We start from the raw sequence: 288,358 nt of genomic DNA on the forward strand, positions 1-288,358 counted from the left end.
GACCTGGGGCTGACACACAGCAGAAAATAGTATAAAAGGTATATAAAAATGAGGAAAAGTCCAGTGAATTTCAGTAGGTCCTAGTCTAAACTTGGTGGCTGCTGCATAAGTAGCAACACTACCTATATCTAAGCAATGCTCTGGCATTTCACACTCAGTGTCCTGCAGCAAATTCTGTTTCAGTTATTGGGTTTCCGGTTTAATGCAAAAACGCTCCACACTTGGGAAACAAAACTGGCATTTAGTGCAATCACTTACAGATATGCAACTATCATTCTGGGTAAATGCAGAGACTGAGCACCCTCCTCACGCTCCGGTCACCACCTCTTCCCTCAAGCTGCTGTAAATTGTCTGTTCAAAGTTTCTCTCAGGCTGAAACATTTCATTTTTTATGTATTTGTTTTGGGTGTAAGTGGGTTAGCATTTGCCTGTTTCCTGTGACCAGCAACTATTAATGCATAGCTAAAAATACTTGTAGGGGTATGATATTTACCATCAACCCACAGAGGCCTGTTAGTTACCAACGTGCTTAACTTTTAATGTTCTTGTTTCCAAATTTTTTTTTTTCCATATTCTGTACTGCTCGCATACCTTGCTTTATTTTATTTCTCCCCTAGATTTTGGTACTTTCTGTGTCCTCATGGTCCCCATCTCAGCTTCATATTCCTTTGTATGCCTGGCATGTTGGAACATGAGTTCTCGTTTTGCTTTGTTTAACTTCAGCATGTGTATTTCTTCTGCTGCTGCTCTAGAAATCAGTGTTTTGGTCACAGCCCTACACAAGGTATGTAGAATTGTCACAGAAGCATGTCCTTAAAACTAGACCTGTTCATTTCAACTATTTTTAAAACTGGTTTTCCATATTAAATATGCAATTTAGATTTTGATAAGGGAATGTTTAATATGTCTACAGTAGAATATAATTTTTTTCAGCTTTGATCCAGCTTCAGTTTCTCAGTTACTAATTTAACAGTAAATAAATCTATCAGCATATATTCTTATTCTAGAGGAGGGTCACAAATAACTGTTGTTCCAGTGTTTTGAGCACTTTTGTTTCTGGCAAAAATGTCCCATTCTTTTTTGTCATGGTTCTACTTTTTAAAATCTTTCTTCCAGTTGTTTGGGTTTTGTTTTTTTTTTCATTTTTAATCTGCATGATCTTCTAATAATAACATTTCAGTGACAGCTCCCATGCTACTGAAGTGATTTTACTGGGGGTGTGCAACATTCACGTTTTTTCCCCCACTGTTTGATCCGTTTCTGTGTGTTGTTAGCCTTTCCCTAATCTTTGCTTTTATTTGAAATTTGAGTGTTACAATGATAACAGATATAACTTTTTCTCAGATGATTACCACAAAATGATAGGATTATAACCTCAAAGGACTTTATAATGGGATTAGAGGGTATGTACCTGGACAGTTACCATACAGCATCTGCTTTGTACTTGCTGTATTTGATGTGTGTCTTAGCCCTAGGCCTAGCCCTAGCCCTAGGTGAGTAGTGGAAGGGGGACTCCTGTGGGAGGTGAAAGGTATGAATTTCAGCTCATTTTGCATGAGGAGGGCATTGACTTTGGTTTCCTTAGAAACTGCTGTAATCTCTGATCTATTTTAACATTCCTTTCTCCTCCTGCTCCTTTGACAGACAGATTTTAAGTGAAAAGAGTGAACCAATTTTCCATAATCAAAGGAGTTTAAGTGCAGATGGGATTCCAGGCTGTGAATCCCACTTTCACATAAGCACATAATTTGGGCTGCACTTACGCACTTAACATTGTGGATCATCTCTATCTATGAAATTTTTTGTTGGCTGGCCTATGCCTTTCCCTGTTTAGGAAGCTGATTATTGTGAATCCTACCCCTGGGCACCCATATTTCTGTTCATTTTACATTGTACTGAGGCATCCAGCTCTGGTTTATGAACTCCCTTCACAGGTCTGGAAAGAAAAAACAAGTTTGGCCCATCAAAACTACATATAGTTCCTTTTGAGGAGCTGAGATTTTTGACTTAGCTTGTCAGAAGTCCAGACAGGACTCAGTATGCATATATTTAGGATCTAACTGTCTCTGATCAAATTAGGAGTTATAGTACATTGAAAATCTCAGTTAGTGCCCAATCACCTTTAGTAGTCCATGTGTTAGGAGCTCTGTCCTCATTTAAAAAATATTTTAGGCTTCTAGTTACCAATGAGATTTTTGCTTAACAAAGTGTACAGGCATTTTAAAAACACTTAGACACTTCCAAAATGAAAATTAATATTAGTTGCTTTAGAAAACATACATTTTCTTTTATTCCTAAATTAGTTTATACTTCCTACTTCTAAAGAAGTCTCCCTTTTTGGGAACTGATGGGATACTTCCTCAAAAATATGTGTTTCAACAACTGTCTCCAAGTAATAGCAGTATTTGTGGATAATTTCTAGATATTTTCTATTTGTTATCTGGCTTGATGGAGCTCTTCTACATTACCTGCTATACTGCATAATGATCTGTTGTAATAGGGGGTAAGTGAAGACTACAGAGTCATGTCGCAAACTTGCCTATTGTGCACCTGTCAAACACAAGGGTAATATCCTGATTTTAATCCCCTATACACAGGGGTATTTTACCCTCTTTTAGGTGAGAGGGAAGAATTACCCTTTTTTCCACTTGTGACCCAGTTCACAGTCAGCAGGGAAATACTTAGTAATCTTGCTTCAGAAGTGAAAGAGAAAAATCCAGCCACTGTATTAATGCAATCTCAACAACTGGGAAATAAATCACAGTGAATCATTTTTCCTCTGCATTGTGTTGTTTCCTCATTTGCAATCCCAGGTAAAATTTTTTTAACCACCTCAGTAATTTAGGCATCTAAATCCCACTTTACAACATGGAACAAGCAGTTAACCTCTGTCTCTTCATTCCCTAAGCATACATGAGAGATCACAATTCTTACCCTGTTTATCTACTTCCTTCGGTAGTCTTTTGATTCTGATTTTTATCATGTATTTATAAGTATTTGGCATAATGAAGGATGAACTTTAATTGGGGCCTCTGGCACTATTGTAATACAGGTAATAAGCAATAATTATAGTAACAGATGTTGCCAGCTTTTAATTCCATTCTCAAGGAAATTCAAACTCCTTTATTTGAGAATGCAGTTCTTCAGCAGGAGTTTTTATTTATTTGTCTATAATAAGCCTTTGTCTCCTTTTCAAAAGCAGATATTACCCCACACAATTTTTATTCTCTTAACGTTCCAATCTGATTACATTGTCTTTCATTCACTTCTTCATATTTTTCACAGGTTTCTAAATATTAATCTCTTTTCAAGCCATGCCACCCTGCTTGCCTTTATCTTAGCATGTTCTCAGAACTTTGCTTTCTCCCTCTTGTGACCCCTCTACATGTGAAAAATGCAGCAATAGCAAATCCTTTGAAAACATCCACCAATTAACTGTACTTATCTCTAAAATAGATTCAGTTATTTCATCTACTTCCTAAGACTTATTTTTCAAATCCTATTGAAATCACCTACCTTTCTCTTTGAACTTTGCTAAAGTAGTTCTTTAATGTCACACCTATTAATTTAATTTTTCATAATGCCCCACCTTCTCTGGATGCATACTCCATGCTGATATTAAAGCTCAGCATTTTGGGCTGCATTGTGAATGTGTTGTGTTATTTCCCATTTTAAATTGAACTTCTCATCACATATCTGCTTCTGTTTTTTCTTACATTTCCCTGGTCCTTGTTTTCACATCAAAATGTTATGAATTTTGCATTGTCTCTTGACCCTCAGTGGCTACATACAGCAGATGAGTAGGAGAACAAATAAAAATCAAAATTCATTTAATATAGGTTGGACCCTTGTTTTGGCCCAAGTTTTCCCCCAGAAATACAAGTGTAACCATTAGATGCTGTAACAGGAATTGCAAAACAGTACTAAGGAGGGTATTTGGCTATTATGATGAATCCCTGCCTCTGAAAATAGTTGTGCATGAGAGAATAAGCAGCTGAATAACAGCAGATGTGGTCTCAAAGAAGGTTGTATTTAGTTTTCTCCCTGATTTGACTTTTGTTTTGGGAAGAATGAGGAAATACTTAATTTTCCTCTCCAGTGGTTCACTTGGGTGTTGGACAGTAGGTATACAGATCCCAGCAAGCTCAGAAAGCAAGTGGGTTGTGTTAAAAACAATGTAAGGAAGACTGTCAGGACAGTTAACAGGGGATAACTGCAAAAGTCAAATTAATAGATGTTCTGGTTTCAGAGGTTTCTTGTGGAGATATGCAGTATGTAACTCTTGGATCACTGCTTTGTAAATTCCATAAACACTTATTAAATAAGGTATTGAGAAAGTATGTTGGAAGCTATTGAACCAGTAATGAGAAGAGAGAATGAGCTAGGAGTATTGGGCAATAAATAAGTTTGACTAAACAGAAAATTCTGATGAGGAAAAACAGCCTTTTAGGTATATTAGATGTATTTTTGGAATTACAACTTTGTTTTAAGGGCTTGTTCTACAAGTTGGTCATGTGCATTTGTTTATATAGAAGGCTATAACTATTTGCGTTAATTTACGGAGGCCAGTTTTGAAAGATACCCTGTTGTGTTTAGGTAGAATGTTGCAAGTTTAATGATTTGACCTAATACAACTTTTAATTGTAAAAATTCATCATGGAATCAGTGTTCCAGCAAAACTGACATCAGGCTTCAAAAATATTACTTCCTTTATAGAATACTAGGGATAACATTTGTGGTTGTCTTTTTTTGCTTTGAGAAATTCCATTATTTCTTTATTGCTTTCTGATTTTCAGTCTTTTTACTGACATTATATTGTGCTTTCTAACCAATGTATGCCACGCTCTCAATCCACAGAAGAAAAATACTACAGGTTGGCAAGGAGGGGGGAAAAAAGTTAAACCTGAAAGTATATACTAGGACAGACTTTTCTTAGCTTAAAATGAGCATGATAAAAGAAGATGGGAATAGTATTAGCTAAAAAATGTATACCATCCAGGAAAAAAAAAAAACAAAAACCCACAACAAAAACCACACAACAACTAGATTTACAGATTTTTGTACCTATGATACACAAAGAATGCATCTTCATTATTCTTCTACTAGGCTGTCATTCTAATGAAAGGTTTTATTCATAAAAAATGGATGTAGAAATCAAGAATTACTCTTCCTTTCAATTCTCTCATCTTTATTATTGAGGATCTCTATTAACATTTAGTGAAATTAGTTCTTTTCTAATACTAGATTAGTAAGAACTGAATCCTGAATAGTTCTTCATTTCTGAAACCTTCAGTTTCATAAAAAATGTCACTTAACGGGCTTCTGAGTTCTTTATCTCTCGTGCGTGCTTAGCTTCTCTGTTTTCTGCCACAAAGTCTTTCTTTTTTAACAAAAGCCCCAAGAACACATATTAAGTTTTTGCTTTCTTCCACGCTTGCCTTCTGTCCAGCTTAAATGACAATTTATTACTAACTTATTCCCCATTTTGTAGCAGTGCCTGATGTAGCCTGTAAGTACACATTCCCTCCGGGACCTTCTGGAGTCCTGCAGATTTACAAACAGGAGTGGGCCATGTGTATTTTACCCCAGAGGACCAAAACATTTTGTTGTGAGAAGCCCAAGCCAAAATACTTAACCTGAATTGTTCAGATCTTTAAAAATTAGTTTTCCCTCCACCCCATGCATTTCTTTTTTTAAAAAAATATAGTTGGACCTGATTACCAGTAATGATCAAAATCAGGTCTTCAAAACTTGGATTCTTCTCTGAATTCTGAAGCCTGAGAATTTATTTGTGTTACACTATTTAATAACTAAATCTTTACCTTTTATGCATACTGTTAACTCCTGTTCATTATAGCGAGAATGGTGGGTGCATAAGAAATGTATAAAGATCATAAGGATCCAAGTATACTAGTTTGAAAGTACTTACTGTTCGCTTGAAAATGATCAGTAAATGGAAGAGGTAGAATTAGAAAATTATTCAAGTCCAGTTTTAGTTTCCTTTTCACATACTCAGTGAAATATGTAGCTAGTATATATTGCAACTTAAGGTATTTAATCATATGTGGCCTAGACACGCAGCTGAAACTATGTATGGCAGAGCAGATTTAACACACAGAGGAAAACTACTCCCCTCATGGGAGAGAACTACTATGTGCTTTTGATTTTCTTTAATTTCTATTTGTGGTTTATTCTTGCTTTGAATCTGAAACACAATCTAATTCACTGAGGTCATGGTGTTCTTAAAGTAGCAACGGTGATGAATCCATTCCTGCTGTCAGTGAGTTAGATATTTTTACTTCAAATTGTACTTTGGCTTACTGGCTATAGGAACCCTTCAATTTGCAAATTCCTCAAGACAGTTGATTACACAGTATGATGTATGTGGCATAGCAACCTCAGCTCCATGGTGGGCTTTTGGGTTTGTTTGTTTGCTTGCTTGCTTGTTTTACAGTGATGGATAAAAATGCTAAGATCCAATGTATCACAGTCATTAGCTGGGTTAAACTCCTGAGCTTGCCCAAGTTCAGGGAGGGTTTTCATGTGTGTGGTATGAAATACAACTAGGGAATTATTATAAATCATTAAGGTTCCCATAAATCTCTAGATATTTTGTACTGTGTCTGATCCTTGGCTTACCAGAGATGAGTCTTTCAGGGATAACTGTTCTTCATGTTTAAAGAATTTTATTTGGGACTAGATGGAAGAAAAGCACCTCATGAACAATATACTGAGAAAGAGGGTAACATAAGGCAGTACCTAGGCCCCCTGAAGATCACATGGATGACAGCACCCAGCTGTTTGCTTTGTAATTGACTCTGTTTACCAAACCATTAACATCCTTATTCACTATATATATGGAAAATTCCTGCACCCATTTCTCTACATTCAGGCTGAGACAGGACATGGACTTGATTTTTTGAGTTTCCCATTAATAGAGTGATTTTGGAGCAGAAGAAAACTTCAGGACAACCTCTCTGTTCTTGGTGTCACCATCTGGAGAGAAGCATAAGAAAAATATTGCAGTCGTTATGTATCTAACTATATGGTCTACCAGCCTAAGGCACATGAGGCACGCTATCTTGACAGTGGCTCCCAGTTGAAAGCATTGTAGATTCCCCTCTGTTTCTGTCAGCTTCCTTTCCTGGGTTTCTTTGTCTCTGGGGAAAAGGATATCCGCTGATAGAAGAAAAGGTTAAGTGGTTAGTACTGTCTGGTTTTTTTGTCCCCTCCTCTCTTCCAGCCTTCCTTCCCTCCTCCTTTCCCATCAACTGTTAATACTGAGTATTAGTTCTTCAAGAAGAACAAAAGAAAAAATGCTTGGTTTCTACCCTAAACTATAAGCAAGATGGATGGTCCATACAGGATGTCCTGAAGACTAGGGCTAAGAGGGAGTTTATTTACATGAGAAAAGATCAGTGCTGTCTTCCTCTGGAAGTGCGTAATGCAGCCATTTCTAAACTAGAGCTCTAGGATTTGTGCTTGTGACGGCATTTGAATGAATAAATTTGTCTACTACCTCTATTTGACAGACTTAAATTATTCTAATGGTATAGAAACATTCATTCTTCTCCTGGTAATTTGTTGCACGACGCAGCCAAAAGCATGGTTTGTACCATGTGCACTTTTGAAGGACAAGACAAAATCTCCATTGCAGTTACATCACCGAGGGCGAACAACACTAGACACAGCATGTCCTTGTCATTCTCCATTCCTTGATAGCCTTTATTAATTTAGAAAGTATTGGGTGGTGGATGATTACAGGTAGAAATACTGTACAAACTATGAAATTGGAGGAAGGCAAATAAAATCAGCAGTTTCCAAATGAAATATATGTTACTACTAGTAAAACCCCCTAGATTACAGGAAGCTCAAAAGATGCTTATGTTCAGATTATAGATTTATGACTTACTCTTTTCAATATTCATGAATGCAGAGAGTATTTGCCTTAGGCATGTTATAGTAGCAAAGCCTTGAAACTGGCAATAATTGTTTAACACTCTGAACAACATAATTATGGTTTTTTTATCATTTTAGAAATTGGTTTAAAGATGTATATGTACATTAAAAAAGCACGTATGATCTTTTCAAGGAGTAAAACTGCTCTTTCATAATTTTATGTTTTTGAGCTGGTTTGCCTCCAAACAAATCACATTGCTTTCATTTTACATGCATATACATTTTACAAGTCTTATCATTAGCGAGCCCCACGCAGTATGGGCTTAAAAGTTTAAACAAACTAAAAAGCACGGTCCACTGATGTTCTATAGACCTGCTGGGTTTAGAGCTGTTACCAGAAGGAATGTTCCCTTTGCAGCCACAGAAAGTCAAATTAATTACCATGCAGTGATTCCTTCTGAAGAACAGAATTCCTTGGGCAAACTTTAAATATGGATGTGTAACTGTAGTACCTGCATTGGATGATTTTTGTTTTGGTTTGGTTTGGTTTTTTTTAACTGCCATTGCCTGGTTTCTTTGCCAAGACTTTGTGGAGAGTATTTAATTTGAAAAATTATTAAATTGGTTAATTTGGCATTGAAAGATGGGTATTTGTGTAAATAAAGAGTAATTCTTCAGGCTTTGGTATGAATCAAGCTTCTATTTATATATTTTTTATGAATAGCAAATGTTCATGGAAATGTTTGACATTAATAGCCTATGTTTGTGAAATTTTTTTTTAGCTGTTTGGTCTACATTATTGATGGTTCAGTTTTTCCTCAGTAAAAAGGAGCATGGGATAAGAAGCAGATATCAAGTGTGATTCTGTTAGTATCTAAATATTGGGGGAAGCATGTTATGGTGAGAGCTAACAAAGGAAAAGGAAGGAAGGATGGCCCTACAACATGTACCTAGTATAGGAATATTAAAAAATCTTTGTAACTATTTTTTCTTTACTTTTTTTTTTTTTTAACCTAAAATAAAATATTAAGAATGACAGAGGGAGGCAATAGTTGTGTCTGTCATTTTCTGTGAAGGTTATTTACTGCTGTAGGGGTAAGGAATATTTCCTATGTTCTTGGAAGGTGGAGGTAAGGAAGAAGAATGAGGTTTTAGTGCTAGATGATGTAGGCAGGGAAAGGTTCATTTTTATTTCTGGGTAACTTTTCAATAGGTGTAACTTTTGCATCTCTGGAACTAAAGAATTATTGTACGGGTTCCTGCTTAGACTGGCTGACCTCCTCCAACCACTTACACACACACACATGCACATGCATGCGCGTACGGGTGCACAGACACATAATATCGGGGCCTAGAAAACACTATCTATGTCCTCCAGTTTTTTAAATCATTTATGGAAACAGAATCCATTTAAATAGATGGCATCTGTAGATATTTCTGAAAAAAAGGTGCAGCAAAAATAAATGACATTTTCAGTTATCAAAATACACCATTTTAAATAACTTGAAAAAATTTTATTAAATGGGATATTTTCCTCAATTCCTGTGCATGTGAAAATGTCCCATTCTTAATTCCTCAGATCTTTAAAATGTTTATTAAAGCCAAGTAGTAAATCTTATGTATCTCATTGCCATCTTGATAAACTTTCAGTGCTAAAGGGTTTAATAATAATGTAACAACTGCTACACTCAGTGTTCTTTCCAACTCCAGATGATTTATTTTTGAAGTTTTATTTCTAAAGGCTTCCAGTTAATTGCTGTGCACTTTAATTGGGCTGTGGTATGCTCATCTTTTGATCACAGTGCAAACAGCAAACGATGCTTGGATAAATCTTGAGGGTGTCTGCAGCTTGATATGTTGTGTATGTGACTGTCACTCCTCGGTCACGCAGGATGCAGGTGCAGTTATTAGGATGGTGCAAACTGTAAGCAAATCACAGAACCTAACAGTGCAACTAGTATATCTATCCAGTGTCATAGCTTAAGCATGGCTTTAAAGAAATGGAGAGGAATAACTACCCCGTTGCCCTGATAGCATTTAGTCATTAGTCCCCTAGGTAAATGCTGAAGCTGAGAAACAATGGTGTTGAAGCTAATTTGCATTCACAAGGTTTTCCGCCAGATAATTATATCCAGTTCATATGTCTTCTAAAGATTAGATGGATCTCTTCTCATATGCCTGTTTTCAAACTCAGAATAAAAGTGGGAAAATGCCTGCATTCCCTAGCTTGGAATAATATGAACAGGTTAGATTAGTTGCTTAATCTTTTATGCTGTGCTGGTATTGTGAGATTATTCTGAACATTTGCCTCATTTAATCATCTTTGTGTAGACACTCTTATCGTCATACTTGGTCAATTTAATATTAGCCAATATTCTAAAATGTTACTGTCCTTACCATGAAAATGAACTCCATGTAACTGAATGTGGTTTTTTTTTTTATTTCTGAAAGAAATATACAGCTTTCAGTGTACTTTTGAAACACAGAATTATCAAATGTAATAGCCTATTATAAAAGAGTTTGCTCATAGGATATGGGTTTCTAAACCCATATGTGTATATTGCCTGATGGATTATATACCATAACTGTGGTTATTCTAACCATATAAATGACTCATCTTTTCTTATTTTTAATTTATTTGGCCAATCACTCAATCTAAGTGATATATAAGGCAAGGAATATTACTGGTTATTTGTGGCATCAAAAAGATTTCTTTCATTATTTTTAAATCTGGTTCTTTTTTTTTTATGTAGTAGCTTCTTGTGCTGGCATTAGAAGAAAATGGAAATGCGCGTGCATGTATACCAAGACACAGACAAAATATAACTATATATGGTTTTGTATACAAACATTAGATATTTGTGTTTACATATATATGCGCATATATAAAAATATACCTATGTGTATATATTGGTATGTATATACATACATGTAAATGCACATATACAAAATACACATGTATATCATATATTAAAAATATATAAAAACATATATGATGTTATGCATTATGATGCTGTAGACATTTGGGGTTTTATCCTATTTTCTTACAATGTTTTTCTCCCTTAATTTATTTTTCTTAAAATGTAACTCTTTTGTAAGAAAGATATAAGTATCTAAGAAAATGACATATTATTCATACAATTTCTAGGATTTCTACACAATACATGGTTTAATCACATGCAACTTATGTTATAGATTACCCAGAAGTGTATTCAGCCTTTTCAGAATGTAAAGGTACTCTTGGGGTTATTTAAATAAAATTATATTTGATATTTAGAGGAGATAAAACATACAACATCCAAAGTGAACTATTTTATTCTGAAAATTACTCTGTCATAACAATCTTTGTTGAGTTTCATCTCAACAAAAGTGTGTAGAAATTTATTGATATCAGACAAAAATCAAAAACAGTTTAATATTGGAAAGACAATCCTTAACCAGTAAGAGCAAAACTTCCTTATTTCTGGCTCACCAGTAATTCAAAGTTTACATTGCTAAATTGTACCTAGCCATAATTTTAATGTAAATTTGGGGTTTTTTGCAGGGGAAGTAGGATCTTTCGCAGAAATACAGACAGTCTTCCCCAAAGAAAGCTCTCATTTCATCTTAAAAAGGTGATATTGGAGATTCTTAAAGCATTTGGTCACCCTAATCTTTGACATGGCTTTGAAAAGCTCAGCCTGTGAGTTCTGTTGAAACATTTTTATAAAATTTACTGTTATTTGGGGGAGTTTTTGATTGTTTTAAGATTCTGATAAAATTGGAGCAGGTATGTCCACCAGTTAATGTCTTTACATAACAAAAGGTAAACAATGTCGAATTTTAATGGCAAAATTAAAAACTAAAATTAAAACAAAAATGTTTTCATATTTGTAATTTATACATTGTCAAGTAGCACATACATTACTACTACATGAATTCTGTATTTCTGTATGTTGTTTAGAACTATTGGAGAGTTGGAATATGTTCATTTACACAGATGCAAGTAAGCACAGGATTATTTGTATGTATAAATATATCTGTATGTGAATACATAATGGAGGTTGTGAAGTAAGTTACTTTGGTCATGATTTTTCTGTCTTCTACACTTTTCATATCTACTGAGCACTAATACAAAGTTCTTTGTGTAATTCTTAGTTCAATGTAATTGCATCTGCTGTTGCTGTTTTATGCTAAAGCTTTGTCCCTGCACCTAAACAACTCATTTTCTGATCACTTTAAGGGAGCACAAGATTGTCTATGTAACAGCCTAAAATACAGAGATTAACTGAGAAGCTAGAAGACACTAGAGTTACTAAATGGTGTTTTCTTATCAAGAACAATATCGATTCTGGGTGTCTCACTTTCTCTAGGAATATATAAAGCATTTATAGCCAGAGTTGCATTAAACTTACTTGTTGGTTAGCTTTATAAAAATGAAACTTTGTGTACATGACAGAATAAAGGTAGGGGTATGGCTTGCATGATGTGGAGAAATGTGAATATAAGTTTTCACTGTGGCCACACCTTCTCCTAAATATAGTTTATATGTACCTGTGTCATGAGGCAATTCTGTTGAATCTTCCAGCATATTTTTACTTTTTGCAGAAAAATTCCTATGAATTTTCTTGGTATTCCTATTATCCACTTTGAAGTTACATCTCTAAACAGCTATGTGAAGTCCCACAGGAAATATTTTTACCAAATCTTTCAAAAAATAGTTCGTCCACATGAGCCCGACAGTAGCCTACCATGCAGCTCCATGAGTATTTGAAGCCATAGACAATTTTTCCTTCCTGGAATCTTCTGTCTGTCTACTTTTACTTTTTTCTTTATATACATGTATATTTAATTCCTTGTTGGATGTTTCAATGAAGCAATGCTTCATCTCCCATCATATAGCCAAAATTCTGCTGTCTATAGTAGCAGCCCCTTTCACCTTCTTTTAAGCTTGCCCACAACTTTGGACTTCTTCATTACTGTCTTTGTGTAGCCAGCAGAAATAAATTCAATTTGGATAACGAATTTATGATTGGAATAAAGGATTAGTCTTATTTTTGTTCCACTCTTTTATGTATAAAAATATTTACACAATCACTTTATTGAATAAAGGTTCCTTTAGATTAGTTTGCACCAAAAGAATATCCTTTATACAACAGAAAGCCTCCTTGATTTCTTTTAGGAAGTAGTCTGCAGAAATCAAAGTGATCCCAATCTGATTCCTTGAGAAATACTAAGGTTCATTACAAAAAGTAACAGTAAAAAACGGCATCCCTTCCACTTGTTCCAGTTAGTTGTAGATGCTTACATATTATTTTGTGTAAGAGCAATGCTATCTACCCTGAATTCAGTAATGCCATTCGCTTTATTGTTTGGGACCTAAAGGTTGTGTAGTTACTAGATATAAGTCTGGAAAAAAAAAAAAAATCTAGACATTAGAGCTCAGTTTTATAATAGCGTGATCGGAAGAATATGATCCATACCTGTTTATGTGTAAACCTTGGAATTTAAAACTAAAATGAGAACTGAGCTGTTTATCTTAGCTACACTTTTGTCTTTAATGGAGAGACAAGATATGCTTTTTAAGACATGGATTCCTGGTTTGTTTATGAGCTATATAACTTTCTTTTTAGAGCAACATAAGGGAAAAATACCTGTCAGTCTAACAAACAGTAGCTCTCACATGGTGTACCTTTATCTGCAAAAGTGATTAATTTTGAAAAGCAAATTTTTCTGCAAATTACAGATATGGTCAAGCCAAACTCCAGCCTCAGCATACAGTACACAAAGCAGCAGGGCTGAATAAAGTGGAGCATTGTGAATGTATAATGGGAAGAACCAAGAACCTTAGACCTGATCCATTTGTTAAGAAATTAAAACAGCTGCAGCTCAGTCCAGACAACGTTTTTGAACAGCTGTCCAGAACCTATTCACAGCTAATCAGTGTAATATTCAGAGCAATTCCAATGATTCGTTTTCCTACAAATACATTCTGCATGCACCATATGAAACAGTCATTCATTTTTTGTTGCTTGCCTCTTATCTGACATTATAAATAAAAGAGAGTCAATTAGTACATGTTTTAGTGGTGGTTCTTGCCACTTTGATAAATGTGATTATAAATGAAAAATGAATAATTGCAACCTTACATGTAGCTTGAAAAATTAACCTCATGCCCCCCATACGGAACTAAGTAAAGAAAAGTTATTTGAAAACATGCTACTGGGAATTAATCTAGCATGTCAGTGGGGCAAACATTTCCTGTAGGGTGAGGGAAAAATAGCCCAATAGGTAAGTTATTTTAATTTATTTCAGTTCCACCCAACCAGCAGCCTTACCTCTCTCTTTGCAGTAGGTGTCAGAAATTACCTTCTCACACTCAGATTGTGGTGTATACACACAATGGATTTATTTCAGCTAGTGCTTCTATATGTTGTTCTGCTCTTTCCATATCACCACACCTCCCTCAAAAATGGGACACCATGGTTACACCACATGTCACTGGGCAAAATGCCCATTTGTCAAGCCTGGGAGTTACAGAGATTGATAGGGGAAATAGTCTAGGATCATACTGACAGCATCAAAAGTGCTGAAGATTCACTGAAGAAATGAGGTTAGATTGTACTACAGCACAGCCATCTACCTGGTACCAGTCAGGCTGTCTCCCTGCTGAGACCATCTCACTTGCATCAGGTCTACTCTTCATTGACTCAAACTGAGGTGGCATATGTTTTCTCCAGCTGTCTTATTTTGTTTACCATTAAAAAATCCTGAAATTACTTTAGCATTTTTCCACCTGTCTTTTGTTCTCTCTCTCTCTTCTTTTTTCCTCTTCCTTTTTTTTTTTTTCCTTTAAAAAAATGGTTGCTAAAACTGCTCATGGTGATTGATACAGAGTGTTTCTGAGTGCTGGAAACATATCTAGTAATTACACTGTTCAGACATGAAGATTGTATTACCTCAAATTGCCTGGAATGATGTCAATTTATCACACTTCCTGTGAGAAGTTCATCTCTGCTGTAAAGCGATCGCTCCTCTCTGTGTTAGCTAGTACAGAGGGTCCAAAGGGGATTTATCCACTCTCTTTTTCAGCCTCATCCTCCTTTACATTCTGCCAGACCAATGGGGAAAAAATGAGAGTGTGTTTTGTGACTGCCTTGTTTATTTCATCGTCTTTCAGTGCAGTGGAGGGAGAGGATGTATAATTTGATTTGAAAGCCCAAGACAGTTAAGCAACAGGGCTTCGACAGAGCAGCAGTAATCATGTCTGCTTACTGAGGTAAAACATGGTCTGTTTGTATTCCAGACAGAAGATTTCAATTATGCTTTTTTAAGACTAACAGATTAAAAAGTATAAAGATTCATTTCCTATCAAGCACTGTTCTGGTGACTCATTAATCCAAGTATCAAAATGTACTTCCTGGACATTTTCCTGTCTGTTTAAAGCTGCCAGAAGGAAGACAGCATGTTTGTAACACTTGCCCATTAACAATCAAAGGGTGTCCTACAAAATGATTTTTACCCTTTGGACTATGAACAACAGAATAATTTACTTAAAGTTAGGTGTGCAAACGTAGCATTCTTAGCCTTTTTTCCATGGTGTCATTACAGTGCGTTCAGATTAGCTGACCTGAAAAGAAATGCCAGGTTAATAGGAGACTTGTCTTATTCAGAGGACATTTACTCGGTGGCAATCCAGACTATTATCACTCAAAGATTAAAATGAAGGAAAATTTCTTAATAACCTGAATTAATATATTTTATGTGTTTGCTTTCAGTTTTCTGATAAGGGCATATGTTTTTATTTGATTTCCCCACTGTCATTAAGATCTAATTTCTGTCTGTTTTGAAGTTCTTGATTTCCTAGTGTAGGCCGTTTCTCAATAAAATGTGGGCCAAACCCTGAGATTTTAATCTTATTTCTGTTTGTTCTATACTGCTATATAAGTACTAAAAAGTTTTAAGAATGCCAGGGTCACACAGGCAGACAAATCAAGTTAAGCAACAGTGAGTACTACCTAAAAAAAATAGTTCTGGAATTTCTCATCTGTTTACAAGGTTCTTGTTAGCCGAAAAATACGGACAGCAAAGTTACCAGCTATATCTCCTTAACGTATCTTAACCTTCAAAGAAGAAGCATAAACAGGGCTGCTCCAGTGCCTCCAGAACCTCTCCGTTACTCTCTCATGACTGGAACCAGACTATCTTTCAGTTTTGGAGCTTATATAGACTCAGCTGCTTCCAGTGTTTCAGCTGAAGGAGGAAATTCCAGCTGGGAGACTGAAAAAGCCTTTTGGGACTTTATTAACTTTACTTAGAATAAAAGGAATGCTTCTTGGCTTTGTATTTTACAAAGTGCCCAGGCACTTTAATCCTTGAGGTAATGCATCCCTGTGATTTAACTAATTAGACAACATCAGTAACATACTGCTGGGTAAGTCTGGGAAAACCTCCTACCCTGAATGTGTAGTCCAGAGTATCAAGGAAATAACGCAGTGAGTGCACTCATCAAAGGTCCTGTTAACAAGGAAAGAAACAGGTGCTAAGTAAAATCCAAACTAGCTTTAGTGCCCTTTGATAACAATTCATCTTGTAATTTTCATACTATATTGTTTTTACTTCCTGTATTCCCTACATTTTTTTATACTATCAGGCTTATATTCTTGATATTGGTGATTTTATATTCATAACATTTCTTCAGGGAGTAACTCAGGGAATAACTCAAGGAATTCCTGAATTATTTTAAAAATGTAGATCCTTAATTCCAGGTTTGATTTAAGCTTACTGTTTGACACGTATGTTTTCAAAACTCTTCCTCAGAAAGCACTATTATTGATGTAGACTATAATCCTTTAACTGCTTGCAAAAATGAACTATCTTTTTTTATTATGTTTACATGGGCAATTACAATTATCTCATGTCCATGTCTCTTAGGAATCACTCTAATAATATTAGTCCACAATGATACTTGTTGCTTCCATCCTCACCAGCCAGTTTAAAGACTATTTCATTATTTGATGTCTGGAATCTTTTTTCATATGATTTTACTACTTCTTTTTAATGATCTAATGGACTACTATAGACAACCGCAGTACAAACTGTCTTGTATTGTCCCATGCCAGAAAGAAAACCTGCTGTTACTGTGCCTGCTGCTGCTATTAGATTACATAGCATAAAAGTCACTGTCCACTGAGGAAGATCATGTTGTCAGCACTGTCGGCCAAAGTGTCGCTGAACAACTTGGGTCCTATCTCCCACTGTGCTGTGGTCCAGAAAGGCACTCAAGGAAAATAAAACAACCATAGCTTGCTGTCAGGCCTAAGAATGTGTTCTGTAAAATATGCTGTGAATAGTTCTCTTCACCATTTCTTTACAACTCTAAGTCTCCTGGGGAAAGATGCGTATAATTTGACAGTATTTTGCTATTGTGAATTAAGAATTTTAGCTCTATTGTCAAATTGTGTGCATGGATATCTGTTAATGTATCCTTTTTTTAAGTAAGTATAGGAAAATCCTGAGTCCCTTATCAAGGCAAAAAGAAGTTAGCAAAGACCAAGCCTTGCCTGTACATAACATCTCCCTACCCACTACTAACTGCAAATGAAATTGTTTTCTAACTTTATACAGTTAAAACAGCACAGACCTATATTTGAACATTATAAAGATGCTGATCTTGGAAAAAAACGACACATGCATTTAATTTTATGCATACAGTAAGAGCCCAGTCACTAGTAAGATTTCTTATATCGCATTAAGTAATAACGTAATGAGAAATATATCCCAAATTATTTTTAAATATACATACCTCGAAGGAAGGTACAATCTTTAGTTTTCTTTTTATAATTGCTGCTGTTGTTGTTCATAACATTTTTACAGTATGGATTGGCTTTTTATGTAGTTGGATTGAATGTCATAGTGTATTTCAGGCTGAAGCTTTTTTCAGTGGGTTGGATGAGTTTAAATTCCTGAGAGAATTTTTTCAAGGGGCAAGTGTCATTGCAAAGTAGATTTGATACAGCAATTGGAAACATGACACTGCTGTCTTGTGGGAATTCTTTTTCTCCTTTCCTCCATGTTGTGTCACATCCCCATCTCCCAATTTCAGTAGAATTCAGCACAACTGGCTCTCGGCATATACAGATTCCTAACACGCAAAAAATTCACGAGGCATTCAGTTCCTTAATAGTAGGAACTGGTTTGCATGGAAGTGTTTTTGGTCTTGATGAAATATTAGTTATTACCATTTTCTTGCTTTTTCAGCACAGCATAATTCATACTCCCTTTTACACTTACACAAAGATGTTTATACAGCATTTTAGAATTAAGATTAGTGAGATAAAATGTAAACTCCTAGTTAAGAGAGTGGTAAGGCAGTAAATGAGGAAAATGATAATATGATCCCTCTTGCATTGAGGATATGTGGAAGCAGCAGCAAAACTGCTTCTACCATAAACAATGGATTTAAAGCCCTCTCCATAGTAGATCCCTAAAGAGGCAGCTTGAGGCATTCAACAGTATGTATAAAATCAGTTTAACAGCAGTGGTACATAGTGGTAAGGGAGACGATGGAGATTATCAGGCTAGTAGGGCAAAGGGGTGAGTAGTTGAGAAAAATAGAGAAAGAGGTATTGGCAGAGGCTGTGAGGAAGGAGTGAGAATCAGGGGACTCATGGGGAATTTAGAAGGGTGAGAAGTTTCTTTCTGTTTTTCTGCCCCCACCTTCCTAATGTAGCTTGCAACCCCTTCACTGATCGGATTTTGAAGAGGTAATTCAAAGACGTACTTCAGGGTTGTTCTCTTTTCCCTTCTGTTCCTGACTGCAGCCTTTTCAGGTACCTGAAGCTCCCAGGCTGCTTGTGTGTGAGAAGGAAGGGAGGGAGGGAGGGAGGGAGGGAGGAAGGAAGGAAGGAAGGAAGGAAGGAAGGAAGGAAGGAAGGAAGGAAGGAAGGAAGGAAGGAAGGAAGGAAGGAAGGAAGGAAGGAAGGAAGGAAGGAAGGAAGGAAGGAAGGAAGGAAGGAAGGAAGGAAGGAAGGAAGGAAGGAAGGAAGGAAGGAATTGGACAAATTTGGACAAATGTGATGTGATTCTGAGCTTCAAAACCCTTGCCAAATTTATAAACAACAACAAAAAAAAAAACAACTAAGAGGGAAATCTGTCCATAGGTTTCCTACCAAACATTTGCAGAGTATATGCAGAAAGAAGGGAGGCATGAGAAGCAGGAAGAATGAATATTGAAGAATTTGGAAAAGTCTTCACAGTGTGTAAACATTTGGCAGGGAAAGAAAGAATTAGTTTTAACAATAAGCTTCCACAGTTATAACCACCTGGCATCATCACTTGTTTAGTACATGACATACAGCAAGACCCACTAACAGGTAAATAGCTCCTACGGAAGGTGGGGTAAGCAAGAAGGAACAGGGGGAAATCAATGAACAGACATCTTTGTGGTGACATTCTCATCATATGAGCTGGAAACTGGAAGCTTGAAACAGTCTTTGCACCCTGAGTCATCAATAATTTTCAAACATCATCCTCAATAAAAGATGTGGGCCTGATGGATGACGATGGAGTGCTGGTTTTAAGTCTCCTCTTGGCTGAATTGCTTGTTGGCGCTGGTACACAAAACAAAATGTAAGTGTCCTCTGCACCCCCATCCCATTCTTTTAACCAGTAAGTATTCTAGCATGAATCTTTTAAATATTTTATATCTAGAGTGCCTTTTTCATTAAGAATACACTTTTATATCCTGACATTGAGAAAATGGATCAGGATCATCACTTTAAAAAATTTTGTTTAAATGCAGATTTTGAATGGTTGCCAGGACTGAATAAAAAGTCCCTGCAGAACAAACACTATAAAAATCAATAATGTCCTTTCCAGGGAGGTATATTTATCTGGTCATGTCTCCTTGCATTTCACTGTAATACTTTTTGTGGGTTTCAGCTTTTTTTTCTTTCATAAAAGTGATGACTTGTACCTGGGCAATCTAAAAAGAACTGTCGCACTCTGTAGGCCTTAAATAAATAACTGATCATCATACTTAAACAGGCACTTCTTAAGGATCTTTTTAATTTCCCATTTTCAACATTGCACAGAAGAATTCCAAAATATCTTTAAAACTGTTCTTTAACATGTGATTGGCTTATACATATATATATGAACAGAACCACTTGTGCACAACCTCATATTCCTCTGCATTCCCCTGATTCTTCCCTTCCCTTGGTTTTTTGAGTGAATGAGAACTAGTCAAAATCAAGAATTAATTTTGGTTGAGGGGCTTCACACAGTGTGAAGCCCCTCAACCTGTGCCCCTCAACCTGTGCCCCACACCTGTGCCTTCTGGAGAGATCTCTGTATCCAACCAGACCTAACCTCATCCTGCTCTTTGTTCAGATCTTTTAGTTGAGATGTTGTTGTGATTACTTCTTGTTTCAGATGAAAAGACCTAGAGTTTAAGCATTGTAAACTAGCTCAAATAATTTTCACTGAAATCGGTTAACAAACATGTTTTCAAATTCTGATGAGGTAGCATCTAGCAGAAGGACAGTGAAGAGCAAGGGACTGTATAGCAGCAGCTGCTCAAGTTGGTATTTCTGTAGCTAAAAGAAAAGATGTCACAAAGTTCTTAGAGAATTTAGACCCATGGACTGTTGACATTCTTGAACACTGCTGTTTCCAAAATTTTAAATATCATGTCCAAGTTATAGATAAATCGCAGCAATTTAAAAAAATAGAGCTATGTAAATTCTACATGAAAAGAAAAAAAGTTGCCTCATTCTGAATTGATTTAGCAAATCTAGAGAACTAGAACAGAAATACCTCCCTCCACACATGGTACGTAAGAACTTCATTACATGCGAGAAAAGACTTCTCAGCAATGACCTCTTAGTCTTCTGATCACTGCACAGTCTTTGCAGGGAAGAAGGAAGGAGTGGTTTTGTGACCGGATCAAGTGTTCCTGTGGTATTCTGTAATTGTTGAAAAACAATTCTTGGGTAAGTGAAGAACAAAATACACAAGATATCATTTCCATCATAGCAGTTTGTTGTTCAAATGAAAAACTTGCAATGCCAGAGACAAAATATAGTAGAGTTCCTAAGCTACTACTAAGATATCCTGTCACACAACTGACATTGCTCTATTGGGTTTTATAAATGATGTACTTCTGCCAGCTCAGATGCAGACTGAGAGTCTTGCTTATTATGAAGTTTTGCCAAAACACTTTAAAGTGCTACAAGTATGTTCTGTATCAAACAGGAACATATTTTAAAGTAAATACTGAATTTAACTGTCCCCAATTTTTTTTTTCCAGTTCTCAAAAAACCCTTGGATCGTTCTTAACTATTACAAATTCATGTTGAAAGTCATATTGTCAATATTAAATGTTAGAAGAGATGGTAGGCTTTGTAATTTTTGTCATTAATCATATTTCCACTTCTATTTCATCCTCTAGGCTTAGCCAAATACTGTTATACATGGAGTCCGCCTAGTAAAAGAAAAGCTTCCAGTCTGTTCAAGCATCCTGATTGTGAATGCTATTTTGGTCAAATTAGATTGCCAGAGCATGACAGCAATGTCATTATTTTATTACATTTTGAAGTCCTTCCCAAACGTATTCTGGTTATTTTGCTTTGTTTATTTCTTCTTTCCTCTATTCCCCACCCCAATCTCTGCTTCCTGGCAGGATTCTTTGTTTTGGGCAGGATAAAATTCATGCTACGTTGTGATCGGGTTCCCCCTGAAGCTTGGTACAAATGAGCAATGTTTACAGACCATAGACAAAAACAGAAGCGAAGGGATGCAGAGCTACAGCACGAAAGGGGAGCAAGTCAGAAGTTGCGGGGCTTTGCTCTATGACATGAGTGCAAATTCTGCTGTAGCTTGTATCCTTCCTAATTCAACTTAAATCAATCCGCAGCCACAGGTCAAGATAGAGTGTGGCCCATAACTTACTGAGAAATGTACCTTTTGACCATTTAATCCTAAACTATATATCTCTTAATACATATTATGAAGTCCATTAAAGTAAAATGGTGACAGACTGAACAGTCCATATGCCCTTCAGGCATGAAAGACAGAAATATCTCACAGACAAGGTAGGTTAAAGAGTTTCTGTCTCCTCTGCTGTGTGAATGTTACTCCTTGTTGGATAGGCAACAGACCGGATAAAGGAACTAAAAAAGCCCAAGTTATTCTTAACAAATATCAGTTCAGTAGTCATGTTTATTGTGTAGATCCCCAGAGGCTGTTGTGGCACAGCCAAGGCAAAGTAACAAACGGAGGCAAAAAATACCGCCAGAAGTATATATTACCAGAACAACTTTACTTTTCTTTAATGGGCTTCTTGGGTAAATTTGCCCATTGTGTAAAAATATAAATACACTCAAAGACAAATTTTACACTAGCACAAGTTTTGACATGCAAAACTTAGTTTGACATACAAACTATAGCAGAATAAACAATGGAGTCAGTCTCAATTAAACATCACGCTTCTAAATTGCATTTGACTGAAACCCTGGGAAGAAAATATTTACAGAAAAGTTCGGCAGCATGGGGATAGAGAGTATTCACCAACAATATCTGACTGAAATTGAAGTGACTGTGAAAGAATTAGGGATCAAGTGGAAACTCTAACAAATCTCCAGTATGTGACAGCTTATTTTTCCTCTGTTTGCTGTCTCTGATGGCAAATATGATCTTGTGCTAATGTTGATCTGTAAGGCTATGTTAGCAAGGGAAAGTAATGTTTTCTGACTTGTTCAGATGAACTTGAGTCATGAAGTTCAGATTCCAACTTGAACACGCTAAGCAAATGAATGTTCTGGTCTAGGGAATACCGTCATGACATACAAGTCAAAATAAATTACACAGACCTTTTTTTGGTGTTAATCTTTTCATATTTTTAGAAATACTTAACCCTGAATATGCTAGCTATTGACATATAATTATTTTTGAAAAATAATTTTCACTAACCAAGATCGTATTTCTGGTTATGAATGCACCTGCATACATTTCAATGACTTCAGAGAGATGTAAGTATGTAGGAAAACACTTAAACTCAGGTTTGAATAGGTTTTTTCTCAAGTGAGAAATTTAATTAGTAAGTGTTAGATATGTTCACGAATAAACTTAGACGTGTTTATAAATTTTTAATAAGTTAATTGTTCTTTGATATAGCAAAATGATCCATTACTGAAACTCATCCCTTGAGTACTTTGAAGAGTTATGTTTCAGCCTTTCACAATACCAGAGCATTCTAAACATTGAATATGGTTTATACATAATTTTCCCTTTCATTACTAGAAATTCTTTCTGTTGATTTGGGAAAAGAAGATCCAATGCAAGAATTAATTCCTATCAAAATGTTCATTCATATATAAAAAGGAGACAATTATAATTTCTTTTTTTCAGAAGACAATGAAATGTAGTCAAAATCTATACTTTCATCTTTCGAAAATAAAGACATATCTGAGCAAAACCTGCTTTATGCTATGCTCAAAGCTATGAAGATGACATGCAACATAAACAATACCTCTTATTTGCCTTATTTTATATGCAGGCACACAATCTGAATTTCACACATTAAAGCCAGCAGATGTATTTCAATATTGCTGATGCGTTATTGTGAACTAGTACATTTATATCTACATCAAGTTAAATGATATAATTTGAAATTCTCTGAACAGTTGCTGTCTTGTAATTACTTGTTCTTTTTCATCAAAGAAAACAAAAAGAATACCTTTAAGCTCCAGAGTGCTTTTAAAGTTATCAGGTCACTGAAACATTTTTATTGAGATGCTTGCTCTTACCAATTAAGATTTATGTATTTCAGCACTAGGTCTAGAAAGAAAAAGAAAACAACCCTGTAGTTCAGCATGTGTATTGCTGTGTTTATTTATAATCATGCTGAAACATCAGCCTGCCAGCTAGCTTTCTTTAAAGTTTGTAGCTGTACAATCAAAACCTATACTTTTTTTTTCTGTGTGCTTTTCTCTAGAAAACACAGACACTAACTAGAAAGTGAAAGAAAACACATTCAAAAAATCCACTGACTTCTGGATCCACTCTCCAGTAAGACAGATGAAAAGTGTGCAGATAGTAATTTTTTCTCTCCTGATGACAAAGGAAAACATTATTTCTTTTGAACGAATATGTCAAGAATTTTAAAATGGACACATGCATGTGGTTGGTATGTGTGTATTATTTTATTATTACTATCATTCCTATTGCTAAGAAGGAACTAGATAGCTCAAAAAAGTTAGACAAATAACTTTGAAATGTCCAGGACTTTAATTAGATGTAATGAAAGATTAGAATCTTCTAAAAATATTTAGACAGATTAATGTATTTGAAAATACAAATAATGAATGAGCAGTGTATCTGTCAACTTGTTTTTGCATACCATGACAGTGCAGACGAACACAAAACACATTTAAATTAAGAAAATAAAGGCCAATTAACACCTGTGGCTGCACTACCCAATTCATAGCAGCAAATTTTACTGTTTTGGAGAATAAATTCATTGGGAACTGTGATCAAGATCAAACAACACACTTAAAAGCATTATGTGGAGGTTATGCTTTACAGTGTTACGTACTACCAGAAACACTATACTGGATTAGATGGACCATTGTTATGTTCCGGTCTAGAAATCCCTATGGTCTAGGGAATGGTTACCTCAGCCATGACATTTAGCACCATTATTAGAATAAGTCTAATAATGGCTTCTTTGCTCTCCCTTCCCTACTCTGCCCCTCTGACAGCTAAACTGTGACCCTTGAAGAAAGTCCTTAATGCAGTAATCAAACCAGTATCTTGTTCGGCTCCAAGAACAGAGTCATCTAACGTTTTGCTTGGGTAACCATGCCTACTGATTTTTTTTTTCCTCTTTCACTGAAGTTTTTCCATGGCAAGTAAAGTGTCTTCTAAGGTCTGCACTGAAAGACATTCTTTAGACATGGTTTAGGAGACAGCTTACCTGTCTTTCACAAACACAAGGGACAAAAAATCTTTGAACTCTTAGGAGATGGCTGCATCTTCTTTGTAAATCATGTAAGAATGAGGAGAAAAAAAGGACCAATCATGATCCAGTTAGAAAGGGAACCTGAGAAATACCTCCCATGAAAAATCAAAAGAGGTATCCTTTGAAAAACAGGCTAAGATATATAGCCCTCGGAATCAACAAAGGAATAAGAGAAAAATTGCTATCTAGAAAATCAGACATCCAAAGTACAGTCTCCCAACACCTGGATCTTGCTGCAGTCTCAGGCATCAAACCATTATCCTCCAAAGAACCACAACTCCTTAAGGTCCTTCAGCTTATTCTCAAGATACATGCAATAAAGCCTTTAGATGTCAGGCTTTTGTTTTTGGAATATTTTACTCTTCTGTTTTCCCAGTTTTTGTTAGTTTTTGTTAAGCCTCTGCACCTCAGTAACCCTATAAGGCAGATTGTGGTTATCAGGATACTTATACGTCAGCCTGGGACACAGGTTTATGGTCATTTCTAACACAGAACAAAGTTGATGGGAATCTCATTCCCAAACAAAATTTAAAATCACTACTCATTTATCATTTGAATCATTTGAAAGTAGATTTATTATGACAAGTATAGTGCAAAAAATGGCTTTTGTTGAAAAAAAAAAAAAAGAAAAAAGAAGAAAAATAAAGGAAGGAGGACCCCATTATAACAGGCTTTTTAAAGAGAGGAGATCTTGAAAGTTTCTGACAGCTCCAGTAATAATCCTAAACCTGCCAGCACAGTGGTGATGAATCTTTATGTTCTCACCAAGAGTGTCTTTTCAGACATGCTGTCATGGGAACTGGCATTGTTAAAATGCAGCCACTGTGATGGCACTTTTCTCCTATTACCATCACATTGGGTTCATCCCCATGTAAAAGCAAACTCAGTGGTCCTGGGCAAACACTAAAACAGCAAAGATGCTAATGGCTGCTAATCTGTGTTTTCTTTATGTGGGAGTCTAACCTGCAGCTTCAAGCTCAGTCAAATACACCGGAAAAGCAGTGAATTTTTCTAAAACAAAGGTTTTGTGAGTTGATTTCTATTGAAATGGTTTGTTTCCTCTTACCCTCTTTGGTAATGTTTATGATTCATGATTTTGAAGGTTAAGGACGCCCAGTCTTGTTTGCATGCCATAAATTAAAGCCATCGGTACACAATTCATGACTGCGGTTTCACACAGTGGAAGAAAGGATGCTGTCATTGTTGCCGTCCTTTGCAGGCTAGGGTTGATGTGTAACAGCAGGTGCCTTTGAAAGAAATGTTGTTGGTGCTTGTACAGGCAGACTGCCCAAAGCTGCATCTTTTTTTATTTAGGGAAAGGCCATTGTTTCTTTTGTTGCCAGTCTGTCAGGGGAAATCTTTGCAGAAGAGCTCAGGCAGATTAAATGGCACAAAAGGTTTAAGAAACATGGCTACTCTGAAGGGTTCATGGACGTTACAGGTCATTGGTCGTACTTAAATATACTTGAATACTGTCCTCACGATTGTCTAAACCTAGCAATCCTGAAATTGGAAGATAACCTTCAGCTTTAATGCTGTTTTTTTGGTGTTTGGTTTGGTTTTTTTTTTTGTTAATTTCTTACATATTTAGATGCATAGAACTATTAAACACACTATTTTTATGTAAAAGTGTTATGTAGTAATTAAAAGACGTGGTGAAGCAAATGGAAAGAAGAATGTAGCCTGAAATGGTTAACTGTAGGAATCTGTAATGCCAAATATTTCATAGTCTTTTCTTTTTTTTTTAAGTTGAAATTTTGGAAATGAGGTAGTCTATATCTCTAGTTACAATCTCCATGATTGTAAGCACATTTAAAGCCTGTGCCATTTCTTATAAAGCTGAATTATACCCTAGCACACACTAGAAACTTGGTGCAGTCAGATAAATTTCAAGAGTATCAAATGAAACATTTTGTGGAGATCTGAGTTCTATTTCTGTGTTGAAGCTGATGTCACTAAGCAAGATTCAAGGTAATTACTACTTTTGCTCGCTAAATCTGCAAATAGCAGTATTCAGTCTTATAAGTTGCATCAATTAGAAGGAAGTCTAATCTGCATGAGTGATTTGAAAACACTAATAGTGAAACAATATTGATGTTGATATTTTGTAGTGGTGTCACAGCATTTTGTTCTGATAAAATCTTTTCATTTCTTCATGACTTTTGCAATATGCTAAAGTATGACATTAAATTTAAACTATAGTCAGATGCAAACCATCAAATTGGTACAATTAAATATTTCAATCTTATGAAAATGAAATGTTTTAATAATAACATCATACGAGATACTAGGTTTTTTTCATTGCTATTTTTTCTTTTGAATGAGCCCATTTTGACAAAATACAATCTTCCAGCAACACTGACTTGCCAATGGAGCAGAAGAATTTGGCTGTTCATAGTTTATAGTCTGTTATCTAAGTTATCTAAGTACCTTCAGCCCTAGGTTTTCAAGTAAAAAGTCTCAGTTTTTATCCTTTTTTCTGTGCCTTCTTCACACCATTCCTTTCTCATCTCTCTGCATTTGAAATAGTGTTGAAATAACGCACCAGGTATGAATGACTCTTCTGGTAAGCAAAAAGTCTAGAGCCAAATCATGGCAGAGGACTGTCTCGTTATGTTGGAAGGAGAATGCAGCACCTAGTCCTTTTTCTTCCTGGGTACTTCTGAATGGATCAGGAGTCAGTTTTAGGCATTATGATTTGTACAAAGCTTTATTCCTTTTTCACTGCTGCTGAGCTGCCTCTAATGCAAAATTAAACAAAGCAACCTCATCTTTTCCATAATTAGTTGGAAAGTCAAAGTTTCAGGGAGAGGGTGAAGTATTTATTGGAAATGAAATTGTCAGAAGTCACACTCAAGTGACTTAGGAGACCACTTCAGGCAGAATAATATTTTGGTTAAAAAAAAAAAAGAATTAATTTAAATGAATCCCCCGTGTCGTTCCCCCTCCCACCCCCATTTGAATATTGAAAGGAGGGATAATTATAAGAAATATTCAATTTGCATCTGATTTGTTTGACTAGCTCCAACCTGCAACAGTAAGTGCTTTGTGCTTTCATTCAATATTGTACTTGTCAGCAGATGTTCAAAGAGAAGTGCAGTTCCCTGTACATTGTAGCTGACATTAGGGAGTATGTTCATAGTTATGTAGAATAATATCATACAAGAAAGTGACATACTGTGATTGCACGTTGCCTATCATCGCACATCAGGCTTTGGAAGACGCTGCATTTGCTCGCTGATATATTGTACACCTCTAAATAAACTGGTAAAGTATAAGTGGGTCATCTGAAGTAGGTTGCCTGGAATACCCAAGGGCACAAACCAAAAGTATACAGGGAAGTGTTCAGATATCTTTCTGTCTCTCCCAGAGCTAGCAGGGCATTTAAGATACTTTTTGGCCTAAGTCTTTTGTTAGTCAGAGTAAAATATTTTCTAAAGTTAACTTTTCTCCTGAAGAGCCCACTGCTAGCTGGAATACTGTGTTTCCTTGTGTAACAGCTCCTCACATGTTGTGGCACTTTCCATAATCAGAATCGGGGAACAGACTACCATAATTTTAAGACAAATTCATGGAACAGCTGCATCCTATATCTGACAGTGAAAAAGAAGAGCACTGAGTGGGGAGAACTAGTCCTTTGGACAGCAAAAACATTGTGGCATCTATGAGGTTATCTAACCTGGCTCAGACCACCCTAACCCCACATTTTTATTGTGGTTTTCATCTGCATTTTTTTGGTGTTATATACTAGATAACGTGTCATAATCAAACAGAAGATGCATTTCTGTACTTGGTTGCATTCCTGAAGTCAGGGAAGGCATTCTGGTGAAACAGAAGTTGGAACTGATTCTCACCTGGTACTTTAAGGATTTGGAAGTTGACAACCCCCTGGAATTCAACCTGAAGTGCTTAGCACAGGAGGAGCAATCCTGCTGCATGCTTCATTGCACAGGAGCTTGGCATGATGATGATCGAGGCAAAAAAACATGAGGCGATGGATTAAACAGTATTGCACCTGTAGCCCAGGTAAGTGCAAACATGGCAAAACGTTTCGACATATACTTCGGGATGATTGTGGGTGGCAGCAGCAGAGAGCCCAATCACATTACTCAAACGAGGGGCTGAGCTGTCTGATATATTTCTGAGCTCAGCCTCAGCTCTGGTTACGTGCCTTTAATCTGGGCACTCTGCAGGCTGTGGTGCAGCCCCATCCCACAGTGGCTTTGAGTACTAAATATCTGAAGTCCTGGACTGCAGCTGGGATAGGCCCATGTGCTGTATAGCCAGAAACCTACTTTTTCTGCAATAATCTCCCAAACCTTCACCCTCACGATCTTCATTATGTGACTATCAAGACAGTTTTAATTAAAAAAAAACCTTCAGTGAGAAATACAATTTCTTGTGTAGCCAATTCCTGAAATCCAAGGCTTTTTGTGAATAGAGCTAAACACACTTGGGTTAAAAGACTTCTCAATGTAAAAGAAAGCTTTGGTTACCACTGCCACTACTTGAAAATTGGAGGCATCCCCTGTTATATTGCTTTCCATTCCAGATCTGACTTTTTAATTTATTTTTTTTTTTTGTAGTATGTGAGCTAGTGTGAAAATCTACATATTTGGAGTAGTATACATTCTCATGCTTTCTAACTCATGATAAAGCCACGGAACGGACAAGATATATATATATATATATATATATATATGAGACCACCAAGATATAAAATGGAGAAGGAGGAAGGGTGAAGACAAAGTACTCCCAACTGCATTGCCTAGTGTAAGCATGTTCTCTTAGAACACTTTTTTTTTTTTCACCTTGAAGGCCATGGTAAGTAAGTGTAGCACAACGCAAAAAGTAAGTGTGAAATACAGTTTTTATAAAATAAATATATTTAAATAAGGAAAATACTATAGAGACAGATATACAAAAATTAAGAAAAGGACACTTGTCTATTGCTCCTTCTCTCAAAAATCAGGACCCTGTTCACCCTATGTACTACCCGAAATACATTCTCTCTGTGGTTTTTAGTATATTTACAGCATTAGTGATTTACTTTTTTTTGTAAGCATCACATATTTAGATGTCCTGTTGTTGAAGAGGCTGTTGATTTAGTCACACTTATAATCACTTATATTGAATACAAGCTGAGCTTTTACTCAGGTTAAAACATCCTCTTCACCTAACTGTTAGGACCTTTTTTTTAAATCTTAATTTAATTAATACTTTGTAATACCCATTCTCCAAATAGCATAGTAACTCTTTAGTACCTTACTAATCTATTGGAAGCTGACGAGCTATTCTGAGACAAAATAACATTTTTTGTCTTCTACAGCAATGCTCAAACTTTTGTACAGCTCTTCCGACACTAAGCATTATGCTTCTATTAAAATGCAGCCTGACCAACCTTTATTCAGCCATGTAAATGGGATTCTTACACACAGCTTATTAACTACGTGTCAGCTGAGACCACAGGAACTAGCTGTTCATCAGTTTGGACAGAAGGGAAATTTGGGATAACTGATTTGTAAAACAGGCAGTGAGAGATCCCACTATGATGACATTGCTCACAGTGTTGGTAATTTTTCTGAAAAAAAAACCAAAACAACCTATTTTCTTAATAATCAGATACAGTGGTTTTCTTAGTCCTACAGAAGGCAAGTAAAACCAAACAACCTCTTCTCAGATGAAAATTCTACAGTATGTTATTTAAGAAAACCAACCTCAATTATAGGCCATGCCAAATTACCATATTTTATTATGTAATGTAGCAGTCATATTTCTTCATAGTCAATTCAATATTTTTGTTCAAGTTTAAATTGATTACTTAGAAAATGAATGAGAAACATTTTTTTAATTGAATTTCAAGGCAGCTGGCTGCTTAAGAGGAAAGCTGAGTAGCAGACTAGTAATGCTTAAGAGGTTCTCCAGAATCTTGAAAGCATCCAAAAGTATGATGATTATAAATTTTTACAAGTTTTATGTAATTATGCATGACATTTAATACGAATCTTCCAAAGTGGCTAGCTGAAGCTTATCCGAACTCAAGTAAAATTAACTGTTAAGAGTACACTTCAAAAAGAAACCCTCCTTGTTTTGCACATCTGATATTACAACAGTAATTTTGACAAAGACAATAAAACTGTAACTAAAATAAGCTGTGAAATAGAACCTTTTTTTTTTATTATTTAGTTATTTGGAAATCTGGTTTTGTTCTGATTTTTTTAATCCTCATTTTGCCTTGCTAAAATCTTAGTCTTTGATGTAGGCACTCTGTGTTTTGATGCCGTTCCCTTAATGTCTTGTTTTCCAAGCCTTTGCTTCATTAAAACACGTTGGTCTGACTGCATCATTTAAAAATTGAGCTTTTTTTCTCAGTCTTCGTTAGTTTGGTGTCTGAATGACAATGGACCAGAATAAGAGTCTACAGAATCAGGTTTTACATTCAGTATGATTAGGTAACAGAATCAGAATGCTATTGCTTCCTGCACATCTTTTTAGCCAAAATCCCACTAGGTATTTTAAAACAGAGCTGTCTTTATCAGAAGAAGAAAACATTTAACCTAAGACAGACCCTGACATTTAATGACACAAAGATTCTACATAATTTTAAACAAAATGCAGAAAACACGAATAGTTGAGAACTTTTTACTGATATCATTGTTTAAGCAGTTGGAAGCAGAGATTATGTACAAGAAAATATTAGCCTGCATGGAATACATTTGTGAGGATTCTGCACAACCTTCTGTTCTATTACAACTGAACTATTGAAAACTTTCCTATCCCCTTTAATTGAATATTCCCATAGCAAATTCTAAGCCTAATTACACAGTATAAATTGTTTATTACAGCCCTCAATCCTTCTTGAATTTGCACAGTAAAAAAAAAAACAATGAGAAAGTTAAATAATCCAACTTCACTCTTCTATTAGAAAGCTTATTGCCTTTGGCTCTTTAGTATCAGCAGTAAAGCTAATGTTAGCAGATGGACAATGTAGAAGTGTTAATAGTGGAAGAGGTTTGAAGGTTCACAGAATGGTTTACTGAAGAACAGAGAGTAGATTTTATGAAATAATGGCTAGGAACGGAATCTGGAAAGTACTATTGCTAAATGTTTTGACATGAGTCATTAGTGGAAGGGATATTTGGTAATTATGTAGCTGCACTAGTGAAGAGTACAATTTTGCAATTAAAATAGTTCTTATGTGCATAACCGCTTTCTTTTCATAGCAATGTTAGTGACAGCTGACCCAGAGAGGCTTCCAAGTCTAGTGGCGAGGCAACTTGTGCTTCTGTGGGCACTTATGTCCTATGCATGTGTCTAACTTGAGGAACTGTGGGTGTACACACCAATGGGACTACAGGGTAAGGTTGTCTGCAGACCCCTCCTATTTCAGGTCGTCTTGTTTCTTTTTCACCTTTTTCTTCCATAAACTTCAGTCAAACTCTGTTATTATGGCTACTTTGTCTGTCTACCATGAGAATATGTTGCAAATTACCGTTGCAATTACTACTTCTTTATGCTCTTATGCTGTAATCTCCTATAATAGCAGCCATGCCTAAGAACAGTTTTGTTTGAGGCCTGTAACAGAAGTGAGTGAGCTTCATTTTGCTTAGGAAGTCTAGAGGCCACAAGGAAAACACCATTAATTTCCAGTTCAGCTTTATCTTGTCTTCCCAGTCCCTTCTCAAAATGAAGCATCTGGGGAGTGTGTTCATTTTCTTATTTTGAAAAATTTTTCTTCTACACTTTCAGGTGTAGAGCCATAAGGACCTGAAAATATCATTTAGTGCATTGGCCTCCATCAGTACTGTCGCAAAGCCTGGAAGAGGTTTCTTCCAAATTCCTGCTCAGGACTTTGGAGGCAGTAAAAAAGTGCTTCTGAAACAGTTCATGCGAGGTTTTTTAATGCCTTGTACAAGCTCAAGAACAGTCTTGAGAGATTAATTAGCGCCACGTGTATACTAAAGCAGCACAGTTCACAAGTATCTCACTTGAAGCCTTGTAACTTTCATTTAAGGTACTGCAAATTATTCAAATTTAACAGCTGCTGTTAGTAAATACTAAGTAATTTGACTTAAATTCTTCCTGAAATACATTGGCACAAGTCCCAGTTATTTTATTTGGGCCATGCTGTGGTGAAGGTTAGCCTTCTACATTAACATCACAGACATTACCCACCTCTCCAGCTGTGGCAAATGTTTTGGTTGGTGGGTATTTTTTCAAAAGCCAAACATTTTAAGTTAATGTAACATTACACTTACACACTGGAAATTCCTTCCATGGAGGAAGCTGTTATTGCTTTGAAATAATATGTGTAAAGATAAAACCTAAAACAAGTTTTATATTTTACAGTCACATTACCTACTTCGTGTGAGTGTTTGAGTAGACTTAAGGCTGGAAGAAGACACTGAATAAAGAAAACATTGGTCACATTTTAATGCCAGCTCTTATGCAATGTGATATAGCTAACTCCATTTGGAAAATGCAGCTCTTACCATATTTCGTTGAGTCAACTGTACAACAGAAAGCTTTATAAATGTCAAAATTTAAAATTCAAAATTACAAGGCAGCCTGGTGTCTTAACACTGAGATTGTGTGTGACTGGGCGATGTATGTGGGTTTGAAAACAGAAAGGTCTAATTCTGTAAGGAAGACCAGTTTCAGATTTAAAACATGCTTCTCTCCCTCTTCTGATAATACTGAAATGTATTCTATTTTCTGCCCTAAGTATATTGATTCCATTCTTTTGAATGACTGAATGACTGAATGGATTTAATATATCCTGTCACAGCAGCAGGTTTTCTAGGTTAATTGACCCAGGTTCATTTAGGCTCCTCTTGCAAGAGAAGCCCTCTGCTCCAATGATCATCGATCTGGCTCTTCTCTGCTCCCATTCCAGGTTGTGCTCACACAGCATTGTCCAAAGAGTGACTGCGGTTAGCAACGCTCCAATCACACCATCTCCATAAATGGAAAAGAGGAGGATGGTGCTGGGAATAATTAATTCCACCTTATAGCTGATATCAGCGCCTGACTGGCAACTTCCAGCAGTGGTAAGCAGGCTTGCTAGCGGTGAGCTGAGGTTTAACATTCAGTAGAAATATACCTGACATTCAATACATCTTCCTTGAACATGATGGACCTGTATTATATGCAGCATTCCAGATGATATATTAGGACTGCCGGCTCAAATGACATTAATACTTCCATATTTCTTTGTGAAATACCTTGCCTGAAAAATCCTAGGATTGCTTTTGACATTTTCATGGCTACTTCACAGAGATGGTTCATAGTAATCTTATAATTGACTAATACGCCTAGATCTTGCTCTTCCTTTGACATTTCCAACAAATGACTTCCCATGTGAAGGAGGAAATTCTTGTTATTAATCCCCATATGCATGACCTTGCCCTTTTCTATGAAATCTCATGCCATTTCCTTGTTCCAGTCCTCAAGGTCTTTTGGGTTTCAGTGTGGGGTTTTTTTTTGTTTGTTTTGGTTTTGGGTTTTTTTCCCCCCAGATTAAGATTCTGATCTTTTCCTGTATTGTCAGTATCTCTGCTTTACATAATCAACAGAATTAGCAGGCTGAATTTAGTACGAGGGTCCCGAATGAGAATGTTTAAGTCAGAACCTAAGACCAGCCCTTCAGAAACTCTGTTTGTGACAGCCTTTGAGCCTGATGTGCCATTTTAATGTGAGCTATTGTTGTCTCTCATTTAGTTTGTTCTCTTCCTAAGTTAAACAGATTTTCCTAGTCTAGCAAATCCTTATCAAAGAAACGTCCTTGATTTTTTTCAAAGAAAGATATCAGATAAATGTCATAACCTACATGTGCTAAAACCACATTTGCTTTTTGTTCCTCTTGTCATTTACCGATTCTGTTTTTCAACATTTGTTCTGTAGTTCTGGATACCCAATAAAGTTCGCAACATCCAAGATCATTTCTCTACCCTTTCTAAAACATTTTATTCTCAGACTGTAAGATATCATCCACAGTGTGGTCTGCTCTCTAAAAATCCTCGCTAGTCAGTTTTGCACAGTTGGGTGTTGAGAAACAGCGACCCAAGCCGCTCTACAGATTGTTTGCACCAAAGGGCACTTTTGTGCAGCAGTCAGACTGGCCCAGTGCTGGTAACTCCTTTTAAGGTACAGACCCAACAACTTTGCTCAGGCAGCTGTGGCACATTGTGAGCGCATGGAGGTGGGCTAAGGAAACTGCTTTGCTCCCGACCCCAGGGGGGTAACTGAATAGCTCCCTTTGCTTCAGATGTTTAGGAACCCCCAGCGGAATAATGCTTTCGCACTCACAACTTGAAGGCCTATTAAAATTCAGTAAAATGTCCAGCTCTTTTAAGAGACTTGGATGTTCTTGATAACTGCATTCATCACACATGCAGTTCCTATGTATGCCCAAAGAATACATCTTCATGGCAATGTTTATCTTACAGTCAAAGAAAAGGGAAACTCTGGTCTTAGTCCTACCACGTAGAGGTCAATTTAATTGGTCCACAGATGATATTGCACTATTCAAGATGAGGCGGAACTTGTTTGCACTACAGTTCATCTGGAAGCATGATATTTGTGTGAAGTGCACTTGAAAAGCTATGTGAAATGTACAGGTTGTAAACTCTAGCTAGCAAGCTCTGGACCACTAAAATAACACCAGTTGAAGACGTATCACATTAAGTTATACCATACAGAGAATTTACTTATTATGTTGCTTATTAGAAATGTTTGCATGCTATATATCCTTTGGTGGAAAAAAATATCCTCTCTATTTTTTCGCAATAGTTTCTAATTTTATAATAAAATTAGGTTTACAGTAAAATTCAGAAGTGACATTATTTGTAAAATGTAATGAGACAGAAACAGCGATTAAAAACATTCAGTCTGATGAAGATATGACATCAGCCAGGGATAAAATCCCAAGAAAGCTAAACCCCATACCTCTTCAGAAATCAGGCAGCTACCTAGTATGCTTCTTTAGAGGTTACGTAGGTTCTGGCTGAGGCAGAATTTCTGAACAGAGCGACTTGTGTTATCCCTAATTATGGTTTGGTATGTAAGTTGTTTAAACACTTAAGCCACTCTTGTAGTTTAATATGAGTGTTTCAGTAGACAGTATATTCTTTCTATAATCACTGCAGTGATATTTCTTACACATGAGTTTTTAACATAAGAAAAGCAATGGAAGAGTGCATATTTCTTTACTGTTTTATTTTAGGATGTTAAGAAAAAATAATTCTCTAACTGCATTCATGGAGTGAAAAAAGGCACTTGCTTTACATAAAAGTATAGCCTGAACAGGCATTCTACTGAGTACCTTTGAAATATTTTATGTTCTTTATTACTGTTGGCTATGAAGCTTTTGTTAAACAACTCAGAAATGTAAATGTACAGTCACCCCCCCACCCACCCGCCTCAAGGCATCTACAGTTTTTTTTCAGGCAGCTATTAGGATTATGGAGAATGACTAAGAAAATTAATTAAACACTGAATATACACCAAGGGTTGTAAGTTACAGCCCATCAAGTTCAAAATATTTTCCTTAGTTCATAACATATTCTACATTTGTGTTAGAATTTGAGAAAATTAGTCTCAGGCCTATATATTATATTTCATTTATTCATTAAAAAGTAACTTAAATGCTTTCATTAAGTGGAACATTTATTTAGATATTAAAGGAAATTATGTTGAAAATGTAAATGATCTATTTGACACCAAAAGGGGAAAGAAGCAGTAACAATTTTAATTAAAAATTCAATCCTAACAGGGTTTGCCCTTGTCAATTTAGAAATATTGCACAGACGCTTTATTAAGTTACAAAATATCTGGTTAAAAGCTGTTCACTATGTTCTGTGCTATATCATCCTTCTCCACATCAGATCCAGTTTCTACAAAAGTCAGTGGCAAAGTCTGACCCTAGAAGGTAACAGATCAAATTTATGACTCCACAGTAGTTTCCTCAATGGGATAAAATTATGTGGCTGGGATTGTTTTAGATCTGGCTAGATGGCTCTACAAGGAAAAAAGAAGAATGTGACATACACAGATATGCCTGTTGTCCTCTGAGCCGACCTCTGGCTGTCCCTACCAAGAGTATATACAGGACACACCTGCTTTTTTTTCCTTTCTCCAGAGCAGATAGAGACAGAAAGTGGAGCAGCTAAACCGCTAACATTATTTTCCATTTATGCTGTAATGTGTTTGTTTTGCCCATCTTGTTTTAGAGGAAGGATAATACTTTCTTACTGGTAGAAGTCATCATCAGCATACTAATTTGGAGTTAGCAGAGAAAGCAGTTAGCAGTTTGTTAACTGAAGAAGCTGTGGGAATGTTTGAAGGTGTTTGAGATTTCAGGGTCAGAATACAGAAGGGGATCTCTGTTCCCGCTCATGTTCACGTGTGGCAAAAACATTTGGGCTCAGCATCTCATGTGGCTTAAACCAACTTGAAAAAGCTGATTCTCTCCCTATTTCTGCCATTGACCTTTGAGTATGGTATTGTATAAGTACCTTCACCTCTGAGTGTTTGGGGTTTTTTCCCTTCTTTTTTCTTAGCATTTATCTATCTCTCCATTTGAACTGTAAGGCTTAGGAGAAGGAGTGCCCCATGGTAGGTGTAGTTGCACTGCACAATGAAAGTCGCTTATTAGCTAGGACCTAAATATGGAGCTGTAATATCAATAATTAATAATAAGCAGCCCTGGTTCATGAACTGTGCTTGATTCCGGATTCATTAGAACTAAAATTTTTCCTAACTTTAACTGGATCCTGAGATCCCTGTAGACAGGCCACACAAACCTACTTACAGCCCTACAAGCCATTTGACTAGTTCATATTATCATTTGATTTAATCTTTCCGGAACTAAATGACCTCGTGTACATCAGCAAAGGAAATAGATTGACATCAGCAAAAACTAGGGCAGTATGAGCTGGTAAAATATTGTCCGAGGAATTCTTAATTCCTGTGGCAGTTCGTAACACAGTATAAATCAAATAAAATTGTCACAGGACATGGAAGTGACTCTCATTTTTGTACTTTAAGGGGATGAACCTTCCTTCTATATTCAGACAGCCTAAATTCATGGCTCTAATGTTTTGTTGTTGTTGTTGTCTAAACTTCTTAACTTCTTACCGGTAAATCCAACATCTAGGAAACAGTGGAACGCAGAGAGAATGTGGATGTCTGAATCAGGCCACCTGCCTGATCCTCCAGGTCTTGACTTGGGAAAACTAATTTTTTTTTTTTTTTTTTTTTTGCCAATTAAAATAGTTTGGAGAGTGAGAAACCTCTCCCCTCCCCCTTTCCCCTGGTTCCCAGCTGGCAGGGCTCTTTCTCACCCCCCTTCCCTCAGCCCTGGCTGCCGGGCAGCCCTTTGCCCCCCGTCCCTGCCTCCCTCCGTGCCCCGGCCGTGCCCGCCCGGGGCTGAGGGGCTCGGCCGGGCCCTGCGGTGGCGCCCTCGGAGCCGGCTGGAACCGGCTGTGTCCGGCGCGGGGCCGCCCCGGCCGCTCCTCACAGGGGCCGCCCCGGCCGCCCCCATCGGCGGCGGCTGCTGCCGGCACCGGGGCACCCGCACCTGGTACGAAGTAAGATTCGGGAAAAAAGGGAAAGCCAGTCTCGGCTGGCAATGTGCTATGGATAGGCACGTCAAATTCCAGATGATTATGTTTAATAACAAAACACACTGTGGTTTTGGAAATATGTGCTGTGTCTTTTTTTTTTTCTTACTTTTGCTGGGGACGGTTACTAAAAGACAAGTCCTTTTTCCTTTTTTTTTTTTTTTTTCTTTGCCTTTTCCTTTTGACTTTTTTCAGCTGATCGTACTGTGTGGAAGGTTTTAAAATTGTTAAAGCCTTTTTCTCTCAACCTGGAGAAGGGGCAACATGGAAATGTGTGTCATTCTTTTTCTTTGAGGGGAGCCTGCCCTATCAGGGACTGTGCCATTTGGGAGATAACCCTGTCTTTGCTTCTTGAGCTCCATCTGAAGGGACAAAGTCAAAGTCTGTGTTTTTGTGTGAGCTGAGCTTGTGCAGCCAGGGAATATACCATCAGGGAGCTGCCTGCACGCCTCGTTGGCGCTGTGGTAGCGTAGTTGGAGACCCAGTTACTACCTTGAACAAATGTCTGTATTTTGTTTTAGTTATTAAACTTGTCCCGTCCCATCAGAAGGAGTTCTGAGATGGCTGTTTTTGTTTTCCTCAGAAGCGTAACATATAAGAAAAGAATAAAGAAAAGCGTTGTGAAGAAGGATTCTAAATCTACTAAAAGTTTTGAGTTTACTAAAGTTCAGACCAGGAGAAAAAGCAGGAAAATTGGTTTAGATAAAATAGGAAAAATGTCCCCCAGCACTTAATAAAAAATATGATCCTTTTATACCCCAGTATCCAAACAGATATGCTAATATTTATATTATTTATAGCCTAGTTGAAACAAACAAGAACAAGACTTTAAGAAAATATGCTTACTCCTGTAATATTTCTTTGCAGAAATGGGTTATCTAGGAAGAAAAAAATAAATTTCTGACTTTTTTCCTCATGGAAACACCACTGAAATTCTGAGCATTTAGAGATCTTTCTGCCACTGCTTATTAGAGCTGGTCAGACACTTGATAAATGTTCAAGAAGAAAACCAGAAATAGCAAAAAGTAACTGTCAGTGCAGTACAGCCATTTAGCTGTTGTTGTTGTTCAGTCTTTTCATAGCTCTCTTTTTAGCATTTCAAAATGCATTTTCATTATGATCTGGAATGAAAAGTCAGGCTTCGGAAAAATCTGTTACTGAAACATTGAGAAAAAATGTTTGCTGAAGGCATGAAGAATTTTCATTTGTGTCATGCTTAAACCTGCGTATTTATTTATATAGCATTGTATATTAATGCATTAAATTTATTAGAATAAAAGTTAAAACATAGGTAAACTAAACTGTATGATTAACACAACAGATTTGGTATTAATCAAGAAAAAAATCATAATTATTCATCAGAGTCTTTCCCACAAAAGATTTCATCAAGATGATGATCTAAGAAACACTTCCATGTGATAGAACTGCACTGTTCAACTGTTCCTTCAAGAATATTTCAAGTTGTAGCAGCACACAAGCAGCACCGGAGGATGAAAATGGCTTGGCCTGTGGGAAACACCTTGTCTCATATTACTGAAGCAACAGTGGGAAATTAATGTCTCTCTCAGCACTAACCCAGCCAGCAATATGTGCTCTAAATGAAGAAGGGGGAAGGGTATACACGCCATGTATCACATTGATTGCACTTTTGTGTTATGACTCGCCTCAACCTCTGTGCTAAAACCAACGTATATGAAACCTACCAATACTGAAATGGACCTTTTCTTTTTCTAAACTAAACTATAATTATTCTATCTGAGCCTGATAGTATAATTACAACAGTTCAACTCCATTAGGAAAACCCTTTCATTTTAACTTCAAGATGGAGTTAAACTGAGTTAACTTCACCGACCTTCAGTAAGGGAACTAGCAAAAACTGAAAGGAAATGTTAATGTCACAGGGGCATTTAGGGGAGGTTAAGGTTTATTCTGCTGTCAATAATTAACTAACAATTTTTGCATGTTTAGGAGTACCCAACCAGTAAACCTATTATTCAGGAACACTCAGTGAATTCAGTAAATTAAATTCTTTAAGGCTTTTTTCTAGTGTTGTATGGGCTCAAAAACGTTATAGTCATTCTAGTCCTGACCAGTTGTTATAAGCCACCAAACAATAAGAAAGGTATATCTGCACAGGCGTTTGCACACTGATACACAGTCTAGTGTTTTCCCATGCAGATGAATGTGAGTCAACTCAAAAATCCAAAGTCATAAGCCACTGTTAGAAAGATGCAGCCTGGTTAGCCAGGCTGTTTCTCCCCAGACGTCTTGTGCTTATGGAGTCTATAGACAACTCGCTCCGTCTTTTCTGTGAGCAGGACGTTGGGGATGATTAGGGAAGGGGGACATAAGTGAAAGCACTCCAACCTTTCTTTGCTCTTTAGTATCTTTTTTAAGACTGTTTGTGTCTCTTAGGGCACAGTATCCAAAAAGAGGAAAAATCACTCATGACTTTTCCCCTGCTTCCCATGTGCTTGGAACAGCCTGAGGGAAATTGTTCCTCCCTAGTGGCTCCAGCAGCTGTATCCTGCCCTTAGACAGACTGTGACACTAAATCTAGCCCATATTAGATCATTTTGGAGATTTTAACAGACAGATGTGGACTTTGAAAAAAATGCTACCTACAGGGGCCAATACCCGTAAAGTGTAACAAGTTTAAACTACTCACCTTTAAGGAGCAATGCTAGTTTTGATCGTTTGAGAGAAGGCCTAAAATTTGTAGTCACCTTAGTCTGTGCATGAAATCAATTCTCTTGTGTGATGTTAAGTAGATGTGAACTGAGGAATGCAATGTTTATTTTCTTCCTAGGTGATTACAGCATTAAGCAGCAGGGGTGGCTTCCTCACCTCTGACAGCTCCTAGTAGTCACACAGAGTATGCACAGAGGTATTATGTTGTGCTGTAATTTACAGCTATAATGTCAAACCCCTTCACATATGCAGAGTTATCTATATATTGAACTCATGCCAGCAGAAAAAAAAGCACAACAAAGGCAGTTGAAAGCCACGTTTGATTCCCCTTCCCCAGGCAGCATTTCTGTCGTGCTGAAAGGCGTAGAATAAGATAAACACCTTTACCACCACCGTATGTGGTCTTCAACTGTTTGAGGTGCCACAATGAAAGAAACAACTGTTCTGTCAAAAAAGTGAACACCTATAAAGTATTACAAGTTTTCCTCTGTTCTGCTAATGGTCACAAAATTTCAGGCATGTTAATCTTGCTTAATGTATTTTAAAATAATAAATTTGTACAACCAAGCACCATATTTCTATGCCATTAGATCCTCTGGCTATGCCTTTATCATTGGCAACATTTCACTCCCATAGAGAATGTAGGAGAAATGTTTGAAAGGCTGTGTCATTTTTATATTATTTTTTAGATTATTTTGAAGCTGAACATAGGAATGCATGTGTTTATGGGCAATAGACACACTGAATTTCTTTCCTTCTGACATTTGTTCCATTTGGTACCTTTGCCATTCTTTCTGTTTGTTCTCTTTTGGTCCCCTTTTTATGAGTATGTTTTTAGTGCTCTGGGAAAATGTTCATCTACAACATTCTTAAAGCTTATACTGATGCTGTAATTCCTCTAACTTTGAGATTTTAGGAGTTTAAAGATTTCCAGGAGAGGGTTGCAATATATTTTTTAAAAAAAATTTCAGATCTCTTTTTGCCATGCTCCCATTAACAGCTGTCCTCCTGTTTCTAGATCCCCACTCATTTTGTTAAATTCATTTTTTTTTGACTCCACTACATTGCTTCTATCAGTTGCTTCCCATATCTCACTTAGCTATTCTCATTAATTCTGAACTTTCCTTCCATTATATTGAATTCTAAAAATACCATTCTGTAATTTCACTTCCTTGGATAAAAATATTACATGATTTGAAATTATCATGTATTAAGGGCAAAGGATGATAAACTGCTGTGCTAGATAGAAACTTAGTACCATAGTAAAATAATGTGTGACAATAGATGATGTGTTTGTATGTATATAATGATTTTCCTAATACTTTCTTCTAGAGGTTTGGGAGGCTAGGCAGGAATATTTGTGCTTATGAGTGTATGTATAAGAAGAGGTATGTTGGTATGGTTACAATGTATTTTCATATTTGAACAAAGGAGTTTACTTTTCAGCGTAAAGATTTTAACCTGATGAAAATTAACTGTTTCTTTTGTGTAGATTTTCGGAGTCTTCTTTTTCTAAACAAAAGAATATGTAGGAAAAAAAAACCCAACCCCAGAACCAAAAACTGTGTAAGCAGTGGCAGTGCTCCCTAGGCTTCTTCCATTCCTGTGTCCATGGATACCAATCTGATTAACCACCGTGCCCTAATGAAGACATGGGCATCCTGCAACCTGAGCAAAAAGTGTGCCAGCACTTTGTCTTGTTCAGCACGGTGCCCTCCTCTCTGTCATCAAACGCTCCATGGTCTCAGTAAATCATTGGCGTGGGTCCATTTGCTGCATGGAATGCTATCTTCCCTTTGATGTTAGCTACAAAATAAAATGTGCTGGCTGTCTACATCAGGTAAGGACCATATATAGCTGTGTGAATTAAACTGCAGTGATAGAGGGGAAACTGTGCAGGAACAAGAAGCTGTCCCCGTTCCTTTGCCTGGGATAGAAATTACCCTGCGCTAGAGTGAAATAGTTTCTTTCAGATTCAGGAAGATTTATTCCAATTTAAGTAACATCATTACATTACCAAAGGTATTTTTATCACTTATGCAAACTGTTTTGTTCCCTAGCATACACCCAAGGCCTTGTAGCACGTTTTTCCAACATTATTTTAAAGTGTGATTGACTCCATCTTAAAGAATAGAAAGTCTTGGTATTATAAAAGCACTGGACATTGATCTCTCATATTTATCCTTGGGCTTACTAAAGATGGCAGGGAGCTTCAGAACATCTCTATCCTACCCATGATTCAAACCTGATCTATAGGGATTGTTTTTTCTTTCTGAGTGAGAGATAATTCAGTCTGCAGAACTGAGCTTGACAGAAAGTTTTTTGTCGATTATGTATGAAGATTTGAGATATAGAATTTTACCCACTAGGGAGCATGGATAAAACCCACAAAATTCAATTGCTTTAAGGATCTTTAAGACCTCAAAAATTGAACTGGATTCTTTTCTATTGAAAGCCTAAACTTCATCCAACAAGATAGCTCAACTCATGTCTGTGTTATAGATGATTTACAATGGTAAAATTAAAAATATTTATTTTCATGAAAGACCAGAATTCTGCTTTTTCTCTGGAGTTATAACCACTTCCCAGCAGGACTTTGATTATTTTGGGGAGTTTTCCCACCTTGTTGATTTTTATATGAGACCCCTTCTTTGTTCTTTATTCTGCGCAGGAAAATGCTAGCAATCAGTAAAGTTTTTAGTTTATAGTCCTACAGACATCTACCTCTAGTGTGAATACAACCACAGACTGAAATAGAAATAGAATAGACTGAAATAGAAACTGAAGCAAAATATAGATTCTTGGATATCACTTGTTCGGAGCCCGTGTGTTCTTGCGTTTCGGCTGTAGCAAGTGTGCAGGGACTGTATTTTCTTGCATGAAAAGTCGATGGATCTTCACATATTTCCTCCCTTGGTGATGTTTTAATAATACAAAGCAAACTAAAGTATGTCTATTTTGGGTAAAAAATGCTAGCAAGAAATAACTCCTCTCTGTGTATCATCAGAGTGGTAGGAAAAGTACAGGAAAACACAGGGCATGAAAAGCCCTATACCTTTTGAGCTCCCAAAAATGAATCATGGAGAGACAGTCACAAACAGCAGATTAAAGTAAATGAATAACAAAAACCAAGCTAAACTCTGACCTTTCATACAAAACCTCCCTAACATGCAAGGACTCAGGCTGAGTCAGAAGGTAAACTGGTACAGTCCAAGGATATGCTTTGTAGCCCTGTCTTCTTTAATTACTGCAGTGACAGTTCAGTGTTTCTGTGAATATAAAAAAGCTTTTTTCTTTTTTGTTTTTTTCCACAGCTAACTAGCATATCATCTTCCTTGGCCTGTTTACCTTCAGCAGAGAAAAACATGTTGGAGACTTCAGCATCAAGTGTGTGACATTTTGATGCTTTGATCTGACTGCTGTACACACAACTGGTTAGGGCAGAAGCGAAACCTCTTGAGTGTAGTGTTCTAACAAAACAACGTCTACTGTGCCTATAAATATGTGTGCTTATGTGTAGATGAGCATATGTGTGCGTATCTGCTTTTTGTCTTATAATTTCAATACCTTTTGTTTTTTTCTTTTATTTCTCACATCTTAAAACCAGCTCATATATTTCAGATCACTATCTGTGAAGTCAAGTCCCCTTATGTGGCCCACTGCCCCTCTTAGATTTTCATTGGCATGAGTTTTTAAAATTATATATGAACTTTTAGAGCAACTGAAAACTGGTGCATGAACTCTAGATTTCACCACTGCTAATTTATCTTTTTTTTACAATTTCTGCTGGTTGGTCCCCTGACACATTGTTTAAACAGAGTCCTGCGTGAAAGCTACGGTGTACGAAAGTTAACAATCAATAGAAGAAGGATGAGAACCTAATGGAGAGAAAGCAGTGAGTGATATTCACCCCTCCACACCCACCCCTCTTCCTCTGCCTGGAGCTGCTGCTGAAGTTCACATTCACAGTTGAAAGTCTTCCTAAAAACTGTAAAAAAATGTAGCATCTAGGAAGAGCACAGCCATGATACATTAGCAGTTTTTCAGCTGCATTACCTAGCATTTGATATGTGGTCAATATGAAGGTCACAAATAGACTTCAAACAGTACTATACATGTTTAAATTAAACTAAGACTAGAAAGGGGTCCAAGATAAAGCCTTAGGTTAAATCCTGGTGTGCAGATCAGGATAACCTATTAAATGGTTAATAATGATCTAAGGCCTTCAGCGTTAGTTTATTCCTAAAACACAGCTCTCATCTCTGAAATAAGTAGTCAGCTTCTATGATCTTACGCTTGGTCACTAAAGAGACACATTCTGCAATCCATTAATATTATCAGCATCATGGACTCTCATTAAGTAATTTATGTGGGTAAATATATTGGGAAGAACTTAACACACAGCTTGTACCTAATCCCACACAGGTTATCACAGTGTGATACTTTTTATTAGAAAATATTGTATTTTGAACTGAGACTTTAATTATCGAAATTAAGTAACTTCAGAGTGGCAGCTATAACTCTTTATGTATGTGTTAAATTTAAAACTAAGTCAAATGCAAATATTATAGCCATGGCCAAAGTAAGATATAATTAACATTGTATGAATAAAGAATAAGAACAATTCTTTATCTGTTTACAAGCATATCCTAAAATTCAATGGGCAAAATGTTGTTTTCCATCTGCAATGTAATGTTCATATGCAAAACTGAAGAACAGAATCAATTACCATGCTGGTTTGCACCAGCTAACGCAGTTGCCATTTTAAGGAACTAACCATTATTAATGCATCTTTTTCTAATCGTCTCCTTCAAATTTGGCTGGCAGACACAGCAGTTATCTGAGAAGTGCCTTTTGCAGTTGGTTGCTGTTTTCCACTTATTACGCATTTACCTGTAGATTATGTTTTCTTTCTCTTGCTCCTAAGGAAGGTGGTAATACTTATATCCTAAAATGCACGGGCATGTGTTCTCAGAGTCAACTGCTGTTTACAGTTTTTTGTGAAAGTATAAGCAGTGATGTTCTGTTTCCTTTAGTAACAAATGACTTATGCTGGGACATTGTAATAGCTTTGTATTACCTTCTGACATGAGATCCGTTAAGATGTCACAGCTGCAGCTGTGTGCTTATAATCTCTTTCACCTCACTTTGTGTTTTGGGGAGGGGAAGGATATTGGATCAGACGCACTCCCAGGGTATGGGATGAATTTGTTATTATTGGCACACACAGAGAAGACATTTCATTCATTGCTTGATCTTCAGCCTATTGAGGTCACCAGAAAAACTTCTATTGACTCAAGTGGTGCTGGATCAAGCTCTCGGTGAGCTGATAAATGTTATCTAGTCCTTGTCAACAGTAAAAAAGGAAAGCAAGCGTGAGCTACAAAACCCTGAACTACTTCTGTCTGTGAAGAAAATGTCTCCTTCCAACTTGTTTAAAACAGGGAAGGTTTCAGCAACCAGCAACAACTAGGGAATAATAATAAAGTAATCCTTTTTCCTAATTGTATTTTTTTCCTGTTTTCTCTTCTTGCTGTTTCTCACTGAACATTTTTTCCTGCCTCTTTCCTCTGTCACTTCCCAGGCTCTTCAGCTAACTTTCAGGCTCCCAAACATGCCATTCAGTATTTTTTCACCCTTTACAAAGGATTATATTCCCCTCCCACCTTGGCCATTCTTCCCAGACTTTTTTTTTTTTTTTTTTTGCTATGACCTCTGTCCCATCTGCTTCTACTGCTAGTTTTTGTGTTAAATTGGCTGTCCTTTCTGTCTCAGTGATTACATCAGGTCTCAGGAGTGAAATGTCTTTGGAACACTGAATTTTTCAAGTAATTCTGTAAGTGATTTAAAAGTCCTGCAGCTTCCACTCACTACTAAATCATTCCCCAAACTGTTACCAGACATAACAGACAGCATCCTTTTTGATCCATCTGATGAAAAGGAGGTATTCAGAAACCAAGAAATATTACAAACAAATCCCTTCTTGTCTTACCAAAATATGTAGGCTTTTGGTTCTGTATATACAGTGCTATAAGACTTAGCACTGTAACTATTAGCTATGAAAGAGAATTAGCTTGTCTACCCCTATTACAATTTAGTTTACAGTAAAACATTCTTATGTCTTCTGTTTAGTCTAACCTAATTTCTGATGAAAACTTGAGTTGTACCCCTAACCTGAAGGATTTTTTCCAGTCTGCAACTGTTACTTTGTCTTTCAGTATCTACTGAAACATTTGAATGAATGTTATGGGCCTGTAACTCAAGGGTACTATACATAACAAATTAGTCCACAGTGTTTAGCTGCAGTGTTCTAGGAATTGCTTTGGTATGCACAGATAACTGGCCCCAAGTTAACCTGGAGGATGGTCAAGAGATAACCTAGTGCCATTAACTTTGGGTTCTTGCAGCCACAGGCCATTTGCTTCCAAAGAAAAACAGCAAGACTTAAAAGCATACCATTACAAGATCAGCATGAAAATCCTATTAAATCTCACAGCGTGTAAAGTTTATATGAAGGTTACAAGGTGCGTATTATCATTTTCTATGAACATTTACAGACACAAAGGCAGATATATAGATTTGTTCTGAAGGGCTTTTCTTCTACACTAAGCAAAAAGGGGAGAAAGCAAAAATCTCATACTACATTACAACCTGTAACTGTCTGCGTTACCTGTCATCACAAAATGGCAACTGGGCTGTACATTGAGCTAGGTTACCTAACTTTGCATGCCATGTTTCAAAACAAAAGCGTATAACAGTAAGCGCCAGATTGCTCAAATGTTGTGCTGCTGTGGTGCTGTAACACTTCACAGTCATTGATTTATCTGTCTTCAGCAAGTATTAACATCTGCAGATGGACGCCGAGGTACAGAAAAATTAAGTTTAGGTTTATGCTGAGTACCAGGTGTGTACCATGGCCCATGCAAGAGCCATAGTTCCTGCAGGATCCATACTGGGAAGCTGCCAGAGTGCACTGCAGTTCCCTTTCAGTCTTCACAGATAGTCTTTCCTTTCCAATTTTAAAACCAAGGTACGGAGATACAAAGGAGGAAGAGGGGTGGGGAATGTCTGGGCTCCCACTTGAGATATAAATTTAGGTATAATCTTGGGGATTGAAATCAGATTGCACAAGATATGTTGAGCATGGTGGGAGATTGGATGGGTCTAATTTACACAGCTAGCCTTCCTTCTTCTCTGGTGTCGTTCTCTGTAATGTTCTAATAACAGAAAATACTTCAGTGTTAAGGTACATTCACAAGTGGAGCAGACTTAAGTTTTTCTGCTACATTATCATTTTCAGTTAAGGTTCTAAGAATTCCCTACCAAAAAAAACCCAACAAAAACCACCACCAAAAAAAAATAGCTTTCTTGTCAATTTACCAGTTTGTTATGAGAACAGGAATATGGAGCTGCCCATAGATAGAATCATAGAATCGTTACTGTTGGAAAAGACCCTTAAGGTCATCGAGTCCAACCGCTAACCTACCACTGCCAAGTCCACCACTAAACCATATCCTCAAGCACCACGTCTACCCTTCTTTTAAATACCTCTAGGGATGGAGACTCCACCACCTCCCTGGGCAGCCTGTTCCAATGTTCGACAACCCTTTCGGTGAAGAAGTTTTTTCTAATGTCCAACCTAAACTTCCCCTGGCGCAGCTTGAGGCCATTTCTTCTCATCCTATCGTGTGTTAATAGGGAGAAGAGACCGACCCCTGCCTCGCTACAACCTCGTTTCAGGTAGTTGTAGAGAGTGATAAGGTCTCCACTCAGCCTCCTCTTCTCCAGACTAAACAACCCCAGCTCCCTCAGCTGCTCCTCATAAGACCTGCTCTCCAGACCCTTCACCAGCTTTGTTGCCCTTCTCTGGACACTCTCCAGCACCTTGATGTCCTTCTTGTAATGAGGGGCCCAAAACTGAACACAGTTGATGCAGCAGCAAGAAATTTTTTTCTTCACTGAGATTTGACTTTTTAAGATATTTTTACAGGGCGTTAGTGTTCATGAAATAAAAGAAATAGCAGTGTTCAAAAGTTTCTTGCACAGTGCTGCATGCATATTTCAGTCCTGATTCATCTATTGAAGGAGATCAGCCAATAGCATCAGTATTTTGTGGTAGCTGCAAATAAAGACTAAAATGAAACCATCAAACTGATTTTCACTAGCAGAAACTGAACACAGATATCCAGAATGTAACAGCTAATGTGTTAATCTTCTCTTTATCATCATCCAGAGTGTGTGTGTGTACTGTTGTACTTATGCATCTTTCTCTTTAGATATCAGTATTCATAAACTTCTCTGCAAAGTAGATAAGAAGGAAGATCAGTATAAGCAATGTTTGGGGTGTTAGTGATAGAAACTGGGCGTGCTGCTGATATAAAGGTATTTAGAGCTTGTTCACCACTGCAGTGCTTGTGTTTTCTTCCTCTAAGAAACAGCTGCAGGTAGCCTTAGATTAATGGGAATATGAAAACAACAACCTTTAATTTTATGCAGCTAATATTTCAGAAAATATCAAAGCAATTGATGTAGTATCTAATGAACTACAGAGTACAATCTTAGTTACTTTTTTCTTTCTATACCCAGAAGAAATTATCAAAACTATCCAGCTCCTTTAATGTAAGTCTCTTCCTAAAATGATTAAACAGTGCAATATGTAACCATCTTACGAAACTAATTTAACACTGTTGTCCCTGGACAACAATCACATGGATAGAATGAATTAATTTCTAACTGTTGTCATGATTACAGGTCTAGCTGCACAGCTGTTGTCCTTTTGGTCTCTGTAAGTGCATCCACTGAAGTACCAATTTTCAGGCTTTTACCAGTCCTAAACCAGAAATTATCTTAAACACAGTGCATGCATATCTATTGTACTTACTCATATGCAACGGCCTGTGAGATATGACGAGTACAGTGATCAGTCAACTTTTTGCAACCAAACAGTATTTGTTTAAGTGAAGAAAGAATGCAGCTAAAAATGACTTTGAATAAGGAGGCAGCACACAAGACTCTTGAAATTGTTGATTATTTTATAGTGACCTAGGGTGGACCAGAATTTTCAAAAAACATTTAAAAACCTTTGTGGGTTGCCATGTTTCTGTCTAGTAATAATCTGCTTAAGAAAAAAGGAGATGCCTTTAAATTCCAATAATGCTTTTGTTTCCACTGTTCTGGGACAGCAAGTGCAACAACAGGTGGATGGATGGGTGGACGGGGACAAATTAAAATTATAAAAGCTAAGAAATCATCTTTGAGTAAATTAATTTTCTTGAAGACTGGCTTACCTCACCACCATTGAGGTTTTTCCTGTTAGCTTCTATACAACTCAAATTAAGCCATCACAGTAATTTAACCAGGAGATGGTTTTCATAAATTTATAAAGTGTACACTTAATTCCATGACAGCTGTGTTCTTGAATATAGCTTATATTCTTCAATGTGTTTTAACTAGAGCCCAAAATAGTTGTTTTTTTTCAGGATAGGTGGTAAACATTGACATTTTAATGATATGTTGTATATTATTCCTCTAAAAATCTTTACTGCTCTCTGAGAATATCTTACTGCCCTGTTCTAGACAATATGGATAGAAATTGATGCAGCTGTACTCACTTCAATGTATCATTGATTTTTTTTTTAGATTCCCTGATCCTCAAAGGACCTAGGTATGTGCTTAACTTTCTCCTTTATGGCCATGCACTTTCACGTATGTGGGACTACAGTGTAGATACATTTAAGCACAGGAATTTTTGTCCCTGTAGTTTGGCCTTGTTTTTCACTGGAACAAGGACAGAAACTTTTGTCTATTATTCTATATTGTGATGAAAGCACACTGATCAGAAGCATGCAAGCAAAGAATGAAATATTGCTTAGTTAAATCAATTTCCGTGTGTCTTTTGATTTTTGTCATATTTGGCAGTTAGGTTATCAAAATTATTTACTTGTCAGCAAAGATTTGTTTCCTCATGACCTGTCTTATCCTATTCTATGACTTGGAAAGGAATGCATAATACTGAATTACTTTAGTCTGTGATGTTCAAAAGAGCAGGATTAAGGTTTGACTACACGATCAAGAAGGAAGACAAGCTGGGCTGAGAAACGGTGTGTTGCATGAAAACATCAATACTGCAAAAGCAAAGAGCAGAAAATCAGAAACATAGACTCACGGAATCATTTAGGTTGGAAAAGACCTTTAAGATCATGAAGTCCAACCACTAACCTGTCACTGCCAAGTTTATCCTCAACCATGTCCCTGAGTGCCACATCTACAGGCGCCCCCAGGGATGGAGACTCCACCACCTCCCTGGGCAGCCTGTTCCAATGTTCGACAACGCTTTCCATGAAGAGATTTTCTCTAATATCCAATCTGAACCTCCCCTGGTGCAACCTGGGGCCATTTCCTCTTGTCCTATCACTTGTTATTTGGGAGAAGAGACCAACACCTACCTCGCTACAACCTCCTTCCAGGCAGTTGTAGAGAGCAATAAGTTCTCCCCTCAGCCTCCTCTTCTCCAGACTAAACAACCCCAGCTCCCTCAGCTGACTCATAAGACCTGCTTTCCAGACCCTTCACCACCTTTGTTGCCCTTCTTTGCACACACTCCAGCACCTCAATGTCTTTCTTGTAGTGAGGGGTCCAAAACTGAACACACTATTCAAGGGGAAGCCTCACCAGTGGGGGATGGGGGGACAATCACTTCCTTAGTCCTGCTGGTCACACTATTTCTGATACAAGCCAGGATGTTGTTGGCCGCCTTGGACACCTGGGCACACTGCTGGGTCATATTCAGCTGGCTGTTGACCAACACTTCCAGGTCTCTGTCCACCAGGCAGCTCTTCAGCCACTCTCCGCCAAGCCTGTAGCGTTGCATGGGGTTGTTGTGACCCAAGTGCAGGACCCAGCACAGCCTTTTTGAATCTCATACAGTTGGTCTCAGCCCATCGATCCAGCCTGTCCAGATGCCTCTGCAGATCCTTTCTACCCTCAAGTAGATCAACACTCCTTCCCCACTTGGTGTCATCTGCAAACTTTCTGAGGGTGCACCTGATCCTCTTGTCCAGATCATTGATAAAGATATGAAACTGAATGGGGCCCATTACTGAGCCCTGGGGAACACCACTTGTGACTGGCTGCCAACTGGATTTAACTCTATTCACTACAGCTCTTTGGGCTTGGCCGTCCAGCCAGGTTTTTACCTAGCAAAGAGTGAAGAGAACATGCAACTGCCATGTGTGGAGCTGAATATAAGGGGAAATGTATTTTCTGTTTTTTGAGTTTTCTCAATATACCCACAGAGATCAGGGGGCACTGGTCAATGAGTGTTATCTACTGTGTCCATCAGAAAGTGCAACTCTTATTGCAAAGACCCTGGCTTTTCAGTCAGTCTTACAGTTTCATTCTTGAAGTCTACCATTTGTTAACCTTGGTATCCATCAAGTTGATAGCTATTAAAACCATAGTACCTTAAAGACTCTGACATGGTAGAAGCTTTTTTCTAAAACACGCTCCAGATAATATTGTTGAGAAGACCCAGTGTGTGTGTGTGTGTGTGTGTGTGTGTGTGTGTGTGTGTGTGTGTGTGTGTGTGTGTGAACATATACGCACAGAGGAGTTAAAAAGGGCTGAGGGGGGCATTAGCGAAGCAGTAGTATGAGGGAAAATCTCAATAGTACTCAGTATTCAGCACTTTGAGGAGAGACTTTGCACCAGATTTAAGTGGACAATTAGATAAAAATTAATGGAAGAAGTTACTGATTCACATTTATGGTAATTAAATGACATGAATCTGACAGACAGTGGTTATTGAGGATGGGAAGAGTTTCTTCTATGATCCTTTTTCTTCATTCTTTTAGCATATTTGCAGATTGAGGGTGACAGATTTGCTCATTCCACAGAATTCCTATTCAACATTTTAATAATTAGGCTGTGGGTAAAAGGTAAGTGAACGTCATCAATACTGAAAACAGGGAAACACAAGGGAGGGAACTAAACACAAAGTTTCAACTATAATACAAGGATCTTGGACTGAACTTGTCACAAATTTGTAGCTACTTGGGATGATGCTACCCTTGACTTTTGTAATTAAAATGAAGTAAAAACACTTGAACTAATAAAAATGTTTTGCACAGTTTAGATGCTATGCAAATTTCTGTACCTGTGCATGTAGCCATGAAATGACCCAAACTTGTAGAAAAGATTCAGATCAAAAGCCATACCAGAAGCCGAGAGGAGCAAGAGGAAAACTGGTCCATCTGAGTTCCCTCTTTCCCTTACTAGTGCTAGCTGAACTCTCATCCATTCCTGAGTTATACATACCTATGGAGCCTGCCTTCATTCAGTCATCCACTCTGGCAGTGCAGGAGCTTATAATTATAATGGTGAGAAAATTAAGTCTTCCTGGCTGAACCTTTAGGCTATCTGCTCCACAAAACCCAATAAAACAAAAGGTAGTACATGTTTGTAGAGATGGATACATGTGTGATTTGACAATTGCTACTGAGAGCTTTATCATTCTACAGAATCTTTTAGGACACTGTAATTTTCTGGTTATTGATTGAAAGACTTCATGTAGAATATATATATACATATTTAATTTTCTTTATTTTGTAATTGTGAAACAGAAGAATGTTCTCTACTAGCTATGCTTGGTTATTTTCTTCAGACTGCTCACAAACTTCTGATTAAAAGCTCTGGAAAGTTTCTGGAATTTTCACATTGTGTAACTTCCAAAATTTCCTAAGTGGTAATTAGTCCTTGCAAAAATTCTGTTTCAAAGAATAGGACTAACATCAGTCAGTGTCTACAGAACCCAAATACATTTCTTTAAAACTCACTCTCAATTTCTTTGTACAATAGAAATGTACAATAGTCATAGAATTTTTAAACTAACCTGTAGATTTTAATGGATTAATACAATTTGGCTATATTGTTCAACAGGTTCAAAGTATTTATCTTGTCAGTAGTTTCTGTAGTAGCACTTTCTGTACGGAAAGCATTTGGCAGACCCTCAGTTTAAAAAGGTTAAAGACCAAACTTATCTGTTTAAAGCATTAGGGTGTGGTTTTTGTGTTTGTGTTTGGTTTTTTTTGAGGGGTGGGGGTGGGGGTGTGAGCGGATGGTGGTTTTATTTTGTCCTTTCCTAGACTGGATTCAATCAGTTTCAAACCTGAATTACATGTTATTTTTTTTTTGTTTCTTTCCTGTTTAGTGCTCCTTTTGGAATTGGTACTGCTTGCTTAGATGACTCTAAAGCTACAGTGAGAAAATACCTAAATATAAAATAGATGCATGAGTGCATCTTGGGAAGGTGGTATTATGGATGGAGAGCTGTCATCACATCCTTCACAATTACATTATCATGTGCTCCTGTGGTGTACACCTGTGGCTTTTTGGCAAGGCATTTAATTCTAAGGACTGTTGAACACCATGCATTTTCATAGTGAATCAGCGCAAAGTTATTTAACACAGGTGTTTCTGTAATTGTGATACATTGGGAGATTCACGGTGTTCAGTAGCCTTCAAAATTATACCCTCCACCTGTGCGGTGAAGCAGTTTAACAATACCTCACTGGTGTTGGAAATAAGCTGTGCTGTGTTAAAGTTAGGCATCTGTGTGCATTTATGCTCAACCATGGTTCAACATGTTACAGTGAAATTCCTCAGGTTTGTTATATTAAAATACTATTCCCAACTATTTGTTCTGTTAAAGGCCTACTACGTAGGAGCTACTAGATGAGACTTTTCACTTTCTTTTAGAGGGGTGTTGCCAATCCTCCTGGCTGTGGACTTTAAGAAGTCAAACAAATTTTACCACATTCAAGAAATATTTTATCATGAAACACTGGGGTGACTTTAATTCTCTATAAGAATCAACATTTAGACGTGTATATAATTATGGATTATAAAAGTATCAGCAGTGCTGAGACTGGAAGTGATTGTGATGGCTACGTATCACTTTTTTTTTTAGCTTTTTTTTAACATAAACATGGGACTCTTTCCACTTCTACTCTGAAATATTTGTATTTGAAATGCCAATGGGAATTCAACCAGAGCCTCAGCTTTGCAAAGGGGAAAACAAGTGCTCCTCCTGAGATCCACCAGGCACTGTGGAGTGGTCAGTTTAGCTGGCAGGCAGGATCCGTGAGAAACAGAGTCCTGATGCATCATTACCAGAGCTGGTAGCTCACGTCTCACCACAAAGGAAATTAGCCTCAGGGAACTATGTTCTTCGGTAGGCTGTAGCTTTGCAGATGATGATGGTGGTCAGCTATACCTTGCTTATGTGTGATGTGCTAGATTCTAGTACCCGTGTGTTTGGAAACATATCTACCCAGAGCTTTTCCTTGTCTCAGTTATGTGGCTTTTGCTTGGTATTGACACTGGATAAGACAGCCTGAATTATGAGTTCCAGTATGTACTATTCAGTCACCACTGGCAATTGTTTTTTGTCACTCTGTTTTTTTTTTCTTTCCTCATCTTATTCTTAGAAACAGCCAAACTGAAGCATCCCCAAAACTCACCACAGGTTGAAATGTTGGACGTTTGGCAAAATTCTGTTTTACTAAGCAGTAGGCCATGAAAAGTGTCAGGCAATTATAAGAGGTAGTGCTGAGCTGATCTGTTGCTGTGTCACTCCTGTTTCACAGTTGTGTAACTTTATTGATCTCCCTGTAGCTATTACAGTACCTAAATTAAATTAGCTGAAATTATAATGAAAGAAAAATTAAAAAAAAAAGAAAATTAAATTGAAGCATACTATCAAGAAGGAAAATTTCAAAGAATTGCAGAGAATCTGGTCCAGTGCGAAAGCTGATATTTCAAGGACTATCATAGCAAGCATGGCAGAAGGCCAGCATGGATCAGGAAGGAACTCCTGATTAAGCTCAACTAGATAAAGGAAGAACACAGAAGGTGGAAGCAGGGATAGTATAGCTGGTAGGAATACAGAAGCATTGCCCAAGTGTGCAGGAATGGAGCTAGGAAAGCCAAAGCTCAGCTGGAGTTGGAACTAGTGAGGGATGTGAAGGGCAGCCAGAAGAGCTTCTATAAGCACACTGGCACCAAAGGAAGGCAAAAGAAATGTGGGACCATTTCTCAGTGGGGCTGGAAAGGTAGTGACAAATGACATGGAAAGACAAGGTACCCAATATTGTTTTACCTCTTCTTTCTTTCACTGAATAGGTTTGCCCACGTGCCTCCTAGGTCTTCAAGTCTGCTATCAGAATCTGTGGGAGAAAAGCATTTCTAACAATAAAGGTAAGACCAACAGAAGGTGCACTTAAGCCATATGGATGTACACAAGGTCAAGGGGCCAGACAGGATGCATGCAAGGGTGTCAGGGGACTTAGCTGCTGTCTTTGTGAGGTTGCTGATAATTTGAAATAGGGAAATTATACCACCATCTTAAAGATGGGAAAGTAGGATCCACAGAACTACAGGCTGGTCAGCCTTACCGCGTGTCCTGGGAGGTCTTCACTAACAAACTGGATGTTTATACAGAGTGCGCTTTCAGTACATTTCTGGACAATTGTGATCGGAAGAAAGGCTGGGTGGTGGGGTTGCTGTGCAAAAGGCAACACAAGCCAGAGGAAAGGGATAACAAGAACTGAATGAAGTTCAGCTTTGGTAAATATAGACTTCTGCATCTGGGATGGAATACACTCATGCAGGACTACAGTCTTGGTGCCAGCTGGCTAGAATGTAGATTTGCAGAAGGCAGGACCTGGGTTTCCAGGTGAAAAAACAGTTAAACTGGAGGAGTCAGCAGCTCGTTATTGCAGCAATGAAGGCCATCTGCATACTTGTCTGGATTATCAGTAGGACAGCCAATAGTATGAGCAAAGTGAATCTTGTACTCTACTCAACTCCTGCGAGATCAAGTATGAAGTACTGTATCCAGCTTGGGGCTCTCCAGTACAATGATATCGACATAACATTGGGTCAATATAGAAAGGTGGAGGAAGGCTGTTCACAGAGGTGCACAGTGGAAGTAGAAGAGGTAATGGATGCAAGCTGGAACACGGGGAAATTCTGACTAGATACAGGGAAAATGTTTTCATCATAACAATGGTCAAACAGATGGAACAGGTGCCTGGAAAGCCTATGGAATTTCTGCTCTTAGAGATACTTAAACTCAGCTGGACACTACCCCGATCAACCTGATTGGTGGGGGGAGGAGGTAACAAGCCTTGAGTAGAAAGTTGGACTGGATGGTCGCCGGAGGCCCCGTCCAACTTATGTTTTTCTATGATTCTGTAGAAATGCTGAAGACAAACTTTATGTTTGATAGAAAACAATGGTGGGGAGAATTGTTCTCATAGTGACAAAGATGCAGATTTACTTTAATTCTGTTGTAAAATTTAGCTACTCTACATTTTACAGTTAGTAGAAGATATATTGTAATTCTCTTGAGCAGAACGCACTGCTTTAACTCCAAGATAGTATGAAATCTTTATAACATTAAGGTCTGCTAAGCTATTCCAGAATGCTGACCATCTAGAAGCTAGCTTCCATATAGAATAAATCTGTTGAAACACCCTATGTGATTTTTTAAGTAAGGCTTTACCAAATAAACTATAAACAGAATATTAAGAAATTGTAAATTAGAAGGAAAAAAAAGAGAAGGTATATCTGTCTACTCTTAAATGATGTTTTACTAAAAATATTTACGAGTAGCAGCCATAGCAAGGAAGTAGGATGATAAATGAAGTCTCAAATACAGAGCTATAAGCAAAAGTGTTAAACTAAAAAAAAATAAGTAAACCTAAACCAACGCCAAACAACTTCCTAGGCCTTTTGGGGCACGAAGAGAAAAAGGCAAGGAGCTAATTTTTCATGAGCATGAAAATTATTACAAAGCATGTATTCAAGTCCTTAAAAGTTCACATATGTAAGCATAGTCCTCTAAGATCAGAATTAATCTTGATGTAGCTCATCTGAAGGCCCTAAAGCTGCATCAAGGAACAGTGGGTACTTTCTTACAGCACCCATCCCGTTGTTGCTTTTCTAATTTGTTCAGCCTGTTAAAAAAAAAAACACCAATCAATCCTGACTCCTGAGCGTCCTCTAGTGTCCTAAAAATAAAAGCAAGTCATGCATACTCGAAAGCAAAATGCAACGAGGTACAGAATCACTGATGAAATGCACATCTTGCCAGAGATGTATTCTTAAGCCTATACATTTTTTTTCTTATTCTTAATTTTCATGGTCAAAATGAAAAGATCCAGTTGGATTCACATCCCCACGTGTTTTCCTGTGTTCTGGATGGTAAAAGATGCACTAGTTCAGCACTATTGTGTCACAAATACTAGCAACAGTGTTTGAAATTACAAGAAGCAAACAAGCAGATTCTCCACTTCACTTTTCTGGCTCTTAGCAATTAGCTAGTTACATTTATCTTGTGCATACCCATGTACCAAAACTGAAGAAACCAATCATTAAGGAAGTTTATAGTTTCACCTGAGTCCATGTGGCAAATTGATACTGCAACATTTTAGTCATGCCTTATGTTTTTAGGCAATTATTTCAATGAATAATTTGTCTGATTTTTCCAGAGACCTTAAAAAAGTATCACACTTCAACATCACAACAAGACAAAATTTCTATCAGACTTCATCATAAACCTCATCAGTGTTTTGAAAATTTCTTTTCCAGTAAGTTGTCTGTGCAGTGACAGTAGTATTGAATAACTGCAGCTTTTTATCACCATACACTTTTTACTGCTGCGCTGGTTTTGGCTGGGGTAGAGTTAATTTTCTTCATAGTAGCTAGTATTGGGCTATGTTTTGGGTTTCTCCTGGAAACAGTGTTGATAACAGGGATGTTTTAGTTACTGCTGGGCAGTGCTTACACAGAGTCAAGGCCTTTCCTGCTTCTCACCCCACCCCACCAGTAAGTAGTCTGGGGGTGCACAAGAAGTTGGGAGGGGACAGAGCCAGGACAGCTGACCCCCAACTGACTGAAGAGATATTCCGTACCATATGGCATCATGCTCAGCATATAAATCTTGGGAAAGAAGAAGGAAGGAGGGGATGTTCGGAGTGATGGTGTTTGTCTTCCCAAGTAACTGTTACATGTGACAGGGCCCTGCTTTCCTGGAGATGGCTGAACACCTGCCTTCCGATGGGAGGTAGTGAATGAATTCCTTGTTTTGCTTTGCTTGAGCGTGGCTTTTGCTTTAGTTTTTAAAGTGTCTTTATCTCAACATATGAGTTTTCTCACTTCCACCCTTCTGATTCTCTCCCCTTCCCACCAGGGAGGAAAAAGTGAGTGACTGTGTGGTGCTTGGTTGCCTGCTGGCGTTAAACTACAACTGTAATTCTACTTTTTTTTTTTTTTTTAAATTATTTTTTAACCTATGGCTTCAGTAGAAAAGCACTCACATTTTCTTAGGCCAGCATTAAGTTTCAGATATATATTTAAGTCATAAGGAATTGACATGATAATTATATTCCTTGCTTGCTTACTTTTAGTCTTGGTGACAAAAGCCAGAAGATATGAGGGACTATGTTTCTTGCAAAAAAAGGTAGGTTCATAGACTGCCATGACCCCTATGCAGTTCTCATGACTTCATTTGGATAAGGACTTCTTCAAAAGCCCATCAAAGTTGACAAAAATACTTTTTGTTATGCTTTTTAATTTTCATTTTATACACCACAACAGATGCTGGTTTAGACTCTTATATCACTTATTTAAGTGTAATATTTTACTCATCTAGGCACAGAGGAAGGAAATACAGTTCTGCCTGAATTTGAATTTAGAAGATATTAACCCCCTCTCCAAATCCCAAATCCAACTATGAAATAGCGTAATTATAGAGCTATTCTCCCTTGCTGTACAGTGGGGAAGTCAGTATTAATACTACTGAAGTCTTTTCAGATAAACCAAACCAGGAGTAACACCATGTAACATGTATAATTAAACAATGATAAATTCATAGTTCTCATGGCAAAACTACAATTTATCAAAATAAGAATCTGGAGGGGTTTAAGTCCTTTTTTTTTTCTCCTCCTATGCTGAAATTAGTAATACTAAAAGTTTACTTTTAATCTACTTCTATGTAAAAAAGGATTCCCTAAAGTCACATTTAGTAAGAAATAACAACTGTATAATATTTTTTGCAAGGAAAGGGAGGGAGGAAGAAACATATTCGTTATGAACTGCTGCTTTGATATGAAAAGGCAACTGAACAGAAAATAGTTCATGGTTAATGAAGTGTATAGTCAAGGTCAGAGTAATGCTGTCTTTTGAGTTTTAAGTATGATGAATTTACTCCTCCTTTCCATCTCCCCTCAAAAATCAGAAAAGGTCTTACATTACCCTGAAGTAGCAACGGGGTTAATTTTAAAATACAAAACACAAATGTTCTCTGTTGTGTCTGAATTTCAGGCCAGGTGGTCAAAAAGATAATATGACAACTTTAGGAAAGAATTTCCTACTCCTTCATGCTTTCTGATCTGATTCATTGCTTCCTCCTTGAAAGCTGACGGGTTAAACAGGAACAATCTTGGGGAAAAAAGGAAAAAAAGAATAAAAAGAAGACATTTTTATGCAACACAGTGTCATGTCAGAGAGAAGGGTCAGGTTCCCAACCCTAAATCTTGGTATGCTTGGGGAGGGTTGAGGTTTTATACTCTGGGAAAGATTCTCAGACCCATGGTGCAGCCATGATATTTTGCACCTGCCCCCTGAGAGAAGTCAGGGAGACTAAGAAGTGTCAAGCAGTTTCATAGCCATAGTCTGTCTGATTTACAAAGTTAAACTGGATAATTTTTTGAATGTAGAATGCTTTCTAAAATCTGCCAGAATTTTTAAGTATAGTTTGTAAATTTTTAAGCACTGTGTAAAACTTTCTACTGCATGTGGAAAATAAAGATTTGGCCTTTGCTTAAGGTATTAAGTTAGCAATTTTCCATCAGAACAAATTCATCAGAATTTATATGAGGCAAGGAAATTAGCCTTCTGCAATTCCACTCAGCAAATTCAGAGCCAAGTTGATGTTTCTTGTAAGTACAGTTATTGATCAAAACCCACGTTTTCACATTTGTGTTTCTCTTTTACCTCACAAATGGCCTGCAAAAAAAATCACCAGACTTGCTTTCAGGGTAATGTTTATTATTCGTTGCTTTGTGTACTATCATGCCATTCAGTTCAAGTCATTTTTGGCTGGTTTTTGTTGTTATAGAAGTAAACCTTTAACAGTGGGATAAGAAAAAGCAATACTGAGTAGTAAGCTGTGTATTTCCAGCACAAAATTTATGAAACTTTGGGGACATAATAGTAACATTCAGTTTGTGAATGCTAGGTAATTGAATGTGGATCCAAAGTGATCTGTGGGTCAAGGTATGCGAATCAAGAGAAATGAATCTGAGCAAATGATTCTGCCTTTTCTGTTGCTTCCCCATTATAAAACATAGAAGATAGCAGAAGAGTGACCTAATATATGTGGTATGCATATTTGTTGATGTACCTGATAACTGAAAATGAAAGAAAATCCACAGTTCTTATCAGTGTCAATCATATAAAAAAGACTGGTTGTTCTATTAAATCTCAGAAGGTATTGATAAATTCTGGAACTGCTGTGAGCTCTCTTCTGCAAACTTGTGACCACAAACATTGCTCCTACATTGTACCAGTGGAATACAGAGCAAAGCCAGTCCATCTGTTTCCACAGCTATTTCCCTAGCCTGTTACTGTGAACACAAATCACCAAAGACAAGTTTCTGAAAATGTTCAATGTCTTCACTTCATTCCATTTTTCCTCTTTCCTGTTTACTTTTTCTTTATTGCTGGAAACTTGCTTATTTGTTGAGGTTGTTTTCCTAGAATTTCTGTGTTTAGGAGAGCAAAAACGGTGACAATATAAACTGGAGCAATAAAGCCCATCTTTGTTTCTGGGTGGTAAAACAGGAAAGGCATGAGTATTAATTGCTTCAATATGTTTGTGGCAACTACTTTCTAACCCTACTCTGCATGTGTGGTCATTTGCCCCACTAAAAGAACTCAAGGAAATGTACTTAGTGAGATACTGGATTGGAAGGAAGGGTTATGGAGTAAGCTACTCCGTGAAAAATATTTTCACTTAATTATCAAAAGAAAAATTAAAATAGAATAGAATATTTCAGTTGGAAGGGATCTACAATGTTCATCTACTCCAACTACCTGAACAATTCAGGGCTGACAAAAAGTTAAAGCACATTATTAAAAGCATTTTCCAAATGCCTCTGAAACACTGTCAGGCTTGTGGCATTGACCACCTCTCTAGGAAACCTGTTCCAGTGTTTGACCACCCTCTCGGTAAAGAAATGCTTCCTAATGTCCACTCTACACCTCCCCTGGTGCAGCTTTGAACCATTCCCATGAGTCCTACCACTGGGTACCAGGGAGAAGAGGTCTGCACCTCCCTCTCAGCTTCTCCTCCTCAGGAAGCTGTAGAGAGCAATGAGGTCCCTCCTCAGCCTCCTCCTCTCCAAACTAGGCAAGCCCAAACCCCTTAGCCAGTCCTCATAAGACATTCTTTCCAGCCCCTTCACCAGCTTTGTTGCCCTCCTCCAGATGCACTCCAGGACCTTCACATCCTTCCTAAATTGGGGCCCAGAACTTCACAGAGTACTCACGGTGAGGCTGCACCAATGCTGAATACAGTGGGATAATCCCCTCTTTTGACCGGCTGGTTTATAGTGTGTTTGATGCTCTCCAGGACGCGGTGTGTCCCCTTGGCTGCCAGGGCACGCTGCTGACTCATACTGAGCCTGCTGTCAACCAGCACCCCCAGATCCCTTTTGCAGGGACACTCTCCAGCTACTCCTCTTCCAGTTTATACTTGTGACTGGTGTTACTCTATCCTAGGTGCAGAATCTGGCATTTTGACTTTTTAAATTTCACCCCATTAATCATAGCCCAATGCTCCAATCTATCTAGATCCCTGGGCAAGGCATCTTTGCCCTCAGAAGAGTCAACAGCACTTCCCAGTTTGGTATCACCAGCAAACTCACTAATGGCGCATTCAACTCCTGCATCCAGACTGTTGATAAATATATGGAACAGAACTGGTCCCTAGATTTGAACCCTGGGGCACACAGATGGTGACCGGTTGCCAGCCCAGTGTAACCCCATTCACTACAACCCTTTGAGCTCTGCCCTTCAGCCAGTTCTTCAACTAGTGCACCATGAACCCGCTCATCCCACAGTTGGGGAGCTTGAACAGAAGGATGCTGTGAAGGAAAGTATCAAAAGCCTTACTAAAATCCATGAAAACTACATCCACTGCCTTCCCTTCATCCACTAGTTGGGTGACCCTATCATAGAAAGATATCAAATTAGTTAAACGGGTCTTTCCCTTTGTGAACCCACACTGACTGCGCCTGGTTATTGTATTATCCTTTAATGCCTTTCAGTAGTACCCAGTATAATCTTCTCCATAATTTTTCTAGGAACTGAGGTTAGACTAATAGGTCTGTAGTTCCCTGGGTCTTCCCTCATGCCCTTCTTTTAGACTGAAACAGCATTGGCTAGCTTCCAGTCAGCAGGGACCTTGCCAGACTCCTAAGACTTTTGGTAGATGTTGAAAGGGATCCTGCCATAACATCTGCTAGCTCCTTCAGTACTCTGAGATGAATCCCATCAGGCCCCATGGACTTCTGAAGATACAGTTGATACAACTGGAGTCTTACAATTTCAGTGTCCACAAATGGAAAGTCACTGTTCCCACACTTGTGGTCCTCTGACTCAAGGGACCAGGCAGCTCAAGGTCTATCAGTATTATTAAAGACTGAGGCAAAAAAACATTGAATGTCTCCACTTTTTCTTCATCCATATCAGTCAGATGACCACCTTCAACAAATATCAGTCCAATGTTTCTTTGAGACCTCCTTTTGCTATTAATGTACTTAAAAAAGACCTTCTTGTTATCTGAAACAACACTAGCCAGTGTCAACTCTAACTGAGCTTTGACCTTTCCTGTCTCCTCAGTGCATAAGTGAACCACAGTTCTGCACTCTTCTTGTGAAGCCTGACCTTGCTTCCAGAGATCAAACAATTTCTTTTTCCTCTTGAGCTCCATGAGGAGTTCCCTGTTCAGCCAAGCTGGTCTTCTGCCCTGCTTACTTGACTTATGACACAGTGGAATTGCTGGCTTCTGTGTTTCTAAAATGTGGTTCTTAAAGACTTACCAGCACTTGTGTACTCCTAAGACCCCAAAAGCAGATTCCCAGGGTATTTTGCTAAATAGGTCCCTGAATACCTTAAAATTTCCTCTTCTGAAGTCCAGGGTAGCAACTCTACTGTCCTTTTTTCTCATTACACTGAAAATTTTAAACTCAACTATTTCACAATCACTGTGGCCAAGACAGCCACCTACCATCACGTCCCTGTCCACCATGAGTCCTTCTCTATTCACAAATAGCAGGTCTAGGAGTACATCTTTCCTTGTTGGCTCACTGAGTAACTGTGACAAGAAGTTATCTCCTACAAACTTCAAGAATTTTGAAGACCTTCTTGTCACAGCAGTTTGATATTCCCAACTGATGTCTGGGAAGGTGAAATCTTCCATAAGGACAAGGGCTACCGATCCAGAAATTTCTCCTAATTGCATCTAGAATAACTCATCAGTGCTTACATCCTGGCTGGGTGACCGGTAGTAGACACACACTGCATCTCCTTTGTTTTTGATCACCCTAATCCCTACCCAGAGGCTCTCAACCACATCATTACTAACTGTAAGGGCTGTATAGTCAAACCTCTCCCTTACAGATAGTACGAGACCTCCACCTCGCCTGCCTTGCCTTTCCCTCCTGACAGCCTGTAGCCCTCCATCCAAGCACTCCAATTGTAGGACTCATTCCACCAAGCGTCACTAATACCAATGATATTGTAGCTCTGGGAGCTGACCAACCCTTCCAGTTCATCCTGTTTATTTCTCATATTGTGTGCAAGGATTTCAGATATGCTCCTGAACCCTCTGTGCTCCCAGAAGCAGCATAAATGTTCTTACCAGGATTACCACCCTCAGGTGATGCCATGCCAAAGCTTGGCTTACCTACTGCAATCCTGTTGGTATCCCCTTTTCCCATCAACTCTTGTTTAATGGTCTCTTGATCAGCCCTGCCAGCTTATGCCCGAAGACCCATTTTCCCCATCGGGACAGGTGGATCCTGTAAGGCCCCAGCATACCTTGTCTATCAAAGGCTTTTCCATAGTTTAAAACCCCAAAGTTTTGGCAAAGCCAAATATCATATAATTCAATATTATCCACTGTAGTAACGGATGCTGATGACTTCAGCCTCCACATAAAAAGGTAAGACCTCAGCAAACAGTAATATTATAGCTGGGCAAGAAAGGTAATGATGCTGTTCATTTCAGGTGATACGCTGGGCTGAGGCAGTGGAGAGTATGTTAGCCTTTTGCATTTGACGAAGTAAGGAACTTCCATTATCTAACTACAACTACTTTTTCTGTAGCTATGAAATCCTGTCACCTGCAGAGATACATGCTATTTGCACTGTCTTAAAGTACTATCCAAACTTTGGGCTTTTTGTAGTAGAGAGGACAGATTATTAAATAATTAGATTTTACCAATCCTTTTGTATGTCATCTGAAAGCAAGGAGCTATCCTCACATTGCCCAGTTACAGGAAAGGTCAGCTGAAGTTTGCTTCTGTTGTTTGAGCAGTGCTTGGCATTCTCTTCTTACTTTCTCCCTGCTCCATAAATCATCACACACAGAAAGGTCAGGAACAGAGAGAAGGTAAGATACCAGGCTAAATAAGGAGCAAAAGATTCCTCTCCTCCTGGAAACTGTCAGAGCAGAAAGGGAATTTCTAGAATCCTTTTGGGATAGGAAAGAAGACCCAAGATAGTTGAAATGTTTGGATTATACTCTGTACATTTCAACTGGCTGGATTAATCTCACATCCTTGTATAAATAAAGGAATTAACTTACTGCAAATCTGCCCAAAGACATGGAATAGTTATAGCTGACATTTTTTCTTTTAATCTGTATTTATTTCTACTTAGAGCATGTGGATTTTTCCTCCCTGCTCTCTTTTCCTTTGTCTGACCTAACCTTTACTCGTGTTCTTGAATATGGGAAAGAACAAAGGTGAATTGAAAAAAGGATGGTTGTTGCCATTTTATTCACCTGCCACAGTAATTCTAAATCGAGTATTTTTAGCCTTGCAAAATCTTCAGCAAAAACTGAACCAAAATTAACCTCTAAATGTTCTATCACATAACAAAAAGCTGCATTCAGAAAAGGGTGGCAGAGAAAAGTTATTTGTTTAGATCCTTATTCATTTTGGTTAGATATTTCAGATTTGTGAAAAGTTTGCTAAATAATGTTGGAGAGTGTGAAGCAGAAGCTGACACCAAACTCTGGATGAGTTCACTAAAGCTGTGAGCCCGAAATATTTTGCTCATGTGAACTGGGCAGCTTCCTATACATTTTTGCAGTGCTGTGGGGAATCTTGCTGATTTCCTGACCTTTTACCTCACAGACATTTCTACAGTTCTATGAATAATACCAAAGTGTTCAAATAAAAGCCACTTTAAATAAATTATTATGTCTAAAATGTACTTTTGTGAAAAAGAATATCCTACCTTATATGTCTAAGTTAGATTTAGCCACAGCCTTTTTACAGTGACGTTTATGGGCAATCCAACTCATATCCAGCAAATACCGGTGTAACCTTGACTAGATATTCATAAGCTAAAGAACAGGGAGTTGCAATTCTTGATCATTCCATTCATGGTTTTATACTTTTTTGTCATGGAGTATCTTTAGCACTGCTCAAAGAATTTTTGTGGTGGAGGAAGGAAACCATTTTTGATATGGCTAGACTGTGTCTGATGGTAAGGTTGGAGGTAATGGATGACCTGTCTCTGTTCACATCACTATGACAAATGCCCTATCTTACTCTTTTGGAAAAATCTGAAACACTGAGTAGACCTGGTGAGAGGCCCTGTGATGACTTTTTTTTTTATTTGCAAACACAACAGAAGTGTTTTTTCATCAACACAAGATATTATAATGATAAAGTAATATGAATATCTATTAAAACCTTTTTTTTTACTTCAACAAAACAATTATGGTTACTTGGGAATATAAATAGACTGTAAGAGTTCAAATTTGGAACCTGTTACACTCAGTGCTGAACAAAAGTGCAATGTGAACAAATGTGTAGGACAGAACATCTAAAATACAGAAAGAAAATGTTTCCAATGGAAAATTTTAAGACCTTCTTTCCAGAATGAGACCTGTAGATGTGTTCACGCAGAACTGGTTCAATTTTGTATGTTCTTACAGAGACTATGGATGCAAGTGAAGTACTTTGGATGTATACATGTACAGATTGGTAAAATACGTTAAGATACCTTGTAGGTAATTTTAGAATTGGCACAGAGGAACACAGATTGTTTCAGAAGATTGAATTGGCTTTGGAATTTATTTTCCTGGCCTTTCTTAGAAGTTCTTAGAAGAACTTCCTTAAAGAACAGCAAAGACCTGTAAACAAACAAGAAAAAAATCATCAGGTTTCATTAGAACATAAGCTGGAATACTTAAATACTTACCTGGAGAAAACTCAAAACGAGTACGTGAGGCAGAGCAGAAAATTTGAAGAAGAAATCTTGCAAGCCACTCTTTCCCTTCCTGCCTTCTCCTTGCAAGTCCGGTTCTTACTTTCAGGCATAATACTCAAGAATTTCCAGATTGCAGCAACCCTTCCCAGCATTCTCTGCCCCCAGAAAAAAGCTCTTTTTATCCCCTCCGAGATGCAGCTGTGATCCCCTTGCCAAGCTCCTTGCCTATGGGCACCAGGCTCCTAGGTCCTAGATGAGACTGTGTTTTTCTGCTCAACACCCCTCAAAGCTGGAAGGTCCTCTCTCAGAGGGGCCTTCGCCTACCCTCCTATCCTTAGCAGCATCACCACTTCCCTCCAGGGGCATCTACCAATACTTTGCTGAGAACAAACTGAGAATACAGAAATAAATTCACTAATACATTCCACTGTAGACACAAACATACGTAGAAAATTATTTCTTTACTTTCTCCTGGAACATGAACTCAGCAGAATGAAGTAATACGGACAGTTTACTTTTTCCTAGAGAGGCGACTCTTTTTTAAAGGCACGTGAAACCCAAACCCAAACGAACTGTCCCTTGAGAGTAGTCTCCTCAAACAGACTAAGAAAAAGTTAACTTCCCATTCTGCAGACCATGCTTAGTAAATATCCAAAGGAAATACTTTCACCAGTGCTGTTTATGCTATTTGTTAGGTGAGGAAGAACTCTGTTTTTGTAGAAACATTCAGCCTAGGAGCAAATCTACTAATACTTCCTTTCAGGTATCTTTTTCTTTCTTCTACACAAGAAAGTTGCACAGGCACTGAAGTAAGCTCAATACTATATTGGGGAAGTTCTCTTTGTTTATTTCACTGGCAAGAAATTATTTAACTGCCAAGATATACTACAGACTATAAAATAGTGCAAAGATTCTGGAGAAGCACAGATGCCAGTGCTGTGGGGCAAGTATAGTGATTATTGGATACTCAGGTAAATGATTGAGAGTATATATTAACAGTCACTCTGCTAATAAAAAAAAGCCAAATCATAGTCCCTATGTTTTGACTGGAAAAATCAGAAACAGCTAAGCATAAAAGTTCCTGTGTCCAATATTGTTTTTAATTTTTCTCCCCTTGTAGCTGTAAACTATGAAAAAATGGTAAACCTAGTCCTTTGAATCAGCAAAGTGTGCGTGACTGCTTATTTTGGGGGGAAAGAGGATGTAACAATTAGGCAACTCATTTTAATCTTCTAAACTAAGATCCTTTATGCAAAACCCTTGCCTGAAATGAATTTTTGAGGCTGACTATTTAAAGATTAGCAGTAGTTTAAAATGACAAAGCTGGCATAGCATTTGCTGCAGAGAGCACATGAATGATGATACAAATAAAGGTAGGGAAAACTGAGAGCATTCTAAACCAAAAGAGAGGAAACCACAGCTTGAAAAGGTGGGAAGTGCATTTTAATGGGTATTATTTAACATGGTTGCTCTTTTTCTTTTTTTTTTTTTTTTATATACAGAGTGCATTCCCTACTCTTCCTGTGCTGTTGATAACAGAGCACTCAGAAGCATGGCATAGCTCGCAGTAGCCTGACTGCTAGCCTAAGCTTCATAAGGGCTAAGACTGAATCAGTAAATTGATCACCTGTTTCTGGTTTCTTTGTACACTCACATCTCTTACACCAAACAAAGATCTAGTGTGGGAGAAAATGGTCTCATTTCCATTTTACTTCCTCATCTGTTCCAAGTGGTATAGGTAAAGCATTACACCCTGGCAACGCCTTATATTTTTACATGGTGACAGGACACTTATGTTAACACACACATGCTTGTACAGACCAGTTTTCATCTCTGTGACTGTGCTATGGCAGAGCTCCTCTGAGATCAGCTTTGTCAAATAAAGGGATAATTAGGGAAGAACAGTGGCATTGTTTCTACAGACCAGTGGCATTTTCTTACACATTTTAAAGGGGAATTTAACTCCATTCACCTTCAGAGCAATCTGAAAATCATAAATGGTTTAGGATGGAAGGGACCTTTCGAGGTCATCTAGTCCAACCCCCTGCAGTGAGCAGGGACAGCTTCAACTAGATCAGGTCGCTCAGAGCCCCGTTCAACCTGACCTTGAATGTTTCTAGGGATGGGGCATCTACCACCTCTCTGGGCAACCTGTTCCAGTGTTTCACCACCCTCATTGTAAAAAATGTCTTCCTTATATCTAGCCTAAATCTACCCTCCTTTAGTTTAAAACCATTACTCCTTGTCCTGTCACAACAGGCCTTGCTAAAGAGATTGTTCCCATCTTTCTTTATAAGCCCTCTTCAAGTACTGAAAGGCCGCAATAAGGTCTCCCCGCTGCCTTCTCTTCTCCAGGCTGAACAACCCCAACTCTCTCAGCCTGTCCCCATAGGAGAGCTGCTCCAGCCCTTGGATCATTTTTGTGGCCCTTCTCTGGACCCTCTCCAACAGTTCCATGTCCTTCTTATGTTGAAGGCTCCAGAGCTGGACACAGTACTCCAGGTACAAACTCACTGGGGTTTATAGTGGCCTCCCTTCAAACACAACAGAATTATAGTTAAAGGAATTTTGAAAGCTAAATTTGTTTCTGTGATTCATTTTATTTACTTACTTTAAAACTTATTCTTGAAAATATAAGAATTTAAAAATGTGTTCTTGAAAATATAAGAAGCTCCTTTTGTTTGGTTTGATTTGGGTTTCTATATTTTAAAATAAAGACGTTAAAAGAAGGACCGTTCTATTCATGCTGTTTCTGTTTGATCTTCTACTTTAATTCCCTGTAGCAAAAAAAAAAAAAAAAGGTATGACATTCCCATGGGGAACAAAAGCTTGAAAAGAAGAAGCAACATGTTGGTAATAAAAAAAATTAAAAAGGACCATATTTCAGGGTGTGGGAGTGCATGGAAAATAATTTTTATATAAACTACACATCATCTCTTGTGAATGGCAGCTCAGGAGACTGCATATGTTCCCTTCATAGGAATTATCAAGCAGATACAAATGAAGACAGTTTTGATAACTAACCTAATAAAATTCCAAAGAGTAGGGGTGGGCAGCTCAAGCTGACATTTTAAGATTTCAGGGGGAGGGTCATGGGTGGAAGAAGGAGGAATGTCAGTTTTGCTACAGACAGAAACATAATTTCTTTAATCTGGATGCATTCCAAGCAAAGCTAAGGCATTTTTACAATCCTTCTATTTCTTACACAAAGCAAACAGTTTGCTTCTGTTTACTTAAGCACACTGAGACAAGGAAAAATCCAGAGACTTACAAGACCACAGCTGTCTGCTCTTCAAATACTGGTTCAAACCTTTGATGAAGGGTGGCGTTGTTTGCTTTCTATGGATTGCAGGTTAAAATGAATCAGGTGGTTAGCAGGACATAATTTCTCTAGGGATGGCACTTCCTTGCTGAATTAAAAGATAAATAAAAATGCATAGTTAATTTAATTTTTTTTTTTGCATTTCCCCAAAACTTTCCTATTTTGTCTAAATCAGGGCTTGAGACCAGAGGCCTTTAGATCAGGCAATATATTTCTTCAAAATTATAAGTAATTATGAGTGAGTTTATGGCAGGTTAAGGTCTCTCTTAATTTGCCATCTCCCCATGTTTTAAAGGCCTGATGCTCTGAATCATACGTTCATCACTTGTCATCACCCAAGTGTGTAGTCCTGATGTAGGTGGTCTTTATTCATGCCACCCCTTCCACTGTCCTTATTAAGATTACTTGACCAATTAAAAGATGCTTACATGAATAGGGCTTGTTAGGCCAGCTTGTGTCACTTACTTCCCTCTTTCTTCCTTCTGCACTCTTTGTCTTCCCAATCCACAAGCAATTCTGTCTGAATCATCATGGAAATGATCTCAGCAGAGTTCTTTGCAGCACTGTTTATTAACCTCTACAGCCTACACTATTAGATATAAGGAGGAGATATTTACTACGAGGGTCGTGAGACAGTGGAACAGGTTGCCCAGAGAAGCTGTGGATGCTGTATCCCTGGAGGTGGTCAAGGTTCAGGTTGGATGCCACTCTGAGCAACCTGATCTAGTGAAGATGTCCTTGCCTATGGCAGGGAGGTTTGGACTATATGTTCTTTAAAGGTCCCTTCCAACCAAAACCATTCTCTGAATCTATCATTCTATTTGATTTGTGCAACTGAGGACCTGTACAGAAGTAATCTTGAATGAGACTGGTCTGGCATTTGCACAGAGTATAGTACTTATCCCTGCAGAAATTAGATGAAAGAGAGACTAACCTGTCCAAATTGGCCCATATTGGTAATGTTGCAGAAAAAGCTTATGTATCTTCAGGTGAACAAATGACAACTTGAGGTATGGATGTAACTATGCAGGTCCAATAAACCGCATTGCCAAGGAGACTAGGCACCCAACAAACACATCTAGTTCTTCATGGTTCTCTAGGATTCTCTGGAAAACCATTAATATCAAGAGGGTTGTGCATATCCCATGCTTTCCTCCTCTCCTCAGCTGCCATAAGAATATTCTCCTCAACTGAGTTGCTGCGGATACTTTGTATCTCAAAGCCCTATGTTCATGGATATTTTTGGTGTAGGAAGAGTAGGGGAGACAGATGGGGTAAAGTTTATAATGTAGTAGAGCTTGGATGTACTGTCATTTTGCATTGATTTGTGTTACACATGCACCTGTCATTTTTGAATTTTTAGAAATTTTAGTATCAAAATTATACACCTACATGTACACAGACCTACATAGGTATTGGCATATGTATTGACAGTATAAATTCAAGAAAGGTGCTTGTGAGACACAAAATCCCACAAATAAGTTATGTAACAAGTACTGCACTTAGTTCTATGTATCATTCATCAACAATTAATTTTTTTGGGGTAATGGTGACTCTGAGCCAGTCATCTGCACACTTACGGAGCTTATCCAAATTTATGCTAGTCCTAGAAATTGTACATTTGGAGAACATTGACATTCACATTTTTCTTCACACTATAGGAAGAGTAAACCAAATTATAGATTCTGCAGTATCCTTAGGAAGTCTGTTACTGATGTCCTCAGAACACCTAAAACTCCTCTTTGTAGATCAACAGGTGTGAAGGACAAATTGTGGGGCTTATTTGTAGAACTTATACTTAAAAATGCTGGGTAGACTGGAGTGATGTGAAGAGAAAGACTTTCTGTGCACTGCTGATATCATTATCTCTTCTGATCAGGTTATAATGCAAATATTATCAAAGGCTCACAGCTTATCTGTAGTATTGACATTCCCAACATTGACATTCTTGGGTCAATATACTAAAATTATAATACACTTCCTGTGAGTTAAGAATGAAATTACCATAATTTTTATACATAAAACCTCAAAAAAAGAAAAGAGGGATATAAACCATAACCCTTCAAAAAAGCAGTACTTGAAAGCAAATCCTTGGATATCAGGTATCCTCACACACCTGCAAAGAATCAGGGATACCAAGTTCCTTGTTATAGAGGGAGAAGCCTATGGAAGTCTGTGAGACTACTGGAAGACAGAAGGAATGCAAGGGGAAAACAAATTTAAGAGGACTATTTGATGAGGGGAAATTTGGGATACATTTTCTTTTTCTATAGGTGTTTTCAAACATATATAAGGCATACTGCTGCTGAATTAGTCCTGTGCCTCATCATGTACCCTGTTGATCCTGAGCTTGATCCACAGACTTGACTTTCCAGCTTGACCTTGGACCTGCCTTGTTACTATGGACATGGCTGGTGACCTCGACCCCTGGCTGCTGATCTAGACCCTTGGCTGTCTCTGCTTTGCTCTTCTTGTTTAGGTACTGTGGGACTGCCTTTATTGATAAGGGCATGATCCTGATGGGCTTATTGTCCCAATTCTCAGTTCCCCTCACCTTGTGCAGCCGTACCACCTTTCCTTCTCCTTAACAGCACTCTCAGACAGCCCAATCAAATTATTTGCCTTTCCTATATTCCTTTTATTTTCTCCTGTTTCTCAAAGAACAACCTGTCCTGTTTACTCTTTGCTCAACTGGTTTTGCAGATTTTCCACCCTTATATGGTAATTTTGGTTTTAGACATTGACCCCGGTAAACCTGTGCTTCCCTGTCTTTTGACATCTTTCACCCAGAAACAGTCCCTTTTTCACCATTTGTAATGTGCTGTAGTTTCTTACATTCATTTTTACTTGTTTAGCCTCAAGATGGGGTACACTGACCCTTTTCCCATTTTTGGGTTTTGCTGTTCCCAGCAGTTTCTGACATTGCTATCACCCTCATTTGATTTGGGAGTGGAGCTGGCCCTCTGCCTGTACACTTTACTTTAATAGCTTGTTTAAGAAAGGGTTTCAACATAGCCTTCCACACTGTACTTAGAGTCAGACCTGTGAGATGTAAGATGGGTTGAAAATCGGATGTACCTCTGGGCTCAACTTGTGATCAGCAGTAGAAAATTCAGCTGGCAGCTGGTTACTTAGTTGTGCTCTCTCTTGTACATACTGAGGCCACTTCTGTTTAATGTTTTTTTTTCTTCATGACTGGGTGATGGGATACAGTACACTCCACATGTTTCAATCAGAATGGCTAATCACTGAAGGGCAAGGCTGACAGGAGGGATCTAAATAAGGTGGGAATATGGGCTGATGAGAAGCTCATGAATTTCAAAGGAAAATACCAAGATCTCCACTTGGGGAGGAACAACCCCATGCACCAGCAGAAACTAGGGGCCAAGTAACAGGAAAGCAGCTTTGTAGAAAAGGACCTGGGGGTCCATAAACCTAAGCTGTCCATGAGCCAGCAATACACTGTTGTGGCAAAACAGGACAGCAGCACCCTGGTCTGCATTAGGAAGAGCATTTCCAGCAGGTCAAGGGAGGTGGTCCTTCCCCTCTGCTCAGCCCTGGTGAGACACCTCTGGAATGCTGTGTCCATTTCTGGTCTCCTCAGTACAAAAGAGAGACAGACATAATAACGGATGACCACAGAGGTGGTCAGAGGACAGGCTGAAGCACATGGCATGTGAGGAGATGATGAGAAATCTGGGTTTATCCAGCTTGGGGTAGAGAAAACTGAGGAGGAGGATCTTATTGCTGTCTTACTACATCATGGAAGGATGTACCAAGCCAGAATCTTCTCAGAGGTGCACAATAGAAGGATGAGAGACAATGGGCACAGATTGGGATGTAGTAAATTCTGAATAAGTAAAAAACCAACATGTTTTTCACCGTTGTGGTGGTTAGACACTGCAAGAGATGCCCAGAGAGGCAATGATATTGACATGTTTGGAGATAGTCAGACTTCACTGAGCATGGCTTCGAGCAACTCCTCTCATTGGACCTAATCTGAACAGTAGGGATTGGACCAGTAGTCTCTTCCAACCTATATGTTTGCATAAGGTATGTCTTACTAAAGGCTATGGACAGAGTTATGCTTTCTAATAACTGGTATCTCACCCAAGTGAGCTAGAATCATATGGGGTTTTTGGCACATTATTTGTGTTGGTTAATTTGAAACACAGAGACCCTCATTCTGGTTATCCTAGCAGTATGCATTTTTTAGCAAAATATTGATAATAATATGTGCATAAGTGTAAGTATCTGTGATATCTTATTCCATTGCAACACAGAGTATTATATCTAAATCATTATGTATTAAAACTTGAGCCTGCAAATATTTATGGGCTTGTGTAATTAGTAGTCTTCCAGTTTACCAATTTAATAATAACCTTGCAAAAATATGGTTCTTTTCAGACTGAAGTTAGTAGTTTCTTAATTGCTGAGTATTTTCAGCAGGACAGTACTTAAGCAGAATTATGGCAACCCATATATTGGCTTACGTGTAGTTCAATACCATTGCTCAAGAGATGTCTGATTTAATTATAGGCACCTCACACATATTTTCATTGGTGTCATGTACCTATCTCTATGGCCTCAGCATTTCTAAGCAACATTGCAGCCAACTAATGCAGCAGAATCACTTAATAAACCAGTTTTCTTCTGCATTCTCCTCTTCGTTCTTCCCTCTCTGAAAAGCAGTAACACAGTATCATGCCTCGCCTTGTCAGCTAGTGGAATGTCCATCCCTGTAACCTCACTCCAAAATATTTATGTTGTATGTTTAAAGGGAGGTCATGTTTCACAGAAAGAGTGGTTGCATTTCACTATTGGCTGTGTTATTGCTAGTATATGAATTTTAGCTAAGTCACTACATAGATGAGGCTCCCAGTGAAAACACTAATATTTTTGTTTGTATTAAGTCTTTAGAATGCTGTACAGACAAAACTGTCGTGAACTGAGTTGCCAGTGTGGTTCTGTGAGCCAGACACTAAGGCAGGATCGGAGAAACTGAGACACTGTGTTTTTTGTTCTACCTTGAAAAGGTATTTTAGTGTCCCAGGTTCTCCATTTGTAAAATGAATGCTACACACTTGCCTTTCTCTAAAATAGTCTCGGATACTAATGGAGTAATGCAATATGTTCATTAATAAAATTCAAGTTAACTGATAACTCAGAATATTTCAGTATTCTGAGTTACACTTCAGTAGCTATTCTCCTACTTCAGGCCAGGTAATATTCAATATTCCAAAATGCTTCAGGAAAATAAGAACAGAACAATGTGTTTCCATAGGCATCAATTTTAATCATGAGAGAACTACTAAAAGAAACATCACTACCAGAGAAAAAGAAACTACTCATTACTCAGGGAAAAAAAGCCACTGTTACTGCAAAGATGGGGGGGCTGACAGGGGAAGAAGCAAATCCTTTTAAGTCTATTTTTTTCCGTTCTCTTGGATAAGCAGATTGAGGGTCTGAGCAGTATGTAAATCAGTATTTTGTCTTGACTTAAAGTGTTTTATTGAAACAGTAGAAAGGACAAAAAGAAAGCAGAATAAATATCAGTGAAAGTTTATCCTAATAAAAGAACTAGCATTTATTACATCTGTAGTATTTGGGAGCAAGAATTGTGAAGCCCAGAATCTGGGTGGCATGAGAATATGACTACTTCATTCCCTACTATCCTGTGACTACTTCTTTTCCCTATTATCCTGTATCCCCTTTTTTAATCCTTTTTGTAGCCATGTAGTAGCCTGCAAAGAAGAGGTGTGTTAATTGGATAAAGTGACGGCAGCACGAGACAATGAAAGGCTAAATTGCAGCACGGTGCCTTGTGTGAGGCTTTCAAAGGGGCTGTCTACCATCTAAAATGAATTTGTGAGGCTGTGGTGCACAGGTATTGGAAAATAAAATTCTAATGCTACAGTCTGCAGTTCTACATTGTCAGCCTGATTTTTGGTGGTTTTTGATTCTGAGAAGATGTTGCAGGTCCAGCTGATTTCAGCTCAAGTGAATGGAATCTACATGTATCTGAAAATCCAAATGACACAAAAGCATGGAATTTAAAAATAAAAGGACTGAGAGTAAAGGTGTTTACTGTGTCATGTCTGCCATAAACTACCCATGTGAGTCGGGCAAGTTCTTTAACATAGATTCCCCTTTATGGGGGAAAAAAAACCCAAAACAATTATCCCTGCTGTTTCTCTTCCACTATTTCCCCACATGAATGTGAGCTCTTCCAGTCCAAGACCATGGATGCCTGTGGCCATCCAAGGTGCCATAAATGAGTTCTTTCTGTTTCTTAAAGCAACTTTACACATTAATCAAGGAATACTGCAACTCATTACTTCCTGTACCAGCACTTTTAAGACAGCAGTGATGATATGTATTTTATATTTTGTAATTCTGGGGAAAGTTGTACCAGAATGAAACATTTCTTAGAAGGCAGACAAGGATATATATTCAACAAGAAGTATCAGAAAAGGTAAAGGTTTGCTTATACCTTATCCCTAAATTACCAGTGAACATAAAGATTTATTTCTCTATTACTTTAGTGCTCAGAGGTTTTAGAAATGGGTTTACATGTTCACTTAGACCACTGGGTTAAAAGAAAATAAAAATTGTATCTTACACCTGATACCGAACAACCAAGAATTTGCTTAATTGAATTTGTAGGCCAGACCCTTCTTCCACTCAAGTCAATTCCCCACTGATCACACTAAAGTGGGGAAGGGAGCAGTGGGAAACTTTTACTTTCAGAGTTATATGGAGACGTTTTCACTCACATTAAACTGGAACTCAAAAGTGGCTATTTATATGCATGAGACCAACACAAAGTGCATATTCTGCCTCAGGATTAAAGCATTTAGTTTTTCAAGAGGGAACAGTTCATTGATCAATGCTTTATGCCCACATTTCTCATTTTGATAGAGCTTTGCCCATGAACTCTCATTAGATGTCCTGATTCCAACTTAAAACTTAAATTTGATTTCAACTCCAGCAGTAAGATGTCATGAAGGAAACAGATTGTTCTATATATTCATCGAAATACAGGTCAAAGCTAGGTATATATGAACAGTATTTCATCATCAATAACATGTGCCACCAAGATGAATTCATGTTGAGAGCTGTAATTTCTAATCACTTGGTATGTTTGCAATTAATTATCTGTACAGCTAAGTGTATCTGAGTTTATTTGCAAAGGCAATTTTGCTAAACCAAGCAATTTTACTGTTAAACATAGACATTGTAGAAGTCGTGCCCATGAACATGTCTATTTTCAAGTGCCAAATATATGGTCTCATAGTTAACTAGTCTGATAATTTAATTTCATGCTACAACTGCTCTATGTTGAATATTTGATGTAAGGCAGATTAAAGGTTTGACATTAGAAGTTCACCCCCCACTACATATTTCATTTTCCCAATCATCTTCTGCCATAGCAATACAAAATGGCATTTTCCAGTAAATTTTTTCAACACAGTGCTCAAGTCCAATTTACTCAAAAAAAAAAAGCACCAAAAAAAACCCCACAACAAAAAAGAAACATGGAACTTATTGATGGTAAACTTTCAAAACAGTAAAAGGGTTTTTCATCAGATAACACTCAATGATTGAATGGCAATTGTGTGGCTAAATTCTTACATAGGTCTGAATGCAATCCCTTCATTATATGCCCTTTTAACAAGTTCCTGCCAAATCTGATCTGAATAAATTGTAGAGCTGTGGTTCAGAAACTAATTCACACTCATTATTTTCATGAGTTACAGTATATGCCATTTTGCCCTTCAGCAGATGTGTATTTAGATTAGTTTCAGAGCACATTCTAGTCTAAATCCCAAATCTCTCACTAATAAACACTAAAATATGCTTAATGTACCCAATATGTATCTCTCTGCAGTTAGAGGCTCCCTGCCATATTCTAAAAGTATTGGACCTGTTCCCAGAGTAATACTCTCGATTCTGCAGTGAATCACTGCTATATGCTGCAGCTAACCCATGAGGTGCTTTCAAGTTTTGTACCTGAGAGCCACAACATTTCACAGACACCAGCTCTGAAATAACTCTGACCTGTTATTAATCTTGATTTGTTTTAATATAAAGCACAATGTTAGAAATAAGCTACCTTTGAACAATTTTGTAGAAGGTTAAATAGATCTGTATTTTTAGGACAACAGCACTACATCATCAGAAACTATTCTGACAAATAAAAAGCTATTAGTCCACCAAAACTGTAATGAGATCATGATTAATAAACACCTCTGAAAGGTCTGCATCAAAGTCAAGGCTTTTCTGTGATAAATGTAAACATTCAGACCTTACTTTGCCAAAAGTTGTGTGTTTTAGTTATCCAGCTCTCCTGATTGATTTGTTCATTACTCTAATAAATAATTTATTACCTAGAAGAGGACAATTCATTATGCAGATAGCATGAACAAGTAACTTTATACAGCCAAATCTTTAGAAGAATTAGCAGTGTTACCAGTGCCATGAAGTCTGTTTCTGATGCAGAGTTCAGGCTGGAATAAAAACAATTAAATTAGTGTAAAAACAAATCATTTCAGATAACTTCAAAGTAGTGGCCCATGTGAGTTCACAGTGCAGATCTATCAGAAATCTGATATGTCAGAATCTCTTTAGGTCCTTTTAACTACACTGTTAGAAATTACAGTAAGCTACAAGCAGCCTTCTTAACAATATGCACAGAATTAAATTACAGTTTGTAATATGCCCCATTTCCTAAATTAGGGAGAAAGTCTGGAAGGTTTGTAGTGTTGGTTATTTTATTCCTCTATTTTGTCTCCGAAGTGCCCGTATGGTTTTGCATAGTGACAAGTGATGGGAAACAATCGTATAGAAATCAGACAGAGTGGGTCATTTCTCCAAGTGTAGGAAATATCATTGCAAGAACTAAATTGTAACTCATACTAGAGAATTGCTTCTGCATTAAAAGTTAAAAAAGGTGGAGATAAGGACAGCTGTATCATGGCAACACATTAGGGGATTAAGTAGACACCATTACTCATCACACTTTCCCCTAATAGGAACACAAGGGATTATTATTATATGGGCTTTATGGCTTATTACTTTTTTTAAAACCTTTAAACGGATGTAAGGGTCTCTTTGTTGAAGAGAAAAAAACCCTACAAATAAATGTCTTTGTAATTAAATATGTAGCATGGGCCTAGGAAATGGGATCGTTCAACATCATTCGTAAAATTGGTGGCGCCACAATTCAAAGCCATTTAACCAAGTTTTCTACCTCATCAATGCATGAGAGTTTCTGTTTTACTTTTTTTTACACTATTTTATTTTCCGAGAAAATATAAATATGCTACAGCTTATGCACTCTACTGCAAGAGAGGAAACTGGGAGCATTTAGGGAACAATCAGCTGTGCTTCCTCCACAGTGAAAGTCCTTGTCTTCCTGGGCATTAGTATTTACAATAACAGGCACATCACCAGTCTTGGATTACCAGCCTGCTCCCAGAAGTCTATTTCAGTATAACAAAGTGGACATTTTTTTCTCCCATCACTTATACACTACATTCCTGAGTCTAACACAGATTTCCTTGAAGCAATATCTCTATTACAGCACTATATTGCATTCCACGTTGTAACACCCCTGACTGTAATACTCAAAGATTGTATCAGGTTCTTTGAGCCCCTTACTCTTTTTTTTTTTCCTTCTTCTTTTTTTTTCCCCTGAATCATAGATCTGGCCTGAGGAAGGAGGGCATGGAGACTACTGCTTTTTCTACTTTGTCCATTGTTTTGCTATAATTCGATCTGCAGGTTAAAGTGCAGTGTATTCCTTTCCTTTGCTATAGTAGATGCTTATGAGCTAGTTGTTGTGTACTCAAAACAGTGGCAGGATGATACAGAACTAGGATGCTTCATACAGAGTTGCTACTGCCATTTATGTGACATCCAGCTCTATTCAGGGGGCCTCACAAAGGCAATGCCTCAAAAGGAGATGCTGTAGCAGTATGATTTGAACAAGATCCAGAATAACAATGTCAGGAGAAAGCTAGGGAAGGCAGGTGGTAACACAGAACCTGATGGTCTCCTTCAGATCCGTGGAAAGTTTGACTTCAGGGAACTGAATCCCTGCCTTTTGCTACAGGGCCAGGTAACTTATATCTGGTGGAATTATTCCAGAAACTTTATGATGCAGAGAACCAGGTTTTGCCAAAACCAAGTTAAGACACTTCCTCCTTTCATGTATCTATATGGAAAATGTGGGCTCCAGTGATGATGGATCCCATTTGTTTGGGTGGGGTTTCAATGACTCTATGATTTTCAATAGGCAGGTAGAGTGCACTAGGCAAGATCTTTAAAGAAAAAGGAAAACATATTGAGTAGTAATATTGGAAAACAATTAGGCTATTTTATGACATAAAGTTATATTTCCTCTGATGTGCAGTAATTAATTAAATAGAAGAGTTAACATTTTTTTTTCCCATTGTGGCAAAGCACTTCTGAATTTGCAATAATAAAATGAAACTGTGGTTGCCAGGTGGATGTACTGCATCAGCAACATATGTCTTCCATGTTTTGTTCCCATATGCTACTCCTTACTTATTAAACTGAACCAGGGGATGTAACCACAGAATGAGCAGAAAAAATTAAACTGTGAACAAAGCTTTCCTCCAAATAAGGCACAGTGCAAGCAATAACCAACAAGAAATAGGATACAGCTGATAAACAAAAAGCTTGCTTTATTGATTTTTTTCCTCTCCCCAATTAGGTTAGGTAGACTCTATTCATCTGCTCTCTTAAATAGGTACGAATGTGAACTCTCTGACATAAGAGAAGTTTTCAGTAAAAATGTTTCCATATCACTGCACTAAGAACATTTGGAGGTAGCTGACAGCTGTGGGTATATAAATTAAATGGAAGATTATTGATGTAGTTGAAAAAAAACAACCCACACACAACACATTATTTTTCTTCAAACTTTACCTTTCCAAAATAGCTCAATGATGTAAAAACAACATTCAGTTTCATTTTCTACAGCCCCAGATTTATGACAGTATGACTCTTTGTAACTCTACAAACATGTAAAAGTTATTTGCCTTTAAAGTGATCCACATATTGTGTTTACAATACCTTGTCTGTATAGCACATATCTGAGAACCTGTCTATCCCCTTAAGGGGTAGTGAGAGACAGATGAGTTTTTGAATACAGTGAACTTGTCCCTGAACCCAGTTGGGCAGCTACCCATAAAAAATACTGTGGCTGTCTCTGGAGATTGGGAAACCTGATCAATGAGGCCCTGATCCTACAAGGTATGGTTGAGCTTTAATTTCCTTCCGACGTAAGGAAGCTCAATACTGCTGTACCTGTTTCTTGGTGAAAATAGCAGAAATTGGTGCCTGGAGACGTGCCCCAATATCAAATTACTTTACAGTGAGAAAGAATGAGCCACCATTTCTGCACGTAATATGACAGGCACTTTAGATGCCTCTGAATAGCAGAAAGAGGCAAAATGCTGCTCTCAGCTATGCCAGTGTATGTGTGAAGGCAGCTCGGAGAGTTCACTCAGGCTGGTTCAGCTGCAACTAAGAGATGATGGTGAGTTGGGGAAGGCAGCCCGGTGAGAGCCAGTCCCGGTCTGGAAGATAGAGGTTACCAGGTCAGCTGCGATTGCTTTGTGCAGAGAGGCAGGCAACGGAGGTGGGAGGGGGCTCTCTTCAGCCCCTCTGTGTCATGAGATTAGGAATATAACTAAATTAGGGAGGAAGAGAAAGGTCTGAATGCTGTTCTTAGCTGGGACTGAAATGAAACAAAAAGACTCCCACAGTGAAAGACAATATGAGCCCTTGAAAAATTGAAGTGGCATTTTAGAAGTGTGGTCACGGGAACGTTGCCTCTAAGACTTAAAAGAAACTTCACTATATTATATTAACCCCTTGTGTTCCACAGGGGAGAGGTCAGGCTATGTCTGAACAGCTAATCATGTGTCAAGCTGCCTTGGGAAAGCATCTCGACTTGTAGCTTTATAGAAATTTCATGAGTCTAAAAGGGAAAAGGGAGGATAAGAAGAATCAGTTTAGGGAATTCCTGCCCTGACCTCCTAATCTACCAGCTTCCTCTATTTCACATCACTGGCTTCGCCTCATCTGAGGGGCCCCTAAACTCTGCTCTGGTCAGACTGCAAGGTTGACTGTGGTAGGCCTGAAATACAATCCATAACGTGCACTGTCATTTGCTTCTCTGTATGTTGGACTTGATCCTAGAGGTCATTTCAGCCACACCAGTGGTGTTACTTACATAACTTAACGTGCTTACATATTTGCATACTTACTTAACATCAACTTGCAGAGGCCAATACACGGTCTGTTTATTTATTTTTCAGGAATCATTATTATTATTCAGAATAAAGGGGATTATTTTCCTTTGGTTTGGTTTAGGCTTGGGGGCTTGAAAAACGTTATTTGTTATTTCTGTATACTTACTAAAGTAATTGTGGAAATGAGAATGTAGTATTATTACAGCAAGTTTGCTGGTGAAATGTGATATAAGGAATGCTGCTCTTCCAGTTATCTGTCAAGAACTCTGGACAGTAAGAATATGCCTGATGTGCTGTTGCAGAGGCTTAACAAAAAAAATAACTGTTTTGGTTTTTAGAAATATTTGTTTTAACTCCATGGTTTACACAGGTTGAGGGAGTGAAAGCAAAAAAGTTACATTCCTTGATGTTCTTCCATCTCTTTAATATGCTCAAAGTTCCTTCCTTGTTCTTTTCTTAGGAGGCATTAATAAAAAACACTCAAAGAATGTCTATTAAAATCAGAAAACTATACATTTAATTTAACATATTTAGTTTTGTAAGTGCTTTTATTTGCTATATTATAATCATGCCTATTATAAATGGATTTCACTGTAATTATATTTACATTTACCAACCACTTCCATTGAATGGGAGACCATGGAGGTCACTGCACTGCAGTGGGTGGGTATTGCAGACATTTTAAACATCTGGCACTGCTTATTAGAACTGTCACAGAGAACTAGAGAGCTTTGAGAACCTATTATCATTCGTGTAGGTTATGACTGATGAGATGAGATGTGAGTGGGTTTAGAGAGATGTTTTTCTTTTCTTTTTTTTTTTTCCCTGAAAGAATGCAGCACTAGAAACATTGTGTACTTTTCCTGTCAATAAAAATTTGAAATTAGACAGTCTTAGAACATAAGATGTTCGATCCCTAACTATAAATAGTACACCATGAGTTATCTGCTGGGTTCTTCTAGGCTAATTAAAAAAATACTAAAACTGCATAAAGCAAGTGGATTAAAATCAGCTTGTCTTTTTTTTACCTGATTGCACAGATTTTAGTAATCCAAAAACACTTCTCTCTTATAGGGAGTACAGAAGCTTATACATATATGTATGCATATTTTTCTTCTATGTGTGGTTTCTTTTTCATGTTATATATCGTTTCTTCTTTTTCTCTCATGTATCAGTTTCTTTATGGACTTTCATGGAGTTCACAGTGATAAATGGCTGTTGACTTGAAAACTGTTGCCAGCTTCAGGATCTTTGGCTCTGTTTCAGGGAAGTTCTTAAACATGTGCTTAATTTTGTACCAGATTGGGCATATTAAGCCTACTAATATAGCTCGACAGACCTGTAAATAGTCTCTTGAGCTGGGGCTTTTAAGAGCAGCTAGTGAGAAAAAAGTTTGGAAAGTGTTTAAGACAAATATATAGATCATAGATTTCTATTCCTAAGAGAAATAAACAGATGACAATTTATTACTGAATACTAACACAATTTAATTAACAGAGTTTTAATTTAGCTCATTCGTATTCTTTTATTTTGTAGTTATTAGGGCCAGTTGTAATTCTGAAATGAATTGTACTTACCTGCTCTGGTTCTAGGAACAACTCATCTTTGGCCATGGGTTCCAGCCATTATTTCATGATACAGTTTTCTCTGGAAGGTTGTATATAATTTGGAGGTAATGGCTATTCTATGACACTCTGCACAGCAGTTTTACCTGACAATTTTTGTGTTGTGCCCCAGCAATAAGGGGAGGTAATACACACTTGGAAATACAGATCAAAGAAAACAAAAGATGAGGAGACATAAGAGATTTAAAAAGTTGAAAGAAAAGCACATCCATCTATTTCTCTATGTTTAGAGGTTTACTTGTTTGTTTGTTTTTAAAAACCCATTTGCTGACACTTCTAGTTAGTCTGAACTCTTACTATGAGACTAAATGATTTAGATACACAGCACTAAAGGGAAGAACAGAGTTGAGTTTATGCTGCTGAATTTTTGCTATGTCCTATCTTCACTCTTTGAAATCTTTCTATATCTTTATTATAATCAACATGAAATACATCATAAAACATCTGTGTTTGTTTGAGGGGTGAGGGGAGGTTTGTGAAAAGAAAGAAAACAAACCCCCTTGTTTATTCCATGCCATTTTCTCCTATTTATTCTGAGAACATAACACAACTGTGCCCAACCTTATCTACAGTGGGGAAAAAAAAAAAAAAAAAGAAGAACAGGTTAGGTTATCTACAAGTTACAGATATTACAGAGCTACCTACCAGACCATAGTCTGGGTTTATGGATATTGTGTGTAGCTGGCACAGGCTTGTGACAGATTAAGGACCACAAGATCAAGGGCCAATAATTTGTTTGTTGCCAAATCCAAAAGAGCAAACCAGAGAACAGGTATATTTGAAAAATAGTTCATTGTGTCATATCTGCAACAAATTATCTGCTATTGGGTCTTATTCCACAGCTCAGTAAAATCACTGGCACAGGGCTTGAAGTCAACATTGGCCTCCCCAAGTAGTTTTCAGAATATACTGTATCAAGAGATGGAAGGCAGTTTTCTGAATACAATACCAGATTGAGAAGCCAGGAAAATATTTTTTTTTATTTTATTTATGTAAGATTTAAAAAGTCTGTTTTCTGTTAGAGGTAGCTCTGATGAGATTTCAAAAAACAGTACTCACAAACTCACTTATTTCTTATGGATCAAACAGGATCATGAAAAGAATAAACACAGTCAGAAGTGAATGGGCCACCCTGCACAGCTGTGCAAGGTGATCAGGGAGTACAGGGGGGCAGACAGGGCAGGATAAGTGGGTGCAGCATCCTCATAAAAGGAAAGAAATTCATCATTAGGCATAGGTCATGCTGCAGACTTCTTAACTCACAGAGCAGGGAGAAATTGTCAGGTGGAATGTGTCTCTTGAGTGCTGTTAGCAAACAAAGGCTGTTATGTTGCAGTATTAAGCCTGTGTGAGGCGGTGTGTGGGTGCTCCTGGGGTTTTAAACCGTAAATTACAGGGGCATACTAAACTGGTGTGTGTCTACACAGGTAGTTTCACTTAATTTAACTGTCAGTCTAAATCATTTTAACATCATACCTTTAGTTAAACCATTCATTCTGGGCAGCCTGCCTTTAAGCCCCAGTCTTGCATTGAGTCCCGGATGGATCCTAGTTGAAACTAATGGGGCTGTATGTGGTTGCAGAGTAGCAGTTGCCTAAAATTCATTTACTTCAGTGGGTCTATTTATTGTTAAAGTATAGCCCAGCAAGAATTTAGTTGCAGTCAGGTGAAGATGTTTGTTGCCTTGCTGGTGTACCTTATCCCACAGAAATCAAGGTGACTAGGAATGTCTGTAGGTTACTTGGATGGTGAAGGGTTTGCAGGAGTGGAATGTTCTTTTGCTATGTGAATATGAGACATTGTTTTCAGAATACCAGAATGTCAACCATAGAAAAAAAAAAAAACAACTTAGAAATTATAATGATGTTAGAAGAGAACATTCATGAGGGTAGCCTTGGCTGCAGTGACCTTGAGATGGTGGAGTTCAGGGTTCTGTATGATAGAAGCAGAGCAACAAGTAGGATTACAACCCTGGACTTCAGGAAAACCAACTTTGGCCTCTTCAAAGACCTGCTTGTAGGAATCCCATGGGCTAGGGCTCTAGAAGGTAGTGGGGTCCAAGAGAGCTAGTCAGTATTCAAGGACCACTTCCTCCAAACTCAAGATCGGTGCATTCCTATGAGGAAGATGTCAAGCAAAGGAGCCAGGAGACCTGCATGGATGAGCAAAGAGCTTCTAGAAACACTGAAATGGGTGGAGGTTTACAGTATGTGGAAAAAGGGACTGGCCATTCAGGAGGAATATAGGAACATTGTCAGGGTATACAGAGATACAACGAGGAAGGCCAAGGGCCACTTGGAACGATATCTGGCAAGGGATGTCAAAGATAATAAGAAAGGCTTCTTTAAATACATCAGTAGTAAAAGAAAGACTGGGGACACTGTGGGCCCACTGCTGAATGAGGTGGGTGCCCTGGTGAAACAGGATGCAGAGAAGGCAGAGTTACTGAATGCCTTCTTTGCTTCAGTCATTACTGCTAAGGCTGCCCCTCAGGCATCCCAGCCCCCAGAGGTGAGAGAGAAAATCTGGAGAAAGGAAGACTTCCCCTTGGTTGAGGAGGATTGGGTCAGAGATCATTTAGGTAAACTGGGTCCTCACAAATCCATGGTCCCCAATGGGATGCACCCACAAGTGCTGAGGAAGCTGGCAGATGCTGTTGCTAAGCCACTCTCCATCATCTTTGAAAGGTAATGGAGGACAAGAGAGGTGCTCAAGGACATAGCCAATGTCACTCCAGTATTCAAAAGGGGCAAGAAGGGAAACTATAGGCCAGTCGGCCTCACTCCATCCCCAGAAAGGTGATGGAACAGTTCATTCTGAAGGTCATCTCCAGATATGTAGACGTGAGGTGGACTGAGAGTGGCTGAACAGCAGAGCACAGAGGGTCATGATCAATGGTGTAGAGTCTGATTGGGGGCCTGTAACTAGTGGTGTTCCCCAGGGGTCTGTCCTGGGTCCTGCCCTGTTCAACGTATTCATCAATGACCTCGACAAAGGGACAGACTGCACCCTCAGCGAGTTTGCTGATGATACAAAACTGGGAGGAGTGGCTGATACACCAGAAGGCTGTGCTGCCATTCAGTGAGAGCTGGACAGGCTGGAGAGCTGGGCTGAGGGGAACCTCATGAAATTCAACAAGAGCAAGCGCAAGGTCCTGCACCTGTGGGGGAACAACCCCATGCACCAGTACATGTTGGGGGTTGACCGGATGGAAAGCAGCTCTGTTGAGAATGACCTGGGAGTGCTGGTGGACAAGTTGACCATGAGCCAGCAATGTGCCTTTGTGGCCAAGAAAGGCCAACGGTATCCTGGGACGCATTAAAAGGAGTGTGGCCAGCAGGTCAAGGGAGGTTATCCTCCCCCTCTACTCTCCCCTAGTGAGACCACATTTGGAGTACTGTGTCCAGTTTTGGGCCCCCCAGTTTAAGAATAACGTGGAACTGCTTGAGGATGTCCAGCAGAGAGCTATGAAGATGATCGGGGGCTGGAGCATCTCCCATGTGAGGAAAGGCTGAGAGACTTGGGTTTGTTTAGCCTGGAGAAGACAAGAGTGAGGGGGAATTTCATAAATACCTATAAATATCTAAAGGGTGGGTGTCAGAATGATGGGACTAAGCTATTTTTAATAGCACCCAATGACAGGACAAGGGTCAATGGGCACAAGTTGGAACACAGGAAGATCCACCTCAACATGAGAAAAAATCTTCTTCACTGTGAGGGTGCCAGAGCAGTGGCACAGGCTGCCCAGGGAGGTTGTGGAGTCTCCTTCCCTGCAGACGTTCAAAACCCGCCTGGACGCGGTCCTCTGCCCCCTGCTCTGGGTGTGCCTGCTCAGGCAGGGGTTTTGGACAAGATGATCTCCAGAGGTCCCTTCCAACCCCTACCATTCTGTGACTCTGTGATTCTGTGAAACAGATCTGTGAGAGAGAAAAGAAAAAAGAATATCATGCACCTTTGTAATATTCGTAGAACGACTGGGAATAGCTCATGTTACGATCTTTATTTCTGGGTTAGAAGAAACAGGCTAAAAGCCAGATTCTATCCGAGTCTTATACACTTGCTTTCTGGGGAGGAATATGCCCCTGTGCAGAAATATGCACCTTATGAGATAAATACTATAGAATCTTCTTAAAATTTTGATGTGGGCACGAAGTTATATGCTTTCCTGTCCAGGTTCAAGGCAATACAGCTGAGCTGATTAATGACAATACCTAACCTACCCCTTTTAAGAATTTGACAGATTATACACAGCAGCACAATGAAGTAAGTGTTCTCCCACATAATGGCTGCAAAACTCAATCTTGCCATGATTTCTTCCCTAGCACTGCTTTGCAGTATTAAGGAGGGAACGAGGTCTGTCCCTAAGATGCACTAACATATTCCAGTGTGGAAAAACAGAGGACTGCTGTTCACAGAGCAAGAGAGTGTTCTGCTTCAAATAATTTTTGTTGCTTCTCAGGTTTCAGCTCAGCTGCTTTTGAGTGCGTTAAACCATAATAAGGAGTGATAGGAATGAAAGAAGCCAGTATAAAATTGATACGAATAGCTATGAGAACAGGCACAGAAGAGCATTATTGGGGTTTCTCATTTGTATTACAGACCATTAGGCATGGATACATTAAGTCTTTCACCTTTAAATTTTGCATTTCAGCTCTTCTTAGACTTGGAATGCAGGGACGTCATAATTTACTTAAGTGAGATATATTCTGCTCTCATTCATATTGGAAAGACAAAAACTAGAGAAATCACATTGACTTCAGTGGAATTATTCCAGACTTGCCCTAAATAAACTAATTCATTCCATGCTCTACAAAGCAACATGGGCTTAACTGGACCTTCTTCATGACAGATGATCTAATCCTGGTATCCCTGGAGGGTGTATAAAGAAAGCTGATACAGGGGATGAATAGTTCCAGAACTAGAGATCTTCTGCCTTTGAGAAAGAGGAAGTAAATCCATGTACTGTGATCTCATTGAACTTTATTCTTTGATTTTTCCACCACTGCATAAAGGTAGTGGAAAGCACCAAAATATTTGTTCTGCATAACACTGAAAAAATCTCTCTCACTAGTACTTTTACTTATCATCACACAGAGCCTGCTTGATAACATATACAGCTACAAGAATTCAAATCTTCAGGATTCCATAAGCTTTTGTGTATATTAAAGCAATCTTTCTGTCAAAGTGGGATATGTTTTCATAACACAGTGAAGATTTAAAGTATCTGGGCCTCACTAAGGAGTCACTTAACACTATAAAACTTACCAAACCCTGCATCATGCTGTGAAAATGAATCACAGCATCAATTTTTAAAATCGTATCCTGATGTTCATTGATCACACAAAGGCAAAGGAAAGACAAAGGGATGATCTTTGATTCCTTAATGTGTTTCATGTTACACAAGAAAATAAGATGAGATTTGACAAACACTTTCAGATGGTAAAACACACACAGAGAAGAAATTATTAAGCTGAAGATGTATCAAACCTGGAGTAGGAGTATCAACATAGAAATTCATCATGGGAATTAATTGTATTGTATGAAGAAATAGAAGAATGAAACATCAAATTGAATCGCCTACTCCTTTTGCTGTAAGAGCAGGGGAAGATGGAAATGCATGAAGTCCTAGGATCCAAGATATCTCAGTTCTTTGCCTCAGCTCTGCCGCAGACTTTCAGAAAAATCATGTGGTTTCATCACTGGACTTCAGTTCTATATCTGTAAAATGAGAATATTTGCCCATTTCTTGTTTAATTGGGCTACATAGGTATAAGAAAACACAACAAGGTTCTAATCTCACCTGGAGCCTTTTAGTATTCCTGTAATAAAAATATGAAGAATGTTGTCATGCCCCCATTTTATCTGTTGAGAGGAAAAAAATTTCCAACCAGCTGAGCTGGCATTGTTTGCCCTGTTCTGAATGCCTATCTTTGCTAGACAGTGCAGTTGCTCTTGGCTCTGTACATACCTTTTGGTATCTGGTTTGCCCATTTGGACACATAACCACTCCTTGTGTGTTTGATGTTAGTATTTCAACTTAATTCCACATTATGCCTGTTTATTCATCTTACATATTCAATGACAAAAAGCCAAAAACTTTAGCTGATGGAAGGTTTCCTGGTATGTTTTCTGTCTTTTCAGGGTGTTGATTTCTAAAAGCTAGGAAATACAGGATCTCTGCCATTCCTGGGGATGTCCATAGCCAATGGGAATTATCTGCAAATGCTCCAGAGGCAAACACCTTGTTAGACATAGCTGTATTGAACTGATTCAGGGATTAGTTGGAACAGATTGGCAGAGCTGTGCTTGTGATAAAAAAAGAACCTGGGAGGGTTGCAGGAGGGAAGATGAAGAGAAGAGTAAAGGGAAAGGAAGGAGCATGTGCATACTCTGAAATACCTGATAGGCCTTATTACATGCTCTTTTGAGTAGGTTCTGGCAGAAAAAGAGGTAAGAAAGTTTTCTTGTGTTAGGAATTGTATGAAGTTTTTTACCCATAATTCACAGGATGACAATCACCTTAAATCTGCATTTCCTCTTTTCAGAGCTAATTTAGATTACTTTCTGGAAATTCTGGAGTCTGATTCATACAGAAAATGGGGATAATGATGCATAACATTCCATGTAAGAAGTGCAGTACATACCCTCCAAATCTTATCACACACCCAGGGGTTTGAAACGACACTCAGATCCTGCTAACAGAACAGCTACCTTGGCCTTGCCATATACTGGATTGCAAATTTGAAATAGAGTTTATAGTCTTTCAGAGACTTGTTCTAACACTTATATTTGGACATTCACAAGGCACCATGCAGAACTCCATACACACACACACAAGGAAGAGAAAATATAAGGTAATAGCTACTTTTCTACCCATAATCTACCTTTGTCATTGCCCTAGTCTGAGTTCTCCCAATGCTTCCTCTTTCCCATACTGCTGACTTCCTTCTCAGAAAGCTTATGCACAGGTAATTTCTTTTCTTTTTAAAATCTTGTGGGTTTTCAATTCTGATTTTTTTTTTACCCAGATTTACTCAGATTACTTTTCTTCCTGTAAGTGAGGTAGACAGTAGCACAATGCAATTTTTCCCTCTTTGTCTTCAGGGCATGCAAGGAAGGCATGATTTTCATGTGGCACTGGCCAGACTGTTGTGGTTTAGCCGGCAACTCAGCCCCATGCAGCTACTTGCTTGCTCCCCCACCAGTAGGATGGGACAGAGAATCACAAGGGTAAAGTTCGTGGGTTGAGATAAGAACAGTTTAATAATGAAAATAAAACCGTAATAACAACACTAATAATGCAATGAAAAGGAGAATAACAAGAGAGGCAAAACCCAGGGCAGGGGTGGGGAAGGGGAAATGAACAACTAAAACAAAGAGCACGTGATGCAGCTGCTCACCACTTACTAACCCAACACCTCCAGTCCCGGAGCCACAACTGCACCCGTTAATGTACTGGTACAGAATGAAGATCCCATTGGCCAGTTGGGGTCAGCTGTCTGGGCTGTGGCCTCTTGCCCACGTGGCAGGGCATGGGAAGCTGGAAAGGTCCCTGACTACTACAGGCACTACTTAGCGACACTTAGCCGGTACTTAACAGCAACTAAAGCATCAGTGTGCCCTTGGCACTGTACCAGCTACAGTGAAGAGAATTAACTCTGTCTTAGCCAAAACCAGCACATTCTCCATGCCTTATTCCATACCATTTATGTCACGCCCAGTTCCCATACTATCCAAGGCAACCTCACCAACCACCACCCCTCCCCTTCCCATCCTTTGCCAGAATACAGAGACATCATTCCCTTAGTCTATGGACCTTCACAGAATCACAGAATGGTAGGGGTAAGAAGTCCATAAAAATGTCCATTGAGTTGACCCAGTCCATGACTCCGGGCTCCATCTGTCATATCAGTCTTTCAGGGCAGGAGAGACGATGTGTGTGGTGTTGGGTTGCTGCATACCAAGTCAGTCTCTGTTCTATCACTGCTGCACTTTGCTTGTTTCATCAAAATTCATCTTCCATGAATAGGGAGATTTGTACTGTGATATCATTGATATAACATATAGCAACCACAGAAGAGATTACATAAAATATTATATAGCAGTTTGCATTGTGCCATTTGGTTCATTGGCAGTTTTCACCCAAGATCAAATCCCTTGAGGCACACATCGGACTTTCCATCCTCCCGCATCACCCACCAAGTGCACCCAGGTCCTCAAGCAAAAGCAATCCCACAAATGGCTTTTCCTTTCCCTGAGGCAGGAATAACCCAGACTGTCTTCCCCAGCATATTTTTTACAGGCACTACAGGGACTCTATCCCGCTCCACAGTATGTAAGTGTTCTGACTGGGCAGGGCCAGCTCGATTGGCAGATTCCCTAGTGTTGACTAACCAGGTGGCTTTTGCTAAATGTGTGTCCCAGTGTTTAAATGTGTGTGTCATGTTGTCTGTCCATTTGTACCCTTCAATTTTTCCAGAGGTTGGTGCGTGATAGGGGATGTGATACACCCACTCAATGCCGTGCTCATTGGCCCAGCTGTCTATGAGGTTATTTCATAAATGAGTCCTGTTGTCTGACTCAATTCTCTCTGGGGTGCCATGTCACCACAGGACTTGTTTTTTGAGACCCAGGATAGCGTTCCAGGTGGTGACATGGGGCACGGGGTGTGTTTCCAGCCAGCCAGTCATTGCTTCCACCATTGTAAGCACATGGCACTTGCCTTGGCGGGTTTGTGGGAGTGTGATATAGTCAATCTGCCAGGCCTCCCCATATTTGTATTTCAGCCATCGTCCCCCATACCACAGAGGCTTTACCCGCTTCCCTTGCTTGATTGCAGCTCACATTTCACATTCATGGATTACCTGTGCAGTAGTGTCCATGGTCAAGTCCACCCCTTGATCATGAGCCCACCTGTATGTCACATCCTCCCTTGACAGCCTGAGGTGTCATGGGCACACAGAGCTAGAAATAATTCACCCTTATGCTGCCAGTCCAGATCCACCTGAGCCCCTTCAATCTTGGCAGCCTGATCCACATGCTGGTTGTTCCAATGTTCTTCAGTGGCCCGACTCTTGGGGACATGAGCATCCACATGCCGTACCTTTACAACCAGGTTCTCTACCCAGGCAGCAATATCTTGCCACAGTGTGACAGCCCAGATGCATTTGCCTCTGCTCTGCCAGTTGCTTTGCTTCCACTGCTGCAGCCAGCCCCACAGGGCATTTGCCACCATCCAGGAGTCAGTATAGAGATAGAGCACTGGCCACTTTTCCTCTTCAGCGATGTCTAAGGCCAGCTGGACGGCCTTTACCTCTGCAAACTGGCTCGATTCACCTTCTCCTTCAGCAGTTTCTGCTACTTGCCAAATAGGACTCCATACAGCAGCCTTCCACCTCCGATGTTTTCCCACAAGGCGACAGAACCCATCAGTGAACAGGGCGTATTGCTTCTCATTTTCTGGCAGTTGGTTATACAGTGGGACTTCTTCAGCACGTGTCACCTCCTCCTCTGGTGATAATCCAAAATCTTTGCCTTCTGGCCAGTCCATAATCACTTCCAAGATTCCTTGGCGACTGGGGTTTACTATTTGAGCCGGTTGGCTGATCAGTGCAACCCATTTACTCCATGTAGCATCAGTTGCATGGTGTGTAGAGGGGACCTTTCCTTTGAACATCCAGCCCAGCACTGGCAGTCGGGGTGCCAGGAGCAACCGTGCCTCAGTACCAACCACTTCTGAAGCAGCTCGAACCCCTTCATGTGCTGCCAATATCTCTTTTCAGTTGGAGTATAGCGGGCTTTGGACCCTCTGAATCCACGACTTCAAAACCCTAGGGGTCGACCTCGGGTGTCCCCATGTGCTTTCTGCCAGAGGTTCCAGGTAGGGCCATTCTCCCCGGCTGCAGTGTAGAGCATATTCTTTACATCTTGTCCTGCCCAGACTGGCCCAAGGGCTACTGCATGAACTATCTCCTCTTTAATCTGTTCAAAGGCTTGTTGTTGCTCAGGGCCCCATTTGAAATCATTCTTCTCCCGGGTCACTTGATAGAGAGGGCTTACGATCATACTGTAATTTGGAATATGCATTCTCCAACAACCCACAACACCTAAAAGAGCTTTTGTTTCCTTTTTGCTAGTTGATGGAGACATGGCTGCTATATTATTGATTACATCCATTGAAAACTGACAACTTCCATCTTGCCATTTGATTCCTAAGAACTGGATCTCTTGTGCAGGTCCCTTCACCTTACTTTGTTTTATGGCAAAACCAGCTTTCAGAAGGATTTGGACTATTTTCTTCCTTTTCTCAAAAACTTCTTCTGCTGTGTTGCCCCACACAATGATGTCATCAAAGTATTGAAGGTGTTCGGGAGCTTCTCCCTGTTCCAGTACAGTCTGAATCAGTCCATGGCAAATGGCAGGACTGTGTTTCCACCCCTGGGGCAGTCGATTCCAGGTGTACTGGACGCCCCTCCAAGTAAAAGCAAACTGTGGCCTGCACTCTGCTGCCAGAGGGATTGAGAAGAATGCATTAGTGATATCAGTTGTGGCATACCACTTGGCTGCCTTTGACTCCAGTTCGCATTGAAGTTCTAGCATGTCTGGCACAGCAGCAGTCAACGATGAAGTGACTTTGTTCAGGCCACGATAGTCTACTGTTAGACTACCACAGTGGCCATATGGGACTGTTAAAGGGTGAGTGGGTCTTACTGATGACTCCTTGGCTCTCCAGTCAGTGAATGAGCTCATGGATGGGAATCAGGGAGTCTTGGTTGGTGCAATATTTCCACCAGTGCACTGTTGTGGTGGCAAGTGGCACTTGTTGTTTTTTGACCCTCAGCAACCTCACAACAGAAGGGTCCTTCGAAAGGCCAGGCAAGGTGGACAGCTGTTTAATTTCCTCCATCTCCAAGGCAGCTACACCAAAAGCTCACCTGTACCCTTTTGGGTCCTTGAAATACCCTCTCCTGAGACAGCCTATGCCAAGGATGCACGGAGCCTCTGGGCCAGTCACGATGGGGTGCTTTTGCCACTCATTCCCGGTTAGGCTCACTTCGGCCCCAATACAGTTAGCTCTTGGGATCCCCTTGTCACTCCAGCAACACTGATAGGTTCTTCCCCTATATAGTTTGATGGTATGAGGATGCACTGTACACCAGTGTCCACTAAAGCTTTATACTTCTGTGGGTGTGATGTGCCAGGCCATCGGATCCACACAGTCCAGTAAGCCCGGTTATCCCTTTCCTCTGCCTGGCTGGGGACAGGACCCCTCTAGTCCCGATTGTGGCAGTCACAACTCACTTCCTGTAAATGTGAAGCAAGAGTCTCTCTATTAAGCTCAGAAATAAAATCAGCACTACTACTCCTCTGTCTGGGGACCTGCTCACTGTAAAGTGGAGCAGCAGCTCTCCTGGAAGAACCTCTGTGAGTGATTGTTCCTCCTTGCAGCTCACGTACCCTTGCCTCTAGGGTCGAGGTAGATTTTCCATCCCACCTCATCATGTCCTCTCCGTGGTCACGCAGGTGGAACCATGGGGTGGCCCGTGGTGTGTATCCTCTCCTTTGAGCAAAAAGACACTTATTCCTAACCGCTGAGACTCTAGTCCATAGAGGTGGGGAGTAGGACATATCTTCTTTGAGTTGCTGAACCTCTTGGGACAGTTTCTCCACAGCAGAGACAAGGGAGGAAGAGGTATTTGCTTCATAATCTGGAGTTTATCAATCATGTACACCACTGTTGGTGCCTCGTCCTCTCTCCAGGACATCACTGCCAATGAGTTTACATACGAGGATGGTGCACTCCGTACTAACTTCCGCCACATGGGTTGTGTGCACTGGGCTTCATGTGGATCTTTGTATGACTGTTCACTATCCAGGTCAACATAAATTACCTCAAGCACAGCTAATTCCCTTAGATACTGGATGCCTTTCTCCATGATTGTCCATTTTCCTAGGCGATATGTAACATCATCTTTGAAGGGATAACTTTCCTTCACTCTGGACAGGAGTTGCCTCCAGAGCCTGAGGGCTTGTGTCTCTTTTCCAGTTGCTTTGTCAAAGCCCCCTTCCCCAGAAAGGAAACCCAGTTGTTTGGCTTCTTTTCCCTCTAATCCAGGCTACTGGCCCTGTTATTCCAGGATCAGAGCAGCCAGGTGGCAATTTGCTCACCTAGACGACGACCAAAATCTTTTTGCATATCTCACAGCTCACTCAAGGATAGGGATCAGGTGGTTTCCATTTCATTTATGACTTCTTTTTCCTCCTTTTCTCCTCTTGATGGCCCTGCTTTTTCATCACCTCTTTCTAAATGAGTTGACTTCCGCTTCCAAGATTTCTTCTTGTGTATGGGGGCGACTGATACTGGCATGGGTTGATTCTTTGATTCAGCTCCAGTGCTTGTCGTGGGGGTTTGAGTAGCCACAGTGCTTGTCCTGGGGGTTTGAGTGGCCACAGTGCCTGTCACTTTGCCTTTCAGTCCAGAGACCTTCTCTTCCCCTTGGGAGCACTGAATACTCTTGAGCAGGGCTCAGTACTCATGGGCCAGGCCCCAGCACATTGCAGTGATCTGTGTCTCTCTGGAGTTCCCAGGGTAACAACATTCTTTTTCCCAATATTCTAATGGTTTTTCAGGATTCTGCACTTGTTCAGGGGTGAAGCTCCAAATCACTGGTGGTGCCCACTGCCCTAGGTATTTGCCCATGCTATCCCACATGCTCTGCCACTCATAACTATCAAGCCTTGAGGCAGATATCTGGGTGATATTCTTATGTTGCTTTCTAACCTTAGCCAAAACCAAAACAACATGCCCAAAAACTAACAATAAGTATGTCTTAACCACCCAGGGATGTTCAAGATACAAAAAGGTTGTTAAAATAAAGGTGGAGACATCATAGAAGGAAGTAGCAAAGATACCATTCTGTATTTCCTCCATATAAAATCTCTGGGAGGAGGAGGTATAATTGCTTCAATGAGGTGGTATCCAAAGTACAGTAACAGTTCCAACAAAACCCAAATACCAGATAAAACTGAAAAACAGTGCATAACAAATCTCTTAGGCAAAATATCACTAATCACAGCAGAACACAGCAGACTAAACAAACCAATGCCAATCTTTAACATATACTGCAAAAATGAGAGCATGATGCTGTGACCAGCAGCTGTTATTATCTCAAAACCTCTGAGCCCCACATTGGGCACCGAAAGAGCCTGTCATGGCTTAGCCGGCAGCTCAGCCCCACACAGCCACTTGCTCGCTCCCCCACCGGTGTGACGGGGGAGAGAATCAGAAGGGTAAAGCTTGTGGGTTGAGATAAGAACAGTTTAATAATGAAAATAAAACAATAATAACAACACCACCACCACTAATAATGACATGAAAAGGAGAGTAACAAGAGAGGCCAAACCCGGGCTGGGGATGGGGAAGGGGAAATGAACAACCAAAACAAACAGCACATTACACAGCGGCTCACTGCTCACCAACCCAACACCACCAGTGTCCAAGCCACAACCACCTCCCCCACACACCGACTCCCCAGGTTAATGTGCTGGTCACGGCGTCACATGGCGTGGAACGAACACCCCATTGGCCAGTCGGGGTCAGCTGTCTGGGCTGTGGCCCCGCTCCCCCGGCCTCCTGCCCACGTAGCAGAGCATGGGAGGCTGGAAAGGTCCCTGGCTCCTACAGGCGCTACTTAGCAACACTTATCCTGTACTTAACAGCAACTAAAGCATCAATGTGCCGTGGGCACTGTACCAGCTACAGTGAAGAGAATTAACTCTACCCCAGCCAAAATCATGTTCCTTTGAAATACTCAGGTGATATGAAATACAGCATTCAAGTCCCTTCAATCTGAGCATGTGCAATGCAATTAATTTGATTTGTAAGCTTAAAGGCTTGTGTTGTATCAAGCATGGTCAACAGTAGCAGTTTTGTCAGCATGCAGTCAGTATAGTATGTCAGCTGCAGGAAAGAGCCTTGCATATTTCTTTATTTAATCTGAAATTGCAGTAAAGAAGAAATCTGCTAAAATTAGAATATGTACAGGCTATAACAGTCTAGAGAAAGTAGGACCTTTGTATTGTCTCAGGTTACAAGGTTTCTGACTATTATTGTATTAATTGATGTGTATAGCAATTATTTTTTAGGATTTACTTTCTTGGAAATATTATTTTGCTACTTGTTCAGTAAGTGCAGATGAACTGTCATGTCTGTGTAACTAAAGTATTTCTCATATTGTAAGTCAGCTTAAGTAAGTGTTGCATTTTTGGTGTTTATTTTCCCCCTTCTGATTTTTTACCTCTAATGAGATCTGGTGAGAAATCACAAGAAAGAATAGGAGGAGTAGGAGTATAAAAGAGAGAGAGAATGCTGATCCCAAGCAGTATAATTACAAACGTCTTCTTGTAGGAGGAACCTGTCTTCTCTTTGATTTCACGGATGGTTGGGATTTTCCATTTGAGCTTATGGGAACAAATGTGCTGGCTCGTCCAAAAATGTCTATTCCTCTTGACAAGGGCTTTGTCCTAGAATGTGCTAAAAGGACTTTAAAAAATATCCCAAGATTCTATTTTCGGTTGCTATTTTAAGCCATTAGAGATGATCAGTCTTGCACCTTTTATGCAGTATGGCTATTATTTATACATGAAAGAAAATTGTACAGGGCTTGCATGGAGAGGGGAGATCTTTCACTTTCTTTCCTCTTGTGCTTTAGGTCAGCACTTTCAGCCTTTTTTCCAAATTTCATTGTTCATATTGTGCATCTTATGTCCTGAACCAAAGCCCACTGAAGTAGAGAAACCCATACTATCAGTACTTTATTTTGTACCTAAGGATGTATATCGGTTTAGGATTATTCTGTCCTCTCTTCAAATCCTTAGTGCTGTGTGGTACAGGGATTAAATGTGCCAACCCCTTCTTTTATGGGGCAAGTGTGTTTATTAAAAACTTTCCTGTTCTTTCCTGTATCTAATTAATTGCTTTTACTTAAATTGTGGGTGGCTTAAATTTATACTTGAGAGCACGTTTATCAGAACTCCCATAGATGTTTAAATAACAGCCAGATCAATTCTAAGGGTAAGCTGTTTGGTAAAAATTTAATACTAGAAAACAGCCAAAATAGTCCCTTCCTCCTTCCTCTTCTAGTCTTGCTTTCCATAAGTCTACAAATTACACTCAAGTTGAACAAAATAGAACTCATAGGCCTCCTAGAAACAACTAGAGATTCTAATTAGAGTTGACACTGGATGGTTTCTTTTATGCAAAAATTCTCAGCACTAGTTTTTAAGCACTTAAATATTGGCATTTGGCAACTCTCCCTGCTTGCAGATGAAAGGAGGATGAAGATGATTGCAGAGTGTAAAGCATTTCCTATTTCATTCAAACCATCTCCCAGCTAGTGTCATGTAGGGACGTTCGCATTGAACATATAGAAATTACTATGCAGAAAGTTCTATTTTGTTGTTTCCTTCCTAGCTTGTTTTTCCTTTGTTTCTAAAGGGTTCCTCCTCCATGAGCTTAACTTCCTTTATGTGTTTCATTACTGTCTGTAAGAATGATGTTCTGCACTGAGAAGCTGCTGGCTCTGTGGCTGAACATCTTTACTGAAAAATACCTGCAGGAACCAGGCATCCTTTGCTTAGTCACACAGAGCAAAGATTCAAAATCTATCAAATCCTTGCAGATTACTTCTTCATCTATACAACCAGTAACATTTTCTTTAGGCTGCACTGCTAATGCCTTGTCGAAGTCACTGCTATCACTTCCTCAGTTTCGTATGAAAATCAAAAGGTTTGTTAGAACACTGCAGGTAATGACTGCAGTTGCTTCCAAGTGCCTAGCCTCCTTCTAGTCATCAAAATGTTTGCAGGAAATATAATATCAAACCAACAAGTCCTTGCACTAAATTTAAAACCAAAACGATCCCAAAAAGCCCAGACAAAAAACCCAAATAAAACCAGAAAGCCCACAGCCAATCCTTTGGGTAGGCATTACCTGCTCTTATCAGGTCAAAACCAGGCACGAAATGATGGCAAAGAAACCTGAGAGAAACAGAAGGTCAAAGAGGAAACAAAGATGTAGCAAGATTTAAAGGCTTGTCCAAGATCATACCGCAGGCTGGTAGCAGAACTGGCATCTAGCTTCACGCCTCCAAACATCCTGTCTTCTAGACCAGTGTAGCCAACTATATATTGAGACTTAGAGTTAAAAAAATATGTCATATAAGTCAATGAATCATATCTTTCCTGAGTAAAAAGACCAGCAGTAGGTACAATGTTCTGGTATTCTCCTCCTTATTAATTTTTCTGTGATAACATCACTGGAAGTCATCCTTTTGAAAATGGTGGGAATACGATGTTTCATAGCTTTAGCAGATTTTTTTCAAAATAGCTGTATGGAAAGTCTTAGTAAGCCTGAGACTGAAAGTCAGTTGATTCAGGAAAACAGAGTTACACATCTCTGCCTTGTAAACTTAAAACAGTTATTGGTTTCATTTCGAATTACATACATTGGTGAACGGGATGTGCAGACTCTTGACAATTTAATCTGCATGTTTTTCAATAATAGCACAGAAGCAAGGTTCTCAATATTGTCACATTACTCTATTTCAACTGTGACCAGAAAGGACTAGGGCTCTTTCCTTTCAATTTGATCTTCAATTGGCATTTAACCTGAATCTATCACAACACTGTCAGAATGTGGTAACAGATTCTGCAGTGCTAATAGTATAAGAAACAGGGTTTAAGCAAAATGTACATTTCCCAACAATCTCACTCTTTAAAAAATGTAACGGATATATAGCCATGGTATTGCCCACTGAAGAGTCAACTATTTTATTAGTCCTTTTTTCCAGAGGTTCTTGTTATGGTATAAGCAATTTCTTTTTTCTGTTAGCCATAGCTTGTATTGTGGTGTACATGTATAGGTAACATACATGGCTTTATGCATATTTCTGTAAAGTCTCAATTACTTCTATCTAGCATGTCCAGTGGGTAATTCAGAGTCATCTAACCCCCAAGCAGTTTTAATCCCCTCTTTTAAAGAAAAAAACCCAAGAAAGTTTCTTCTCTTTGTGATACTTTGAACTGTCTGAACTGCTGCCCTGGATTTTTACCATTGCCATGCCTTCTTGCTGCTGTATTATCTTAATAGTTCTGAATGAAGGGGAGGAAGTCTCAGCTGTTTTTTAGAGAAAGAACTGCTCTGCCTGTATCTTGTGTGTCTGTGTCAGGCAATAGTTATAGGTCCTATCTATTCCCAACTCAGTCCATAACCAATATTCTCGTAATTAGCCTTAAGACTTTTAGCTGAATGAGGTTGCCAGGGTGCAGAATGAAATTACACAGCCTTCTCCAGCTTTACACAGAAGGAATAGGGCACATAACATTTAGTATGTATAAATCAGCAAGAATGATGCACCTGAAATGTGGTTTGAAAAGGGCAGCAGCCTCTTAAAAAGCTTTGGAAGCTAACTTTTAACTTTGGAGAGAGGCTTGAAAGTTGAAATTCAGCTTGTGGTATTATCAAGAGGATTATTGTATCCATTATCTACCTTTATTCCCCTTTGTATATAAAAGGCTCGTAACTCGCCAGCAATGTGGCCAATGTCAAGAATATTCTCCAGAGCTGAAGAAACATACCCATTCTTTACTGTGAAAAGATATTGTTTTTTCTTGAAGAGCTATTTCTGTATACTGTATGTCCACAGATTTTACTTGAATTGGCATATACCTTGAAAAATGATCCTGTTTATAAAGTTGTACAATAAACCTGTAGTACTATTTAAATTGTAATGGCAGCACTATATAGCACTGATTTACTCTTGTGAAAGCAGCTGGTTCCCACAAAACAAACAGAAATAATTTCTTTGCAGTATCACAGCACTCACTTAATGAAAATATAATCAAAACTATAATACGAGGTGATTATTTAATGAGTTAGATATGGCAAAGCATGTGTTATTTTGCAATATGAAAACCTAGGGGTTTTGGTGGCCAGAAGCCAACTGGCTTGTTAGATCCACACAAACTGCGTAATGGAACAGAAATAGGTATTATGTGTTTATTCTTAAAGCAGTTTATTTTCATAAAGAAAAATAAATAAAATTGAATTAAGTTCTTTAACATCAACTTAGTGATCTCAAGCTATACTAGATTTTTTCATCTAATTTAAAAATACAAGTACAGACTGTAGAAACTGACCAAATGCAGTGTCTTTTAGGGAGAAACGGGGGGTTTTTTAGCATTTTGGCCACACATGTAAACCCCTTTTTCTGCCTATTTCCTATTTCAGCTGCGATCAGTTCAATTTTAAATTGTCTGCCTATCAAATCATTACTCCTAGCAGGAACATCTTTCAATTTCTAGAAAGTTGATAAGATATATATAGCCCTGATGTACTCTAAAGTATGTTCCTTTTACATTGGAAATTAATTAGTATGTAAGAATGACCAGTGAAGTTTGAATATTTTCCCTGGGTTTTTCTTCTTTATGTGGAATTGTAATTAAAAAAAGGAAGATAGCGAGTCTAAAGAGCACTGGTCAATTCATTAACATGAAAAAATGCATCCCTGTACTAATTCATATCTTGAAGGCAATCAAGTTATTGCATTAATTTTAACAATTATTAATTCTATTATTTCCTGATTACTTTTCCCAGAAGGTTAGAAATAAAGAATTTGTAAATCAATAAAGGCACGTGCAAGTTATATATATGTGTTAGACACAATAGTTTTCTAGCCATCATCTCATTGTAACTGTTTACATCCATATATAAACACCGCTTGCTGACTGCCTGCACTAGTACACAGAAAACTAATACAGAAACAGGGCATTGCATTATTTTGTTACCTAAAGCTACAGGGCAAAAGTTTTGAAGACTGAACAGAGCATCAGCATGGTTGTTAACTTCTCTGTCAAATCCTGGCCGAGGCTTGCATTAAGCAAAGCACTTCAGGATGAGTTCAACTTTTAAGCATTAGCTTAAGTCCCTTCCTTTTGGAAAAACAGTTAAGCAGGACTCTCAGGTCCACAGAAATATGTGCTATTTAGTCATGCACGCAGAGTTAATCATGTACTTGAATGTATCTTAGGGAAAATTGCACAAAAATCCTGCAGGTGCTCTGTCTTTCCTGCTTACCTATGGTTCTTTTCATAATTTACTATGATGCAAAGGATTTTTAACTATTCTTTATCATCTTTTAAGATCTGCCAGACTTCATGAATAAGTCTAGATATTTCCTGTGGTTCTTTAAGTGAGATTCTGCAGTAAATCATGATGCAACCTACAACATGTCCCCAACTGCTAGTTAGACTCCTTTGTAAACGCATCCAATCAGTTAATCCAAGAAGATGAATTTTACTTTCATCTTAGAATACAAGATTCATTAATGACATAGAAAAAAGTTTGCATTTGGTTAATTAGTTGAATGACGGTCATCCATATCTATCACCAGTGGCAGACAGCTGGAGTTGTTAAGTCCAGGAAAATAAATTCACTCTCAACTCCAAAGTATTAATCAGCTCAGGAAGTCTTGCTGAGGTCCTGAGAAGTACCACATAGGTGTGAAATAAAAATATCCTAGAGTTGTTGGTCTAGTTGATGGTCAGATTTACAGAGTGGAATTCGTGGCTTTAATGATGGGCAATTGTGTGACAATATTATTTCTGGTTTTCTGTGGCATTTACTTGCTTATTTCAGAGAAAAAAGAAACAAAGACCTACATGCTGATAGTTTCACACTGTCTGCTGCCTGAAGCAATAGAAGGGACACACTTTTCAGAAGAATCCCCACTACCTTTGGATGAATACTCCCTATAGCAGTACACTCACAAGCAGGGAATGGGGATTCATGCACAGAAATGCTCTAGAACAGCACAGAAGTTGCCTGCAGAAACTCTTCAAAATGTGCCTTTTTGAAAATTTCCTGCTTATATGCAGAGATCTTATTTGTTCCTTTTTGTATATTCTGAAGGCTTTTAAAAGCTTCAGCCTTCTCGGTCCAGCATTTGGCACACCTGATATCAAACATTCCTAACTAAAAATTCTGCTGAGATACCAATGACTTAGATTTACAAACTTTTCTAAGCAAATCTATAGACTGTTTTCACAGATCTCCATAATAGCTTGATTCTTATAAGAAAAAACATATCAATGTGGCACTTAAAGTACATTTTTTGAAATGCATATAACAATACAAATCTTTTCACAAATATCTTAGCGATCATGAATTTAACATGTTCTATAAATTCAGCTTAATTTCCAGCTAGAAACTAAGCTTACCTGAGAAAGATGACCTGTGGGTGAATTACTCTGTAAAATTAGTGACACTGAGTCTTGTGAAATGAAGCAAAAAAGAAACTGGTATCTAGGGAGAATAATGATACCTAAGAATGTATCTTATGTAAGTCTACTATATTTGAACAAATTAAAATGATTAAAACATGAAATCTGTTTTTCTTCTGGCATACATACTAGGGTAAGGAAACTTGAATAAATTCCTAACCAGGTTCTGGTTCTTTATGCACTCTATCATTGTCATTGTGATTCCCATAAAAAAGTTTTTACTGGAAATTGAAAAAAAAGTAGTGTCAAATATTTTGTAGTGTGACAAACAAATAAGAACAGATGTATTTTTGCATTTTAACATGCACTATTTAACAGTCGACCTAAATATTTAAATGGTCTAGCTATCAAAAACTTTGTAACAGTGTGAATGCTCATATGAAAATCAACCTTTCCAGATTGCCAGCTGAAATTTTCTTAGTTTTTACACAATAGGGATTCATAAGAACACATAACTCAGATATACTTTAACCCCTTCAGAACAGGAAGAAGAAATAAAATGACAAATATTTGTTATTATCCCCTCAGGAGGTGAATATCTTCCATGAGCAACTTTTTTTAGATCAACTTATTTGAGCCCAAATCTATTAAAATAATACACATTTAACTCTTAATTCTGTACTTTACTAATGAAGGATAAAGATATATCTTAATGGGTCTTGAATTTAGGAGCCTAGTCAGGTAAGTATTTACTGACTTCTGAAGCCAGAGGCACTTTTGAAAATTTCACCATGCATGCATTACGTGGCACTGTAATACATGAAAATCATAACATTAGAACTGTAAATGTTGTTAAATGTGAATCTGCACTGTAGCATAGAAAAAATTTATTTAGTCACTTTTTAAAAGTTTATGGATAATCTTAAAATTCCTTTGGGCCTACTACGTGATTGGCCTGATTTCAGCTGCAATAGAGTTAATTTCCTTCATAGCAGCTGGTGTAGTGCTGTGTTTTGAATTTAGGATGAGAATAATATTGATAATACAGGATGTTTTCTACTTCTCACACTGTCTGACCAGCGAGCAGGCTGGAGGTGCACAACACAGCTGTGACAGCTGACCCCAACTGACCGAAGGGATATTCCATAACACATGACATCATGCTCAGTATATAAAGCTGGGGGAAGAAGAAGGAGAGGGGGACATTTGGAGTGATGGTGTTTTGTCTTCCCAAGTGACCATTATGTGTGATGGAGCCCTGTGGCTGAACACCTGCCTGCCCATGGGAAGTAGTGAATGAGTTCCTTGTTTTGTTTTGCTTTGCTTGCACACGCAGCTTTTGCTTTACCTATTAAACTGTCTTTATCTCAGCCTACAAGTTTTCCCACTTTTACTCTTCCAATTCTCTCCCCCATCCCACCCAGGGGGAGTGAGTGAACAGCTGTTTGGTGCGTAGTTGCTGACCAAGGTTAAACTATAACAGTGATCAGTTCTAACCCCTTCTTTAACACCATTGACATACTATGATGTACACATGGTCCCAGAGCAGATAAAGCATTTCTAAAGATTTGGGATGTCCCAATAGAGTAAATTATTACACTAAATCTATCACACGTTATTTGCATTATAGTTGTGGGAATAGTGGCAAGTCACATAGATTTGAAACTATTTTAGAACAATCCTCTCCATATTTTTACACTTCCACTTTTGAATAGAGCTGGAAAAGAGTTTTAGGGAAACAGCATTTTTAATCCAAACTTTGTCAGCTTACAGAGGAAGATTCACCATGGTCAGTCTTCAAGCAGCAATTCAAGGCAAATAATTTTTTCATCCACACAAGTTTACAGAATTACTCTGTGCCTTCCGTGAAGACTTTGCTATTTGTAATTTAGTGGTTCCCAAAGTCTTATGCATTATTTACCTACTACTGACATAGCTAGGTCTTACCACACAAAAATCTCAAATCAAAGAAGACATAATGCATAAATGGTGATAGCCATGGACAACGGTAGAAATAATACTTTGGGAAAGTGCTGTGTGATATATCTTAATGTTTTTTCCACATGCATTGCTAGTTTCAGCTTTAGTTCAGTTTTGGTAAGTTATGTTTTTGCAGTGTAACAGAGGCCTGAAACTAGGAGTACTACCATTGAGGGCACTCATGTGAAGGTTTGTACCCAAGATGTGTGCTTTGCATTTTGATTCAAGAAAGTAGTATTCCTTAAAGCCTGATACAAAGCCAATGAGACTCTGTTAGCTTCAGCGGGCTTTGGTGAAGTTTGTTTTTGAAAGTAAAAAGTTATTCCAGTTTTTGCCACAGAATTCTAAATCTGTACCTGTTCAAATCTTAGAGTTATCTCTGCATATACCTGGGCTCTCTGTACTTATTTTTTCGAATGTGTTACTGAGAACAAAGTCTACCTTCCATTATCATATATTAAATGTGGACTGGTAACATTTGCCTTTCAATTTAATATATTATTACAATCTTTATTTGTTTCAGATAATCTTTTTGGCATCTAATTAATCATTTAGAAAATCTAAAATGTTAATCTTCATGATCCTAATTACTTAAACCATCTTGCCAAAAATAAAGAAAATTCAATATATATGTATGTAGTTGCAATTGATAAGTTCCCCAATGACAATAGATTTATCCAGTTATTAATGGGTTTCCACTAAACATCTTAGTAATATAATTAGTCGATGTCATAATCAAATAATGGATTAATCATTACATCTTTTTTCCCCAAAGATAATAATTCATTATAGATTTATTTTTTACAGATTCTTCAAAATAATTGCTTTTCCACCACTATTTCACCAAAAACGTTTCATGAAGATGATGAAATTTCCATGTATCATTTACTAAGTGTATTGAAAACAGATTTAGTGAGAGGTATTCAAAACAGGCAAATAATTTCACAGAATCACAGAATGGTAGGGGTTGGAAGGGACCTCTGGAGATCATCTTGTCCAAAACCCCTGCCTGAGCAGGCACACGCAGAGCAGGGGGCACAGGAATGTGTCCAGGTGGGTTTTGAATGTCTCCAGGGAAGGAGACTCCACAGCCTCCCTGGGCAGCCTGTGCCCTGATCTGGCACCCTCACAGTGAAGAAGCTTTTTCTCATGTTGAGGTGGAACTTCCTGTGTTCGAACTTGTGCCCATTGACCCTTGTCCTGTCATTGGGCGCTATTAAAAATAGCCTAGTCCCATCATTCTGACACCCACCTTTTAGATATTTATAGGTATTTATGAAATCCCCCCTCAGTCTGCTCTTCTCCAGGCTAAACAAACCCAAGTCTCTCAGCCTTTCCTCACATGGGAGATGCTCCAGCCCCCTGATCATCTTCATAGCTCTCTGCTGGACTTTGTTTGTTTGTTTGTTTGTTTGTTGTGTCCTTGACCTAGGTAAATATCATGCATAAGAGTTAGAATGTGTGTAATATACGTGTACATACACATTTATGTACTCAGTGCATATAACATTTACATACCATTTTCATCTCTGTCCTGAAAGCAATTAAAGTCAAACCATAATTCAGTTCATTTAGATATATTCAGTAGTTGAAATGGCCTAGGATACTATGGTGTGTGATAATACCTAACCTGCATTCTTCATCATTTCCTCCAGCAAAGATATAAGTGAGTAGAAGACACCATGGGAACTCCATAATTTTTTATGGGTATGTCAACACGTTTCTTTTTAGCAGTGGTCACACATTTGATGTGTGCAAGTCAAAGATTCTTGCACATAATTGTGTACAACTACTTTTGGACCTTAATTATGCATTTGTATATGTATGAATGGTACACAAAATGAAAAGATATGTGGAGGGATAATGGAATAGGATAATGTAAATTATATTTCACTGTATAGGCTCTTTGTATGATCTTTGGTGTAAGGAAGAGATTTAAAATTAATTTACATTTTTGTCATTGCAACAAGCAGTAGACTTTGCTAGGATTTGATCTTAATGCTTTATGACTATGTCTTAAAGCAGACCAATCCTTGCCTCTGTATAAATCCTGCTTTCCTTTGTGACTCCTGGCTTCCTTATCTGATTGTCTGTGGCCTCCTAAAATAAGGGAAACGGACTCCTAAAATGAGGAATATTATGGTTCTTTTGATGATACCTTGCCTGTGATGTTTGGGGGACATGAGAAGAGAGTCCTTACCCCAGGAGTTTGGTTCAGAGTGTAGAATCGAATTCCAATTTTCAGAGAAGTTGAATTGACTTTCTAATAATAGAAATTAATTAGAAATTAGAAAGACTCCCAAGGCTGGTTTCAGACATACTGAATGAACAAAAGAAAAAGGGAAAAGGGGAAATGAAACAAGAAAGACCTTGAAAATAATACCCTCTATCTCTCTGTGTAGCTTTAAATACTAGATTGAGGGTTTGTACTTGTGGCTTCCTTTTGGGTATATGACAAAATTTTGCTATAACAAAGCACTTGTGATTTCTTTTCACTTGAATTAAATACGATTTTAAAAGGAATTACTCATACTTAAGGGTAAGCATGTTTTCTGTTATCCTGAGTTAGTGCGCAATCATACACCCAAACTGTGAGTTCTATTTAATTTAGCAATTGCACTGGACATATTAAAAATGTCTTGGCTGATGGAAAAGAAGTCCTTAACTTTATGGTTTGTGATTTTTTTATGTCTTATTAAAACAAAGTTATTTATGAAAGACCATGAACATATGACACTTTATCGATGCATTACTATATCATGGTTTACAGAATTTCATTTTTATTCATCAAAGAACACAAGCAACATCAAGTAACATAAGTGACCAGTTGTGTAATATTTCAGTTAGTAAGCATCTGGATTGAGATGTTTGCAAACAGCCCCAAATTAAATATTTTTTTTTTCCAAATGACATAACAAATACTTCTTTTCATGGGAGGATTTGTGAGTAACAATTCAGAAAAATTCCTATTAAACAAGTGTTTCTTATAAAACAATGATAATGAAAATAATGTTTTAATGTTTAAAAATAGCAATATTTTTAACTTTTGTCTGACCAACACAGATCTTTTTTCACCACATTATCCAATGCAATGCGATACATTATAGTTTATTTACATTAAAAAATATAGGAGTTGAATCTTGGATTTAAAATTCCCATTTGATCATCATTAGATGAATCAAGAGATTCTTTTTAGAAAAGACTCCAGTCAGAGTCTTTTTAAGCTGAAAATTTCCTAGAACAAACAGCTTCATAAAAAAAAACCAAACCCAGCACACTCTGTAGACAGGTACATATTCACATTTTCTGTTAAAAGAAAAATAAAAATAACTTTCATTGTTTTAGGTATGCATGTTTTCATTATTTTGAGCAATTGTTTCTACAACAGAGATAATGGAATTGAAACAAATAAATTTATTAATAACAGTTGATTGTCTGTGAATATCAGGTTAGTTATTACTGATCTTAATATGGAAAGTAATATTACAACATCCTCTAACAAAAGGAGGGGTTTTTGATTGATTTGCAGAAATTATTTTAATAATTTCATGACACAGAAGTATTATCCTTTAATTATTCTATATTTAATCTAAATTTATGCAATTTAGATTTAATACACTTCAACATGTATTAATTAATGGTAATGTCATGCTTGAAAAGCAGACTTAAAAATAAAAATTTTCTGTGAAAACCATTGATTGAAACTTTCTCTTTAGAAAATCCAGATTGAATATATTGTGCAAAAAAACCAATGCTGGACTTAAAAATATGTGTTCCTGGCCCTTCTTTTATCTCTGTTAAGGCATTTCATTTCACCACACCTGGTTTAAATTGGGGTAATTGCATTGTTCTACCCTCTAAAAATCTTTGTGTTCTATTGAAGGACTAAGAATTTTTTGGCCTCTGAGATTTCCTATGCAGTTGCAGCATCTTTCTGGAGCTGTAATTCAGGTTCTTCCCATCCCCTCTTCTTTTCTGCTAATGAAATTTGTTGATAGAATTCAGTATCATGGTGTGGTTCAGTAAAGGAGGTGATGTGCTGTTGCAACTACTCCAAAATTATTTTTATAAAATATTTTTTTCCATAGTGTTTTATAGTCAACAGTATGTTTCTGTTTTGGACACACATGAAAAACATAAGTTTGTAATGTGACAAATGTAAATTGTAAATAATCCATGTAAAATTCTAGTCACTCATATCTGAGAAAAAAAAATGAATGTAGAGTAAAAGAAGTGCAGGAAAGGGATGTCATACAGGGAAATAGCCAATTAGATAGAAGATGAATCTTCCAGATGAAATGAGAAGGGTGGGGTTTTTATCTTATATAACCCTAACAAAATAAATGCTGGAAGAGAAATGACCATTGCCTCCAAATTCCTCAAGTGTATGATCATCAAGGAGAAGAGCTATTTAAGTAAAATACTGTATTGACAGAGAGCAAATGTGTTTGCATACTTAGCCCGTGGAAGAATATTTGTGAGGAAATTGTAGTAAGGAAAGTAATGTACCTGGTGTTTAAGAGGGTACCAGGTGAGTTATTAAAGAGATAATTTGGTAACTCTCAATAGAAGAGAAGTGATTCATAGACCTAGGAGGCTCCTTCCACTTGTGTACCATTTGAATTTCAAACTATGAGACTTCCCTGCTGGATGGAAGTTATGCTTTTCAAGTAATTCTAATGAAAGCTGTTTCAAAATACAGAGTTTTTGAATGAAGTGGTTTCCTCTTCAGTTTCACAGAAGACATTTTCAAACAGGTGGATTTGTGTAGCGAAAAGCCTCGAATTTCAAAGTTTCACCATTCTTTTTTTCAAATCCCTAATGTAAATTTTTAGTAAGAAATTATGTAAGCAATCAGTATTGTTCCAGTAGCAATTCAGAAATATTTTGCAGAAAGTTGCAAAAGGACTGCAGATGAATGAAGTAATAAATGTGTAGCTTAATACATAAGAAACGATGGAATACCTGGTTGTGGTTTGGTACATAAAAATAGGTTAAATTCATTAGGCAAGTTATTGGTTGTGAATTATTCACTATGTTCTACTGGCTATAATTCTTTTTGCATTTAATTACAAGGGGCTACAGATTTCTTAGGGGTCTTGTAATGCATGTGCATGACTGCCAAGTCCACTAATGGAAATTGCATGCCATTGCTGAAAGAAAAGTATACACTTCAGTAATTACATGTGGTACTCTAAATGCAGATGCAAAAGTAATTAACATAAACTGGTACTCTGCATATTGGAATGCTGTATTGGCTCAATGCATTAGCTTTCACTTCCGAAGATCATCAGGACTCAATACATATTTTGTTCTTTCATGAAATAAGATTAAAGGTCTCCAAGTAGCTTCCTTTTGTTCTCAGAAAAAAATAATATACTCTATGAGTAGCTCCACAGGGAGTGCTACATTCATTATTACAAAGGAGTGTTACTGGCCAGCGCTGAAGTATTTTGGTAGAACTGTAAGGAACAACCATATAACACTTTGATTTGGCTACTCTTATTTGTCACATATTCATGACAACCAAAATTTATATAGTAGAGCAAGGAAACTTAAATACACAAGAGGTTTGTTTACATTCTCCTCCTGAAGGTTCAGTAACAGTGAAGCCTTGAAACTATGACCTTGCAAAGACATGAACAAATAAAAACTACATAAAGGAAAAAAAATTGTCTATGTGTCAGAGGTAGGATTAGATGTACAGCAGGACTATGAACTTCAGAAGTTCATACTCCTCTCCTCTCCTCTCCTCTCCTCTCCTCTCCTCTCCTCTCCTCTCCTCTCCTCTCCTCTCCTCTCCTCTCCTCTCCTCTCCTCTCCTCTCCTCTCCTCTCCTCTCCTCTCCTCTCCTCTCCTCACCTGTCCCCAACCCTTCCAGTCCCGACCCTTCCCGTCCATTTTTCCTCTGCATCCACTTGCAGTTTTCCCTGAAGACTCCTCTATTTACTCTTTGCCACTTTCTTCTCCCACTGATCAGCAGCTTACTGATAGCTACCTCTGATTTGCCTTCCCAGACTTCTGTCCGGAGCAATGTTTTATAACTTGACACATCCTGACAGTTCTAAGTTTAAGCCCCTGAATTTCATCAGTCTCCTCAGAAACCATGGATTCTTGGATCACCATCTCGTCTGTCATGTTTTAGCCCCAGCCAGCAACTACACACCACACAGCCACTTACTCAGTCCCCCACAGTGGGATGGAGGAGAGAATCAAAAGGGTAGAAGTGAGAAAACTCATATGGTGAGGTAAAGACAGTTTAATAGGGAAAGCAAAAGCCACGTGCACAAGCAAAGCAAAACAAGGAATTCATTCACTACTTCCCATGGGCAGGCAGGTGTTCAGCCATCTCCTGGAAAGCAGGGCTCCATCATGGTTAACAGTTACTTGGGAAGACAGAACTCCATCACTCCGAATATGCCCCCCTTACTTCTTCCCCCAGCTTTATATACTGAGCATGACGTCATATGTTATGGAACATCCCTTTGGTCAGTTGGGGTCAGCTGTCCCGGCTGTCTCCGCTCCCAGCTTCTTGTGCACCCACCAGAGCACGGGGAGCTGAAAAAGTCCTTGACTAGTGTAAGCACCACTTAGCAACAACTAAAACATCTCTGCATTATCAACATTGTTTTTAGCACAAATCCAAAACATAGCCCCAAACTAGCTGCTAGGAAGAAAATTAACTCTATCCCAGCCAAAAAAAGGTCAGTATTGACCCCTTTTTCCATACTATTTACATCATGCTCAGGTCCCACACTGTCCAATACAACCTCATTAACCACCTCCCCCTTCCTGTCCTTTGATATAATATGCAGATATCATTCCCTTAATCTATGGACCGCCCTTGTAAAATGTCTGTAAAAAGTCCACAAATGTCCACAAAATGTCCACTGAGTTCATTCAGTCTATTACTTTGGGCTCCATCTGTTCCGGTGGTCACTCGGGACACCAGAGGCAGTGTGTTGTGTGGAGTTACTGGGCACCAAAGCCAGCTCAGGTCAGGTCACAGCTGCACTTGCACTGCTTCTTGAAAGGCTTGTCCTCCATTTTTTCAAGTGGTTCCTGTTATAGCAATTCCCATAACATGCAATTCAAATAATGGGTTACAACATTATAAAGGTATTTCTATTACAATCTCCAGCTATGATCCCTTTGGGCTATATTATAGGGTTTAACATTGCAATGAACTCCTCCTCTTGCCCCTGCTCTGGCTTGGTTTTATCTGCAGACTGCAGTCCCTTAGGGTTGTACCTGCTCCAAGTGGAGTCTTACCTATGAGCCACAGTCTCTCCAGAGGTACACCTGTTGCAGCATAGACTTATCCACAGCCACAGTTGCTTTGAGGTGCACCTGTTCTAGCATGGCCTTCTCCATGGGCCACAATGCCTTCAGAGATGTACCAGCTCCAGTGTGGCCTCACCCACAGCCACAGTCCCTTCAGAAGTAAACCTGCTCCAACATGGCCTTGTCCTTCTGGGGAGTATCTGCTCTGACATGGGCTTATCCATAGCCACACACTTTGAGGTGCTCCAGCATGACCTCATGCACAACCACAGATGCTCTAAGGTGTACACGCTGCAGCACAGACTTATCTACAGCCACAGATACTTTGAGATGTACCTTTTCCAGCAGGGACTTATCTTTCAGCCACAGTTCCTTCAGAGGCATACCTGCTGCGGCACAAACATAACCACAGCCAAAGATGCTTCAAGGTGACCTCCTCCCACGTGGACTCATCTGCAGGTCACAGTCCCTTTGACTTGAGTTCCCACTGGAGTTCCAGCCTGTCCAGTTCAGCAGCACAGAAACAGCAGCGATGCTCTGGCCATTTGCCAGCCCAGGCGCCCGGCCAGTGCTGTTATCAGAGTGTTCCCAGGCACAGCAGAGTAAGATGATCAGCCGTACGGTAGTACAGCAAGCAGCGAAAGCAAAAAGCAGCCAGTAACAAGCACTAGACTTTAACATACAGTAAGGCCAACAAGCCCCATGGCAAGCACAGAAGCCAGTCAATTAGTAGCTAAACAGCTATAACAGCTATAAATTCAATCTAGTGCTTTCCAATCAAACCTGTCATTACCTCAGACACTTTGAGCCCCACGTTAGGCACCAAAGAGGACTGTCGTGGTTTAGCCCCAGCCAGCAACTAAGCACCACACAGCAACTTGCTTACTCCCCCACAGTGGGACAGAGGACAGAAACACAAGAGTAAAAGTGAGAAAACTCACGGGTTGAGAAAGACAGTTTAATAGGTAAAGCAAAAGCCACGTGCACAAGCAAAGCAAAACAAGGAATTCATTCACTACTTCCCATGGGCAGGCAGGTGTTCAGCCATCTCCTGGAAAGCAGGGCTCCATCATGGTTAACAGTTACTTGGGAAGACAGAACGCCATCACTCCGAATATGCCCCCCTTACTTCTTCCCCCAGCTTTATATACTGAGCATGACGTCATATGTTATGGAACATCCCTTTGGTCAGTTGGGGTCAGCTGTCCCGGCTGTCTCCGCTCCCAGCTTCTTGTGCACCCACCAGAGCACGGGGAGCTGAAAAAGTCCTTGACTAGTGTAAGCACCACTTAGCAACAACTAAAACATCTCTGCATTATCAACATTGTTTTTAGCACAAATCCAAAACATAGCCCCAAACTAGCTGCTAGGAAGAAAATTGACTCATCCCAGTTGAAACCAGTACACGTCTTATGTCAAAATGCTACAGTTATATTTCTTATTGATGAATATCAAGTCAGTGACAAAAATGGTTAAAGGATTCTATTTTTGCTGTCCAGTCTAGAACTTCTAGATGTTCTACTCTTCATGAGATTGCAGCTTTCCTCAAACTCTTTCACTATTTCTTCATAGGTTATCTCATCCTGACTTATTAGCATTTTGTTAAAAATGTCATAACATGACACAGTACAGTAATCAGGAAAGTAACATTTCTGTGACTTTTTTATTATATAATCAAGTTGGTATCTCTTCATGTATTTCACATCTTTTTAAAAATATTTTCTGATTGAAATCTCTGTCCAAGGACCAAGTTCTTGAAGGTGTGTTTGTTGTTCCATCTCTTATTTCTTCTCTCATTCCCAAATGTCCTTTCCTTTGCTCCTTATTTCATTGCAAGCTTTTCCCCTCTCAAGTTCCATTTTAGGTCCTGTGTGCTCTTTTAGTACCTCGAACAATAAGATCCTTAAGTTCACATACCTTTGATTTTTTTTCCACTTTTTTTTTAAGAACTCTACCAATCTGTGCATGGAGCAATCCAGGAAAGAAAAGCTTAAGCTTCTCTATGTCTCTGATATGATATAAGTATCCCAGACTGACTCACCACTCTATTAGCTATGCTGTTAATAAAGGGTGAAAAGGGGTATTCTGTATGCTGCAGGTGCCTAAGATGCTACTTACATGCCTGAAGTTAGATGGAATTTTTACTAAACCGAAGTCAACTGCAACACAATTCATATAACCAAAACGCGTAGGAGTTCTTACACTGAGATCTTCATAGCACTCCAGAACCACACATGAGGAGGGTATCTTCCTTTAAAAAAGGCTTAATGAGAGGGCCCACAGAGAGGAATCCTGACACTAAAACAAACTACCACACAGGAAAATGCAAGCAAGCAGTTATCCTCGTGTGTCAGCAAGCAACCAACAGAGCGGTTGGCGTTTATGTGTGTGCTTGTATAAAGCATCACTTACCTGCAGTAGGAACTGTTTAAGTATCCTATTCATGTCAAATACTAAAATGAAGGTGTTTCTGTAATGGTTGTCATGATTATTTACAATCTGCTTACAAGAAAATTCATTCCCATGAAGATTTAACCAAATAAAGTAAGTTAGCCTGTTACAAGTGATGAAATACTGTAATTAGTTGTGTCTGAAATAAAAAATAGAGAGAGCATTTAGTTTACCTTATAGCTGTTTAACTGGCTGCAAGAAGTGATGCTTTTGCATGGTACCTGTAACTAAGTGAAATTGCATCAAGCTGAGTCAGAGATTAGGTATGTGGAGGGAAGGGATACGCACAGTGTTGATGTCAGATCAGACACTTTCATGCAGATGGTGCAAAACCATACACCCCACAGATACGTGCTTTTTATATAAATGCACTAGACTTTTTCCACTCCTATCAATATGTATTTTGATTAGCCATACAAAATATGTTCACTTATAAAAAAATATTTATGGAAGTGAGAGGATTAAATAAGCAAATTGTAAAAAGAAGTTTTTGCTGAGAATTGACAGGCTACAAGTGTAAAATGGAAAGGTATATTTTTGAATACAACAAATAATTACCAATCAAAATTCAATGCTGTAAACACTATTGATGAAATAATTTGGTTTTGCCACGCATTTCATATTTGTAGGAGTATAAATAGCATCTGTTTTTACGTTAGAAAACAGCAACAACAAGTGCCTGGTTTTAACCACATAAAAAGACTGGTATCCGCATAGTCTATAGTTAATAATTTTGTTCTGAAGAGTTTCTTCCAATTATTTCATCAGGTTGTTTGCTTTTCAGTGACATAGAATTAATCCTTAATGACATTATTTTAAAAAAAGATTAAAAGTGTTGTAACGCTGAAGAAGACAAAATGAAAACAGTATCTGCTCTGCAGAGCTATGCATGTGGAAAACAATAAATGCATCAGCAATGCAGACATATAAGAAAAAGGTTTTAACAGTAGTGACAGGGTGGACAGAGTTAAGGTGACTGCAAACATATACTTTCATGTAAGCATCTTCTAAAGCAACAGACCTACATTGTAATTGGAATAACTGACGGCAATTCATAAACCCTTCTTCATCTTAAGGAAAATATTTGGATATCTGAGGTTGAATAGAGAATGAAATAAGTCCAAATCATGAAAAGGAGAGAAGTTGAAGGTGAGGACCTATATTTTCATCTTTTACACACCTAGATATTAGACATGCTTTTCAAAATGTTAAATCTTTGGTTACTAAAAAAGAAGAGAGAGAGAGAGAGAGAAAATAAACTATTATTCATGCTTGAACATATCCATTGAAATGAAGAGTTTTCTTTAATTAAAGCTAGAAGTTTTGGTGACCTTCCAGTGTCTCCTTTTTCTCCTTCCAAGGAATATTAGGTGGAAGGGAGGTTAACGGTGCCATCCTGACTTCCACTTGAAGCTCAGTGCTGCCCATATAAACACTAAAGCTCTTAGTGTTGTCTGACGAGTTTTGTCCCAGCCTTACAGAACAACTGTCACGTCCATACTTTGAGAGTACTTCAAATCAATGTTGTTGGAACAGGATGAAATATGAAATTATTTACAAAGGAGAATACTAACATTTTTGATGCTTTGACACATCTTGCACTGGGCTTTTTTCTTTTTTTCTTTTACCCCCTAAACCTTTGGGCATAAATGAATATCACTTGCAGTTAAAGCAGAGCACGTTGACATAGCTGACATCAAATTTACGTAATGCTAGATCAGCCTGGAAAGTGTAAAAAGGGTGGTATGTCTGAGAAACAAAGTGTGTATTTGACTGTTGAAGAATATTATCCTATTCCCAGGACACTTGTAACAGAGTGCTAATGTTAGGATGTCAACAAGGGAACTATAAAACACCAGAATTACAGAAAGATATAACTTAAGGTATTTCTGAGGCTAGATTAATTAAATTGATTATCCCCCATTGTTGTTTGTTTTGCTTTTTTTCCTTAGGTAGATTAGTTCCCTCAAACTTTATAATTGGTTTAGATTTCAGATAAATTAAGTCAATTTGCTGTACATAGGTTTATTAGAATAATCATTAAAATTCATTATTTTTTTAACACAGCAAGGTATTTATTTATTTAAGATTTGTCCACTGTGTAACTCAATTTGGCTGACATCAGCTGAGGGTTCAGTCAAACTATTCCAAGTAGCAATGCTGGTTCTATTAACAGGCATTAATAAATAGTAATATAAAGAGAGGAATGTGAAATTGCATAGTAGAGGCAATCTGTATGCAACAACATTTTTAATATTATTTGAAAAACAGCAACACATAAAGTATGTGTGATAAAATATTCTTTTTAAGAATGATTAAATACATATTTATATACATTCAAATATGTTCTCATGTCTGCAGAGAATGTGCCTAAGTATGCTTAGGAACAACAGTAATTGAGCTTTCAGATCTGTCAAACACTTTTTTTGTTGTTGTTCCTTCAGGCTCCTTCTGTTCATATGTTATACTTTGTATCTAGAGTTAAGTTAGCTGGGTATGCCTGCTTTTGTGAGGGTGTCGGGGGATCAGCCTATATCAGAATAGAATAATGACTTTTCTGAAATTTCCCTTGAAGTGGGAATTTTCACCAATAAGTTATTTGAAACAATCAGATTTCATGTCTTAAGAATACATGGTCTTTTCATTTGTCAGACTATTACAAGAAATAAAAAATTAAAATGCACCATAGCCTTTAAAATACAAATTTAGCACCTGAATGAAATATACTACCATAAAAAATAAATCAAAATTAAGCCATTTTAGTCCTTTTTTCTTGGAATGTAAGTCAGCTGCCCATATCAATTATTTTGATTTTCTTTTCCAAATAATATTTACCAGCATTATCATCAACTGCCAGGAATACGATTTTGATTGATTTTCATCTTCTAGAATATTTATATGGGGCCGTTTAGTTTATTTTGATCTTATTTGATGGCATTCTCCTCACCTAATTTCAGACAACCACTACATGAAAATCTACATTTGATAAAACTCTCTAGTCTCCCTTTAAAGGCAGGGAAAAAGAGATATGTTCCTTTTCAGTGCAGTTCATCTCACCCAAATACAGAGTTGTTAGCAAACGTGTTAAATGAACTTCACCTTAAAACCTATCTGTTTGTCTCCATTGACTTGTATTGGGTGTAGGTGTCAGGAGGGATGGTGGTGGGCAGGGTGCCTGGAGGGCTGGCCTCTGTGACAAGTGAGACCAGGGCAGCCAGCCGACTCCACAATGGTCCCATCACAGAGAACAGCTGAGCCCATCAGCCATTTTCCCATACCTGGCAGGACAAAAACTTTATTTTATTTGTATTTCTTAGGGTTTTTTTCCTGAAGATCACTAATCACTTACTAGAGTGGTGTTTTTACTGTAAAAGGAGATGTAAACTCAAAAAAAATGTGGAGTTGTTCTCTGTTGTTCTAGTCGTTGCTTAGTTGTTTAGTTGTTCTCTAGACCTGTGAGTTTATATCCTCTGTGAACTACTCTATCTAAAAGATTAACAGTATAATCTGAATCAGAACGAACTTTTGCTTTCACAGTGTTCCTCTACAATACAAATGTGGAGTGATGAATCTTACACTCCAATTATGTTTTACAGGGTTGACCATGAAAACTTCATTGTAATTGTAATGTCAGATAATTTCCAAGAACATGGTTCTGACTCGGAACAATGTGACCAGCTGCAGAAAGCCAGAACTCTGCCAAAACCTGTCACTTTTCATTTCGTCACTGTTTCCAACAGAGTTGTTCCTCATTTTATCACTGTTCAGGGTTTCCTCTTCTGAAATTTGGCTTCTTGCAGTGTGATAGCTCAATGCGGTATCTGCGCGTGTCAGCAGGACTTGCACAGGGTCCTGCCTTTCCACATTAGCTGTTACGAAATTGGTGTGAATGAGGACATGAGCAAAACTATTTTTCTGGGGAGGTTAAAATGACACTGCCTAAGAATTGGAGGTTATGACCCCGCAACTGGAGGCTGAGACAACTCCATTTCAGCTGGTTCATATGGCAATTTATTTGTGGCTACAGATCAAATTGGCCGGCTGTACATTGACTGAGAAAGGACATGCTCCTGTTTTCCAGGTTTTGCCCTCTGTTGCCATAAGGGCAGTAATTTCCAATAGAAATTGGTGACAATCAGTATGAAAAAGTAACATCAGAAATACTTTTAGCCTTTTGCTAAATGAATGTGTATCTGAACACTTGGAATTTTTGGTTAAACTCTGAAATGAAGCATATAGCTCACTCTTCTTTTGCCAATCTTTTTCTCTTATTTTTGAATTTCTCTTTCCTGCTTGCAGGAGTAAAACCCCAAAACAGATTAGTCTGAATTTCTTCAGTTTCATTACAAAAGTTTTGTGCAGATCTAGCTAAAATCTTTGTTTTGGAACTATAATGATTAATGTCCTGAGCCACAAAGAGAGGAGATCTGAGCCAGAAAGAGAAGAGAATAGAAAACTAGGAAACAAATGGGACATACAAAATTGAATACAATTCCTGACCCCAAACCTGCTGAAAGAGTCTTTTCACAATTTGATGTTTCATATTCCTCCTACATTTCTTTAAACTTTAGAAACTGATAGTATTTCATTTTCCCATCCATGGCGAACTCTTCCCTCTTCTTATACAATCGCATATATTTGTGGGTGAAAGAGGGACTTTTTTTTTTCTTTTCTCTCTGTATTTTTTCTCACACTCTGTCTTACACTTATGACAGATTGCCTGCTACTATAAAATCCTTTAATGCACTACATTAGAGTTAGGAGTGGAACATCTTATTTCTGAATTAAAATTCTAATTTCAGAATGCATCTTATCATCATATTTTGTCACATATCAGCAGGGGTGTGGGAAAATAAATGGACTTACAATTGTGTTGGCTGTTGGTCTGATAGAGAAATGCAAAAAAGCTCATATTGGGTGGTATCTTGCTTGCTTTACAATCAATGTGTTTACTGAGTGGTAAAATGGTCTCAAGAAACAAGCAAAACTGGAAGATATTGGATATGCTAGATGTGATATAAGCCAAGCAAAAGTCTCTGGTCTGAACATCTCAGTCATTAGTCAGACTAGACTGGAAGTTAAAGATATAATGGCTGCGGGTTGTTTTCCAGTTTGAGAAATAAGTTAGCTGCATTACATCTGGAATGAAATCAAAAGAAAATTATTGATAGAAGTAATGATCCCCATCTTCTCCAGGTGTAAGTCATACACAGATCTGTGATGAGTACATAGGGACATAGTGAAGCTACCTGCAAAAATGCTGTATTTGTCTATATGTACTATAAGTTGTTCGGGTACTGTGTGTATTTGTTATATGGGTATAAGAAATACCGCATGAAAGACTGGTCGATATGTTTATTCAGTAGACATTACATTAATAAAAATCAAGTCAAAATATATTCTTTTATTTTAATGACATTTGAAAAACCATGAGTTTATTTTAGGCAAATAACTTTTTTTTTTTTAATGTTCAAACAGGAAAGCTGACCACTTGCAATAAAGGCCAATTAAACAAAGTATGCAAAATTTCAGGAAGAGGAAGAATCTTTCCATGAGCTGATTAAAGCAGTCGCCCAGAAGATAACAGTCAGTGAAGTTTTCTCCTCTGAGTAAGAGGACAAACGCTCTCCTCACTCCTCTTTTACCTTTCCACTCTTCCTGCCTGAATTGCCAGACTGTCAGCTTTGCTGAGCTGAGCAGATGTTGGTCTCAGTTCTGCCAGTGCACCTCTATTTGATTAGGAGTATTTAAAAGGTGAACAGCTTCTTTAAAAGAGACTGACTTCTGCAGTTGGATGCAGATAATACCTTTCTGGAAGGCCAGAGGTTTTGTTTCCCATGACTGTTCCAAATGAGGCTGAAACTGTATCTGACTGGTCTTCTCCTACCTCTGAGGAGAGTGCCCACCCACCAGGCAACACAGTAAGCAAACAGCCAAGGAATAGCTTTAAATAGTGCACAGGAAAGGATTTAGCAAAAGATGCCTCTGTGAAGCTAACCTATTGATATTAAAGTTAATAGGATTAAAGAAATTTTAATCCTCCTATCTGGCACGAGGGGTGACCCATGGATGATGTTTCAATGCAAGAAGGGATTGTAGGAGAAGGCTAGTTGGAAGGAGGTACAAGGCTACAATGCACTGAAGCATGACTGCAGACAAAAATGGAAGTCTGCCCAGAATGAATAGAAAAGGTTATAGAAAACAGAGATCTTCATGTCCATGGCCAGCAGGGTGTACCACAGCAATTTTTATTTGGCAGTTTTATATTTATTTCCATTTGCTAAGGAGGCCTAGGTAGGTTTTGACAATCTAGATGAGGGTAGATCAGACTGACCGTAGTATTAAAGAGGTTATGTACATTGCATGTGAACTATTGCATAAAGAAAAAGATACTGAAGGAGGAGAATGGAAATAAACCCTGTGATAATCTTTGAAAATTGAACCTTGTTTTTTTACAATATCTTGTTAATGAAATTTGAAAATATACATTGTAATACATTTCCAAGCCCCTCTGTGGCCCCCAGACTTGAAGAAAACATCCGATAGACAGCAGAATAGAATAAATCTGTTCTTTAAGTTACCTATGTGATCAATTACAGTACATCCTGCTCAGTTAGCTTTTCAATTACCAAGAGGGCTATTTTCCCTAGCTTGCCATGTTGCTTGAATGATTCATTTCCAATACACGCTATTGATTTCCAACAAATTTGCCATTTGAATTAATTGGAAGCATGAAATAATGAAAATAGTGTTTGCTTCCTTTGCTGTTTTGCTACTTGTACACACTTTTATCATATTTATGTATTAAGAAAGGGAAACTTCAGAAAAAGGAAGATGATTTCAGAACAAAATCAAATAGGGAGATGAAGAAATGAAGGAAGAGGGTCAAGGGCTTGTGGACAGGGAGAGAGAAAGAACATGAAAGGTATTAGCATTAGGGCATGGTGATTGCATACATAAAGCAAGGTCTATCGGGGTTACATGTACATGGTTCTGAAACAGCAGTCCCCAGAGCATGAGCACAGCCAGCTCTGCCTCGTTTCTGTCATTTTTCTGCACAACCGCCTTGCAGCTCGCTGCTGGATAACCCCCACATTGCATGCATGCATGCAGGCAGCCCAGCCCACACCATGGCATGTAAGTGTACCTGGCATACTTAGGAACTGAGTCTTGCATGATTTGGGGAGGGAGCCAGCCATAACTGAGCCCACATGTGCAACTTTGCGCTCTGCACAGTGCATAGGGCCATCTTCAGCAGTTGCTGTGAAGGCCAGGGAGTTCATTCCTGCATCCCAGTTAGTGGGGTTGTTACGGACCTGCAACTGCCTTGTACTGATGCTTACAGTTCATGCCTGGTGTGCAGAAGGTAGTTTCTTACCTCGAGTTATTCTCAGAGAGACTACGTATAAGTTACATTTCTGCTTTTTTTCTTGTCTTTTGTTCTAACATCTTTAGTAACATACCTTGGTGGTGCAGTGTCTCAGCAGTAGCACATTAGGAGGGTATTACTTGTAACTCAGTTTACTCCCTCTTCAGGAAGTGGAGCTCCTTCTAAGTGGGCCACAAGAGCTTTACATCTTTTTCTTGCACAAACTCTAAACACTGCTAAGCAGTCCTAGCAGAGCTGGAATATGCAGCAATATTCTGTTAGCTAATTTTTTTCATGCAGAAAAGTGCAACAAATACATTTCTATTGACTAAGTCATTATTATTTTTATAGAATTTTATTTTGTAGAACATTCTGAAGTAGCTAAATTAGTTACACATTTATTATTCACACAAACATATTCATAAAGGTATGGATATTGGACTTATCATTTCTGCAGTATAGAAAATAGGCAAAGATTATTATGTATTGCAGCTCAGTGAGAAGAATGCAGTTGTTAATGGTATTTCTTTTTTTTTTTTTTTCTTTCTTTCTTTTATTCCCCCTGCTACCTGTCTACCATGACTAGCACCACAATCTGGTTGGATTCTGCTTGTATATATTTTTGCTCTGTTGGTGACGTAGTCTTATATGAATATCTACGCCATTTACGTAAACACTGGTTTTGTTCTCAACAGCTGTAGAATGTGCTCTCATTTGAGAAAGGATTACATGTAAAGATCAAATGTGTTACATATGTGCTCTCCACGAGGGAGATTTCTGAACCTGCTTGGTCCCTAATTCTATTGTTTCCTTATCTTGATAAGATGTAGACCATGTTCTTCAAAATTTATTTGAACTTTAGAATTCCATAATTATGCAAGTTGTCTCCATTTGTTCAGTTCCCTCACAGAGGTATTATGTCCTGTGGAAATAATAACATGTAATTAGAGATTGTCATGGGGAATATAAAAAATGGCTAAATTACATGGATCACTTTACTGTTGTTGTAATTTCCTGCAAATTGAGGACTTTGTTACTTTACTATTTTTAAAATAGATTTGAATACATTTTTTCCTGATAAAAATGGAAAGAAATATAAAAGAAACCCAAATGAGTTAGGAAAATTGATTCAGAGGAAGTCCTAGAATATCTGGCTCAAGCCAGACATGGAATATCTTCACTCATGTCTTTAAAGGCTAGTTGAATAAGACAATGCTCTATCAGGAACCTAAGTCTCTGAATACAAGTTTTGATCACAATACTGTTGAAGCTGTTTGCCCTTTCTTTTGGGAAATTAATCTATTTTCCTTTTCTGGATAGAAAAAAAGTCCCTTAAATGTTTTGGTTAAAACTGCATGGTTTTTTTTTTTAATATACTACTCCAAGAAGGCATGGGAGATACACTCTAGGTACTTCACAGCCCTGTCTTTATTAGCAGTACAGAATCCCAAGCTTGATGTCACCTATTCAGAAGTGATAACACCCAAGACCCTTATACCTGAGGAGGACTTCTCTACCTCCTTTAGAAGATCCGGCATGAAAACTTGGCCCAACCTAAGTCACCATAGTCTGGATCAGAAACTACTTTTTGTGGGCATTGCCTGAGAGGCAAGATGCCTCCTCTGCTTCTTACTACAAATTAACCTCTGTCACACACTAATTTTCCTGGCATGCTTGCCTCCAACACAAACACAAGTTAGTAAATGTGCAGCCCTAGCATGAAAATAAAGAGCTCTTGCTATTACCGCTATCACTGTGTTAGCTGGGAAAAGACAACATCTGCTTCTAAGCTCTCATTAACTGCATTTGCACTTGTGCTCTGTATTTTTGTGTATAGAGAAATGATAGGTGGCCTGTAATTGCAACCTGCTCAGAGCAAGCAAGTCAAATGGTAAGGTCAAACCCCTCATTTTTCTTTTGCTGCAGACATCCTCAGGGTAAACAGCAGAAAGGATTCCCGTAGCTTTGTCACTTTTCTTGCTCCCTGCCAGCCCAACAACTGCTGCAGCAGTGCAGAGACACAGACTGGTGGATGCTTCACAGGAAACAAGCAGCAAACTAGACTATTCCACAGCTCATTCACTACACACTGCTGCTCGTTCACTACTCACTGCTTACTAGAATAATACAGTGACGACAGTGATTTTAAAAGCCCTGATATTCAGTGTATTTCATATTTATTCTTTCATGTAAGCAAAGGTGTCCTCTCCTGGTGATGCCAGCAGACAAGAGGTGAGTACAAGACATATAAAATGCAAAGAGCCGTGGTCTAAAGTGGTGTCATATTAACCCTTCCTCAGCCTAGCCTTTTGGTCATCCGCAATGGCAGAGTATTAAGTAAAAATGCATACTCGAGTGAAAAACAAACCTAAAAAACCCTTAACTTCTTGTTTTTTCAAACTCAAACAAGGGAAACAGTTACTGTCTGCACAGTACCTCTATAATAATAGAAAAGAACATGGTGCACAACATAGGAACAGGCTGAAGATTGCTTAGAAGGCAGGAAGTCTCGGTCTAAATTAGGCTCCTGACATAAAAGCAATTTTTCCTGTTACTGCCTTTTGTCAGCCTAGGCCTAGGTGCATTTTAGGAGGCCAGGGCTGAAAAACTAATGTTTCTTTCTGATGTTCTGGTCTTGGTTTGATGCAACCCTCAAAGTACTGTTTTGGGAGCCACAGTAATAAAAGGAGTTTGAGGAACCTTCATGTTCCCATGAAGTCTTCTGTTCCCATTTCCCACTCACCATTTTGGTTTTTAAGACATTACTATTTCCTCCTCTCATCCCACCTGCCATCAGAAATCTGTAGCAGGAGGCTCTGTGGAGGTGGGAAGGGACTTCTGTAACTACAGCTTTGACAGCAGATATTAGTTCCTTAATGGAAACCTGTTGTCAGTACTGAGCAGTAGGCTGTACTGAGTGACAGAAGAAGGTGCCATATGAAGGAAGATACTGCTTCATTTACAGAAAAATGGCTGGTTTTCTCTGACCACTTTCGGTATAATATTGTTCTTTCATATGCCTGTTTCGTAATGATCATATGCAAGATATTGCTTATAAACTGTCTCTTCTGCACAGTTTGTAATATTTAATATAATAAGCTTTTGCCTGGTGACATTGATCCATGGTTGACTACGCACTTTACTGCTAAATACTTACAATCAAATATAGGGAAAGAAAAAGTGCTAAAAAAAGAAAAAAAACAAGCCTCAAATGTGACAGGCAGACAAAATGATGGAGACAGGCTCACATATTAAATAGCAAAGTGTCACGCTCTTTCAAATATTTCAAGTATATACTTTTGTGGGGTTTTTTGCATTTTTCTTTTTTTTTGCTTTTATTATGGAAAAATACAAACTGAGATTTGAGGTAAGTGTCCTGTGATGCACAGACACATATTATTTTCTGGTTAGGATTTCATAATTCCCTAACTATGGACATGTCATTAAAATATTTAAGTGACCTCCTCAGAATTTAGGATGAAAGATTGCTTAAGTCTGTTATTTCTCTTTCCGTAGAGAGATAGTTGTGCTGACAGTTGGAATAGGAGTCAGAGCAGAAGACCAGTATCTGTGGGGAAGGCCATGCCATGTTCAGGATGTGACATGAGGGAACCTTTTAGCAGGTAGGTCAGAGAAGGTTTCTGTCAGAGGAAACGAAAGCATAAGTGGTTTTTAAGCTCCCTGGACTGTCAACCTTCCATTGTGTTGAATCTAAATATAAGAATGATTTCTTTGTATATTCTTTTTCCCTTCAGAGGAGGTTTTCAGATATATTACAGGCCCAGATAGATAATCGATTCACCATCACATTTCCTCAAAGCATTTCTGGTTGACTTCTGTATTGGTTGAAGGAAGGGCCTGTGGACTCAAAAGCCCCAGATGCCAGTTAAAGGTGGATGCCAGCACTACATTTTCTGACACCATGTTGAAAACAAGTCTGTATTGTATATTAGTATTAAAGACATTACATAATTTCACAGGGAAAGTCTTATTGCACTAATAAACCCCTGCTCAGGAATATATACTTGTACTTGACACTTGGAGGTTTTTTTGTGCCCACTTGATATCAGCATATGAGCTTTTTAGTACAATGGCTAGGGAGATGTTTTGAAATTTAGCAATAAAATATTTCTGTGATTAAATTCCATACATTATATTTCAAACCTACATTTAAAATAGATTTTAAAATTACTTATAATTATAAACCTTCAAAAATTAGAGTACATAATAAAATTCTGACAGCTAACATAGAGAAATGACATTTTAAGTGAAATAATGAAAATGCTGTGCTAAGCACATGCAGAATAAGTGTGGGAGGAGAAAGATCTATCAATACGTGGCCCTATAATATCAATGAACTTCCTGTAGAAAACACCTGAAACTAAAAAATTATTCCTTGCTTAGAATTCCATAAGAATTAGACAGTAGTTCAAAGTCAGACTAAATTAAAACTGAAGTTGTCTACTCAGCCCCAAATTTTATGTATGACAGCATCCCCATAATTAATGTGTTGATATTTTCCCACCTGCCTTTTATTTTCTTTCCAAACTTCTGTATGAGCCCTTAGATTTTAATTAAGAAAAGAGGCCGAAGTTAGAATGCAAATTTGAGTTACAGGCAAAAACTTCAAAATATAAACTTCAATATTCCATTGAATAGTAAGGCTGGCAGTGTTGGACTTCTAGAAATGATATTTTTGTTGTTGTTGTTTGGTTCTTATTAAATATTTTTCCAAATGGATTTGACATGTTAGAAATCAGAAAAAAAATTGGTTAGGAATCTCAAACTTGGGACAAATGTCAGTAAAAGATAAAGTACTAGCAGTTGCAAAAACTTCCTATAGTTAGATCTCTTTCAGTAAGTAAACACCAATAGTAAAATTTTTGCATGAATATGTGTGTGTGCTTGTGTATATCACAATGAAGGCATTGACTTTGATGGGTTTGGATCAAGCCCTCCACAGGATTACAGTAAATTGCAAGTTTAATGAAGTCACGGAATCTAAAATTAGAAGTTTGCTCAAGGAAATGTATTGTAAGAAAAATTTGGCTACAATTTTCAACATCACTGGAAAATTAACATATAAATTAATAACAAAGCTACTGCCAGAAGCGCTTATGAGAGCAGCGTGTTGGATTAGGCAGTAACACATAATTAGACATAGCTATTACCAAGGATATCTAGATTCAGCAGCACCTGAGAGGAATGGGAGCTTGTTTGCCCTCCTCATCTAGTATTCTTTAAAACCAAAGATAACTTCTACATGTAAGGCATGGTTGCATTTAACTTAGAGCTGCAGGCTTTGCTAAGAACTGATATGTATGCTGAAGGGAAAAATGATAGCTTTACAGTTAAAAACATTTATTCAGAACCCAAACCTGAAACTTAAAATCAGTGATGGTTGTAAACCACTGAGCAAAATTAAGATCTAAAACAAGATTCTGCATATTCCGAACATCAGGGGAATTCAGATTCTGAGTTTTGGGTAAGGTCCCTCTGCGAATGACTATGAAAGTATATTTTTTGTCCCTGAGTCATTTATGCTGTCTTGAGATGAGAAAAGTAGCACACACTACCACTGTCAGCATTATAAATATACATTGGAAGACATCCAGCCTCTTCTTACTTTAGATACTGTGATGCGCCCTCCACTATTCAAGTCCTGAAATTTAATTGTCTCCATATATATGCCCATGGAGACCAGCCATATATAACGCCAGAGAGGTCAGAGGTCTGAAGCAAAAAAAGGATGTACCTGGAGATGAGGAAGAAAAAATTCTTCTTGTAAGAGCCACTAGTTACTTACGCTTCTCTCTTTCAATGATTAATTGCTTGTAAAAAGTGAAACTGCTCTCACAGGATAGATGAAGTAGAAGACTCGCTTAGTAGCTCAGGCAATCAGCAAAGTTTTTGTGCTCCTGGTAAAGTCAGATTTCAGTTCTCAGCTTGCTTTCTTTAAAGTGGATACTTAAACCTGAATTTTCCCAGTATAAGTTAACCAGGTAGCCCAGGGTTTTCTCAACAAGAATAAGACAAAACCTTGTTATGTGAACAAGCAACCCAACCTTCTGATCAGCAAGTAGTTTGAGATAATAGGGTATAACCTCTTGAGCTATTGCAGTTTACCACTGCTACTTAGTTCACAACTTGATTCATTTGCAATACGCATGTGGATAAAGCTTCAAAGTGAAGAGCATATACTGAAAATGAAAAATCATTTACATTGAATCAAATATAAATGCTAATGCAGTAGTCAAAATTGCAAAACACTCAGTCCTGTCTTCCATTTAGTGCTTGCAATTAACTGTAATGATGGCGTACTGAAGAAGAAACATATCCAGAGTAAAATTCAATTACCTTTTTTGTTTTGTTTTCCCCTAGTAGATTACTCTAGATTTATGGTGATGTTGTAGAAATTTTTTTTTTTAAAAAAAAGCTGTTGGTTTTCTTGAGACTGCTTACTTCAAGACGTGGAGATCATTTCCCCTCCTTTATATAGTTGCATTTTTAAATAAAAGATTGTGTGGTCCTCATGTAACATTGACATATTACTTGGACTACAGTTGTCGATGTTGTCTTACAATTTATTTTAATACTTTTTCCCTTACACAACAGGTATAGGTTGCATGAGGTTTAGGATGGAGTTTTTAGTCTTATCCTACTCCACCTTCCTCACTCTGCAAATAGACACTTTGTTTCAAGTACAAATAGCAAAGTTTATTCAAGAATAATTCATATGATTTGTCTTGCATGATTTGGGATGTTGACTGTCACATTTATCAGTGTTATATGGCATGAGGAACATCACAAATCCTTGTCAGCAGTAGATCTTCTGTAAGTGTTAACAATGTCTGCTCCTGACATTAACACATGTAGTGCTTAAGTACTTCGGGATATCTGAAGGCTTCAGATATGTTTCTAAAAGTCAGATGTCTACCTGAAGCTTTATCTATACTGATAAGAACCCGTGTTGTCTGCAAATTAGGCAAGGATTCTCACAGGTTTATGGGATACTGGAGTCACTGAAGTGCTCAAATGTCCTTGAGGGAAAGACAGATGAAGGATTCTGTTGCAATGAAAGTATCAGGAATTTCTCAGTAAGGCAAGTGCATGAAGATTTGCAGTTTGTCCTGACTGTCCACATGTGAAAAGAAGTGATGTTTTGTCTTTCCTATTACCATTACATGCGATTTACCTAATACCTGGACTGCACAAAGCAGTTTTGTTGAAATAGGTAGCTCCCCTCGTTCTTTCATTCACCCACTGTTGAGGTGGCTTTTGACCTGTCAAGGTCTTCTGCTGAATAAATTACTAATGGGGGAAGAAGGAGGAAGGAATGACTGCCGCAAGCTTTACTGATTTAATGAGCATGTTAATCTAAGTCAGCATTACCCTGAACAGGTTCAGCTGTCCAAATGTCATAAATACATTTTATGGTGGGTTATCAGTTCATAGTCCTTGATTATTCATATAACATGTTCCGGTGAATACATAGCCATACTCTACTTGAGGCAAGCCAGGTAGGTCTGCAGGCTCAGAAGAGGACAGCCTCACACTCAAGCTATGCCCTACAAGCATTGTAGATACAAATTCCTGAAGCACTTGGTTCTGTGCACTCAAGCCTGAAGTCCAGTAAAGCTACCAAAGATGATACAGTCTCAGTGGAGCAAGTAATCGCACAGCTTCCTCCTAACAACCACCATGTATATAAAATAGCCTCATCTTTCAGATAGGACAATTATAGATTTTCAGCTCTAAAACCAATTTTTTAAAAAGAGTAGAAAATATCTAGAGACATATTTGTGAAAGTGCAGTTCTGAAATAATGTATCTACTGGAAGTTTGCAGTAAAGTTAGAAAGAGGTCCCCTGGTTCTTAGTTTGTAGTATCTCACCTAAACTACTGATTCTTAAGCAGCTGGAAATTCTGATAACCTGTTATTGAGCATTTGGGCAAACCATAACAGAGTTCTTGAACTTGTTTGTGATATCTTTGCATTAACTTAATGTGTGCATTAATTGTCTATTAATAATTTTGATTATGGCTATTGATCTGGATGAGGACAATGCAGATGTGGAAGAAATGCATGATCAAACTAGAGATGTCACAGACCCGGAAAAAACAAAGCAGTGAGCATTTGGAAATTGGGCAAAGGAGAGAGGTTGGCACAGTAATCCTCTACATGCAAGGGGTTGTACAAAGATGGAAGAAAAATCTCTCCTGCCTTGTCAGCAGGGAGGACAAAATAGGGTGAGCTTTAATCCCAGTCCATGTGTTGTAGATCGTAATTCCTAACAGGATAGCCTTGGAGAACTGAAGCATGTTAGGATTTGGAAATCTCTATCAGTGGACAATTTTAAGAATAGGCAAGAATTATTGGGGATTGCTTAGGATATATAAGGGCAAACAGGTGAAATATCCATTTCAGAGATTTCCATCCAGCCATGTATTCTTAGCTGATGATTAAAAATTTTCCTCCATGAAGCTTTTCTAGCACCTAGAGTCAATGTGGAGCAATTGCTGGGAGCTACTATGCGGTAGAAATGATTCTACAAAGAACATTTTTCTCTGGCTCTGTTTTCTGGCCCTGGTTTCTACTTTTTCTGGTACTAGAGAATAGATGGGGAGCAATGAGTGCTCATGGAAGTAATTTTGTTAGGAGGAACATTCTTCTTTTTCCTGTTAACTTGTATCAGACTTTTACTTATTTTTAACATCAGAAGCCTAAAGAGTCTAGAGAAACATGGGTCTAAAAATCATCTGATTTTAAAGCGTAGCTTCTTGGCCAAATGCACCTGCCAGACACTACCTGCAGCAGAACTGGAATCATATGATTAATGGATCCAGCTCCAAGTTCCTCCTGAAGGGTGGGGGTGCAGGGCTCTGTCATTTGTGATTTATCTACTCTTGGTACTGTGACAGCATAGCAAGGGCTGAGGATGTACTAAAACACCGAGACTTTTGAAACCCTATTTTAAAAATGTAGACCTTGTCCATTCCCCCACCATGCCCCAACAGAGTTAAAGCAGCAACACATGTAGGATTAAAGATGATGGAACCATTTAAAAAAAATAAATCTGCTGATAAAAAAGAGTAACCTCTGTGAGAAATTTTGCAATGGGTTTTCCATCATTTTTGACAGGAATTGTTTGTGTGGTATTTTCCGTAATAAGAAATTGGGAGATTAAAGATTTAACTTAATCCTTTCAGATGACAATTCACTTTTCATTTCCCATTAAAAATCACTGGATTCTGTTTTCCTGCATGTGATTGTAGAAGGTTTTAATATTCACAGCTATTATGGTTCTTGAGACTTGAGTGTTTCGGTCCTGTAGGGGATATGTTTTTTTTCAAGATGCGTTCTATTGAATAACACTTTTTTTTCTTATTAGAAGAAAAAAGTACTCAAAAACTTATGTTAAGTGAATAGCTTATGTCTCCAGTACCTATAAATCAGTGAAGTTGTTAGGTATATTTCTCCCAAATATACCCAAGACTCCTAGGTCTTTTCTCCCAAATTCTTGCTGATTCCACAGTCAGTGATAGAATTATTCTGTATATATCTGTATATCTTCAGTTGCATCTCTATATCTTCAGTATCTCTATAAGGAAAATGACCTGCAGTTCCCTGTACGTATCACTAATACATATCCCTGTATCCAGAAAGAGAGGCCCATGCACCATCAAAGGCTTGGTTGGCAGCACCACAGTTTAAAAGCCCACTGTCGTTCTCCTTTCCTTTTCTCTCCTACCCGCTATGGAGGAGTGACATTGGCTGGGAGTGGGAAGTTCCTACTGGAACAAAGATTTTTCCTGACACATTAGAGCAATTTGTTTATAAAATTTATTTCACTGTTGTATGTTCACCATTGGAATTGCTCAAAAAAGACTTAAACATTTTGGGAGGGTGTACTGTAGGTGGGATGGGAAACAGTAAATTCTGCTAAGTTTCTTAGCTTGAGCTTGAGCTTTAGAGTAAAAGCTGACATAGCTCTGAAGTGCTGAGTAGTATAGCAGCAAGGAGGAATGTCAATGAAGCGATGTGAAGAAGCAGCAGCAGGTGTTGGGAAAAGCAAGAAAGGGAAGGAATGGCATGAATTTTTTTTTTGCTTAGGTTAGGAATCTTTGCACTAATGTTTTCTCTGCCCCTTCTCCAAGACAAGATTAGGTACAGGTAACTACTCCTAGAAAGTTGGGGTCTTTTAGTTTTGTTTGTTGTTGTTTTGGCAATATGTATATATACCTATACATAAATGGATACGGACAAACTTACAATGTAGCACAAGAAAATGGCATTCCTAGTAGCCAGCAAATGCATGAAAGGAAGAGCATAATGTATGTTCACTTCTAACTGTAAGTCCTCTGAACTAGAAGACATATTTATAGTGTTATAAGATGAAAACAAATCAACTAAACGTATTATAAAATGCTCTTGACATTTAAGTTTGGATATGTTAGCAGGTAGACAGCAAAAGTCATATCTGTCAGATTTTTCAGCGTATCAGTATCAATTCTTGCCATACCTTTCTGCTACTGATCTACAAATTCACCCTTCAGGGGACTTAAGATCCATCTCAACATTTTGTCTTTTTTACATTTTTACTGTAAAAACCATCATGTCCAGGGATCAAACACAATCTCTCCTGCATTGGGTAAAAGTTAAGATAGTTATCACAAATGGTGCTCATATTCACTCACAAATGAATCTGAATTACAGTGAAAAAAAAGCCATTCAAGATATAGTTTACACTTATAACACACACATCATATTGCAGACTGGTAATCAACCATTGGAATGGACTTTGATGGAGAAAGGAGATTTCCTTGGACCATGGGTTATTGGTAACATCAGGAGTGCAGATTCTTAACTAGTGTGTATTACCTTCATTAAAATCCATGAAGATATCATGATTTTCTTCAGCTGAGTATCTAATCTCTCCTGTTACCATGGAGAGATTTAAAGCAAGACCCTCATGGAATAAAAGCTTGGACATCTAGCAAAGAAGCATTGCTGTTGTCTGAGCCAGTGAGAGCTGCATTATGCTTCTCTATGGATGTGTATTTTCTGCTTATATTGCTGAATAGAGCTAAACCCCTATTATCTAGCTGACTCAAGGGTCCTTTGAAAAATTCAGCAATTACAGTTCATTGCAAGCAAAATATGTTTCTATTTGAGTTTTGAAATGGGAAAGAAACAGTATGTCCAAATTTTGAACAATCTGACTTTCGTATAATCAAAGCTAAGATAATTGAGATTAGCATGTATCTCCTAGTTGTGTTTGGTCTGCTTGCTTGCTTGTTTGTTTGTTTTCCAAAAGCATTGCACTGCGTTATTTCTCTCATCTTTCAGACTATTGATCAATAAGACAGCAGTCATGATTTGCCAGTTCTCTGTTCCCTTGTGACAGGACAACAGAGTATTGTATCCTCCTCACTACTTATCCTTCATTGGCAATCTGCTTTAAACAGTCAAAGAATCACAGACCAATCTGGTTTGATTTGGAGGTAAAAGGGAGTGAAGGTTGCAATTTGATTATTTAATTTTACCGCTGGCATTTTTTACTTCAATTGTGTAGCATCTCTGCATGTTGTTTCATATTATACTCTGGTAGTAGTTTTTCCAAGGTAACTGTTCTCCTCAACAGTTATTGCTGAAAGAGTTAAATGAAAACATTAGAACTTAACAAAACATTTGTATAACTGCAAATTTTTAATGTAATTTTCTGCTGAATTTAAATGTTGCAATGCCTTTTAATTTGCTTAATTTGATCAAATTTTGCCTAAAAACCTGGGTTTTTTCACTGAATTATAGTTTCAATTGTCTCTCCTTCTCCTAGAAAGTTACATTATAAGAATATATTTTGTTGAAAGCTAGTCATATTTTTTAGGATTATGAATGGGTGAAACTTCCTTGGAGGTAAAAAAAAAACATTTTCACTAGTCCTGAGGAATGCAAAATATACTGCTGTTTTAACTCTAAGTATATGTACATATAGACAGTTATGTACATCCAGTCAATGATTTTACCTAGATGCAAGCATTTCAGTTCTCACTTTCCAAAGCAGAAGTAGCCTGTACTTTTCAAACTCATGAGGAACCAATCATCTAATCTATATGGATCTTGCACTCACCCTTCCTGCCTTCCCCAGCAGCTATGACAGTGGGGGCACAAGATAACTATTTTCAGAGCAGGTATGAGGAAATGAGGCAGACTGGCCAGCAGCCGAACGCTTGTCAGAGGTGCCTAAATCGCAGGCAACAACCGTGACTTTCTGGGTTGCACCATCTGCTCTCCGATGTCACCTTCTGCTGTAAATTCCCAGAGAAAGCACCCAAAAACCCTTCTGACCTTGCTGAGGGCAGCATCCTCCTGGTTGCTGTATGCAGGAAAGGTTTTTGTTGCGTTGTCCAGTCACTGCCAGGTCATGCCTCCAGAATTACCTCCTTTCTTCTCTCTTTGAGAGTCCCACAGGAAACATTTTAAAATAATTGTTTTCATAATATGTACTGAGGTTGATCTTCACCTGGTATTCTGAAGTGATGCTTTGCAGAGTGATCCCAGATGACAATTAGCAGAATTAAATATCTGAAACACACCAAAATGTAGAAGGCAGATGTTAAGAAGTATTGGAGCAGTCACCTCTGCTCCTCCACCTTAAAATTTTTGTTGTCGTTGTTTAATCGCTTTAATCTTCCTTAGCTTTTCTCACACGATGTAAAGCCTTTTGACACCATTTTGAGAGGATTGAAGGGTCCAAAGCATTCTCCTGTGTCTAGATGCCATTAGCGGCTACTGAAGGGTAGTACTCACAAACCTTTGATTAGAATAGTGACATTCGTGGACAGCAGAGAGCTGGGATGGGAAACAGGCAGGGTCTGAAATAGTCAAGGACCTGTCAGCCCTAATACATTTAAAGATGCCTCCCTCCCCACTTTTAATCAGTGGAAATCATATGGTTACTTCTGAAAACAAAATATAGGAATTAATGTTAAAAAAATGCTTTGCAAAATCCATATTTTTCTTTCTTAAACTTAACATTTCACTTACTGCACGCTTACTGGAGCCAGCACATGTAAAACTTTCTCTTTTATTTCAATTAATAAACCTATCATAAGGACATAAAAGATTGCTGGTCAGGAAAAGTCCACATGCCTCGGTAAGACTGTGTCCTTTAGATTTATTTTAACCTCACCTCTCTGCTTTGTAATTATATCATTTAACCCCTTTGTCTATAAAAATGTCTTTGCTGGCTCTTAAACACATTTATTCTGTTTGCCATCTTATTTCATATGTTGCCAAGTAACAAAGACCACTGAAGCTAAGTAGGTCACCTCAAAGTCTTCCCTTTTCCAAAGAGAATAAATATAACCTCTTTTTTTTTTTCCTTCATAAGAACAAATACTATGAAAACCCAAACCATTCTTTGGCTGCTTTCTCTTACATATTCTCCAAAGCAGTGATATCTTTGGGATGGAAATATAATCAGATTTGCTAAAAGACAATAACTAGCACTTCCTTTTTGTGGAATATCTGTCTGTCTGCCAGTTTTTCCTTTTTTTATTCTATCTATCTGTTTATTTCATATGCTGTTTTGATTTGTGATCTTTTTCAGAAGCTTTTTCTGTTTCATCTTTGATGGGTTTGGGGATTTTTTTTTTTTCCCGACAAACTTTAAATCATGGTCAGTGAAATACATGGTTATCCATCAATAATATATACGGTGTCTGTTCAGGGTGATTGTTAATTTCAGAGCAAAACCACAGAATTCTGTTTTTTAAATGTAATTATTGATGTTGAGAAAAAAGGTATAACATAAGACTACAAACCTCTTATTCTTGCTTTGGCATTAGACTAAAGAAAGATCCTTTTTATAATTCTATGAAGTTTGGTTAAAGCAGGGAGAAGAAGTGTAACAGTAAACATTTGTTATGGTTTGTCCCTGGAGAAGGTTCCTGGGATCATTAGTGTCAGTCCCTTCAGTGACTGTGGCTGTTTGTGGGACCCCTTTTACCCTGAGGAAAGAAGCCAACTAGGCGTTGCACAGATGGTAATCACCTAGTTGAATTAATTGTTCTGGAGTTGGTTATTGTCCCATATGAAGGGGTTCAAGGACGCAAAAGGGCGGGGTGGCAGTCAGGAGGAAGATGTAAGCATTATTCTGGTGGCGTACTCCAGCCACGACTGCCTGCTTGTCTGGGGGTGCTGGTGAGTAGGCACTGGGTGACCAATGCAAAAACTCCAGCATGGTTACAGCACTCCTGTCCTGCTCCACATGCTCAGCTTGACTGCTCCATGTGTGCTGGAGCCCATGCCACAGTAATGAAGAGGTGCTGTACCCTTTGCCCCTCCACTGATGTTGAGAGCCCTCAAAGGCCTTCCTTCTCAGCGCAGCTGGGTGGCACAGCTGTGAGGCCAACTTGTATCACCCATATTTTGTCCTCTCCTGCTCATACTGTTCAACCATCCCAGACTCTAACCTGGACGGCACTATCATTCTATCTTTGAGAAAAAAAAAAAAAAAGAAGAAAAAAAATTTCCTTGCTTGGTGCTAGAGATCTCAGTCTCCAAAAGCCTTTGGCAACACAAGACAGCTTACTACACTGAAATGGACATCCTAAATTACCTGCCTTCCTTAACTACTTAATGCTCTTTGGCATTTTTCCAGTCATTCTAATGAGAGTGGGCAGTTGTTGTATATGGAACTTCTAAGCTCAGGTTTTGAAAGTTGTTATTGCTGATACTAGTTGATCTCAGAGTTATTTAAAGCCAGAAATGAAGTGGAAATGCAGTGGCTGTAAGAAAATATCGTCTTTACTACATCTAGCTATTTATTTTCATATTTGTAGAAGGTTTTTTTTCATTATCAGATTAAAGCTATCATTAAACAAATTATAAATATGGTTTAGTGAGTAAATAAATGTTAAGCCTCAAACTAGTTTCTTTGACATGATTACAAAGAGGATGTCAAACATGGTGCTTATCAAATGAAAATGTGTTTTTACCACTCTATTGGTAAGGTTACTTTTTTTAGATTACTTCAGGAAATTCACAGTTATGGTAAGGAAAAAGCCTCTATTTTTTTCTAGCTTTAATAAGCAAGTAAAGAAGATCCTATTTTGGTGATGTGTGCTAACAGGAAAGACAGAAGCTTAAAAATGTTGAGCATAAAAGATCTAATACAAGGTCCAATAAATTGAAAGGAAATAATTTTTTTACTTACTAAATTTCATATATCTGATTTTCTTTTTGCTGCTTCCCTTTCTTGTCCCTTAAACTGATCAGAAAATAGAATATTGTCAGCTAAATCAGCGAAACAGTAAATTTCATCTCCTTTATGTCTTGTGTTTTGCCCTGTTCCTTCTATTGTTCCTAGTCTCTGCTTTCTAAAGACTAAGTGAGGTGATGGCTAACATGAAAAGCAAAATTGCTGGAGGACTCAGGGGCTTACAGAGTAGCTGAAATTACATTTAACTCATTTTTTTAACTGACTAGATTTCAATCTGACAGTGTCTCTTTAAATATACTTAGTTGTCTAGATATTTGAAGCCTAAAGTCTCAGTTGTTCAAGACTTTGTGATGTGACACTATAACATGTCTCTTTGGTATGCTAATTGTTTCCTTCCAGCTGTTACAAGAGCAGCTGTTGTACATTGTACACACAAAGCAGCAGCAAAGGTGCAGCCCTTCTCATTATCTTCTGCTGATGTTTCTACTACCTCCAGGCCTAAGGTCCATTTCTCAGGCCCCAGTGAGAGCTGCTAAAAATGGATATGAGAAGGAGAGAAATTCAGGTAAGCATAAAAGTTACCCTTCACCAGCTTTTCTGTGACACAAGCCAAACAGTTTGACAGTATGATACAACTTGCCTTTGGTACGAAAAGGAAAGAAGAAATTAATTATTTTAGATTTATATTGTGCCAACAAGCCTTCTCTGGCTAGCCATACAGGCTGTTATAGAGGTGTAAAAGCTAGAGGCTGCCCTTAAGAGTAGTCTTCATGACAGCAGTCCAAGGCTGGCTGACCCATTCGTGACCATGTCACAGTTCTATATTTCACCTGTAAGATCTGTTGCATTCACACTGCATACCAGCTAAGATAATGCTATAGATGGTCAGGATCCCATCTTTCTCTACTGTGGGCCAAAGCAGTCGCTTCTTACATTCATGTCACAACACACTAACTCTATGACCTCCCCTAGCAGCCTATGCCAGTATCATGGTTCAGCCCTTCAGCATCCTCATCAATTTTCCTGCCTCATTCACCAGCTCACATTTTTTTGACACAAGGTAAGTGAAAAGAAGGCTCATGTAGCTGACCAAAGGATTTGACAGGTTCCCCAGGGTGGGAGCCAAAGTTGGTGGGACCACTCTTGTGATTTTCTCATACCCACAAGGCAGCCATGAGTTCACCACTAGGACCATGGTCATTATTACACTGAGAGCATGACACTGTTGCTACTGTTTGATATGGATGAAAACAGCCTCTCCCCAAAGTAAGACAGTGTCTCATCTATCTATTAAGGGCAACTTTTAATCATGGGATCATGTGGGTCTTTAGAATACAGATAAAAGAGGTGTGGGCAGTTATCTTGAGAAAAAAAAGAAAGAACATGCCTAACAAAAAAAGGCTGGAGGCATCAACAGGCCATATGTGACTGTTATCACTTAGTGACCCAATCTTTTGACAAGGGCTGTTGTAGTAGATCAGTCATTGTTTAGGAGGCATCTGTTGACATGTCTGAAAGCATCTCAGTTACACTGTGGTGGTGTCCATCCCAATTTTCTGGTAGAACAGCTGACTTAGTTGTGTTGAAGAGAGGGAATATGTGATTGTTCTGGGAGTAGTTGTCTGGGAAGGCACCACACTGCTTTTAGTGCCAGTCAGTAGCAGCATAAGAGACAGCCATGTGGCATGGCTCAAACATCCATATAGGCACACCAACCTTTGCAGCGTACTAAAACCAAGGTACAGTATTTGCAAGCTAGGTTACCTGCTGAATTTTCAAACAGCTTGTAAAAGTTCTTGGAAAATAATGGTCTTAGGTTTCTTTCTTCTTTGTAGATAGGGAGTGTAATAAGATTTAGAAAATTTATCTCATAACCTTGAGGGTGCACCACAGGCATTGAATGGACATGAATTCAGCAAGTAGCCAAGCACATGAAGACTGGACCACTGAAGGATGGTGGTTATTTATATCCTCTTCTCTCACTCTTGCTAGCAGCCCCCTTGCTTTTGAACACCAGTGAAATTTAATAGACAGATTTGTCTATATCCAGGCTTGAATACACTCTTGAATGTATACCTTCAAGACTAAAATAGTCTATAGACTATTTTAGATAGAGGCTATTTTATGAGGCTACTTTAGATAAAGATGTTGAGAAAATAAATTCCACAGTACACACTGTAACGTGAGTTCTTCATGTTTCCAACTTGTGTCACAAGACGTATCTCAAATTTTCACAATAACATATCATATAACAGTTTTAACAGGCATGCAGTGATACAACAGAATGCAGGCACAGTGATATTTTATTTTGGTTAAATTAAACTCTTAAATTGCTAGCCATGATTAACAATTGCTTTTTGTCTTCATAGAATCTTTCAGTCCCAAATCTGAAAGCCTTTCAACAGGACAGGAGATTATGAAATCCTTCTTCTAAATAATAAGGAAATGATGTGTAGAGAGGTTAAGTAACTTATCTGATAGATTTAGAGGTAATGCTGGCAATAGAGGCCACACTTTCAAGCAGCACTGCCTAATTGAGTTTTGAGTGACTATACAAGTGTCAGTTCCTAATCCCCAGTGAATCTAGAAATTCTCAGCACTTGTTATGGATCAAGCCTACAGTTGCACGAGTCTACAAGGCTTAAAAATTTCACTTGTAAGCAAGATTAACTTTATCACTCTCAACATGCTCAAGCAATTCAAATCAGACTGAGCATGAGTTTTACCATAAAGTCCTGAGCAACACAAGTTTAAGGCTTGCGATGTTAAATAATGTTTAAATTATGCCCCCAGAATTCGTATGCCACCTCATTGTTTGCTGTAAGTAATCTGTCTGTGGTATAGCAACAAAACCACCCTGTTTTGCACTGATGTGTTCCATTCATTTCTACAAGATAGAATCAGAGCTACTGAGCTGTAACTATAATCTCTGTAACAATAGCTAGAAGAAATCCTTTTTACTTTGACAGTTTGGGTGATCCAACAAGGTTGTTGCATGAGGTTCTGCTCTATACAATGCCCTGAAGCTTAAAGGAACCACATTATGACAAGTAAAACTAGTACTGTTCCCTGAGATATAGTGATTTGCTTTGATAACTGACATATAAGTAGGTTAAGTACCTCTTTCAATGGTGAGGATAACTATTTAAAAATCAGATTACATTTGAGCAAATTTATCTGCTGGAGGTTTTTTTTTCTAATAGACTCAAATGGATATTTTCAGTTTGTGGCTCACTTGCAGAATGCATTCCTTTTGTTGTGCATGGGAAGTGATGAAGGTGCAATGTTTTGCCTCTGATTCCTGATGAGCATTCCAGCACAGCTCAGAGAATAGCTTTAAATCGTGTAGGCATGATAATGTCCATTCTTCATAGGACAGTTTTCAGCAACATTTTGTCACAGACTTTTCAACACCTATTGAAAACATATATCCTACTATTTCTGAATAAATTTTCTCATAGTCTCAGGTTTCATGGTGATCATAAGTTGGAGCATATATATGTGAAATTGCTACTAACACTTGTGTTAATTCTCCTTTTTGACCAGCTGACATGCATTATTTTCGTGCATGTCTTCATATTTATTACACAGCGTATTCCATCTGTATTTAGTGAATGTTCTGTCATCTGATAAGTAAGCATATGAACAGACAGCACCAGAATTGTATTCCTGTCTGCAGAACAGTCTTCTGGAGTTCACTCTTGGGTATTCTTTGACTGCTTTCACAAAGATGAAGGCTGAATGACAGAGGTGACTTATCTTGACAAGAGATCCCACTGCTTTGCAGAGGACCACAAGAAGGAAAAATGAGAATCAAGAGAGAAGGTTTGATTTACGTTTTGTTGTACATACAGTGCATCTGAAATTATATTTTCCTTTGAAGGCTGCTTCCACACTGCCACAAGCACAGAACTGACAATGAGATATAATTTATCCACAAGAGAAATGGCAGGCTCAGCATTTCAAAGGGAAATTTAGTGGAAGTGTTAAGTGTAAGTAACAATAACTGTGCTAGTCACTCATCTGTCTTACCATTCAGTACAGCACACACAATCTACCTACATTTATATATTCTGTACTTAGTATCTAGTCTCTGTGTAGTATATTCTGTCTTCTTGCCCTTTTTACTTTTTCAAATCACAGGCAGTTTGGGATATTTTGCCTATCAAATACAGATTTGGAGTAAGCCTGCACAGAAATGCTCAATAGAATCCCCATGGCACTCTTTCCTTAGTCTATAGGTGATCACTCAGAAGACAATAGGTTCATTTAATAAAGTAAGGTCAAATCTATGAGAAAAAAAAGATTATTTCTCTATATAAATTACACCTATAATGGTCATTGATTTCCATTGCCTTAATTTCCAGGAAGATTCTGTACACTTTGATCTATATTCTGCAATCCTACTTACATTATATAAAACTTCTGAATGAGGCCCCTTTCTCAATAGTCAGGGCAAGGTCCTACAGAGTAGTAATAAGAAAGAAAGAAAATAAATTCTTCCTTAGACTGTGGGGTCCTTCTTTTCATTGGCTGAACAGAAGGAGATAAATATTTCTGATATTAAAATGAAAGTTTAAGCCAAAATACACCAGAATTGAAAATTTTAAAATAATTTGTAGCTGATGGATAAAGCTACATAATCTAGTGAATTATTTTTGAACCCAGGACTTTAAATTAAAAATATGAACTTTGAAAGTAATATTAATTTGAGCTTCTTCTTTAAAAAATTTCTCCCAGATTGTAGAAGGTAAGCTCAGGTCTACCTAACACATAAAAGGCAAGTTGTTTTAATTATGCATATGATGCAGAAAAATCAATTAAGCAACAGAGAAAACGTAATAAGACTAAGGTCAAATAAACAAGACAGTGGCAGAATGAGGAATAGAAGTCTTTCTCTTCTGCAGATACTATACATGAATGAGATGGAAATTAAAAAGTAATTAGGAAAAATATATTGAATTTGTATTGCTAACAGACTACAGGGTTTTGACTTTCTCTTCTGTGCTCTGGAAGGGCACAGGGGACTGATACACATTTGCTGGTAGGTGCACAAGTTAGCTCAGCTGCGATGCATTGATCTGTGTACCACAGGTTGCAATTGTTTGTAATTATGCATTTTATTCTGAAAGCATGGCTCATCATACTTTGGCATACTGAGACACACATTTGAGATTTGCTAGAAGCAACTGTGCTCTACAGCATACAATATGTATGCAAATAAGCAACAATTTTATGTGTGGAAAACACGTGCCTCTAAAACTAGCCTATTGCTTGCCTTACCTTATTCTTGACTAACATTATCTAACCTAAACAAATGAAACCTGGCATTTAAGATCATACTTTTTTACAATTGTGAGGTAAAAGCAGGGCCTAAGTTGAAGCTTTCTCAGTTGGTGGACAAAATTTTCATGAAGTGCCCATTATAGCCTTGTACGTACAAAACACCAAAACGCTACTTCTAACTGTGGCTGCCTTGTGTACGCATAACAACAGTATTTTTATATATAGTTTAGTACACATAGTATAATAGCAGAATATCATAGTCATATGCTTGACTATAGATGACTTCAAAGAAGCTTATGACGATTCCTACCAGCTATTATTTGCCACATGTACTTTAGCTATCAGGCAGATATTCTGCCCAGGAATGGCAATGAGCACTGTGCATTGTCGTGGCTCCTGTTCTTTCCCATTTTAAAATGTTGTCACAAGGGATTCCAGGCCACCTGATGACTATCCACACTATGGATATCACCCCCCTCCTTTAATCCCTTTGGAAAGGTCTGTTCCCATCAATAAAGAGTATTGAAGAGGGCAAGGAAAAGGAAAAATAAAAACATGAAAAGAGCAAATTCCCATGTTTTTTGGCTTCCAGCTAAGATAACCTAGAAAACAGGGTTTTTTAATATTTAAAAAAAATCATATGACAGACCTATTTTTTACCGTCTGTTATTTTTCTTTTTTTCCCCAGTCAAATGAAGAAGAAAGTGGAATGTAAAACCAAACTCTGAAAATAAAATTAGAGGGATTTCTTTCCTTTGCAACTGAAAATAATTGTCTTACATTCTAACAATATTTCAAAATTAAATGTTTGTGTCAAACAGTCTAAATAAAAATTTATAAAATTTCATAAATTATTTTTCTACATGGAAAACTTTACTGCATGTTAGGGATTAGCATTTAAGCCTCTAGTCTGGATGTGGCTGGGGATCTGGATCTGCTAAAGAATCCATTAAAGGATTATGTTCCTTGAGTGGGAGCTACTGCTTTTTGTGTATGTGGAACATGAAGTGCATCTGCATGCTTGCAGGAGAGTGGAAAACTCCTCCCCTCCCATTTACAACTACTTTGTGAACACAGCCTTGCCATTCTAACTACAATGCAGTTATGAACAAGTACTAGATGACACAATTTAACCATGTTTGCCTCAGAGGAAAAAGTGCTTAAGAAAGAAAGGAGTCTACTTGCAGTAAACTGCAAGCTCACAGAGAATTTACCAAAGGAAAAAAAATAGCAAAATTTTATAACTGAACTGGTAACAAAGTTCATGTTTTCATTACATGAAAGATTCATATTTGGAGGAGATGCAATATCCTGCATGAGAAACAGCAATATCATCCAATATGACACAACTGTGACATCACCTTGGCCTAGACAGAGCAGATCATCAACAATTATAGGATGCTACAGTCTTCTGAAGGTTTTTAATTAAAACGTATTAATCTTGTTATTTAGAGGATTATAGTGTCAGAGACCTTAGGAAGAGAAAGATTGTAACAGACTTGTAAAATTTGCTGTTAGAAGGGGAGATAATCCTGACTAGATAAAATTTTTAATGCTAAAATGTTAACACATTATTGAATATGATTATTGTAATGTTTGAAAAGTGAACGATTGGTTTAGGGATCACAACATTAATGATAATATTTTAGAACTGTTTCTTTGGCCAATATCTGAGAAAAAAAAATTATCTGTTGCTTTCCATGTTATGACAGGCTATGAAATGTCCCAAAATGTGGCAAATTTCTGCTCAGAGAAAGCAGGATAAAATAAGTGCAAAGGTTGGTCTGTGTTCAGTATAGGAACTAATTTTCTTGCCTATATATTTCTTGATTGTAATGTTTTAAACAGCAAAGTGCTGATAATAGATTTCACATAATCCCAGGTTGGAAGGGACCTCAGGGATCATCTAGTCCAACCTTTCTAGGAAGAGCACAGCCTAGACAAGATGGCCCTGCACCTTGTCCAGATGACCCTTGAAAGCGTCCAACGTGGCCGAGTCAACCACTTCCCTGGGGAGATTATTCCAATGGGTGACTGTCCTCAGTGTGAAAAATTTCCCTCTCGTGTCCAGTCGGAATCTCCCCGAGAGCAACTTCTGTCCATTCCCCCTTGTCCTCTCCATGTGACTCCTTGTAAAAAGGGAGTCTCCATCTTCTTTGTAGCTGCCCCTTAAGTACTGGTACATGGTGATGAGATCCCCTCTGAGCCTCCTTTTCTCAAGGCTGAACAAACCCAGTTCTCCCAGCCTATCCTCATATGGCAGCTTCCCAGTCCTTTGATCATCCTGGTGGCCCTTCTCTGGACCCCTTCCAGCCTGTCCACATCTATTTTGTATAGCGGGGACCAGAACTGCACACAGCACTCCAGGTGTGGCCTGACAAGCGCTGAGTAGAGTGGGATGATGACTTCTTTCTCTCTGCTGGCGGTGCCCTTTTTGATGCAACCCAGCATCCTGTTGGCCTCTTGGCCGCAGCAGCACACTGTTCGCTCATGTTGAGCTTCCTGTCCACCAGGCCCCCCAGGTCCCTTTCCACAGAGCTGCTCTCCAGCCAGGTGGATCTCAGCCTGTGCTTGCACTCTTTCACAGGTGCATGACCTTACTCTTGTCCTTGTTGAACTTCATAAGGTTCTTGCTGGCCCATTCTTCCAGCCTATCCAGATCTTCCTGCAGAGTGGCTCTCCCATTTTTATAAAGAAGATTTTCATTCCACAGGCACAGCACACTGTATGGACTGATTTGGGTCAATTTATACTGCATTTCCACATGGAAGTAGTAGACAGATGGTCATTACTCTTAATAACCTAATGTTTTGTTCTGTTTGAGAGGAATATGTAGGTAAAGTCAATAGCTAAAAAAGGCAGGGAAAAAAACCTCAGCATTAAAAAAAATATATTAACCAGAAGATACTGAGGAATTTGTGAACGTGTCATATTTCTTTAATGGTTCTTCTTGTACAAAGTATCTCATCATTTTAATAAAATCTATTTGTCTTTGGAATTGAATGGCTGTAGAGATAATTTTAAAATAAAGTTTATGATTAGCAAAAGAGTTCTCAGTACCATTTCAAAAAAGTCAACGGTGCTGGCAGGGAAAAAAAAAGTTTCATGAAGCAAGGAAATAGATGCATGCAGTGATAACTCTTAGGGTGTGCATTCTTATTCAACAGAATTTGGCTGCTTCAAACAAGACTGGTATGGATCAAAAAGCTATTTAGGTCAATCAGAATGCTTCTAGTCACTCAATGGGAATTAAGCCAGGCTGTGGGAATCCAAACAAGTAGATATGTATGTTTTGATGTGTGCTGCAGACTCGTACTGAAATCTCCAGAAATCTCTGCCATTGAAGTAAGACAGAAAATCAGTCATGTCTAATGGAAGATTTGTACTGTAGCTTGTGAAAGCCTGATTGTTTTTTTGGTGCTGTGCACAGTAAAGAATCTCTGTTTCCTCAGAAATTAAGTAGCTGAAAATCCTTCTAATACTCATAGTTTGTACTGCACTGTTATAGACACAGGTATATTTAAGTAGCAGGACTCTGTGGTTTGATTAGTTTATTTATTTCCTTAAAAAAATGTATTAAACTTTATCACCATTGATGTGCCCAAATGTGACAGTTATGGATGGGCTCAATTATGCCACCTGAGGTGAGTCCTGCTGTGAGTCGTGTGTCATTGGGCTCCTGTGCCACATGGTCCAGACACTGTAACCACTATTGGCATGCTGCTCTCAGGTGTCAACACAGAAGATTTAAGGATACAGGGTTGTGGGGAACCTGTCTACAGGTCACTTTAAGCTACCCATAAAACTGTGGCAGAAGCAAATCCTAGGAAATACTATTGATACAAAGGGTTGTCTGAGGCCTTTGTGAAGACACCAATTTCAATCATATGAATTCAACAGAGTGAGACCTCTAAGGGTACGAATAGCTCCTACAGGAAGATAGACGTAAGATGTCACAATGGAAAGGAGTTTAGTCTGATTCCTGTCACATTACTGTCTCTATAAACAAAAATAACTACCCTTATAAGACAGAATGGTTACATGGTTATAGTTATGGTCATAGGGTGCAGCCACGAGAAATACTGTGGAGAACAGCCTAAGCAGTGCCCAGTCCATGTTTTATCCTCAGCATTGCGAAGCTATGAACTGCTTTCCAGAGACCAGGAATTAGGCCAGTGCTTGGATGAGAACTAACACTGTCAAGGCAACTCATTGACAGATTTTTTGGAAAATGCACAGCCCATCGCATACTTATAGTATATAGTTGATACAGAATACTTCACAGCAATGTATACAACAACTCCATGTTATGTCAAACATATATCTATATCTTCTGTATGATCTAAATGGTTTTTTGTGTATCTTCAGCTGAATTCCTTTCTGTGCTCTGCATCTGTGTGAGCAATTATTTTTGCTCTGGCTGCATAATTGCTCAGTTCTTCCTCTTACATTATCGAGCACTGTGAATTTAATTACTCCTCATCTTGAAGTAATTTCTGATTTATCCTGTTAGGTTTGCTCCAGGGTGGTCCCTCATGAGCTTAGAAGTGCAAGGGTTCAACTATCTCAATAGCATCACTCTAATGTAAAACCATATCAAGCAATTCAGTAGTACAGGCTGTGCTTGACTATAGAACACTGGTGCATATTTAAAGAATAATATTAATTCAAGACTTTGTTGCTGTGTTAGGGAGTTGGTTTTTTTCCTCTATCTGAATGAGTTCAGTTGATTTTTTATTATTATTTTAGTTTAACAGGAAACAAAACATGCAAATCAAGTTGCTACTCAATTTTCATTCCAGGAAAAAATGAGGCAGTAACCCGGATTGAATAGGAAAAGGGTGAGCATGTGTTATGTGTATGTTGGGAGACTAGAGGTTCATTCCCTCAAGATAAGATGAATTCTCTTGCTTTTCAGTGAGTCAACATAGCAATTGTGCACTACCCTCAGGGTCTGTGATGGTCTGCTCAGTGGGGCAGAAATAATTTTTTTCATTCATGTTGATCTTAGAAGCCCTCTTTGTTACCCTCTCAAAGGGAGTCATCTCCGGGCTAAGCTTTTAGTCACTGGGGATAGGACTATTCATCCAGGATGAACACTGGTGTGCCAAATAGCAAAATTTGTTCTAAAAATAATAGGATACCTGAAAAGACTGTGAAAGAACCAATCTTTTCTATAGTAATGTGACTCCAGGAGCTGGGTCTTCACGATATGCAGAGCCAGTGACTTGTATAACTATAAAGAATCTCACCATGAAATCATAAATGTTGCTATTCCTCTCCGCTCTGGGGTGGGCACTGGAGGTACTGTAAACAGACTCCAAGCCTTGTGTGGTTTTGCCTGGGATTTCAGATTCCACCCCAGACTGGCATCTTCCTGTCCTGTTGCTTGTGGTTGACTAAGCAGCCTAAGAATCTTTGTTTCATGAAGCATGAAACTCCATTTGTAAGCGTTAAAGTCCAAAGGGAAAAAGTGAAAGATAACTTAAAATGCTGTGTGTAGTCTAGTGGAAAAAAACACCTATGCAGCAACTTTTTAATGAAATTATTTTTGATTAGACCAGGACAATGCAGTGCATGCCATGCACTTTTCTATGAAGCTAGCAAAACAGCTTTAAAAATGTTCTGAAAGTTAATATCCTCAGCTGGGCTTGACTAAAGGTTTGGTGGTAGGGTATTTTGTTTTTGTTTTTGTTCTTTTTAAAATAATCGCACAGAAGGAAGACTAGAGTTAATTTAGGTTTGAGGTTAAATACTTAATTCAAACCTTGAAAATATACATTTTACTTCTTTCTCTGCTTTCTCTCTTTTAGCTGTTTGAAATCCTATGTAGCTGAAAGGAATCTGTCTCTCCAGGGGACATTACAGAGGGACAGCAGGAAAAAATGAGAGATGTAAGCATTTCTTATAACCAGGCGTTTCTCAGTTCTGTAGTTGTCTCTAAGAGTGGCTTCCTTTCCAGTCTTAAGCACGTCCAGCTTCAGCCATTTTTATAGTCATCTGCACACATAATATCTATCTTTTATTAGCAATTGCAAGTATGTGGGGATCCTGCAAATGAAGTTCAATGCTTATTTCCTAAGTTTAAAAATTTGTCCCTTACTCTTTTGATTTGGGGGGGGGTGTGGGTGTGTGAAGGACTTTTTGTTGTTGATTTTTTTTTTTTTTTTTGTCTCACAGAGATTATGTTACCCTTGCTTTCAAATGTGGGTTTTGACAGGGTCCACGGAAACCTGGAGGGCTGGATGGATCATTGCTACTCTGTTTTTTCAAGGGCCAGGTATGGTTTTCAACCAGATTAAGGAAAACAGCTAGAGGTTTTTACGTCTCAACCTGTCATGATTCAGTAGCTTTCATCTTTATGCTTTGCTATAGCAGAGGTCTTAATTTAGGGATTAGTTTAGAAAAATCTCACAGTTTAGTTCCACCATGTGCCCGCCCTACAGCTGGTACACCCAGTGTGTTCAGAAAGCTGGAAACAAACTCAAAACTGCTGCCAAAGCGTGGCCTGCTGCAAAAAATATCAAGATATTATGAGGAGGCTTCAAAGGTTTGGGGAAAGCAATGTCCATCTCCACGTATCTATAGGGCACATCCCTTTCTCTGCCCATAATCCCTGACTATACTGCAGAATTGTGCATATCCTCTGACAAAGCATCGTAAGGGAAGGCTTTTGGTACCCCCGCCCTGGACACAAATAATTGTATTTATATTTCAGGGTTATATGTTAGCCTTTCGTGCAAAGTTTGAGTATGCCATTTTGAAAACCACTTTATTATTTGCACCTCTTTTCTTGCCTGCCCATCTTGGTTAGATAAGTAATCACCCAACTTAAAGCGAGTCTTTACTTCTTCTCTGTTTCAGTCCTCCAAAAATAAAACCTTGGAAATTTAATTAGAAAGAACATTAGGGGGGGGGGGGGGGGGGGGGAGGGGGGGGAAGATAAAAAATAAAAAAGACCTTGCAGTAATGTGGAGTCGGGAAGTCCTTTCACAGAAAGTTTGGAGACAAACAGGTCTTCTGTAGACACAAAGCCTTATTGAACGTCCAATCCAGCTGTTCAGATGATCGATTAATATAAATACATGTTTCTGTGTTCTTGTGGTATTTTCTTCACCCACAAAGATGAAGATGTGCTTTGGAAAGCACCTCTCTGACATGAATCTCGCTTTTCGCTTACCCTGTTTTTCAAATAAGTGACCAATGGCTACAGGGCAAAAAACCAAATTATTAAGAGAAGTGAACAAATGAAGTCTAGAAAATACAAATACTTGGTCATTCCCTATCGATGATTTCTGAGTATGCCATATTTTTTTAATAATGTGATAGTTTTTTTGACACAGATTTATTCTGAATAACTTTAGGTATTAACTCATACGCCTTAGTATACTATTTTTCATATTGTACTTATTATTATCATGCTTCTTTTCAAATCTTTCAAATATTGATTTACAAATAATAGTAAAAAAAAGAGGAATAGCTACAAGGTGGCTTCACTTGAGAAGAAAAAAAGGAAGAAAAAAAAAAAGATATTAAACTGGCTTTTACCGAACTTCTTCAGTTAACTGGAAGCTGTTAAAATTCATGTAATTTTGCTCTTGGAATACATATGAAACAGTTACCAAAATGGTGTAAATATTTAAAATTACATTTTCTGAAAGAAGAGCAAAGTTTTGTGTTCTGAGTCAAAATAAAAGATATTTGAAAAAATATCTGGAACATGTGGATTCAAGAACATGAATAGAAATTTCATTCTATTGTTAGAAAGGAAGCTTCACATCAAAAGATGTGTTCTTTACATATTTTTTTTAATGATTCAGTACAAACCAGATTCTTCCATTTCACCCACATCTATTTTCAGCACCTCTTAATTTGCAAATGTAAGATTTTAAGATCCACAGAATGAGCTAGAGAATAATTTGGGATCTTCTTATTCTTTAAAATGCTTTCTTAAAGGGAGTTTGGTTTTCCAAATATCCTTTTTATTCCCCCCCAAAATAGAGTTTAACATAGAGAAGAAAATAAAGCCTGTATATTTGTGCAGAAACAAACCAATGTAAAAACAAAGAATAAAACCACATTTTTATAATCTTGTGGCTGATATGAACAAACAACACCCTCCCCCAGGCTTACGTATACATTGCATTTTTCTCTTCAGGAATACCTCTTCAAAACAAACTCATGGATTGTATGAACAGTTATAGATCTATTGGTTTAGTTTATTTCCACCGGTTTGGTTTACCTAGACGAGAAGCTGAAAGTCACGTAGCTGGTAATATATTCTATGGGTAGACAGGACCATCTAGGAATGGGACACTGGTCTCACTTTCCTTGGTAGAGGTCCGGCTCATAGTGTACCTTTTACCCACTTGCTTATCTGAAACACCTTCTTTTTATGCATTTTTCAACAAAAATGTTAACAACATAATAGCTAATAACTGTATTTTTAAGGATTTCTTATGCTCTTTCTCAGCATAAATGCACAAACTGCATTCAAGCTTTTGTTTAATAATATTGCATTTTAGTAAAGCCATAACATCTTCAATGAACAGCTAGAAAATAGAAAATATGTCTGGGGAGTGTTAAGAACTGCTTTTTAATTTTAACAACAATCTACCATGCCTGTATAGTCCAATTTACATTTTATTATCTTATATTTTTATACAGCAAAACATTTCTGTTTTTTCTGCTTTTTCATGAGCGCAGTTATTAAAAATCATTGACGTGGCATTGTGAAGAACATCTGTACATCCATTTCAGCCAGAATAGTACTGAAAACTTGAGAAAAGCACTGAAAATGTGGATTGATACTATGGCACTGGTTCATACCTTCAACCACTCTGGCATACTGCTACATGTTTGAGACAATATTTTCAGCTTCTAACTCTGAAGAAAAAGCATACTGCTGCTTAAATGAGTTTTACAGAAATGTGTGATTAGAATCAGCAGTATACTGAATTCCGTGCATTTTTAAGATAAATCAGACCCCCAACCACAGTACTTCATAACCAAACCTGTGCAGATTTATAATAAATTTGTGTAGATTATTTATCAAGCCTTTTGAAATAATGAAAGTAATAATAACCTATCCTGCAAATTGGGATTGATGTCCACATTTATAAACAGTCATAATTTAATAATATGCTAGTTCTTCATTTTCAATTTAATTTCTCTGTGACAAAGAGTATATTACACTGATTTTCTTTGCCACCCAAAATTGTTATTTTTGACAAAAAAAAAAAAAACAAACTGCCAAAAAATTAGATTCTAAACTGAAGTATATATTAGAGGAAAAGACCACTCTAATATGGAACTCTTCCATCTATGAAAACTTTTTTCCAATTAAAAAATTCAGTAAAAATATATAAAATTGTTAGAAGGAAAATTCAGGACTTGTCTAGAATATGTGCGTGTATGTGTCCAGTCATATGTGATATTTTAAGGTGGATACATATACATGGCAGTAAAGTATTGTAAGACATATTTATTCAGAATACAGTATTGTTTCCATTTTTTTGAAAGAACATAGAAAGTTCTTTAAGAAAAATAGTAAATATCAGTGGTGTTTTATGACACCCAAAGGGGAAAAATAAAACATAAACCAAAAAAAAGAAACCAAACCCAAAACCTAAAATTAACTTACACATGATCTTTAACTTGTTTCCCTACTACACTCAGTGTAAGATATAACACCTGTGTTATGAAATATATTTTATACATATATACAAAATAAATATATAGTCTAAGAGCTTATAACAGATGGGAAAAAATCTGATAAAATCTGAACATCTTACAATCTCTATTTCAGAGATAGGAAAATTAAAACTGTGTAGTAATATGAAGGTGAAACTGTTAGAAGCATCTGAATTTTTTATACATTTCAGTGCACTTATTTATAAATATGTTTAACAGTGCATGCAGAAGAGCAGTAGAGGAAGTTCTCTCTACAATTAACACCTGCTCTCCCCTGCTCAGATAAGTTCAAACACAGGCTATTTTTGCAGAAGTAAGTGGAATTGACAAATATCTCTCTAAAGCTGTCAAATATTAGATATGGAGTTGAATATTCTGTCAGTTTCTAGAAGCCTTTTTTGCTGGACTCAGATTTTCATTTTGGGGTGGTATAATGTGTGAGCAGAGTATATCCTTTTTGCATAGAATCATAGAATCATAGAATCATTAAGGTTGGAAAAGACCTCTAGGATCATCAAGTCCAACCGTCAACCCAACACTACCATGTCTCCTAAACCATGCCCTGAAGTGCCATGTCTACACATCTTTTAAAAACCTCAACCAGAGAAGTGGTGACTCAACCACCTCTCTGGGCAGCCTGTTCCAATGCCTGACCATTCTTTCAGTAAAGACATTTTTCCTAATACCCAATCCAAACCTCCCCTGATGCAGCTTCAAGCTATTTCCTCTCATCCTATCACTTGTTATTTGGGAGAAGAGACCAACACCCACCTCACCACAACCTCCTTTGAGGTAGTTGTAAAGAGCGATAAGGTCTCCCCTCAGCCTCCTCTTCTGCAGGCTAAACAACCCCAGTTCCCTCAACCGCTCCTCATAAGACCTGCCCTCCAGACCCTTCACTAGCTTCGCTGTCCTTCTTTGGGCATGCTCCCACACCTCAATGCCCTCCTTGTAGTGAGGGGCCCAAAACTGAACACAGTATTTGAGGTGTAACCTCACCAGTGCCGAGTACAGGGGCACGATCACTTCCCTACTCCTGCTGGCCACACTAATCCTGATACAAGCCAGGATGCGATTGGCCTTCTTGGCTGACTGGGCACACTGCTGGCCCAATAACCCCAGGTCCTTTTCCACAGGGCAGGTTTCCAGCCACTCTTCCCCAAGCCTGTAGTGTTGCATGGGGTTGTTGTGATCAAAGTACAGTACCCAGCACTTGACCTTGTTAAACCTCATTCAATTAGCCCCAGCCCATGGATCTAACCTGTCAAGATCCCTCTGCAGATCCTTCCTACCCTCCAGCAGATCAACACTGTTGCCCAGCTTGGTGCCATCTGCAAACTTACTAAGGGTGCACTCAGTCCCCTCATCCAGATCAGTGATTCATTGATAAAGATGCTAAACAAGACTGGCCCCAACACAGCCCTGGGGAACACTGCTCATGACTGGCCGCCAACTGGATTTAACTCCATTCACCACAACCATCTGGGTTCAGTCATCCAGCCATTTTTTTACCCAGGGAAGAATGCACCCATCCAACCCATGAGCCACCAGCTTCTCTGGGAGGCTGCTGTGGGAGAGCATCAAAGGCTTTGCTAAAGTCCAGGTAGACAACATCCACAGCCTTTCCCTCATCCCCCATCCACATCCCTCATCTGGTCATAGAATGATAGCTTCAAAAGAAGCATGCTGAAATCCAGGCCTGTCTTCATTGAATTTTGCCTCAGAATTCAAGGAAATTCAAATTTCACTAGGAATTTGGTCTTGCTACTTTAAGAACATACCAAAACTATGACTATTACATGTTTTATTATATCTTTAGATCTAATAGACACAATTCATACCTCAGTGGATACCAGTGAAAGCCACAGTCAATCAAACCTCATTGATTTTTTGTGCATTCCCATTCTTAATTGGTTTTATATACTCAACGTGGGAAGAAATAGGAAAAAAAATACACATCTAAATCTTCTGGTGTTGACATAGTTTTAACAGAAAAGCATTTCTATGTCTGTAAAAATACCAAATACTTTGCTGAAATAATTTATTTGAAAAATGAAAATTAGAAAAAAATCTGTGATTAATTTTTCAATCAATGTTTATTAATTGGCATTAATAGAAATTGTGTGCAAACTAAGAATAGTGAATAAATCCCTAAGCAACGTAATGGCAGTGCAGCTTAACTAATAAAAGCAGTTTTAAATGAAAACTTGAAAGAATTATTGCTGCATGGAATGGTTATTAAAAGGATGTTGAGAACAATATCTATATTTTTCCTCATATTTAGTAAGACAAAAATATAACAATAAATTGACACGTTGTTCCTTTGAAATGGAGCAGCAATAGACTTCTTGAAGACAAACAAAATTTAAATATGAACAATGGACTATAAATCTATCAGCAGAAATCTGCTCAGTAGCAGAAGAAAATTAGAGTCAAACAACACATAACTGCTCCTTCTGTAGACTGTTCTTCAGGAAATTTCTTTCCTTTATGTAACTGTTGCTTTGGTGATCTATAGTTTCATGGGAAACCTCACGTTCTGTCACTCTTGCTTTTCCCTTCAGTTTTCAAAAATAAGAAGAAAATTAGGAAAGAAATAGAATTGTAAGCCCTTTGCTTTTCTCTGACACAGATCACTAATTTGCTGTTTTTCTATCTGTATCCTTTGTACTTTATTTTTATCTTGAAGGGTGTATAATGGCATTTTCAAGGCCAGATCTGGAGCATATAAAATTTTTGTTCTCGGGCCTGTTTATTGTAAAACTTCTGGGAAAATGAAACTGATGATTTACAGTATTACGGAGTATAATTTCTAAATTATTTTGGTGGCACTGCTGTGTGAAACCTATTGTGCATCCATAGGATCTTTGCTTCTAAGTCATGTAAAAATATTTGAAAACATACATGTGACAGGCAAATCCTGATAAAGGGAAAATAAATATATGTCTACTGCAGAGTGATAAAAAATAAAAATTTGCCCAGGGTTGTATACTAACATAGGGGAACAGATTTCTCAGCAATGACATTTTTGTTCTTAATAATCATTGCTATAAGTCACAGGGGAAGCACTTACTGCTTCTCAGTGGCAAGACAAAGTCCTGCCCAATGTGTGGCAACAAATGTTTAGCACAGGGCTGCCCTTGGAGTTCCTTTGGGAGAGGGCAAGGGAATGCAACTTGTCTTCTCATAAAATTACTGTTACATCTTAGAAGAGATGCAGTTAATGATTTTATAAGTTGGTTGTTGTTTTTTTTTTGCCTACTCACACTGAGTAGTGTTGCAGTTGTTTTGCCTTACATCTAAAGATCCCCTAAACTTTGAAAATTATTCACTTTCTAGATTTCAGGAAGGGGTTAATGCCTGTCAACAGCCAGTTCCAGTGGAAAGCATCACACAGCTAAGCAGTACCTTGTTCTGTAGGTCAGTACAGCTTCCTTTGTGGTGGTTAGTATCTGTGTAGCATTTTTCATCCTCAAAAGATTGAAAACATACAGACACTAATTAATCTTCCCTGCACTGCTATGAGGTAAGTAAACACTGTTAATCCTACCTGATGAATGGGAAAACAGCACAGCGGGGTATTCCTAGTCAAACTGAAGTTGGTGAGTCATAATTTCACCTACAGAATTTTAAAGGTTTGTTTACATGTGATGTTTGAACCTCTTTAACTCTATCAGCTTGAACCTGGTAAGGTTAAAAAAGGTACAAGCTCTAGAGTGGATATGGGTGAACTGGTATAAAAACATTTCTACTGGAATAGCTTATTCACATTTGATTATTGTGGTAGAAGAATTATTATAGTAATACAGCAGCATCTACTTTACTATCTGTACTGGTTGCACTATATTGGTTAGGAAAAATTTGTACTCAACTCTAATAATCTTCTAAGCGTGGAAACAAATATAGACCTGTCCCTTAACAAAAAAAAAAACCAACAACATAGCAATGAAAAAGTGAGCCAACTTTCTTACTCTCCTGTCTTTACTACTTTTTTTTTGCTTGCAATCTAACACTGTTTTGTTGTAATCCCAAGTGTGCTGTGCCTCACTGTGTCTGCACTTTTACACATTTTGGAATAAGCGGGTGAGAACACAACCAGCTGAGTCAGTTTCATACGACTATTTGATGGTTATATTTGGATGAGCAATCTGTGCTGGTAGGGTGGAAAATACACTCGGGGATTCTGCTTCTCCAGTCTTAAGTAACCAGAGAATAGTGACCATGATCTATCTTCAAGTTACAAGTTGTAGTTCCATTTTCCAACACAGTATTTTGCGGAATTATAGGTAGCTCTACAATGTTCATATAAGTATTATCCCTGAGCTAGGAGAAAGGCTAGGAAGTTTTGGTTCAGCCTGCAAGGACAAGGCAGCCCTGGCAAGATAATTCAGAACAGCTCTCCTGCTTGCTCATATTAATCCCAAATTACAAAGGAGAACACTAGCCTGCTGTATAGAATATGTCTTCCTTGCTTTGTGGATAGCTTTCATATCTGTTAAGTGAAAGCTTTCTTGATAAGGTGAAGGTGGGTGACTTTTATACTGTATCTAGTTTGCAGGTCACAGGGGTACCCTGGTATGCTGATGGACTCTTCTAGACCTGTTCAGAACAAGACCAGCCTCCTACTAGTCTGTTCCTCTAGGCTGCCTCTTGATGGGAACCCAGTAATGGAAGGGAGGGGACAGGTATTTGGGGCACATCCAGACCTTGCCCTGACATGGAGTCAGGCAAGGCATGCACTGAGATTCCACAGTTTGAGTACAAACCTAATGGTCCAGGATGCAGCAAAATGTCAAAATCCTGCACCTCTGAAGTCACAGTTCCACGTGGCTGCCCAGTTGGCATATATTTTCAAACACCTCAATGCTGAAGGTGAACTCCTTCTTAATGAGACCATTTATCTAGTGAAAACTATACCTACTGAGTTCTACCACTTGCCATCTTGCCATATGTCAGTGTTGTTGCCATTTTATTAATAGAACAGGATGAAAAAGTAAAATTTAGTTTCATGTTAGAAAGATTGTAAAAATGTTCCTAGGCATATATTTTTAACTGTGAATAGATACCAACTGAAGAACCATGTCCAGTTTCCTCAACCTCATTTGAAAATTTAATTCTGCTTGGATTTGATTCTTGCCGGAGTTCTTTTTCCACTGTGGTAATAATAGAGGATATCACAGATGAGCACTACTTTTTTCTTAGTCTTAAGTATTGCCATTAATCATTCACTTCTCTAGTTGCATGAATATTTAGCAACCTGAAGCATTTTTTAAGAGACTGACATGTCTGAAAACCATTATAAACTTTAACTTTCTAACTGTAATGATGTTCAAGATGAAGATTGCTCATGACAAGAAGATGAAGAACATTCATGAGAAGTTCTCCTTCAGGAACAACCACCACTGATAGAAGAAATTTCTCTGCCCTTTTCTGGTATTTGAATTGCATGTTGCTTTCACTTTTTGTCATAGGTGGGTGTCAACCAGTCGGCTGCCTCCCAGCTTCTGTTAGCAGCTTTCTGTATTTCTAGAAGTCAATTCCTTGGCAAAATTTCCTGGATGATTGAATCCTCATCAGCGAGGAGGAAAAGAAGTTATGTTTCAAGTAAGCCATGTTCCCCTTTAGATAAGTAAAGAAGCCATGTGTTCCGTTTACCAGGACATCAGACTGTAATAAAAGATTCTTTACTACCACCTTGCTTACTGAACATCTATTGCCCAGAGCTAAGCTTCAAAGAGACAAATAAGCTATGAGGAAGTCCAATAGCAAGGCTGTAGCAAGACAAGATTGGTTTAACTTTGTGGATGGGGGACTGGGAAGGGAAAGAAGGCCTTTAACCTAGATTTTCTACTAAAATAGGTCATGAGTTACTTACATGTGCATGGAGCTAACGGACAGATACAAAAGCTAAGATTAGTCAATAACAGCAGCATCTGGCATTTCTGCTTTCAATCCAGATGAGAGGTAAATTAACCCTTTTAAGTATTTTGCACTATGTTTCCCTCCTGCTCTTTTCCATATTTATGGGCAGACTTGTCCCTGGTATGCAGTTAGAATCTATACAGGGAAGGCACTTAAATGTAAATATTTTGTATTTTGCAAAACAAAGAATAAAATTATAAGAGATGAAAAAACAATTCAAATACCTTGTACTGTAAACATGCAAAAAAACCCAACCAAACAAAAAAAAAAAAAAAAAAAAAACAGAGAAAGGATGGTGGATCTTCCATGAAACATGAGATAAACATGAAATAAAGAACTTGCTCTGGAATGGATTGTGCTGTTCCTGACTTATGAAACAATCCAGTCTCAAAGACTTTTTTCTGGTTTTTGACACATCATACATTTTATCAAAAACTAATGTTAGTTCTACTGAATACAAAAAAAAAAACCAACAGAGGGAGATGAAATAAAATTATCTAAATCTGGAAGAAAGCCCATCCAACAGTCAAGTTCAAGCCTTAGAACTTACCCTGTTCCCAGAAAGCTTGTTCAGATCTATTTGGTGCATAGAACTGTTACCTCAATTTAAGACCATTACGGCCTTTACTCTTTTTCATCCATGTTTTCCTCCTCCATGTGGATTGTTTCCAGTTGTTCGTGTATGAGTACTAAGGCAGCCAAGTTTGCTTGCTCTGACTTTTAGACAGCTGTTAAAATAATTATATGATGCCCTACTTCCGATTAAATAGCAGTAGTTAGGATTCATAGCAATATCAGACTGTGCATTCAAGGAACTATTTATTTTTGTGATAGCTTTTTCATCCTCCTCTGAGTTTTCCCTGGAATAATAAAGTATGGATAAATTGCAAGGCACATATGCAAAACTGGAGTTCAAAACATATATGTGCTGCTTATATAGTAGACTACAACTGCAAAATTGTTTTTATTTTTTCAAACCACACACTTTCAATAATCACTATTAAAGAACGGCCTCTTAAAAAGGGAACCACAGGTTTCCACTAGCACCAATATTCTTCCTGTTGGTGGGAAGTCAATGGGATTGGTAGCACTCCACACTTCTGAAATTCAAAAGGATTTAAATTCTAAGAGTTGAAGGGTGCAATGATTTGATTCTGAGAATTTATCTAGTGCTCAAATATTCTACCTATTTGCAAAAATGTCTACATTTGCATTACTAAGTTTGTTTTCTCTTACTCAATGTCAAAGACTTGGTTTTACACTTTTAATTTTTTCCATGCCTCACTTGAGTGAAACTCAGAAGTAAAGGAAGATATTTGTTGAGTCATTTTGGGGGGGTGACTTCCTTTTTTTTTGGGGGGGGGGGGGGGAGGGTTGCTTTTTAGGGAAATGCAGAACCATTCACAAAATAAATAGAATAAATTATGAGGAATAGGGATACCTCAGTGGAATAGATAGTATCAAAGACGTAGCATTGCAGATCAGAAAGGAAGAAAAATTTTTAAGGAAAAGACTTAATGCTAAGTAAAAATGCAAGCAGCGGTTCCACAGAACATTAAATTATTTTTCAGTTATGCATACAAAATCTAAATCATATCTTACTAATGGAGGGGAAAAAAACTCTTGTAAATATTAGCATTGATCTCACAGATTCTTATGCCTGTATCACCATTGTGTAATTAATCCGAAGTATAAAATCTATATAATTACACTAACATAAATTGTAAAATATAAAACATATATTAAAGTTAAATTTCTTTCTTCAAATACATGTAAGTATCAGTATCTCAAAAAACCTAAAACTCCTTCATACCAGACATATAGTGGAATTTTTTTTTTTCAGTTAAAGTTGATAATTGCATTAGCAAATCCACAGGTAGTTAACTTTAACACTGGAACAATCATAGAATCAAAGAATGTCCTGAGTTGGAAGGGACTGGCAAGGATCATCAAGTCCAACTCCTGTCCCTGCACAGGACAACCCCAGAATTCACACCATATCTCTGAGGGTGCTGTCCAAATGCTGCTTGAATAGCGTCAGGCTTGGCACAGTGGCTACCTCCCCGGGGGCCTGTTCCAGTGCTCCACCACCCTCTGGGTGAAGAACCTTTTCCTAATACCCAACCTAAACCTCCCCTGGCACATCTTCCTGCCATTCCCTCGGGTCCTGTCACCGGCCACCAGAGAGAAGAGATCAGCGCCTGCCCCTCCTCCTCCCCTTGTGAGGAGGCTGCAGACCGCAATGAGGTCTCCCCTCAGTCTCCTCTCCTCCAGGCTGAACAAACCAAGTGTCTTTAGCTGCTCCTTGTACAGTTTCTCCTGTAAACCTTTCACCAACTTTGTGGCCCTCCTCGGGACACTCTCTAGTAGCTTTATATCCTGAATATACTGTGGCACCCAAAAGTGCACCACACTGTACTCAAGGTGAGGCCGTGCCAGTGCAGAGTAGAATGGGACAATCACCTCCCTCGACCAGCTAGCAATGCAGTGCTTGATGCACCCCAGGACTCACTTGGCCCTCTTGGCTGCCACGGCACACTGTTAGCTCATGTTCAACTTGCCGTCAACCAGAACGCCCGGGTCCCTCTCCACGGGCCTGCTCTCCAGCCTCTCGTTCCCCAACCTCTATGTACACCCAGGGTTGCCTTGGCCCAGGTGCAAAATCTGGCTCTTGCCCTTGTTGAACTTCACACGGTTGGTGATTGCCCAGCTCTCTAATATGTCTAGAGCTCTCTGCAAGGCCTCTGTACCCTCAAGAGTGTCAACAGCCTCTCCCAATTTTCTGTCACCAGCAAACTTAATTAGCATTCCTTCCAGTCCTGCATCCAAGTAATTTATGAAGTCATTAAAGACTACCAGTCCTGAGATGGACGCCTGTGGAGCCCTGCTAGTGACTGGCCACCAGCCCAGTGGAACCCCATTTACTATAACCCTTTGAGCCCGACCCATCAGCCGATTGCTCACCCACTGCATTGTGTGATTATCCAGCTGCATGCTGGACATTTTTTCCAGGAGGATACTGTGACAGACAGTATTGAAAGCTTTACAGAAATCCAAGAAGATTACATTGACTGGCTTCCCTTGGTCAGATAGGTGGGCAACCTTGTCATGGAAGGAAATAAAGTCTGTTAAGCAGGACTTTCCCCTCGGGAACCCGTGCTGGCTGGGACCAATGACTGCATTGTCTCTCAGGTGTTTTTCAAGAACTTCCAGAATGATCTTCTCCATAATGTTGCCAGGCACAGAAGTGAGACTGATGAGCCTGTAGTTACCGGGGTCATTGCTGTTGCCCTTCTTGAAGATTGGGACAATCTGAAAAAGGGACAATTACTTTGGGAAAGTTTAAAAAAGCCTTTCTTATTGTCCCTCACAGTACTGGCCTGCTTAAACTCTAACTGAACTTTGGCCACATGAGTTTGCTCCCTGTTGTGGCAAACAGCACCCCTGCAGTCCTCCCATGTTGCCTAATCTTGCTTCCACTGGCCATATACTTCCTTTTTTTGCCTTATTTCTAAAAGAAGATCCCTGCTCAGTCAAGCTGGCCTTCTGCCTCACCTGCTTGGCTTCCTACACTTTGGCACTGTGTGCTCCTGTGCCTTTAGGGGGTGGTGCTTAAAAAGTGACCAGCACTGATGGACCCTGGCACCTTCAAAAGCTTTTTCCCAGGGGACCAGTTTTCCTCCTTTTACCATAGATTTTAAACTTGACTGCTTCATGGTCGCTGTGGCCAAGGCACCCACCAATCGCCACTTCATCCACGCGACTGTCTATGTTGATAAGCAACAAATCAACAAAGGCACCTTTCCTGGTTGGTTCCCTTAGTACCTGTACCAAGAAGTTTCCATCCAGATGGTTTATGAATCTGCTAGACCTGATTGTCCCAGCTGTGTGGTATTCCCAGCTGACATCTGGCAAGCTGAAGTCCCCCATAAGGACAAGAGCAGATGACTTAGAGGCATCCCTTAGTTCCTTGAAGAAAAACTCATCAGTGTCACCCTCCTGAGTGGCCCAGTGTGGCCCCATGGCTGGGTGGTCTGTAGTAGTCTCCCACAACAACATCCAATTTATTTGTTTGTCCCTTAATCCTTACCCAGAGGCTCTCAACTGTGCCATTGCCAGCTCCAATCTCCATGCATTCCAGCTCCTCCACTATATAAAATACCACTGTCTTCAATGAAAATGACATACTAAAGACTTTGGATGACTGTCAATGTAAAGGCATGAAATTTTTAACGATCCTGTCTATTCTCTATCTTTGGAAATTTTCTAGGCAATGTTCATTGTAACATCAGAATAGTACTGTGTACAAAAGTGGTATTAGACAGTGAGAGGGAGACCAGGGGAGCCATCATTCTAGGCTAATTTTGTTTATTTTCCCTCAAAAAATCTAGGAATTTAGGGATTAAAGCAGTTTTAGCCCCTTCTAGGCTCCTGGTAGACACAAACCAGGACAGCTGGTGGATGTAACACACTAGATGACATCCAGGGAGGGAAACGTGTCTCTCTATAAAGTGTATGAAGAATTAGAGCATGTTCCAATATTTCCCTCTTGTAGAAACAGTCCAAGGTCTATCTTGCTATCTATGTTCCCTTTAGTCCCAGCACATGGAATATTTTATGTGACACAAGTTTTTCTGAGATTTTTCTGGAGTAGTGGTACTTCTCAGCCTTTGTTCTTCTGTCTCTGTTGTAAGCTTTGGTAGAGAGGTGTACATGGTATCTCTCTTCAAAAAAATATTAATATCCTTATCTGATTAAAAGGTTTTACTTTGTTTTACTCTGTGGTTTTGACAAACAATGACATCTGTCCAAAGTCCACCAGTATGATAGCATTTGAGCATAAATCACGCTATATTATGTTAACGCGTCCTTTGGAACAATTCCATGCCATAAATGCTCTTGTTACCCCCGGAGAATAAACAGATAACTCGACTCCCATTTGCATCATTCATTTGAGAACCTTATTGATACAGCAACTGCAGATTTGGTATGAAATAATGCCATGATGAAATAATGATTGAATTCATTCTTGCTATTTGTTTGTGTGCTGTGGGGAAAGGAGGCAATAGTAATTTTTTTTTTTAAAATATGCTGAGATGATTTATCCATTGGAATTCACCTTTGCAGTACCACCTTCTTATCTGCATACAAGAGCAGTGGGGTATGCACCATATACTTCCAGTGAATGAACGATCCCTTATGGGAAAGGGGTTAAAAGATTAAGTAACAGTATCTAGAACAAATGTGCATTTTCTCAAATAATCTGCTCTAAAAAATGCTCAGATATTATGGTTGTGTGTGTGTTGTGCTGGTATTTCCATATAGCATAATCCATATTATTTTTAATAGGACTCAGAATGGCTCGTTTATCCTCCACTCAATTACTGAGCTACACCATTTAGAACTTTCTTTGTTCTTACTACACAGGATACGTTGCTGTGCGTTCTGTCTCTGTACATATGGATAACAAGAGAGAACTGCACACAAAGTCAAAGACCAACATTTTAAAAATTTCATCTAAAGAGTAGGTGAAATAATTCAGAAACCTCAACCAAAATAATGTATATTACTTTGGATAAGACAGTTTCATAGGAGCACAGCAGTAGAAATAGTAATTCTCAGTTGTGGCAATGTCATTTTCCACCCTCCAGCTGAAGACAAGATAAAAGCAAAGGCCTGACCCTTGAGTCCCACTCGTGTTTTTAGATCACGAGATTACGTCAAAATCTCAGCCTATATTCCAAAGGAAGTTTCTAGCCCTCATGTGGAGAAAAGCTTAACAATACGAACTCGTAGCCTCTGTTCAGAAAGACAGTGTACAATGAACACCTGAATATGCAGAAAACCCCAGACTCTCAGAGTTACCATAGACTCCAGGAAAGATATATATCAACACAGATGTTTAGTCCTACGGCCACTATAAATACAAAATAGAGGTACACATTTAAATTTTATTGAATAAATAAAGGAATATGAATACTATCCTGTGTTATTAATATTATGATACCGATTTTACTTTTAAATAAGGTATTTCTTAGCATGCTAGTCCTGTGAAAATTTACACCATTTCCTTTTAAGTCAGATCATGAACAGTCAAAGAGTAAGTCTGATGTTTACATTCCTGTAAAGTCATTGCCGTACTTGAGGGGGACAGTTTTTATGTTCTTGTCCTTTTTTTTTTTACCCCTGAAGGGGTATTCAGTTCAGTCTGCTGTGGTCTTTGCCAGTGACTTCATGTCCACATAAAACCCAGGGCTCTAATACTTGACCAGATTGCATTACTATGGTGCTGCTTTGTTCCTGGGAGACAGCACAGTTGTCCTGATGCTTAAGAGAACAGAAGTGTCTCTAGGGAACTCATTTTTTTCTACATGCGTGAAAGACTGAGGTGAGGACACAAAGACTGTGAAGAAAAAGATCTATCAGTCTTTCCTTTCTGTATCATCAGAGGGTTTGCATTGATTAAAAAATTGTGAGGAAGTAGAGATGACTTATAAAAAGGTGGTAACACCAAAAGCTCACTCCAAACTTACACACAAATTCAGGATAAACTTTATCAGGAGGGATGGGGATGTCATTTTACAACATGTAAGGAGGAAGGAATGCTGGCAAGCCAAAAATAGTCCTGAAACAGTACAGTGATTCAGTTTCAATTAAGGTAAGTGCTATCAGAAACTTCCTCATGGCTTGACTTTTGGGCCGGGAAGCAGGGAGAACCATAGTTATCTTCTCACTACAATTCTGAACAGGTTCCCCTACGAGTTTTAGCACAGTTAGAAATTCTAAGGTGTGACTACTCTGGAAAGATTAAAAGCTCTCTTTTTCTGCTATGTATCATAGAAGATGATCAAAGCCAACCCAACCCAACCCAAATAAAATAACATAAAATTAAATTAAATTAAATTAATATTTTCAGCCTTTAAATATCTGTACCTTAAAATATATTTTAATCTCTCATCAGAACAGATTTTTCTATAATTTTTCTAAATATAGCTCATGTGTCATTCAGAAATTAAGTGAAACATGAAAAATTCCCAAGACAAGAGTAGGAAGGCAGGTCATTAATATGGAAAGATGTTTTACTCATAGAATCACAGAATCACAGAACCCCAGGTTGGAAGGGACCTCAGGGATCATCTAGTCCAACCTTTCTAGGAAGAGCACAGCCTAGACAAGATGGCCCTGCACCCTGTCCAGACAACTCTTGAAGGTGTCCAACGTGGCCGAGTCAACCACTTCCCTGGGGAGATTATTCCAATGGGTGACTCTCCTCACTGTGAAAAATTTCCCTCTGGTGTCCAATTGGAATCTCCCCAAGAGCAACTTCTGTCCATTCCCCCTTGTCCTCTCCATGTGACTCCTTGTAAAAAGGGAGTCTCCATCTTCTTTGTAGCTACCCCTTAAGTACTGGTACATGGTGATGAGATCCCCTCTGAGCCTCCTTTTCTCAAGGCTGAACAAACCCAGCTCTCCCAGCCTATCCTCATATGGCAGCTTCCCAGTCCTTTGATCATCTTGGTGGCCCTTCTCTGGACCCCTTCCAGCCTGAACTCATTTTGGATACTTTCTTTTGTATGTATTGTCTCTGAACTTCAAGTAATCATGTGTCTTAATTAAATCCACAATACTGCCGAACCTCTCTTCTGTCGTGTCCAGAGGGTATTTGGATGTTGCACTAGGAAAACATTACAGTTCAAGTCATAATAATACTATGATTTTAAAAAATTATGACTCCGGATGGGAGTCTTGTCCCCTAAGTTCAGCCATTCCAAAATGAGGAAGCTATAACATTTTAGTTTTCTAAGCTTTTTCTAGGCCTAAGATGAGCATCTTGAGACGTCACTAGTGAGGGAATCTCAGTAACTCAGGCAAGAAATCTAACTTTTAAACAGCTAAAGTCAGTGAAATTAAACTGGATCTTTTTCCGTTAAGAAATATGAGACCAAAACATCTGTATCTTTATGGGGAGTAGTCTTTTATTTTGGAGGCTATTCCAGTAATTGCAGAAATGAGGAAATTACACATATGAATGATCTAATGATGTAAGGAAGAATTAGCCACCAGAAAGCTAAAAAAAAATCCCAGGACATGCTGCAGGGTTTTTTTTCACAATGCTGCTGTACTCTATTGGAAGGAAATGCTAAAGAAGGAACTGTAATTTCTCATTTTAAAGAGTGACAGGAGTAATAAAATCCAGGTATTTTTAGTACTTTTAAGCCAGTGTAAAATTTTATAGTAAAATCTTTGTGGTCAAGGTAGAAAAAAAAAAACCTGTCCCCTCCATTTTAAAAAAATCCCAGAGATTTGCATTAACTAATTTCTGTAAAGCAGATTTTCAAGGAAGATCACACACATTTTATAATTACTAGATTCAGTGAAGTTTCTGTCCATCAAGACTACCTTACACTAGACCTCAATTACAAAAAAAATACATGTTCTGTCATGAATTACAAAAATCATTATAAACTGGGAAGTATATTATGCTATTATGCTTAAATTTTTTCTGGTGTTAATACTGTTGAAGATCTGATTGTACTACAAGTAAAATATTCCAAATCTTTACAATCATTGAACTTAACACATAGCTTTTACTAATTACTTGGAATTATTGATGAGTTCAGTTTCAATAAAGAAATGTCTAATTTCCACTGCAAGGTAAGAAATATCGCACTGTCAAAGTTTACGTAATTTATCTCTATGGCACAAATTAACTTTTTATCTATATACATTTTTAAGAATTAGAAAGATAAGGAACCTTCACAAATAACATTTAAATTTTCATGTTGATAGGAATTCTTAACTTAATTTTACCTGTTCAGACTGCTGGGATTTGAAAATATAATGCATATGCTAGGTGTTTTTACAGAGTAAAGCAATACCATTACTTTGGGGGAAGGAAGTGGCTTTGATTTTGGTTTGTATAACTTCATTCCCTTTAAAAAGAATTCTATTTAATTTTAAAGTTGCCTGTGATCCAGTTTAACATTGAGCTCTGATGAAAAATCAATCACTTTAAAATGGTATGACTGAGACTGTACAAATGTGTGAAAGTGCCTGTCCATTTTGCAGCTGAGTCTGGCTTATCTGAGTTAGAAACATAATTTTCTGTTTCAGCATAGACACACTCAGGGAAAAAAAAAAAAAAAAAAAGGCAAAAAAAGCGCTTATGTTTCAATAAAGGCTAAGAACTCATCAGAGATGTCAGGCACCTTCTCAGATGCACAGCTCCTCTCCTGTGGCCTGAGGAACGCAGTAGCATTCCTTCCCATTCCTCATATTTAGGTGTTTTACAGCTCCAGAATAGCAAGCTTTTTGCCCTTCTGTAGCCAATTGTAAGGCAGTAAAAGGTGATGCAGTTATCTGGAAACCTAGGCTGAGAGGTTTAATTTCAATTCCATTAGCTTTGCCATCTGTTTCATCTCAGTAATACAAGGTACTGACAGATGTGGATTCTGCTTTTGAGTTCTTTCTGTTCAGAAGAATACTAAGCCATTGGCTAATAAACTTACTGCCGTTCATAATCAGATTAATGGTAAGACCCTTCTACTCCTCAGCTATATACCTAGGCCCTACATAGTAGAATCTATGATACCTACATCCGTTCACTAGGTCATCCCAAATTGAGAAAAGAGGTGGGTTTTCTGCATATTTTCATCCATAAATACTGGAGCACCTCCACTTCAGAGCCAGGCATGACTGAACAGCAATTTCTCTGGTGCAGAGTCCAGGTAAGACATTTGGCTGGGTCCAGTTACAATGCATAGATCTCGATAAAACTGTGAGTCTTGGGCTGAGCAAGGAGTATTTCTTTTTATTTTACTTTCTTGTTGACCCTGCCATAGACGTGTGAGCTGAATGATTAGAAGTAAAGCACTGCTAAACCAATTTGTCAGTTATGGTTAATATGACTAAGGGGCTTGACTCAGGTGAGCTGTAGCTAAACATATGAAGTTGACTGCTTTACATATCTGAGATTCATTTATCCAAGTATAATATTTGTTGTCCAGGCTACTACACTGGAATCACCCTAGGCTCCTTTTCTGTAGTCAGCAAAGAGGAATAAATGCTTCCACAAAATAATTAACTTCATGCTATAGTAGATATCTAGGAACAAATAAATCATACTGTTTCTCTCGATTGACATAAAAATGGCTTTACTTCAGTAAAAATAATAACACATCTCACATGAAATCTTGAACTATTTTTCAGATTATTACTACCATTCTAAAATAAGTAGTTTAAGACCAGTGTGTAATTCCATATCCACACTGCATAAATAACATGACCGATGTTACTCCGCTTGCAGAAACTGAGAGACTCATGGAGGGTTACCTTTTTGGCAGCCAGAGGAAGAGAGCTGGTGTCTCCCAGGGCATAAGGTTCCAGGCACTGGGTTGGGGGTGGGCTGTAGCCGTCTGCTGTTCCTGGGGAATCTGCTCTCCCTTTAGATTTAATTTGTGGATGGAGCCATGCTCAGTAGCACCTGCCCTCTTTCAGTACAAAGCTGCCTGTCCTTGGGCCTCAGCTCTATCTGGCGGGCAGATTGCGTCTGAAACCATCTGTGTGCTGGTCTTGAAGAAAAGTATGCAACACGAGTCAGTCTTGCCTAGTGTGCGAATAACCAGATGTGGATTTTCAGAAAAAGAGGGTTTCATTTCTGTTAGAATAGCAAGTAATAGTGCATAGTACTTCAGATTAATTTCTTGGTTTGAACAAAATTGATAGAGAAGCATGAAACCAACAAGATACCCAGTTTCCCTACTGCTAGTTTCTTTAAAACAGACAGACCGCAAAAACAATTCTGTCAATTATATTCTTACACAATGTGAGGCACAAGGAGGCAGTACTTCCTGAAAAGACGATGTAGAGTCTTTCATTAAGCATAAGAAGACCTCAGATTGAATCTAATCAGACTTTTTTTAGGAAAAGAGTCCTGTTGGTAGAATACAGTAGAAAAGAATATAGACACTCCTATAAGGAAAGTAGATATAATTTGCATAGTTTTATGTAGTTCTCTTTTCTTAACAGGGACCCATGTATGACATACAAAGGAAGAGGAAACCTGTCTCACTGAGATAGGACTCTGATAAAAATAACCTCCCAGGTACTTCACTAACTCATTGCTGCAATAGCTGTAAATTAAGTCACTGCTAATTACTGTGGTTGCAGTTCTAAATTTCTTTTCTAGACTATTTACTAGAGATATTAATATTTACTACAAATGTCAGTTGCACTTCCCTCTCTTTTTTTTTTACTGCAATGTGAAGTCAATAATTTTCTCTCAGTTCTGAAAAGCAAACAAACAAAAACACATCTTAAATTACTTTTTAATGATTCCTTTTCTCAGAATCTATATTTATACTGGAGAATGGGAGTGCAGTACAATATGCTTGTATCATATACCACTTTTGTCAAAAAGATTTCTTGGAAAGGTATAATGCATTATTAACTGTAAGTCCTCATAAGGAAGAGCTGTTTTGAAGGTGGTATTCTTGTGTCAGTTTTTCTAGATGTGATAGAAATACTTTTGCAAACATTTTTCAATTGTATAAGTTTATACAATTTTTCCACAGTAACAGGTTTGACTTATTGATTCCATCTGTAGATTTAGTTGGACTCAGGGCTATTCCATTTCATAAAATCTGTAGATAGGATCTTTTCTTTCTTTCTCCATTGTCGTTGACTAGTCTTTTTTCCCCCATAGCAAAAAAGGTGGCAGGGTATTTTTAACTTTTCATATAGTTCTCCTCCTCCCGTAATATTTTGTTTGAGCTCATTCCCTTCTGACTATTCCACTCCCACACTAAGTGCCCGTAAACAGTCACTTACGCCCGTAAGCAGTCACTTGCTTGTACAAGTTGTCTCTGAGAATTCCCCAGTAAGCCAAGATCAGCTTCCAGTTCTGTTCTGAAATCCAGACATAGGAGCGTCCATTACACATTTCATGTTTGTGCCTCTAGTTCCTTGTGATAAGGCAATAATAACCCACTCATGTAGTACATCTGAAGCCTTGTCATCACTTTTAGAAATCTATGTTAAATTATGTTATTCTATTGAAAAAAAAAAGAAATTGCTAAGGAGTAAATTTAATTCTTGAAAAAATTAGAAGCATTTTATGGACTTTACCTGGAACAAGGGCCCAGTAAAAGGAGAAATTTTCAGAGGCAATTCATGAAGGGACAAGATTATTGTCATGGACCAGGAACATACTGACCCAAAACAAAATGGAAAGAACATCCCAGTTTCAAAGAGCTTACAGTATATAACAAGAAGTAACAAATGGCACCAGTCTATTGGAAGAGCACAAGAAAACGAGAGGTAGTGATCTCAGTACAGCAGAAGTATAAAATTTTCATGTTACAGAATCATAGAATGGTTTAGGTTGGAAGGGACCTTTAAAGGTCATCTAGTCCAACCCCCCTGCAGTGAGCAGGGACAGCTTCAACTAGATCTCTCAACTAGAGACCTGTCCAAACTGCCCTTGAATGTTCCCGGGAATCGAGCACCTACCACCTCCATGGGCAACCTGTTCCAGTGTTTTACCACTCTCACTGTAAAAAACTTCTTCCTTATATCTAGTGTGAATCTACCCTCTTTTAGTTTAAAAACATTACCTCTTGTCCTATCACAACAGGCCCTACTAAAAAGTCTGTCCCCATCTTTCTTGTAAGCCCCTTGTTCATTAAGGATGTCTCTGAAAAGGAGGTTTTTAAAGATGGATTTAGTGGACAATAAAGCCAGATGCTCATAGACTATTCCAATAAAAATAAGAGATACTAGAAGATCAAACTTTAGAAGGAGGAGCCAAAGTTTTCCTTTTAAATATGATGATAGAGTGGTACTTGGGGGCCTGGGAATGACACAAGTAGTGTATGTTTGATATAATGGAGAAGACATAACCAGTAGAGAAATGGGCAAAAGGGAAGCCAGGATGAACTTCCTTAAGCAGCATTCTGATGGAGGATGGTTGAAAATTATTCTATTCTTAAACCTGAGAAAGGTGGTGCAAGGAGATGGCAAGCTGCCATTTTATCAGAGACGAAAGTTGAAAACAGTATACAGAAAATCTGCAAGTATTAGCATAACCTTGATTTGTGGATGATGAGATTTGTCAAAATCTGATGATGCCAAAGCAAGCACTGAAGTGTGAAGTGAGGTGAAGGACGGCAAACAGGTTGGGAGAAAGGAGGAAATCTGAAGTGCTAGTTATTTATGTTAGACAAGCTGAGAATTTAAGATATACTTTTGGAATATGGAATTAAAACAGTACACTGACTGCAAAAAATTCAGTTAAATCAGCATCTATGATTGAATTTAACCTAAGAAGGTATAGAGAATGAAGTGTTGTGACTGAACCCTAGAAAACATATAGGAATTTGAGGAAGAAAAAGTCCTTTAAAGGACATGCTAAGTAACAAGTGACTAAAAAGTTAGGAGGATATACAGGAAAGGGCTCAGACTTGGAAGGCAATGCAACACAGAGGAGAATATCTCATGGAGAAGAATATGGTTTATGGTCAAAGACAGTTGACCGGGAAAACGAGCAGGGTGTATACAGTACACTTCTTGAGATTTGGCTAAGAAATGACCATTTGAAAATCTGGTGACAGGGTTTAAAGCTGAGAACAAGACTTGAAAGCTGAGAAAGGGATGAATGCAGATGTGAAGGAGGTGTGACTGTCTGAGGGTCAGGAGGACACATGGAGGAGAGGCGAGGCTATGTCCTTGCTCCCGCACCCACCTTCCAGAGCAGCAACTGGCTAATTCTGGATGGCCCAGACACATGGGGACCATCATAGGACTTGCTCTAGAGCTGCTTTAAACAGATCTTTCTCTCACACCACTGCCAAATATGTTCATAGTTGAGAGCACAGAAGAGACAATACCCACCGCTGGCTGCCAGGCAGTGAGAGGTGCAAATTATCACACTGTTGAACTTTATGGAGGGTGCTCTAGATGTTGACAGAGATCTCCTCTCCAGAGCTCTCTAAAAAAGGTGCAGAGGTAGTGTATTCTTAGAGAAAAGTCAGCGGGAAGAGCAGACAGTCAAGGATTTGGAAGAGGAGATTACAGCCAAGGCAAGAGTAGATAATAGGTATCTGCTTATTGTGATGTATTTCCAGTGCACTGCTCAGAGCTCCTGGGGTTTCAGCTCTGTCATTCACAGAGCACTTTGCCATCTGCACAGCAAATGGTGTGAAAAGGTGTTTAATTCAAAGTGGCAATCATACAGAACAGTGAGTAAACGATGGACTCAGCAAGAGGGAATAGTTGGTTAAAACCTTATATTTTTATACTTCCAAAAAGTTTTAAGAGAGTTGATTAATGTTAAATTCTTCTTGAAATTTTATTTGCTGCCAACCCCTATAAATCATTTGTAATCTCTCTCAAAAAAGTATCATCTCCCAATAATATTAGTGTTGAGTGATTTCCTTTGATTTTTATCCCTTTATAACACCCAAAATAAGAAGGTAAATGGAATTGTAACTCTCTTCATCCACAAGTGACCCTGTATATGGCTTGTTTCTTTTTGTAGAATTATTTTGCCATTTAGTATTGAAAGTTAAAGAGAAGCATTAAATTCTGTCCACAGGATATAATAAATGAAGACAGTATGCATTTGTCTATACAGTAAATTTAATCATTGGGGTATAATACGCATCACTGAATATATCTTGCTGTATTTGCCACAGATTCCTAAATGGTATGATTCAGTATTAAACCAGACATTTAAAAAAAAAAGTCTGCTGTTTAGGAATGAAAGTCTGAAAATTTTCTCCAGTCCCTTGTGTAAAATTAGGCTATATAACTTTATGTATTTATAGCCTGATGTTTAACACATTTTATCTACTACAATGAAAATTTTAATGATGCATTAATATATCTATTTTTCTTCATATTCTTCACATTCTTTTTCATTATGTTTCCTCTGCATTGTATCTTCACCTTTTCAGCATCATTCCACTATTTAAAACCAATTATTCTTAGGACTCCCTAAACTTATTGTTAGCAAGTGTGTTATTTACACACCTAGCCTGACTTTTATTTAATATCCTGATTCTTAGGAGCAAGCTGCATTATGTTAATTAGAATTCCACCATAGCTTTACACTACAACTGAACAGAAATCTAAGAACAACAAAAAAGTAATTCCTAAAGAAATTCTGACATATAAAAATCCCCACTTACTATGAATTGGGAAAATAATACATTTTTGAAAATTTCTCCAGACTCCAATTAGCAAAGAGTTGATTTGAAAACCTCATGATTATTGTGACAAAAAAAAAAAAAAAAGCTCGGAGTTACTCTGAACAGAAGCAAAATGAAATATTCTGATTTTTTAAGTTTGCTTCTGAAAATAGTACAGAAAGTGAAACACTGAAATAATTTTTTAGACACAATATTTTCTGGAAAAAAACCCCACCAGTCTACTCCATTCACAGAAAGCTACGTATCTTATCACCTTTAAACAATGGGTCTGTATTAGATGCCTAAATATGGATTTAGGAAGTTGAATTCAGACTCCTACTCTTTAAAATTTTTATTTTCTGGTCACCAGTGACATTAGAGCAGCTTTTTATAAGACATAAATGTTTGATGTCCTGTTAGCTCTGATTATGCAGGACATACTGCATATTGAATATGATGCACCAGGCCTCACTTATTTTTTTCATTTTATGGGAAAAGATTTGATAGGATAAATTTTGACAATGAATAAAAAATGTACATAGTCTTTAGTATAATTTTAACCTGTTTTCACATAGAGCCATGCAAGCAATATTATCAGGGCAAGTAGAGTATCACAGTGCAAAATTTCCCTTGGGAGCGCTAGTGAGGAGTTCTTGAAGACTTCTCACTTCATACTCGTCGTTGCCACCTATCCATGATCTCAACAGAAAAGTCATACTTCTGGTTCTCACATTGAATGCCAACTTTTCACTCCTCTGATGTACATCTCAAAACGTAGAGGGATTGATATTGCTGTTCAGAACAGCGCTATGTAAACATTTTTACTTTATGCCACATGCAGTGGAGTATGTTGTTCCAAGTGACTTGGACAACCTGCATCTAGAGCACGGGAACTGGCCCCTACCTGAGACAAGGGTAAGCTTACAAATCACATATTTCCCCTGCATTGTTTTTGTGGGAAAACAAAAAACAACATCAAAACCCCTTTATCTTCGTTGTTCAAAAACACTCATTACTCTGATGAAGCAGAGTTTGGTCCCTGGCAATAAGTAGCTTTAAAACTGAGACTAGGTCACTTGATGATCTCTATACATAGAAAATGCTTGAGGCACACTTCAGCATCATACAGAACAACTTATATTTCACCCAGTGTATTTACTCGATCTTGCAGGGGCATTTGAATGTATGAGACCATTTTCTGCTTCTTGCTGTGATTACCTTGTAAATCATACACTTTGTTTTGAGAGGTTTTATAGGCCATTTGTGGGTGGAAGTGAGGAGTCAATAAATAGTGCAGCTACATATCTGACGTATGGTGAGGCAAATTGACTGAAAGTCTTAGACTGATGTAAAGGGATATCAAGTACATGAATATACTGATGGTAGGTTTTGAAAATAAATGAGATTATTAAAAATAGCAGTATTGGCAAACAAGAAAATGACAATTAATTTAGCCAATTGTGTGCATTCGTATTTCTGCTAGCAGTCAGCCCAATTGAAAAGATCAACTGAACTGTGGAAAAATTCCAGACCACAGCCTCAGCCCAGCCACCTAGGTTCACAAGTCTGAATTAGAAGTGTGACTCCAGCTGCCCTGAGCTCTACTTCTTTGATTTGTTCATCCTGGAATCTGACTCTCGGCTTGAAATACTTCAACAACATGTACTTCAGTTGGTAACTAGGCTGTAAGTTGTGTAAGGCAGATGTTTTCTTTCTGCTTTGGCCTCCATTTTAAGAGCGGCTAGAGATAGATGATGCTTCTTATTTTTGGTACCCACCTTAACTTATCTTAAATGGGTCCAATGTTGTAGAGGAAGTGAGAGGTTTTCAATCCACAAATCACATACTCTTTACAGAAACAGGTGCTAAGGACTGAGAATTCCTCAGTATTCTTGAAAGCATCTTGCTCAGTGGAACAGGTTTTTTTCAACTATGAACTGGATCTGCTATGTTTTCTAGTTGGTTGGAAGTCCAGACAAAAGTATCAAGGATTTTTAATGTGTTTCTACTTCTTTTCATAGCATGCTATAAATTCAATTCATGTAATGCTATAAAGTTTCATTTTTTTGAACGTTTATTGTTTATACTTTGTAAAAAAAATCTAGTGGGATATATAACATCTGATTTATACTGTATGTCTACAGATATCAAGCAGAATAGGTCTGTCTCTTGAAAAAGCATATCTGATATTTTTATGAAACATGTAGCCTGTCTTTTGAAGATAGTTTTGAAGGAAAGTACCTTTGTTGAACAAAATGAAATTACCATTTTGGAATATATTCAGGCATGAAGGATTAAGTGGTAGTCTTAAGACATAACTCCAGAGCAAGGCATGAAACCATCCTCATCAGGAAATAGAACAATCTTAATGTAGCAGACCTAGAATGGCTTTGCTGTTCTCTACCTTCAGATCTGCCTTCCCCTGGACTATGTCAGATGACTGCCTTATAGTTATAGGGTTAGAATGAGGTGATGAATAGCCTTCCATATTGTGGCACAGTAGGATATGTTAATCGCAGCAGTGCAACCATCTGCTTAGAGTCCGGGGTAGAAGAGACCAATGGCTTAGAGAGAAGGGTCCCACTCACAAAATTCAGCAAGGGGGTCGTATGCTCTTTCTTTTGAATAGGACTTAGCTGGACTTCTAAGAATATGTGAAAAAGTCTTCTGCATTCAAACATATATTCCCAATCAAGTGGTGTTCAACATCATTCCTCCAACAATGCAGAGCACCTGCAGAACAGTGTATCTTGATGTTCACTGCCAGCCATCCAATGTGGCAACAGCTGTTTTGGTAAGACTTTTTGTCCATTCAGTTACAGCAGTTTGTAGACCAAAAGAATCCTTTTAGTTCTTTCATGGGTCTTTTGGTTTGGATTTTTTTTTCTTTTGAGGGATGTTGGTTGTTTGGGTTTTGGCTATTTTAACTACCAACTGGATAGATTTGTGTGTGCCGGATTTTTTTTTTTTCCTTCTTTCTGTTTACATTACCTAACATGCACTTATCAAGATTCAAAAGGAGGGTAACACCTGCTCTGTGCCTTCAGGATCTCAGAAATTATAGAGGATTTCTAGGCTCTACTAGGCTTTTGAAAATAAGCAGTGTACATGCAGGGGCTCAGAGCTTAAACCAGAACAGATGTATGCTCCAAGCTATTTTTACAGATCTCTGACACCAGCCATGCTATGTAAAAATCTGGCCCTGGTCATGAAAACAGAACAATGGATCTATACTTCTGCATGATCAGGGCCTAAGTTATGCTACAGCTTAATATATCTTTTTCAAGTAGTCTACAATTATTTCCTATACCCTTATCTTTGACTACTTTTATGGTATGCAACTTGTCATCTAAGCCATATGGTATTGCTGCTGCTCACTGACTGGATGACAACCTTTGTAAACAAAAGAGAAAACATCAAAGAGTTTTCTAGATAGCTATATGAACACTTTACCCCTGCAATCTCATAAATAGCAGATATTGGAAGCATTTTTGAGAGTTTTACTTCTAATATATAATCTTAAGAACTAACCAGGATAGCCCATAGAAATATTTACCCAAAAAAGTTTTAAATATTCAAATTAATATTATTTATTGTTATCTGAGCAAACAAATTCATTTTTAATAATAAAAATTTGTTTTAACACAAAAGAGAAGCTCTAAAAAAGCCCTGAACATATAAGTTCCATTTTGTCTGCCTGCCACAACTGAAAATACAGGGATAAAAAAAGATAAACTTCTGATTAATAATTTTGGTCAGTTTGATCTCCAATATCTAATATCAGCATCTTATAAGTAAGCATTTTCCCAATGAGAGCACTAAAGGACATTTTAGATAAGCTAGTATAGATTTATCTAATTTGATATATCTACTGTTTTTTTCATTAAGGTGTTCAGTAAATTGAAATTATTTTCGCCCCTCTTTAAAACATTGTACATTTTTTGCACTGTAAGGAGTTGAGAGTGCATCTTAAAAGACTGAAACAACTTTTTAAAAGATAAACACACTGTTCAACTTAGCAAGTAGTAATATGTATCACATCTACTCAGAATTATCTTTTCTCTGACAAGTACTATTATTCTAGACTTTTGGTTTTTTAGTGGAAGGTAGTTTTCTGGTCTTCACTCTTGATTCCATTACTATGACCCATTAATCTGTTATACAGTGCCCTCATGTAAGCCCAGGAAACTAAAAATGTAATAACAAGTTTCTGTATTGTTGCTGTCTTTTTTGTCCTTATCATGCCATAGAATTCTCTTTCACTTTTTGACATTTTTATATTTATGGCTGACGTGTTCACTATCACACTTAATCCTACTATTCTCTTCTTCTGCAAAATGTTGCCATTTTACGCACATCTTTTATGAGCCTCCTTCTAACAATATGATAGTTAAGTCAAGCCTCATGGGATATGTCTGTCAGCTCCCCCATTCTCTTACCAAAACCTGCCTGAATTTTCTGTATTAAGCTGAAATGAGATTTAAGGAGTAACAGATCTGCATTTTGCAGTGTTGATGTTTGTGTCTAGTAAAACATACAGTGAAGCCGGAGTATTTTTTCAGACTGTACTAAAAGTAGAATTAACCCTTCTATTCAAAAGGTGAAAAGTTGCTAAGTATAGCTACAGGGAATAAATAAAGTTGTCTAGTCAAGAGATGAAAGTACAGTTGTGCAAAAGGAAGAGAGAGTCCCTTTGCTCTACTCTTGCCCCAAGAAAACATGTTGTGCAGGTGTATATTTAGAACCAAGGACAGATGACATATAGCGGGTCCCTCAGGCTGCCTGACAGCAAGCAAACTGTTAAAGAAGGGGTAACAGCTGCTTCCGTAAAACTGCCATGAAGATGGAAGTGGATTAAACCCAAATTTGCTGCCCAGATCTCAAAGGAACAAGTCTGGAAAAAAGGCATCCTGTGCCTAAGGAAACAGCTTAATACCATCAAATGAGAGAGCTCCAATAATGTATCAAAGACAAAATGCAAGAGAGTTGAGAGACACTTGGAAGTTGGAACTGCACAAACTTCTCACTCTTGATGCAGTAGGCCATTCTGAGAAGTGTATACCAGAGAGTCAGCTGCCAGGAAGGTGGGTACATCAGCAAAAATGCCATCGTACCTTAGCTAGAATGTTGCAATAAACACAGAAAATTGCCAATACTAATATGTCTGCTGCACAAACTAACTAGCTACTTTTATTTTTATGTTTAAAATATATATAGATACATAAAGAAAGTGGAGCTCTTCAAAGGCATGAAGATTTTCTGTGATTGGGTTGAGTGAAATCCTGTTCCTCTTTATACCAATGTTAAGAAAACACAGCGGAGACTGTATTTCAGTACTCTGTGCTGGACTAACACAGCCAAGGATCACATTAGCCCCATTCACCAATCTCGTTATTGCACGTGTTCCGCTTTTACTGTTGATACAGAACTTTGTACTGAAGACAAAGTTCTGAGAAGTTGCAAGAAATGCAAAGCTATGATCCCCCACATTTTTCCCTTCTGTTTCTTTAAACATGAATTGTAGCCTTTACTGATTTAGGAACTAAAGTCAGGGGGGCAGGGGTATTGTTTTGATTACATACTGTTCAGGAAGCATATCTGGAAACATAGATATACATGGCTTAGTGTATAGGAGGAAGATAAATCATTTTGCTGGAGATACAAATTAGGAAATTCATAGCATTCATCTATCTTAAAACCTAGCCATGCCTATGGATAATTTTTTTCTGTTCTCCATTGACTTTAAATAAGGTTCCTTGTACTGAGATTTGATAGACAGAGTTGGCTGCCAGGAAGATGGCAGATAGATGGAAATGGACCAAGAGAGCAAGGGCAGATACCTGAGCTTGATCCACAAGTTTTGCAGCCTAGTTTTGTCAACATATAATATGAGAAAGCCATATCCCAACTGAAATCATTCTGCTGTGGGGACAACCCTTACAGGCAGCTTTCCCAAAAGAGGGTTTGCCAGTTTATAGCATGTTTTGCAGGGAGGTAGCGAAACTACTGAGGGAAAAATTCCTTCTGCTAGAGTATGCACTGTCTGTGCTCTGAGGCTGGCATAGTTATGCCAATATAATTCTAGAGAAAAAGGTGGCAGCTTCTCACATTAGTCTGTATTTATAGCTCTAGGTTAGAGAGAGATTGAAAAGGCCATTAACACTTTTATATAAAATGTACTGTTCGGTGTAATTTCTGCCTCTAAAATAAAGAGAAACACCGTGAGGACTCAGTTTGGTGGAGTTCAGGAATGCAACTTCATGTAAGACTTTCCATTCTCTGATTTCATATTTCTGGTTGGTAAAGCACAGCCCAGCTAGAATTCAGGCAGCATGTGTTTTACATAACATTTGCATTTGGGACAAGACTAAGGATTGTCACCTAATTACTTTAGCAATTTTCTGACCATGAGTAACAGGAGCACAAATTGCCATTATTGGCCATGAGATGTAAAAGTTGCTTTAAACTGTATTTTCAAAACAGCCAGCTTTTTCTTCCATACTGTAATCTTCCTCATGCAGGAGAATGAAAAATTAGAGGGTTTTAATGTAACAAGGTTTTTCTTGGTGTTAGTAACAGAGCTAGTAGGTATGTAGCCCTGATAGTAGCATGCAAGTTGTGAAAACATATGTTGAAGAATTTATAAAAGGAGAAGACAAATATTGTAAGGCTGAAATTGTGTTGGAGCTTCAAATCAAGCTGAAGTTTTTAGAGATTGAGACAGTCATGTTGCATTTAGTTTTTTCTTTATTTCCTGAGATCAAGAGCAAAAATCTGAAAATAGTGTTGAAAAACTCTGATCTTGTATTTTTGGCATTGAAATTTTGGTATTGAAATTACAATAACTTTTTAAAAATCTGTTTTAAAAAATGCATAGCCAGATTAAAGAGGCTTAGGCAAACTTTGAAAAAGAAAGCAAAGCTTTAGCTGTTGCTTCAGAATTGTGGTTTAACCTAGTCGGCAACCAAGCACCACACAGCCACTTGCTCACCCTCCCCTCACAGTGGAAACGGGAGAGAATCTGAAGAGGTAAAGTAAGAAAACTCATGGATTGAGATGAGAACAATTTAATAATTGAAACAAAATTAAATTAAAATATAACAAATATTATAATAATAATGATGATAATGATAATAATAATAACAATGAAAAGGGAAAGGGAAAGGGAGTGCAGAGAGAGGGAAATCCAGGAAAAACAAGTAATGCAACCTCTCACCACCCACAGACTGGAACCCAGCGAGTCCCCAAGAAGCAATTGCTGCCCCATGCTCAGCTCCCCTCATGAATACACTGAGCATGACATCATATGGTATGGAATATCCCTTTAGCCAGTTTGGATCAGATGTCTTGGCTGTGCCCCCTCCCAGCTTCTTGTGCACCTGGCAGAACGTGGGAAGCTGAAAAGTCCTTGATTAGTGTAAGCACCACTTATATGTTATCAACATTATTCTCATACTAAATCCAAAACACAGCTATACCAGCTACTACGAGGAAAATTAATTATATCCCAGATGAAACCAGGAAAAGACTACCACTGCAAAAATTGTTGATAATGAAAAGCAATGTGACTTTGAATTTCCCAAGGACTTATGAAATGGTTGCTTCAGGGATTCAGGTCCAGTACTACATGAATTCCCTATTATCTCAGTCCTTAGAGCTGTGTTAGAAATACTCCATGTTTCTGTGTACATTTTCAAGCTTATAAAGCTTTTCCAGTTCTTGAGGAGAGTGACCCGTTTTGAAAGGTTTACAGATTTACTATGCAGAAGTGAAAATACCAAAAAGTCCTGATCAGAAGGGCACAATGAACCACACTTGAAGTGTTTCTACACAAATGGGCGCAGCATGAGGAAGAAGCAAGAGGAGCCTTGGGCAGTACCAGACATATGATATCATTGGCATAAGTGAAACCTGGTGGGATGACTCCTGTGACTGGTATGCCATGATGGATGGTTACAGGCTTTTCAAGAGGAATAGGCAGTCCAGGAGAGGCAGGGGCTGTGGGGTGTGTGTGTGTGGGTGGCATCGTATGTAGTGGAGGTGCTGGAATGCATGGAGATTGGAGCTGGCAATGGCACAGTTGAGAGCCTCTGGGTAAGGATTAAGGGACAAACAAATAAATTGGATGTTGTTGTGGGAGACTACTACAGACCACCCAGCCATGGGGCCACACTGGGCCACTCAGGAGGGTGACACTGATGAGTTTTTCTTCAAGGAACTAAGGGATGCCTCTAAGTCATCTGCTCTTGTCCTTATGGGGGACTTCAGCTTGCCAGATGTCAGCTGGGAATACCACACAGCTGGGACAATCAGGTCTAGCAGATTCATAAACCATCTGGATGGAAACTTCTTGGTACAGGTACTAAGGGAACCAACCAGGAAAGGTGCCTTTGTTGATTTGTTGCTTATCAACATAGACAGTCGCGTGGATGAAGTGGCGATTGGTGGGTGCCTTGGCCACAGCGACCATGAAGCAGTCAAGTTTAAAATCTATGGTAAAAGGAGGAAAACTGGTCCCCTGGGAAAAAGCTTTTGAAGGTGCCAGGGTCCATCAGTGCTGGTCACTTTTTAAGCACCACCCCCTAAAGGCACAGGAGCACACAGTGCCAAAGTGTAGGAAGCCAAGCAGGTGAGGCAGAAGGCCAGCTTGGCTGAGCAGGGATCTTCTTTTAGAAATAAGGCAAAAAAAGGAAGTATATGGCCAGTGGAAGCAAGATTAGGCAACATGGGAGGACTACAGGGGTGCTGTTTGCCACAACAGGGAGCAAACTCATGTGGCCAAAGTTCAGTTAGAGTTTAAGCAGGCCAGTACTGTGAGGGACAATAAGAAAGGCTTTTTTAAACTTTCCCAAAGTAATTGTCCCTTTTTCAGATTGTCCCAATCTTCAAGAAGGGCAACAGCAATGACCCCGGTAACTACAGGCTCATCAGTCTCACTTCTGTGCCTGGCAACATTATGGAGAAGATCATTCTGGAAGTTCTTGAAAAACACCTGAGAGACAATGCAGTCATTGGTCCCAGCCAGCACGGGTTCCCGAGGGGAAAGTCCTGCTTAACAGACTTTATTTCCTTCCATGACAAGGTTGCCCACCTATTTGACCAAGGGAAGCCAGTCAATGTAATCTTCTTGGATTTCTGTAAAGCTTTCAATACTGTCTGTCACAGTATCCTCCTGGAAAAAATGTCCAGCATGCAGCTGGATAATCACACAATGCAGTGGGTGAGCAATCGGCTGATGGGTCGGGCTCAAAGGGTTATAGTAAATGGGGTTCCACTGGGCTGGTGGCCAGTCACTAGCAGGGCTCCACAGGCGTCCATCTCAGGACTGGTAGTCTTTAATGACTTCATAAATTACTTGGATGCAGGACTGGAAGGAATGCTAATTAAGTTTGCTGGTGACAGAAAATTGGGAGAGGCTGTTGACACTCTTGAGGGTACAGAGGCCTTGCAGAGAGCTCTAGACATATTAGAGAGCTGGGCAATCACCAACCGTGTGAAGTTCAACAAGGGCAAGAGCCAGATTTTGCACCTGGGCCAAGGCAACCCTGGGTGTACATAGAGGTTGGGGAACGAGAGGCTGGAGAGCAGGCCCGTGGAGAGGGACCCGGGGGTTCTGGTTGACGGCAAGTTGAACATGAGCTAACAGTGTGCCGTGGCAGCCAAGAGGGCCAAGTGAGTCCTGGGGTGCATCAAGCACTGCATTGCTAGCTGGTCGAGGCAGATGATTGTCCCATTCTACTCTGCACTGGCACGGCCTCACCTTGAGTACAGTGTGGTGCACTTTTGGGTGCCACAGTATATTCAGGATATAAAGCTACTAGAGAGTGTCCCGAGGAGGGCCACAAAGTTGGTGAAAGGTTTACAGGAGAAACTGTACAAGGAGCAGCTAGAGACACTTGGTTTGTTCAGCCTGGAGGAGAGGAGACTGAGGGGAGACCTCATTGCGGTCTGCAGCCTCCTCACAAGGGGAGGAGGAGGGGCAGGCGCTGATCTCTTCTCTCTGGTGGCCGGTGACAGGACCCGAGGGAATGGCAGGAAGATGTGCCAGGGGAGGTTTAGGTTGGGTATTAGGAAAAGGTTCTTCACCCAGAGGGTGGTGGAGCACTGGAACAGGCCCCCGGGGAGGTAGCCACTGTGCCAAGCCTGACGCTATTCAAGCAGCATTTGGACAGCACCCTCAGAGATATGGTGTGAATTCTGGGGTTGTCCTGTGCAGGGACAGGAGTTGGACTTGATGATCCTTGCCAGTCCCTTCCAACTCAGGACATTCTTTAATTCTATAGAGTACTGTAGCCACATGGTGATTTATTATTACGGGCCAGGCTTGTTCAGCCCTTTTGCTACCTCTTTAAAATAATCAAGTATTCACTGTTATTAATTTTTTTCATCCATCCCAGGTGGCTTTTGCAGTCATTGAAATATCAAGACAGATGCTCTGATCCTTTAGCTATAAGAAAGGACTGAGAAAGAAATGGATTCCAAAGTCATGTAGTTCTATCCTGGTCCCAAAGAACATACATGATTTTGAAATTTCCTGAAGTATCTTTATTGAGAGTTTTGTCTGTAATGGAACTGGTGTCTTCTGATGAGGGAAAAAAAAAAACCCTGTTGAAAAACAAAACTCTCAACAGAGGTCTATTTGGACCATTTCAATTCTATTCATCTTGTTGTCTCCAGCCCTGCATCTCTAACTTTACACTGAAACTTGCTAGTGCTTTTTTTCCTCTGGACTAGAAATGAATCAGTTATCTTCTGGCTTTTCTCAAAAGTGCCACAAGGAACATTCATACAGGATTGATATTGTAATTTCAGTTTACTCACTCTTTACAGAAGGAAAGAATAAAATAAAAGCTCTGTTCATGCACAATCCTTCTACAGAATGTCTTCTTGAAAAGGGCAAGTAGTACATTTAGACCACTCGTGATTTTACAAGATCAAGGCTAAGTTGATTTTTTGAGTAGTTCTGATTACACTATATTGTGCTAAACTGGTTTGTCTAACTGTGTAATCAAATACAGTATAAACTGTCTGTCGCTAGCAGCTTGCAAGTACCAAACAATAACAAAAAGAGTAACTAATAAAATATGCAAGTACAAATTCAGGAGCAATAATTGTAAAATACAAAAGTGTGAAACATTATTTTAGCCCAAATCTTATCAAATACACATTAAAATTCATTGCTTTACAAATTAAATAGAACAGTATCTTTTAAAAACTGCCTATATCACAGTAAAGAACAGTAGAGAAGTTTTTGCAAAGCCTGGCAATTTATGCAGTGTGTGTACAGCCAGATATGTAAAAGGTAATTTTCCTCACAATGGATCTGATAGATAATATTACAGAAAGCAGGTTGATGCACTTTATTCTGGTATGCCAAGTTTCTTACATAAAGGAGGGGGTTTTATATGTAGGAGAACAAATACATTAGTATGCAAAGTTCAGCTCCAAAGCTATACTCTCATAGATTTTATGTGCTGTAAGAATAACGCAGTGATCTAGTCTGACCTTCTGACATTGTTCACCCTCAAAAGCTATACCTCCTAATTCCTGCATCAAGGCAAATAACCTGTGGCATTACAACATATGCTTGAGAGAGACATCCAACCCCCACTTTAAAGTTCAGGTAATATTTGCTATTTATTTGTTAATTGCTGTTTATAGATATATTACTCTAGTGCTCAAATAAGCTTCAGTCAACAACCACGATCCTGGACTATTTAGCACTTGTCCCTAATTTTTTTCCCCAAAAAAGGCATCCAGGCCAACCATCCTTCCTAAGAAGAAGACAGGCTTCAAAAGCAAACCCTACCTGTTTCAGATGGAAGTTTTCTATATATGGCAATGATTTCTAGCTGCACAGTGTGAAACCTAAGCCTCTTTGAAATTAATGTACGTGCTACCATTGGCCATTGGCTTGATAACCCAGGGATGTATTCCTGAAAAACACTCTAGAAGTTTATAAGAGGACACAGTCTTTCTCTTGCATCACTGATGTAGTTTTACTTCAAAATCATTAATAAGCTGAGATTTGGAAAAGCAGAGGGATATTGTTAAGGAAAACTATTTTTAATGCTCACATGACTAGATTGGACCATCTTCTTTACAGACGTATGCCTCAGAGAATTCATACAATACAATGCATTGTCATTTCAGATGTAAATAATTAAGAAAAGTGCTCTATTATGATGAGCTTGAAAATCTTACCTGCTCCAATAAGACCTTAATTACCTATGTATACCACTGTCAAAGATCTATGATGCTACTATTGCCATAAAGTCCCAACAGGGCTGTAATTCAGCAGTGAAAATCAATCTCTTAAGTATAGGCTTAATCTCCTAAATATATGCTTAAATGCATTCCTATCAATCAAAGAATTAAAAGTGGTTTTATGTCCTACTGACTTTATAACCTGTATCACTCAGTTTTGAATGGTAAAATAAACAGAAATAGAAATTAGTTTTAGGAACTCTGTATTTCTAATTTCTGCTTCTCAAACCACCTTCAGCTTTACAAAGAAACAGCAAAACATAGAGATTATAGCTCCTGTTGGAGTACTTAAATATTCCATAGTATCTAGATATTTCATAATTATTTCTTCACCATTTTTCAAATTATATGAGCCAAAGTTATCTTGTGTTACAGCAATGTGAATACGTGAAGATGGATAAGTGTTTGTAGCTTCCTCCACCACTCCACTGCTAAACTTGCAACCCAGATATCTTATCCCTACAGGAGACACATTTGCTTGGATTTGCTCTGCCTGATTGAGCACCTAGTGTCTCTGAAGTTACCCATCCCTTCTTCTTTTTCCTTGAGGATCAACAGTTTGGGCAGACTTCCATCATGACCACAGAAACTGGCCTTCCTTTCACCTCCTGCGACACTTTTGCTGGGCGTGCAATGAGATCACTCCACTCTGCTCTCCAGAAGAACATGCTTCACTCAGGAGAACATAAAGGTCAGTAAGGTGAAGGAAGGATGTTCAGTCTTACAGATCAGTGGTAGTGCAAGTTAATGTGTGGGAGATGAGAAAGAGTCACTTATATTTTACCTTTGCTGTACTAGAGTAATTCTATTAATTTTTGTTATATTATTACTTTTTAGGTAAATCAAGCTGAATTGGAATGAGAAACTGTAGACAAATGAAGAAGACATATTTTTTCTCATATAGTTTCACTTAAACAGAAACAGAATGGCAGTCTATTTTCTTAGGAGTTAATTGAATGGGAGACATGCAGAAAAAGACGTTAAATAATGTAGTGTAGTAAGGAAGTATGTTTAGTTTATTTTTAGGATAGCCTAAAGAAGCAGATAATCAGCAACCTTATTGCTTACTCTGGATTACATTTTCCTTATGTTCTGCAAGGAAAAACTCAACTAGACTTTCCTGATTTAGATGGATATCATGGGTTGACCTTGGCTGTTTGCCAGATTCCCACCCAGACTCTCTCTTGCTCCCCCTCCTCAAATGAACAGGCGGAGAAGATGGAAATGCCCATGGGTTGAGATAAAGACAGGGAGATCCATTACAAATTACCATCACAGACAAAACAGGCTCAGCTTGATGAATATTAATTTAATTTTTGCCAATTAAAATACAGTAGAACACTGAGAAAAAAACAGACAAATACTAAAACATCTTCCCCTTATTCCCCCCTTTCCCAGGCTCAACTTCACTCCTTCATCCCCAGTGCCTGTACCTCCTCCCCTCTGAGCAATGCATAGGGAACGGGGCAGGGGGAGCTGCTGCCAGCCCCCAGCAGCCCCTCTCTGCCGCTCCTCCCTCCTCACCCTTCCCCCTGCTCCAGCCCGGGGCCTTCCCAGGGGCTGCAGGGAAACACCCGCCCCGCCGGGGTCCCTCCCGGGGCCGCCGGGGAATCTGTGCCGGGGCGCCGGGAGCGCCTCCTCCCCTCCCGCCGCTCTCCTCCCCTCGGGGCTGGCGGGGCTCTTCCTCACCCCCTTTCCCTCAGCCCTGGCTGCCGGGCAGCCCTTTGCCCCCCGTCCCTGCCTCCCTCCGTGCCCCGGCCGTGCCCGCCCGGGGCTGAGGGGCTCAGCCGGGCCCTGCGGTGGCGCCCTCGGAGCCGGCTGGAACCGGCTGTGTCCGGCACGGGGCCGCCCCGGCCGCTCCTCACAGGGGCCGCCCCTGCAGGTCCAACATCTTGACATATAAAGAGCATTCCGTCGATTTTAATGATGTTTGTAATCTTTCCACCTGGAGAAACAGTAAAATTATTGTTGCTAGCTGGTCGAGGGAGGTGATTGTCCCATTCTACTCTGCACTGGCACGGCCTCACCTTGAGTACAGTGTGGTGCACTTTTGGGTGCCACAGTATATTCAGGATATAAAGCTACTAGAGAGTGTCCCGAGGAGGGCCACAAAGTTGGTGAAAGGTTTACAGGAGAAACTGTACAAGGAGCAGCTAAAGACACTTGGTTTGTTCAGCCTGGAGGAGAGGAGACTGAGGGGAGACCTCATTGCGGTCTGCAGCCTCCTCACAAGGGGAGGAGGAGGGGCAGGCGCTGATCTCTTCTCTCTGGTGGCCGGTGACAGGACCCGAGGGAATGGCAGGAAGATGTGCCAGGGGAGGTTTAGGTTGGGTATTAGGAAAAGGTTCTTCACCCAGAGGGTGGTGGAGCACTGGAACAGGCCCCCGGGGAGGTAGCCACTGTGCCAAGCCTGACGCTATTCAAGCAGCATTTGGACAGCACCCTCAGAGATATGGTGTGAATTCTGGGGTTGTCCTGTGCAGGGACAGGAGTTGGACTTGATGATCCTTGCCAGTCCCTTCCAACTCAGGACATTCTGTGACTCTGTGATTCTATGACTGTTCCAGTGTTACCTGTAGCTTTGCTGATGTAGTCTTCTCTTGCTACAGGGGTTTTGCACAGCCGGGGTTTTACATAGCCAGGTTTTTAAATACCAAAAGAGAATTTCACTATATTTAGTACCTTAGTAAACAAAATGGGCAAAAGAAAAGAAAACATGAAAAAAAACCAAACCAAACCAAATGCACGTTTACTCTTTCTTATGAAGTAAGTGTTATTCATCAGAGTACTCTTTAGATTGAATCATGTCTATAAAATGGTGGGTCCCTCTTTATTCCTTAGCTTTTAATCTTTGCCTTGCACTCATGGTCATGCACAGGGAGACCTATCTCAGAATCTGTTTGCACTTTAATCTTCAGTAGATACTGTTTTATTAAAATAGAGTAGAGCTGGAAGTGAGTTACCGGTTTTGCTGTTGTCTTTGTTGAGGACTAAGATTTCACTGTCAAACCTCATCAGTATTTAGAAGTTTCTCCCTTGTCAGGGAGAAGGACAAGTCCAATATTCCTGTGTGGGAACCTGACTGTTTCTGATCAGCAAGTGCACTTATAATCCTGTTTTCTCTCTAGCAGACAGGCATCAAATTGTATGAAGGGAACCTGAGCTCTGTTTTCAGTTGAGATACCAACACTGTCTGGAGAAGATTCTGTATTTCTGTTTTCCTGTCTCTCCTCTGCCATGTCTAGTTGGATGGTGACTTTTTTTACTCTGTATTTGAACAATACCTCACAGCTAGTTCTAACTGACTTCTAGATGCTACTGTAATAATAAATAGAATAAAAAAATGTATGTACAAACATAGCATTTCAAATATCTAGACTAATATTATATCTTGGGTACTAATTCTGGCTTCTCCAGAAGCTTCATGAGAGATTAAATAAGCGTAAATGTCAGTGCAGCCGTTGCTCTGGCACATTTGTTTATCTTGGCTCTCTGAATCGTCAGTTCACTTGCAAAGTCAGCAGAAAACTAACCCAAGAAAGAAATAGAATAGTTTCCTGCAAGTTCAGTAAGTTGAATTGATTCATTGGAAGGCCAAATGAATGCTGGAACTACTACAAAGGAAAAGCGAAGGAAGTGGGGAACAGTCGTAGCCCAATTTAAATCAGTTTATGCTGCCCTAGAATTATTTCTGATTTGCCAAGAAAAGTAAACAGTTTAGAATGCTTAATGGAAAATGCATGTCAGCCATATTAACATATCTTTTGGAATTTTTTTAATTTATTAATATTTGATAAGTAATATTATCTGGAACAAAATTGTGGAACAGAATAATGAAGCATAAGCTCGTTGATATTTTTTTATTGTCAGCAATCTAGAAAAAGATAACTTTTGCATGGTTATCCCTCACCTCTGGTTTCTGATCACAAATAGAGTTGGCTGAAGTGTTTTTAATTTCTATCTTGTACAGAAAGAAAAACCAAAATTATTTCTTCTTCTCTCTTACTTTTAGTGGATACCTACTTCTATAAACACAATAACAGCAAAAAGACTAAGAAAAAGGTATGTTCACTGTTCAGTGGGGTGGGGAACCACAAACAGGACACGGAAAAGGCCAAGGTACTCTATGATTTTCTTTTTTTTTTTTTTTTTAAACTGATAAAGTCTGCATTTAGATGACTCAGCTCCTTGAGACTGATAGCAGAGTCTTTGAGAGTGAAACAATAACCACTGTAGAGAAAGATACCTGAGCCATATAGACATACAGAAGTCAGTGGGCTGAGTTGGGATGCATCCAGGGGTACTGAGGGAGCTGACCAATATTACTGCAAGACCTTTACCATATTGGAAAGGTCATACTAAGCAGGGAACATGCTGGTAATTGGAAAAAGACAAATATTACAGTCATCTTCAAGAAAAACAAGAGGGAAGAATGAGCAAACTTCAGGCTAATCAGCCTCACCTTGGCCCTTAAGGATGTTATGGATCAAATTCAATGGAAACCATTTCCAAATTCATGAACAGCAAGACAATAGGAATTTGCCAAGGGGAAACAGTGTCTTGGTAAATCATGATGAAGGGGCCAGCCTCTGTGAACAAAAGAAAGCACAGGTTGTTTCATTTGACTTTAGTGACACTCCTGATCCCACCTGCCATGGTGTCATAATAGGCAAATCAGTGAGATATGTACTGGATAAGACAGCTATAAAGGAAATGGAAATTTGGAAGGACCTCTAGCAGCTGGTCATTTAACAATATTCCTCAGGCATTCATCCTGGCACCAAAACTGTGGAATAACTGTATTAATGACATGGAATACGAAATGAAATGTTTCCTCAAAAAGTTCATAGTAAATACTGAATTGTGGGTCATGGTCAATATGCTGGAAGTCAGGGCTGCTAGTGTGATCTAGACAAAGCTGGGAAAGATGGGCTGACAAGGACTTCATGGAATTGAACAAAGACAAATGCAATTTCATACACCTAGGGTAGAATAATCCCATGCAGCAGTACAGGATAGAGGTTGACTGATTAGAAAACAGCTTTGTAGAGGAGAACTGAAGAGGCTTGGTGAACAGCAAATTGAAGCGAAATCAGCAACGTGCTTTGCAGAAAAGAAGGCTAACAGCATCATAGGCTGCATTAGCAAGAGTGTAGCAAGCAGGCCATGGGGACATGATCCTTCCCCTCTACTCAGCATTTGAGCAACTGCATCTGGAGTATCATGACCCTGCTTTGAACAGGGGTTTGGACTAGATGACCTCAGGGGGCATCCCCCAACCTCAAGCGTTCTGTGATTCTAAAGCCATAATTTCATACACATAATACCTAATTATTAAGACCAATTATATGCTACATTATGTTTTCGAGTTCCTAGATGATGTGTCCTTTCTGGATGCTTAGAGATTCAGAGAATTGGATTCCCAATTAGTGAGAATACTACGACCCAGTTGATAGTAAGAATCAGTGCAGAAGTGCAATGGTATTGGTGTTACTGATCATACCTTTCTAGTGTAAGTATTCATGTAGCACTAACCAGATTTTCCAAATCTTGTCCTAGGTGGCTACATTTAAAATATGGATGGATTCTGTAAACACTATTTCACTTTTGGTTGCTTTCAATCCTGCCAAGCCATTGGAATGGACACTCAAGGACATTACATACTCTTTCCCTCTTCAAACTTGGGTGAGAGAGGAAATTTTCTTTGTCCTTCCATAAATAAGGAATCATTGCCTATTCTTTATGTCCAGTGATGGTTTGTCAAGTGTGTTTCTATCATTAATTTATAGCATGCACTGCTGCAGTCTTGGAGAGATCTGTTATTCTGAAATACTGATTGCAAAATTACGAGTCTAATTTTTCATATTAATGTACCGGAGAATTATAATTGATTACCTTTCTGTATAGCTTTTTGAGATACCACAAACCTCTTGGTAATCTAGTGACTTTTTGTGATTAAGAATGTATTGTTTTATACATTCCATAAAACATGATTTTGTATAAAATGTTATATATCAAAAGCATAAAATGTAATTATTATTTTTCTTTAGATTAAAATGTATCAGTGAAAGTTCTGCATAGTTCCCACAATAGGAGTGTGTTGCATAAAGATTTAGTGCTGAAAGGAACCTCCTTTTCACTGAATAGAACCTTGCAATATACAGCATACATAAAAATGAAAAATCTCATTTTTGTTACAAAAAAATGAATCTACAGAGAATTATTAAAAAGTGGAGTCACAGCATAATGACATAAAAACTTCCATGCTGACTTTTCTGAGACAAGATGTATGTTACAACTGTGCTACATTAATAAAAGTTTAGCTAAATATGCCAATTATCTCTTCAGTGTAAAATTTCTCCCTCATTCAGTATCACTAGGAAGTTGGGAAATATTTTAACAATTTTTTCCATTTTAATCATCTTTATACAAGACAAAAATTTACAATAAAACCCCCTGAATTTGATTAAAAATAGCACCTTTTTTTAATTTTCACCATAATATTTTTTTCTTCAGATGTTGTCAGAATAATTATTAGAAGTTCTGGCCAAATTCTGTCAAAAGCAATTCCATTGTTTTCATTGGAACTGCTTCTAAGGGGTTTGATCCAATTTCTGCAGAAAGAAAAAGGGATTTTTTTTTCTTCTGATTTTAATAGGAGTTATAATAGTTCCATGATTTTGTGATTGTGTCGATATATATATGAAGTATTCCATGAAAAAAAGAGTGGGTTGAGTTTTTTGTTTGATTTGGTTTTTTTTGTTTGATTATTTTTTTTTTTAATCAGGAGAGTATATTCCAAATGGAAATGGTCAGTTGGGAGGGTTTTATTTACTTATTTTAATGTGTTTACTTTTATGCAGTTAGCAATGACACCAGGAACAGTTCATATATCTAGCCTGATCTAATCTAGTTGGTATAAACTATTGATTTTAGAGAGAGAGGACAGCAACAATCCCAGTTTGATGAGACTTGTCTTGATTTGAGAGCACATTTCTGGATCAAATCCCAGGGTAAGAATGTCAAATGCTTCTACAGAAGCTTAAAAACTGTTACAATCAGAGCTTCTTGGAAGGTATTAAGTGAGAAGAAAGAAAAAGCAAAGAGATTCTATTAAACATAATAGTGCATTTCTGTGTGCTTTTTTATTACAAATGTGCTCCTGTCTTGTTTAAGTAGCAGAGGTTATCCCTGTTGTAACCATCTCTATCTGCTCTATAAATACGCATTTGACAGTTAAAAATGTGGCCGTTTAAATTTCTATTATTTGTTGCTGAGCTCTTCATTGTCATTTTAAAGCTAGGGAATAACATTAGAATTGTTAGAATCTTCAAAAATATAACAACTTTATTTTCAATATACCCGAAAGCCAAGGCTTCCAATACATTGGGGGCAGCCATTTCCTATTAATTTCTGCTTATCCACATTATGTGAATTGCATATACAGACCTGTACATAAGGGATTTCAATACCCTGTTTCAATTAATTTCTAATTATAATTGGGAATCAAAAACTTTGTATGGCTTTGACAACCCAACAGAAATATTTTAAGGACTCCTATAAATATTTAGGGAAGAACTCCAGTTCAAGCATTTGAGCTGACATTAAGACAACTACCTATGCTCTTTGAGTTAAACGTATAACCACCTTTTTCATCATTTGCATCCAATTTGGGGTTTAATGCAGAATCTCTGAATGAAGCAGGAATCTTTCCAAAGCTTCAATGGAAGCCAGTGGTCAACTGGGAAAATAGGAATTTTTTGTCTTGATGGATGGGATCTTCACACTTTCTATTCGCTGGTCTGATCCACACTCTATTTGAGGAAATGGTAACAGTGGAGGAGAGACAGTCCAGTACCATCCATCTTTTCTTCTTTTCTGTGAACCCCAGCTCAACAAACAGCATTCCTTGTATTCCCGAAGTTAAGTTAGATACAACTTTAACAGGCAAGGAAAGCAACTAGGAGTAAGAAACTGATAATTTAAGGTCAGAAAAAAGAAATATTGTTGCAGTAAAAAGATGTAGGGAGGTTGTTCCAAATGGTAGTTTTTAATAGCACAAAGGATCTAATAATGACGTGACTGCAGGCAGGGCCAGTGACAAAAGGACAGAGCTGTTGAAGGAATGATGAGACAATATATCTCTAAACTACCCTGCATGTTTTTCCTGATTTAAAAAAAAAGAATATTTTCTAGATTTGCATGCTTATTCTTAACATGCATTGGAAAATACTATTGTATTCAGCTGATGACATAGAAGGAAAGAACTTGAAGTTCCCATGCAGAAATGGTGAAATTATCTTCCCCCATTTATTAAAAGTGGTTTCTTTCTGTTTCATAAATAACGCTGAAACAAACTTTTAGGATTTCATATTCTAGTGCCTTTGCTCTCTTTTATTTTGCTATTTAAACTGATGCTCTGAGGTGCTGTGCATGAAAAACCCTGAAATAAAAATTGAATGGTGCATTAAAGTGAAAAAAAGTTTTAAAGCACATTATGCTGTGGTGTCACGTTATTAATGTACTTAGATATTTTAAATTGCGTTCCATGTATTAGATTGCGATTGTTATATAAAACTGGCTTCGTGGCTTAGCTAGCTATTTCCAGAAAGTTCCTAAGGTAGAATTTCTTTTTTTCAGTTAAAACCCTGCTTACCGTTATTTTTACTGTCCAAACGCACATACGCACAAATAAGCACACACACAGACACATACACCTTTCTGTAATGGGAGGAGTTTCTTCATATCTGAGAAACAGCTGGAAATCTTCTGTAGGACTAAGGTAGGATTATAGTTCCATTTTAACGTTTATACTCACAGATAAAAGCTATCGCCCATGCAGCAGGGGAGATAAGATGGCTGACAGCACTAAGCTGCCTTCACTAAGCAATGCTGATGGCTGCCTTTTTGGCAGCCTAGGGCAGTATGCATGATTAAAGAGAGAAACTTAAGCTAAACTAGACACTTTAAAAACAAATACACTTTGGAATAATGTTAACTCTGCTTAGCACCTAGGATTTTACTGTATATATCATAATAGTCTTAAGCAGCTCCCTTTGTAAGCAATTCATCCAGGAGTTAATGTGTCAAGTTTAATATGCATCAAGAAATGCTCATTTGTAACTAAAAGGTTCATAATGCAGAGGAGCTTTTCATCTTGGACATGTAATCACCAGCCTTCAAGCAGAATGCACCAGAACATACATCCTGTGCTTGAGCTCTAGGACTGCCACAAGAAAAGGCTGGCATGAATTTTCTTGCTGTTATTTCCCTTCTCAGCCTCCTGGATTCCGAAGAAATCTGGATATGTTGGAAGATGCTGAAAATGTGCAGTAAATCAGAAACCATTCTCACTATAAATTGTATATGTAAAATTTAAAAAGTATCTCCCCTAGCTTAGTAGACAGGAAACAGCTGGTGATCCAGGAATACTTTTCCTTTTTTCTGTCTTTGCCTGTAGTAAGCCTGGTCCCACACTGAACTTCTTAGGAAAGTTTTGCCTATTTAAGGTGACTGAAAGATGAAAAACTCTGGGGGTAATCGGGCATGCTTTGGCTTTCAGGTGAATGAATTTTCATTAGCTGAATGTGCAACCTTCTTGATGCAAAACAGAAATACATTAGGTATGTCCAGTTCAGAGCTTAAGTGTTAAATATAATATTTTAAGAAAGATTACATAGACTTACAGCCTTAATAAAGTATTTATTGTTAAGCCACAGGCATATGGTAAAAAAAACCAAGTCAATCTATGGACTGTATAAATAGAGATATACTTTTCCTCTCTTTCTATCTAGTTTAGAATTCAGAGTAAGAGAATTAATATCAACATTTAGTTTAAACACATAGTTAGAAAAATATTTACTTGGTAAGTATCAGGTAATTGTCACCTTTGTAAGAGCTAGATAAATTTTATATAGCCCTTTTCATTAGTAAACACCAAAGCCCAGTCTGTGGATGACCTAACCAAGCCACCTTGCAGAAGTAACTTAGATTAGACCTCATGTCAGCTTAATTGCACTCCAGTGAGCTGCATTCTCCTTTCAATGCCTTGATATATTATATTTTCATATAACTTTCTAGATGGACTTAAGCAGACAATGTACTCTACATTTTATAAAGCTGCAAGGCTTTAAAGGGAATTTTTGGTAGGCAAGCTGTCAGGCAATGAACTGGGTAAGGAAGGCTAAAGAACAAAATTCATGAAGTCCTAGAAGTGGGAATGTTCAAGTCTTCTTCATTTATCTTGAAACTACTTCGAGAATTACTTTAATTTAATGTTTGTTCAAATAATAGATAGCCTTGACACTTTTTCAAAAAGAAGAGAATTCCGCATGTTATCTTTCTATCTTTAATTACATTAAAGAATAATGACATACTATCTTTCGTAGCTGGTCTTCTCAAGAACTTCTGTTCTGACTTTTCTTTCTTCTAGAGAGATCCCTGATTTTTCAGGTCCATACTGGTTATCTAAACTAAAATGTGGTCATAAGAACATTATGTGAACTTTTTATATAAGATGTTTTACAGTGCAGAAGCACCTTACTGTCTTTTTGCATAAAAATTTATATCATATGTTGAATTATTAATCTCTTTAGTGATATTCCAAACAAATGCAATTGGTTGACAGATTCTTTCCTAACACTTTCTTTATAGAATCAAACTTTTTATTTTCCTAAAAAATATATATTCAATTAAGACAAAACTTTTTAAAGGAACATACTGATGTAAATAAAGAATCAATTGGTCAAAGTGTGGACATTTGGCTGAGAAAGAGCAATAGCAATTTGGGTCTGTTTGGAACAGTTTGGATCTTCAGAAATTTAGGTTTAAATCCTTAATCTGCTTTCTTCACTTAAAGTGGAACAGCCACAATAACAGAGCAGAAGACCCTCAAATAGTCAGTTTTTAAGCACTTATAACACTGTCCTCGCTTGGGGGGAAGTGGCAAAGCAGGGGTTTGAATAGTTGTTTAATACTTTTGCAGTGATCAGTTGTATAGCCTTCCTTGTAATCTCTTCTGAAATATTTGTAATGGTTTTAGTTATAGAATTATTATTTTTGTTGTTCTTGGAATGTTGTGGGTGATAGGGAAACAGATTTTTGCTCTCCTCTAATTCTGTAGAATTATCTAAATAAGAAAATACAAACTTTCTTTCAGTTCTTGAAAAAAAGCCTGTAGGATTTCACTATTTATTGGTATTACAACAAAACTCAACTAAATGCACATAGCGATAAAGAGGTTCTGTACTAGGAAATGCAAAATATAAAGGAACAAAGGTGTTCCATTAACATTAAGTATTGAAATCAATCCATGCTTTATAGTTGAGAAAAACAAAACAAAAAATAATATTAAAAGAGTTTAAAAAGAATTTACATTCCCTTTCTAACACTGCACATTAAAACTGTGACACAGCTAGAGACCATTTCTGGATTCTAAGTATACTACTTTACCATTCCTCAGACAGAATTTACTCAGGGATTCTGTGTTTGTGGTAGAATTCTGCCAGAGAGCCGAGAAAAAGAATAGAAATTATCTGACAGAATCTGTAGGTATGGCTAGAATCTCTCCATGCCATCACTAATGGAATACTCTTATTGACTGTGGTAAGGCTGTCGCAAAGGGGGAAAAGGATTCTGGCTCAGGAGTTAGCAGGCCTCATTGAGAGAGCTTTAAACTACATGTGAAGGGGGAAGGGGATAAAACCAGGCTTGCTAGGGGTGAGCCTGGGGGTGGCATGCCTGTGTTGGAGATGAGATCCATAGCTCAACTGGAGTGCATTTACACCAATGCACGCAGCATGGACAATAAACAGGAGGAGCTGGAAGCCATGGCATGCTAGGGAAATTATGATGTGGTGCCATCACAGAAACATGGTGGGATGACTCGCACAACTGGAGCACTGCAATGGATGGCTACAAGTTCTTTAGAAGGGACAGGCAAGGAAGGAGAGGTGGAGGGGTAGCCTTGTGTGTTAGAGAGTGTTTTGACTGGCTAGAATTCCATGACGGTAATTATAAGGTTGCATGCTTATGGGTAAGGATCGGGGGAAGGCCAATAAAGGAGACATCCTGGTGGGAGTCTGTTACAGACCACCCAACCAGGATGAGGAGACAGATGAAGTACTCTACAAGCAGTTGGGTGAAGTCTCACAATCTCTAGTCCTTGTTCTCATGGGAGACTTCAACTTATCAGATACCTGCTGGAAATACAACACAGCAGAGAGAAAGCAGTCTCAGAGGTGTCTGGAGTGTGTGGGAGATAGCTCCCTGACGCAGCTGGCAAGCAGGCCAACCAGGGGAGGTGCCCTGCTGGACCTGCTGTTTACGAACAAATTAGTCCTGCTAGATTATGTTGTGGTCGGAGGCTGTCTTGTGACCATGACAAGAGTTTTCAATTCTTGGAGAAGTAAGGAAGAGGGTCAGCAAAACCACTACCCTGAATTCAGAAGAGCAGACTTTGGATTGTTAAGGAGTCTGGTTAACAGAGTCCCTTGGGAGGCAGCCCTGAAGAGCAAAGGAGTTCAGGTAGGCTGGATGTTATTAAAGAAGGAAGTCTCAAAGGCGCAGGAGCAGGCCGTCCCCATGTGCCGTAAGTCGAGCAGGCGGGGGAGAAGACCAGCTTAGCTAAATAGTAAGCTTTGGATAGAACTCAAGAAAAAAAGGAGAGCTTACCACCTTTGGAAGAAGGGGCAGGTGACTCAAGAGGACTACAAGGATGTTGTGAGCTTATGCAGGGAAAAGATTAGGAAGGCGAAGGCCCAGCTGGAACTTTAGCTGGCCACCACCGTTAAAGATAACAAAAAATGTTTTTATAAATATATCAGTGACAAAATGAGGGCCAGGGAGAATCTCCCTCCTTTCTTGGATGCAGAAGGTAACCTTGCCAGGAAAGGTGAGGAGAAGGCTGAGGTACTTAATGCTTTCTTTGCCTCAGTTTTTAATAGTCAGACTGGTCATCCTCGGGGTTGTCAGACCCCTATACTGGGAGATGGAGATAGTATGCAGAATGAAGTCCCAGTTGTTGAAGAGGTAGCAGTCACTGACCTGCTTCTTCACCTGGATGTTCCCAAGTCCATGGGGCTGGATGGGATCCACCCAAGGATACTGAGGGAGCTGGCAGAGAAGCTCGCCAAGCCACTGTCCATCATTTATCAGCAGTCCTGGTCAACCGCAGAGGTCCCAGATGATTGGAAACTAGCAAATGTGATGCCCCTCTACAAGAAGGGTTGGAAGGAGGATCTGGGGAACCACAGGCCTGTCAGCATGACTTCGGTGCTGGGAAAGGTCATGGAGCAGATTATCTTGAATGCTGTTACACGGCACGTGCAGGACAACCAGGGGATCGGGCTCAGCCAGCATGGGTTTATGAAAGGGAGGTCCTGCCTCACTAACCTGGTCTCCTTCTATGATAAGGTGACCCGCTTAGTGGATGAGGGGAAGTCTGTGGACGTTGTCTACTTGGACTTTAGTAAGGTCTTTGACACTGTCTCCCACAGCATTCTCCTGGAGAAGCTGGCTGCTCATGGCTCGGACAAGTGCACTCTGCACTGGGTTAAAAACTGGCTGGACGGCCAAGCCCAGAGAGTGGTGGTGAATGGAGTCAAATCTGGTTGGCGGCCGGTCACGAGCTGTGTTCCCCAGGGCTCAGTGGTGGGACCGGTCCTGCTCAATATCTTCATTAATGATCTGGATGAGGGGATTGAGTGCACCCTCAGTAAGTCTGCAGATGACACCAAGCTGTGTGGAAGTGTTGATCTGCTGGAGGGCAGGAAGGCGCTACAGAAGGACCTGGACAGGCTGGATCGATGGGCCAGAGCCAACGGTATGAGATTCAACAAGGCCAAGTGCCGGGTCCTGCACTTGGGTCAAAACAACCCTATGCAATGCGACAGGCTTGGGGAGGGGTGGCTGGAGAGCTGCCTGGAGGAAAAGGACCTGGGGGGGTTGGTTGACAGCCGGCTGAACATGAGCCGGCGGTGTGCTCAGGTGGCCAAGAAGGCCAATGGCATCCTGGCTTGTAGCAGGAATAGTGTGGCCAGCAGGAGCAGGGAAGTGATAGTGCCCCCGTACTCGGCACTGGTGAGGCCGCACCTCAAGTACTGTGTTCAGTTTTGGGCCCCTCACTACAAGAAGGACATTGAGGTGCTGGAGCATGTGCAAAGAAGGGCAATGAAGCTGGTGAAGGGTCTAGAGCACAAGTCTTATGAGGAGCAGCTGAGGGAGCTGGGGTTGTTTAGTCTGGAGCAGAGGAGGCTGAGTGGAGACCTTATCACTCTCTACAACTACCTGAAACGAGGTTGTAGCGAGGTGGGTGTCAGTCTCTTCTCCCTATTAACATGCAATAGGATGAGAGGAAATGGCCTTAAGCTGAGCCAGGGAAGTTTAGGTTGGACATTAGGAAAAAATTCTTCACCGAAAGGGTTGTCAAACATTGGAACAGGCTGCCCAGGGAGGTGGTGGAGTCTCCATCCCTGGAGGTATTTAAAAGAAGGGTAGACGTGGTGCTTGAGGATATGGTTTAGTGGCGGAGTTGGCAGTGGTAGGTTAGCAGATGGACTCAATGACCTTAAGGGTCTTTTCCAACCTTAGCAATTCTATGATTCTATGATTCTATGATTCTAAGAGTACAATTTCATGCAAAGTTTCAAAGATGTCATTTCCATAAAAAGCTTGGAAAATGGTAAGATTCATCAAGTATGCAATTTACTTTAAATATGGAAAATAGAATGTTAAAACTAAGGGCTTGTTCTTGCTGCGTCCAGACATATTCAAGTACTATTTTTCTTTACCTACAAGAATCACTTTCAAAATTTCTGGTAACTGAAAATATCTATCAAATTTGTTTTCAGACACATATATACCTTGTATATATGAACAACCTGGAAAATATGGCATTGTGTCAATCTGCAAAGGCTCTTGATTCCCCCCCATCAGGAAACTGGGAATCTGAAAACTTTGATTCCAGGAAAGACTATCATGAAGAAAAAAAAGTGATGGGCAATCCCTGATCCAGACAACACATTAGTATGCAATTGTGGGACCAAGTAAGCCATGGTCATTCTCTGTTCTGAAGTCAAGTGATAGCTGCAGTAGCCAAAGCTGTTACATGAGTGTGGGAATAAAAGCAACCGGATGAGAATATATTAGGAATCAGTAATATATAGGAAGAGAATGGAACTGATAGGAAAATTTAAAAAGAAATCTTGAAATGGAGTATGTCAGTGATTCTTGAATTTTGGGGACAAAAAAATTAAACACCATTATTCAAAAAACTAAAGCAAGGCAATAGCATTTTTCTCTTTCCTTTTCTAGACCACAGATCACGGTTTGACAACCGCTGACAGAAAGGGTCAGTAGAAGGAAAAAGGGGTAAAAGAGGCAATTTCCTGTGCTGAAAAATGCAATACCAAAATATAAATGGATGTGAGAAACTAATGAATGTGGTAGTTAACAGAATTATTTTGTTGTCAGGACATAGAAGCCTAAGTGGTGTACCACAGTAAGTGATAGGCTAGACATAGATATGTGGGTGACACAAAGAATGTTGGGGATCCTCTCAAAGGGAATGGAATAAGTTCACCACAATACTGTGGGGATCCATGGGATACATGTAAGGATATATAACAACAGTCTGCTTTATGATCAATATAGTATGACAACCTAAGAATAAAGAATTGATAAGAACTAACTCATTAACTAGCCTAAACAAGCTATCCAGACGTTGTCTACTGGGATTTAAAAAGCACTATTTCTATGCTAAATTCAAGTTGCATGATATATTAGTGTAAAGGGAGATGGGAGAGGTCTAGGTTTCATCACCTCCTTTTCATTATATTGTCTTTCTTGTTTCTCTTGAGCAATTTTGAAAACGATGAAAGGTGAAGTACAAAGATGTCCCTTGACCTCACTGGTTGATAAAGTTGATATTGGGATAGTGTCACGGATGTGAAATTTTGGTGTTTGTCTATGTTGTCAAGGGGAGACTAAGACAAAGCAACAGAAAACATTTCAGCAGAAACAGAACATGCTTGTGACAACCATTAGCCCAGCTTTAGATGCTAATCTTTTTGGAGGCAGAACTGTGTAGTTCATATTGTATCCATAATGCCTAACTCTATGGATGTCTTTGCTTATTTAATCCCTAGGCATTGACTTGAGCCCAAAGAAGGGTTAATTTTTGAGAAAATGTATGTTTTCTGGAAAGAAAAATCTAAACTGTAAATATTGCTGTTTTTTCACAGGAAAAAAAAATTGTGAAGGAAAACCTAAATAAAAATAAGACAGTTTTGCCTTTGTCAAAATAATGATTTCGTGACCGGTTTTAGGAGTGCTTAGGAAAATCATGTCATTATCTTTCTGAGTGTAAGATTGAAATGCAAATGCAATAAAATGGCTTGTTTAACTAAAACCTTTAAAAAAACATTAAGAGGGAAGAGATATCAGGGAAGATGGGCATGTTCATTCAATTTTGACTGAAGAGTTTGATGTTTTTTTCCCTAAAGGCCTTACATAAAACTTCACAATGTAGTATTAGCCTCTACAGCTCTCTGCTACATATCCTTTCTTGCCTCCTCTTATTTTACAGAGGTAAAGATTTTGTACAAGAGAACTGAGATTTTATAATGCCAACTAGAGCAAAACAGCAAAACTTGAGGCCAATAAATTATGACCATAACTATAGCCAGTATCATTTAAGTGCTCTTTGGTTTCTGATGTAAAAGCATTAGCTTATCACAGTGTTGACAACTGCCAGCCCCTATGGCTCCAGCTTATATCTTGTCCATTTTTACCCATCAGCCACAGTGAATTTAATATAATGCAATAAACAACCATGCTCATCAGAAGCAGAAACGGGCTTAAACTTAACTCAAAAGACTACCAATTAGGCAGAGCAAGATAATGAAAGAAACTGATGTGAAGTCTTCTGTTTGTATACCATGAACCAATTAAACTTGTCAATAATTTACTTCAGTGGAGAGAAGATCTAATGCAATGAAGGCATGACGACTAACCAAGAGGGGACCACTTGTATAGTGAACATCACTATGACAAAAATCTACATCTTGCTACTTTTTGTACCTCAGCTCATAGAAATGGTAGTAAGACCAATTCAAATGTATAATTAAGCTTTGTGATATTTTCACTCCATGGAAGTATGTAACTTGCATTATTTTTTCATTATGACAGACTTTCCTAGTGGAGGGATATAAGCCACGGTTTAGTCCAAGTCAGCAACTAAGCACCACACAACTGCTTGCTAACTCCTCCCTGGTGGGATGACAGAGAGAAACACAGGGTAAAAGTGAGGAAACTTGTGGGTTGGGATAAAGACAGTTTAGTAGGGATAGCAAAAGCTGCATGCACAAGAAACCCAAAACAAGGAATTCATTCGCTGCTTCCCATAGGCAGGCAGGTGTTCAGCCGTCTCCTGGAAAGAAGGGCTCCATCATGGATAACAGTTACTTGGGAAGACAAAACACAATCACTCTGAACATCCCCCCCCTTCCTTCTTCTTCCCCCAGCTTTACATACTGAGCATGACGTCATATGGTATGGAATATCTCTTCGGTCAGTTGGGGTCAGCTGTCCCAGCTGTGCCCCCTCCCAGCTTCTTGTGCACCCGGCAGAGCACGGGGAGCTGAAAAGACTCTTGACTAGTGTAAGCGCTACTTAGCAACAACTAAAACATCTCTGCATTATCACCACTGTTTCCAGCACAAATCCAAAACATAGTCCCATAATAGCTACTATGAAAAGGATTAACACATCCCAGCTGAAACAAGGACAGAACAGTAAATTTTAAGTCATGTAATAGAATACATCATACAATGAAATCAGACAGTTCGGTATGATCTCCTGCATAATTCAGATCATAAAATGTCACAGTATTTTCCTCATGAAACCCATAGTTTCTTGTTTAATCACTGCTTATCTTTCAGAAGGGCATACAGCTAGATCTTCTACTAAGCTGTCTCCAACCCATCTCCGCTTTTTATTGGAAGCACATTCAGAAGGTGCATTACATCCAAATTTGTATGCAGGTATGGATATGGTTAGATATTTTAAAATTTCTTCCTGTAATTATACCCCTATGATGTTAAATATGAAAGGTTGACACAGTATGAGTGGGAGGTTCAAGTGTTTGTTTTGGTGAACTTTTCTCAAGTCCTTGACAGGCTTTCTGGTAAGAAGATGAAACAGCCTCAGATGTTTGTTTTCACAACCATGTAGTAGTGCAGTAATGGTTGGATGACTTAAAGTCAAATGTCTGCTACCCACCCCAGCTGAGAGCTCAATCCTTGGTCAGCTGAAGTGTGTTGCAGACATGAGGAAGAAGCAAAAAGTTTTCTTATCTACATTTCTCTCAATTTTCAGGAACATTAAAAAAAAAGCACCCAAATGCTAACAGCTTTGAATCCTTGCTTTCTAGTCAACTATCACTGTATTAGAATACAATGTACTAACAGGATGAGTTAGTACGTAAATGTATGTGTGCATGTGTATTTATGTATATATTAGTAACTATAACTGAAACTACTCCACCTGCAAAGTTTCTAGAATAATGACTCTGTCATGGCCTGCTGTTTAAGATGTAAATTAAACAAGGAACAGCTCATCAAGAATTTTCTTTCTAAGGTTCTTGTAAAGGGTCATAAAGATACTGCCTTTGAGATGGCTGTCAGGATCATTCGTTGTGCTAAACGTACTCAGTGATTTCTGTCTGCTGTGTTAAACACACTGTATCAGCACACTGGCCAGAGAGACTTAGAACAAATGTGGCTTTTTAGTTATTAAGTTCTCATTACAGCAAAAAGACTTCAAAGTTTCAGCTTTATTTCCAGTAGTTACATCTGGATCCTGTCACAAAAAAAAAAAAAAAAAAAAGAGGATTTCACCATGTTTAACACTTCAGAAGTGTTTAAGAAGACATGATATAAACTGCATATGCAAAACTCAAACAACCATACTCCAGAAAGGATGTCTAATCTAATAATAGGTGCTGTTTAATGTAAGAGCTCAGAAGCCTAACCACACTAGGATTTCTGATTCTCTGTAGCTTAAGAGTGCTGGATCAGACCAGCAGTGTGCCTAGTCTGGCCTACTTGACTTCACCTTTAGCCGGTATTGTCTCTTTCATTATTGTTCCTACCACTGCAATAGATAATAAATCTTCTAAGTTGGGGAGGAAAGACATACAAACAAACCAGAACCAGGCAGAAATATAGAAGCTGTCTTTTTTCCTATCCTTTGAAATTAAATTTAAAATTTATTTAATACATGTCAAATTTTCAAACTGAGTACCAGAGGCTGGAGCATCAGGTGACCTGTACTTTTTTTTTTCCCAGAGGTGTTCTCAGGTTGCATCAAGTTTTCATTTCAGAAGACAGTGTCATCAACAAAAACTGCAGGATCTAAAAGGAGATACAATGAAAGTCTACCATACCTTTTTGTGAAAGCATCATCATTGTTGGAGGTCATTTAGTGCTCTTCTTTTTAGCTCAAATATTAGTGAAAGAGCTTTTTGGCTAATTTGTATCAGCTTGAGACAACTAATTAAATGGACTCGTTTCAGTCATGTTTCTTTGAAGATGAAAGAAAATATGTGAAAATATTTTATTCTTCAAGTGTTCAGAGCAAATTATTTTAGTCTTTCAGAGTTAGGTGATTATCTATCTATCTATCTATCTATCTATCTATCTATCTATCTATCTATCTATCTATCCATCTATCCATCTATCTATCATCTATCTATTTATTTATGTAAACACAGGGAATAAAAAAGGAATTAAGCAATCTCTAATTTTTGCTCTGTTACCTCTCTATCAATTTCTCACTGATTACTCTCCCGTCATAGTTTCACTCTCTGTCCAACTTTTGTGACAAAATGCTGCAATGTGCTTCTTTTCCTTGAACTCTTTCTCTGCCCTCTGAATTGTTTAAATTGCTGGAAAGCATGTCTTGGCAGCAGTCACTAACAGCAGTTAAAATTCTATAACCTTTACTTATAATTACAAATTGTGCCATGAAGTGAGCTATTGAGAAGAGCGTTTTTAAATTCATCCTGTAAACTACAAAGCATTAATACCCCTACAGAAGGAAATAATGGGATTCCTTGTATATTATAATTAAAATCCATTTGAAAATTTGGATTTTTCAAATCCATTTTTATATTGCTTTTTTGAACTATAAAAGAACTCTTTCTACTAACCGAATTCCCCCTTTTTTTTTTAAACATCAGAACAAGAACTGTGGTCAACATCTAATGTTTGATTAATTTGAGATTATTTGTTTTTCCTCCAGAGGCAATTAACAGTTTAATCTAGCAGTGGTGTTATGAACTCATAAATGACACAAACTATTTTAAAATAAAAATCTCATAGAAAAGTATGTAAAAATATTTTGACAAATACTTTTGTGTTGTAGTACAGTGAGCAATCGGAATAAATTTTCAGTCATGTTAATTTATTTTGCATGTGCTCTCTTTAGAAAGATGGGCAAGACACTAATATACATTGATACTGATCAAACTGTGGGATTTCTGTGGAAATAAGGAGGGGGGATGATTAAGAAGGGGGGGATGATGTGTGGGTGTGGTTTCTTTCCTATGCCGTTGCAGATTTCAGTCTTTCCTTAAACTGACTGTAAGACCTAATGCTATTGACAGCTTTCCAAATTTTGGAAACTACAGTCAAATATATAGTAAATTTGCACCAGAGCTCTTCTGTACCCAAGAAAGATCTGTCCAAGGAGATTGTGCTGGGGTTTATTCCCAAAACTTATGTTGCTGAATATTTTAAATAATAATAGCAAAAGGAATTCACCTTCTTAACAACATGAAACTCAAAGGAAATAAGGAAATTTAATACTGCAATTTAGTTTCATACTGTAGATTTTATTCTTGATTTGGTAGTGTAAAAATACACTGAAAACTTGTAATTTCATTTGGGATGATACATTGTCTGTGCTTGTGGAAGAATGTGGGTAGTGTATATGAGGGAGAATATTTCTGGCACATCATCTGTGCCATCGTCTGTCATTGAACATGCTGGACTGTGTTCCCCAAAGCTGCTGCCTGATGAACGGCTTTTAGAGTTTTGAAAGATTCTCAAAGAAGTTATTCAAAGAAATGAAATTCTTTTATCAAACAGAGAAAAAATCCAACTCAAGCGATTAAATTTGCATGTTTAGATTGCTGATGAAGTTTTACGTGACTTCACACCTTAGACTTATTTATTATGCAATGTCGCAGTGCTTTCTCAGACAGTTTTCGTAACATGCTTGCCTTAGTGATGGGTGAAATGCATCTAGCTGTATCTCACATTTTGTCCACAAGTATGCTGTTGAAACTTAGCGTTAGTAAATTGCTATAGAAAGGCTGAGATGAAGAGCAAGAAGGTCCTGTATACTGTGATACACAGGAAACCAGAGAGCAATCTCTTTCCTCTAAGAACTTTGAATCTATCAAATGCCTTAGACAAGTATAAACTAATGCTTCTTTGTTGTTCATCCATCATGAGCAACTCTTTCATTTACAATACACTTACAAAATTGTTATTTTCTGTTGTTGTCCTAGATTACAACAAACCACTGTCATACGCAAGTTGATGATCTTTGCATATTTTGCATAGCCATACTTCATCTTTATCTCTGTATTCACAGCTCTGGTTTCCAACCTTAGAAACAACAACTGAACAGGTTATTGTGTTGCCCAATGGCTTTTAATTTTAAGCCTGAAATGCAAGACAATTTTCACTTCTGATAATCTAGTGCACATGAATTACTTAAGTATTAGGAAGACCTTGCAGTGTAGGCATGGTAACGTGAAATCACTAATTTTCCTGCTTATCTAGTGACGGAGCTCCTGCCACAAAACAAAGAAGAGAAAGAGATGAGGTTCATTGCCATTATACCAAGAGTTATTTTTTATTGAGTCATTTGGATTTGGCCTACATTCTGCCTGAAGTGGTTTGAAAGGCTGGGGAATCTTCAGACTGTTAAAATAAATCCTTTTGGAACTAATCCATGACTTTTTTGAAGACAGGGATAGTTTTTCTAGTTGATTTCATTGATGTTAGATCAAATAGCTATGTGATGGTTTGTCTGTTATTCTTACTGGAAATTGAAAATGTGAGTGAACCATTGGCCTCACTGAATTTCATCCAAATTTTTTTAGTCAGTCTCATCCATTATGTCTGTTGTGAAATCAAACCCCACCAGCTTCCTATGGCCTGAAGTCAGTGCAATCTAAGTTGGGAGCAAAGATATTCAGGACTGTGTATATTTAAATATTGCCATGTTTCTAAATGTGATCAGACTTTTTAGACAAAAGCTTATGAGCAATCACAGGGCAGCAGGTAGGCAGCCACATAAATGAAGCATAATTGGTCGAACACAGATTTTAGTCAGCAGCAAAATGTTTGATAAGGTGACCTTTTAAATTAACCTGCTTTAAAGATGTAATCATTCTAAATAGACAGATACAAAGAAGCTTATTAACAATAGGTAAGTTGAAAATACAACCCATCAATCAGGTTTGATGAGTACTAGATAAAAAAGGTCAATTTCCAAACAGCCCATATGACCACTGAGGCTTTTTGCTTTAGCAGGAACAATTGCTTAATCAACAACTCTCAGCTTCAAGAGTTAAATTCTGTTCTAACAGAATGTGGCCATCTTGGGCGTTCAACAAAATTTCATACCAAAGGAGGAGATTGCAGATAGTTTTCTGGTGTTCCTTTAACTTATTTTAGAAAAAAATTCTAAAAAATTAATTCCTTAGTTTGTGTTTACATGCTAGAAGAGCAATCCAATGCAGCCAAACTGACTGCACAGCAATATCTCAGAGCTTGAAGGAAAATAGGCATTGCTAATTACCTAGTCAACTCAGTTTAAACATATGCTATTCACTTTAGCAATCATTTAAAATAGCTCCCAAGTAAGAGCAAAATGCTGAGAATGGTTGTACAAGTGAAAAAAGGTCACAATGAAGAGGCAACTGTACGGTATGTCATGTGGGTTTTTTCCTCAGTACCTCTGTATGTGGCAAAGTTCCATCTGCTGCAAATAAGGACGATTCATTTAATTTTCGTATGCACCATCTCCTTCACTCGCTTGGTGTTAGGATGTAATACTGTACAAAACGTCATAGAGATCCAATGCCAAGATCTAAGTAGAGACAACAAAAAGTAGTTCCTTAATTTCTCTTAAGCCTTTGTACAAGTCTGAGGGATACAAGGTGATCAAATCCTAAAAGGTTTGGGAACATCTTAATTTATCAGATGGAATTAAACGCATGCATGTTTTTCATCTCAGAAGGCCTCTTCTGATTTAATTTTTAACTGAAGCACAAAGAAGGATTTTAAAGTACAGAGTTGCTTACAAATGATTAGTACAGGAAAATCCTTCCATTCCATTGCATTGGCTCTTTGGAAATTTTCAGTGTACAAAGCCTTGCATTCAACCACTAGATTTTTATAAAATGTGTTTCATTGTATAAGGAGGTAGCCTGCTGAAATATGAATTAATTTCATTTTATCTTAACCACAAATATATTGCTTACTCCTATATTAGGTGGAGTTGGTTTGGTGCATACTATAAGAATGGAAGTTCTTTTTATATCAGTCTCAGTTTCTTAAATCTCTGAGACAGAAGTTAATAGTGTTAAGATAACAAAGAGACTGCTGAAAGAAGAAAAAGAAGAAAAGGCGATTTGTCACATTTTTTACTCATTGCTGGCCTCTAAACATGAAAGATCTTGTTGGTGTACCCAGTTAAATGTAGGAGATCAAAGAAGCATTGATATATAACCTGCTGTCTGTCCAGCAGTATTCCAAAAGAGAGATCCACTGAAAATTCTAGAAAAGTGTGCCATAAGCTTTTTTTTTCTTTGTAACGGAAACAAGAGTGAAATTGCAGGTGATCTTTCCTGGCTGTTTTACATTATCAGGCTATTATGTAGTCATCAGATGAAGCATTAAATGACATGAGGCAGAAACACCAGGAATTGCAATTGTTCAGAAAGTATTTGTGACAGAAATATCAAAAGATTATTTGTCTCCCCTGGCACCCACAACAATATAGTAGCTACTATATGTGTTCTGTATGTCCTTATTCCTGAAAACTTTTACTTAGAACAGTGAAAAACTTTAATTTTCAGATTATATTTTAAATTAAAAAAAAATCTGTATGAAATATATTTTCCCTTCAACCTCATACTGTCCAATTTTTCTAGTGCAAAAAGCTGAGAAAAGACATGAAGAAAGAAAAGTTGGAGAAAAAGAACTGTCTGAATGAGGATTGCTCTTTTTAACAACATTGCCTTCCCAAATAAAAGTTGATTAACATAATATATTTTTGCTAGAAGTATGGGGTTTTTGTTAAGAATTTTCTTTGCCAAAACTTCTGCTGCATTTTTTTGAACTTTCGTTCTTCTTCCTTTGATGGTCCACATAAAAACTGGTTATCTGTAAAGATAGTAATTTTGTTGATTTATTCCTTGCCTGATTCTTTCACAAGATATGTTCATAACTGGTAGGATTTAAGTCCTAGTGGCATTCCTCATCCCCCAGTGAAGGTGTGGAAATACCTATGTGACCAATATTCAAAGCATTATGATGCATGTTTTACCAGCCTAGAATTCAGTTTCTGCTTTTTGGTGGAAGTCTGGGTGCTAACCTTTAGGCATTCTGTTTCACTTATCTTCATAGCTTCAGTGCTGTAATTTTTCTTCTTTTAGGCTGTTGCTAAAATAAACTCAATACATAGCGCTAATGCAAGATTTAGATGTAACTTTGCCTATGGGATGAATATATTACTCAGACTTTGCGTTACTTACATTCATTAAATGGACGATGTATGAGTTTGAAAGGCTCTTTGATGCCAGAGCTGCTCTGCTATCCCCCTTGTGTAAGCTGCTTTGAGATTTCCAGATGAAAAGTACTATAAAAGTTCTAAATGGTATTGCTGTTATTATTTATTATATATTAAGCTAGAGTAAACTTCACATTACTTTTTTATGTTTATGCTTGCAAAGGGTAATGTATAGATAACTCATTGTCCTGGTTTCAGCTGGGATAGAGTTAATTTTCCTCCTAATAGCCGGTATAGTGGTGTATTTTGGATTTAGTATGAGAATAATGTTGATAACACACCGATGTTTTGTTGTTGCTAAGTAGTGCTTACACTAAATCAAGGACTTTTCAGCTTCCCACGCTTTGCCAGGTGCACAAGAAGCCGGGAGGGGGCACAGCCAGGACAGCTGTCCCAAACTGGCCAAAGGGATATTCCATACCGTATGATGTCATGCTCAGTATGTAAGCTGGGGGGAGTTGGGTGGGGGGCAGCGATCACTTCTCAGAGACTGGCTGGGTGTTTATTGGTGGGTGGTGAGTGGTTTTATCACTTGTTTTTTCAGGGTTTTGATCCTCCCTCTCTCATTGTTTTCTGCTCCATTACAATATTATTACATTAAGTTATGTTATGTTATGTTATGTTATGTTATGTTATGTTATAATTATATCTCAACCCACAAGTTCTCTCTCTTTTACCCTTCCAGTTCTCTCCCCCTTCCCACTGAGGGGAGTGAGCAAGCTGCTGTGTGGTGCTTAGTTGTCAGCTGGGGTTAAACCACGACACTCATATTTAAAATTGTAGGTATTTGGAACATTTGCTCTGCCCCCTACTATGTATTTCCATTATGAAAGCCAAGGGAGAGTTTTACATGAGCAGAAACAGAATGAAGATAGCAAATTCATTTCACTGTTGTATGTATTGAATCAGGGATGCTTCTCAGTTCACTTTCTAGTTTTCATACTTATCCAGCTGTAATTGTCTGCTAGTTTTTTCGCACTATCTTTGTGCCAGTCACTAATGGTGCACATCACTGGGCTGTGAGAAACATAATGGTTTGATATACTTTATTACACAGAGCTGTCTCTATAAACATCTCAAAATCTAAAATTACAAATAATTGCTTCTCATTAGCAATGGCCTGTAAACAGTTTATTGGTTCACCAATACTAAATCTGTATAAATAATGGTTCATCTGTTTATGGGACTAGATGAAATAACCTACACACTAATAACACACCTTGGACTATGAAAAGCAAGATACATGCCAGCAAAAAAAGAAAAAAAAAACCAAACAAAACAAACACGAAGAGCTATACTGTAATTTCTTGCTTTTAAGCAGAACTAAAGAATTAACTGAGAGGTTTAGCTTAACCATTTATGGTACAATGAAACCCATAGATATACAACAATAAATTTTAGGCAGAGTTGCTATTTGCTGTTTTCATCTCCTCTACCTTTTTTCAGTTTGTCTGTCATGGCCACATGTACCACTATTTTTAAATTCAATAAGAAATCCTTCAAGGATAATTGTAGAATATGTTAATGCCTTGTACAAAATGAGTCTTCACCTTCGATATGGCTTCTGGCCGCTAAAATAATATTAATTGTAATATTAATTGCTGCAGTGTTAGCAGCCTGCTAGATAATTGCAATTATGTAGAATTCAAATGCTGAAATTTTCTGAAATTATATGTGATCTCAGGTTCCACAAATTAGTTGTAGTCACTGCCAAGCATGACATGCTACATATGGGAGTGGTACTCAAAAAAAGTCCAACATTTTCAAGAAATAATGTGTTGCAAGGTGTTTCTCATAAGGGGATGCAAAGCACTAGCCATATACAGAAACCTGGCAGAAATTGTGGAATCAAGGGATTAACATTCAGACAGGTACCATATGAAAATGGATCAGAAAGTAACAAACAGTAAGAGCCATATCTGAGAGCAAAATTCCTGTAGTCTCCTAAACTCAGAAGGAGGCACCTCACTTACACAATTTTCAAGATTTCAGAGCCTCAAGAGGCCTTCTGGAAGGCAAAGGGAATGGGCTCTTTTAGTGAACAGGTTTCGGCTTTGCTGTCTTTGATGACTTAAAAACAACATTATGGGATGCCTGCTGATTGCAGGCAGAATTACTCAAGTGCAATTTTTAAATGCCTTATATAATAGGACTATGAAATTGTTCCAAACATGAATTGTTTAAAACATCTGCAGTAAGTGCCTGAAATTATTTCATCTAGTACAATGCCGTTTTAACTCCTTTTTTAAATTTAGAAAAATATATGCAATTAAAGTGCAATTACAGAAAAATTAAAGTGCCAGTGCAGTTAAAATACATAAAATGTATAAATCTGTCCACAACTCTTTCTGATTTATTTGTGTGCTTCTATACTCTGAAGTCTTTTGTCTACATAAATTTTTCTCATGTATATTTTAGGAAGCTTAGCTGGTGGAAAACATTTCCTGTATGTCATAATCATTTAATATCTTTCCCAAAATAGTTAAATTAACACTTATTTTAAAATCAAATTAAATGTAACATCAAGAAAAGCTATATCACTAGATCAGAATGTGGAAGTAGCAGTCCTGCTACCTAATGTTCAATTAAACCAAGAACAAGCTCACTCAGCATTACTTTCAGTAGAAAGAAAAGGCACTCAAAATTCTGTCTCCGTATGACTGAAAAGGGTTGAAGTGTTTACTTAAGAAAGAGGACAAGCAGAACTGAAAAAAGTAGAGGTGGACAAATCAAGGTAGTGCAGAGAAAAATTAAAACAGGCATGTCCCTTCACCTTCCCTTGCAGTACTAGGCATTCAGGGAAATTGAAATGCAACAACTTTACCACCGACAAAAGGAAGTACATTCTCACACAAGTCGCTTTGGGAACTCATTGCCTCAAGGTATCACTGAGGCCAAGAGCTTATCAGGACTGAAAACAGGATTTAAAATTTACATGGATGACAAGAATATACAAATATATAATAGTAAGGATTAAGTGTTTGACCCTGCACTAACTGAATTGAATGGCTTTCCTGTGACTTCAATGGTGTGAGATCCAGACTAGAAAGGAGAGAATTTTAGAAAGGATAGAAAACCCTCTTGCTTCAGAGTATGAGAAAGACTTTAACAATCAGAGATTAGGAAAATATTTTTATGATAAGAAATCCCATAATTTCATGGTGGAGGTTTCCTCTCTTTGATATTAGTTTGGGGATGAATTAATCTTTGTCTGTATTTCTTTAGGGGTAAGCCTAAAAGCTCTATCAAAATCATCATGATTAAAATGTAATAGTTAGTCACAAGTATAATGGAGCCAGACCAGTTAGTATTTAAGTATAGTTAGAAATAGTAACCAGTATCTGCTGTGAAAAATTAAAATATGTGGGTTTTTTATTGTATTTAAAGGAGTATTGTACATCAAGTCAAATCCAACTGAGAGTAATTAATTTCTGCAAGGAGCTTTTCTGTATCTTGCAGGCAACATATTATATACCAAATATATTTCTGTGGTTGCTATAGTAATTATTCTAATTTTTTAATTGAATAGCAGAATTAATACTGCATGTTCAGATGAAACCTGCACAGAGGATATTTTAAAGCTACCCTCAGCAGTCTCACCTGTCCTTTCATTGGAGGGTCAACTAATATTGGTATGCCAATAATTAGATACACCAATATGTAACTTCAGAAAACTTTAAATTGTTTTTGGTTTTGTTTCCACTGTGAAATATTGACTTAATGATACTTCAAAGTATCTTCAAACCTAACGTATAAAAAAAAAAGAATCATTTAATCGTATTAAATAAAAATAAATTGGGTATTACTTTTTATGGTGTCATGTTTTCTTGACAGTCTGGAGGTCCGATGTTACAGCACGTGTATGTCCAGAATGTGCGTGAGCAAAAAATTTCACAGCAGAAATTATTCCTTCTGGATTCATCTGAAAATAAATTTGAAAGTAGTTGTCTGACAGTTTCTACTCCTAGATAGTTAGAATTATGACATTAAGTACTGGATGAGAAAATGTGCATTTCTGTATGGAAATTTTTTTAAAAAAGGACTTAATGTTACAAATGAAATTTTCATTGATGAAGCACATAATTGAATGTATTTATATTTTCTAAATTAGTTCATAATAAACACATTCTATACATGCACACACATTTGAGCGCCTACACTTTATACGTTCACTTGAAACCAGCTACTGATAAATGCAAAGGACCATGGCTCAATTATTCAGAATAAAAAAAATGTAGTTTAAAATTATGACTTTCCCTAAATTCAGAAAGTAAGTTATATAGAAAAGAAGCTTTGAGTTAAAAAGAACTTAGTCCTTAAACTTGCTCAATACTGCAGAAATGGGAAATTTGCGTAGTAATGTTGATAGCTGAATCATCCAGTGAATTTTAAAGAAACTTTGGAATTGAAAAATATATGCATATTTATATTAGATGGCACACTTAGAAGGTGTTGTTTTATATATAAAGATAAAATTTTACTCATTGGACACCAGCTTGTTTACTAGCAAGGCAGGAGATTATTACTCTTCGAATTAATCACAATTGCATCTAACAGCATAAACTGTTCTTCAGTTTCTTCACAGAAGGGGTGTAACAATTTATGATTCAAGGTGGGAAAGTAGTTGGTAGTGCTACTTTGAACTTTGTGTCTGGAACCTAAGACTACAGATGATTGCTCTTGGATACCCATGTGAGAGAGTTGCTATTAAATGATTTAATAATTTCTAGTATAGTTACTGATGATTGTGGCCACACACTCCTTGAAATCTATTGAACTAGGATAGGCAACATGAAAAATTTTGGAGAAAATTACACAATTTTTCCATTATTTTGGGCAGACATTGTCAGCAGGGAATATTCTCTTTTCACAACAGAAGTTGAAACGTTACTCGTATACCATGGTGAAATTCAGACACCATTGTAACATGGGCAATACTGCACAAACAGATCACTGTGGCATGTGTATTCCAGTTCAGAAGAGAATCATTAACTTGTCCTAACAAGCAAGTTATTCAGTTAAAGAAACTGCATCTTTCACCTTCCTATTTTTTTGGTGAGATGAGGGCCAAGTGTAGTGGTAGACTGTAGAAGCAAAAGCAATAGTAATTGAAGTTTCCCTAGTCTTGTCTACTTTGTCTGGAATTATTTATATGAGATGGTCATCAACATTTTTTCTCAAGGCAGCCTCTCCTGGCAATAGAAAGATTCACATTTTTTCCCTTGAACTTTAGACGAGACCTTTCTTGTAGATTAACCTAATTTCAATTCCAGGCTCTCATTAAGGTTCCAGACAATTGACAAACCTTTCAGACAAATTCAGTTTCTTGTTTCATCTGTTTTTAAATAGATGCAAACCTTGATATTAGAAATTTTGAAATTTGCTTTTATTTTCTGTACTTTTAACAAAATCTGCTTGTTATCATGGTATTTGTGGCAATAACAGTACAATGCTCTGTATCTTTGTCATAAAAATTATGCACTATTATCTCATAAATAACACATAATAATGAGCCATATGAGAGCTAACAATGAATGGATGGTTCATTGTCAGGTTCACTGTAGGACAATGAGCTAACAACGAACAGAGTGAGCAAAAAAGCCCACCAACAAACAACCCCCCCCCAAAAAAAAAAAGAGAAAATACTAAAGTGTATGTATTGGAGACTATCAGTTCAGCTTGCCTAGAGTGGAAAGTATTACAGCTATGAATGACCAGAGCAAAAGTTTTTAAAGACTGGCACATTCACAATGAAAATTACACACAGGATCACTGGGTATTAGTTTCCAAAATGGATAATATAAGGCAAAAAGATCATTCAGTTTCAATATGATTGCTGCTACAGGCAATGGAGGCAGCAAGGTGAGAAAGGTTTCATGACAGTTACATGCTGCTTCTCTACTTTTTCCACTTTTAAACTGATTCACACAAAATTTCCACAAAATTTTCTTTGTAGAATTCTTCTTTTCACATGAGTACTATGCTATATAATTACTTCCTTTTCCTAAGAAATCACATATATATCAGGGACAGAAACAGTATAGTTCAATATTGTGGAGTATTCTCATCCATTAATATCTTTCGTTTTGTCTATGAGACAGACCACATGAGTCTGGTTGGTCTGAAGAAGGGAAAGGGTAATATTTTAACTGATGATTTTCAAAGTCTCAGTCCCAGTGATTGCTTATACTGATAAGCCATCAAATCTGCTTTATAAATCTTTATTCTTAGTAGTATTCTAGTATATATCAAGTGAAATATGAGATGCAGGCATATTACTTAACCTTATTATACATTTCTAACCCTTGAACCTTCTTGTCTTTACTCAAGGGTTTGACTCATATGTGTCCTTTTTCCTGCATAACCTTTCCTGTGTGGTTCCCAATCCTATCAACTATTTTGGCAAGAAGAAACAGGTCAGGATTTTGGATACTGCTCAGCTTCTAGGCAGATCCTGAAGATTGTGTAAATGAAAGTAGGTGAAAATTTAGGCTGCCCTGGGTTATACAGGAGGGCATTTACAAGTCTTGGATATCACAAGGTTAGAGAAGCAGATAGTTGACTTAAAGATTTCATTCTCTTTTACTTTTTTTTTGGCTGTGCTGAGCATAAATTGAGTGCACCTGAGGCGTAGGCTGACCATAAATTGAAAGTACTCAGCCAGATTTATATTCACAATGTGACAATCTAGGACATCTCACAAGACTTTGGAGTTGAGGTTCTCTAGCTCTACCATCATATCTAATATAGTGCTTATAGACCAGAAGTTAATATTGATCTTCACCCAATTGCCACTGTCTGTGGCAAAAGTTTGTAAATAAATATTTACAGAAAAAATTATGAAATGGAGATTAAGACCCCTGGAATTCAAGCCTTTTACTTGTTCTTTCTAGATAGAATTTATTTTTGTTTTTAAACCAACCATTCCACCAAAAGAATCTTTCATCTGTTTAGTCAGAAGGGAGAGTCTTTTCACTGTTACGTTGTTTATGGGACAATTCCCAATGAAAGAAACCTAAAAAGCAAGCCAAAACCTTTGAAGGACTTTGTCATTTTCTCGTAAATCCTGCCCTGAGTGCAAGTGTAAAGTAACCACAGAAACAGGAGAGCTTTACATTCTTCATGTAGACTAAGGATTTTGACTTGAAGCACTTCCCTGAGATCTGATTCTTGTGCCTTCTCCTTCCTAGAAGAATAATTTAACTGTGTGCTTTTATGCATTTCAGTTTGTCCAGTATGTCAAATGTTACATTAGGGTAGTGATCTACTCCCTGCAACTGGAAAACATAAGATCTTGTTTATACTTAGGGCCATGAATCTCACTATCATGTTGAACATGAGTAAGAAAATGAGAATAAATTTCTATAGTTGCATATATATATTCTTGGACATGTGTATGGATGCACATGTATACACACATTAATACTTTAAATATTAATCATTTTATGGTATTACATACCTTTTGCAAAAAAAAAAAAAAAAGTGTGATTGATTTGTATCTATTTAAAGTGAACACACCTTTAAGTTTCCTTTCTTTACCCTTAAAAGTATATTTGCAACTTTCACGCAGCTTTGGTCTTGACCAAAGTGTCTGACAGTGTTTCCAGCTAAATTTGTTCCTGCTGTAAAATGCTGGACTTACATTTACACTTAAGGTAGGTGTCATATATTGTTTATTTCATGGGACATTTGAAAATACACAGGCTCAAAAACCAGCCATGTTTTTTCCCCTGAGAACTTTATCTTTGTCAGCGCAAACACAGATAGAAAACAACAGAAGTGAAAACCAAATATTTCTTTGCCTTTAAGTTTCTGACTCAGTTCTCAAATTCTCAATTCAAATAACCATCTTCAAAGTTTTTCTGAGAAACTTTTTAATAGCCCACTTCCAGACCACTTCTTTGAGTTTGTTATTGTTACCATTATTTGATCCTTTTTTAGGAACATAAGGTAAATTCCTGAACCTTAGCACGTTGTCCTACTGAATTCACTGTTCTATAAAACGTTACATCACACTTGATATCTGTTTATTTTAGTATTGTCTATAGGATAGAAAGCTTTTCCTCTGGCTGAAACTGAAAGTGAAGGACGTATTATTAGCTGAGGGTTGAGATGATAATAGGGCTTTCAACCCTTCATATACATTTAACAGTTTGGTTTCCAAAGGTTTTATTTTTAATTTATATTTCTTTTGAAAATGCTTCATTATTTTGAATGTTAGCAAGTATAGGGGGCCTCATAGAAGGCAAAACTTAACACTGTCATCCCTATGATAAAATTAGCAAATATTTTCTGTTCTCTGATTTCTGTTCTCCTGATGTCTTATATTTTCTTCTTGCAATAACTCAATGCATAAGGCATTTGGTGCTGCTTTTAACTATGGGGCTAGAAGAGTGTATCTCTTTCTTCTTTACTGGCAATAGATACAAGGCTTAATCCAACATTCATTGCATAGTCCTCTGATTTCACTGGATTTTGGAACATGCCTTAAGTGAGTTATACATTCCTGATTCACTCAGGAAATTAGCCCCAAAACTCCATCACAAGACATGACCTCATCCTTATAATGAGGATTGGACAATTTGTTTCAGTAATGGGTATAATGGCAAAAATCCAAGGAGGGCAGGGGAGAATCTTGTCTGTTATTTTTGTCAACATAGGAATAATGTCAGCTTTGTACAACGTACAAAGCATCACTTAGGAGCTGTGCCTAAGTTACTAAAGATGAACTCTGCTCTCTGCAATAGGCAGACAACTCTCACTGAGAATTGTAAGTGTAGTCTATGCATGTCTGAATTTAAAATTCTTCTAGACAATATTGTTTTGTAGCACTGTTTTTTCCTGTGAACCCTCTCTCAAGTTCTTTTCCTTTCAGCTGATTGAATGAGATGATTTCTTGTTCTCACTTCAGTATCTTTAGTACAGCTTTTCAACCAAAGCTTTTTGATCATGAGCCCTTTCAGTCTGTGACCACTTTGGGGCAAGCATTGTTTTTTACTACTCATTCAGTGCTCAGGAGAGTATTCTTTCTTAGATCTATTGTATTCTGAATGATAAGTAACAGGCCAAAAACTTATTTAAAAAATATGGCTTGGGTAAGAATTGGGTACTTGCATCCAATTCACTTGGAAACCTTCACTGTACTCTGTGGTACCCAGCATAAAGAAAGCACAGTCTTTTCTCATTTATGGTTACTGACCATTGAAATAAACAACTGCAGCTAATTTATGTTTTCCTAAAATCCTCTGTAGTCTCAGTTTTTTGTAATGGCCTTCATACCTAGGAAAGATAACTAAATTTAACATTGGAAAACAAGAAATATAAATTCATTTTATTGTTGAAATCAATTTACGTCAGAAACAATGGATCATGAAAATTGAGAGATAATTTTTGATACATATTTTTGTTTGCAATCACTATTTGACACACTTTGACCTAAAATTCTCATAAATATTTTTTGAGAAACTAGACATTAAGACTAACAATGACATTACATAAAAGTAATTTACAATTTTCTTGAGAAAGAAAACTATTTTGCCTTTAATAAAATACAGCAAGTTCCTTGCTTTTATAATATCATGCAGCTGACATATGGATCTCAATGTTTCATCTACTCTTGAATGTGCACATTATACATTCTTATACATATACACTTAACAAAATCAAGCAGCATTTAAAGAGCAAAAATATTTTGTATTTGTAGGTTCAGAGAAAAGACAATAAAAAGGAAAGTACATAAGTGTTCAAAATAATTTATGATGTCAGGACAGCCAACAAAATCAGCTCCTCTAATAACTTGATGTGACAGTCTGCAAGAGTGAAAGATAACCCCTTTCAAATAATGGAAGGGAAATAAATTTATACACAGTTCATCATTAGCTTGAGATAATTCGTTCCACAAGTTATCTTTTAAGTCAGGGCTCAATAGGATTCAAAACAGCCTAATATATTCATGGACAACAAGAATATCTATGCTTACAATAGAAAAGTCACAAAGTCAATGTAAATTAAGGTTATAAACACTAGGTCACACTCCAGTCATTAGGCATTTAGGATGAAGAAAAGCTTCCTCACTGTCTTAGGCCACAATCGTACATTATTGTTTCTTCCTTACCTGATATTGGTTATTGTCAGAAAAACAGGTGACTGGACTCAACAGCTTCCCCTGCTGGCCTGGACTAAAAATTATTACAGAAGTGATTGCTCCTGAATGAAAATGATCTTAGCTTCACCGGTCTCACTAAAGTTATGAAAACATCTGTTCATGGGTGCTTCATGTGTAAAACAAGTACCTCATGTCACAGCCCTTCTACACGCATGTTGCTTTTGGAGGATCATTCACTACAAGGCCACTGAGAACGTTCCATGATGAGCCTTTTATTTTCCTTTAAATTAAATCTTATTTATATTAAATGGGAAGCTCTAAGCTTAAAACATGGCAGAGAGAGAAGGGAAACAAAATCTTGGCAGTTCAGGGAGGGTGGACAGACTGTGTCCCCCTTCTTATCAATAACATTGACATCAAGTTTTACCTTTTTTTTTATTCCCATTTCTCTAGTCCGTGGGATCTCAGGCCAGGCCAGGCCAGGCTGAAACTTCCAAAATGCTCAGCCAATTGGGCTAATTCTGATGGTGTGTACACATGGCAATTGCTGGTATAAAATACTGTGTAAGTCAGCATGCCAAAAAGTAATTGGTGGCAATATTCCAGAAAGAATTAAATTTGCTGAATAGCTGTTAATAAGGTTTCTCTTCGGGGTACTTCTTCTCTCTCATCCTCTGTGTTAGCAACCCTAATAACAGAACTCTCCCTCATGAATTAGTGAAGTAGACTAGATAAAACAATATAAATGGAACATATAAAGGTTTCTATTAAATGATACCAAGCTTAAAGACTTTCCCTAATGCACTCATCCATTATACTAGAGCATTTCAGATACTCAGAGGATGCAGATGTTTTGCTGAATAATATAAGAAATACATATGTGTATATTTTTACACATGTATGTACATGCATACATGAAAGAAGGAAGCTGCTTTTCTCTCTGTTACACAGTCATAGAAGGAATCCATATATTGAGGAAGCAATCGTGTACAAAACAGTAGTAGAGACTTACCAAAGACCCTATTCTCCAACTGCAGCACAGGCAAAGAATCTTGGCATATTATAGGGAGCAGCATGTAGTTTACATGAAGACTATGGATTTCAGGAATTTTGGAAGTCCTCTGTAGTTCCGAGTTCTCCCTTTCACATTGAAGATTGCTCATTGGCATTTGTATTTATACCCCCAATCCTCATCTCAACATCATAATGACCTAACAACAATTCTGAACTTTCTTTTCTTATAAAAACAAACAAAAAGGGATGAAAAATCCATATTTAAATATCTTCATTTGTGAAAGCATTATACTCTCCTGACTCCATTAGTTATGAACTACATACAGGCAGAGTAAACTATTACATATGAGAGGTCCAACAACACTATAGGTTTGATTCAGGTTGATAAAATCTTTTACACTAACTATTGGTCCTTCATAAACACTTTTTCTGTAAAGCTTGAGTCTGTTCCCAGTGAAACTGTGCCAAAAGATATCTGGGAGAAACATGTCAGCAAGTACTTAGAAGTAATCCTCACATCTTTCCTTCAGTAATTCATTTTGCAGTACCCTTTCCTGTCAAACTGCAGATGAAAAAATTGCCCCCTCTGAGTTGATGAGATTGATTCCTTTTACAGGCAGTGTTGTAACTAGTTTACGTAAAATGAAATGTGTGTCACAAAAAATAAACCACACAGCAGCACTGAATAAAGGAGCAAAGTGTTTCTTTATACTGATGGCAAGACTTTTTTTGAGTAGGACAGAAATATCCAAGAATGTTTTCTAATCTGTTGTTTAACACATTCTTGGCTGATTGGCTGTCAGTGCAAATAGTATGTTGTGTTATAGCTAAATGGTTTAAATTATTAAGGCTTACTCTAAGATAATCTAAGCATATTACAAAATATAGCTATGCTGTGAGTCATTTAGGTATAACTATTGTTTATTTCCTTCTAGAAGATGCTTTGCATTGTAAGAAGAGCTACAGGAACCAAGAAATCATTTTGGACTCTTGGGAGAAATGGAGAAAACTGAAGAAGTGTCTGCAAATTCACACATGTATCATGTCAGAGCTTGTAAGATTTCTATGTCTGTGTAGCTTTCTAACATGACACACAAATATTCTCACTTATATACACCATCACCTATTTCAATAATTTTCTCAAGAAATGATCCATCTATGGCACAAATACTAAGAAATATACCTAGCATAAATCACAAAGAAACAAGTGAACCTTTTTTGTTTTGTTTTGTTTGTGAATCTTTGTGTTTAAAGCAGTTGTCACTTCATTATTTCAGGGAAGTCAGAGAGGATTTTTGGTTCAATGAGTAGGGATGTCACTGTATGTAGATAACTTAGGAAAGACAGGAGAGATCTTTTTGACTATTGGGGGAAATGGAGAAAACTGAACAGAAATTGTTAGCAAATTTACATATGCATACCTCTGTTTATGAAAGAACTATTTCACTATAACTAATGTATAAAATTAAGACGGCAGGGGAAAGTAATTGTACACTAAATTATGCTTTGTTTGTAGCCTTGGCTTTAGTTGATTTTCATTTAAATGAACATTCCTTATGCCTTTATGGAATGAAGTATGAGGAAGAAGGAGGATGCTTCAGGTTTACTTGAATCACTTGAGCATCCTACTTGGCTGCAGAATGAGACTTCGGTTTGTCTCTTCAACTTGTACTACTACAGCTGTTCCACTCTGTATGATCATGTAGTGTATTAAGCTCTATTATTTGGTGGTTAAGAACAGGATATAAATGAAACAGAGTATGTTTGCATGGCCTTCTGCTCTGTCTGCCCTGGAAAAATATTTGAATAATAATATTAACAGCATAAACTTGAGCATGGATCTCACAATGACAAACTTGATGACAAGAATACTGACTGATCAGGCTTTTGTTTCTTGTGTTTTGACTAAAAATTCTGCCTGAATATGTTTAAAAAGAAGGTAAAGTTAAAATAAAATACTTCCTTTTGAAATTTTGATCAAACTGCATGTTTCTGAGAAAAGCGGTAGTTCAAGTATGATTTTTTTTTTAATAGAACAAATTATTTTTAAGTTGTTTTGACAAGGTCTATGAAACTTTCCACTTGTGTTAGTGATCTTTATATAAATATGGTCAAGTGCTAGAAGTGTGCTACATATTCTAATAGCAAATAAAGGTGGGTTCCCAGCAAATGAAAAGATTTTAAAAGTTGCTCAACCTTCATGCATGCAAAATCCCTCCATCGTTTTGGGTGTCCTAAGTTTTGGGCAAATGGAGACTGCGTTCAATTCACTTTTAATAAAAAAAAACAAACTCCAATATCTGCTTCCTGTTTAGCACATGGGTCAGTAGATGTCTATGCTTTTTGCTAGGATTTTATTACAACCCAGTCATCTACAAGTAAGAATTAAGTATATTTTTCTTACAGACTATATTAAAGAAATGTTTAAGCCTTGAAGAAATTCAGTGACCTTTTCTACAGTCTAACTAATAGCAACTGGAGTGTGACACTATGGGTTGGCCTCAGTTTCTGGTTCTGCCAGTGGTTTCCTTGGAGACCTTCTGCAGGTCACTTCCTTGCCCTTTGTCATCAGTGGTACTAATTTGATGTGCTATGTCATCTTTGATTTCATTTCATGTGCTACATAATCCTTCATTTCCTTGGCTTTTATTACTGGTGTGTGAAAACCAAATGTTTCAGAAGTACTGAAACTAATTTTCACCATTTCTGTCACATTTTCTTCATTTTGGCTAAACCTTGCTGAAAAATTCCACTTCACACACAGAACTTCTTGAAGCCCTCCACTTTGGCTGACACGTTTCTGGTGAATAAATAAGTATCTGAAACACATCATTCAGCTCCATTCTGATTTGGTTCTGTGCAAGAATTCAAAATTCAGTAATGGAAAAACAGAGTGTTCTGGGGGTTATCTGACATAAACTGGGAAATACTGCAAGTCTTGTTGGAAAAGTTTTTGTGAAATTAAAAAATAAAATCTAGAGGCAAGCAGTCTGAGTATTGGTAGAACACCCAATGCTAACTGAATATTAGCTTTTTTTCTTTCTTGCAAAGAAGTTAATGGAGTGCTAAAGAAAGACTGCTTGATGACCAAAGCGGTTGATATTGTCTGACCCACAGCTGTATTTGAAAACTATTTTGCTTTACAAATTCTTTATATATTATCTTTTATTTTTTGAAATGTAGACATTCTGTGTTTGGTACCCTCACTTAACTTTAGCAGCAGCTGAGGAGCTATGAAAATGGTCTGAAGACAACCCAATATCCTTCTTTTTTTTAAAGGATGTTGATGGTGCAGTTTGGTAACGCTAACAATTCACTTCAATCTTTTCCTTTTCATTTGTACTTTTTTTTTCTGTCGTGCTTTATACTCAGTCTGATTCTGCCTTTGCTTACTGAGTCTTGAAAATATCATTTAAGTTTAATCAATGGAAATGAAATCCAAAACTAATCTCTATTTTCATAATATGTAACTTCCATTTTAAGGGAAAACATTCTGAAAAGAAGTTACATGGTACAAATACCCTTCCAGACAAATTGCATGCATCACACACTATACCTTAAACTTCTTATTTTTAATCTTAAGGTAAAATTCAAGTTGGAGACAGTAATTCCCATTTTAAAGCTCACAGCCTGGTATTAAAATAAACTTGAACTCCTGCCAACTCTTGGCCACTCTACAAAAAACAAATCATTATGGACTAGAATGAGCTGGTTTTTACTGCAAAATTTTCCATTCATCTTGGCAGTTCCCTACAAGTAAATGTACGTAAACAGTGTCCATGATGAGCAGTACAGTTTTCAGTCAGAGGCTGTCAATTTTAATCAAAGTATAAGGACCAGCAGATGGTGCTATTGCAGATGACTATCTTGCCCTTTATTTTCTGACTAAAACCAGCCATAAGCTCTTAAAAAAATACACATATATTCAGCCATGGTATGGTACTTTTCAAAAACTGTGGGTGCTCCTTATATATAAGCCTGTATCTCCGATGGTGTTATTTTCTTAAAGATGTATTACGGATTTTAGTCATACAACCAACCTGATATTACATGGTATGAGGAAATTGCAGTATTTGCCATGCTGGAATGGAGGCAAAGTACTCAAGTAAGAATTAACAATGTAATCTTGCAAAGACACAAAACTCTGGTTCCATATGGCCTGAACAGAGCATCGTGAAATTACTATAATTGGCATGTTTAGTTACTCTCAGGAGGTAAGGAAAGGTAAAAGGACATTGTGCTTCCAAGCACATAGTGTAAGTCTTCTCTAGATAAGCAAAACAGAAGGGAAGTGTCTCAAGACAGAGGCATTAGTGCTTCAAAGCAATGACAGTTTTTTGACAAATGCTGTAATTTATCAAAGGTGCAAAGCTATTTGTAAGTTGGAGCAGAATTTGATGGTTACCTCCAGTAAAAAATGAGGAAGAAACAGAAAAGAAAGTGGACAGACACTTAAATTTAAAACTATAATAAAAGTTACAATAAAAAAGACAGAGAGTCACTTTTCTTGACTGATTCCTGGAAAAAATAGAAGCCTTTCTCATTTGAATTTTATTTTCTGAACCAGGTTCCTCACTGAACAGAGATCTGTCAGTGTCTCCATGATCAGGCTGTTGGTACCCAGATACAGAACCTGTGCCACAAAACTTCCAGTGAAAGAAGGTAAGTATGAACTGCCTTTCCCTCAAGAATGTCTTAGGAGCTTTTTATTTCCTGCAACATGAAAAATGGAGAGAAAAAAGGAAAAGAAACAAAACTATATGTAAGCCTGTCCAAACTCTCAGAATCTCCAGTCTCAGGCATCCCACTCAGCTTCCTATTCTGGCTATCTCTGCACTGGGCTTCCTTTGTTAGAGAACAATACATAACCCAAAATAAACCGTCTATAAAAATAGTGGGCCAAGATAACTAACAAAATAATATATTACTTTTAAGTATATAAAGGAATACTTTAAATCCAAATCAGACCATCTGGTAAATAAAATTAAGTACTAATAAATTTCAATGGAGAACAATAGTCTGAAATGTATGCATAAAGATATTAAGAACACTTTTCCAATTTCCAATTGCTTTAAAAAAAAATGCTACCTGGTTTATCTTAACTTGGCCTCTCTCCTCAGACTACCAAAGAAAGTTCTTTAATAGTACTTTAAACAAACTGGTTGCTTTTCTCCAAAAGCTAAATGAACTTATCAAATCACTTTACACAGCACACTGAACAATTAATAAATAATGACAGATTTTGGCCCATGCAGACCTGGCCTAGACCTGAGCTTTTCAATGCAGTGGAAAGATGCTTAATATCCAGTCCCCAGTATCTTATAATTCCCATACAGGTACCAGTTTCTCTGTGAATGATACGAAACTTGAAAAGTGCTGCCATTTCCTGTCTGAAGACAGTTTTCCACCTCTCGTTTCTGCCTTTCCTCACTGCTACTTCAGTGGTTATCACAGATATTCAGAGCAGCCTTGGCTTGAGGCATACAGCAAGAAATGAGTGGCGTAGCTGGCAACACACCCCTAGCTTCAAAGTTTGATTGCACACTAGAGACTATGAAACACAGGCTCTTAGTTAGCAACCTTTTTACTATTGCGCTGATTGTGCCAAAAAAAGACAGAGGAATCACAGGAAGATAAGAAATGGCTATGCAATTTGAGAGAAAAAAAATCAATGTCAAGTATAAATGGTTTAATTTTATTTTGGTTTTAGTTTGCTTTGTGGTTTTTTGTTGTTGTTCTGAAAAACATAATCTTCCTAGAAAAAATACTGAAAAAAGAGGGCAATTAGCACACAGGGATTATGCATATCAAAATTACTACATGTGATAGTCAGGAGCAAAGGTCCTTCGGTGTAATTTAGGAATCAAGCTGTCTCACTTCTCACTGTTCACTTTCAAAGGATGTTGGCCAGTCATCTGTTCTCCCATCCCTTACTGATAGCCATTGTAAAACTCAGATGCATTTTTTTTTTAAACTTTAATAGTTAGTCATCCAGAGTATTTCAGAGATGTAAAGACAGTGATAACTAACACAGATCTGCAGTATGTCATGATCATGCTATAGGGAATAGATGTGGATGCAAGAATGAAAAATTAGACTCTGCTTCTCTGGACCCTGCTGAACAACCTTGACTTGAGAACAAGCTTGTGGAGAAGTGCTTCACATCTTCTGTCACAACACTGCAGATCACATGCAAAGACGTTGTCAGAAGGAATATTAACCCCATTCTCTCTACTCCAAAAAGCCTGTTACATTTGCAGGCATCCCAAAGAATAACACCTGGGCCGTGTCCAGTGTCTAAGCCTATATCTACAGCAACAAGTTTTGCCACATTACACTTCCTACCTTATCTATCTCTCCATGCTGCATAGTGCAAATATGGCTCTTCTGCTCATATTCTTGCTTGCTTGCTTCCAGAAGAAAAATATTTTCTGAATCCCAAGGTTTTGCTGGGTTTTAAGTCCACAGTCCCTAACAGTCTTCTCAGTGTATCTTCAGCGTGGCTCTTGTGCAGAAAGATCTTTCTTTGGGAAAGACCTTGTAGGTATTTTAGATCTCATAAAGGCCAATACTCTTGGCATTTTTGCATGCTTCAGTGTCTTCAGAGGGGTGCCTTGTCAGGGAGATTACAGTTGGACATAAACAGAGTGATCTTCAGTAAGGGTATTTATTAGAGTCAGCTGCCAAGCTGTTAGACTAAGATATGCTTTAAAAAATCACTAAGTGGGGTGCTATAAAAAAAAACCCAAATTGTTTATGCAGCCTGAATGATAAATATTAGTCATATATGCAGTACTGTTGACAGTACTCTGAGAGGAAAACCTGGATAATACTTTAACACATACCATTACACATTGCAGAATTTTGTATCTTTCACATTTTTATTGCATGCAAAAAGGCAAATAAAGTCAATGAACCTCGATCATTCCATGAAAAACAAATATAGAACCATGAAATCTATTAGTCTGATGACAAAAATATTTCAGAAATGTTTTATTAGCATACTAAAAGGACTTTGAAAAGCAACAAAGGGATTTATCATTGTGCTAAAAAGTTTTGTTGATAAGTTAAAAATTATGAAAACCATTGGAAAATATTTTCCTGAAATGTAAAAAAAAATAAAGCTTGAGGAGAGTGCCAGCTGTTTATGGAAGCTTTAGTCCTCAAAGACTTGCCATACTTAATTTTATTCTCCAACTGTCCAGCATGCAGCGTTAAAGACAGGGCTTGTATTGTTTACTGTCCAAGAAAACATGTAGAGCAGCACAAAAAGTGAATATTACCAGTTGTGCATTGGAAGTGATGGAATTTTGGGCCATTTTATGCAATTATCTGCACCATTTTGCAGATGCATGGTGTCCTAGGGCACTGTCCCCCCTGCTTCTTTCGGTCCTCTGCTCCTTCTGCCACAGGTCTTCTATTTCCTCTCCAGTGTTGGATCCTCCCAGTTCCTCACTCATTGCTCACTCACAGTTTTCTTTTTGCGCTTCCTGGTCTGAGTCAGTCTCATACGCCTGTGAGAGGTTCCTGACAAAGACACTGATCAAGAAAGGTAACATGATTGTTTGAGGGGACAAAATAATGACAAAAGCCATCTAAATTTCTATTTCCCCTCCATACTTGGTCACCCACAAAGGTTCTTTTACTGATATATAGAAGATTAAAGTTTTTTCTTCCTTTTACTTTGGAAGTGCTGTGAAGCTGCAGGGATAGTAGCCTGTGTGGTGATCTTAGTTCCCAGCCACAGGGAGAGATGTTTGTAAAAGGAGTCCAAAGCTGTGGGTATTTTGGTAGGGAACCATTTAAGGAACTTATTCCAGGTGATGGGGTTACGGCTGCAATTTTTACTCCTGAGAGTGTTAAAAGAGTTGTTATGGCCCCTCTGTTACCTAACTGCACAGAGAAATTATCTCCATGGATTTCACTGCATGTTGGCATTGAAAAGTATCTTGGGCAAAAGAATTCTATGCATTTTTTCTAAAAATTCTGAGAGTATCTGCTAGACTGTCCAGGACATTTGGCTATAGACTAACAGGCTCCCTGATGCAGGACTTGGGGATGTTCTTGCTGCTTAGGAACACAAGCCAAAAAAGCAATTCCCTTTTCCCTGTCCTTGCCTCTATGCCAACTATGTTACTTTAACTCTTAGCATGCTCATGAATGGTTTATCTGGGACCAGTATACTGTATTTTAATGTAATATACCTGTGTATTTCTTTTCAGAAGCAGCACAGGATTAGTCCGTCAAAGCACAGTTTTTTTAATTAGGTGAACATGAATTTGCTCTTCTGCTTTAGTTTATAGTGGTGAGGCACAGCTTTGCTGGCAGGATGCTGCTGGCTTATTATTGTTTATAGTACCAACATTCAACAGTGACTCTGAAGCTGTCCAGAGCTGTATGCAAAACATACCTCTAAATAATAAATAAAATAATAAATAGTAAATTTGAATAATATAAATATGAAACGTTTGTAAAAGGAAATGGTTCTTTTAAGAGTCCTTTAAGAAGTCCTTCTGCCCTTAAAAAAAATGGTGGAATATTGGTCTCAGACTGAACAGACTGAACAAAAAGTCTCTGACATGAAATCCACCAGAACATTTTTCTCCATCATTCCTATGATCACTTTGCTGCTGTTCCTTTCAATTCTGTACACAGTGGCTGGACCACATCAGCTTTTCTCCCTTTCCCTTGTCCTTCATGTACATTGATACAGCTGCTCCTCTTTGTTCAAAACAAGATGTACAGATAAGAAATCAAGGCATCTCTGACCTCCTGTGTCATGCAAGTCTCTTTTGACAGGTTAAGTCCCTGAAGACATTCCAGATTTTAATTTCTCAGCACCCACCTTATGGAAGGTTTGGCATATTTCTTTACTTTTGCCATTTATTAATAATTTGCTTCTCAGCCTCATCATAATCCTTATTTATTTTCTGCAGTGACTGCCATGTCTGTAGTTGCCCCATGATTAATCCTACCAGCCAATAAAGTCTTTCTTCAGTTTGGCAGAAATAGAAGCACCGGCTGTTTTCTTTTTCTTAGACAATGGTACATGGACTTAGTTAGGACATGATACTGTACAAGTAAAGATGATATTGTTTCCATAAGTTGAAGATGAAGGAAATAGGAAAACTGAGAATTAAACTCATGGTCACTGTGACCTTTGAGCAGTCAGTGCAGAGGTAGACTCTGAATAGCCATTGAGAAGCAATTGTTATGTGATTGTGAGAACAGCAGAAACCAAAACAGTCAGTGCTGCAACAACACTTGATTTGTCCTTGTTGGATGCCATCCTTGTGCATAACACGCGATTTTATTTTGTGACTGAAAGGCTTGGTTGCATCTAGCTGGATTGCATTATGTGGAACCACAGTCAAGGCTACAGCAACAAAAGGCAAGTTCTGTCAAAAATCGTGAGGCATAGAGCAGGGCTGCAACCGACATAGTCACAATACTTGCAATATGTGCCCTTAAAGCTGTAGTTCATGACCGTGTACAGAGAACCCTCCTAGGCTGGGCATCTCACTCCCCTTGAAGTCATTCTCAAAACTTCCACTGGAACTGAATTGGGACCTACAGTTGAGAGTCCTTTCTAAGTAAGCGTTAAAAATCAGAGGCACTCCTTCAGCAGTCTTGCACTGTGTACAGTTGTTTCCTTTCTTTTCTTAATGATCCTGAACTACTCCTGAATAGCATTCGCTGAAAGCACCAGGAAGAAAAAAAAAAACAAAAATGTGAAACTACAGCAATTCTCAAAAACTTGTTTATTGAATGTCAAACTGAGAGCGGTTATTGACCAGGGGGGATTACAGTTTATTCAGGGTGCCAAGTAATTATAGAAGTGACATTAGATCATCATTTACACTCACAATATAGTCATGAATGACAATGTCAGCTAAAACAAGGACAAATGAGAAAGAGCCTAGAGTTTATAATATTCCTGAGAAGCATTGCAGAGGGTGTAAGTAAATGAGGGTTGTCTGGTCTAGTAGCTGCTCGGTTCTATTGGAAATTACCACCTGCTGTTCTCAGTAGCAGTTAACACTAATATGAGAATCCCTGAGCCAAAGCAATAAACTAACAGTGAATGTTGTTTTCTGTTCTCTGTTTTTTTCAGTTAGGTAACAGATAGAGGAAATTACAGAAGAGACCTCTTAAGCAGAAAGCTTTGGTACTCAGCACATGTATTCCTTTATCAGGAAATTGTGTAATAGAATTTTGCAAAACTTAAAGCACTTGCTTAAATTTTTACAGGTTATTCACTTACAGGTCAGGTATCAGTCCCCTTCGCATGTTTTCCACACAGCACTTTCCAGATTAAATTCCAACATATGCAAACTTATCTGCTAGAAAGGTGAGAACTCCTCAGCTTGGAAATACTCACCGCTGGTCTCTGGTATCAATGTAAGCTCATTGCCTTATGTAGATCTGCAAGCAAAACTGAACATACAACCCAGAAATATTCAGTAGAAAATATCTTTCTAAAAATGTTCATGTTAGGACAAACAATGGGGCTTTTGACATAACATAACAGCTTTGCAAACAGGAAGGCTGGATGAAATTCTTAGAAGTCATTAGGAGACAATCATCAATGTAGTCTTCTACTAGACAAGACTTCTTTAGACAAGACTATTTTACAAAAATATTGCTAAGAACCCATACTGATGGTTTAATGGACTCTAGCAGCCAAAAGATCAATAAACTCAGGAGAGAGGAGCATGGGAACGTGCACATTAACCCTCTCACTCCAGCTTGGACAGAGAGATGTCTGTTTAGCAAGGTAGCAGACCTCTTGAAGAAAAGAAAATAACAAAGCACTCTGCTAACTAAAAGATCAAACTACAGCAAGAAGAGAGAATTTCACATGGAGTTAATTTTTCAGCTTCTTTTTTTCTCTTCATCCAAACTAAAAATATCTCAGGTAGTTTAGCTTAGGAAAAGGCTACACCTATATAAACAAACAGTACAAACTCCACCTCCCTACTCATTCAAATTAACATTACATTAAACTTTCTGAAGCAAAGGCCTTTTTCTATAGCTGCTCTGGAAAACAGAAAACCCTTCTGTTCTTCTGTTTTCTTTATAGCAAGCTCTCCTTTATTGTGTAGGTTGTGGAAGATGAGCACCAAGAGCAAAGGAAAGACAAAACCAGAAAAAAATAAGGAAGGCATAAGAGGAAGCAGGCTGGCCAGGAAGGTCTGGTCAATGAGTGCCTTTATAGATGTGCATTTATTATGTTCATGCCAATTAACTTTTTCTGCAGGCACAGAAGCAGCCAAACACCTACCCAAAATTTCCAATCTGCAAATTTCTTATTTAAATCCTCACTTATATGTGCATTCTGTGAACACATAAATGTTTGTACACAGTCACGCTCACATAATTGCTAAACTATTCTAAACACTGTGCTAAACTGTTACACACTATATATTTTATGTGCTATATTCCATCCATATATTTCAAGCTCTCTACCAGAGGTTTCCTTTTGTGACTAAGCTGTTGTTCAGATTTGAGTAAAAATGCTGAATAGCAGCCTATTGGAACTTCACCTGAAATAGAAGTTATGAATAAAAATTTACCAGCCAAGACTTAAAAAGACACTGAAAAGTTGGGCATGGTCCAGCAGAGGACCAGCAAGGTGCTGAGAGGATTAGTAACTTGGTGTATGAAGAAAAGTTGAGGGATTTGAGTTTGTGAAGAGAAGGCTCAGGTGGAGCTCATCACAGTTTTCCAATACCTCATAGAGAAGATGGAGATATCTTCTTCATGAGGATGCATGGCAAAAGGAGGAAGAAATGGACACAAGTTGCTTCAGGGCAAATTCTGTTTGTATATAAGAAAAAGTTCTTCACAATGACAACAAATGAGAATTGGGATAGGTTGCCCTAAGGAATCTCCCAGTTGCAAATATTCAAGACTCAGTTTAATACAAAATCCTGAATAAGGCCTTGCTTTCAATAGAAGGTGGTGGCAGATGATCTCCAGAGGTCCCTTCCAATCTACATTTTTCCATGAACCACTTGTTCCTGTGATTCCCTCATTATAAATGCATATGAAAATACCTAGAACATGGTCTTCTTAAGCCAATTAAGCCTGCAAGTCAAAGGTTACAATGTTTTAGCTTGCTTCTGCATGTGTCCTTGGTCTGTCACAGGAGCCATGTGCTCAATAGTGTCACAAGCACAACTGCAGTTATCTGCAAGGAATTTTTCCAGCAGCTAAGGAACGGGACACAGCAGTGGAAGCAGTAATGAAAACTGGCACGTGGAATAACCAAGTATCTGCACCACAGTGATGGAAGGAAAGAAACTATAAGGTAGTTTCCCGGTGACTACATGCAGCCAATTTTTCTCTAAACCTGTTTATAACTTCAAGAAAAATAAAAGAAGGAATGTTTATGCATTTAGAAAGAAGGGAAGGAGAAGGAAAATGGCAGAGCAAAGGAGAAGGAACAAGGATTATGGTGTGTGTGTGGAGCTGAAATCCTCTTTGTGGTTTCAAGTTGATTGTCACGCACCTGCATGCTTTCTTAAATGCAAACACATCACAGGACAGCAAGAGTTATTAATGTCCAAACCAGCATCCAAGAATGCTAGGTCCTTGTCTGGTCAGTATTTATGCATAAATCTACAGCTAGCCACAGTGTATTTAGCTTATTGTGTGTATTTCAGCCCAGATAATTATTTCCTGTTGTTGATATACTTATTTTTTTCATTAGTAAAATGTCTAAGACTGCAAAATATTACAAGAATACAAGGTATAAATTTTGCCCAAGTGCTGTGTTTTGTTTAAAAGGAGAACATCAGGACTTTTCTTATAATTTAATCCAACATGGTTTCTGTTGTTCCAAATGTTGCTCATTACAATTAACTAAAGGAGAGAAAAGATCTTATAACGAAACAATCCGGGGGACTTGACAGTTGGTTACTATTAGAGCCTGGGTTCAATGCATCTTCAATGATCATCTGATTTGTACATCTGACCTCAGGGAACAATCACTGTTAGATACAAAATTTACCATGACACACAGTCTTGTAGCTGACTTTGAAATGGCTGTTTCTAACAACTCAAGTATTCAAAAATCAAGGCATTTATACCCTGAGATTTAGATTAAAACTCTCATATAGCCCCAACACTTTGCCTAACACCTAGGAAAAGAAATACAGCGTTTCTGCTACAATGTAACTGTGGAAAACAGGTTAGGAAGCGAAATATCTATGTTACAGCATAATTCTGACACCTAATAGTTCATCTGCCTCATGCAATGCTACAGTAAGAGTGAGCTGTGTGCAAAGCTGCTGGGCAAAAATACGTTTACTTTAATGGACTTACATCAGCATTTGCAACGGTAACTTAAGCACATAAGAACAGTTGAGAAAAGTACGTCTTGCAGGAATTACAGTGTTAGTTAGATGATATCCCCTGAATGACAAATATCCAGACTCAAATTCTCTTTTTCTGACCAATGCAGGTTAGGAAGGAAGTCAATTACTTTCAGCAGAGTTAAGGAAGAATAAAATGCTTCTCTTATAATATTTTTTTTTCTTTAAGAAGAAAAGCAATAAAATCACAGTATATAATCCAACATTGTTTTCTGGTCGAAATAAGAGGAATAGGGTTATGTTCTGGAGCAGGCTTGTCTCTAAAATATTAATGTATGTCTATTTTCTGACAAGCACTGCTAACATGAACAAATCACCATTTCTGCTAGGAACACAGATAATGTCTGCAAATAGACTTCACATCTGGACATTAATATTCTAGTACGGGAGTTATTTCATGCAAATAGTGCTAAGGCTGCAAACACAGGTGAACCTTTGAAGGTTTTTCTCTAAATTAAAAATTTCTAGTGGTTATTAATAGTTTAGTAGTTATATAACACTGACTGATGGAACTACTTATTTTTCTTATTTCTGTTTCTTAGCTAAATTCCATGGTCTGGTTAATAAGTCAAAACAAAAATGTATATTTTTAAATTAATTTAATGGGAAGAGAAGGTTTTAGCCTATGATGTGCAGGGTTCATGGATTCCTATGAAGCCCAAGAAAAGAAAGGCAACTAAGAAAGCAATTTCAGAGATGTAAGTTTTGATGCAATTGTGATGAATATCCAAAATTCCTAAAGAAGTCTACCTTTCTATGGGAAAGTTAATACCGCAAAAAGGTTGAATGCTACTGGCTCAGGTTCTGTTGCAGCGTCTAATCACAGCTGCTTTCTCCATCAGCCTGTAGAACAGCTTCGCTATAAACTTTAGGAGCGCAAGAGATAAAATGGTTATTCTGTGCCATACTTTCATTTAAAAGAAGCAAGTAGCAGCAGAACATTTGCATGGGTAATAATAGTGTCATGACCCTTGTGTACTATGCAGTTATGGGTTTATATGATTATTCTTTTAGGTCATATATACCACACCTGTCATATTTTACCTGGTACAGGACAGGTATAAAATTAGATATGCATTTCCCAATAGCTCGGCATAGAGATCACTCCTACTGCTGTACTTTGGCAGGTAGATCAATTATTCAGTGTTAAAGTCAAGATTCCTTCTAGAAATTCTACATCCTGTTATGTTTGCACAGCTACATTGTAGTAGAAAAATCTTTCTTTCCCTCCCCCACAAAAGCCGAAGTGTTGGAATAAACTTATGTTTTGTTTAGGGCTGAGGAGGTGCTTATTTTCTTTGGCTTCTGAGGGCTGAATGTGATCATACTTACAGTTAACTTTTACTTACAGGTAAAAATTGTTTGATTACGTGACAGAGAGTGCCGTTACTAATTTAGTTAGAACTCACTCATATATGCTGTCAAAACTATACAGAGTTATCCAAAGTTCTCAAAGCTCCAAGGACTGCACAGACTTTTAGAATTGAGTATATTGCATTGTCAAGTTTCATTGCAAATTAAATATATTTAAAAAAACCCAAAAGTGTCTCTTTGCAGCCTATCTTTAACCACATAAGAATGGAAAAAGAAAGTAAATTTGTTTTGTTTTAGGAAACAGTATTTGTCATTTTATTCTGTTTTACCTTGTCTTCCTCAATGTGTAAACACAGAGAACAAACAAATGGAGGAAGTCACTTTGATATGCAATGTGAGACCTGCTCTGCAAATAACAGTTCATTTTATAAAGCTTACCTGAAAAACTGATCAGATTTTATACCAATCTGTAACTCCAGAACAGTGAAAAATGATATATCATGGACACTAAATGGTTCATTGCTGTCCTAAGATGTTTGTATTTGCTCCAGTAAGCCTATGAGTTGTCTGAACAGGCTTCTGGCATCTTCTTTGAAGATTTGGGTAGGTTTGGTGGGGTTTTTTTGCAGAAGTGTTGGCCTTAAAATATTGGTATTGTGAGGCCTGTTAGATTGGTACAAATGTCCCAAAGATATACATACAAATGTGAAATATTGTCAAGTGTGGAATTGTTTCAGGGAGGATATTGCATAATCAAAATAAATGTCATTCCGTTGCAGTAATATATATATATTTCTATGTCCAGCATTCACCCTCTGGCTGGAAACAGACTGCACAGAGGGCTTCAGAGATGTCAGAAAGCTTTATTTATTTTTCTCTTGTCTACCTATATAATCAAGAAAACCATGGGTTCAGCAATCCTACAGATTTTCTTGTGTATTGCAGAGGAAGAGATCCTAAAGTCTAGAATTCTTTTCTCTATCTTTTTCTTTTGTTTGTTCATTTAAAACCTGATCACTTTCCAGAGTATTTTTAGTAATTTTTTGAATGCAAGGAATAAAAGAAACCTTAATGAAAATTTCATAAGAAATACAAATAAACAAATTCTGGCAATTTTCTTCTTATACGCAGGAAAAGATGACCTTAAGTTCATCAGTTTTTGACATTGCCAGTTTTATTTTTTTCTTTCTTATGGAAAATAATTTCCTCCTCTCTAGCCATATTCCTAATTGTTTTTTAAGATCTATCATAGCCACCAGACATGTGCTTTGACATATCCATATTGCCTCTTAATTATCTGCTTTCACTGTCTGCAGATAACTAATTCTGTTTTTCTTGGGCTTTTGTAAAAGGTCTTTTAGAAATGGCATTTTGGTCCTAATGAGTCAACAAAGAGAAAAATGTCTAGGGCTCTCAAAATACTGTGTTCAAACAACGTAATAGCACTGAAAAAAAAACCAACTTATCAGATAATTATTAAATGCACATTAGGGGACAGCTAAAATGATGTTTTTGTCTTCTATTTAGAGAGGTTTTTCTAGATACTTAAGGAAAAATCATATCAGCTGGCTCTGATTCTGCACACAAGACTGGAAGAAAAGCCATTCCTCTATTTCATAATATACAGACTGTTAAAAGTTGGAAAATAATTTTTCATTTGTAGCTCCATCCTGTACAAACAAAGCCGCAACATGCAAGAGGAAGTTTCCTGAACACATCTTGGCCTTCTGGAGCACAGTGCAGAAGTGCGAATCCCAGGTTGTTTTCAAAAAACCAAAATCAATCTTTCTTGTCCTCAGTTCTGCCCTCTTCCCTCATCTCCCCCCAAAAAACCATGACATTTAAAAATAGTGCTTGTTTTCTTGTTAAAAATTGCCTTACTGAACTCTCAGGGCTTATGTCTTCTGATTTTTCTCCACACCAGGAGCTCTGAAACCTTACTGACATTTTCTTCTTTTAAAATAAAAATTTATTCTTTAAAATAGACGATCACTTAACTCCAGGAATTGCAATTTAGAGGGAACCATAGGCACTCTTTCTGGCTCAGCAGTGGAGTGAAAGCAGGGCAACAGCTCCCCGTGGAACAAGCCAAGGGACTCCCCTCTCTCCTCACTCCACTGCTCCACTTTCCACTCATTGGTAGGGAATGAGGCCTCAGACACTTGTCCCAGCCTACTTCTGGGGGACTCCAAATTCTGGGGAATAGAAGAATTATGCTGGAGTCAAAGCATTAGGTGGGATCCAAGACTCTGGGAACAGAAAGAGCCTCAGCCTCTTCCCATCCCTGATGTGCAGGCACTACTCAGCCTCACTGCTTCTTTCTGCACAGTGGGAACCAACCAGTAAATGTCATCATCTTTGTGGGTAGATTTTACCAGACCTTCTTCTTTTTTGTCCTCTGTTAGGGTAAGATCATATCACTATGGCATATCATAATAAGGTATGCCACCTGTCTATTTATCTGATCTCCTTAGCAGAGAATGAATGCTAGATATGCTGGATCTCTCACAAACACAAGTAAGTAGTAGTAGTAGTAGTAGCAATAATAATAATAATATCAACATCAACAATAATAAGTACCTAATTTCCAAATAACTTTCACAAACAATACTGCATATACACAGCTCTATAAAAAAATATATTTGCTTTTAGGCTTGAAAGCACTAACCCAGCAGTAAATAGAAAAGTAGTCTTGTAGAGGAGGAACAAACTTGGTCTGAGAAAACTTGGATAAACTGCAACTTCTACAAAAAGAGTCATGACTTTTGTTTGCCTTAGCAGAAAGTTTTCACCTTAAAAGCATTATGAAAATCTAGTATAGCTCAGAAAGATGTAAATACCAGGGGGAATTTGCAAGGATTTGGACGGGGGGCATTAGAAAGTCTGGCCATCTCAAAAAGCACGCATTTATATTACTAAATGATGTTCTGCAGACTAGGATTACTCTTCTATGGCCCTTGAAAAATTACCGTCAACTTGCACTGAAGTTAGTGAGTTATCAGAGAACTCAGCAGTTCATGAGAAGTGAACTCAGTGAGGGGCTGGGTCTTTAATGCACCAAAAAGTGGATCAAATAAGACAATGGTTTACCCAACTCTGTCAGCGATCTCACTTGGTGCCAGATCTTAAGGTAGATTTCATCGCTTCCTTGCTAAGCTTCTCCACAAGGTCCTGAGTGATGCAGACAATACTGAGGAGTTCCTGGGGTAAAGAGAGTGAAATAATCCCCATGGGAAGTTGTGGTGAGTAGTTGATTCAATAACCCCACTTGAAGTATGTCATGTCTTAGCCAAATAGAGCTGGAAAGGGTTGTCTGGCTTATCAGGGGCAATTCTCTGCAATCATAGGCAATCACAAGCAATCACTTTATTTAATTACTTTCATAGACCAAGTAAAGTCTGTCTTAAAATGAATTCAAGTTTATTTATTGTTGGTTTTGTTGGGTTTTTTTTTTTTTGGGGAGGAAGGGGTAGTCTCAGAAACTGCTACTTGCAGTAGAAATCCTTTTTCTAATTTCTTCAATTCATACCTTTTGTTCTACTTATTATATTGTCCTTCCTCCCAGTTAGTCCTTCTTTCACGATATGAATGCCAATTAAGAAAAAGAATAATGAAAAAAGCTGTCAGGAAAGGTCTAGTAAAATATACCACTAAAAAACTTTTCCTGGTTTTGTGCCATTTTTCACTACTTCCATCTCCTTAGTTATGGTTTCCTTCAGTTTGTGCTTATGCTTTGCTTATTATTGAATGTAGTCTAAAAATGCTGTAGTCCATTTTTCCCCAATGATAGATGGAGAAAAACAAAACCATCTTTCTTCCTTGACGTGTGATTGCATATGTAATTTTTGCCTCAGTTTAGAAATGGAGATAACTAGTTCCTCCTTAAACATTCAAAAAGTACTCAGAAAGTCAAAATTCTCTTTGGCTTCTGCTTTGACATTAGATTGGCAATTTTCATATCCAAATTCTTGTTACCCAAACTGCCCCTTTTGAAAGAAACCTGAAAAAAACACAGCAAAGATCCACCATAATCTTTTAAATCCAGATGTGTCTAGAATATGTAACGTATGAGCACACGTACGCTGTCTGTATGGAAACTTGTGTCTTTGTTTAACATATCATCTGCTGTGTTATAATCACTTCTCTGTGTTAAGTTCAGGGTTTTTTCCAAAGACTTTGTAACGGTTAAAAGAATAACTAATGACCTCTGTTAATACAACACGAGCTAGTATTTTTGGCAAAAGGAGGTGTACGCTTGAGAGAGTAGGCTCCAGCTCTCAGGAGGATTTGCTTTTATATTGCTGAACATAACGCAAAGAGAAGGATCTGTCCTCCCATATACCTTTTCACTCCCCTGTGGGGAAAAGAGAAAAGTTACAAATCACCAATTTAGCAGCCTGCTTGGTCTTTTTTTAACTTGACTTTTAAGGGGCCAGGAAACAAAGGAATTCAAACTCATTCAGTTGGAAAAGCTGATTAATACTTTCACTGATTTAGAAGAGAGGAATAATCCACTACAAAGAAATGGGGTGAATTTTGAGATTCTTACCACCAGAAAAAGAACTAGGGGAGATCTGGATTCTCAACAGCTATGGTAATCCCTGGCTATTAACAATGGATGAAACTGAATTTGCTTGAACGCAAACTAGTTTAATGTGATGCCATAAATAGGTACAAATTTGAATAAGCAACTGTGATATAATTGCCACAATAATTTTTCTTACTTCGTAGAGGAAAGAAAGCCTTTTGTGTCAGTGGGGTTGATCTCTGTGGGACAGATATTGCCAAACAGTGTTATTCTACTGAAAACTGAGGTAAAAAATATTTATTTATTTATTTGAGGGAAATTCCCGGGTCACTTTTAGTCTCCAATATATCCCCATTGTACACTGACCCCACTTTTGCTTTCCTTGTTCTTCTCCTCTTCATATAGCTGAAGAAGCTTTTACTTGTTGAAACATCCTTTGTAAGATCTAACACCTCCCTGATGGAGTTTTTGCTGATCCATATTTTTCCAGTCCTTGTAGACTCCCTATTTATTCTTACTGTCTTTTTGAAGGAGTTGTCTAGCTAGATCTAGAATTCTTTCTTTAATGCTTTTCTGCCTTACTTGGAGTACAGTTGACAGGCGTTTGGAGGACAATATCAATAATTTCCATTATTCTTTCAAAGTTTGTCCAGTAAAAAGAATATTAGTTTTCTACTGATTTGTATGTTTCTCTTAAATTTAAGCTAATCAACGCATAACCCAAGATCAGTTTTCTATAGCATCCTCCTTACTTTTCAGAAATCATGTTGATGTCACTGCCCCTTGTTTTTTAGTAACAGAGAGACAATCTGATGAAGAAATGTTGAGTTCTTGTTTCCAGCAGTGCAAGCTAGAAGAATTCATTCTCAAATCCCTTTAAGGAAACAGTTTCCAATGAAGACACAGTAGCCAGAGTGTTTATTTCAAATACTTTTAGACATATCCAAGTCTACCTAAAGATAGACTTTAGACTAAAGCCTATAAAGATAGGCTTTAGACTTTAACCATATCTAAAGGCCTGTACAAGGTAAGTGAATCTCAATAGTTTGTGAAACCATATTCCTTGCATATGTTTTATTCTATTAACAATCTTCAGGTATTTGCATTCACAGAACTATGGGATAATATAAAGAAGGAAAGTTGACAGAACCTTGCGGTTACTGATGTCTTAGGATACTTCTATAAACAAATGATCCAAAACCTTTGAGCAATACATATAAGTACAAGGTGGTCTGTGCTATGTGTCAAAGTTACATAACAATTAATATCCCTAATAAGAATCTAGTGTGTTTCTCTACTCGTCTATAAAGCACTGCAACAGAGTACTTGGTCTTTATAATATTATCAGACTGTTTCATTTCTTTGCAAGAAAACTAACTAATATCACCTTCATGTATCGAACAGCAATTGGAAAGCAAATGAAAACTGAATATTGTGTAAAGGATAAAATCTAAATATTCACTTTGTCTGAGAAGTCTTTATTTGGAAAAGGCCAGTAAGCATGGAATACTTGCAGCACAGTATAGCAACCCCAAGTTCTTCTTCTGAATGAAGGGAAAGTTCAGATACCTGAAACTGAATATTTGGTACAGCCTTCATGTCTAGATTCTCTTTATAGCAAGAACACATTCATTTACCTTTTTAAGAAAGCATGACTCTTAATTTTCTTGCAGAGCATTGATTCAGAGACCTAACAAGAACAATGGCCTGGGTGAATAGCAGCAACAGGATCTTGCCAAGAGAAGCTTAATGTGCTTCGCATAGACATGCAAATCAATAAAAATATTAGATTATTAAACAGTAAGTATAACATATGTCAATATGTATACATATATATACTGTATATAAACAGTATGTACAAATGTATAGTAGCAAAATTTCTCATAAATACACATTTCTAACTCATAAACAAATGTACTCTATATCTGAGATTCAATGTCTCGTCAGTCTCATTTCATAGATTTTGCCATGCAACATCACAAGTGCTCATTTTGGCATAGTGAATGCCTTTTCCTAAAAATATTTGCAGTGCTGTCACTAAGCTTTTACAGAAGAACAAAATAACTTTTGATTTTTTTCAATATCCTCAGCTTGAAAAATATTTTTTCACTTTATAATTTTGGCTATATATTTGCAATGTCAATACCCCAGGGGTACCAAAATGTACAAATATTTTTGGTTTTACCTTTGTTTTCCATCTAAATGGTAACTTGCTTCACAGTTCAGGTAAATAGTCTACTAACTGTCTACTTCATCTTTAGTAAAATAGTTTCTTCTGTCGAGCCACTGGCTGTCTTTGTGTTTATAACTTGGCCATGAATGTTTAACAGCTACTGGGTAGCTTCCTTAGGAATTTGGCCCTTACAATAATTGCCTCTGGAAAACAAAAAAAAGTGTCAGACATAATTGCCTCTGTATTTTTTAAATTCTATAATCCTTACACCTGTCTGTTTCTGGCATTACTAGTCATGAAGGTATTGAAATCATCAGAGCTAAACAATTTTCTCATTTCTGGTACTTCTTTTGCATAAAACATTTGATCACTATTGTTTTTCTAATAATTACCATTAATTCAGTATGTTGCTTTCTAAATATAAAGCACTTTTAACATTTTATAAGCCAGTGTTAGATGGTGACAGATTTACTTAGAATCATTTTTCCTCTCAGTCAAATTATACTGGGGAAAAAAGTGTTACTGGGCATAGCTTTTTGTGTCTGAATCTGGCCTGCAGAAGTGTGCAGATTTCTCTATTACACAATGGCCAAAACAGTGAAAGAAAATATTCCTCTGAAGCCAAATGGACAGGAAATATTACTGCAGAAGAGTATGAACTGCAGCCAATACCGAGTTGTTAATTCTCCGAGAAGCCTCTGAATAACAAATAGATATGTAATTCTCTCTGACACTCACACAAACAAAACAGTCTCTTCCTTTGACCTTATATTGTTGAAACCTGTATATTCAATAGCTGAGATACATAATGCACTCAGTAAAATGAATAAATGAATAAATGAGCAAATAAGACTCTTTCGATGGTTTGGTTGGCTGCCTATGAAGCTGCCACCCTTGGTTAATGAATCCAGACCACTTAATATTTCCAAACAGCAGAGTTAAAAACTAAAATGAAAGAGAAATGGGGCCAAAGCCCAAGTCATCCTGGCAGCTGCACGCTCACTAATTGCTTTTGTCTCATCAGAAAGTCACCAATTTTGTGCGTTACTCTTAAACGCTTTGAATAGTCATATCCATATACAAATGTGCCTAGTTTAGGAGAGTTTTCTAATTTTGAGTTATGTTTCAGTGTTTGGAGAAGAGAGGAATGAATGTGACTTTTGTTTTGACCAAACTATTACCCTATTAGAAGCAATTGCTTTGTCACTGTATTTTAAAAGGAGTACTTTTGTATCCTGTGAAATATTTGACCCAGAGTTCAGTTATTCATTATTGCCCAAAATAGATCTGTGTTTTCCATTCTTACCCAAATAATTTTTTTGTTGTTGTTGTCTTTTAAACTAGCCTTACATTCTGCTTCAGTGACATGTACAAGTAAGGGGCTGAGCTCTGAGAGATAAAGTACCGTATCTTATCAAAACTGGGAGAAATATTTATTTTTAGGAATGTATCCAAGCATGTTAACATGTATATTTTTAAGACAGCTCATATGTATGACCTTGGACTATGGGTGAACTTTGACTTCCCTTGTGTTAGGGAAAATGGCAGGCTAGTTTTGTTTAAGCATTTTCCCACAGACCCTGTCTTTCAACCTGAGCAATAGAAACGTGCATTAAGTTTCATATTGAAATTGAAGCATTTCAAAGACAGAATATTATTTGACTGCTAGATAAAATCTCTTAGATTTCAAGTTTTGCTGTATGCTTCAGAGAATGAGTGGGTCTATGGAGGTTGACCTTGGCCAGCTGCCAGATGCCCACGCAGCTGCTCTCTCACTCCCCTTCCTTAACAGGACAGGGGGATAAAATACGATGGAAAAGCTCATGGGTCAAGGTGAAGACAGGGACACTTACCAGCTATTGTCATGTGCAAAACAGATTCAATTTGAGGAAAATTATATTAATTCATTGCCAATTAAAATAGAGTTGGATGGGGAGAAACAGACAAGCACAGACAAGAACTAAGGGTCTGCTCCCAGACTTTCCCATGCTCAACTTCCGTCCCTCATCCCCAACTCCACTACCTCCTCTCCCCTGAGCAGTGCAGGGGCTGGGGAATGAGGGCTGCAGTCAGTCCATAGCAGCTCCTCTCTGCTGCTCCTTCCTCCTCACACTTTTCCTCTGCTCCAGTGTGGGGCCTTCCCATGGCTGCAGTCCTTCAGGAGAAACCTGTTCTAGTATGGGCTCTCCATGGGATGCAGTTCCTTCAGGGAATATCCAGCTGCTCTGGAGCAGGCTGTGCAAATAAATATATAAAAAAAAATAACTGGGAGGAAAAAAAGGCAAGTGAATGGTTCCAATATGGGGAAAGAATCAGAAGAAAGTGTTTTCATTTAAAATGAGCTGAGATCATTAGGTGATGGACTTGCTTGCCTCACTGTTTTTCATGCTTAAAAAATAACTTACGTATACTCAAAGTTATTTCTTTAATAGCTCATTACAAATTAGTAAATGTAATTCTCAGATTTTTTTTTCCTTAGAATCTTCTATTAACTGGCCATATGATAATTTTTCTAATAAATAATCCTCATATTTCTTCTCCCTTGCATAATGTACTGTATACTGAACTCTTATTTCAGTATCAACATGTTATAATGGTTTTGAATACTTGTTTTATAATTTCTCAATAATACAGAATAACTAGAAGATAATGTTGGATACACTGACCAAAAATATATAAAAGGCAAGAGTGGAGGCTTCAGATTATATTATTACCTTTGAATGTAACAGTAACCTCCCAGTTTTATGGGGATAATACAAAATATTTTGTAACTTCCTCATATTCCTGTTCATTTGTTCAGTCTGTTTAGAGTAATTTCTAGATATCACCTGCCATTAAATTCTTACAAGGGAGGAGGTGAACTGGGATGTACATTGTATATATTTATTCTCTGTGAGGATGATATCTAGAGAGAACGTATATTATTCAATTATCCCACAACCTTTGGTTTTTAAATTACATAAGGCTAAGAAAGGCTCCAGTTGTCAAAAGCACCTCTTTTTAACAGGGCACGTGTAAAATATATGCTTACATCCTACGTTAAACTTCATAAACCTGTACTACCAGGGGAAAATACGGAAACTTCTTGGCTTCATCATTTCCCTCAATAGTTTTTGTGGGTAGTCAGACGCTGTTTATGAATGTCCATTGCATTGAAGGCAAAAGGAAAAATTAGTGTGCACACCTCAAAGGAATTTAGGCATGGATTTTCTGGGAGCCGAACTGCCCAGCCCTATCAAAACCAACCTGCTCAAGACCAAGCAGTAAGCAGCAGCAAGCAAGCATTGCCAAGGTCAGACTTCAGCTGCAGAGAAGTTTTGAGAACTGACCTTTTAAAAATCTCAGATGCCAAAATCCCACCTAACTGTCCTTAGATATCTATGTTTCCATAAGATACAGGCACCAGTCCACAGGGTTCCTTCCTCCCAGCACCATTTCAGCATCTTCTCTATTTAATGTCAAATGCATCTTTGAAACAGAGACCAAAACTTCAATTTGTTTCTTTCTCTTTCTTAAGAGCCTGTTCCTTAGCAGTGGGATATGAAGCATTAAACCATTTTGTGTAAGGAGAACCTATCTTCCCTGGCAATTGCTGCCACCTGGGAACCATTTTGCAAAAATGTGGGGTAGAAAATAATGTTTCCTTGAGCTGAATTCGGACACCAAAGTACATACTAAATGGAGTGAGCCATGGGACTCAAAGTGGAGCTTGGTAATTTACCTTCTCATCAGTTGGATGCTTAGCAGCTCATTTCTGGGATTAGTCTATTCTTCAATAACTGGAGAATACTGCATTAAAAAACCAAGAAAATTACTCAGACTACAACCACAGCTATAACTACAACTGCGGCTGCAACTGCAACTACAAAGCAGAGTTGAGAGCTCTGGAGCAGGGAGCTCCAAGCAGTCTGAGTAAATTTGGAGCTTGTTGATCAGAGTAAGTAATATGCACATAATCCAGAGTACACAGGAAACCACCACAGCCTAACATGTCATACAAATAGGTAGTAAAAAGATAGACACAAGATCCTGTAGTCAAACCTGGAATACCGAACACATATGTAAAGACTCAATCCTGCTGGAAAGGATTTGTCATGCATATTCTTCTGAGGGAAAAGACTATTTTCTTCTGATAGAAAGCTGTGAATCATTTGCTATTAAGAAGAAAAGCAATATATGAGGACAGTAAAAGAGAAAAAAAAAAAAGTTTGTGCTTTCATTGTGTTCATAGAATCATAGAACAGCCCAGGTTGGAAGGGACCTTGAAAGATCATCTAGTCCAACCTTTTGTGGGAAAGGGAGCCTAGATGAGATTGTCTAGTACCATGTCCAATTGCATCTTAAAAACATCCCAAGGTGGGGACTCCACCACATCTCTGGGGAAGTTGTTCCACTGAATGATTGTTCTCACTGTAAAAAAATTCTTTCTTATGTCCAGATAAAACCTCTCCCTGTGCAACTTTTGGCCATTGCCCCTTGTCACCTTCATGTGGCTCCTTGTGAAGAGAGAGTTTTGTCCTCTTTGTAGTCACCCTTTAAGTACTGGAATACTGTGATGAGGTCCCCACTGAGCCTTCTCTTCTTCAGGAAGAAAAGACCTAACTCCTTCAGTCCTTCCTCATAGGGCAGGTCCTCCTGGGATCATCTTCATGGGCCTCCTTTGGACCCTCTCCTCTCTGTCTGTGTCTTTTTTGAATTGTGGGGACCAGAACTGGTCACAGTACTCCAGGTGTGGCCAGACAAGTGCTGTGTTAAACTAGGTTACATAGTAGACATCATTATAAGGTCTCTTCTAGTTCTTTGAGTCCCTGTGTTGATGTGAACCTGAAGTTGCACCATCCTTGCTCACTCACAAGATGAGGACTTGGTGCTTTTGTTTTATTTTGTGTTCCTTGACTGAAATAACTACATTTCGGATCCTACTGGGATTATCACATTTTACCTCCATACTTCAAAGGTGAAACACTGGAAATTACCAGACCATAAGAAAAGATGAGGCCTACAAGAAGTTCTATTTGCAGTTAAATTAACTTCAGTGCTGCACTGGAAATTAAGAAACGTTGCTTGATACAGAACTGCAAGTCTTGGATTCCTTCAGACACTGTAACATGTTCACTGTGAGAAGCTCAACCACCCAAGCACTTCACTGTCTTTTATTAATTCTACCCTTTCTTTTTTCTTTTTGTAGTTAGGTGATCGTCTCTTAAAATATGCACAGAGCAGCCATTATGCTACCGTGCACAGTTAATATAAAGTGGTCTCTACCAATCACCAGCAGCAATTTAATTGCTTTAGAATGGAGAACACATGGAACATTTTTGTCCTCTACTAAAACTGAATTCACCAGGCTCCACTTCACAGTTAGCTAATACCACATGCTTTAGTGAATAACTCTATGTTTGTCTATTTGCACAAAGATGTGCATACATGGACACACACAAATTAATTTATGATAATCTCTCCTTTCAGACATCTGCCATAATGATCCCTGATTCCCAATAGCTTTTGAAGTTCATTTCAGCTCAGGTATGTGTTCAGTTTAATAGCTAAATACAGAAATACAGTCTGAACTCTCCACATCTCTGCAGTCTGAAAAGGCGGCTGTAGCTTTCTCAAGATAACTCACAAGATGTTCAGTACTTTCTGCTATAGGGCCTGATTCCCTCCTGAGAACTGTACATGAAAGAGAACTGACCCTCTGCACACAATTCTTTCTTCTGCAAGGAAAGAAACAATAGGATCATCCCTAGGGATGCAGTGCTTTTGAATGGAAAGATACTCGTGCAGAAAAACAGTCCAACAATATCAGAGATCAGGGCAGTGCCTGTAACTTTCCCCACTCCCTGCACCCTTAAATCTCATTGTGACTATATAGTACTCTTAATATTTTTGAAAGCCGTATCCTTGCTGTCAGAGACCTCCTTTCACACATTTCTAAGAGCAGGGAAACAGGAGAGCAGTTTTGAAGGTATATTGTTACAAGAGTCTTTGTACTATTCTGTTGAATCTCCAATTGATCTACACACTGCAAAGTTATCCTGGGTGATGAGTGAAGTGTTAAGGAGTTAGCCCGGATTAATCTCTCTTGATTTAGGTGGGTAACCTGGGCCCAGAACTTTACCTTCATCACTCCTACCTTGAGAGACTTAACCAATGTGATTGAATGAGGGGCTTGGCACTCCTAGACTCCTTTGTAGTAATTGTAGGGAGTGTAACTTAAATTTTCTAAATCTTTCACTGTTGAGTTGAAACAGAGGGAGTTTAAGATAGCTAAGCTTTATTTTATGTGTCTCAGGTAAATGCATTGAGTAAGGAGGATTAAATCGAAGCTTTGGAGCCCAGCAGTCATGGAGGAGATCCTTACTGTTCAGTGTCCAGTGTCAGCTAACAATCTCTGTTTTGTAGAGTACAATGCTTTTGCAGGCTTTCCTCACACTTCTCATGCTCTTAACAACATAATTTCTAAAGCAACCTCAGCTCCGAAGCCTGAGTCCCTGGTTTAGCCAAGCCTGTATGAGAAGGCATACCTCTGTCACACTCTTCTTTCCAGTGCTGCACTCCCTTCTAGGCCTTTTGGGTGTCTTCTCATATCCTCTGGTCAAACCTGATGGTATTTCTGGACATTGGAGATAGAGGGGATATATTCTGGAGGACTGTCAGTACACAAATTATCTAGCTTGAGTCTTCACTTCTGGGCAGTTTTCCAGATACTAAGCTGTTTGAGCTCAAAGTCCTGTTGCAACTAGGACACTTCATTTTGCCGCAATATTAATGGTAGGTAGTGCAAAAGGCAAGTAGCTAAATGTGCCAGGGAACATAACTGTAGCCAGCTGACAGCATGGAGGCAGGAACCATCATGCAGCTGTGTCTTCATTCGGGCATTCCCCATCCTTCTGATTTTGTAAATCAATGAAAACTGTCTAACTTCCACATGTAACATTTCTTTGGTTTGAGTGTAATTTTCATTTTCCTTTTTTTCTTAAAATAGTTTATATAAGTTTCTAGACATGAATTGAATTTGTGTCAATAGTGTTACGTTTACATGGGAATCACAGAAATCATAGTAAATAGGATCCCAAGAGGTTATCTAATCCATTTAGTTGCCCAAAGGCAAGATCAGCTATTACTAAACTATTCTTGACAGATTTTTGTCTCACCGTTCTTGAAAACTTCCAGTGGCAGCAGTTTGCATGTTGTCCCTTGGCAGTGTACATTAGTGCTTGGCGATGCCTATAGCTGGAAAGACTTCTCCCAGTTGCCAACCCAAATCTTTCTTGCTGTTGTTTAAGCCCTTTGCTTCCTGCCCTATCTGCAATGAATAAGTAGCACAGTTTATTCTAATCAAATATTCTGGGGTTTTGAAAATTATACTTTTACTCTGAGTACTTTCCAGATTTATAAACAGCATACCTGTTAATCTGTCCAGTTATGATGCCTTCTGCTTCTCCTGCATACATGTTACCAGCTACCTTTTCTCAGAAGGCCTAATCAGGCTGGTCTGATGTAATTTCTTCTTGACAAATATGTGCTGCCTGTTACTTCCTATATTACTATTCTTTATAGGCTTTAAAATTGATTTTGGTGATGGTGGTGGTAGCATTTTAAAAATATTATTTTTATATCTATATCAAGATCTATATCTTTTTTTTTTTTCTAGGAACTCTGAAAGTCTGATCTATAATTCCCTGGTTCATACTCTCTCCTGCCTCTCCTTTTAAAGACTAGCACTTTTTGTCTTTCTGGAGTTTCCTGAAAATGTACCTGTTCTCCACAAGTTCTCATAGATAACCCTGATAATGTTTGATAACGTTTCAGACACTCCTTAGACATTCTAGACTAAATTTTTTCTTGTTTAATTTGGTTTCAGCAAAACTTTTACAAAGAGTCTCTAAGCAGTTCTTCTATATTGCACTGAGTTCTTACCACACTGTGAATGCACTTACTCAGCCATCTAATCACTGTTAATGCTTTTTTAGTGGAGTTTATAGTTAAAAACCCTCATAAATAAGATCTTCCATCATTCTCACTTTCATCAGTCAATAACATTATCTCCCCCTGAAAAGCAAGTAATCTCTTCCTTCTAATGAAGTGTGAACTATCTTACCTGAGAATGCACATTTTCCTCATTGTGCATAACAATCTCTGTGCTGATTGTTTAGACATATGACTTTAATAAGCTTATACCAAAAATCTGAGCTGCCTGTCATGTCTTGCTGACTGCCAAATGTTCCAAATGTCCCCAGATGAAAACCCCAGCTTTCTCCTGACAGCTTGTATAATACATGAAATATTAGCCATGGAAAACACCACGTGACATCAAAAGTTAGTTAGCAATACAGAATTGAATCAAATTGAAATTCAAGTTAAAGAAGGGGTACTTGAACACTGTGTGTTCATTTTGACATTTGTATGAGTACCCACCTGTATTTTCTGATGTGCCTGAAGCTGTGAAAGGCTCTCTGCTCTGTTGCAGTGGGATACCATGCGAAGTAATCAACTGGTATTTTAATCAACTTGCATAGTCAATGATGGATAGTGCCTGAGAGCCTGCCAGACCATGGGAATCCATCTTACTAGAGGACTGGAGTTGTCTTCCTTTTCTGAAATGTATAATGGACTCAATCTTCTGCTGACAGAAAAAAACGGGAAAGGAAGTAGCAAACTCTCTGTGAGAATGGAGGAAACATACCCTTTCTTTGGACCAGCAATATTAAGTTCACCTTTTCTAACAGTATCTTTTTGTTCTTTTTCAAAGTGCTGTCTGGACTCTGTTGGACCCAGAGATGGTGAAAACAGACATGGTGTTACTGAACATCATTTTATAATACTAATTTTACCTTTCTACTTATGTTTCTTCCTGATCTCACTACGAAGTTACATGAAATGAATCCAATTATTTATGCTGTCTAGTTCTCAAAGGGTTTAAGTCATGTTTGCTTTGACCGCAGAGAAAAAAAGTTCACTTGTTTTTGTTTTATCCATACTGCTGTTTTTGCCGTAAGCCTCTCATAAAGGAGAGGTCATTAATTCTTCCTTAAAAAATGTAAACGGGTTTGTAGAGCCTGATTTACAATGGATTTTTCAAACAAAAGTTCTGAAGGATGAGGTCCCATTTAGGAGGGTAGTTTCATCAGAGAACTATTCTCAGATATTAATTTTGTGGCCTATTGAGAAAACACTTCTTTGAAATCTGACAGTGTTTAGGAAAAGCAAAACTGCTTTCCCCAGTGGATGGGTCATATCTTAAATATTTAACTTCTGTCTACTTTGTACCAATTCAGGATAAACATAGTGTGTGGTACAAGTCTTGATTTTTTTTTCCCCTGTGTTCAAAGAGCCCGAAGAATCCACTGAAGATTTATTCTATGGGAGGAAAGATCTGCTTTTCATCATCTGGTTACTCAGGTCCCATAAAAAAAGTTCAATGCTTGACAGAAGCTCAACTCCTAATCTTTGTTGGCAAGGTAGCGTCCAAATAACATGAAACCATGCCTCTTTGGTGTTCTGCAATGAAAAGTTAAGTGGTCTATATTAATCATAGATAAACTGGCATGCCAGGACTTCAACGATACTGAAAATTTGCTGCAGCAGGCAAGATTTCAGAGCAGGAAAGATTTAGGAAGATAGAGGGTTATTCAGAATTCACTGCTGGGTTCAGCACTCTAGAATAGATTGGAGTGAGACTGTGGGCCTACTGTCCCAGTATATAGAGGAGTAAGACTTGTGGGATTATTTTTACAAACCATCTTAAACACAATGAGTATGAAATTTGCTGGCAAGTGCTGAAGGTTGATGGTCTCCATTTTTTGGTGTACTTTAGAAAGCTGGCCATGAAAAGGTTTAAATAGCAGCTTATTCAGTCCTGTCTGTTCCCAGCTGGTCAATCAAATTTCAGTTGGTGCCAAGCAGTGAAGCAGGAATTATATATTGTGAGGTATCAGCAAAATCAAGATGGAATTGATAGTACCACAAGGACATGGAAAAATAGAGAACTTAGACTTGGGGAATAAAAGCAGATAAGAGAGGCAGTAGATGTGGACCTAGACACTGAGGAATAAGAAAGGTGGTAGGAAAGCAAACAACCAGTCATTAAGTGAAAGGGAGGCCTGAAAGAGTGAGAAATATAAAATATAGAAAGGTTATTGCTGATGAAAAAAATCATAGAGGAAGCAGAGGAGAAAGTTCTTGTAAAAGCAAGGAAAAAAGGAGAGAGCAGAGCCATGTGAGCTATAGTAATCCTGCTAAATATGGAGAGATCATAGCCTCCTGAAACACCTTCCATGAGGTAAATTAACTATTACATTCTTACAAGGTACCTGCTAATATTGTTTTGTCCTCAAGTTATTTACAGTTGTAAGAAGTAATCAAGTAAATATTTTTCATTCATTGAGTGCATTATCAGTAACAAAAGTGTATTATTTGCAAAGTTCAGGTAAAATGTAATTTCAAATATATCCAGTCCTAGATCTAAACTAAAAGCAGAATTCTAATTCAGTTTTGGAGTTATCAGGTCCAAAGGGCAGCCACAAAAGGTCCTGAAGACTGAGGAAAATAACACCATTTGAACAACAGGTAGTAGGAAACTGGAGTAAGGAGGCAGGTCATGCTAATGGCTCATGTATATTTCTGTTCCTGCACATATTCACGTAATAGTTTATAGAAAAGTAGTCAAATTTAAATCAACATGAATGCACAAAGTAAAACACTTGTTTTCTGATGTGAACCTAGGGGAATACTGCTGTCACTGATATGTAAAATTAGACTTAATTAATTAGCATTGCTTCCTCTTTTACATTAATAACTATACGAGGCTTAAAATCAATAGCTTTGGCTGTACTTTTATATACCTGTTGTATTTACCTAAAGCAGGTGAAATCCAGTTGCCCCCTTATTGGCTTGAGTCTTAATTTTGTTTGGAGCTGTACAGAGTTCAGTGCCTGCAACAACGCATTTCCAATTTCATTGGTAGATACAGGCATAAAGAAAGATTAAGTGATCACACTGTATATTCGGGGAAAAGGTTGAAATGAAGCCCAGTATCCTGATTTCATGATTGCAAACTAATGCTGCCCATGCCCTCCTGCAAAAATCTTAGCATCAGGCATTTTCTTTATTCTTTCAAATGTTCAGTGTAAAATCCTGTCCTTTTGCACTGGTGACGCTTAAAGGTTTTCTCCTTTCTTTGAGGGTTGTTTCCTGGATGTCAGGAAAGGAAATTGAAGCAGCAAAAAATGTTTTTGCACACATCCTTGCTGCTCAATCATTTTAGCTACTGACCTCACCCTAGTCAATTAAGAAATCTTTGGAGCCTCAAGGTAGCATCTGACTTGTGGAGTGCTGGGTGCTTTCTGCTTCGTTTGCTGTTCATAGTGCCTTAACAGGAAAGCATGCTTCACAAACTAAGAGTATGGAAAATGTGTTTGTGCATGTGTACGCACACACATGCATATGTGCATGTGCGTGCATATGCGCACTTACATATATACACATATAGTATAGCTGAATAGAGTATATATCTCTTGGACAGTGTGGTTTGATAACAGACCCAAAGTTTGTAAAATATTTTATGATGTCATTTATTAGAAATAAATGTATAAGCACAATAAATTCTGTGTTTACACACCTACGTGTAAAAATAAATAAGTAAAGATATATCTGAATATATAAATACATATTTTCATATGTGTGAGTGTGTCTAAAATGCATGCCTATGGACTCTATATATACAACTGATGGCATGTGGGTCCAGCAGGTATTCTAAGCTTTGAAATAATGTGACTAAGCACTGAAATAATGTAGATGTATATTTCATTTGGGGAGGGAAGATGAATTTTTTAATTTGTTTATGTAGCAAAAAAATGGGATCTGTTAAATGAATGCAGTTATGCTGCGAATAAGGGAATTGTGCAGCTGGATGTAATTCGAAGCCACATGGCAGACAACGTGCATCCCACAGAGGAAAATGGTAACAGGGGAAGGGCTACAGCCTTTTTATCCTACCTAGCAATTATCTGTTTGTGGACTTCATGGCACTAATTTCTCTTTCCACCTCTAACTCCTAGTCTCATACAATGGATAAGACTTCAAAGCAAATGCTTTCTCTCCTTTGACCACATAATTTTCTTCAACAGCTCATCAGAGATAACTTCAGAAGACTGAAAGCAGAAACCCCAATTTCACATAAGGTTTTCTTCCTCAAACAATGTGGCGGCAACTTGGCATACAGTTACAACAGGAGGCAAGGAGGGGACGCATGTCTGTTTGCAGCGTGCTGGCCTCTTGCTGGATAGGTGAGCTGCCAAAGATTGATCACACAGAGCAGAAATGCAAATGAGTGCTGAATTACAACCCTATTGCACTAATGAGAACCCAAAGGCTACCTCACCTCGAAGGCTGCAGTTATTGCTGCTGGATCAGGCCACAAAAATGCTGCTGACACAATATACTTTAAATTACATATTTATGTTCCAAGAAATGGCCCCTCTGGAGAATACATTGAACTGACCTACAGATCATAAACTCATGTCCTCTGCTCCCTTTACTAGTTATGGAATTGACCCCCAGAAGCCTTTAATCTTACTGTTCACCTGTCATTTTATTCTTTCTCCTTCTGAGGGCTATGGGTTAGCAGAGAGGAGCCTGAAAAGGATGGAGATGAGGCTGCTGTTAAATAACCCTGAATGTAAAGAAATTAGCTTTGAAGAAAACAAGAAAAAAATCCAGTGAGAAGGGACAGCTCACCTTTTTGGCTTTCTCCTCTACTGAAGGAAAGCCATAGGAGTCTCAGCCTCGGAAAAACGCATCCTAAGCTAATATAGATCAGCCTAGGTCTGCTCAGTGCAGTGTTGCTTCACTAGTGGAATCAGCTTTTCCTAAGCCCTGAAGTAGGCAAAGCACTTCCTTATCCTTTCCTTCATTTTCCTCATGCCTGTTATAAGACTCTTCTTTTATGCTTCTTTTTGCCTTATATTTCACTGCCCTGACAAATTAATGTAAGCAGTACAACCTTCAGTCACCAGTATAAATTTTGCTTATGGTGCCTAATGTTTCAGTGCTTATTTGTGTTCTTTTCAGGCATATCCCATGTTTCTATCCCTAGAGGTGGGACAGGAGAAAAAAAGCTGTTTCTTCTTTCTATTCACAAAGAATTTGAAGTCTGCTTGACTCTTCAAGGAAACATACCTTCACATCAATATAGCACTTTTCTTCCTTTAACCTCCTAATACTTTTAGAATAACGAATTGTGTCTCTAATACTATTTCTGAGAATGAGAAGTCATGTTAGTATCCACTCACATGTGATAAACAAAGCAGAGAAAGAAAAGATGAGATTCCTGAATTCACAGAACATATTTACGGTAGAAACAGAAAAAAATCCAGATATATTAAAGCCTTTTTCTTTGCCCCAGTCACCAGATCCAAGCTTTTAAGTTTTCACTGTGAACAAGAGTTTGTTAAATCCAAAAACTGTGAGCAGCAGTCATTTAATTGGAATCACCGTAGAAAAAACCCTATGTGCATTGACAGACTGCATTATTCAGGAAAAATAATATAGAATTCAGGTTTTAATATCTGATCATTGGTTCCAAATAACATGTTGATTTTGAAGCATTTTCTTAGCTCTGATCCAGACAACTTAAAAAAGAGCTTAGATCTAAATAAAAAAGCTTGATGTCAACCAGTATTTTGAATAGCATGCCTGATGACTTTGGTGATTGCTTCTTCACAAGCAAATCAGGAATATGACACCAAAATGTGCCAATGACCAAATTATTTTTTTTAAATATGTACTTTTCCACCCACGTATGACTGTCATCACAGAACAAGTGCATGGGACAGTGAAGGTAAATTAAGCTTGCAGATCTATGCTGGAAATGAACATGGCCACAGGCAAAGGTTTCTTGGTCTTGACTGGGATTGTCTTGCTTCTTCAGAAGAACTGTTCCTGTCTAGACTAGCTCTGTGCGAAGACTTGTATTTGAGCTGGTCCCTGAACCTACTAACCTTTCTGATGTTATACTTGGATCTTGAAGAGACTAGACATTTAGTCAAGGCTAACATATTGCAGGGATGAAACAATTTTGACTGTGCCTGCATATAGAAGTTCTGTTGGGGGTGGGGAGGGATGTAGTTATGCTGGAACTGTATGTGATGAAGGCAAAACGACAGGATGGGTAAAAGTGACTCACAGTCTATCTACAGCACTGTTCTGGGTTAGCACTGAAGGACCTGATATGCCCACAGTGCCATGCAGCTAATACCCCAGAATCAGACAGGTTTTTCAAAGTGCAGGAGTGTATGGGTGGTTCTTGGGTTGGAACAAGAGCACTTGGGAAACAGGAGAAATAAAAGATGAAGCATCATACTAGTGCGCTTTGGATAACATAATCTGGTTGTGGGGTTACATGGAAAGGTTTTGGTAGCAGAGATGTTGCAGGGGTGGCGTTTGTGAGAAGATTGCAGAAGCTTCCTTCATGTCCAACGGAGCCAGTTCCAGATGGCTCCAACACAGACCCATAGTTGGCCAAAGCTGAGTCCATCAGTGACAGTGGTCTGTGATAACATATTTAAGAAGGGGAAAAAAACTTCTGCACAACAGCAGCCTGAAGGAGAGGAATGAGAATATGTGGGAGAAACAGCTATGCAGACACCAAGGTCCGTGAAAAAGGAGGGGCAGGATGTGCTCCAAGAATTGAAGCAGGGTGTCTCCCTGCAGCCCATGGAGGTCCATGGCGGAGCAGATATCCACCTGCAGCCTGCGGAGGACCCCACAATGGAGGAGGTGGATTCACCTGAAGGAGGATGTGACCCCATGGAGAGGACCCCATGCTGGAGCAGGCTCCTGGCATGACCTGATACAGTATGGAGAGGAGCCTCAGCTGCAGCAGGTCTTCTGGCAAGACCTGTGACCCTGTGGGGGGGTCCACACTGGAGCAGTCAATTCCTGAAGGACTGCACCCCATGGAAAAGACCCACATTGGAGAAGACTGTGAAGGACTGACTCCCGTGGGTCAGACCCCACGCTGGATCAGGGGAAGAGAGTGAGGAGGAAGGAGTGGCAAAATAAAATAAACTGACCATAATCACCATTCCCCATCCCCCTGTGCTGCTCAGGGAAAGGAGACAGAGAGTTTGGGAGTGAAGTTGAGCCCGGGAAGAAGGGAAGGGTGGGGAGAAGGAGTTTTAAGATTGAGTTTTCATTTCTCATTATCCTGCTCTGACTTTTGATTGACAATAAATTGAATTAATTTCATCATGTTGAGTCTGTTTTGCCCATGATGGTAATTGGTGATGTCCCTGTCCTTACCTTGACCCACAAACCTTTCCTCATACATTTTCTCTCCCCTGTCCAGCTGAGGAGGGGGAGTGATAGAGTGGCTTGGTGAGCACCTGGCATCCAGCCAAAGTTAACCCACTACAGGGTCACAGCTTGACTCTTTCCCATTCTCCTCCATCTCCTGCTCAACTACAGTATATGAGCAGCTGTCCTGGGTAGCACTAGTGTGGAGTAATGTCCTAGCTAATTAGGTTCTTTCTCATTTGAGCTAATTAGCCTGGACACTAATCTGAAGTGCCTAAGCTAGTTCCAATTCTAGACTTAACTTCTCAAGCCAGCTTGGGGAATACTGCCCCAAGATACGTTGCATAGCTTAAGTAGTGCTTGTAACATCAAGATACACGGCCAGACACCATCTCCTTGTTTTTTTTAATTTTGGGCATCAGCATACAGTCCTTTTGGGTATTTTTTGAAAACTTACAGTTGGAAATGCTGCACGAAATCAATGAACTGCCTGTTTTTCTGCCTCTATGGACAAAGCCTTACACAGTGTGTGCTACTGAAATATAAATAATAAATAATGTTCTCTCCTTGTGGACTCAGTTGTACAATCTACTAATGTAAAATTGGTTTTAAGGATGACTTCGTTGTGTATGTTATTTAAAAATTAAGACAGGTAGGTGACATATTTAAAGACTGTCTTGAAAAGCAAAGTTGCATTTCAAATTTAATCTTAGCCAATATTTGAAATGTTTCTGGTTTGGACCTGGGTTTAGCTTTGTCATCAAGTTAACAGGTGTCTTTAGAATGCTCAAATAAAGGAAGAACTGCATCAGAGAGGAGACAAAGACACACTAAAAAAAGCAGACATAGGTGGATATCAATAGAAATATGTGACTAAGTGTATGTATAGACATACATATTTATATATGTGTGTATAAACTAATATATATCTATACTTGGCTTGTGTGACTTCCATTAAGGGCAGTCTGTCCAGCTGAATGAACGGTGTAGTAATAAAATTAGTCTTATAGCTCTCACATCATTTCTCTAATGCCTACTTACCTAAAGCCCTGGGGGATGTGAAATATTTACAGATTTGCTGTATGAGTAAAGAGATGTTGACTTGCTCAGTTCTATCTTTTTTTGTAGGAAACATCACTTGAGCTTCTTGACAGTGTGGGGAAGTGAAAGGGAAGAATCATCTGGGCCAAGAAAAATTGCTTTAAAAAAGCAAGGGAAGATTCACATGGGTTAAGAAATATTGCTTTAAAGAAGATAAAAATTAAGTTACCCTACCAAAAAAGAAATTATGAACACCAAAAATGTCTTAAAAAATAGAGAAGAGGCACATTAAAAAACAAAACCAAAAACAAACAAACAAAAAAAAAACCCAAAAAACCATGACGGCAAAAGGACTTTCCCTTAAAAAATTACTATTGAAAGATTCTTGCCACTCTGAATTTTAGTATTTTTACCTTCTCCCAGTACCAGTTGCTGTTTATCAAAGAAAAAAGAAAGCTGCTCTTGACTTCAGGAGTGAAATTGAACTCCTCAATTGTTGCCTGATTTCCAGTGAAATCTTTGGCAGTGGGAACTGCATTCAATTCATAGTACATAATCTATACAGAATAGGTTAACTTGCAAATGTATTTATAGAGTCCTTCTGAATCCTTGTGTTCTGTTAATTTCTTTAAAATGCCACGTAATGTTGTGGAAACTAGTATCACTGTTTCACTGAAGTTCTAAGCAATGTTTTATTTCTCATCTTTTAGTTTTAATGAGACCATGCTGCTTGCTGCTAATAGAGCTGAGTAAACAGTCTATGTACATTTTATTCAATTACTTTAGCTCTTTTTATTCTTATGGTAATTACCTCTGAGCGGACAATCATAGCTACCGTTTGTTTGTTCCTCCCAACTGCTTGCTGATTACTCTGCCCAAGCAACTTGTAGCCTGTGTTACTGCAACTGACTGCTCGCAAATATTCCTTTGGGGATCAGTGTTTGGTTGCCTAAAGACAAGTACTTGTTTCTTTTCTATGATTGGATGATCTACTTTGTCACAAAACACCTTTTTACATAAATGCATAGTTTCATCCTGCAAAATACTCTCTAGACCAGCAATCTGGAGCTACACCATGATGATGCAAACCTACATATTAAATACAATATCTGTCATGAAAAAATAAATCCTGATAAATACAGTCATTCCAGAGCTGGCATACCATTCTATGTTCAGATATTTCTTTAATTTTGCTGTTGATGTTATCATTTTGAAGTGTTTCTTTCATTCAGGTTCCTGTCCAAACAACTTCAATTGTCTTCAGGGACTGCAAATTAACTCGTGATAAGACCTTTAGCATTTGGCTTTGTTTCTTTACTGGATTGTAATGTTTCATTTTAGTCCTTGGGTTCACTTCACATAGAAAGTGCAGCAGACAAATGGCTATGGTTTGCATCAAAGCAAATACATTTCTGAAAGTCTTTTCATGGCTACTATCTTAGCAAATCTCTTCCCAGCCTTCTACTTTTCTAAAAAAAAAGTAGGTTTTTGACTATTTATGTAAATAATAATTGTGCAGGGTCTTTTGTGAAACAACATTCTGAACTATAGAAAGCAATATTATTGATACATTTTAAAATAACTTTTAGATTGAATCATATTACAAAGAAATCTGAAATAAACTGAAGAAAATCTGTAAGATTTGGATCCTCAGGAGAGCCTCTTATACAATCTGACTTGATCTGTGTATCAGTTGCCACAGCCAGTATAATTTACAGTCAGCACCAAATGAAACAAGTTGCTCTTGATATTTTCTGATAACACATCTTATAACACCATATAGATGTTTGATCTACTCTAACGTAAAAACACAACAATGATTAAGCCATAGACTTGAATCTTTATCTCAGAGCTCATTTTTGCTGGTTAAGTGTGGTTATTAGCTGAAGAAACTTATTTCAGTTCATCTCAGTTTCTTGTATTTCTCATTGTTTCATTAGCTTAGTACCTAGCAGTGAGGCTTCTATTTTGCTTCACAGTAGATTAAGATGTCTGTTCTCTTAGCAATGGATTATGCTGACTGTCAAACAGTAGGACATGAGGGGAGTTTCCAAGGAGTAGTTTGTGAGGCTCAGATTTGTCTCTGCACTGGATACTCTGTAGTGGGTGTAATAGAAGCAAATACAAACAGCTGCAGTAAATTACAAAATGCATGAACAAACTATGATGAGAGACCATAGCAACTCAAAATTCTTCTACAAATGTCTGAAGACTAAATAAGACCATTTGAAATTGTCTTCTGCCATATAATTTAAGCAAATGCCAGTAAGCTATGTAAAGATCTTACAACTTTTTTTCATTTAGTACTTGCCATTATGTTTTCTATTTCAGACCCAAGAAATTACTTAAATCCAGCTCTGGTTTCTCTTTCCAGGCCTGCACCTCTCCTGTAGTGTAACAGTGAGTAGGGCATTTACCTTCAGAGATTAAGTTTTCCAGCTGTAAAATGATGGCAATGATGTTTGCCTTTATTATTTTTTTGAAGTTGCTTGTAGACTCACAAATGAAAGGAACTATTCATAAGCCAGTAACTTTCGTCTACTATCTGACATCCACTGGACATTTTGCCTGTAGGATACCTCCGGAAACTGAACAGATTGTCCTAATTCATCTAACTAATTTAAAGGGATTAGACCAGATCTTGATATTAAATTTTTGCAGTGATATCTTGAGGTAGAAGGCATGGATTTGAAGTTTTATGACACAGGTATTCAGATGTTCAAATTATCCATAATCTTATGAAGTCATTCACAGCATCTGGGATCATCTAAACAAAACCAGAAAAATAACATGAATGCGAAGTTCACTTTAAAGGGTTCTTTATGGTTTTAAAAGCTGAACCACTCTTTCCCTCCCCAAAAAGATGGCATCTTGGTCCTTCATCAAACACCAGCAACAATCCAATAAGGATGTACTTTAGCTGATGGATACTAATGAAAAAGAATGAGAGGTTAATGTTGAGCCCTGCAGTGCTGTCATTGGAAGAAACAGATATGAACAGCAGCAACATTTATGAAGAAACTTTGAAGTTTTGGTCCCACTAGATTTTAGATGGAAACCTGCCATGGCTTGGATTTCATTGTCTCTATTAATAGAGATTTCAGTAGCCAGATGGTCAGGGAAAATCTAAAGTTGCCTGCACACTTTCTAAAGGTTAGTGATATGTGGAAAGAGATGCTGTTACTTACACGTTATCTTTGAAGTGAAGATAATGCTCAATGACACAAGACCAAAACATGTCTTTTTGTGCATTATGCTTTATTGTTACGCTCATTATTGCTGTGTTAATTCTTCCCAGGAAGGTTTTGATTTTCTTTCCAGATGCTGCAAATTGAATTGGATTGTTGTAGTCAAGAACTGATTTTCAAGTTTGTTATTCTGTTTTTAACTCTATCAAGCTCCAGCTTGACAGAAATACTGAGAGTCTCCTGAAGCACAATTCAGCTGACAAATCAAATGAACCTAGATTGTCAGGTTGCAAATTACAAATGAAGAAGCCATAATGTCTCTAGAAATATAAAAATAAGAAAGTCCAATAAACAAATCAAACATATCTCAATAACCACAAAGATTGACTTAAATTGTCTAATACTGTACTAGAGAGTTGTGTATGTCTGTTTCCCAGTTCTGGTCTTAAGACAATTAAAATCAGATAAACTGTCCCTGTTGATTATGCTCAGATATTCTCTATCCTGAGACAAGAAAAGATAAAAACCTCAAGAGGTGGCTGTCTATAATGCCCCTACTCTTAGGAAGTTAGCTGAACTTTTCTTAATGAATCTCAGAGCTCTTTGTTCTTTAATTATTTTCATTACTTTTCACTGAACTTAATTTGTCAAAACTGTTTCTCCATGAAAGTTTGGCTTTTTTTTTAAAGTGTATATATGTATGGTGTGTATGTGGGAAAATTATCCACTTTTGTAGGAAAAGAAAGGTTGACTTATAAGAAACAGGTTTGGTTTATATTTAAACCAGAACTGTAAAAAAAATTTCTGTGAAATGCTGAAATTCCTCATGTGAGTTATACTTGAAGTTTGTTGATGAACTCAAGAGGTAGAAGACTCACCTAGACTAGACCATTTGTGATACCCTTGTGGTAATTGCAAAATACACCTCTCTTCCCAAGGAGGAGGAGAAAGAATTATAGAATTATAAAATGGGAAGTTATATGCAACTAAGGAATTTTCTACAAAGAAAGCACTAAGCTGATTTTCTTTTTACTTTTCCAAGACATGCAAAGCACAACTCCTGTGAAGTTCTACAGCTCTTCATAATTTAAAATACAGCAGTTTTTATACAGGGGAAGGGATACACAGAAAGTTCAAGGTTATGGAAGGGCTGTCTTTGAAAATACTTACAAAAAGATGTCAATGTGTGTAGCGCAGATGCAAGAAAAACATGATTCTGTGCTTTGTCACCTGAGGGAGTCATGTTATTTCATTTTAACTGAAGACTGACAGCTGAGTATAACCTGAAACCAGGGACCATCATCTGAAGTCTATTCAAGCCAACAGAAAGATCTGTACAGATCCCAGTTGTTCTCCCACTGAAGTCAATGGTAAAGCTCCCAGTGGTAGAGACTTGTTCTCAAATCATTTAGTTACAAAACAAATGTGATGCAAAGAAACAAAAAAAAGACTAAAAAGTGACAGGTGTTTTTAAAACTGAATGGGGCAGCATTGCACTGTCAGTTAAAAAGACACTAAACAGGAAGAGATCCTGAACACTAATTTTTCTGTTCCAGGTGATTGTAAGCATAGTGGGGTAACAAACAGAGTCAAAATAAAATTGTTTTCCTATGAACAAAACAAATAAGTGTTTTTTAAAGGAATTTTATTGATCCAAATATTGATCTGTAATATGGCAAAATAATTTACTCCCTTCTTGCCAGCCACTAAGCAAACTGTAGTTAAAATTATAAAGCACAAAAACTTGTTTTTAAACTATAAAGTCTTGATGTATAGCAGTACTAGCATAGCCCTGACACTATGTAAGTGTGGCTAAAATCCTCACAGGGCAAAGCTGCAGTATACTGTGAATGTCTACTGAGTCGTCATTGTGTATGTATGCAGCCAATTCCCTCATGAGATATATTTCTTCATATTATTATCATTATTATTATTATTATACACATTCTGTTGCCTCTGCTTCTTTTAGCAGTATGGCTTGTGGTACAGCTACACTGGGGAATCTGTCTCGGATGAAAACTAACACTTTACTTGAACAACCAGATGGACCCTCATTCAGTAATGCATTATAAGGTTTACTGAGCATGCCTGTATTTTTTCTGAGCAGGCCACTAAGGAAAAATTCAGACAACTTTCCTAATCTTCCATTCAGAATGGTTTTCCCTATTCTACATAGATTTTAATGGAAAAAAGGGCCTAGTTATTGCTGCCTCTACATTTCTTCTAGCATGATGCAAGTGCTGAAGGACAGATTGAGTTCCCTTTGTATTCTAAGTTATATTACTGAATCCTAAAGCAAAAGCTTGGTTAGTTAGTTAGTTTGTTTCCAAATATCAGGGGTAGAATTGATATTGTATTACCTGCCTATAGACTAATCATATAGTCCAAGGGATGGTCATGCGCAGTAGAAAGGAGTCAGGACAGTCCCAAGACAGCAACATGGAATGTGAAGGCTCTAACAGGCAGTAGTTTGAAGAGGCTGAGCTCTGCCTACTTGTCAGTTTTATTAGCTCTCCTGACAACAGCAACAATAACAATGGCTACTGAAGATATAATATTTACAGAACACCATCTCTTGAAGAGATGCAAGCATAAGCCCCCCACACCTGCCACTGTACCTGACTTAGAAGGATAACAAGCATGAAAAAGCTCAAACCTTTGGCAGGGCATGTACCTCCGACACAGGCATGGTCCTCTAGGCTGTACCCTGCCCAATCAGTCAAATACTGCAGGGTATCTGGGGGGATCCCAGAATCCAAAATAGTCCAGGTACAATATTCCATCTGGCCTTAGACCGTAAGTGGAGGCAGAGGTTGAGGTTGTGGCTAGAAGTGATCCGGCTGAATAGATTTAACAGAGAGATGTGAGAAACAATGTAAGTCTGGAGAGCACATGGGAGCTACAAATGGAGCACAACCAGACTAACCTGGGCCATTATTTTATATGGGTCCAGGTAATGGTGGTCCAGTTTAGAAGGATGCACTGAACGAACATGCTCACTAGACAACCAGACATAGTCCCCAACCACAAAGTCTTGTGCTGGTTGCCAATACCTACCTGGGCAGACTTTGTAATCAGCCTCTGCTATTTTCCAGGTTCTCTTGAAGAAACAAATGTAGGCTTTGCAACCACTCGAAGGAATCCTCAGGGGAAAATATCTGGAAAGCCAACAAAGTAGGTGGGTGGCCACAGGGATGAAAACCATACTGCGTACAAGGAGAGAACTGCTGTGACCACTGCTGTTATAGGCAAATTCTGCCAGCAGTAACAGAGACATCCAGTCATCCTGGTGCCAAATAAAGCAGGAGATACTGCTACAGCATTTGGTTCACCTGCTCCATCTGACCATCTGACTGCAGGTGATATGAGGTGGGAGGAGGGAATTGCATCCTCAGCAGGTCCATAAGCCTCTGCCAGAACCAGGCTTCTCCCTCTGTCACCATGTGATCATGGCAGACTATGGCAGTAAAACACATACTGCAAAGACAAATGTGCATACTGAGGGGCTGTAGGCAGCTGCTTCAGTGGAGCAAAAGTAGCTGCTTTCACAAACAAGTCCACCCCCACAGGCATTGCTGTATGCCCATGGGACATAGATAAGTCCACAATAAAAACTGAAATAATTTGCCATAGCCACTAAGGAGCTTGTAAGGGTTGTAATAGTACCTGCTGCCTCTGTGTCGGTCTCTTGACGCAGGCAAAGATATCACAAGCCCAAACACAGCTCTCAACATCAACATGCACTGTAGGCCACCAGTAGCTCTGCATGACTTGATGCAAAGTCTTTCAACAACCACAATGCCCTGCTCTCTGCACATCATGACAGCACTAAAGGACCTGCATGCACAGCATACTGCTGGAGATTTACAGCCACTCATCATGACACAAAAAACATCCTCCCTTCTGTAGATTCTGAGAATTATGCACTCACTCAAAACTTTGCAACCAGAGGATCATCAGTGGTAACTCCACACACAGAAATTAAAGAGGCTTCAGGTGTCACAGGCAAAACAAAATTTTGTGTAGAGAAAAAAATGTAGGGGGGCAGATCCACCTCAGTAGCTCCTGTTGGGTCTTTCTGATGTGACAGGGCATCCTGTCATTCTGTTTCCCTGGCCTGTAAGTGTTTGAAAATGAGAGAGAAAAGTTGACAAGTGGACCATTGGTGGGGGAGGAGAGGCACTCCACGTTCTGAAAATATTTCAGATTTCAGTGGTCAGTCAGAATCAAAGTAGGCCTGGCAGGACCCACCAAAAAAGGCCTCCACTCAGCAATCCCCATGGGGGTGGGTCAGCAGCTATCAATCCAGACACAAGAATGAAGCAGAGCCAGCCTTTTCTCATGCCTCACCATGATGCCAGCTCCTGTGAACACTGTGACTTGAGCTGTTACATCCTTTCCATACACCACAGTAGAGCTCTAACAGCATCCTCTGCAGATGCACCCACAGGGCCTTGAGGACAGCACATCTTCACACGGTATTCCCATCAGAAATGGTCTCCTCAAGAAAGTTGTCAAGGCCTGTCCAAGATGAGACAAGAACAAAGGATGTGAGGGCTCAACAGGCAAAGCTCAAAGAGGCTGAGCTCCATTTACTTGCCAGTTTTGTTAGCTCTCCTGACAACAGCAACAATAACAATGGGTACCAAAGACATAACATTTACAGAACATCATCTCACTTGAAGGGATACAAGCATAACCCTGACAACAGAAGACCTGAGATACATCTCTAAGACACATGGGTTGAACCACTTTCAGAAATTAATCACAGGTCCATGTCCATATAAATACAGGCAATAGGCAAAAGGAAAATGTTCTCATTATCTAGGAAAATACGGTGTTTATGTGCATTCAGTATTCTGAATTAATTAATCAAAACTTTCTTGACATTATTTACTAGAGTACTTGGTACTTGAAATATATACTGCTTTTACTAGATACACTTCTAAGTGAGACCTTTGGATAGTATAAACTGAATAGCTCCACTAAAACCTATAAAACTACAATGCTTTAACTGAGGGTTTGATAACGGTAAGCTTAGAAGAAATTTAAGCTCTCTAACAGAAATGATTTCACTCTTAGATTCTGGTTTCTGCAGTGTAAGTAGTTCCTATTATGAATTCAAGTTCAGCTCACAGAATATACTTTAAATTGTTTACTTAAATTCCAATTAATATGTCTTCTGAAAAGTTCATCTGATTGTAAATCTGTACCCAGTTTCACCTGTATCCATAAAGCAATGCTAAAAAAAAGCCACAATACACTTTTTTTCTCCAATAAGCAATGGGCATTTTGGATACTTGTATGGTCTAACAAGTGTCATGGTAACCTTGAAGTGTGAGAGGGAATAGAAAACACAAAAGTATGTTCCTAAACTCAGGGAAGCTGACTTTATCCCTTTTTTAACACAACTGACCTTTGAGGGTTAAGAAGAAGACACTCTGGTTTCCTTCTCCCCCCACCCCCACTGCCCTTCAAACAACGTGAGACACTGATCTAAAGTCTGTTGAAATAAAAGAAAATATTCCCATTGAATATGATCCCCCTTACAGCAGGATTTGTGTCATTCCTTAAAGTCTTAAACACTTACCTTTGAAAATAAGGAGCACAGGTAGTTAAGTAAAATGTCTATGCAAGTTTTGGTAAAAAAAACAGTAAGACATTTCTGCAAAATGAGTCAGTCAATGTACTGTGGTTGCCATTTCTGCATATCATAAAAGCTCTTTAGCTAAACGGTCCAGACAAGTACGTAATCCTGGAAATACTATGCATTGGATGGGCGAAGGTGGAAACAAATGGAAGTGTTTCACTGTCTTCCCCACCAAACCGGTGCTGCTGCTCATTCCACTTCCTGATCCCCAGCTTAGTGCCATTAAGGTTGTAATAAGAAATGCCTCTTTTTCCTACTTGTGCTGATTGCCAGTGCATTAAAATCCTCATGAGAGGATCTTCTAGGCAATGTAATTTCTCATCTTATTCCAGTCCATCTGAAAGAGAAGAGGGACTGGCAAATCCTTTAGTTACTGTAGCCTGCATCTTTACTGGAGTCAAGTACAGAACAAACGACCCTTTATCTATGATGCTAAGGTAATATGAATTTAAGCCATTTAAATATGTAATGGTTGGTAGACTGGAAGTGCTTTGGTACCAGAAGGAACAAAGGGGACACATGGCCTCTGAGGGCTTCATTCACCACTAAGTACAATCACAAAACAGTTCAGCCTTCCACTGACATCAGTAGGCCTGCCAAATCTGTCTGGAATCAGATTCAGAAGCTAATGTGGTCATTTTTCCTAAAACCCTAGATCATGCTAAAGTCCCTTCCCCAGCTAAATTTTCTGTATGGCATTTTTGGCATTTTGGAACTTTTTATTATAGAATGGTGTGCAGCCAAAATCTGAATGTGAATCCTTTCATGGTAGTTAGACGGTTGGCTGCGCCATTCTAGGAAGGTAAAAAATGATCTGAAGGCAAGGTAGGAGACCAAGTGGTAGGTCAGAGTTATAATACATGGAACTCAGAAGATGATACACGTTTTGCTCAAGCTGCCAAAGCCCTAGAAGGTCAGATATATTCCTAACTATCGTAAAAACTTAGGAAATATCACACTTTATGAAATATTTAAAACATTCTGTATTTATTAATGGATAACATTCCCCAATTCACACCTTTTTTTGAGACATTTTCTCAAAAAAGCCATATAGCATCTTTCTGTTTCTCCAGTGTTTCTTGCATAAAGCAGTGAAAAGTACTGCATGAGATGGGCATTAAGTCAACTATCAGATCTGTTTAGATCTGCGTCAAAGGAGTTTAACATTTTGTCTGACATATTTCTTTCCACCAAGAGGATTTTAAAAGGTGAGTCCTTCAAGGGAGTTTGAGAGTCTTTGGCACTTATTTTGTTTTAAACATATAATAGATAACTGAAGCCTGTAAGGACTTCTGAAAATTCACACTCTTAATTTTTAATACAGATTTGTGTTTAGTAACTGTAATTATGGATTTGTTTTATTCTTTACCGAGTTCAAGTCCAAATCTCTGTAGAGAGCTTAAAGAAATAATGTAAAGTATAAAAATCAACAAGAAAAAAATTAAGTGCACCATTAAATTTTGACATATAGGAGACTTCAAGCTTGAAGTCAGAACTCTTGAAATAGTCATACTTATTATAAGAATAATAATAGAGGCAACTGCCAATAATCTTCAGCCACCCCTGAGCACAGTTAAAATTGTTTGCCCCTGAACAAGAGAACTGATTTTCTCAAGGTTTGGACACAGCCTAAACAGAATTGAAAAAAAAAATAGATCTGAAATTAACTAATTCCTAGTTATTTCATTTCCATTTTAGACAAAATATTTATCCTCTGTAACTTTCCTAAGAAGTTAAATAGCTATTAATTTTCTTTGTCCTAGGTCTACTCAAAGCCATCAGTGAAAACTTCCCTGATCCATAGTATAGGCCAGACTTTTGTAACCTGTATGGACAAAGTTAAGCATAAACTGGAGGAGAATAAACCTCAGAGAAGTGGAGATGACTGCTCCAGTCACCCTTTGCATTAACAAAGCAAAACACTACTCAAAGTTTACATTGTGAATGAACTTCACATTTGCCACAGTTCCTTTGTACGCCTAATATCTGTGATGTTTTTCAGCTGGACACTGGTATTTACACTAAGCTTAAACAAAGTCTTTTCCTTTCCAAAATTAGCTTGTTCATCAGCTTTCTCTCTTCCATCCACCCACCCTTCATTTTTTTACGCTGTTTTTTTTTTTGTCTGCTGTGTGTTTATGCTTTTTCTTTCTTTTTACCTTTATCTCTGCAAACTTTTGACTTTGAGACATCTTAATCTCTGACTTTTCTTTATACAAACTCATTGAACATTACCTAAACTGGAAATGTTGCCTTTAAAGTAGAATAAACTAAAGTCTAAATATATTAAATGTCACAGAGCATAGACATGTTAAATAAGCTTTACAAATTCTTTCCTTCATTCTATACTCATAATGCAATGGAAAAAGTTTACATTGCTGCACTTTGCAGATATGTTCTTTACATCCCCAAATGTCTTCATTACATAATGTTATACTTTTTAATTAATAGCTGCAGAAGTAAACTTATGAAATGAAATCCAAATGTCAGTTTGTAGGTCCATCCCTCTTATTAGTGAATGAAGCAGGAGCTATAAAAAGGATCTTTCAGGACTAATGTTATCTTCCTGCATGGGAAACCAGAGATTTCCTCCATCTATCTAGAGAATGAAATGTCTTAAGTTTTGCAACTTTATTTAGCCACATTGTGCGAATTTGCTCCTATTAGGTTTCTTCAGCTTACCCAACTAGTAATAGCCATGTAGCGTGCTGTGATTTCTTTTCTTTATATTGAAATCTTTCCATACACACAGTTGGAATTGCCCTACAAAATACTGAAACAATGCAAACAAACAGCTTGTTGTGTTCTTTATTGCTCACCCTACTAGTAATCTATCATTTGAAAATTAACATTATTAAATTGACACTAATTTTGTATAATTACTGGAGACATTTAAACTCAAAACTGGCAAAGCTAGAGATCCTGCTTAGAAGGTTGAGCTAGTCATTACAGAGTATATTCTCCTGTTGCTGTATGAGGATTTAATCAGCTTGTTATTGGGTTGCATGTATTTCAATTTCCCTGGAAGAAAGAATTCCTAAAGCTTTATTTTTGCTTCGACTATAAAAGATATGATTGAGTTTGTTTGCTTGCATTTTGTTAGTGATAGTTTTTCTCCTGCTTTTCTTGTAATAATAGTGGGAATTTGTATTTGTTATCTCCTTCATCATAGGTATTCATAACACTTCATTGCCCTTCGGCATGGTTTATGACAATGAAGCTAATGGCATGCATTTAATGTACTGGAGCCACAATTGCTCTGTAGCTCATAAGAACATGAATACTAGTGAGGTATGTAAAACACTACTTTTTCAAATTGGTAGCAGTTGGTAGAATTTATATCTTATTTAGCCTGCCATAACAAAATACTACTCAAAATAAAAATCACAATGAAACAAGTCCTACATCTCTGGGTGGACACACACAGAGCAAGTCCTTTTAAAAACTTATATATTTTAACTTTATCTACCAGTATTTACCCTCAATGGATTCCCAAGATACTGTACATCTTAGATACTTCTCATATTGGTGTAAAACATACTTATCTGGAATGGAATTTTAAGCAAATAGCAATTTTTTAACGGTGAAACATTTGGGCCAATCCTACTGCAGTGAATACCATTTTTGGATATGATAAAGCCATGTGAGAAAGCCCTTGCTCTGTTTTCACCTGAAACTTTCCTGACCATTTATGTCTGTGTGAAGCATGCTGCTTTTCTGAAGTTGCTAGTTTTCACTGATGTAAGCAAATAAAGGTTTTAAGTTAAGTTAGTCCTCATCTAACTTGGTTCCAGTAGATGATCTGTAGATTCTAAGTGGGTCAAGTTAAAGCTTTGTTGACAAGTCATTTACTCAACTTGGGAACCAGATATCAATAACAACTAGGCATTTTTCTTTAATGTCCTTCAGTATAAATGAGAAGGTAGGTGGGTTTACTGGTTATGGATGATCCTACTCTGTTCTAGAAACTAGAGAGTGAAAACCTAGTTTCCTAACTTTTTAGGCAAAATTTGTACTGTTTTCTTTCCCTCCATCCTCTTACCCTCAAGTTAAGGGTTTAAGGAAAAACATAAATCATTGCTTTTATTTATCCAGATCCCAGACAGGATTATTCCCCTGAAGTCCTGTGCCAATAGGAGTGCTGTGAAAGAAGAACCAGTTCCCACTTGTGTTTTCATATTTACCAAGCAAACCCTCCTGTGCTACATCCTTGTATATACTGTGAAGTCAGGCATTTGTCTTTTCCACAGGACACTTGCCTTGCTGGTGGCTAAGGACATTATAAAGCACAAGGCATTTCAAGCTGTGCTATTTCTACTTCCCTCTGGGAGCCATTTTTCTGCAGATAATCTGCTTTTTATACCTCATATGATATTCTAGCAAAGTTTACATGTATCACAATACTCAGAACATTATCCTTAAATAGATACAAGATGTATTTCTGTAGAGAAGCTCATGAAAGCACCTGTACTGTAAACAAAATATTGCCAAATGCTTCGTCTGAAAGAAAAAAAATAGGCTCTGCAAACTTATTAAAAAAATAGCAGTGATAGTAAAGATGAGTAGGTCAGATTTGCAGGTTATTAACCTCAAGAGTACTTTATTAAACAGGCAAACATTTTAGTAATTTTAATAGCTGGATTAATTCTTGAGTAGGTCAAAATTAGGGCCTCTGTTAATAGGCTTTGAAGAAGATGTTTTGAAGATCTTATTGCAAGGGTTGTGAATAGAAATATTATTGTGATAATTCAGGCCTCGGCACATGGAATTGAGAATTTACACTAAAGGCAAAAGCATCAATAAGACAGAGTCCCGTCCTGCAATGGGAATATAGTGCTTTTAGTACAGGTGGGCCAGAAATTAGAGAGCTAGTTGTTCATCATAAAAAAGTAAGCAATTTCATATGCTTGTACTTAGAATTTATTTGTCAGTTATTTGTATAAATACTAATAAATTTGATTATTATTATTTATACAAAGTGACTTATCTCACCAGAGAAATGGAAAAATATGTAATTTATCTGATCAGTCATAACTAACCAACATCTAAATGTTGGATGCTGTGGACTGAATTCAACATCAATCTCTTCATCAAAAACCCAACAGAAACAAACAAACAAAAACAGGAAAACATGCGTTGGGCAAATTCTGATTACAAACACAGTGACATTTTGAGTTGTCATGGACATGCAGTAAGTAAAACCAGCAGATAGGTTTGTTGGCTAAAGTATGTACCCCATTCTATTCACAGTACATTTTGCTTCAGCTTTCAACAGAAATGTATGAAGACCTGCTCAACCACAAGAAGTCTGGGGCATGTTTAGAGAAATACTACACTGACATTTGATTTTGTGCAGAAAACTCCAAAATCATGACCTCTTTTATCTTATCCCTACAGGTTTGACTTGAAATGAAAGGGGAAAAGGACTGCATAGGATGCATAAAGGTCTGGAAAACTAGAAGGTTTGGTATAGGTTTGGGGGGTTTTTGATTTTTGGGGGTGTTTTGTTTTTTGTTTTTTGTTTTTTAAGAGTAGAGTAGAGTAGTCACACTCCTATGACATGCTTGAAAATTTCTCTCTTAGCATGTGTCTGTAGTTTGTTTTCCTAGCATTACAGTGCCACTCGCATCACTTTGATGCCTTCATTCTGACAGCTACTAGTTATAGGGCTTAATTCTTTTGTGGAATATCCTCTAATTCTTTATAGTTATAGCCTGCAATCCTTTGCACATTAAGTACCAGAAATCATACCGACACGTCTGTATTTAACTACCCAGTCTTGTCCCTATTACTTTTCTGTAATAATTGATAAAATAAAGTTTTATTTACAGTTGAATCATGTCCATTCCCTGTAATATCTTCGATTAGATATCTAGTCCACCATCATAGTCAGTTGCCAGTACCTTGGAACATATACCACTTTTTTGCAAGAAAAGTGTTCTTCACTGCACGGAGTTGATGGCCTGTATACTAAAGATAGACGAGTCACAATTTATACAGAAGATTTTTACAGTTAATCAGGCTACAAAGAGATTATCTAGAGTGTCCTTTTTTATTTTTTTTTAACCATTAATAGACAGTTATACCAACTATTAAAATAATGCTTTGATGAACTTGTCCACCTGAAAGGAACAAAACTCAGCAAGACGGGATCTCCTAATTAGTTGCTCAAATGGCTGCTGCCTATTCATGGATTAATCTCTATCAGTGCCAGTAAAAACCAGAAATATTCTAATTTATTTTGAAGCCGTTGAACCAAAGAGATATGAGCTGTGGGGCTGTTCTTGCAAATTGCTGAGCACCTCTGGGAGACATTCTGTGTTTCAAACTCTCATCATACCACCGGGAACTAATAATGCTGAACAGAGGAGAAAAATAATGCAAAATAGTTTCTGCAAATATTTGCCCAAATTTTAAATACAATCAGTTTTGCTTTGTTTGCACCTTATTTTATATTCAAGCTTGATGAGCATTGGCAGTATATTGGCAAAAGTGAATGATAGTATTTATGCTTGCAATACTGACGTGAGTGAAGAAACAGAAAAAAATGGCATGATACACCTAGCTGCCTAGATCCTTTGGCATAGATGATTTGTTAACAGTGCCACTGGTAAGAGTTCAAACTCCGTGATGCTTCCTTGCTAGAGACAGACCTGAGGAATTTTGGTTTTGTCCTGTGTTAAATGCTGCTTAATGGAATTCACAGAACAGTTGATCATACAAGGGAGGTAACTGAAAGATGATAATCAGCCCTCATTTATCAGTATGATTCAGTAGACAAAGTATTCAAACTTGGAAAACCAGATGCTTTGATTCCTGTAACATCACTGTTTTGTATCTTGCTTCAATTTCCCAAACTAAAAACTGAGCACATATCCCATTTTGCAGTAAAGCTCCTTCTAATCTAGAAGTATCTGCCTATACACACACAAAAAAAGGTAATATTTTGATTCTACATTTCAGTCTTTTGCAGTTTCCACCAGCTTGGTCAGGTCCACACTAGTCTTTCATAATGTAATTAAGGATTATATGACATGAAGGATAAAAAAGAAATTATACACTATTTTAAAAAATGGTAAGAATTTAAATTTTCTCATGTATTTATAAATATATGTTCTTTAATCCATTAGAGAAAAAGAAGAAAAATCACAAATTTGTATTTTTCTTCAGCCACAAACCATAAATCCAGGCTGTTAACACAACTTGAGTGTTATTCTCCCTTTGCGTTTCCTAGTTTTACATCATTATAATTCCATTTGCTCCAGTGATGATGCTCTTGATTTACCTTGGCAGAAGTTAATTGCAGGTAAAAAGCTTTTTTGTTCTTCCCCTTTATTTTTTCCTCCTTCTTTCGAACAATTGGCTAGTTAAGCCAGTTACGCCAAATAACATCTCTGTCATATTTTACTTCTGCCTCAAATGCAGCTACGACTGTGGGCTTGGCTTTTACTAAGGGATCCCAATTCAATTAGAAATGACACTCATCATGCTACATGGCAAAGAGAATGAGTATTCTTCTAAGGAAACTAAGAGCAGTCCTGTAAAACCTATGTCCTTATCTGACTGAGAAGAAGGACTCACATTCTGGTCACTGAATGAGCACCTAGCAGTTCTTATCCTCCTCCTTCTTTTCCCTTTCCCTGTTTGGACTGTCTGCAGCTTGGGAGAGGGTTTCTTTTTACAAGACCTGATAGGGCAGGAGGACTCTCACCCAGGCTGAAAACTGTAAAAGCCATTTCATCTGAACATAGCACATTGGAATGACCCCTAAGTAGTGCAACTGCATCCCTTAAAACCGCCTTTGCAAAACTATGTTTTAAAAAAACACAGCCTGACTGCAAAATTACACAGGCACTTTTCCCTTCATCATGGTGTGCTCCTGCCCCTGCCTTCCACATCCTCTTGTCACTTGCCAGCATTTCCAAATCTTCATCACAATCTTCACAGGTCCAAGTTTCCCACCCTAACCAGCAGTCAAATTCTCCCTGGATGACATTCATCCCAGTCAATGTTACAAATCCCACCTTACTCTAATGGAAAATCTCCTATGAAGTGCATACCTATTTAGTGTTCCACCTTCTCCTGGAAAGTGAGAAAAGGATGTTTGAGAAGATAAGAATTTCTGTGATAATGCTTGGGCAACATTTTCTGATCTCATTTGCTCAAGACTGAGGGTGCCTGCCCTCCAAGTCACTATACACTCGTTCTCTGCCAAGGTTTAATAAAGAACTGTTAATAACTACATGGCAGCTTTTGTTTTGAGGTTGCCAATAAAAAATTACCTAAGTAGGGAAAGGGCAAATAAGCTATAAATTTACTTCAGCTTTAGGACCTACATGAAGTCTTAGATCACTTTTCAAAGGATAAGTATCTATCTCAGTTGAGTTGATGTTCCTGTTATAGCCTTCAGTGAGAACTCAAAGGTTGAAATTGTAGACTGCCATTTATTCTAAACCTTTAAATGACTTCCTCTGGTGGTCAAACTTAAGGAAATTCTACATAAGATAACAGAAGAAAAGGGCATTTATGTGTGAGGAGTTTGTGTTATCAGCCAGCTGGGTCCTGCCTGAAGTTCACCACAAAACTCTGTAGAGAGTACGATGCACAGGAGGTAAAACCTACCGAGCAATTTTAAGTGTTATTTTTCAAGTTCATTAATAAATGTAGAGAATTAAAAAAAGGGAATTATGCTTCCTGAAGTCCTGAGGTATTTTACTACCAACTGTCTGAAAATTATCATTTTTATAGATAAGCCAATTAAAGGGAAATAAGGCTTTTGCATCATACCGTGAGTACTAAACAGGGAATTTAAAAGGATCTGTTTCTGCGTAATAATTTAATAAGATTTTCTGTTTTGTATTCTCACAATGGGCAGTTGAAGAGCAAAACCTTTTCTATAATTTCTATTAGAAGTGAGTTATTTATTGATTTGGGACATATGAGGACAGGATTCTTTATTGCTGTATATAGTTTTCCAGTAGCAACTGTTTTGGTTTGAAGAGGAGAAGGCTCTGAAATGGTGATTCATAGTCCTGCATAAAGGTGATAAGGAGGGAGCCCAAATGGAGCCCTTCAGTTACTGGCCCAATCCCACTGGCTCTGAATAGTGTAAAAGCTCTTTATCTCAGTGTGCTTTGGATCCACCTGGTAACTGCGCCTTTTCGCCCAGGCTAGAAGTGGCAAAATGATAAAGGTGTCACCTGACACTTTTGTCACTGGAAAGGGAGAAGCCTGAGTGACCTTGTTAGTCCAAAATAAATTGTTTTTGGATCTTCAGCAGGTTTCATACTAGGAGTGCTCAGCCGACCTCCATTCCTTCAGTTAAGCTCAGATTGTGAACCCAGAATACTTTGCTGCTTATAAGCACATAATTCAGCTTTACACTGAAGCTCCCGATGAAAACATATTGTGATGAACAGAAAGAGAGAGAAAAGGAAAGAGACAGAGACAGAGGCACTGCTATGGATCATTTAATATGCATGGAGACATGTATCAGCCCCTGCAGACATACCCAGGTACCCAGGAGAGAGTTAATATGAGCTTACCTAGGTTAGCTTTTAAAGATGCACAAGATAAAAAAGCCTTCTATGAGCCTTGTTTAGGATTGTAAATAGTCAAAGGACTTTTGTTTGAACCTCTTTTTTTCCTTCCTCAGAGAAATTACTTTTTAAATAAAAAGAATCTTTCAATTAACAATTTTTGTTAGCTCGTCCATATAAACCCCAACAGTTAATGGATTTTGGCTTTCATAATTTTATTCAGTTTCAGCTTTTTGTTAAATAACTGTTCCCATAGTCAGTTAAAAAAAAAAGTCCTACAGAAAAGCAATCTCTATTTTTCAATAAATTGCACAGGGAATGTGCAAGCAGGTAAACTACAGACACACTAAACTCTTTAAAATACGTTGAAGTTTATGTGCATGTTGTCCTATTGCCACAGCATGGTAGCAATTCAAGGCTTCATAGGAGCATAAGCCACTTTATTTGGTCCTCATTCTTGGAATGACAGCAGAGCAGGGTCTGGGGGAGGGAAGCTGGAGGAAGAAAGAACATGTCCCTCTGTTCCTCCTCTCCCCTCTGCATCTCCTGCCCTTTCAAGTGATCTGATTATTATGCTCTGCCACAAGCATGCCAGCACTGTTTCTTCTACAGAAAAAAGGCAAGCCTGGATTAAAAAAAAAAAAAAAAAAAAAAGAAAAAACTCAGGGGAAACAGAAAGAAGAAAAAGGAGAGTGGAGCTAACGAGTCCATGCAAACTTCTGGGGAATCCCTCTTAACCCCCTGAAATAAGTCCAGTAATTGCCTTTTGTGAAGGTGGAGGTAGAAAGTTGTTCTCTGTCTTCCACTGTTCAGGCAAAAGATAGTGATGAGCCAACTGGACAACATACTCTGCTCAAACAAATACACTTTTCTCCTAGACACAAGGAGAATATGCAGCTGCAATTACCTAGGTGTTCTGGGAAGTCTTTAAGCATAAACTGATGCTTAGTTTGCCTAGGCAAAAAGACTGGCCCTCAGTAAGCACCTGTGAATTCTGCCTGGTAGAGTGGAGCAGAAAACATATTAAGGACCACACAAGCTAAACAGCTTCAAACATTTTTCCTCCAGCCTGGTGGACAGGAGAAGAGGTTTTTGGTTTGGCATCTGACACAGGGGCATGAGTAACAGGATAATATATTACTTAGCAGCTAATACAGTTCAGTGCAATACACTTTTTGTTTTCTCTCTGTTCTACATACACTGGAGAAATGAAGACTGTAATGCATACTTCCAGGAAAGGAACACAATAAAGCATACTTACACTATATACTACACCTTGGTATAAAAAATAATAGTGAAAACCCCTGGCATAGCCATATAGTATCTATATGCTGCCACCTGAGAATTCTGCACACATTTTTTATCACAATGTACAGTTTTACTGCTCACAAATGTGAAAGGACAGATACTTTATATCATAGCTCTATGTGTGTGTTTGCATGCACACGTGTGAGCACGTGTGCAGGTGTCTACATGCATGTTCATTCCTACAGCTCTATATATGGATTTAGTTCGATGTTCCTTGTTTCTTCCTGCGTCAGGAATGTGAAGCAGTTAAACTATGAGAGCAGAAACTCTATACAGAAAGACCTAAGTTGGCTTAAGATGGCAATAACATTAAGAAAAGATGTGGAAAAAACCATAGAAGCTGGTATGTAGGCATTAAACCCAAAGCCAATAGTATGTCATGAGATATTAGCATTGCTTTAATGAACCCAAAAGTGAGACTGCATTTTTTACCAGCTAAGGATCCTTTAAAGAAAGAAAAAATGCAGCTGAGTGCAGAATGTGGCCCTCTCATGTAATTCCCCTAAATGGGGAAGGTAGGCCTAAGCATGCCCTGTAAAATTGGCTTTGACTTTCGATTTTCCTTTTAATGTGAGTTTCTGACTTCAAATGTTACTCATGAAGGCAGATTTTTAGCTTTCACAATTTTGCTGTCAGGAAGCAGGGGGGTGGGAGGGTGGAGGGGGCAGTGATGGTTTCTGCACCATTTAATACCTTTATGCCATTTCCAGCATTGTCATTCACAGACTGAATGCAGATACTGATGGTACACAGCATTACACTGAAGGTCATATTTTTCTTTTTAAACCATTACGCTTGTTTTTGTATGCTGTTCCTTTCCTGTTGTTTTTTTCAGGGACAGCTTTATTCAGAGTAATGGAGCACTGGGTATTAAATGAGTGTGCCTGTAGTCCAATGAACTCAGTATGCTGCTCATCTTGTTACTATACTTAATCTAAATAACCTTTTTTATGCTCTGCTGGAATGGCATTTTCAAAAGGCTATATAGTAGTAAATGAGTGTATATGTCAGTAAGGATTTGCTAGACAAATCAAATCTTCCTGACAAGTACATTTATTCATTACTATTTACTACACACTCCAGTTTGAAGGACAATTTTTGTGATCGGGTCATTAACATTTACTGTCATTTTGGCAACATTTTCCAACTTTTCTCTTTACCTCCTTTCTTGCCTGTTGTGTGCTTAGCAGCTTCTGCCTAACAGAAGTTAGCTTTACAAGGATTATATCACCAATATGTTAAACAGATCTTTTTTTCCCCCTGTCAAGCTGGTTTATTGCACAGAAGGCACCTAAGTATTAAAGTAAATGTTAAATACAAGGTTCCTAAGTGCAACATTAAGAGTCTACTACAATTACAGCCTTGATAAACAGCAGAGAATATTTTCTTATGAGATCACCACTTCTTGACAGGCATATTTATATATTAATTTTTTCAGGCCAGGTCTTCAGTAGATATAAATCAATACATTGATCCCAAACTGAAGGCTTGCCTCTGACATTGAAAAATACCATGCAATTATGTGGAGCTTCAATGTATTTTCCTCTTTTTATTTTTTTTATTTTGACTTCATTTGAATAAAATCAATTTCAGTAAACTTTTACTTAGCAAAAAAGTAAATGAGGAAAATAAGGGGTTTTCCTCTTTGGAAGGATTTGTCCTTTAGCTCATCAAGAGTGACATGGCAAAAGTACTCATAAAAATTGCTGAAGTGTGCAAGTGCTGGAGACTGTGGGAAGCAGAGTCCAGGAATAAACGCACTGTGCTCAGGCAGGTAGGACACCAGAAGAGAAGCACCAACATCATACCTATGAAGAATCTAGCTTTCTTCACCAACAAGGCACAGCGTAATAGAATTACATCTCTAGAAGTCTGTGTAAGTAAGTTTATTAATCCAGAAAAATACCCTGTCTCCAGGGTATTTCCAAGCTAAAACCTTTGCATAACAAAGCTCACAGTTTATTTCCATGTTAAAACCTTCCTATAACAAAGCTCACAAAAATACGTAAGTAGTCAAAAAGGTCTCCCACAGTCAAAATTGTATCAGAATTTTTTTCCCCCTTTGGAGTATGGCACCTGGCATGCTACTGGAAGTTCAGGGTATCTACTTAAAGCCAGTGACACTATTTTGGAGTGACAAAAACAGGGAAGAAGTAAAGGGTACCTCAACTGCTTGCAAAATAAATGTTGGGTTACCAGGATTTAGCTGAGGATTAAATCACTGAAAGACAGATTGTGGTATCTCCAAAACAGAACGAACTGTTTAAAAAAAAAAACCAAACAAATTGCTAAAAACACTTTTAACACAGCAGAGATCCAAACAGCAGATTGCATCCACCGCTGCTTCATGCCTCATCAGGGCTAACTGGAAAATACTGAAGCATTTAACACAATGATAAAAATTTGGGGGGAAGGAGAACTCTAAGGAATAGTAGACATTCATGTGAATTGCTGCCTTGCTGGTTAAATCCTGACTGCCTATGAGTCAGTACTAATTAAGCCTCAGAGTAAATGAAACACAAAATGAAAATTTGCCAAGAAAATTGAAATAATTACAACAATTTTAAAAATTATATTTGTTTAATACATTTTTTTTTTGAATCTTACTTTTTTAGTTTGTTATTTACATTTCTCTAGAGTTAAGAGTAAAGTCCTAACACTGACATTACATGTCAGTTTAACCTAAGCAGTCTAACATAGTTCCCCAACCAGCACCAAAACCTGTCTGCTCACTTGGTTAGCTGTAAATAAGTAAAGAGCTTGGATAACACAGACAGCCTAACCCACTTGTTCACCCCAAGATGGCTGTGGGTTGCCCATGGGAAACTGAGAGTTCTGACAGGAGTGAGTTTGAGCCAGAGTTTCTGGTCAAAGTCAATTACTTTCAAGACAAACAAGAAATCTGCTTGGAAAATTGGTTAAAACTGTGGTGCTCCTAAGAAACATTTTAATTGTGACAAACTGCCATGTTCCACTGGAAAAGGAGATATTTTAGCTGCAGTATTTCTTATGGATTCTTATCAGAGCAGTTTGGATTTCCTATTTCCAGCTGAGCTTATAAACAGGTCCATTAGGAAGATCATCTTGGAATTGGTACTTCTAGTATAGAGTCAGACAGAGCAGCTACATGAAGTTGTCTGTTTTTCAGTTTCTTTCCTTACCATTGAATTTTGAATATGAAAGCTTTTGTTCCATTATCTTGAAGCATCCCCCCAAAGTTATAAGCCTATTTTTTTTAATAAACCACTTCTGCTGCTGCATTTTGCAACTCTCCATCTCCCTTAGATTAACCCAATACCAGACTGTACCAGCAGGCATGTGGTGTTGTGAGTACTGTTGCTGTAAATACATTAGTCAGAGATTCATAAAGGAGGAAATATGATAACTGAGCAGGTCAGAGAAAGTAATGCTGGATGCTAACTTAATTTACACAGTGTAAAACAACGTCAATGAAATTTACAGAGCTACATAGGTTTAAACCAAAGGTAAATAAGCACCCTAAAGACTGCAAAAAACTTCCCAAGATAATACAGTATTATATAACAAAATTTAACATAACATTCCAGATAAAAAATTAAGCATGTGTTATCTGGTAAAACCCTCCTCAGAATTACTTTACCCCAATGAAGGCATGGTCTCCTATTAGAATTATTCATCCTTCATTCTGCTTTTCAGTCCTTCTCTTCTCTGTTTGAGAATACACTCTGCAAAGATGAGTGTGAATAACTGGTGCTGGATAAGGCTTTCAAAGGAGCTGGTATTTCACCCTTCACCCATAAGCACAGGAACACAGCATCAGAACATTGACCCTTCCAAGCTCTTGGCTCTTGATTTCTCAGTGTTAGAGTCTCAGTAATCCTAGGTAGGCTGGCTTATTTTTTCTTGGATAAAAGCTATTTTCTTTGAACTGGAAAGGGATTTACTGTGGAGCTGTTTAAAAACAAACAAGCATAACATATTGGCATACAAAAGATTCATATATACTGCATCTAGGGTGGTGCCTGGAAATTCAATATGAATTCCTCTTAATAATCTTTGTCTGCCCAGATTTATGCAGACACAGCTAGAAAAAAATGTGTTTGTGTTGATCTGATCTTTGTGTCTAGGTCCATCCATAATATAAAGACAAGGGAACCATGCCACACACCGGGGCTTTATTGTGGTTTCATTTTTATTACTCCAGAGCAGTACCAAAATATTAACATCAAAGGAGTTGTAAGCTAAAAATATAGCAATGCTTTTAAGTTTTACCTTGCTAATCTTATCTTGGAAGCGTGCGGGATGTGGGCTATATCACTGCTATTTAAAAGGCAGAAAGGATACAAGGGCTATCTGCCTTCAGAAGGTTGCGGTTTGTTCCACTGAAGGAGGAGTGAAGAAAAGAAAAAGAGTATATAACATCTAGGGGAAAAACAGCCTACAAGCAAACTTTCTTTGACTTGTCAAGAATATTAAAATCTCACAGTTTTGTTTCATGTTTCAAGGGTTGTGCATCATGTAGTCCCACAAATCTTGGTGAGACGCAGGATCTGTTGTACTTGCTTGGTTCCAGGCAGTTGCTGTTTACCATCAGGGCAGGCAGCTCCATCTGCTGTATTCAAACAGGCCTAGAAACTTCACACACTGATTTTAGAGCTGTCTCATTTTCCCAGTCCTCACCATCATCTGATATGAGGTTCCTTGTTCTACCAAAGCCTGGGAGAAGGAAAAAGGGACGTAAAATGCAGGTATCTGCTTCAGGCAAAAATGTGGGATGTTATGGTGTGTCTGAGCTCCTGCCTATGATGGGTTGGAGAAGTGTCATAAAAGCAAAACTGTTCCCTGCATGTGTTTGTGGGTCAAAACTGGTGAGTAGAAATAATGGAGACTTTGCAGGTTGGAAAATTAAGTTGCCCAGCTCAGCAATTAGTATTTCATAAGATAATTAGGTTTTAAAAAATAGGGTGGAAGAGGTTGGGGAGAAGGGACAAATAAAAGTCATCTTCGAAACAAAGTGCCAGAGGCAGCAAATCAATCCAAAGTGCAATTATCCAGCAAAGACGTATCTACCCAAGAGATAATGGGAACTCCAGACCTTTCTTTCCTCACTGTTTCTCTCACAGTTTCTGTCTCTTACAGGTTTGGTTTTTTTTTTACTTTCTCTTGTAGAACATGCATGACAGCAGAACATCCAGCTGCTTATGGAAAATTCAATAGCTTCTGTGATTTAAATCAATATGATTTAACAGGTGGTTGTTTTGCTATTCACATTTGAAAAATCACTGCAATTATAATTCTTCCATAATAAAATGTTCTTTACATTCACAGTCTTTGACAATCCTTGCTCAATTGGCAACTTTCCTCACATCTCTGGTAGTACCAGATCTCTGATAATTTTCTCCCACGCACACTAAAGTTTCTTGGCTTACCTTAAGACAGCCATTGCATCAGTTTTTTTGGGAACTACTATCATTAATACTCAAGGTCTTTGTTTGTGGATGTTGCCACTGGTGACAAAGCCACTGTTTTACCGTCTGCAAAGCTCAGTGGTAAGAAAATCCTTAGCCTTCTGGACATATCTAAAGCTAGAGCTAACAAGAAGTGAGAAGCAAAAGTAACAAAAAGCACTTTTCTGAAGAATTTGCCACTTTTCATAACAATGACAAGTTATTATTTTGGTTTGCATTTTACTTCCTGTTTTATTGCCCAGATGGAATTATATTATTAATTTTCAGGCCTTCTTATGACTTGTAAATTAAAGATGTACAAGTTAAAAAGTTATTTGAGAGGGCTGTAAATTGTGGTCCTACAAATTCAGAACCTTGTTTGACACAAAGACCATGCAAATGTAGCCTAAGCAATGTGTTTAGATATATCCTGCAGTAGTGCTGTGCTCCCATATTGTATCATTTTGGCCTAATATGAAAATCTGAATTGGTCTGACTGAAAGGTGGTGTTTGAGGATCATTACTTTTTGTTTTTCCCCCCTCTTTCCACCTTTCACATGTGGGTTTCTAAATTTGACTCATCCTACATGTCAGAAATGCAAGTCTGAGCATTTTGAAGAGGTTTGGGTGAATTTTTAAAAAAACAGATGACTAATTTGTATGTGACATGTTTTGGCAACCTTGAGCCCAGATGTAGCCGATTTCCACTGTGCCTTTTAAAATAAGAGGTTGAAAATAATGAAGATTAAAAACAAGCTGTTGTTGAAGCCTTGGTAAGAGTTTTCCAAAAGACAATCAGAGCCTTATTGTGCACACACAGTATGGTACTCTCATTAGTCTGCATATTTTTGTTTTTCCTAGTACAGAGTCTCTCAATGACAAGATGAAGGCTTCAACCCTCCTGATCTGTGGCGGGTGCAGTGTCAATTGTTTGTAAATTGAGCATCCCCACCAGCACACACAGCCACAAATCACTGCAACATCCGGGAAAAATTAAGATATCCTGTTGTATCAATAGGACTGCTGCAAGCTCTGAGAAGGGAGCAGTGCGACTGGCATGTTGTGAATTTTCTTGCTTTTCTCCTACTTCATTCATCTGCCTTAATTTGCATACTTCACAAGCAGTTGAGTTGAATAATTTTGTACTCTTCTATTTTTCTTTCCTAGAGTCTTATGAACATAAAATTCCCCCCCGCCCCCCCCCCCCCCCCCGCCGAAATCAGTGTAGTAGCAGATTCTATTAGTCAATACTAGATTTCAGCGTAACTGAAGGCAATTTGACCTAAAATGCAATATTAAAATTTAGGACCAAGGTCTGTCTCAAACACAGCCTCTTATTGGAAGACAAACAGGCTTGCAAATACATTTGACTTCCTTCTTTTCAAAGAACCATGCAGTTTCTAAACCTATACAGGGGTTAATTTCTAAACCCAGGGTTAAAAGGATTTTATATACATATAAGGCTTTGTTTGCTTAATAAACTAAACAAAGTGTTTCTTTATCTTGTTTAGCCTTTTACAGATCATTTTTCCACTGCTTTTGAGTGAAGTGATTAT

At 38.1% G+C, this 288,358-nt stretch overlaps 1 long non-coding RNA gene across 2 annotated transcripts; it reads left to right on the forward strand.

Moving 5' to 3' along the window:
• The first annotated feature begins 44,404 nt into the window (after positions 1 to 44,404).
• On the forward strand, positions 44,405 to 158,078 carry LOC135311722 (uncharacterized). Of its 2 annotated transcripts, XR_010371309.1 has the most exons (6): positions 44,405 to 44,485; positions 56,395 to 56,469; positions 140,108 to 140,176; positions 150,711 to 150,791; positions 151,118 to 151,177; positions 157,930 to 158,078. It is a non-coding gene; the product is annotated as an uncharacterized LOC135311722 (long non-coding RNA). The 2 variants fall into 2 exon arrangements; XR_010371310.1 differs by lacking the exons at positions 150,711 to 150,791; positions 151,118 to 151,177.
• Positions 158,079 to 288,358: the final 130,280 nt, after the last annotated feature.

Source organism: Phalacrocorax carbo, chromosome 2 (genome assembly GCF_963921805.1).
Source record: "Phalacrocorax carbo chromosome 2, bPhaCar2.1, whole genome shotgun sequence".
NCBI lineage: Eukaryota > Metazoa > Chordata > Aves > Suliformes > Phalacrocoracidae > Phalacrocorax > Phalacrocorax carbo.